Source organism: Rhinolophus hipposideros (assembly GCF_964194185.1).
Source record: "Rhinolophus hipposideros genome assembly, chromosome: 2".
NCBI classification, from domain to species: domain Eukaryota; kingdom Metazoa; phylum Chordata; class Mammalia; order Chiroptera; family Rhinolophidae; genus Rhinolophus; species Rhinolophus hipposideros.
The window spans coordinates 9,082,241-9,347,240 of NC_138048.1; the positions used below are offsets into that span (position 1 = coordinate 9,082,241).

The 265,000-nt window shown below is 40.9% G+C and overlaps 3 protein-coding genes across 3 annotated transcripts; all 3 read right to left on the reverse strand.

The window, feature by feature from the left end:
• Window positions 1-14,098: 14,098 nt before the first annotated feature.
• On the reverse strand, window positions 14,099-144,831 carry WWTR1 (WW domain containing transcription regulator 1). Its single transcript, XM_081064085.1, has 7 exons — window positions 144,464-144,831; window positions 143,601-144,034; window positions 69,103-69,239; window positions 37,515-37,717; window positions 23,285-23,418; window positions 21,699-21,811; window positions 14,099-17,508 (listed from the first exon to the last, which is right to left on the reverse strand). The coding sequence occupies exons 2-7, from the start codon at window positions 144,029-144,031 to the stop codon at window positions 17,324-17,326; spliced, it is 1,203 nt and encodes a 400-aa protein (XP_080920211.1). The 5' UTR covers window positions 144,032-144,034; window positions 144,464-144,831; the 3' UTR covers window positions 14,099-17,323.
• A 60,377-nt stretch (window positions 144,832-205,208) lies between these two features.
• Window positions 205,209-214,462, reverse strand: COMMD2 (COMM domain containing 2). The gene is made up of 5 exons (XM_081064192.1): window positions 214,275-214,462; window positions 214,102-214,179; window positions 213,321-213,403; window positions 212,610-212,783; window positions 205,209-207,430 (listed from the first exon to the last, which is right to left on the reverse strand). The coding sequence occupies exons 1-5, from the start codon at window positions 214,339-214,341 to the stop codon at window positions 207,233-207,235; spliced, it is 600 nt and encodes a 199-aa protein (XP_080920318.1). The 5' UTR covers window positions 214,342-214,462; the 3' UTR covers window positions 205,209-207,232.
• A 6,512-nt stretch (window positions 214,463-220,974) lies between these two features.
• On the reverse strand, window positions 220,975-245,068 carry ANKUB1 (ankyrin repeat and ubiquitin domain containing 1; the record flags this gene model as incomplete). Its single annotated transcript, XM_081064074.1, has 6 exons — window positions 220,975-221,068; window positions 226,774-227,712; window positions 231,124-231,238; window positions 236,134-236,350; window positions 243,274-243,417; window positions 244,979-245,068. 6 exons carry the CDS (start codon window positions 245,066-245,068, stop codon window positions 220,975-220,977), a joined length of 1,599 nt encoding a protein of 532 aa, XP_080920200.1.
• Between the last annotated feature and the right edge of the window lie 19,932 nt (window positions 245,069-265,000).

Genomic DNA, 265,000 nt, shown 5'->3' on the forward strand with positions numbered 1-265,000 from the left:
GTGGTAATGGAGGGAACTAGTTAAGCAGTCTCTGAAAGACTGTTCTCTTCATGAATGAAGTTGGAGCTTGTAGTCCACAGGACAGGCCATCAGCAAGGGAAGGCAGGCATAAAATGTGAGAGAGCAGGAAGAAGACATAATCCACAGGATGAGCTGAAGAGCTGGAGGATGACCTGAAACCCAAGTCCATCCTTACCGCCCGTGGCTTCCATGGTGTGGGTGTCCTGCGGAAGCTGGAACCCTTTATCATGGAGCTGAACACACACTGCCTGGCTCAGGGCTCAGGGAAGCTGAAGGAGTCCCCGGGAAGGGGAGCAGGTGTAGGCCCCCCACTGCCTGATGTCAGTGAGGGGAGGCGGCGGATGGGCAATGAATGGTGTGCCTGAGCTGCCGCATGTGCTGTGTCCTCTCCGCCCTCCAAAGCTGGTGCAATCACTCTTGTGGCACACCCTAAGAGGAAACATGGAAAAGGGGACTTGGGGGGATGTAGTTTGGCTTAGCCAAGTTGACAAATTACAAAGCCAGCACACCCAGTTTGGAGAAGGGAGTGGCTTTTGGTTTTCTTGTGTCCGAGCACATGTACTGTTTCTTACTGTAGATCAAGGCCTCTTAGCCTCTGCAAAATTGACATTTGGGACCAAATAATTCTTTGTCAAGGGGTGGAGAGAGCTGTTTTGTGCTCTGTAGGATATTTAGCAGCATTCTTTGGCCTCTACCAACTAGAGGCTAGCAGCATCCTCTTCTGCTCAGTTGTGATAACCCAAATATCTCCAGATATTGCCAAACGTCCTCGGGGGCAAACTCTTCCGCGGTTGAGAATCACTGGTCTAGATCTCGTCCTACATGAGGAGAAGAACCATTAGTTCTTTATTCTGGAAACGAACACAACGCTTTGCCCGCAGAAAGTGTTCAGTAATTATTGGCTGAATGCACGCACATGTGCCTGAACAAACATTTACCTATCACCAAAGTGACAGACATACATTTGAAAGAGGGTACTCTGCTCCTGAAATGTTGCTGTTCTGATTTCAGAGCCCAGCTTTTTTTGGCCTAAATTCTCTCCTGGATGATCTTCCCTGCTGTGTTCACAACTCCTGTATCTTTGTCCCCAGCCCAGACCACTGACCTGTCTGCTAAGTGACTGTGTTTGAATGCCTCATTGGCCCCTCAGAGCAACATTTCTAAGCTGCACTCTCCCAGTGCCTCCATCCAGGCTTCTCCTGAACTCCTTCTGTCAGGGAATATCATCATCGGCAGTAAGTAGACCCAGAAACAACAAGTGATCCTAGATGACTGTCCTAGACCACAACTTACCACTCCCTGCCCTTTCTGTGGCTTCCATCACCCAGCCCCTAGGGCCTCTGCAGACTCAGCCACCACTCCGCCCAGAACTCAGGACCCAGTAAGTACTTGTCCTTGGCTCCCCACACACTCTTTTAAACCCTGGCCTTGCACATACGTACTTCTCCATCATGGTGGGAAGGCTCTTTCCCTCTTCTTCATCAAGGTAACGGCTTCTTCTTGTTCAAGACTCAGTTCAGGGTCTTCTCATCCAGGTTCTTCCTTCATCATAGTTCTTTCAGCTAACTGACAACACCTCCACATTCTCCTGTGACACTTTATATGTGTCAGAATGGTTGCCCTTTTTACGTTCCGTTATTTAACACTCCATCTTTTCCGCTGGCCTGAGAACTCCTTGAGCACAGAAACTCTATCTCATCAATATTGTACCTGGTGTGCCAGCCCTGGGCCTGGCACAGAGTGGATGCTCATTGAATGCGGTATGACTAAATTACTCTGCTCCAGAGAAAGAAAAGGATAGTCTCAAGCACTTTGTAATCAAGTATTTTAATTAAAATAATAAAAAAAATGATCCCAGCATTTTTGTTAATATGCATAAGACTTGGTAAGTTATAACATGGATAATTTCACTTGATCTTCAGAACTGACCGGGTGTTCACAATTGCCCTTTACTTACCCTCTGCTTTGCCTTGACTTTTGTGAGGTTTCTGCTCTAACCATAGGGCCTCTGCTTCATCCCCTTTAGGGACACCACTAAAGTGTCCCTTTATCAGCTTCTCCCTGGCAGACATTTCCTGCCCAGCTTCCCATTGCTGCTAAGGTCTGCTTATCCTTCCTTGTAACAGAAAAGGTTTTCCTGTGTGTGTTTTTTTTTTTTTGAGGCATTTGCAGATGCCTCAACCTCCGGAGATTGGAGGTTCTTCTGTGGCAATTGTCATTTTGAATAAAGTTTCTCCTTGTCTAAGTCTGAGTTTGTTTGTTTGGTGTTTTTTTGAGAAACCCCCTAATATAAAAACTATGATTAGCCCATTTCATATAAGAATAAAGTGAGGCTTAGAAAAAAATAAGTAGATTTCTCAGGGTCCCATAAACAGTGTCAATGAAAGAAGAAAGTCCAAACCTATGGAAAATTTTTATAAGAGTTTATTTGAACCAAAACAACGAGGACTAGCCTGGAAGCAGAATCTCCAAGGATTGAAAAAATGCTCCAGAGAATGGCAGGTTTGTAGTTTTTTAAATATATTTAGAATCAAAGGAAAAGAACACAAGGAAAGTGACATAAAATCCACTGATGGTAAAAAGTTAGGGAAGTGAGAGAAAGCAAAGCAGGGAAATCTCCGGGACTGCGTAAAGAAGTAAGAGGAGAGCTACATACTTGTTTCACATTGGTGGGTACAAGAGAGTTAACATTTAACATTTACTGGAAGTAGAGATGGTATGGAGCAACAAGAGAAGGAGACAACGGGAGTGTGGAGTTGTAGAGCCCTGGGGCAAGCGGTTATGCCTGCAAGGGGTCTGGAGAAAACAGGTACTGACATTCCAAGGGTATATTATCTCAGATGCACAAAAACAATGGACAGGGCTCACTTAAGGCAAAGATTAACCTTTTAAAAATAAATTTATAAGCCAGGAACTTGCCTGGTCACCGTGACCTACCCAGTGAAGAATTTGTGATCAGACCATCCTGTGTGGTTACTCTCTGCCACTGAGCTTGTCAGGTTTACTACGGAGCAGCACCTCTTTTCATTCACAACAGCAATAGGAAATCCAGGGTCCAAACCCAGATAGTCTGACTTGTTGAGCATGAGGGTCCACCTTCTCAGCCACTGTGCAAAGTGGCCTCACTGAGTTTTCTAAAAGCATCTAGGAAGCGATGCTTCATTGTGCTCATTTAAGATTTCTATGCAGAGCTGAACAACACTAAAATTGTGTTATTTTGTTTTAAATGTCAATTCATTCTGTTCATTAATTCACGCTGGAGGAGAGCAGTTAGCCATCCCAAAATATGTCTCTTTGGATTATGGATTATTTCAGGCTGGTTCGTTTTAAGAAACAAGACATGGGAGAAGCTCTGAACACCAAGTAAAAGTTATCCTTTGGAAAAGGACACTTACATTTGTAAGGGTTTGCCTGACCTTCCTTGACAATCTGTGGAGAAGGTAGAGACTTAAATCTGCATAACAACCTTACCTTTGTTTTTCGTGGTCATCTACCTTAACAGACTCTCCACCGCAACATATTTTGTTTGGAGCTGAAGGGTGGTATTTAAGGTGATGGCTTCCGCCATTTTGGCAAGTTACTCACTTTTCCTGGGTTTGTCTCATGTTTACAGGAAGTGTACATGTTACTAAACTTTCATTTGTTTTTCTTCCGCTAATCTGTGTCAAGTCAATTTGATTATTCGACTAGCCTGAAGATCCGTGAAGAGCAAAGGAAAAATTTCCTCCCTGACAATGCCAACCTGAATTAGTGAAAATCATTCATTAAAATACCGTAATCAAAATTAGTATCTTTATATAATCATTCAAAGTACCTATATAAAGACAACCACACTCCGTGTCCCTGGTTGCTCACTCTTACGCTTTTTATTTCCCAATTATTTCTGTTCAGTTGAGGAAAGCGTGAAAATAAGGAATGTATAAAATGGAGTTACTTTAACCAAGGTGTTATAATTATTAACATTGTGAAGGTTGAGGCATGAAGAAAGATTTCATTCTTGTTCTAACTAGCCTGGATACTTATACTTTTCAGCCCTGCTTCAATTCCTGAATATACGAGGTCAGATAATTAAGTTTGCAGACATGTTGCAATGATGTTGCTAAACCTTTTTGATATCAGAGTGATTATTCATGATGAATTTGTACCAATTGGACAAACAGTTAACCAGGTTTACTATTTGGAAGTGCTGAAAAGGCTGTGTGAAAAAGTTAGATGACCTGAACTTTTTGCCAACCATTCATGGCTCTTGCATCACGACAATGCACCAGCTCACATGGTACTTCCTGCCTGTGAGGGAGTTTTTAGCCAGTAATCAAACAACTGTATTGAAACACCCTCCCTACTCACCTGATCTGGCCCCCAATGACTTCTTTCCTTACCTGAAGACAAAGGTAAGGAAAGACATATTGAAAGGAAGACATTTTGATGACATTCAGGACATCAAGGGTAATACAACGACAGCTCTGATGGCCATTCCAGAAAAAGAGTTCCAAAATTGCTTTCAAGGGTGGACTAGGTGCTGGCATCAGTCCATAGCCTCCCAAAGGGAGTACTTTGAAGGTGACTATAGTGATATTCAGCAATGAAGGATGTACCACTTTTTCTAGGATGAGTTCGCGAACTTAATTGTCAGGCCTCATACATATGGACCTTCAGGTAGTCCACCCCCGAAGGACCCAGGTATACATCTACGTGACATTCATTATCCAGACAACTGACTGGGACATGACCCAACTTTCTGGCACCCATTTTCCAGACCACCTGTCATCTGACTGATAACCATCCTGGATCAACCCTAGAACTAAGAACGCAGAACTGATAATTCTCAAGAATGTACTATTTGCTATAAAAAATTTTACCTTTTTTTCTTTGGATAACTTCTGAATTTTTTACCTCTCTGTGTTTCCAGTTTGAAAACTCTAAGACCTTTGAATAAATCTCTACCCTTTATTTCTAGCAAAGCCTCCAGACACTTTTTGAGTTTGTTTGACATAGTTATTTTCTCCTCTGTGTGTGGAAGAAGCCAGAATGCAGAGGCTGATTTCTAGAATCCTCAGGGTTAAAAAAGAAGAAAAGAAAGAAAAGAAAAGGCATGTTCCTAAGCTCTGTGCACCCCCTGCAGCGGCAAGGAGGCTTACCTGTCCCTTATGGCCACCACCCCACTGTGGGCTGACACTTGCAGAGCACGCACTCTGATGTGGACACCATTTTTCACCTGTGTCAGGCCAATTTATACCGTAGCCCTCATGGGTAGTTGTGCTGTTATTAGTACCTTATGTGAGAAGTGAGGAGATTGAGGCATGAAGAGACTGAGCAAGAAACCCAAGGTCACAGAGCAAGTTGGTGACAGAACTGGCATTAAACACAGGACCCCTGGCTCCAGAATCTGAGCTGGAGATTCCAACCCCACCAGGCCCTCCTGCCCTGTCCCTGCCAAGAATGTCCTACGGCCGCATGACAGCTCGGCTGCTTTCCACTAACAAGGCAAAGATTAAGGTCCATCTTAACACCATTCGGATCGGTAGCACTTTCTGTTACATGATCACTCATAGAATCCTCAGTATGATATATGCAGACAGACCCCGACATTAACTGATTCTTCAATATCCACTTATATTCATTCTCAAGAAGCTCGATGAACTGAACTAAATGAAAATAGTCACAGGCACTGCAGACATTGAGCTAAAGAGGAAAAACTACCAGGAGACGACATTTCATCCCTGTGAATTATCCTCACCTCCTCATCCAAAATGTGGCATGGGATGGTCATATATAAACTTTAATAAATATGGTTTTCTATCCTTTTAAATTTCTGTTTTTGTGAATGTCTTATAATGTACCCAATACATTAGAACAGTATTCTATGTATATAATTTATAAATAAAGAAAAAACCCAATAGACATACCCTGGGGCTCCATGATAAAACAGTTTGGAGACTACTCATCAGCTGTGGTGGTCCTCAAAATTGAGGCTACCTGGAAGCTTGCTAAATAAATGCAGATTCCCAGTCCTCAGCCTCATTCAAATTCAGAAGTCAGAGAAAATCACATTTTTACACTAGCATCTTAGTATATTCTGAAACTTGCTCAGAAAATGCCTTCTTTTTTCCCCTCTGTATTTAAAAATAACTTTATTCTCACTCAAAATCCTCAGATCTCCCTAGCAAAGGATATATAAGTGAGTGCAAAGAAGGAGACAAAAATATCAGTCTCCTGCATGTCTTTCTACTTCCACTTACCCTGAGACACCCCCCCCCCTCCGTTTTCCCCAGCCTCGGCCTGTTGCTCCCCTAAGGGGACCCTGGTCACCACACCATGGCAAAGCCAACTGCTGCCCTCTAATGGCCATTGAGCCCACCAGGTCACTTAGCAGATCATTTCTCAAGGGCAGGTTTGGCCATCTTTCTAAAGAATCCAATTTTTCTCTAATATTTGCTCATCAAGGAACATTTTCCAAAAGCCTTGCTAATTCAAGACATGGAAGGGCAATCAAGCTATTCAATCAAAAAAGGTGCCATCCAAAGGAATCGTTGCAGAACGAAAGGCAATATTCTCACAAACATATTCATTCATTCAACAAATATTTTGAAAATGTTTGGAACAGTGTACTAGGCATTGTTCAAGGTGCTACTACAAAACAAACAAAAATTCCTATTTTCACAATGACGACAGGTTAATGGGAGGAGACCATGAGGAAATGAATTATATCTTACTTTTTAGATGGTATTAAGTGTGGTAGAGAAAAATGTGGCCTGGCAAGAAGCTAGGGGAAAGCTCACAAAAAAGAAAAACAGGAGCATTTTATCAACCACCTATGAATTAGTAGATGTTCTACATAAGTCACTTCTCTTAATCTTCACTACTGCCTCATTGTACCCAGACTTTTTTTGATATGACAATAGCTGGTTTTACATGTAAAGAAACTGAAGTTCCAAAACTTTCAGAAACTTGGTCAAAGTGCTAATTAATAGCTGCACTGTGCAAAATTTCTGACCTGGTGGTAGGAACAAAGCCCAAGGCAACTTTGTAAAGGAGAAGGTCCACACCTGCCTTTTCTTAATGCTGACACCCACCTTCTCCAAGCCGGACCTCACATTTCCCCATTGATGTTTCCTCTTATTCTCATTCTCTGAAACTCTTATTTTACTCTATGCTAATTCCATAAATGGATTCTCTTTCTAGAATGCAAGAAGCTAGTGACTGTTAATCTCTGCGAATCCCACAAATTAATTTACCTATTTACATCCCCATTAGTCAAATTATCATAACCCAGGCAACGCTTTTTCTGGAAATATTCCCTAATCCTAATGGTGGAAATACCAGGCCCTCCAGTTGGGCAGTGGAGAACGTGCTTGCTGAAATTATGTCATTTATGGGGATTAGACTTATAGTTAAATATCAGTATCTCATCCTCTAGTCTGTAATAACAATCAGACTCTAAAAAATGCTAAAAGAAAAAGAATCCATGTTTGAGTACAAGACATAAATCCACCTATCCCTAAATGTAGAAAATCAGTTCAATTATTAGGGAAGATTATAAAATGGCAGAAAATGAGCATTTTACAGATAAAGAGAATAAGAAATGAGACTCAGAAAGGTGAAGGGGATTTGGGAGATTACAATTATATCTCATTTCTGATAAAGCTGGCATTAGTGCCTGACTTCCAACACTGAGGTTTTGGGGGATTTTAATTGTTTCTTTGTTTTTTGTCTACCCATCTTCAACTCTTGTACTTTGAGGACATTGACAAAACAGATTGAATTGAATAAAAAGATTCAATATTATACAGATGTCAATTCTGCCTAAATGACTCTAAAAGTGTAATGTTGTTCCAATAAACACACACACACACACACACACACACATATGAACTAAACATGCCTCATTCCTGTAACACAGTAGGTTGTCATTATATATTGTTTCCCTTCCATTTTCACTTCCATGCCTTTGTTTAACAGTTCCCTATTCCCAGAATGCTCTGCCTGCTCCTGTTGGCTTACTTCACTGGGGAGCCCCAAATTATCTCCCTTTCTCCAAAATTACCATGTTTCCCTGAAAATAAGCCCTAGCCGGACAATCAGCTCTAACACGTCTTTTGAAGCAAAAATTAATATAATGCCCAGTCTTATTTTACTATAAAACTGGGTATAATATAGTATAGCATAATATAATATAAATAATATAAGACCGGGTCTTATATTAATTTTTGCTCCAAAAGACGCATTAGAGCTGATTGTCCAGCTAAGGCTTATTTTCGGGGAAACGGTACATTCGCATCCACTTGGTGCTAAACACATAATGGCATATTTCCTTTTTGGAGGCAGAGGACATGATTTCAATTTCTTCCTGTCCTCATAGCACCAAATAGGCCCGTTAACTCAGAGAGAGCCACCAACCTCTCTCCAATCTGGTTCATCTTCACTTTTCTGCCTGTTTTCCTAAGTCACTCTACTATTAGAAAGCTTCCTGTGGCTTCCGTTATGTAGGATAAACTCCAACTCTGGAATAAAGCATATGAGCCCTTTCCCCATCTACTTAATTGGGCTTCACTTCTTGCCTCATTGTCCCCATACACTGTCTCTCCAGGGCCATGGATCTTCTCATCACTCTTCTTTCAAAATCCTGTGCTTTCACATACGCTGTTTCCTTTACCTGAAATGGCTGGGAAACTCCTTGAAACTAGGGCTCAGACACCATGAGCTGCTTAAAGCTGTTCGCTCTTCTTCCTTCCCTGCTCTGAGCTCCCATTACTCTTTGTCCCATAACACATGGACCTGCTTAAACTGTAAGCTCGAAAAGGACTGAGGGATTTCTAATACCTGTTTCGTGCCTTTAACATGGCAGGGGCTCAGCAAGTACAGTGATGAATGGATGAATGAATGAATGGGCTCAATATATATTTGCCCGTTGTTGATATTAATGACCCTGAGAACGTTGGGGGTTACCAAAGACAATCCTAAGAATCTTACATTCTTTGGCATCCTCGGCAGAAACCAAATCTGATTTAGGGCCAAAGGCCTCACTCAGACCCACCAAACTCTCTTCTACTATTGCAAATACAATTGGCTACCCAAAAGATTTAGGGAGAGATTACTGTATTTCAGAAGAAAATGTTAGTAATTCCCTGACTTAATTCTTATAATTACATCTTTTTTATGAAGCCCTTTATATTAGCCTCTTCTTTCTTAATTTTACAGATATACTAGCACTTAAAATCTTTTGATTTGCAGGATTGCAATGGGCAGGGCTGGCTTCAGAGGCCTGTTTCCTGTGCAGTAACACAACCCACCCCCACACTCAGAAAAGTCCCACATTTTGTTTAATGCTCTAATGCCACCATCATGAGATTCTTAATAAATTTGAGCAAGGAACCCCATATTTTCATTTTGTACTGAGTCCTATAAATTACGTAGCCAGTCTTGCCAACGAGTATACTTCCCAACTTTTCCCAGTTTGCTGGAACCTTCCCAATTTTAACACTGAAATTTCCCCAAATTGGGAAACCTTTCTGTCCGGGGCAAACCAGAACAATTGGTCACCTTACTTATGGTCCTCAAACTGCAATCCTATGATGCATGCGTCACTTTGAGCAGAAGAGTCTATTTAGGACATAGAATTCGATGGAAAACTATATTGGTGATCCCTACAAGTTAACATTTCTAAACACAGTATAAAGCTCTGCGAACTACAGTTTAAGACTACCAACTCAGTCTTTTAAGTTAAATGGATCTATTTCAAAGGACAACTATGGAAAAGAGTTGCAGAGTTTAAGGTCGCTAGAAGGACTTCCCCGAGTTTATGAGCCATCTGGAATTCATGTAAATGTACGAGTATGTATGAGTATCGACTGTGAACAACATCCAAAGCTTTGATCAGTTTCTCAAATCCCTCAGAGACCATGAAAAAGTATAATGATAACTGTTGGTGAATATTGAAATTTGGGGCATTCCAGAGAAAGTTCTAAGGAGTTCTGCTTTGAGGACCTGAATATACCAGATCTGAGGCATTCCGGGAATACATCCATTCTGTTTTAGGGCCAGAATTCATAGATCCATCTCACTCCAGTGATCAGAAACCCTTCTAAAAAGTCTTTCTAACATGACATAATGTGTCTGATCTTGATTCTATATTCATTTTTAATATATGACATATTTATCTATTCTGGGCAAGGCAGATGTAGCTTCTCCAGATTTGAACCTAACATCTATAAAACCATCATATATGCTCTCAATGGAAGCCAAGTAAACTATATATCCAGGAGCTTTGGTGTCCACAGAATATTCAATCATATTTTGTTTTAAAAAACAGTGCCTCCAGGAAAAACCTAAAATAGAGTGATTACGATTTTTTATGGGAAATGCCAATACATGAATTTTCGATAGATCGCAATCCAAAGAAAAGAAACTTGAAGACACTATAAATGTGCAAGTCCCAGCTCAGAACTGGTTTAGCTGCAATGCCTGACAGATTTACTCATCAACTAGAGCAATCAAAATGACATGGTTGGTGACAATACCTGTCACCCCACTGACTGGTGACAGATTTGTTTGATTAATTAAATTGCCTAGGAAGTTCCTTCTCCCCTATTTTGCAACTCCCTCTTCTTTGTGTGTTCCCTCTGAAACTATTCATTTCCTTGGGGGGCACAGAGTGCCAAAAACTTAATTCACTCAACAAGTACTTACTGGGCATCCACTATATCCTGAGGGCATTGCCTGGGGGACTCAGGGTACAGAGGTCAACAAAACAGAGCACTTTGGGCTGGCCCGGGGGCTCAGGCCGTTAGAGCTCCATGCTCCTAACTCCGAAGGCTACCGGTTCGATTCCCACATGGGCCATTGGGCTCTCAACCACAAGGTTGCCAGTTCAATTCCTCAAGTCCCTCAAGGGATGGTGGGCTCTGCCCCCTGCAACTAAGATTGAACACGGCACCTTGAGCTGAGCTGCCGCTGAGCTCCCAGATGGCTCAGTTGGTGGGAGCGCATCCTCTTAACCACAAGGTTGCCGGTTCGACTCCTGCAAGGGATGGTGGGCTGCGCCCCCTGCAACTAGCAATGGCAACTGGACCTGAAGCTGAGCTGCGCCCTCCACAGCTAAGACTGAAAGGACAACAACTTGACTTGGAAAAAACAAAAGTCCTGGAAGGACACACTGTTTCCCAATAAAGTCCTGTTCCCCTTCCCCAATAAAATCTTTAAAAAAAAAAAAAAAAAAACAGAGTACGTTGCCAACTTCCTGGAGGTTACAAAGTGCCTGTGTCAATTTACACTGCCACCAACAGTGCATTAAATGTTCCCATTTTCCCACATCCTAGCCAACACTTGTTGTTAGTCTTTTTGATGGCGGTTTGATAGAGGTGAAATTGTATGTCATTATCTAATTGTCATTTGATTAGTAATGAAGTTGGCAATTCTATTTGTCACCCAGTTTCCTGTCCTATAAATTTTCAATTCATGTACTTGGCTCATATTTCTATTGGAATGTCTGTTTTTATTGATTACCCTTAGTTTGTTGTGTATTCTGGATACTCTCTTCGGTCTGGTTCCCAGAAGCAGATCCTGACACAAGGACTCATGTACAAGTGATTGTTCAAGAAGCATTATTTAAGAATTATTTATCAAAGAAGTGGGTATTTAAAGGGAAAACTGGTAAAAGAGTGGGTGAAGCAGGACAGGAAAGGGGAGGAAGCAAAGCAAGGATGTGCTCTTGGCCAAGTCCCACAGCAGGTGCTTTCTGCCTGATCCCACAAGGACTCTGGATTGTTCCACACCCACCCGTCATTGACTAAAAGTCATGTTGTAGGATGTAAACGCCTAGGCATTTCTAGCTCTCTGAGGGCGTGTAGGCAGTGACTCTAGCACTCCTTTTAAAAAGAACCACAGGTGTTAGCTGTTGGAAGCAAAAATTCACCAGGGTGGGAAGTGCGGGGCACGAAAGCAATAAAAAGGAATCAAAGGTGAACTGGGTGGAAACTGACATGCAAGATAGACAACAGTATCATGAAAGGATCATTCGATTACATCATTAATTCAAGAAATGCAAACTATAACGGTAAGGTATTTTTTACCGATCATATGTACAAAGATTTAAGAGTTAGACAAACATTCTCACCACACAAAAAAAGAAAATTGCAAAGATGTGAGTGATGCATGTGGTAACTAACTTGATTGTGGTAATCATTTTGTAATATATACACATACAGAAAAGCACGTGTACACCTTAAACTAATACAATGTCAGTATCTCAATAAAGCTAAAAAAAAAAAAGCCCAAACAAAACCCTTTTGCATTGTATAGTATTGCTAGAATAGAAAATACAGAGGGTGCCAAAAAAAAGTGTAGACACATTTTAAGAAAGGAAAAAACTGTATTAAAATTGTAATGCTCAATATATAACAAAACATGAATACAAGTCATGTGTATACATTTTTTTTTGGCACCCCTGGTATACTTTTTATTCAAGTTTTGAACTTTATTTACATATCCCCCATATCTTCCCAAATATTTTGTAGCACGTATAAGCTGGGGAAAAACATACAAACAAAAAAATGTTAATGTTTACACAAATCAAATTTGACTCTTTTTTTTGAAGCTGCATATTTGTAGCTTCTCAATCTTAAAAAAATTTAAACTTCTCAATCTTAAAAAAAAAACAAACTTAAACTTCTCAATCTTAAAAAAAAAAAAATAGGCAATATCCACCTCTAGGTTGGCAATGGTGAAATAGGTCTTTTCATACACGTTGTTGGAAGTCTAAATTTGTTAGGCCCTTTTCCTGAAAACTATTTGGCAGAATCTATTAACATTTAAGATCACATACCTTTCGATGTAGTGATTTCTTTCCTAGGAATTTGTCCTCTAGCCATATTCACACAAGAACAAGCTGTTTCCTGCAGCATTATTTGTAAAGGCAAAAATTAAAAACTACCAACTGCTACCAGTAAAGGACATCCATACAAAAGAATATTATTTGTTGTTTAAAATAATGAAATATGCAACTATATGTACTGGCGTGGAACTATGACCATGAGATAATGGATATGTCTTGCCTAGTGAGTGACTATACAAGTTACTTAACCTCTCCAAACCTCAATTTCTTCATCTGTACAGTGAGAATAATATTGAATAAGGTAGCTGTGCAGATGAAATTAGATAATATATAAAGTGTTTTGCATGTGCCTGGCACACAGTAAATAATCAAAATTCGAAATATCATTGTTATTGTTGAGAAAAAAACAAAAGCTTGTAAAAGCATGTATAATTGCTTTCCTTTTGTTAAAAAATCCAACGTATACCATAGGAAAAACATTTAAAGTTCGTATCTTTTAAAAATATGAGATTTGGGGGATAGAGAATTTTCACTTTTTACTTTATACATAGTAGGATTTATAACATTTCCAGCAACGAACACACGTTACCTTCACAGTGATAATGAAATATGGTTTTTAAAATAATAGAAGAGACTTAGACCCAGAAATGTGTTCATCAGCATCTCTTCCTTCTGTTGTTCAGCTGAATGCTTAAAAACACTCTTCAACTAAGAGTACTCTCATCTAATGTGTCTGTGCAGTGAAAAAGTTATTACGACAGTGAGAATCAAGGGATTCAACGGAGAAAATATACTGTCACAAGCACACAGAATGAATGGTGAGCTGTTTTTAATTTTGACAGGAAGCTACACCATATTAATAATGGAGGAAAGACTGAGAATCCTATAGTTCTGACGTGTCTGTCAAATCTGTGAGGGTATTGGAAATAAGATTTTTAAAAAGTATATATTATATATATATTCACAGTATGATTTTTAAATTGTGTGTGTATATATATACATATATATGTATGTGTATATGTATCACTTTTTTTTTTTAATTTCAGTGCGTCACTCCAAATAAAGTGGAAACCAAAATTCTGTGGATATTTAGAATATCACAGAACAGGCATATGAGCCAAAAAATTGTTTGTCTACAAAATTTTTTTTCTTTCATTCTCTGCCAGGAGGGTTACATAAGCCTCTCTCCAGTACCACCCAAAGCCCTCAGTAAAAGGAACACACACAAATAATAAAAAGACAAAGGGTCCAACTGGAAATTCAATTGTATTTATTTTTCTTATACAGAATCAGAGAAGTAAAAACCAGTACCAAACTCCAGGTAAAATCGAGTTTGTTATAATTGATTGGGCTGCATACTTTCTGTATGCACAGCATTCTAAATTAAAAATAAACACACATATGTCATATTACAAAATGTAGAAGTAAGTTTTTTAAAAGTTAAAGTACGCACATAAATGATGTAGTGTGTTAGGGAAACAGTCTCTTGTCAATCACCCATTTTCCCAATTAAATGAATCTACAATTTCCTTTTTTTAACAACTTTTTTCCCCCATAAAAGTTGTACTTTCAAAAGTTACTTTCTAATTATGTCATGAGAACACAGCTGGTAATTAGCAACATTTCTCTCACTCCAGATCACCTGCTTCATCAGCAAGCTTTTCTACCATGCTGGGTACAGCACACTGTTTTATGTGCTTCTCGTATCGTGTATAATCAGTGAAAGAGATGGCATTTCACATCCTAATACTATGGTGAAACACTAAGAATGAATGAGATCGAACAGAGTTGCAAATAGATTTTGACAATGTATTTACTTCAAGAAAACGTGTTATATCAGGGGGGGGAAATTACCCCGAAAGAAAGAGCTCTGAAATTATTTTTCAATTTCAATTTTTAATGTGCCTTTTCTACGGCAACACTATTGGATGAAATGTTGAAAATGATTGATTGATGTAGAACTAAAAAGACTAGATATCCTGGCAGTTGTTTTATAATAAGAAAAACAGTATAAATAGCACCTTATTATGATTCTGCAGGGGTTTTAACACTTACAATAATAGGAAATTGCCTTTAAAAAGTTGTTCTTACTTAGAGTTCTAGCTTTAGTGTTCTTTAACAAAGGCCATACTTTATGGCCTGAAAAACAAACACAAAAAATTATATCTGGCTTTATGTATTAGTAAACACGTAGTCAGGTCCATATTTAACTCTGGAAAAATATTTGTTATGTTCATTAATAAATGTTTCGACTAATTTCTCTAAAAAAAATTCTTCTAGTGTTTTCTAATGCCACAAGCTTACTAGGAAATTACCTCTAAAAACTGATAATATAAATCATCGATGTTTTAACTACTTTTAAAAAAAGAGGGGTATGTTTCTTTTGCGTTTAATAACCTGAAAATGAGTCTATAAAAATATTTTTAAAAAATACAGTAACACTGCTCAGTTTTGTTAGGTCCCTTGTTTTTTGTGGTTTTTTTTTTTCATAGAAAGAATGTACAACTCTTTTTGCAATTATTGCTAACAAAAGAAAAAAAGAAATCGTGATCCCTTCAATTTAGTAGCAACATCAACATCAACCCCATTTCTCTCAGAGCATTTAGAGAGAGAGGAGTCAGAGGAACATAAACCACCGGTCCTTCAGGAAAAAGAAATCACTTCATTGTGTTGGAAGCAACAGCGGGCTGCATTCGTCTGCCCGGTGCTCAGCATCAGTGAGGACATAGCCAGGCCACCCCTGCCCCGCCCCTCCCACATAAAGTGCACTAAAGCCTTCTTTTCGTCTACAACAGTCTTTTGGTATAAAGGTTGTAGCGGAAAATTGCTGTGTTGTTCTTTTGGGGCATCTCTCCTATCTCCGGCTTGTGTTGCTTGTGGGGTACTGTAACTTGTCTATTTCCATTTCACAACTAGTGCCCTTTCCACTATATTCCATAACCTCACGACTTCACCTCTGACCTTTTCACTTGCCTTCTTTCCAACAAGATAAAATAAAATCTGCCCTTCTATATTCTGGTCGATTGAAAGGGGTCTTATTTAAGATCTCAAACAAATAAGCTCCCTTGGGAACTGAAAGTGTCCTCCCAGAGACCTGAATTAATAATGTCTTTTTAAAAAGAGATTAAGTTCATAGATTATAAATAACGTCAGATGAAAACATTAAACAGTTGAGGACTTCATTGACAACGCAGGCAGAGTGCATGCCAGGCGAACCTGGTGCTCTCTCTCAGTCCTTAGAAGCTAATAAAAAAAATCATTTTTGGTTATATAAAAGGTATCGAGTACATATTTCATGCCTTTTTATACCAACTGTAGCAAACAGGGTTAGAATAATATACTTAGAAATCTGTTTTACTGAGTTGTTCAGAAACATGTCTCCACCATACACCCTCAGAGGGCATTTTTTTACACGTCAGTCAGAGATCTGCTTCATCCTTCAAATAGCTTCATTGATAAAACGATTTTAAACACTCGAAATCTTGAAAGCAAAACTGACAAGGCTTCAGAATTTAAAAAACAACAGCTTACTGTGTGTGCCATCAAGTTGAAAGCTATGTTGTCCTGATGTTTTCAGAACAGTTTCAAAAGACAAAAATACAGTTGCCACCGATGTATCATAAACATTTGGCTGCCCTTTGTCATCATGCACAAAATTATAGTGCTTTATACAATAACATCAAATTCTAAGCTGCAATTTAAAAAAAAATCCAACTTGCGATTTTAAAAAATTCTGTTTAATAAATGCTCAGAATTAGTACCAAACTGGTCTCTTTCAGAAGATCTGCAATGTAGGAACTGTGACTAATGCTCTGCTACTCTCCCACTGGAAGGACTAGCTGTCTAAATGCTATGCTGTAAAATGATGGAGGATAAACTCCAATAGAACTGTGTGTGCCTTTGGAAATACAGAGTAACAAGAATTATCAGGACCAGCATGGATTCAAAACTACATTGTATTCCATACAGCAGAATTTTACTATCCATACAATGATTTTTAAAGCTCGGGTTAAATATTTAAAGCATTTGGTACTACTGTCATCAATTCAGTTTTTGAAACTGTCAATCAGGTTTAAATTGTGTACATTTCCTGGACCAGACCGCCCATCAGAAGTCACTGCCTGTGGTCAGCTTTTTAATGGTTTATAATCAATTGATGTATAAATTTTAACTAACACCCATAAAGCTTAGTCATGGGGCGCAGAGAGAAAAATGGAGAAACAATTCTGCATGACCCACCACAGGAATGCAGGCTTGCATAAAATGAAAATAGGATATTTATTTATGTTTAACTTAATGTACTGTCAATCAAATCCAGGCAATGATTAAACTGGCCACATGGCAAGGAGGGAGCATGAGTCGTGGAGGCAGAAAGTGGTACGTACACCTGCAGACTTGCTCTGCTCCATCCCTTTCTCCAAGAGGCCCAGGAAATGTCAAGTCATGGCTGCACCCAAGTTACAATGGTATTGATTACAGCCAGGTTAGGAAGGGCTCGCTTTTGTTCAGAGCAGACTCTACATCATTGAAGAGGGGGATCAGATCTTCAGATTCCAAAGTTCCTAGGTCAACATTTGTTCCTGGAAGACAGTCAAGAAAATCCGGGAAACGGGTCTGCTGAGGATTGATGTTCATGGGTGTCTGTCCGGCATTTTCTCCTGTAACAGAATGAAAGGAAATCATTTTAACCCCTTTTTTAAGCTCTTGAAAGAGAGACAGTTCCAGGGTTAACATAGCTCTCATCTTCATATGTGCTGTGCCTCTGTTTAAGCAGATGATTATATTGCCGATACAATATTGCATCTCCGGGCAACATTTCAGTTGCTACAAGTGACACTGAGTCGATGGTGCCTTTCTCCTAAGAGATGTACAGAGGCCGGGTGAGTCTCTAATTGCTCTGAGTAGACGTGGTCCAGAGTGGACAGGTCCAGGGAGACAGGAAAGGAGCGTGTGAAGGCACTGTGACCCACCAGCTGTGCTTCCCCACGACAGCGGCAGGAAGGGCTGTGCTGTGAAAGAGGAGAGAGGCCCTGCCTGTAATAAACAGCTTATCACAGGGTTATAATCTCAGGATTTAATTGTAGGTTTATATCTACGCATGTCCTCCCTTCTTTACATTCAAAGATGGTAGTGAGGAGTTTCTTTTAACCGTGTCATTAAGAGGCTGTCTTCATTGATGGCTCTAGGGGTCAATTTCAAATCCTTTTATAAGGTGGGTTCTGCAGAGCATCTCCCTTCCCCACATACGTACACCCCACAACTATCTACCTTTCTCACAGGGCCTATGAGTCACAAGGCAAGACTGAGATAGAAAGGCTCTTAGATGTCTTGCAGTAAAAAACCCTGCTTTATTTTATTTTGTTTGTGTAGAAGTCTATTTCTTAAACCCATTTAATCACCTAATCCTATTTTGGCAGAACTTATATCCTAATAGAGTCTACAGAATACAGCTGAGAAAATGTTGTTCTAGAAGAAAGTGAAATATCTGGGCTATGCCATAAAGAATACATGCTCTTTATGAATAACAGTATAAGAAAAAGTATACTGACTTTTGTGCCAGTAGGCTGACCTTTGCAGCTGTGTGAACTTAGACATACATAAGTTGTCTGACCTTCAGTTTACCTATCTGAAATTGGGAGTATACTATTTTCTCTTTTTACTTTTTACTTTTTATTTTTTTAAGTATAGTACCTTCTTCACAAATAGAAGTAAAACACCATAATATCTCTCATATACCCATGGCTCTGGGTGCCATTCATACATACAAACTCATATACATACAAAAATACAATAAATGTTTGTTGATTGTGCTGAGAGAAGGAAAAACCTTGGAATTCAATCACTGCTGATTACACAATATTAGAACAACTAGTTAATTCAAACAGCCCCAAACAATTTTCTGAAGGCATAAAATAGACCTCAAAGATTGAGAAGCATTGATAACTAAGGTCAGTTTCCACCATAGCATTATTTTTAAGAAACCCATTAAATCAGCTTTTGTGTCTTAAAAGTGAAGTAGCCTCTCTGAAAAGTACGCATAGAAATTTCAGTATTCTGAGCAAAACTGCAAAAAAATTCATTTTGACTATATGCATTAAATATTTTCCAAGGAGAAAAATTACATCTTTCCTAGAGATAAGGGAAACACAGACAAAGTTCATCGTGGTGAAAGCAAAGCTAAATGACTTTCCTATAACTCATAAAATATTGGTGATTCTTGATGATCTTTTACAGGATTTTCATTGCAAAAGGCAGTAATTTAAAAAATTAAATCAAGTTCAACTACATGACCTCAATACAGTGTTCCTGATATTAAAAGACATCAAAATAGAAGAGAAAATCCAAAATAACTTTTTCCTACTTGAGTGTAACAGACAGAAGTACAGTTTAAAAAACTTATCTGCCCTGAAAAATTTTCTGATCTAAAGTGCTTGTTTTCTTCATCTCCAGTTACAATCATTCATCTCTATTGATTTCCCATTTTAACTTTCTTTTTTTTTTAAAGGAGGGCGCAGCGCACAGTGGCCCATGTGGGGATTGACCCAGCAACCTTGGTGTTACCAGCACCACGCTCTAACCAACTGAGCTAACTGACCCCCACCCCATTTTAACTTTCTAATAAATCAAGTATACACTTTTTAGCTAAACAAAATCTCTCTGTTTTAAAGAATTCCTCTTATCCTTTCTCCTCAGATGTGGAAAGTGTGAGGAGACTAGCTCAGGTCCTTTGTTTATGGGAACAATTTTTAAATATCCCTTTTTAGAGCAAGTTTATAATCTCATAGTAATCTTTTCGGTCTTTGCCATTTTATGCACTTAAAAAGTGGGAGAGACAAAAACCAGGCAATTCTTAAAAGAGTGTGATTATTTCCGAATATTCTGGAAGGGTGGGTCACTTCTCAGGCTTTGTTCCTGCTGTTTCCTTTACTCCATCCTCACACCATGGCCAGCTGTTCTTTCCATGTGTGGTTTGCAAGGGGAGAGCTCAGCTGGCTTGTCCCCATTCAGCATGTGGCCAGTGGATCTAACAGACCTTATCAGGACACAGACCTTGAGCTGTCCACCCTCAGCTTTTCCTCATCTTGTTACCGTGAACTTCCATTTCTCCCCTTGAGTGGGGTTCTGCCTACTTCCTATAATGACTTCTCAGAGGGGACCCTAAACTCCGTGGGCTGATACTCAACCATGTTAACTCGGAAGCCTAACATTTATCAAGTCCTTTTGTACTTCACATCAGCCTTTTTAGAAGAAGGAGAGGAGAACTTTGGGCCGAGCTCTGTAAACTCATGACTCCTCACAATTCTGTGACGTAAGCACATTACTCCTACTTTACAGGTAAGAAATCTGAGGCCCAGGGCGGTTACTTCCCTTAGCCTCAGTCACCACCAGGAAGTGGAGAAGCAAAGATTCGATTTAGGTTGTCTGTCAGCGAAGACTACATTCTTTTCAGGACACCACTTCATTCTACATTTTGGCTTTAAAACATTCCCTATTTACCCACTTGAGGTCATTTTTAAAAGCCATAGAATAGAATTCACTTTTTTTTCCTAATATCAAACTTAGATTTAGATCTCCTTAGTCTTTTCTTACGTAACTTTGCTTTTATCTTTACTGACTTCCCAGTGTTTAAAAGATGAAGCAAAGAATTATTAAACATAGGAAGGAGCCACTCCAATGAGGGCAAAATAAATCTCACACCAAAAAATAAAGAGAGAGATGAAGAGAGGGAGGGAGGTGGGAGGGAGGGAGAAAACTGAAGTAATAAAGTATAAAAAAACAAACAGTTCAAACTATTCCTGTGTGACTCCTCACGAGACATGCTGTGCAATCCTCTAAACACATAGATGACGGCCTGCAAGGAGACCCCGGAGCAGCTGCTCCAATAGCCCACCCTGGCTGGCTGAGTTTGACTTTTATTGGTCCAATAATTTAGGTTCACAGCAGGAAGAGCAGTCACCAGGGGAGTGACTGCTCTTAGACAACAGCATTGGGGAAAGTAATTATGTTCATCACAGAACAATTAATTTTCTATCATCAGTGAGGACAGAGGAGGAACTTGCATGGAAAACTCCAAATAGTGGACTCCTCAGCTGTCATTTTATTTTTGGTTCTAGACTATTCTGGGACTTTTGCACTTTGGTAATGAAGTCTAGATTTGGCTAATAAGACCAAATCCAGTTTTTGCAATTGGAGGCCTTACTTGAGAAGAGGAGAAAAGGAGAGGTAACCAAGGAAGCCAGCTAAGGCCTGGCCCAAAGGCGGTGCAGGCTGGGAACTAGGTTACAGTCACCCTGACTCTTCTTTTTAATTGCTTGGGAAGGACATTGTTACCATGTTAGGACTTGGAACTGACAATTTAGAATCCTCTGAGTTGCTTAACTTTCCAAATTCCCACTGCCAATTGCCTCCCAAATACAGTGAATGACATGAAAAATTGGCATGTGGGTGGAACTATAAACCAGTACCACTTCTTAAGAGAAAAAGTGGCCCATACATTGCAACTGAAAACCAGAACAGTATCAACATTCCACTGTGGAAGGATGGCAAAGCAGACAGTGGTGTGTTAACGTAATTGTGAGGAAAGGGCTCTGCGAAGCAAGGACAAGCCAAAAAAAAAAAAAAAAGGCAGCATTTAAAATCCTGTGCCCATACATAAAAACTATATTTGTATAAACTATGGGGAAGGGGCTAGAGCTTATGAATAGTGCTTGGGGGGTTGGATGGCTTTTCAGTTGTCATTTTATGTTGTTGCTGTTGTTAAGTGTTTCTGGTTGGATTTCAGAATTGAGATGACTAAAACGATTTAAAAATGTTAATGCATTGCAGGTACTCGCAAGCTTTGCCCCACCTGTGTCCATCTCATCCACGTTGCTGAGGAAGTCCTCTGGAGTCGTCGGGACACTGTAGCACCCTAACCCCAGGCCACTGTCAGTGCTCTGCTCCCGCGAGTGATATGGCCCTCTGGAGAGCGAAAGATGGAGAAACATCAGTGTGAGCCCACTAAAGAAATTTTAAAACTGAAATACAGTCACGAAAACCCTGAATTAGATAGAGTAGTTCTGTCATTTTGCCCAATTTTCCAGGTGATGGAGACAGATTTTGCACTTTTTAAAAATTTTGAAACATACATCCCAATGTCGATGAAATTAATAAATTGCAAGCAAATAAAACTAGCCATTAATAGTAAATTAACACTGATTTCCTTTTCACCTCAAAGTAACAATTTGAACAGTGTTCTCATATTGAGAGTGATAGCATTTATGTAAATTTCTAAAACAGAAAATAATGTTGACTATTGCTTAAGGATACACACATTAACAGGTAACAAGACGCATAAAAATAAGTGCAATGAACACGTATTTGTGAATAGTGACTACCACTAGGGAGGGAAGAAAGGAAAAAACAGATTTCAGTGGTGTTGGAGATGAGTTTAAATATTAATTGTAATACTATTTTTTTAAAAAATAAGATCTGTAAAAATATGGCAACTCTGGGTTTTGGGTACATGGGTAAATCTTACACTATTCTTTATACATTTCTGTACATTTGAAACACTTTTAAATTGACAATTTAAAAACTCCTTTCTATCGTTGTTTCAGCTACTATTTGTTTTCATCTCTTTCTCTCTCTCCCTATTTTTAATAACTTTCATAATTGTATTTATTTGTTTGCTAGAAACCTCTGCAAGGGCAGAAAGGGCATAGGAAATAGAATACTGCCCTTTATTTGGGTTTAAAAGGCTACAATTAAGGCTGACTACTTCTATTCATGAGGATATTCCTGATTAAATTATCATTTCTGTCTGCTCATATGTTTCCTATTTTAAAACATCTTCTCTTTGTTTTAATTTTATTGTGAAATAATTTTAGAATCACATACAAGATGCAAAAGGAGTACAGAGTTCCTGTGTAGCCTTCCCCCTCTGAGCCAATAACATCTTACGTAACCATAGCGCAATGATCAAAACCAGGGAACTAACATCGTAAGATACTATTAACTAAACGATAGACCTTATTCACATTTCACCATAAACATCATCTCTTAATTGTTATGTCCTCTATTTGTCGTGTGACATGCTTTTATCCCCCAATGGCTACATAAAACCACAAGATTCTTCCAAATAATTCCTATACAACAAAACAAAACTAAACTTACATGATCCCGTTGAAATTGTAAGTTTATTCCCGTTTTCCCATTTTCAAATCACTGACTAGGGGTTCCGCCCATGGTATATCACCAATTTTTGAGTTTGAGATTAAATAATGTAGATGACTTCCTGTTTTTATTTTGTCTGCCACCTCTCTCTACTTGCTCCTTCTATCCTCAATCTAAACTCCAAGCTCCCTACTTTTTTGCAACATAACACAGACGCATCATATTCTAGACCACAGAATAGAGAAAGCAAAAATCAGTGGCCCCCAAATGTTAACTTACCCATTCAGGAAAGGATCTGAGTTATTATTCGTGATGGATCTCATGTCGGGGGTCATGGTAGGTGGGTTGACAGCAGCCTGAACCGTGGCCAGAGTCTCAGCTTCCATGGGGAGCTGTCTACAGAGGGCGGCTTCCTGCAGAAATGAGTCAGAGGGAGAGGCAAGAGTTATTCCCTCAGTCGAAGGATCAGAGCAAAGTATACTTCACAAGAAAACTTTTCACCAAATACAAAGCACTCTAATAAGTCAAAATCATCAGGAAATCATTAGCGTCCTTTCTCTGAAGAAAGTCTCACAGGCATAAGTCACTTTCTCACATTCACAAAGTTAATGAGAAGCTCAGCAAAATAATATTTGCCCTCAGGGCACTTACAAAGCAACTCTTCCATCCATCCAATTGTTTAAATACCTAAATCTTATTAAGTCCTGTCAAGACCCTCTCACAGAGACAAGGTTATTTTTATCCCAGGTGCTCAGACCAATTCTAAGTCAATGAAAGCAACTGGACTGACTCCTCTGGACTAGCACGTCCGTTCTGGTCTTTGCCACTTAGTGACCAGTAAAGCAGTGGGATTACAGAGTTCGGGCTCTACATTAAATCACATCTGGAGTTCGGGCTCCACATTAAATCACAGTTTTATGTCAATAGCCAGAAGAGCAAAACAACCAGTTAAAAAGTTTGTTAGTCAAACAGTTTTTCTCTTTCACTAATTATTTTGTTGACCTGACTAAAATGGCTTGAAGGTTCGGGAACCATGCAGATCGGATCCAAATCTCACTGACAATTAACTGTTTGAGAGCATCTGGATTTCATTAGCAAAAATTAGAACGCTAGCATTAATTTTTTAAGCTAGCCTGGTTTTGCCAAGGAGAGTCAATCTGAAGATTACGGATGTGACTGCAATTACTTTCTCTAGGCATAACCTCCATGGAGTCTCTCCCATTTTGACAAACATGATCAGATATCAGATTTTTTTCAAATTTGCTATTTCCAGAGAAGAATACTTCTCTGTTTATACTTGCATCCAAAACCAAAGTTAGGTCCTTCTCATAGTTATGCCTATTAGTTGCCCACTTCCCAGACTAAAGTCATTGATCTGACCATCCCTCAAACCCCAAAACCATGGCTACCATGGCAAATAGAATATTTAGGCCATCCAAGTTACAATATCTTTGTTAGATCTGTTCCAGACCTAACATGCTATGAATTTAGAGAATAACTGCTGTCTAGACAAGTCTAGTGAAGTCATGGTTGTAAAAACTTTCGGTTACTAGAGTTCATTGCACTGTTACTAGGAGTTACGGTAGCATGACTCATAAACTGTGAGAGACCTGACTGATAAGCAATTGGATTGTTAACTTATACTGAAATAAATACCCTTGCTAGAAAGGGATCCTGGTTCACTTCTGCTCATCCAAATTGCAAATAATCAGAATACTTAACTAGCAAACCTTTTATTCAGTTAATCCATGAAAAACAAACAAAAAATATTTTTTTAAAGATAATTTCAGTCCATAATTTAAATCTTGGAAGTACCTTCTGAATAAATCTAGAAAAATGGGATTATTTTCTTATAGTTATTTTTACATGGCAGGTAGTATGCATTAGAAATTTTATTCTTCAGCCATAGCTTACCCGAATGCCTCATACAAAAGAGCAGGGACTGACCCTGTGTGAGGAGCCGAGAGCTCACCAACCCCTCGAGCATACTCATACATTCGAACCAGTCGGAACGATATTTTGATATCACCAAGTTAACGACACAATTTCTAGTTCTTTATAAACTGTAAATGCAAAGATCCTTTGGGTAATAACCTTCATTACCCAAAAAAAATCACCTTTAACTAGAATATTCCATTCTCCAAACATTATGAATAAATGTGGGGTTTACCCCTAAACTAATACCCTTTAAACATACAAGTTGAAGAGATAGCTGCATTTCTTATTTGACAAAACCTTATCACTATATGTCTTAAGAATATTGGTTGAATTTGCAATTTCTAGGTGGTCTGTATTTAAATATAAGAATCATTTCTGGAATTTCAGGGAATAAGAAAATACATACACTATACATAATGTAAATGAATTGTCATCTGTAATGACTTTAATATGAAAATAAAATGTTTAAATTATAAGAACAAATAGATATAAAAATATAGCTCTAAAGTTTCCTCTTCATTTAAATGACTCCTGGCATATTTCAAATAAATACAATATAGATTTTTTAAAGAATGCTAGTATGTGGTTAAATATATAAATAAAATTCAAAGGGACTATGTGCGATAATCAAAGCTGAAGGAATCTACACTATATTGGGGAAAACGTTTCCCTGTGTCATTTCACATCTGTTTCCTCTATTTTAAATTAAGGATAACCGAAGTTCCATTAAGGATAACTGTTCCCTCTGCTTGTAACATGCGCCCAATCTTCCCAAAGTTCACTCCCTCACTTAATGTCTGTTTCCTACAAATGACATCTCTTTAAAGATTGCATTAAATTGTCTTCATAGCAACTTATGTATTTGTTGTTTTATCCATTGGAATGTAAGCTCCATGAGGGAAGGAATCTTCAGCATTGATGCTGTTTTTCTGCTTGAAAGACTTGACCCTGTCATCCTAAGCGCAATGCCACGTTCTGTCTGTAGGGGGCTCACAGTCTCATTGTCCACCTTCGAATGACTAACAAATGAGAGAATACAAAAAGACTGTTGAATGCACCTGAATAATAACCTTGAAATATAAAGTAGGCTAGTCTGAGTCAGAAAGTAATTATAGGGGGCAACACTTTCTCCAAGGTTACTCCAAGATTTTTCTTGGGTCACAAGTCATTCCACTCAGCAGCCAACGGGCGGTTTGCAGCAGCAGTTGGCCCCCTGTTGTAAACCTACCTACATGGCGGCCCCAACCCTGCATGACCGCCCTGGCCACTTCGCCTCCTGTCTCTGACACGCTCCCCTCACTCACCCCCTTCCCACGGCTCCTCCCACTTCCCACATCTGCACCAACTGTTCCCTCTGCTTGTAACATGCTCCCAGATCTTCCCAAAGTTCACTCCCTCACTTAATGTCTGTTTCCTACAAATGACATCTCTTTAAAGATCGCATTAAATTGTCTTCATAGCAACTTATGTATTTGTTGTTTTTTCCATTGGAATGTAAGCTCCATGAGGGAAGGAATCTTATTTGTCGCGTTCAGTCCTATGTCCCCACTGCCTATAGCAGCTAGGCACGTAGTAGGTGCTCGATAAATATTTGTTCAATGAATAAATGAAAAACATTACTGGAATTCAAATGGAAATATTTTAAATTATGATTAGTACTAAAAGAAAACGTAAACTAGGAACATTCTTTTCTCATCTCCAACCATAAATATGAATGAAATAGCAGCGTATACTACTATAATCCCAACTAGCCAGGTGCAACCTCCATCCTCCTGTAAGGGTCCCACTGAACCCTTGCCTGCTCCTAACACAGAGGATGAGCAGGAGGGCACAGTGGTCAGGAGCAGGGATTCCACGGCCAGATGCTTGGATCGGAACCATGGTCCTGCCATCTGCCAGCCAGTTATTTACCTCTGTGTTCCTCATTTGTAAAGTGAGGCTAACAGCTTCTAACCAATAGGGCTGATGTGATGACAAGATGAGGTGAAACATACAAGGTACTTAGAACACTTTACAAATGTTAATTAAATATTATTATTATTACTCTTTTTATCGCATGTTCTGTATTCCAAAAACAAAAGCGGAAACAAAAATAAGCAATCTTAAAACTCACCCTATTGCCTGGGACTAACCCATTTTGAGGGTTTGACACCTGTTCCTGTCAACTTTGACCTTGCAAAGGATTAAACTACAGTGTGAAATTCTTCATGATGAGTCAGCAAGGCTAAGAAAATATTTTTTTTTAAATAAGAAGAGGTTCATAAACCTTCTTGTATAACATAAAACTAGTTTTGAATATAAATGGAGAATGGTGAGAAGTTTCATTTCTCATAATTATATGTTATAATATATATTCCATCTTTAGAATTTTTTAAAGTCTAGCCTTTTCTTTGAATGAAACCATTTTCCTATTTCTGCTCATGAATTCAAGGAGAGAAAAAAAGGAGCACAAAATCCAAGGTTTAGAAAGAAAAGAACAAATCTCACTAACATATTCCTACCCAAACGAGAGAATTAAAAAAAAAAAAACACCACAAAACTAAATTTGGTATAAAATTAAATTTTGGCTGCTACATGACACCCACTGCCCTTACAATGGGCAGAAATGAAAGACAAACACCTTGAAGTTGACCAAGAAGCAGGCAAGACTGTTGGAACTAAAACAGCTGAAGCAAAGATAGAAGATGAAGGCACTGGACTAAGTGAATTGATGTGGAAATGGAGACAGTTGGCCAAGTCTGGTCTAAGACAGGACTCAGAAAGCTGACAGTGCAGCTGCCCTAACCCTGTGCTCTGTCCCCAGCTCTCTCTAGTTGCTGCAGGACAACAAATGCTAAGCTGGAGGACCATCCAAGACCACTGGTCTGTCTCTCATCTCCCACTTCCACTCTAGTCCAATGGGTCTCTTCACAGATCCCATCCCAGTGTCCGCTCTACCCCCACCCACCCTACCCTCCCAAACAAGTCTTCAGCATCCTAGACTCCTTAGTACTTTGGGTCCCTCTTCATCTAGCCGATCTCATCCACCACCTTTGTCAGGATGCCTTCCCTGACCATCATAACCACAGCAAGCCACTAGCTTCCCCCTCTTCCTGAACTCCTAAATAAACACATCCAGCTGGGGTCTGAAACCCACATCTCCCAAAGTACTCCTCATCTGGCCCAAAGCAGCTCTTCCTACTAACTTCAAGCTTTCTCTTCGTGCCATCACCATGTATCCCGGCTCAAAATCCAAGCCAACTGACTTCCTCAGACCCCACAACAATTCCTTCATTTATTGAATTATTTTTAGATACTATGGAGACTACCAGGTGCCAGATACTGTTCTCAGAAGCAGGAATACAGCAATGGGCCACACAGACCGTGCCCTACCTCATGAAGGAGTGTACAGGGGGAGATCTGGGGCGGGGGGAGGGGGGCAGACTATAACAAATTATGATGGACAAGGGCCAAGCTTATGGGTTCCATCCCCCCGATAACACCATGCTCCAAACCTCCTCTCCATCTCAACTAGCAGGATATCTCTAGATAGTTCAACCAACCTTCCTACCTGCAAGTCAGCCTCCATAGGTAAGGCTGCGTCCATCCAGGTCTCTGCTCTACACTTTGCTGAGGTCTTTACAAAAAGCGACCAGAGGAGAAAAATCAGGATGGGCGGGGTCTGGGTGAAATGTTCTTTGAAGAAGCAGGGGACTGTTTAACAAGAGAGACTTGGGGGCACACCTTGGCTCTCAAACTATAAATGGACTATCACACGAAAGAAGGAAAATCCCTTCTTCCCAGGTTGGAGGTCAACATGATGAAGAGTTTTCTATTTAGTCCGTTCACAGTGAAGCTGGCTCTTCTCAGCTCTCTGGGCTACTGACCCCCGGAATTCCCAAGCAGGTGTTAAAGGTTGAATGCTATTACATATGTGCAGCACTTGGCATAGGAACAAAAGTAGCCTTGGAATCAGAAAGACTGGAGTTCAAATCCCAGCTCAGCTGCTCCGTAGCTGGTCCCTCTTGGACTAAATTCCTCACCTTTCTTGATAGTTTGTTCATCTGACTCATTTTGCTGGGCTATTATAAAGATTAAAAATATCTTTAAAAAGAACCTGGCAAAGTGAGGCAGTCAATAGAATGAACTACCAATAGTGGGAAATGTTTTAGGTGGCAGACATATTGGCTAATATTTGCATATCGCTTACTACATGTGAGAGATATTGGCTAATATTTGCATATCGCTTACTACATGTGAAGCGCTGTTCTAAGCACTTCAATACACTATTTCATTACATCTTCATGACAGTCCAACTGTTTCCATTTTACAGATGAGGAAACTGAGGCATTGAGAAATTAAGCAACTTTCCCAAGATCTGGCTCCAGAGTCTGTTCTCACAGCCACCACACAGACAGTATGGCAGAGGGAGGAAAGCAGAGGGTTGAGGTTGGCAGACTTCACGTTTTGAGCCCTTTCCCCTATGGGCTGTGGGACTTGGGCACGTTACTTCATTTCTCTGGGCCTGTTTTCCTAGCTCTGAAATGGAAATACCAACCCTCCTCCTTCCTTCAGACAGTTTACAGGAGGATTTAATGAAACTAACCTGTTTAACTTTCCTGAACACAGTTAACTGTCCTGAATTAGGAAAGAGATTGAAGGGCATGCACTCTGTGATCCTTTTCAACATATATGGGTGGAGTTAGCACCCTGGGAGTTTAGAGCACATCAAGCAAAGTTATAAGTCCAGGTTTTAAAGGCCAGTTTCAGAAAGATCTGGAAAGCTGCCCCTAGTAACCCCTCCCCTCCTCTCTTCCACCACAACTTATTTTTTCTCTAGATCCAAGCTGAGTATGGAAAGATTGCTGCAAAATGAGGGCTTGAGAATCTTTTTCGAAGTTTGTGGCGAAGCTCGTGGTCATCCATCTAGCTCCCTGAAATGAATAATTATATGTGGATTAAAAAACACCCTCTCGTAGCAGCTGGGGAAGAGGGTGGCGTGTAAAATAGCTGGAGGGGTGAGGGATATGAAAATGCTGATTTATAAGTTGAAGGTGTCCCTGGAAGCAAACCTCAAAGCTCCTTTCCTTCCAGCTCCCCACTGGCCTGCAGCGTGCCCAAGGAATAAATCAACAGAGGAGGTGAGAAAGTAAACAGCAGTTGAAAGCATCCTGCAGCCCCATCAGTCCTTGGCAGAGGGGGCGCCTCTACTAGCCAGCTCCTGCCCTCGCTGGAATGTACTTCAAAGGAAAACGAATGACAATAACCTCTTCTGAGGGTGCCCTGCTTGATACAAGTGTGTGTGGCCAGGGATTCTACAAAAATGGAAGATTGAATTGTTTTAATTACAAAGGGTGGGGTGAGGAGAAACAAATGAAAAAAATAACATAAAGACAATATTTTGAAATCCTAACATTAAAATAGTTCTTCTGGTGCAGAGAAGCTGCTCTCTCTCTTTGCCAAAACCCTGAGGAACTTCAGAGGCAGAAAGCTGAATTATTTACCTCCTTTATAGGGGAAAAAAAAATCCTGATGTAAATTTCTTTTTAACTCTGTGCCAAAGGATTCTAGAAATTCATTGTCACATTTCCTGGAGCCTCCCTTTTTGAAATACTTCATCACACATGCTCAGCTGCCATGCCAGACTGTCGCTATGAAAGAACGGTTGGAACTCTAACACGTTTGGGAAGACATTGGTTGAGTCTGTAATTATTATCCACAGCCTGTTTGCTGCTCTTTTAATCCAGGATGTGTATAACAATGCTGTGTTATTCCATAATCTCTGCTGTCCCTTAGAACCACATTAAGGAAAATATTATAATTTAGATAGTGTACTATAGTCACAGCATACTTTCCATGACACTCTCTTCACTTAAAAAAAATAGCTGGGTCCGGGCCAGCTCAGGCTCAGGCTGTTGGAGCTCCGTGCTCCTAACTCCCAAGGCTGCCGGTCCGATTCTCACATGGGCCAGTGGGCTCTCAACCACAAGGTTGCCAGTTCAACTCCTCGAGTCCCACAAGGGATGGTGGGCAGCGCCCCCTGCAACTAAAATTGAACACGGCACCTTGAGATGAGCTGCCTCCCGGATGGCTCAGTTGGTTGGAGCGCGTCCTCTCAACCACAAGGTTGCCGGTTTGACTCCCGCAAGGGATGGTGGGCTGCGCCCCCTGCAACTAGAAACTGGACCTGGAGCTGAGCTGCACCCTCCACAACTAACACTGACAGGACAACAACTTGAAGCTGAACGGCACCCTCCACAACTAAGATTGAAAGGACAACAACTTGACTTGGAAAAAAAGTCCTGGAAGTACACAGTGTTCCCCAATAAAGTCCTGTTCCCCTTCCCCAATAAAATCTATATTAAAAAAAAAAAAAAACACGTATCTTAAAAAAAATAGCTGAATGGATTTTCAAATGGAATATTTCTTCATACCTTGGTGATCTTATTAAGATCAGAAATGAGAAGCTGCCTTTCCTCTGTGCAAACTTGGTGAACCTCCATTTAAAATGTGTTCAGTTTATAATATTTTCAAAGGGGTCCTTTGAAAAAGACTTGAATTGACATTATTCCTCCACAACATGAGAACACCAGCACATTTTAGAAAATGATTATTTCGGGGACTTGCAGGCAAATAAAATATTTGACGAAGCCAGAATGGAAGCTCTGTGAGGGAAGGGACAGTCAGTCTGTTCACAGCTCTGCATTTAGTGTCTGGAACACATGCTGAACAGTGAATGAATGAACTTAAAAAGCCTGGCAGCTCGAGAGGGGTTGATATATCGGTTCACCATAGTCTCTCATGTTGCAGTCAACCCTGAGACCTAATTCTATGAAATCCTTTTCTAAAAGTTAAATTATAGCTTCTGTTCTGAAGAAAAGACTTTACGAAATAGCCACCATTTATGTTTCAGGATCTGCTAGGATATGACACTTTTAACCTCTGTAAACAGCTATTATTCACATGACAAAAAACAGACCTCAGAACCTTCCCCCAGACCAGAGCTGCTAACAGACGGGCGTGTCCCTCCCCAGAGCACTTGGTCAGGAATGGTTGTGAGACGCCGGCCAGCTGGCCAGCAGGACCCAGGAGTGGCTCTCAAGCCCAAAAGAAATCTGTGAGACCTGCCAAAAAAATTCTGCAGCCAAAGCCCAAACCCTCTGTCCAGGTCCCTGTTGGCCTGGCAACCAGAGGCCAGGCTTAGTCAGCATTTTTGTTTGACAAGCTTCGTTCTCCTGACCACTGAGACCCAATTAAGGAAAGGATGGGGGTAAAAACAGTGCTGACATGTGCTTGGGAACAATGAACGGTTTCTCAACAACGCAGCCCGTGAGAAGGGACACAGGGGCTTGAAGGCGTCTCCAAGTAGGCGTCTCCCAGGCCCTGAGTGCTAACGGGAAGTCCTCGAGGTTAAAATCTCAGAGGCAGAGACCCCCCCCCCCCACAGCTTCATATTTAAATGAATAATACACACAAAAAGAAACACTCTCCTCAGATAAAGCCATGAGTCTGTTTTCACATCAAGAAATTGTTCTTTCAGATATGTAAACAGGGACTGAGAAGCCTGTTTCTCAATGTCTCACTAGTTACTAAAATTTTCCATTTCATTGGGTAAAGTTGCAAACATGCCCTTTATGATATTGAGCAAATACTCTGTTGACTGTTAAGCTGTAACAGCAGAATATTCTACAGTCATTGTGGGCATGTGCGGCTCGTGGTATTTTAAAATTTCTGTCTAGCCCTGTTGTAGGAAGGATTCCAGGCAGCTTAGGACAGATCCAACCAAACTGACAGCACAACTCCCAAAGTACAGAATAAAGAAATGACTTCCCAATATATTACGAAGAGATAACGAAAGAGTAGTCTGATATGCTACTAATTTTATCTTAAAACACGAAGTATATACGCAGATACAGAAAAAGACTGGAAAGAAATCATCATCTTCATAGCTGCTAAAAAGAAGACGAGTGATTATTATGTTCTTCCTTGGTTTTTGAGTATCTTAAATATTTTCTATAAGGAATGTGTTTTGTCTTCGTTATTGTTTTTATTTATACACAGTTCTGACAAATACATCGTTATGAAACAGCCACCGAAACCAAGATATAGAAGTGTGTGTGCCATGACCCCCAAATTCCCTAGCGCAGTCCCTTTTAGTCAGACCCTCCTCGCTCACCTCAACCCTGGCAACCACTCACCTGTTCTCTGTCCTTATAGTTTTGCCTTTTCCAGAATGTCATATAAATGGAATCATACGGTATGTAGCTTTTTGGGGTCTGGCTTCTTTCACTTAGCATAATGCTTTCTTTTATCTCAATCAGGGCAAAAAAAATAACCCTTAAATTATATTTTTAAAAGTTAAAAACCTTATTGCTCTACTTTTTAAAAAAGAAAAAGAAAACCTCTACAAACTGAATTCTAATTTCTTTCCTAAAAATATAAAGATATCAGGAAGTACAGCTTCAACTGAGATTGCTTTGTTTTTTAGGGTTGCCATTTCTCTGATCAACCCGAAGCTGCCTCACAGCCTTTTGGGAAACTTAGCAAAAATAACTCTCATTATCATGGACAACGGAGAAGGTCTTTCATGAAAGTTCACTCTCCACAATGTCTGTGACAGATGCCTGCTGAAAGCAGGGAAAGATCCACTTTCTTAATAAGGCAGTGTACTCCAGACTTGGCTGGGACCCCACTCGCGCACTTGTGGTACCCCTCCACTTGGAGCACCTGCCACATTCTGAGATAATTCACCAATTATCAGATACAAGTAGTTCAACGGTTTCTACAGCAGCCAACGCTATACTGTAGGAACTATTTATAATGAAAATCTCCTGCTTCAGAAAATTCCTAATTGGGGGAGATACTAAACCTCATGGGATCTTTGATCCTAATTCTGTAGCTTCAGACAACTTGTTGGTCTGAAGGGCCACTGAAAGAAGGAGGAGGAGAAGGAGAAGGAAAATGGAGGAGGAGAAGGAGGGAGAAGAAGAGGAGAAGAAGCATCTTATTCTCCCTTTCATAGAACTCTGTGCTCTGCTGTATCTGGTCCCCCACTCCAGTAATGAAAGTCAAACATGGCAGCGGCCTGGACCCCATGAAGTCAGGAATGGTTTGAATTCATCTGTCTGGCCAGCATTTTGGATTCGATGTAATCATTTTGTCTCCTTTGTTAAAATATAAGTTATCTGAGGGCAGCCATGTCCCATTTATCTTTTTGTTACCTTCCATTTCACTACATACATATTGGGTGAATAAAGGAATGAGGAGATAAAGGAAGGAATGAAAAAACATTCTTCTATCATGAAATAATGGAGGTTCACTTTAGACCTATAATCAGACTTTCCTCAAATTCATTTTGTTACTATCCTGACATGATTCCAGTGGCAATGAGTTAACATTTGAGCCTTGGCATTATGAAGTATACTTCAGATTGTTTAACAAGGACCGAGGAATGGTTTTCTCCATGGCACAGTACCAGCTGAAGGGTTAGTGGCATGGAAGAGGGAAGAAGAAAGAAAGAGGAGGAGAAGAAGGAGAAATGAAACAGAATATCTGTAGCACATAATTTATAAGGAGCTTTCACATTTATCATATATTTAAGAATGATAAAAATATAGAGTAGTGATGATTTCCCAAGAATTAGGGGATAAATTCATCAACTTACTAAATTTACTCACCTCCCTTCCTACTACAGAGATAGAGCATAAACATAGGATGGGGCCGCTCTCCTGGAAATTCTCCCTTGATAACACTGCAGGTAGGTGGAGGCCTGCCTGCAGGGCGAGGACCCTGTGAAGACAGGCTATACACCTGGGGCCCTCCTGCAGGCAAGAGGAGAGCCACGGGAATTACTGCCCAGTGAGCCGAGGATATTCAGACAGTTGTTGACAACCGAGGACATGGGAGAGGGTCAGAATGAACATACAGAAGTTTATAGACAATCTTCAGACCTCACCAGGACCATCAATTGCCTCCATCCCTATACATTTCTACCAGATGCTGGAGAGTAGCTAACAGGTGAGTCAAATATCACTTTTACTGCCAATCCATTTCCCTGCCCCTGCCCTGACTTAAGTGCAAACGGTGAGGCAGAAATTCACCAAAAGAAACAAGATGACAGACATAATCCACACCTGACCAATCAGGCATCTTGGCAAATGCCCCAGAAAACTATCATAGAATACTCCAACACCGGTTGTTGTATGGACTTAAATAATATTTTTGATACCGAAGAGCAGGCTGCTTCTGGATGGGGAACAAAATCTTCCACAATTAAAAAGTCTTTTTAGACCTTTTTCCTATATTCCATAAAAAGAATAACATGATATCCACCATCTATTTCATCTGCTTATCCTCTTCCTAAGTGTACACACACACACACACACACACACACACACACACACACACACACACAGTCAAAGCTAAACTATGTGAGCCACTGTGAACAAATTTGGACAGCTTTTCTCCCCATTGTCCTACACAGTGGAATTACATACCATGAGGCAGCAAAATGCACCCAATTCCACAGCCTCTAGGGAACTAGAGGATCAGCATTTAGGGAACTTGTTTGGCATTTCTGTAATATGAACCATCAATACTACATTCTAGTTCAAAGGCACCTATGGTTGGAACAGAGGAAACAATTTGGGGCACTTTTCCCCACCCGTTTTCAGAAATACTTTCTGTGGGAAAGAAGGAGGTGGGGCAAGAGAAAGAAACACAGAAAGAGGTGGAAACTGAGAGGACCATTCCTGTCTGCAGAATGGTCATGGCTTAGTACAAGAAAAAAACTCGCTAAAGTTCATTTAAATATAAAACTAAGAGAAAACTTATAAATGCTACTATATTGTTTCGTTTACTTTATATTATCAAATAGAAAATTATTCCAAATGGAATTATTATCCAAAGACAGAAAACAATAATACAATAATTTCCTGCTGAGAAATATGATACTGTTTATCTAAAAACAGTATAAACAACTGTTACCCTGAAATAACCATGAGAGTTCAGACATAAATCCTCAGGGTAAAAGGCACAACTATAGTTATATTGTAAAGTTGTATCCCTCAAATTTAGAGGATAGTTCAAGTGAATAACAAAGCACAATTTACATTCATTCCTCTCATTTTCAAAGACTACATCTAAGGGATTATTTTAATTCACCATGATTTTTAAGCTTCACACAGCATAGATACTTTATATCTTAGAATTTATTTAATGAGAAACACATTATTCATTTATAGAAGTCAATGTATATATTTTTAAAGTATCATCAGTGTTTACCCTTATACCCCCTGCCCCCTGTAGGAAAACTCTCTGGAACAGTTAAAATTAACTTACTTCCTTAAAAACTAGTGGAAGGAAGCTACCCATGCATCTTGCTTCATGTGAGTCATAAAGCAAAGTCCCAAGAATCAGAACAATAAACTGAAGTTTTCCTCCCCAAAATGTAGCCAGCAAAATTTATGAGACCCAAAAACATGCGCTACGTTAGTTTAGCAACTCAGAAGAAAGAATTCTGCTCTTGCATAGACCAACCCCCCGAAGCAGGGAGAAAACTTTGGGTTCCTTCAGGGATTCTCTTTACTCAGTTTCTGGTTTCTGAGGCATAATACTGAGCCTGACCCACTGAGGACACAGTGACACTCTGTTGACTGACTGATTGAATAAATGAATGAAAGCAGTAGGGCACAAAGATGCCTGATCAATGCCCAGCAGCTGTGCAGACCACTCTATCAGAGTCCATATGCAAACCATTTTCTTTTCTCATTCTCCCTCAGTTTTCCATTTTTCTCATGCTCCACGGCGGATCAAAGTTGTTTGTAGATTATTTGTCATTTCTTCCACGGAACATCCCCTCTGCTACCTGCTCTAATGTGGGGTGCTCTGTGACTGCTCTGACCAAGAGAATATGGCAGACGTGACTCTGTGACAGTTTCTAAGACACTGGCAGCTTCCATTCCCTGTCTCTTAAAACATTCTCTCAGGGAGACCAGGCTGCTATGCAATATGCCCCACTACCTCTGAGATGGTCATGCTAGAAATGCCGTATGTAGATGCTCCAGGTTTTGGTCCCCGCTAAGCCCATTCTTCCAGGAATCCTCACCATGGTGCCACACACTTGAGTTAAGCCATCTGGGACCCTCCAGCCCAGCCTGCCCACCAGCCAAATACCACAAGTGAGCTCAGGCAATACCACAGAGAGCAGAAGAACAGTCCAGCTGAGCCCTGCCTAAATTCCTGACCCACAAAATGGTGTGGTCACATAAAATGGCTATTGTTTTAAGCCACTAAATGTTGGGATAGTTTGTTACACAGCAACAGATAACTGGAACATATTTTTCCTCTCCTTCTAAAGACTCGCAGTGGAAGCCAAAGGCAGCCATGCTAGTGGAGCTAGTCCTTGTACTGTAAGGGTGGCCCTGACAGCAGTGCAGGCAGATGATGGGAGAAGAAAGTGGATTCTACGCGTGAGGTTTGGGGCTTTTCATGCTTCTTAGAGAAAGATTGACCCTGATGGTCAGCAGCAACCTACCCAGTAGCTTTGGCACCAAAAAGCACGAACCCCCACCGGGATCCCGGAAGACCGTACCTGCCTCATGAGCTCCTCTTGGCGCATTCTAATCCTCTCTCTCTCCATCTGGATCCTCTGAAGCCGAAGTTTCTGCTGCTGCTGCTGCTGAGTGGTCAGCGCATTAGGCACAGTCATGAGCCCTGCTGGTGGGTTCTGAGCGGGGTGGTTCTGTGGGCTCAGGGTGCTGGGTGCCATCTGCTGCTGGTGTTGGTGACTCATCACTACAGGCGGGAAGAACACACGGGCGATTAACGACAAGGGCCCACAACACCTTATCAAAAAGAAACCCTCAGAATGCATTGTGCTTTGGAGTATAGATTCCTGAGATTCCTTCCAAAGTACTTTCCTGTTAATCATTACTGTTTAAGTAATTATTACCTACGTTCAATTCATGGAGACTCAGATACTGGCCCCACTCCTGACTCATTTAGTCTCGGCGTTGGTGCCCTGTTACAAATCTTATTTCACACCTTCCCTGTGTCTAGGGTACATTTTAAGCCTTTCAGAGCAATGTGGAGTTCAAAAGTAAATTCCACAAAGGTCAGCACAACATATGAGATCATTTCCCCAGGACCCCTGGGTGTGTGTGCACTCTCTCAGGCAACCTGTACGTTTGTGGCAGAGCTAAGGAAGCATGCGATCACTGACACATGCTGCATGCACAGTAATATTTGGGATGAATGAGTGAACTGACAAGAATCATGTAAAACACAGCACCTTGATTAGAAACCTATACACCCCGCTAAAGATCTGTTAAAAAAGCGTGCCCCAAAGAAACATGAGGTAAGCTCGGGAACAAATAATTGATTGAGAAAAAAATGATTCCATTTTTGCAAAGAGAAAAACTAGTGAGAAAAAAATTACTAAAAATGTCAACCATGCTTGAGATTGGATAAATGCACTAAAAGTGTTTTCAACTTTTTAAAGGTTTTCCATTTATCTGCATTTACCAACATTTAAAATTTTAGTAGATAGTATTTCACTTTAAAAAAGAATTGAAAAATCCTCTAATAAATTCTATAATTAGTATTCTCACACAAAAATGCATTTTAAAAAGTGCTAGTCTTTCTCAAAACAGTTTATCCGTCAAATTTGCTTAATTTCTGCCTTGGCAATATCATGTAATAATGAAAACCATGTTTTTCACTCTGTTTGTTCCTAGAGCAGAGCCAAAGGGAACAACCTATAATTGTATATATTTTCTTCATTTCTGAGAAAAAAAATCTCAATTTTTACTATATTTGGTATCACTACCTTCAAAGATAAAATTATTGGCATATTTTACTTAAAACCCAAATATTTCAGATCTTTACTTTGCTATGAACATTGTGTGGAAACGTGTTTTATAACTCAATTTCCTTAAATGAATTTTAAAGTAGCCTAATCGATTATGCAATAAATGTATGTGTAGACGACACTCACACACACACTTCAAAGATAGTACCAATAATGAAGATTTTCTATAGAAGAATTTATTTCCATTTATTTCCTTAACGAACAATTCCATGGCAGGAACTTCCTCCAGCTCAGGGAAGAGGTGGTAGAAACATTCTTTAAAAAAAAAAAAAAAAATGCATTTATACATTCACTCAAATCTTTATTGCATTCCCACTGTGTACCAGGCCCTGGGCTTGTGGCGGATAAACAGCTCCTGCCCTCACAGGAACGAACAGGCTGTTGGAAGAAATGTGTGAAGAAATGAGGTGGGCTGTTCCGTGTGGCTGTGGAATGCTAGAATGTTAGGCTTTGTAAGGGACCTTGAAGATTATCTAGTCTATCCCTTTATTTTATGGAAGAGACACTGAAACCCAAAGAGGTGAAGGGATGTACTCTGCTTAGTGGCAGGTAGAACCATGGCCAAAGTGGAGGCCTCCTGAGACCCCCTGCTCTTTCAACCGTCCTTGGCTGCCCTCTGCCTCACCTTAGACTGAAGAACAGGAACAACTGCTTAAACTGAGAGCAACCTTCAAAACACAGTTTGCCTTCGATTGCAAGGAAGTACCACTAAGACAGTAGGTTTTCAGAACCAGGCCTGGGGCCCAAAGGCTCTCCAGATAACTAACAGGAAGGGTTCAGGGAGGGTTTGGATAGATTGACAGTTCTCTGCTCAATCCCAAGCTACCGAAAGGGAAGGTCAGAATACTTGGAAGTATTCTGCCTAAACAGTTTAGGTTTCCCTTCCTGTATTAAGCCCACCACTAAGAATTCTCACCTCCTGGCACCAGCCCTGGCACCGAGAAAGGCTCAGTAAATGATGTGATGACTGAATGAAACCACCTGGGTTTTTCTTATGCTCTCAGCTTGGGAACAGAAAACAAGACGTCGTGACTGATGCCAAAATATCTGAAATGAGTTGTTTCATTTCTACAGCTTGTTAGAGCATAATTACAATCTCTACTTGAAGGATTGAGCAGGAGGTCAGAGATCGTGCAGACACTGTGTCACGGGGAAAAAGTGCGCTTAAGTACAGATTCAGACAAGACAAAATCCAGATACGCAGAAGAGTTTATTCATTAGACCTCTCTCAGGCCAAGGGGAGGAAGCGTGGATGGAAAAATGGTGATTACTTCCAGGCATAGTCGTTTCTGAACCTTGTGAAAAATTATGCTCCTATTTTTCTGATATAACATACAATAGACAAAAAGATGCCCAATTGCATCTAAAAGAGAAATGTGTAAATTGAGTACTTCCAATATCAGAAATCCTCAGGTTAGGAAAAAGAGGTTTGAAAAGGTTAGATTTTTTTGTGGGCAGTTCGGAGGTTATTGACTCTACACTAATTATTATAACTCCGATACTTTGAAATATTTTAAAAACTGACTCAGGTCTGGTACCTTACTGACGTGACAAATAACTTGTGGCAACACTATCTTCAGTGACTTGGGAAGACTGCCATGTCAGTGTACAAAATCCTGCACCAGGTTTATTGACAGCAGACTCTGTTACTCAACTCCACACAGCAACCAGATACTCTCGGCAGATTCTACTGATGTCTGCGTACTTATCTGGGGGAGTTTAAGCCTTGGAGAAGAGCTCTTCCAAAACCACACCCTTGCTAGTCTTCTAAACACCAGCCCTTACAGAGATGTCCATAGGGAGCAATAGGGGAGACATTGCTTTCTTCCACTTAGTTTAGATTTGACCATTCAGACTAAACATCTCCAGTCATTAACCGTAGGGACTAAAAAACAATGGAACATAGGCAATGGCTTTGTTTTCAAAGTAAGGCACACACAAAAACACAGAAGTTTGTATGAGGATATTCACGGCAGTACAGTCTATAATAGCAGGAGACAAAAAATGATGTTACCAATGGGACATGCTGAGCCATTCACTCTGAGGAACTCTACATTAACTATTGCGAAGAATGAGGGAGCTCTGTAGGTACTTATATGGAACAATCTCTAAAAAACATTGCTCAGAGGGGAAAAATCCAAGGGACAAAACCACATGTACCGTGTTTCCCTGAAAAATAAGACCTAGCCGACCATCAGCTCTAATGCTTCCTTTGGAGCAAAAATTAATATAAGACCAGTATTATATCATATTAGACCCATTATGATATGATATGATATGATAATTATATTATACTATAATTATATTATACTATAATTATATTATATTATAACAGGTCTTATATTAAAATAAGACCGGGCCTTATATTAATTTTTGTTCCAAAAGATGAATTAGAGCTGATGGTCCAGCTAGGTCTTATTTTGGGGGAAACTGTATGAGCATACTACTATCTGTATTTAGAAAGGGGGACATATTATACACAGCAAATCTCCCTAGAAGGAAACACAAGAAACTAGTAACAGTGGTGCCTCTGGAGAGGAAACTGAATGTCAGGGATGGGAGGAGACCTTCCTTTTCCTCTTCCGTACTGTTTGAAGTTTGCCAATGCGTATTTAGTCTTAGGTAAAACATAAACAAAATATAAAAGTCAAAAACATAAAATAAAACATGGTCTTGTATGCATTAAACTCAATATTTTCTTGGTGGAGTGAAAGGAGGTAACCTCAAAGTTATTTGAAACACAACCAATAAAACTTAGAATCAAGATCATCAAAGCTTAGCGCCCATCTGGTGCAACTCCTTGTGGAAATGAAGAAACCAATACTCAGAGAAAGAGTGAATTTCGTCAAGATCATAAAATGATCAGAGGTCTAGAAACCAGGTGTCCTCACTCAATCTAGGTGCCCATAATTCAACCGGCCGCTCTGCTCCCTGTAGTCGTTTCATTGTGAACTATTAATCAAACTTCTCTGAGACTGGAGCTCATGAACTTCACTGATGGTTGAGGTTCATAAAACCCACTACTTTTGTGAGTTGCTCAGAGTCAACGGGGGCAGAGGCGTCCCAAGACAGAGATAAACAGTGAAGAGGTCCACAAGAGGGCACGGGAAGGCAAAACATCTCAATTTGCAATGAATAAAACACTACTTGGGATAATGTTGCAGAACACTTTAGGGAGATAACAATAGCTCAGTTAAAAAAAGGGGGGGGGGCAGAGTATCCCAAATGCAGTATCTGAGGCCAAACCTTAACAGGCAGATTACCACTTAATGCCTCATTAGGGCTAAAGACCTCGTCAGTTCCAGACTTCTGCCAGTCCTTACACAAAGGAATAACCCAAACAGAAGATGTCTCCACTGAAGCAGGAATGCATCAAGTCTAAAGCAGAGACAACTTATTTTTTTCCTTCCAAGAGAGTCAGAATTTAAATTTAAATCCACATTTATCCTTTTCATTGTTTTCATCTCCTTTTCCATTTTCTTTCATTTTTCCTCCAATATCTGGCTTTCTGTTCTGTGCTTAGAAATTAATATAACCATGTTCTGCAAATATGTGACCAGAAACATTGCTATTATTCAATATAAAAGAGAACACTGAGAAAAAAAAACTCCATAGCATCTGAGATACCGACACCGTTGTGATTCAATGACTGCGTCCTTGGTGAAGCCAACGGTCAGCATGGGAATGGGGTGTGGCAGGGTGGGGGCTGTGACAATGCTGGACATGACCCTCGGGTTAATGCTGCACGGGACCATGCACCCTCTGACCTCTTCCAGCAAACTCACTCACTCGGTCACTTCACCCGAAAGGCCCAAGAGTAGGCTCAAGGCCAGGAAGGGCCGTGGACTCAGTTCTCAGCCCGCACATCATCTGCTACAGAAGACGCAAACGTGGAAAAGGTAAAGGTTTCACTCCTGAATGTTTGCCTTTTGCAGCACCAGGGAATGGAGAGCAGCAGCTCATGCATCGAAAGTGCTTTGGCAGCTTCTCCAAGCTAGGAGCTGCTGGTGATGAGGGGGGTCAGGGTATCAGAGTAGCCCAGCGCACCTCCTGCAATGTTTGACAAATGTCTTTTTGGCCTTGGAGAGTGTCATGCAGGGTCTCAGCTCCCGCTCCCTGCACAAGAACGCAGGACATGGTGAGGCCAAACTGGAACAACAAAGGAGCCACAGATAGGGGAGTCATACCACTATATTCTCGATGGCGGCTGGTCGAGACACAAAAGCAAACATCCGCCAGTACCCCAACAGAGGGGCTTCCTGCAACCCAGTCTTGCTGGCAGCCGGGCGAGACACAGGAAGTAGGATTCATGCTATCTGCCATCAGCCATCCATGCTTGCTAGCCCCACTTGCTGGCCGCAATCTGCCGTCCGCTTCTCTGCCAACCAACCAACTCCCTAGCACAGCCACAGTAGTTATATTAGTGGCCAATGGCTAACTGGTAACAGCTGATAGCCACCCAGCCACAGCGGATGGCCATCTGATTACAGCTAATGGCCATCTAATAACAGAGCCAGCACCCTTCCACATGAGGCCAAGAGCCTGGAAACTGTTCTCTGGGACTCTGTCTCCGCACTCCACCCCTCAGGGTCTCACCTCACAATCTACAGGACAAGCGTCTTCCATGAGGGGCCCTATGCAAGGAACCTGGAGGTGGATGCAATATCCTGGGCATATTCTGGGTACCGGCAGGTTTCCTGGGCACAGCCAAGGTTCTCATGTATTCTCCACCGCGGCTGGTTGAGACACAGGAAGTAAGTATCCACCTGCACCCCAAGAGGTCTTCCTGCACCACAGTCTCGCTGTGTGGCTGGCTGAGACACAGGAAGCAAACATCCGCCAGTTCCACTACATGGTGGTATGTTCCCAAGCAAACAGCCAAGCCAAGCGATCCATCAAATCAGGGATGGAAGGCACTGCAGCCTACACAGGTGGCATCACCTTACTCAATTCCCCACAGTCCACAATGATTCGCCAGACCTGTGCCAGACCTGTACGTTGGCCTCACAATGTGTGCCCTCTCCGCAGAGCGAGGTCTCTAAGTCCTCCCCAACCTGGGGGTGAGGGACAACCTTGACCTCACCCACATCCTCCACTGAGGACTCAGCAAGCGTTTCCTCCTGGGACCACAAGTCCTGCATCTGGGCTGCCTCAGCAAGCACTGCCCAGCCCACACAGCCACAACGACCTTCGCTTTCTCCAGCCTATGCTGGCCAGAGAACCATCCACGTCTTCCCACCCCTCCACGGGGGTCCAGCTTTCTGGCAGCTGCACGGCTCCTTCCATGCTGGTTAGAGAACCGTCCATGTCTTCCCAGACCTCCATAGGGGTCCAACTCCTAAGAACAGTGGCCACCGGGCACCACACACTGTGTGGGGGCCACATGTCCTCCTTCCCAGGTAACGGGCAGACGACTCCATTACCTGACCGGGAGCACCCTGCTCATTGCGCCATGTGTCATGCAGGGTCTCTGGTCCAGAGACCAGAATGCAGGATATGGTGAGGCCGAAAAGGAACACCAGTGGAGCCATGGATAGGGGGTTCATACCACTATATTCTCGCTGGTGGCTGGGTTGGAAATACAGGAAGCAGGTTCCACATGATGCGCAATCCGCAATCCGCTTCTCTGCCAACAAACCAACGCCCTAGCATAGCCAAGGTAGTTATATCAGTGGCTAATGGCTAACCGGTAACAGCTGACGGCCACCCAGCCACAACAGATGGCCACCTGATTACAGTTGCTGGTGATCTAATAACCAAGCCAGCACCTTTCCATGTGAGTCCGAGAGCCTGGAAACTGCTCTCTGGGACTCTGTCCCCACAGAGAGGTTCAGTGGCTTGCTTTTCTGTAGCCTCAGCATGCACACATGCACTCACACAAGCACGTACACACATGTACACCCACACACACAGACAAGCGAAGAAAATGATCATAAAGTTAAGCTCAACTACAAAATCCATTCCCGGCCTGCATGGGGCTGGCTCTGAGTAGATTATGGAAAGGACACCATTGTGCCAATGGCTAGAAGCCACACCTAAGCCCTAGAAAGACAAAAATTACTTTATTCTCTTCAAGTCCTTCTCCCCAATTCACACATGAGTGTGGGGAGGGCAAAGAGGAACACCTGTAGCTAGTTACACGTTTTTCATCGCATTCTCAGCCTCCTTTCTCCTTTTGACAACAAATTTCTCAGCTGAGATAATCTCTACACTTGGCACTGTGAGTTGAACTTTTAAAAATTCGTGGTTTTTGTCAACATATCAGAGGTGCAATTCCATTCCAGTGTGTGAGTAAGGCCTCCCCAAGCACTCCATGCCTTTTTTCACTCACAGCACCCATTCCCAACTCTACTTCTGTCAATAATGGAGAAATTTTCACACGCTGTGGACTATGGTTCATTAGTTTAGTAAAAATATAATATTCATGAGTCCATACTCATATAAACACGTGATTGAATAAATGGTGGGAGAAGAATCTCCTGTATAGAACAATTTCAAATAATTTAATCTAGGTACACTGTCTTCAAGGAGTGGGAGTCAAACTCCCATTCCTTAAGTGTGTATTGTACATAGTGACCTCCTCCTTAAAAGTACAGTGTTGAATGGGTGAGGAGTAGTAACTTTACAGAAGAGAAATCTTATATATCAGGCAGATGATCAAGGTCAATATCAATGGTAATAAGTCATGGTGACAGCATGACCCTTGATAAGATATGATGAAAATGACACTTTACCTCTGTGGTCTTCCTCCCAAAAACCCATTATCCCAGTCTAACTGGAGACAAACATCTAACAAAGTCCAACAGAAGGAAATCCTACAAAATTCTTAAGCAGTGCTCCTCAAAACTATCAAGGCCATCACAAAGTCTAAGAAACTGTCAGAGCCAAGAACAGCTCAAGGAAACATGGCAGGTAAAGGTAATGTAGTGTTCTGTAAGAGACCCTGGAACAGAAAAAGACATCAGGTTAAAACTAAGGAAATCTGAATAAACTAGATTTTAGTGAAAAATAATGTATCAGGGGTTGCTGCCTGGCTCAGGTGGTTAGAGCACAGTGCTCATGATACCAAGGTCGCTGATTCGATTCTCACATGGGCCAGTGAGCAGCGCCCTCCACAACTACTAGATTGAAAACAGCAACTTGACTTGGAGCTGATGGGTCCTGGGAAAACACACTGTTCCCCAATATTCCCCAATAAAAAAAAGTTTAAAAAATGTATCAAAAAATGTGAGATATATAAACATACACACACATAATGTACACATATACATTTTGGAATATCATTCAGCCCTAAAAGGAATAAAATCCTGCCATTTGTAACAACATGAATGGACCTTGAGGGCATTATGTTAAGTGAAATAAGTCACATAGAGAAAGAAACTTAATGACTTCACTTATACCTATATGGAATCTTAAAAAAAAAAAAAAAATCCCACAAGCTCATAGATACAGAGAACAAACTGATTGGTGGTTGCCAGAGATGGGGAAGGGGTAAAGGAAGGCAGTCAAAAAGTACAAACTTCCAGTTATAAAATAAATAAGTCATGGGGATGTAATGTATAGCATGGAGACTATAGTTGATAATACTGTATTGCTTATTTGACAGTTGCTAAGAGAATAGATTATCCTAAAAGTTCTCAACACAGGGAAAAATATTTATAACTATGTGTGGTGATGGATGTTAACAAGATTCGTTGTGGTGATCCTTTCACAATATATACAAACATTGAGTTATTATGTTGTACACCTGAGACTAATTAGTTATATGTCAATTACACCTCAATAACAAATGCAGCATACTAATGTAAGATGTTAATAATATGGGAAATTGGATGAGAGGATACGTGGAACCTGTATCTTCTCAATTTTTCTGTAAATCTAAAACTGTTCTTAAACGTGTGTGTGTGTGTGTGTGTACGCGCGCGCGTGCGTGAGTGCGTTGTTACCATGCCTTCAACAAATATCAGGAACTGTACTAGGCACTCTCTCTTCAATATTCACTATTAATTAGCTTTATAGGGTATATAAAAATGGATAAATATTAAAAAGAAAACATGATCTAGAGTGTATTCTATGGGAGTAAATAGATACTAAGCTAAAATTAAAAAAAATAATAATAACAGCTGCTTCCAGGAGTGATCCTTGGTCACTTAAGATTAGGAAATGTTTAAACAAAGTCAAAAGAGCTTACTTAAATGCAGGACTTCTCAAAGGCTTTAATGTGCTAACAAACAACTGAGATGGTCCAAGAGGAAGATATAAAATGCAGCACTTGGAAGACTTGGAAGACTAATGTTCTTCTGAGCAGGAATACTGGGAAATACTGGTTCACTGCAACTTAGCAGATGTCTTAGCAGTACTGAATTAGGAACTGCATTGAAAATGAATTAATATTTATTAAGCTCCTACTATGTGCTAAACTCTCTAAAGTCAACTAAGCGGCCGACCCAGTGCTCAGGTGGTTGGAGCGCAGAGTTTCTAAGGCCAAAGTCGCCGGTTCGATTCCCACATGGGCGGGTGAGCTGCGCCCTCTACAGCTATGATTGTGAACAACGACTCTCCCTGGAGCTGGGCTGCCGCGATGTGTGCTGCCACAGGGCTGCTGTGCTGCCTGCCCTCCGCTACCTAGAGCTGCCAGGAGCGGCCGGTGGCCAGCATGAGTGGCCGGCAGCCAGCGTGAGATGCTGTGAGCTGCCAGCCGGGGACCAGCGACTGACTGCCTCTGCGGGGGGGCGAAAGGGGGAGCACAAGGCTCTTAATACCAGCATAACGCTCTTAATGCCAAGCATGGATCAGGGAGCTGTCCTACACAACTAGACTGAGAAACAATGGCTTGAAACAAAGGGCGGGGGAGGCGAAAGAAGGGGGAAAGAAAAAAAGTCAACTAAGCAACTGCTTAGGACGTGGAGCCAGAAAAGGGAACATGGCAGCCTGTGGATGTTGAACAAAGGGGTTTCATGAGTTTAGAATTAGGACTGCATTCAAGATACAAAGGAACAGAAAGAGCAAAACAAAACACAGGGAAAGCAAGCGTTATAAAAGACTGACAGACTATCTGCTGAAATTCTCCATGAGCAAATGTTGAGTCAACCGGAAAATTTCAAAAATGGTTTTACCCATACATCAGTTTTCACAAGTGGTGAGCAGCACGTTGCTAAAATTAACTTTAGTTCCATATATTCAGAATAACCTATCATTTAGTTTTTTACTTGCTTCTATGATAAAACAACATGGAGTCTTCCAAGCAATCCTTCTAATATCATCCCTTGACAGCGTGAAGAGGAAGAGGCTGACTTATTGCTTTGAAAACCTGGTTGCAATTTCCTCAGAATAGGTGAATATGAAACATTCAAATACACACCTGTTTCAAAATAGGGGAATATGCAATATTCAAATATGCATCTTGGGTGGTACACTTGATTTGGCATCTGGGAAACTTCCTCCTCCCAGATGGAGCAATGTTTAATTCAGTTTGATGTTTGGGCTAATAAGTTTATATAAGTTGCTTCAAAAACCCCTTTCAGAAACCCCATGAGAGGGGCACGTAAGAGCTCCTGAATCTTAAACTGTGAGAACTAAAACTTAGGGAGCGCTTCATTCTCTGGCCCACTCTACAGATGCTGACACTGAGGTCTGTCACAGAGGACTGATGGGTTTCCTGGGACATAGCACTTCCCAGGCTGTATCTGGGAGAGACCAAAGAAAATGGGTTGATTGTTCACTCCAGGCCTGTGACTGCCCACCGCCGCAGTAGAACCCAGCTCTCCTGTTTCCACCCTAATGTGTCCCCGACAAAGGGAACCAGCACCAGTACGTAAAAACCATTGGCTATAAGGAACCACGGTCAGGCTGTCCAGATTAGCTGTCAGTGTGTCCTCCATGGGTTGTCCTTTTTGTACCCACGTTACTTGATAATCAGAGAGGGAATATTACTCCTCCACTTATTCTGTGACTTTTTAAGGAAATCGAGCCCGATTTATGACATTGCACTGCATCTCTCATAAACATGCACTTAGCTGTCTGTACGTCAGGAAATCTCTCTTGTTGGACTACCGGTTAAGCCACACCCAGTGAAGAAAAGCTCTTTTAAGAAACAGTGAACTAGCATCTTCCTGAGGGCTGGATTCGTGCTCTCCATAAATAAGACCTGGGAAGAGGCTAAGTCTCCCTTGCCCCTCAGAACCAATCACTGTGACATGGATCTCCCTTAAAGCAAAGAACAAAAGTAGTTTAGTGCATTTCAAATCCAAGTTGCTGGTGCACTCAGGAGGCACCAAACACATTTCTACCTGAACTAAGCGTCAGGGTTGATGGGTCAGAAATCGGTAGTAAAATATCAGCTTCATTTATAGAAAGATGATCACCACAGACGTTCCAGAACGAACTGGAAATCCCTTCCCCCCAAACACACAGACACAATTCTCTTTCTCTTGAGGAATTCATTGTAACCATTACTCCCATCATTTTATAAGTGAATATTTAAGGAATATTTTTGTTGCTGCTTTCTCTTTACTTCTAGAGTATAGGCCCTGCTCAGCACCCATTTCATTTTGCTGTTTTATCATCAGTGGCTTACCAACCCACTATCCTCACCACACTCATTATAGATGGGTCGTGTATTTACCCTACTTCGTGCCATCACCATAAATGGTCAGGCCGAAAGGGACATTTAGACCCAGGTACTCAAGCTTATCCTCAGCAGGAGGCTCTTTCTCCAGACCCCAATATGTGGCATGAAGCAGAGGCAACCCCACATATGTGCAGGGATTCACAGTGGGCCCAGGGCCTGTGCTCATGCTGCTGGGCATGTGAGCACTTACAGGGCAGCCCCTTTGATTGTCTTCTCTAAATCCTCTGGGTCTAACTCTTACGTCAAACTATTAAACAAATTTTTTAAATCTGTTGAACAGACACAGCTTTTGGACACTGGATACTGACTAAGCTTTGCTTTTGCTCATCGTCCCCTGAAACCCTGTCACGGGATCTTGGGAAACAATTTAAAACTAATGCTTTAGGCCAATTCACGCATTTCAGAGATGAAGGGACTTGGAAGGTTCAATGACTCGGCACAATCGCAGACATAGACTGTGACCAACCTAGAAGCCCAGGGAATAGGTTAAAAAAGTCCTGGCTGCTGTCTGCTGCACGGATCACTAACTACTGGCCTGTCCTTCCTGCCCACCCTCAACAATCAAAACTATTTACTGAGTTAAATTTGGTGACAAGGATAAGAAGTGTTTCTTTCTCCCCAGTTCATGAAAAAGTCAAATGCAGACTAATTTAATTAACTTATTTATATAAAATGATGAACTCAACATGAATCACATATTATGATGGCACCCTATTTGTGTGGTCTTGTTTTACAGAATATGGTATAGGGCGTTCTTCTTCAGTCCTTAAAAAAAGGAAAAGACAAAAATCAGGTAACTTTGAAAAGTTACATTTCCATAATTCAGGACGGTTTTAAACAAGAAAAGGTACTGCCATCAGGCAATACTAGACCTTCCGGCCATAGCGGCTTTGGAAAGTAATGATATCCAATCGAAAGGAGCCAAAACATACAGGTGTAAATCGTTTCTGACATATGTGTGGGCCCAGCCACAGCAAGCTTCAAAACTACTTCAGCGTCGTGAGTGTCTGGGTGCAGCTGCGGGTCTTTTCCTCTGTTTATGGGCCATACATGGTTTAACTCATGCGAACGGGCCAATGTCAGGTGTCACACAGCCCTGTCTGATGCGAAACACATGTCCACAGAGGTAGAAAGAAAAACCAAGCCACGGTCCAGCCTCGACTCAGTCACAATACAAAGAAGAGGAAAAAAGGGCTGCAGACGCGTCTCTCGCCTTTCTTGTGTCTCTCTCAGCTCCTGCCAACAATGAGCTGCTTGTTTCTCTTATTTCCCAGAAACAGTATTAGCCGTCCAACAAGGTCAGCAAAAAAAAAGGGCAGCTTTTCACTTCAGGGTGCATTTGGTTCCAAAAATCTGTAAAGTATTAAACCAAGAAGTTGCTCTATCCCAACTTCACACTGAGCCCTTTATTCCAGTTCTGGGTGAGAATCGTTATAAGGAAATTTCTCATCGGCTCAGTTGATAAGGCCCCGAGCTCGGATGCGTGCGCATTCAGCCTCGTTTCCCAGGCCTCAAGGTTTCAAGCCTCAGAACCACGTCTAGGTGCCCCGAAACTTGACAGATGGACCTTAAGTTTTCCAGATGCCCCCAGCTCTTCTGGTTTAACCCAAATGCTTCTTGTAACCCAAGCTGCATTTACTTCACAGGAAACCCTGAATTTTTAGGACCGGGAAATAATTTTCCTACTTGTTATGATGTCTGCCCATCCAAACAGTGTCTAGTCGACACACCAATGTGCAAGTATCCGGGCAAAATCTGCTCTCATAGGTACCAAAATGGAAATCCCTGTCACACGAGTTTTTATGTTTTCCTAGCAAATGCATTACCTAAAATGTATATTTCATTGGCATTTAAAGGATTTAGACATCAGTTGTCATCATCATAATATATCGAGAAAGAGGTAGGAAAACAATCGTATCTTTCTGGCATATTGATGGATCCTTTCACTATAAAAAAATCCTATTTCTTCCACCTAAAGCAGCCCCAGAATGTGCTACTTGATTCCATCTGATTTCTGGGCTATCTCAAGATTTGTCAGAAGTGGCCTGTGGCATGAAGCACATTAATGAAGCTAGTGAATTTAGGCAAATAATGACCTAACTCGGGGAAAAGAGGAAATTGGGTGCTTCACTGTGCTGCTTCACAAAGTTATCTTTGTGCCTTTGAATTTAACTCCGCGGCCTGGCAATAGCAGCAAAACCAAAACTGTTTTACTATCTCCAGACAATAGATATACTTTTACTCCAGCAGGAAATGGAAACTCTGATTCATGCATTTATTTTCATTAGTCAGGAGAGAGTTTACTGTAGCTTTTTATTGGTTAGCTTTCCTGAATGGTTTTAAAATTACTCCAGGTGCAAAGTGTGGCAACCCAAGCTAAATATCAGAAAATGAATCTACAGCTGTTTTCCACAAGAAGTGGAGAAAAATTTGCCAGTGTGGGCCGCCAGTTTTTAATCTGTTTTCTTTTCATAACATGCCATTTTGGTAAACATCTTTATTATTTAAAGAGCTCATATAGCGGACACCCTAAGAGTGAGCCAAAGGACTTGAATGATTGATGAAAGAGAACATGCAATTAGTGATCAAACATAGAGAAATTATCAGCTTCACAAGAAGTCATAGAAATGCAAATGAAAGGAAGAGCCATTTTTCAGCAATCAAGTTAGCAAAGATAATAAGTAATATGATGTGAACGTTTTGCATCAGGCCAGGACTTCTCAGGGGAAAAGAAAGAAAAGAAACAAGAATTTAATCAGGGATAGCAGGATTAGGAAATCTAGTAAAATTATGTCAAATGTTAGGAATTTGGACATATATACATTTTGAGGACTGTGCCCCTAGGTCTAATAGGATGTCTAGTGATAGGTGCCCCCTCCCAAGGTTAATTACATTTGAAATGAAAAAGCATCAAAATACTAACAGTTGTGGTATTTGGACGGTAGGACTATAGATGATATTTTTTTTACTTTTCAGTGTTCTTTCTGAAGTTTAACTATTTGCTCACTGAATATCTATCTGCTGAACCTCAAGCAAGGGCAAAGCACTGTCTCTAGGTGCTAGAGATACTTAACGAACAAGATGGAAAGGTCCTGGTCCTTTGGGAGATTGTAGTCTAGTGGGGAGACAGATGCTAGCAAATATATAATGTAATTCTAGGGATAAAGGCTTTGAACAAACATATGTGCCACTATTTCAGGCACACAAGTTAAGAAAGGCTTCTCTGAGGAGGAAATATGTGATCAAAAAGAACCTGAAGAAAGTGCAGAAATTAGGGTGGAGGCCAATCTAGGTTGAGGGACAGGAAGTGCACAGGTCCTAAAATGGGAAGGGTCCCGACCTGTGGGCTTGGAGCAGAGGGTGGGGGACCAGGACCTGTGGGGACTGGTGGCTATGGTGAGGACTGCAGTGGGCCTCTCTTCCAGAATGATAGAAATCTCCTTTGGCTCACTGCTCAGACTACATGGGAAACTGCCAAAATATTTCGTACACTGTGGTAAAAAAAAAATTCTGAAGAAATCCAGAGATGGAGAAATTCTGCGGGTATACCCCTCGGGATTAGTGTCTGGGAGCTGTTGTCCCATCAGGCTGTGAAGTGGGGTTCAGGGTCACCTTTCAGGAAGAAAGGAATAAGCTTTGGGGTGGGGGTAAGTGAGGTAGAAACCAAAGCAGTCCCACTTTGAAACACCTAAATGTAGTTTCTGGTCCCAAGCAAAACAAAACATAAATCTATACCTCTAAATTTTATTTGGGAGGGTGTGCTAAGGGGGTTTAGTTTGAAAAAAAAAAAACAAAAACAAAACACACAACAACGAAAAAGCTACAACTCTGGAGGTTGTAAATTTTCTCCTTGAATCACACTGGGTCTGAGGTGTACCCTCGTTTTGGCCTTCAGTGACTCCTGATAGGTCACCAAGGGTTTAGGGAGGTTACAGAAAACCTCTCTCTAAAAGTGCTGGTTTTCACTGTTGGGAGATTTTTTTGAGGATTGTCCCCTAGAACACAGTGGGTAGATAATTTACGGGGAAGCAGAGGGAGAACTCCATCTTAGGGAAAAATAGGTTTCTCCTCATCGCCAAGTCAGCCTTTAGTTCACAAATGCTTTGACTCCTGTAATTGAACATATCACCACCCTCTTTGCAACAGACTTCCCCAAGTCTGAAAGCCAAATCGGCAGGCACCTGTAGAAACCACACAGGGTATACCTGTCGTATGCATTTTTCTCCCTGGCTTTATTATTTTTTTAGCGACAGTCTCCCTTTACCCCACTGAACTCAATTATTCATAGGTATCCTTTGGAATGATGTCTTTCGTAAGAGGCAAGAGTAGGGAATAAATGGATGGAGGCATCACTTTCATTTTAAAACTCTCTCTCTGAGCATACAGCTACATAGATATATTATTTGCCAATTCGATACTGTTCTGTAAAGCTTCACGAAGCATGCTGGAAATGGCATTTGCCTGTCATCCCAAGGAGAAGGGTTTAAATGACCTGAGGCCATACTTTATGGAGACCTGGTGTTCCAAAAAGATTTTCCTTTTATCGCATTGTTTTTATGAAACATACTCATTAGAGGAGCCAGGTGATTCAGGCAAACTGTCCTCTCCCCACTTCCTACAGATACTGTCTTACTCAAGCGATCAAAGCCAACATCACCTGGACTGGGACAAAATGCCATCATGTGTCTCCTGATAGGATTCAATGAGCAGAACACATCACTTCTGTGGTATTCCGTCCCAAAATGTATAACCTAAATCTAAATCATGAGGAAACACCAGACAAATCCAAATTAAAAATCACTCTACAAAACAACTGGCCAATACTCTTCAAGAATGTCAAGTTCCAGAAACACAAGGGCTGAGGAATTGTTCCAGATACAAATTAATGAGACAAGACGACTAAATGTAATGCATGATCCTTGACAGATGCTAGATCAGAACCCCAAATAGCTGAAAAGATTATTGTGATAAATAAAATTTCAAGTGTAGACTGTGGATTAGACAGCAGTATTGTGCCAATGTTAAATTTCCTGATTTTGATATCTATGCTGTGCTGCTGTAAGAATGCCCTTTCAGAAAATACAATCTGAAGTATTTAGGAGTAAAAGGGCATGATGGCTCCAACTAAGTCTCAAAGGGTTCCAAAAAATAATTTAAATATATGTGTTTATTTATGCATATAAATACATACAGAAAAAGTGAGATAAGCAAATGTGGCAAATCACAAACAATTAACAAAGGCAAATCTGGGCAAAGGATACACGGGTGTTCCTTGAACTCTTCTGTAAGTTTAAGATTATTTTAAAATAAAAAGTGACATATTAAAAAAAAAAAAAAGAAAGAAAGAAAGAAATACCTAACAACAAAGAAAAACTTCTTTCTACACACCCTAAACTCCCTGGAGATTGAAAATTCTCAGTCTGGCAGGGTCCAGAGAAACTGCGTCATGTACGGGCCATTGTCCTATGGCATTATTTACCTTTGAGGAAACCCCTACTAAACAATGGGTTTGAGAACTGACTGGGGTTTGGAAGGGAGAGAACCGTGGTTGCAATATATGCTACAGGTTGTAATATGTGATACCTCTACTCACTGTTCCTTCCAGCCTCCCCACCTCTACACGCACCCCCAGCAGCTAATGTAGAAATAATTCTGGGTGAGACGGTCAAAAAGTACAAATTCCAATTATAAAATAAATAAGCCCCGGACATATAATGTACAGCATGGTGACTATAGTTGATAATATTGTATTGCATATTTGAAAGTTGCTAAGAGAGTAGATCTTGAAAATTCTCATTGTAAGAAAAACATCTTGTAATTCTGAGGTGATGGATGTTAACTTGATTTATTGTGATGATCATTTTGCAATATATTACATATATCAAATCATTATGTTGTATACCTAAAACTAATAAAACGTTATCTATCAATTATATCTCAATTTTAAAAAAATCTCATTTTCAAAAACAGAGAGACTGGGAAGACATTGCCCTATGGGACTGGACGAGAAGGTCTTTCAGAAGAAACAACTCCTTATTGCTGTACCTGCCAAGACACTGGCCTAAAGAATTATAAGTTTTTTGGGGGGGTAAGCTGGGCTCCAAGAGCACTAGTTGACCATGAAGCATGAGGCCCTGTGGTAAAAATCCCTCACTTCGCAGGGTCACAGCTGAAGAAACTGTTTCTTCTTGGCATTCTTGACAAAAGGGGGAAAAATGGACAAGCTGAGGAGCGCAGCGCTGCGGCTGGAGAAGGAATTAGCAGAAGGAAGAGTGTTTCAGGAAGGAATGTCTCAGGCCAAACCCACGCTATTTTAATAGTTTGGGCCCTAGGATTCCCTCAAATGACAGGGAAAACAGTTTTGTGCTTAAAACTGCAGTGGAGACAGAAGGGAAGACAACACACAAGCAAATGAGACATGCTATCGATGGGAACAGGAGTGTCAGATGGAAAAAGGACACTGAGGAGTGTTCCTCCTTTGCAAGTGTCCCAGGCAGTAGCAACAGAAAAACAACATGCACAAAGGGGGCAAGGAGTCCAGAACCTTCCCCATGCAGCTGCCCAGAGCATTCACTTTGTTAGGAGGGGGTGATCCAATTCCATTTGGGGAGAAATTATAGTGCCATTCTAATTAATGCAGGCATTGTGGTAGTTGATAAGGGTGGAAATAGAATATTTTTCTTGATATTTAAAGTATGAGCTTTGAAGAAGCTAAATGAAAGTCTTGTGAGCCAGGACTAAATCAGCCACATTAAAAATTGCTTTATTTTTTTTCCAGCTCTGCAAATATTTAACTCTTGGCAAAATTGAAAACTCACAACTCACTCTTCATTGGTGTCTGAGAAATATAATACTGGAAAGGAAAAGGACGAAAATAATATGGAATGAAATTCATGACATGTAGTACTGGGAAGCAAAATAACTTCAAATGAAACTTCCATTTATGGCTTAGTCAAAAACATATGGATATGCAAGCTGAAAAACAGAGCTAGTAGGAAAGCTAGGTGCCTGGTTAAAAATACGTTTTTTGTGGCAACATTAAATCATTTTTTATAAAAGAAAGTAGTACCCCAAACAAATCCCTCCCTCCAACACACACAGTGGATCTGCAGACAATTACTTCTTTAGTTTCATAAAAGCAAACCATATCAAAATCGTATTTTTAAAGACATTCTTCTACTTCACTAACAAAGAATCCAGAGAAACTGGAACAAATGAGGGAATTAAAGGAAGACACAAAAATGTATGTACAAGAATTTTACTGTACCATCATTTATAATAAAAAGTACAATCAGCCTATATGTCTCTCAGAAATGGTTAAATAAATTATGGTAGTCACACATGGCACAGCCATTAACATGATATAATGGTTTATAAACAGAAATTTTCCCAAGTCGACCTATAAGTTAAAAAAACATATAAACAATGACAATCTAGTTTGTACTTATCAGAATTATAAAGACTAAAAAGTTGGATAATGGACATTATTGGCCCACGTAGGGGTTAAGAAGCACTTTGATCCATTGTTGGTAGGACTATAAATTTATGTAACCATTTTAGAGGGAAGTGGGTATCTATTACAAATTCTAATGCACATAATCTTTGACCCAGGAATTCCACCTCTGCAAAATTATCCTGCATAGAAACAGCATATGGCACAAGGATTTATGTACAGGGATGAACCCTGTAGCATTGTTTAACAACAGTAATGAGAAAAGAACCTAAATATCCAGCATAGGGGACTGGTTAAATAAATTACAGTACATCAACAGAGTGGAATATTACTGACAAAGAATTAATCTATTAGGACATCTAAAGTCCTAATTAAGAAAGCTCTCTGAGATATGTTAAGTTTTAAAAAGACATGTACATCCAAGCAAGCACATGCATGCAGACTGTTTCTAGAATACTCAGGAAACTGGTAGCAGTGGGGAAGAAAGAAGGGCTGGGGGTTCTAGTGTGAAGGAGACTTGTTTCTCATGATTACTCTTTGGAACTGTTTGGATTTTTTGCCATGTTTGTGCTGCTTTTCCAATAAAAACAGCAAATAAAAAAATGCCGCAGAAAAACATTTGTTGAAATGCAAAGCTGTTCATGATACATTAAGTGAAAAAAAAGCAGGCTACAAAAAAGAATGTAGAGGATTTTCCAACCTTTTTTTGTTTATGTTTGTATTGGAAAAAAAGGCATATATATGAGAAGATGTTAGTGTGATTTGAATGGTATGATTACAGTGCTTTTTATTTTCTCATTTTTTACTGATCAGCGTTTTCTACAATGATCACATAATAATTATATAATATGGGGGGGCTTAGGAGGGGAAGAACATTCTTCAATCTTGCTGCCTCAAATACGTTTAGGATCTTATTTTATTCCTTTTTTTCCTTCTAAAACCAAGGAGAAGGGGTGATCTTTCTCTCTTTAGCACTAAATAAGAAAAGACTACGAATGCTTTTGTTTTCCTGGTGTCTTTTACAGTATTATTTTGCTGACTCCATCACAGAGAATTATTCTGAGTCACGTGTGGTGGAACAGCTGTTCTGACCACTAGCAACTGCAAAATACGCAGGGAATAAATTTAGATTCCCAAAAGGAAGCAGAAATCAATCTTCCAGTTGATATGGGGTGGGGGAGGTGATGATCACACACAGCAGGGGACAGCATCACCAGGGGCCACAAAGAGGACATCAAAGAACAGTGTCCAAATGTCACTAGGCACTTATCGATTTGGAATAAGTGGTCAAATGACAAACCATCCCAGAATGCCTTTGCCTCAAACTTCAGGCGAAATGCTCCACAACAAGGAACTTCCCAAGGGCAAACTATTGGAAGTCAGCCAGCAGATAGTACTAAAACTGTCAAAATTATTTTTAAAACTTTCAACAGTTGGGGAAGTGATTAGATGACATACATACGTACATAATAAATAAATAAATAATGTGGTGCACACAAAGGGACTAAGGAAAAGCTTGACCTGGCCTTTACCGCCTTCCTAGGAGCAGCCTTCTCCCTGGTGAATAAGCTAGGGGAAGCCACTGTTTATTTGTTGAGCCCTCCCCACTCCTGGAGTGCAGACATCCGCCCTATCTGAGGCTCCGTCAACCTGGCCTATCCCACTTTGGTGATTCCTGGAGACCTCACCCCACGCAACCTGCTTCCAGGGGCTTTTCTGTACAAATGGCCTACCTTGGCTCATGCTGCAGACTTACGTACATTCTCTCAAAGGTTCACAAAACCCAAACAAGCAGCATCTGCCTTTGGCATGTCCCATATCTCTGGCTGAGCAGCCCTAGACATGGCACTAGCGACAGCCAGCCTTGGTTCAGGGCTCTTCTTCAGGCTATGGGGAGCCCCTCTGGAATTTTCAGGGGTTTATGCCTTCAGAGGCCTGACTCTACCCAAATGTTGGCAAGAGTAGTTAAAGGCAGGCTTACACACCCTGTGAATTTAGACAGTACAGTTCAATAATCTGGATCCCGAACCACAACGTTTCCTCTAGTTTATAAAGTTTACCTGGTATGATCGGGGTCAAAACTTTCTGGAAAGTGGCTTCGGTGTTCATAAACCCAATACTCATGTGTACCAACACCAATAAGTGCCAAAGTAACAAATACCAATGGCACAATTAATGTCCATTTTGGACAAAGAATCCAGTCAAAAAGTTGGTGAGCATCTTTGGAGTTCTTTTCAAGTGACTGAAGTTAAAGATTGAACATCTGAGTGGGTGTTTGCCATTTATTGTGATAGCATTCTCCAATCACAGTGCTAACACACACAATTCTATTGTGGTTCCTACACCTGGCTGATAACCAAAGTCATCTGGGCACATGGAAATAGCACCTCTGCCCAGACCTGACCCGACATCATCTGAAACAGGATTTCCCAGGGGAGGGGCCTAGGCAATATTCCTCCTACCAGCAGCCCATGATTGTTCTTTGAGGAGCAATCAGACATCTTCAGGGTTCTGAAGATGTACGTCTGTTCCAAGGGATCTGACTAGTGTTAGAGATGAACCCCCACTTGGAGAAACACTGACCTTAGAGACCAGGGAATGACTTCTTTGCCACAGGCAGACTCAGTCAACTGCAAAAGCTTACTATTCATAGTTCCGTATATATTGCACATAGGGGCTACAGCTTTCTTCCTAACACAACATCTTTCTCTCCCACCATAAAAAGCTCAAGGCACCAACTGGTTCTTTTTTGTTTTCCTTTTAGATATTATAAAAGAAATATAATCATATTACAGAAAAGTAAAGAGAATCATCCCAATCCAAAAGTTTTACCATATCTCCAGGGAAGATGGTAGAGTAGGTAAATGCTCTGCTTACCTACTCTCATGACCACATCAAAATTACAATAAAACCACAGAAAAACCATCGTTGAGAATCGCCAGAAGTCTAGCTGAACAGAAGTCCTATAACTAAGGACATACAGAAGAAGTCACCTCAAGACTGTTAGGAGGGGCAGAGACACAGCGGTACCACACCCGCATGTGACTAAATCAGAAGGGATATCTCAGCTGCAGAGGTCCCCCCCACCTCAGAGGAGCAAGGTGTCCTGGCCCACACCAGGCTCCCCAGCCCAGTGCCAATGTCGGGGAGAGAAATCCCTGTAATTTCTGGTTGTGAACACCAGTGGAAATTGTTGGTGAGCGAGATGAGGGCTGCTGCAGTCTCAGGGGTTCCTGTTAAAGGGACCACACACAGACTTACTCGCTGACAGAATCACTCACTCTGAGCTCCAGCACTGGGGCAGCAGCTTGCAAGGTGTCAGGGACATACGGGGAAGAACTGAGTTGTCTGGCTTCAGGGAGAGGGCTGGCGGAGCAGCTTTCTCCCTGGTGGATAAGCTAGGGGGAGCCATTGTTTATTTGTTGAGCCCCCCAACTCCTGGAGTGCAGATGCAGGCAGCCACCATATCTGAGTCTCTATCAACCTGGACTATCCCAACCTGGTGATTCCTGGAGACCCCACCTCATGGAACTTGCAGGCCCACTCAAGCCGCTTCCAGTGGCTTTTCTGTACAAATGGCCTACCTGGGCTCATGCTGCGGACTTACCTAAAATCTCTCAAAGGTTCACAAAACCCAAACAAGCAGCATCTGCTTTTGGCATGTCCTATATCGCTGGCTGAGCAGCCCTAAACATGATACTAATAAAAGCCCTCAGTTCAGGGCTTGGCCTCTCGAGGCACCTCCAAGCACAGCACAGGCAGCAGCCATCTGCAGCTTGCTTTGTGGGTCATGCCAGGTGGCTCCAGGCAGGGCACAGGCTGCATCTGAACTTGGTCTGCAGTGGATCCCCTCCCAGGAGGCCCCAGGGCTGGCACACCCGGGGGTCACCTTCGGACTGAGCCAAAGCATCACCTGGCCACCTCCAAGGAGACACACCCAAAGGGCAGACTGGGAAGACATCAGAGCCCTGCTAAAGTGAATCCTGCTTCATAGGGTAAGCCCCTGCACCACAAATCCTCCACTGTAGTCAAGTTGAGTCCTCACAACCAATGAGCCTGAAGGTTGATCCCTCCCACTGACATGGAAACAGCAACAAAGACCCAACTACAACAGGAAGGCACACACAGCCTACACAAAGAGCTAGGGGAAGCTCGGAAAGTTCCCCTTCCCCAATAAAATCTTTAAAAAATAAAAAATAAATAAAGTAAGTCTCATGTAGATTTAAAAAAAAAAAAAAACATAGGGTGGCTGAATGGATAAGAAAACAAGATCCTTACATATGCTGCCTACAAGAGACTCACTTCATATCAAAGGACACACACAGACTGAAAGTAAAGGGATTGAAAAAGGTATTTCACGAAAATGGAAAAAAATAAAAGCTGGGGTAGCAATACTTATACCAGACAAAATACACTTTAAAATAAAGGCTATAACAAGAGACAAAGAAGGACATAGTAATCCCATTCCTGGGTATTTATCCAAAGAAACCCAAAATGCTACTCTGAGCAGATGTGTACGTCTATATGTTCATTGAAGCATTATTTACAATAGCCAAGATGTGAAGGCAATCTGGGTGTCCCTGAATGGATGAATGGATAAAAAGGAGTGTGTGAGTATGTGTGTGTGTGTGTATATATATACGTGTATATATATATATAAAATGGAATATTATTCCGCCATAAAAAAGAATGAAATCTTGCCATCTGCAACAACATGGATGGACCTAGAGGGTACTGTGCTGAGTGTAGTAAGTCAGACAAAGACAAATGCCATATGATTTCGCTTATAAGTGGAATCTGAAGAACCCAATGAACAAACAAACAAAGTGGAAACAAACTCATAGATACAGAGAACATTTTGATGGTTGCCAGATGGGAGGGGGGGTTGGTTGGGGACAGGTGGAAAAGGCAAAGGGATTAAGAAGTACAAACTGGTTGTTACACAGTAGTCATAGGGTATAGCATAATATCTATTTTTGGTGTCAGGTGGATACTAGATTTACCGGGGTAATAGATGTGATGGGGGTTGGAGGGCAGGATGAAAAAGGTAAAGGGGTTAAGAAGTACAAATAGGTAGCTACAAAACAGTCATGCAGATGTAAACTAAAGCACAGGGAATATAGTCAATAACATGGTAATAACTATGTATAGTGCCAGGTGGGTACTAGACTAGTCAGGGGGGGTCACTTCTTAAATTATATAAATGTCTAAACACTATGCTGTACTTCTGATATCAACTGTAATTGAAAAATTAGAAAAGGAGGGGGGGAGATACAGCGGAATAAGAAATTCAAATTTCCAGGTATAAAACAAATAAGTCATGGAGATGTAATATATACCTCATAGGAAATATAGTCAATAATGTTGTGATAGCGTGGTGAGGTGTCAGATGCTTGCTGGACTTATCATGGTGATCACTTCTTTAGGTATGTAAGTGTTGAGTATTTATGGTATACACCTGAAGCTAGTGATATTGTATGTCAGCGATATTTTAATAAAAATCTTTAAAAAATAAAAAGTCTTACTATAATCACTATCAACATTTAAAAATACAGAATTGATTTACTCAATACATTTATTCTACAAAATGGTGCACCTGAGATGCATAGTGCACTTGGCAAAGGGCTAGAAATACACAGATGGAGAGCAAAATCGTGTGGGGAAAAACAACGTGCGCAGTCTTTTTTAAAAACTAAAATTATAACCATAGCATAAGCAATTTTGCCTGCTTTATAAAATTAGACTGACATAAAGAGTTTTCCATGTGCCACATAATCCTTATAACTATTATTTTAATAGTTAAAAATATATTTATTTTCATATTGCAGGCATTTAATTGGGAGGGGGGTTAAAATATAAATAATACATATTTGTGTACAGTTTTCCAAAGTATTCATCTAGTAACCACTCAGGAATTTTATCTTGGAGAACCTTTTCTTAGGAAAATTGTGGCTTCCAACATTTAATGGCTCTTGAGACTTCTTATAAAAGAGGAGATTTTCTAACAAAAATTTCTAAATTTCACATAATAAAACCTATGTCTTCATCACCTAAACTTAATATATCAAGATAAATGAATATTGATATACATAAAAGATTCATGCATATTAAGATAAATAGAATAGGCCAGGAAAATACAACATTCATATGTTTACATACCATTATATCCTATTTTATTGCACAAGAGGAATTGAATCAGTTGATTTAATGATTTGTTTTGAGCACCCATTTCGAATATTCCTTAAAGGCCTTAAAAGAAAGGAACCGTAATGAATCTCTTCTGAAAACCCAAAGAGAAGTCTTCAATAATGTTGATTAAACAGAGTAAATTCTGACAATAGTGGCTTCCTCCAAATCCATCTAAGAAGAAAATCATATTGATTTCCTATGGAGTTTAGAAAACCATTCTTTTTTTTAATCAAGAAAAAAAAACACCTTTCTAACAGAATCTTCTCCCTTTTCTGTGTCTACCAGTCTTCCTTCCCTTCCATAAACACTCACTTTTCGCCACCCCAATCCTACCTAACCCCCTCACCTCCACCGTCCTCCATAAAATATGGAGGTTTTCAATTTGCCTTTGGGTTCACGCACGTATGTGCTAGTGCACTTCAGGCTAATTTATCCTGCAGAAACCACAAAGTTCAAAAAGTAGTAAGAACATCAGAGCTGGAAAAATCACAGTAGCAGATGTGTCTCCCATGAGCTCACCACACAAATTTGATTAGGAAAAGAAAAATCACTAGAAAAAGAAAAAAATAAGAGGTCCTATGCATAAACCTGACATTTAGCAAACTTTCAGGATACCTTTCTACGTGCTTTAAGTAACACTAGACTGAGGGGTCCCTTTAGCTATTTTACTTGCTTTTGATATTTTACTTGCACTTGATTTTAAGTGCCTCTGTACTCTTCCTAGAGGGAAGAATGAGCCAACTTAGCAAATGAGCACAGACAAGATTTTCCATCTTGTCTTGAAAAGCATGCCCTGCAGAAAAGAAAAACCCACACATGTGTTTGCAATTTGAAGTACAGATCAAGACAGACCTGGAGGACTTAGACTCTGGCCTGGTGGATAGCACATCTTCAAAGGGGGGGAGAGTGTGTGTGTGTGTGTGTGTGTGTGCGCGTGCGCTATTTTTTAAATGCCTATAGCATTAAAAATATACTCTGGCTGCACTTTACCAAAAGTTTCTAAACCGGAGAGGGCTGGTGAAGTTGTTATATAGTCTTTATTTTTCCTGTCCTGTCTGGAAGGATACTGGCACCCTCAGCCAGGGCTTCACTCCAGCAAAGAGGTCATTAACGTGTGACAGGAGCCCAGCTACACAAACCCTGGTTGATGATCGCTAAGATAATCACAGACAAGGCAAAACTGCATGTCACTTTCTCTTGGCAACAATACTGTAAAATATAGGGCTATGCTAAATTGCTGCATGATTTCAGCTCTCCTGCTTTCCCCAAACCCCCCATGAATGACGGGCAATGAAGGAGCCGGGTCACCAGCGCTGTCCTCTTCATCCCCTCGCAGTTGTTGTCTGGGGTTACAGCTCATTTTCACAATGTGTAAGCAAAAGTGCCCAAACGGGGAGAAAACTTGCAGGAACAAAAGTTGCAGGAATGGTGGCTGAGAAAGGAGCATACACAGGCTCTGCCTTCACTACATGGGGGCCAGAAAAGTGACGGGACACCAGGCCACCAGCTAACAGTGAGTTATAACAATGTATCTCTCAGGGGCCGTCTAGGCCAGGGACCACGGCATGGTCTCTAAATACTCACAACAACTTTGTGAGGCGGGTGTTCTCATTATAGATAAAAAAGATGAGACTCAGAGAAGTTAAACAACTACCGCAACCAGTCTCTAACCCAAGAGAAAGTCAGTTCTGACTTCAAGTTCTTCCAATCAACCACTAAACAAAAAGGTCCTCTGCCCTGCACCCACCCCTATCACCACCCTAATACCCTATCTGATTTCTTTAGCAGACTCCCATCTTCCCCAAGCCCAGAGTCCTATGTATTATAACAGGGCCTGCGTAGAGTCTTTGTTTTTTGTTTGTTTTGTTTTTGTTTCATTTTTTTAACTCCTTAAAAAATTAGTGGTTATTAATAGTAATTAATCATACCAACAGCCCACTTAAAGGATATGGGATCCTATCTGGTTTGTGGTATGAAACAAATCAACTTTCACATGTGTAGTAATTTTCCTTCCTACAAGGAAAGTGTTACATGAAAGTGAAGATTCCAAACAAATTTTCAGCCTTTAGATAGGCTTCCACCCTGTGGTAATCTCTCCTCTTTAGTATCTAAAGTCCTCCAAGGTCTTCCTTTCTTCTTCCATTCACTATCTCTGGGCACTCAGACTCAGAAGTCACTAATCTGCTCAGACAGAATCAAAGGATAAACAACATGATTTGCTAAATATGAAAACAACAATTTCAGTTAAAAACTAGACAAAACCGGAAATGGTTATTTGAAATAAGGCGCAAAAAAATTTTTCTTACATTTCTACCCTGCAGAGTCTCTAATTTAGTTTACTGAGGCATTTGAAAAGTCTGGGTTTAGATATACAACAAATCTGCCATCCTACAGAGACATGTCTTTTCACTGGATATTGAATGCAGGCTGACAAAAGTATGCTCCGTTTTTACAAAGTCACTCATAAGTCATTTTAAGTAATAGGTTCTCTTCTGGGAATTAAACTATGGATTGATTTACAAGCCACGTTTCAGGAAGGGACGGGGACTGAAACACTTCCACCAGAGGGCGCTATCCTCACTGAAAGGAATAAATAACATCGTTCCTAATTTAAAGCCCTCAGCACTGTAACCTGCCCAAAATAAATCTTTCTTTCTTGAGAGCTTTTAGAATGAAAAAATGAAAATGTCTTCAAGCCTAACATTCTATAATTAAATAATATATAAAACTTTTCTTTCCACAAATAATGATGATATTAAGAATAAACATTTATAGCTTATTATGTACCTGGCATGGACATATAAACTCATATACATAATCTCATACGATAAAAATAATCCTCATTTTACATATGGGGAAACTGAGGTACAACTAAGTAACTGAGTTACCCAGCTAGTAACGGGCAGAGCCAGGATTGACATTCTGACAGTCTGCCCCCAACTCTGTGTACCTAACATACAGAAAAACATGGAATCCCAACAAAAGGAGATTTATTGCTGAATATATTTAGCTACGTGGCTGATTAAATCACAGCTGTAGAATTACATTAAATGAGCTTATAAAAGGTACAAATTCTATCATGTGATAGTCATGTCATTAACTGTATTTTGACATCATTTTCACATATACATAAATATCTCCCAGTGAAGGGGACATATCACTTAAGTTCACTTATTTGTCAGCTACATTCCTTTGAAAAGACCAAAGTTCTAGATTTAAGAAGAAGTAGGAGGAGGAGAAGGAGGAGGAGGATGTGCTCTGGTCAAAAGATAAAAAGAAAAAAACTGCAGTTGATGTAAAACAGACTTAGTAATTTGAATCATATTCAAAATACTGATATATGCTAATATATATGACCAGTATATTATATGTAACACATACAAAAACACTTTCTGAAATATTTGTATCTGTATACCTCTTTATATACCTCTGTATACATATCTGTATACCTCTCTCTGAAAATAGTGAAAATACCATATTTTACATCTTAAAAAAAAAAGAGGAAAAGAATCTGCTCCTTATATTTTTAAAGACTGATAATAAAGAGTATAAACTACAGGCAGACCTATAGGTTGAAATTAAATATTCTGAGTAAATCACTTATTAATTAGGACCAGATTGTGACTCTAAATTATCCCCATCTGTGGGGCTTACTTTGCATTCCCCGTTACATTTCCATCTATCGGACACATCTGTGATTCTCTATAGGTTAGTAGCACACTTTGCCATGGGCTGATACTCAGATATTGTTGGAAAAACCCCAGAATGTGTGCCTTGAGAAATTTACTGCCCCCCCAATTTATTAGAAATCTGGAAAGTAAGATATTTTATTCAACCACAGGTAAATTTGTTTTAGACATTCAGATTACAATTTCTTTAGATATACGATACCAGCAATTGGGCTTTTGGTATGGTGTGTGTGTGTGTGTGTGTGTGTGTGTGTGTGTGTGCGCGCGCGCACACACAAGCAGATTCACATGTGCCTTCAGTATCAAGTTTCAAGCTTTTAAGGTCCTTTTTCAGTCTACTTCCTACTTATTGCACAATTTTTAAAAATTAACTCCAGTGTTTTATGTACTAGCAACACTCTACTATCTAAATATCCATCAGATGGGGGCTAGTTAAATAAAGTAATTATAGCATACCAATATGTTGGGTTATTAGGCAATTTTTTAAAAAGAATGAGGCAGCTCTATACGGATATAGAAGTGGAAAAAGCAAGGTGTGGAACAGTGGGTATAATATGCTAGCATTTGCGTGAACGATTACATACATGTGACTGGAAACACTTGTTGCTCCAGCCAACACATAAGGGACAGAGGAATGGGGATAAGAGGAAGATTTACTTTTGAACACCTCTTTAAAAAAATGTTTGTATTACCAAAGGGTAAGGGGGTGGGGGTGATGAGGGTAAGGGGGATCAAATATATGGTGATAGAAGGAGAACTGACTCTGGGTGGTGAACACACAATGGGATTTATAGACGATGTAATACAGAATTGTACACCTGAAATCTCTGTAATTTTACTAACAATTGTCACCCCAATAAATTTAATTAAAAAAAGTGTTTGTATCTATTTTAACCAGGTCCATAAAAGATTTTTTCCAATTATGATTCAATATAAAGTTAATACTTTAATAATCAGTTTTTAGAATTTTTAATGAAAATTAAATGGTTAAAGAAACCTTGAAACTAATGATAGCTAATTTGTGGTTTCTTTACTACACTTGCATCTGCTTTCTACTTGAGCTCTTATGTACTGGGTACAAATGACTCATGGGAAGTTTTGGTTTACCACTGCTGGTAGAAGCATTGGTACCATTTTCCTTGATCTGCCCTTTAGACAAGGAACACAACAGAGGTTACTCCAAGTTGTTTGCTTTTGGATATGTTTTATATCTGCAAGCTTTAAAATGGTAGGTCCAGATTTCCTGGAAAAACAGACAATACATTTACTTGAAGTTGACTCGGGGTTACTTAAGTTCATATTCACTTCGACTAAGCCACAGTATGAGGGAAGGGTGTCTAGGAAAATGGCTTCCATTTTTATCCTGCTCATTCCTGAAAATCCAACAGGAGATCCTTTTTACTCCCCAAAATTAACTATTCTGTGTATAGAGCAGTATCTAGATATTTGTTTTAAATGGAAATGTTACATGAAAATGGCACCATCTTTTATAAAACTTTAAAATTGGCCCTCTTATTTTTAGCCTTTGGGGGCGGAGGAGAATGACTGCAATAAAAGCTGATTAGTTCTATTGCTGTAGTGTATTAATTCACATCTGATTATCTCTACTGGGCAGAATTTTAGTTCTTTTGAAGTAAAGTCAATTAGCAGAAAATAATCACTTTTCAAGTCTAAAATCATATTTAAACATTCCAAACGATGTGACAAGTGGGTCATACTATCCCAGGGCAGGTATGGGAAAAAGCCTCCTGCAGATTATATAATGGCTGAATACATTCTATAATCAAACTCCAGCTCTGCTAGTCGCAAGCTGTGTGACTGAGAAAGTTTCTGCATCTATAAATGGGAATGCTATCACTTCTCATAGGATTGTTGTAAGGATTTAACGTGATAAGGCAAGAAAACACCTACCCTGGCATCACTTACACATTACAGAAAAAAAAAAGAAGGGAGGCCTGGAGGAAGGGAGGGCGAAAAGGGAAGGGAAGGGATTTGAGGCCAGAATTGTACCTTTGACAGTCTCAGGGACCAAATTCACAGAGAAGGGGTATGTGCCCTACTTGCTTTAATCTGGATGAAGACAGAAGGCCTACGTGATTTTTCAAAGAACTTCAATAAAGGCAATTGGAAGGGATGCCGGAACTGTAGTGTTAGGTAGCCTAACATGAGCTGCACAGCAGAGGCCAAGACAGGAAGGCAAAGGTGGTGGAAAGGTAAGGCAGCCAAGAAGGAGGCAAAACACTATCTGGGTGCCCGAGTAGGCCCCAAGGCAACCAGAGCTGCTCAGAGCTCCACAGCCTCTTGGTTGAACACTCATTGATTCTACTCCGAGTCAAAGCTTGGGCTTACCAAGATTTGGCTGAGACACGGCCATGGACCTCTGGGGTGCTGGTGTGGAAGTGGCAGCAGGGTGGAGGTTCATATGATTCAGGGGCTGATTCATCGCCTTCCTAGGGTCTTGCCATGTGGTGATTTTTTCTATGTGACTAAAAGAAGGAAAACAATTATCTTTTTAATTGTCAGCATCATTCTCATTATCCCCATCACCAATAACAGCACAACAGTTAAATGACTGTAGCTCTCCTTCCCTTAGGATCTGCTTACAAGCAGCTGACACATGGCAGTTGTTTTCATCCAAGGTCAGGTCACTTACCCTCCATCCAAATTGGGCCACGCTGGAGATTTTGCAGGTGACTCTCTGAACACAAACCTATGACTTAGCTGTCCCAGCTGCCCCTATGTGCAAAATCCCTCTTAGGGGTTTTCTGCCTTCCAGGGAACAGACAACCCCAACGTACCTCCCCACAGCCCAAGGAGCCCGCATCCAGGATACCACACCACGGTGTGAACTCCTCTCTAGAAGCAGGCCCTCCCACACTCTCCTGGCTCATGTAATTGACATAATGAGGTCACCTCCACCTGTCCTCAGCCAAAGACAGGGCCCTTGAAACCAACTGAAACCAACCTCATACACAAGACATTACTGAGCTCTAACTAAGCTTAAGGCACAGTGAGGTCCACGTAGGTTAATACTTAAAACCCTCAAGAAGCTTACGTTCTACTACGCAAGGGAACAACTGTGTGTATGTAGCTGGAGAACAGAGAAGCAAGAACAAAGTATAGGAAGGCAAGTGCCAAATTATGGAGAAACCAAGATGCTGAGGCATAAAAGGTTCTGGGGGAGAAGACATGATTAGACTTATGGTCATATACAGCTTCCAGTATTTGTTATCCAGATTTAATCGCAGAGAAATTAGCACAACATAAATTTCTGCCCAGAGAATGTATCCTTAGAAGGAGGAGCTGGATTTTCAGCTTTGCCGACCTCTGTCTAAACCACATCACAGGTCATTCCGGGGGCCTTATAATCCCTGTGCCACTCGACAAGCTCTAGCTCTTTTGAGAGTTTATTATTTTTTTCTTTTAAAGATGAGCATACTCATCTGGTGCCACAACTTTGTTGTAGGAACTCTATCAGAGATCTTTCTATATTGATCAAAGACAACAAACTGATAGCAGAAGCTGAAGGCCAGTCCTCTGTTCCAGGCCTTACAACTAGACTTATCTCTCCCAAACCAATTGGCAACAATGTTAACCCCCCCAAGTTCCCCCCCCCAACACACACACACACACACACTACTGACCCTCCCAGATCCACACGAAAAGGACAGTGATTGTTCTCTCTGTTAACACATCTGAATGTAAACAAAAATTGCCTCCTTTGGAAACCAATAGTATCACTCATTTTAACTGAAGTTGTATTTATCTTTTGCTTCTGTTCCTCACAGTTGAAGACTGCTACTGCCAAAACTCCTCTTCAGATTTCTTCATCCCAGGCTGGAAGCTATTGCCATGGGGAACTCATCCATTGCCTTGACTGAAAATTTGGATGTTGTCCTAAGAAGGCCTTTAAATGAGTGTGATAAAAAAAAAAAGAAGAAGAAGAAGAAGAAAAGAGGTCAGCCTCAGAAAAGAAGGCAAAATTAAGTTTTGAACTGTTGAGTTTCACTACTGTAGGAGCCATCCTCAGTCTTCAAAAAAGATCGAAAATGAACAGAGAGGAATAAAATCAAAGAACCGGAACTATCTTGTTAAGAAAAAAAACAAAGGGGAGAGAGACTGAACTAGAGATCACAATCAATTACCTAAGCATGAAACGCATAAAATGCATAAAATGAAAACTGAAAAATAATGGTCTTAGTTACACCTTCAATTTAACAATTGTCATTCTGCTTAAAGCTTTCATAAAATCCTCTTGTCAACTTGGGTCTGGTGGAAACTCAGAGGGTTATCACAGGCCTTCAGAGTGAGGAAACAACTGATGAGGATGTCAGAGTTAAGCAAACTAGCTTTTTAGCAAAGTAATTAGAGCTGAGAAGCCCTTTGACTAACTATTACTTCAGGACCCAGCCTATTAAAACTTGTTTTCCAAGGTAGGCATGCCCTACATACTTTCCACTGTGGTACCAGCAGGAGAGGAATCCTTCTCTCTTTCATGAGGCTTTCTCAGCCCCCCCTGACACCATGGCTGCTGATCCTGTGTGAGTGCAGCCCTGGTGAGACAGATTGATAGACATGGCATGGCAGAAGACACGAGGACACTGCTGTGGTCACTCAGCTACCAGTCAGTGGTAGGAATAATTCAGGGGCCAGAGTGATGCATTCCCAAATGTTGGTCCCATTCCACCATTCTGAACAAGTGGGCTGTGGCTCCCGGATCTGGGGAGAGCAGAAAGACCCACACCCCAAGTAGTAGACGAGCCCAGCTTGCCTACAGGCTGCCACCAAGCTGGCCAGCCACCATCCCCTGGGACAGACGACAAGGCTTTCCGGATGAACACTCTGGCCCTCATTCCCACAGGTCTGACCCCAAAGATGTCCAACTCAGCCACGGCTGCAAGTCCCAGAACTCCACCAGGACCCTGGGAGCCTCCCGCAGCCCACCCTTGAAACTCTACACCCAGCCACAGCTTTTAAAGGAGTTTTGTTCCCAGACTTGTTCATTAGAAGTGTCACTCACTGTATTTCCCAAAGACTCGAGTACAAGAGGGAGCCTTTCTTAAGTGAGAGGTTCGCACTGCTCTGAAACAACTCTGAGAAGAAAGCCACTCAAATTCCCAACCTCTGCAGACCAGGCGACAGGACATCACTCTGCCCTGAGGCTCGCTTGTATGATGTCCAGAGTGGCCCCCAGTCTGAATGCCAAATGCAAGGGGCGTTACTCACAAGAACTTAATACATGGCTGATGATGTGCTCTGAAAACTAAATTCTCCTATTGTTCAAATCATTTAGCACCCCTCACCCCATTCCCAAACAGAGGATAAGCCATTCACTCTTTCATGTTGCTGTCTCATCTCTGCTCCCTCTCTGAGTTCCTGAGTCATTTCCTTTCTCGTATTTCTCAGTGTAACCTTACTGTTTGCCAGGACCCACAGTTTAGCTCGATTAATCCCCACTTCCCTACTACTCCCACCTCCTTCCTGATTTCACTCCCTCGCTGAATCTACTTCAAGAAAATGTCTCTCTGCCATCTTTAAAAGTATTCATTTCTCTTGGAAATTTATATATACATAATATATAAAATCTGCCTATATATGTGTATTCTATGAATTCATATTTTGTACAGTTTTCATATTTGAAAAATGGAACAAAAAGTTAAAAAGATACCAAACTATTTATGGTGATATAGCCAATAGGCTCACTGATGCATTTTCTTTCCTTATCTAAACTCTTCTGTACTTTGCCAGGATTTTAACAGTGATTATGTATTGTTTTCACAACCAATAAAAACAAAAATACTCATGAAGGTACAAAAAGACAAAAAGGAAAATGATGCAGGGATATGTAGGTCATAGGGTACTAAAAAGTTATTGAAGATAAACTACAGATTTGGTTCATGGCTTTGTGTGGCCAAAATTAGAAGGGAAATGTAATTAATTACCTGGCCCCATGTTGTTTATAAAGAAAAAGTACCAGTTCCTAAGGGAAAGAAAAACTGACACCACAATTGTTTTTACTGCATTGAAAAAACGCCTGCCCGATTTCACCTGGAGGCCTTGGGTGGTGTTTGGCGGAAAAGGTGCCTTTGACAAAGATAATGGGGGTAGTCTTTTCCTCCTCCTTTGAGGGTACCTCTAACCATGACTTCCCAGACTGCCTCATCTTCCCAAGTGCTCATCTCCAAGCACTTCAGGAGTATCTGCTTAGAGAACCGCCCAGGTTGGAGAAGAGCTTCAGCTGCCAGGACCAGCAGGTCGCCCAGGGGCAAGAAAGGTGGGCACTTCTGAGAAGATATTTGTCTGGAAATGGTAGCCTATGGAAAACTGTTGTGTGAAATAATTTTTCTTTCTTGGATTAATGTTCAATTAAGACACAAACTTAGAAAGTCATTTTATTTATTATGGATATTCTGTGTTTGGGGTTAAAATGTCATTGAAATCAGTGTTGGGGGGAGGAGCAGCATTACCACCCTCCCAGTCACCATCCCCTCTGCCTGGCACCTCCCATCAGCCTCCAGGGGATTGTTAATTTAGCTCCTATTTCCTCCTTCCAGCCTCCTGTATGACCTTTTACCTAGATGAGTGCAATGGCCTCCAAGCTTCCCTCCTTCCAGTCTTTCTGGTTTTCCTCTCACCCTCCATCCCTTCCCCACCCTCTCTATCTGACAATCCGTTCTCTACTCCACCCAAGGGCATCTGAGGTCCAAGTCATCCTAGGCCCTTGGGGACCACTGCCCAAGAAATAAAAGTACTACTCATATGGGCATCTTTCAGACAGCCTACAGGGAGACACGGCGGGCTCTGGAAAGACCACAGTTTTGGAGTCACACACACCTGACTTTTAATGCTAGCTCTGACCCTGTATGACCTAACTGGACAAGCCATTTAATCCATCCTAGTCTCAGCACCAGTACCCATGAGATGGAAGATAAATAAAACTATCAAACATACCAGGTTCCTTGTGAAACAGGTCTGTTCTGGGAAACTTACGATCACCAAAGTCACCTACAGATTTCTTGGCCAGTTCGCTGGATTTCCCAAGCTCACTTCCTCAGCAGTGAATGCTTGGACGGCATCTCCAGGCTTCCCAAGGCCAGCAAAATATGGTTCAAGTTTATTCAACAAGCATGGAGTGTACACCTATTGTGCACAATGTACTAGGTAGGTATAAGAAAAAGCCTTCTGTAAATATAAAACCCTGCCTAGGAGCAGAGCCATTAAAGGCAAAGATAAAATCTTATCTGTAAAAATAGAATCCATCAGCTTCTTACAGCCCAGGAAAAGGCCTAGTGTTTTTGGATGAATTTACCCTCCAGTTCATGACCTATTACACTAACTTTATGGAAGGAAGCCACACAACAAAGACGTTGTGAAATAAGAGGAGGCCTATGTAATACATTTTGTATTGCTGGAAACATACAAAGATATAAAAATAGGAATGATTACGAGTACTTAATTTTGAAAGAACTTAGAGTTCTTAGCAACATAAGCTGCTTGCTCATTTCCATGGGTAAAGATTTCATCTTCAAATGTAAGCCTTTTTACTCCCCTTTCTCTTCACCCTCACTTTGCTAACATATTCGAGTTTCACATTAGTGTCAGACATTACCCGGAGCTCCAACCATCAACAGGGCTGTTAGGACAGGACTTAGAAGCAGCCTCCAATCTGCCTCTTCTTTTCCACCACATGTAGGAGGCAACTAGAGAACAATCCCAATGAGATGGGCATTTAAAGGCAGCCAGGGATCACACAACCAATGATGACTGATTCAAAACTCCGATCACGTTCGGTGCCGCTTGTCTTCAGCCCCTGACCATCCTGGTTTCTCTTTAACCTCTCCCTTCATTCTTTCTTTTTTGAGGGAGGTGCTGATATTACTCTTCCAATGGAACATAAGCTCTTGTGATGACAGAAATGACCCTATGGAGCAGAGAAAAGTGTTCTGCCCTTAGTTGGCATCTGAAAAACTATACTACTGCAACCCCCATAATATTCACAAGCCTAATTTAAGCATGAGTAAATTGTCCTATTTTTAAAAAGCAGACATTAAAAACCTTTTTGATTTACTGGGCCAATTTGCCACTGTCTTAATGTTATAATCAATGTACATACACTGAAGAATATTTGCTTAAAAACTATTAATGAAAGAGCTTTGCAACTTGCTTGTTTTTGAATCAGTTCACTCAAACCCATCAGTGTTCAAAATGGAAATTGAAACAGATTTACATGAGGTTGACAATTTCCCAGATAGGGCTGGCCAAATAAATTCGACCCATTGTCAGCAGACAACAAACGCTAGGCCAATGCTAATCCCGGAAGAGATGGCAAGAAGACTTGTCCAGGATTCACATTAAAGTTTTGAAATTTTCCCCAATTAAAATTAAAACACACCGATGCAAAAGCTGGTGTACTTTTTTTGTTGTTGTATTTCAGGGATAAATGCTGCCTGTGTTTCAATTAAACATGCTGGCTCTGTGTCCTTATTTAAATCTCAAGACCTAGGAAATGACACATCCTATCTTACTCATATCTTACATTTCTCTGAGTGGCGCCCTTTGTTTTGTTTTGTTTTTTTGCCAGTGGTACTTAGCTATTCCAACTGACACCAGAGGTGGGTCTGAACCACAAGAACAAAGACAGCTGGCATACACACTTACTAATTCTCCCAGGCCCAGATACACATTCTTTCTCTAGATAATTCCTCTGCTGTCACCTAAAACCAGGACAGAGTGAGAGGTGATCACAGTGGCCCAATGGCCGTGGTAGCTCACAGCCCACTTATAACCTGGAGATCCCACCTACTTAGTAGCTATCCAGGAAATTGTTCCTTTCTGCTTAACCCATCGGCTCAGTTGGACAATGGGGAGTTCGCTTTTGAACTTGGACAGACTTGTTGACAATCAGAAACAAAGTGCTAGCTCTTCACCCCACTGAAGATACATAGCTAATGTTTCATTTGATTTCCAAAGCCATCAACCTCCCTGCCAAGGTGTCATCCTCCCTATTGTCACCCCAATTGATGATTCTTTGTCCCAAAGCAGCTTTCATCATAACACTGTAACTGGTTACAATTCTTTTTCTGTTTTGCCCAAATCCTAAACGGCAGCGTCTCCGGCTAGTCTAATGCATTAGAATAAAAGACACAAAGAGGTAAACGTCAGGCTGCAAATGTACTAGTTTGAGACATCCATTAGCAAAACATTCATAGATTAAATCCCAAAGCTATAAAAACTGACTTTCTCATGCCATACAATAAAGGTGACTGTTCACATAACAGAAGTGTGTTGGATAAGAAAGCTCATGCTTCTTTGAAACCACAAGGAATTTATAGTTAAAAGGTTCCGGTCAGATTTTCATTTGGGCAGCTCATCAAACAGTCTATGACACAGAAATAATAACTCACATATAAATAGGGGATTTTTTTAGGATACCCTAATAAAAGAAGATACAAGCATTATTTTGGTGCATGCTTCCGGTCTCTAGCATTCACTTGCCAATTCAAAAAATTTCAGAGGTCTCTGGAATTCCGAATGAATGGCAGGGATTGTATTTTTAACTACCAGGCTCTAATCCTCCACTTCCATCACAGCCACGCCAAGAAGCCTCCACTTGTTTAAATTAGCAGCAGTAGTAGACGCCGCAGCGTGAAAGGCCTGCGAGCACTTCCGCCACGGCCAGCTGCGGTCATCTACTCACATCCCTTCCAGTGAGCATCACCAGCTTTCTGCAGACTCATCCTGAAGCTGCTCTGTCAGGGCAGAGGCTGAGTCAGGCAGACCTAGTGTTGTCCCAAAGCGCAGTGTGAGCCCACATGAGACTAATATCCGTGGTAACTGCAAGGGTTTACTTACTTACCAACATTCTGTAGCACTTCTGACTTCGCTTCAGAGGGTGAGCCATTGTGTTAGAGGCACCCCCCCCCTCACTGAGGTCCATCCCCCCCCCCCCCCCCCCGTCACCCAATGTAGGCAAACCTGACATCGCCTCTGAAAATTAAGCCAAACTCTTGCTTAACCTCATTTTTCCTATCCCCTAAAAAAGCAAGACGGAAAAGAAAAGGGCTCGGGTTTTTTTTTTGGTTGCTTGCCGTAAGCCAAGAGGCCTATTAAAAAACTCTGGCTGTATGGCAATATTATTATCAACACTTAGCATTTTTTTTCTCTTCTCATGTCAGGATCAAAAAGATTATTAAGAGATTTATAAATCATGTTAAGTTTCTTGTGTTGAAACCAAAAAAGCAACAACGTTAAGAGTTTCTTTCACTATGTTTTATTATTTAAAGATATATCAAGTATAAATTATGTATTTGGTACATATTTTCCCACGTTCCCCTTTCTCACAAATAAAAACACAGGATGGAAATGAGAAGAAATGGAGAAGAGACAAGGCTCTTTATGAATGGTGAATTCTAGACTTATCCATAGGAAGTGGTATACATTCATCCATTATATTCATTCTACAAGCATTTACAGTGAAACTGTATCTTCCATGGGGATTCAGTTCCCAAATCAGTTTTGGCAAATGTGGATGTAGTGAAAATTACCACTAAAAATCCTTTAAACGGCCTACAATGTACAGTCTACTAGGCTTTCTGTATATTGTTTTTCAGTAATCCAACGCAGCCAGTTCCTTCCAGATTTAGGATATACCGTGTTTCCCCAAAAATAAGACCTAGCAGGACAATCAGCTCTAATGCATCTTCTGGAGCAAAAATTAATAGAAGACCCAGTCTTATTTTACTGTAAGACTGGGTCTCATATAATAACATAATATAACATAACATAACATAATATTATATAATACTGGGTCTTCTATTAATTTTTGCTCCAAAAGACGCATTAGAGCTGATTGTCCAGCTAGGTCTTATTTTCGGGGAAACACAGTAGTACTGTTTCTATGGCCGAGCTACAGATGAAGTGATGCTGTCCCCAAATACTTATGTTGAGATTCGTTAGGTGTGCCGTGTTAAATTCATGTCACATAAATAGGCATATGGTCCTGAGTGCCTGCGGTGCCTTTTGCTCCAGGATGAATGTAACAGAAGGTGATTTAGCGTGGGCCCCAGAAGCTGACAATCAACTTGGGGGAAGGGGGAGGTAATGGCAATGAAAGAATAAGTGCTATGGAGGGTAACAGAGCCCAGACCCTACTTTTATTGTTATTATAAGTGGTCCAGAGCTTGACCCTCTATCTCGATAGCTTTGTGTTAGATACACTCCCCATGTCTGACATCAGGGAAAAAGCTTTAATCTCACGATCAGTGAGATTAAAATGAGTTTGTTTTGAAGCCACCGAGCTATCTAAATGTTAAAATACTTTGAAAATTGTTTTTCCAGGCCCTCCGTGCCCAACACGTGTTTCAACGTGTTGTTTTTCCAGTTGTTCTTAAATGGGACATTGACACATTGCTTGCCTGCTCCTAAGCCACTCCAGACATCAAATATCTCAAAGCTAAAACTGCGGCTGCCCTCCCTTGTCTTCTTTCTAAGAGGCCAAATGAATTAAATGTCACTTGTCCCTCCCACCCCCACCCCCCAAAAAAGGCAAAGCCTCCTTAAAACCAAAAAGTCTTTTGGGTAAGTTTAACTTCTCCTCTATTCATGTGAAGAGATTCCTTTTTGTTCATTTTTGTTGTTGTTGTTGTTGTTGTCATTTGGTTGCTTTCTTTTTTTTAATTCTGGGAGAGGATGAGCCATGCTGGGCTCTGGTCATCTGGTCGTGAGAGTCACTTTCTGCACCTTTTTGAAAGACATGACACAACTGGAACTAGAGAAAAAACTTGCATGAACTCCAAACCCCAAGCTGGAGAAAGACGGGAGGTGCTTTTCAGAGGCAGGATCCCATTTCACAAGAAATGGTTTGGAGGATGGAAGACAAAAACTGAGGCATTGAAAGGGATGGAGTTAGCCTTCCAAAGCAGGGAGGGCAGAGGGACTGCTTATGTTTCGTGTTTTAAACCCAGCCCACGACATCTCTTTACATGTGTTTCCTGGCATGTTTGGTTGAAAGTATCACCCAAATGAGGCAAAGTGGTACAGAGGGTTTGAACCTTACTTCTGCTTTTAACCAGTTAAGGAATATTTTTGTAAGGGGGGAGAGGGATGGTAGAGGAGGCTAAAGGGGATCCAATATATGGTGATGGAAAGAGAACTGACTCTGGGTGGTGAACACACAGTGTGATATATAGATGATGTATTATAGAATGGTACACTCAAAATCTATGTAACTTTACTAACAATTGTCACCCCAATAAACTTCAATTACAAAAAAGAATATTTTTGTTTTGAATATTTCATCAAATAACAAAAGTGAAGCAGCTACACAGTGCCAGATACACATGACACTAAAAATATTAATTCCCCTCCTTTCCCTGATGGAATCCATCACAACTGTTTAAAGGATACGAGAAATTCAAATACAAAAAAATCAGCAAACACCCTATAGTACAAGGAACCCTCCCAGCCTCTAAAATGAAGGGAAATAATGGTGGATATCAATTCACAGCAAAAACTACAGATATGCTTAATCTCACATAGTCAGAGTGGCTAAGTAATAACTGATCTAGAGACCAACACATTCTCAAAACACAAAAGAACGAGCTAACCACCAGCCTCAGGTGGTGAGGTCCTCCACCTCCTTTTAATGCATTCTAATAACAACGCAGACCCAATGTAAGAAAAGCCAAACAAAGCTAAGGTTCCTTTCATGCCCTCCTAGGTCCTTTGCTGGTGATGAGCCCCATGTCAGCACAAGACTTTCCGCCTCACATTTAAAGGAGAAAAGGATTTCAGCTTGAAGTGAAAAACATGATTTAAGACTGAATACTAGAAAAAGAGTATCTAAAGGCTTCCCATTTTTTTCCTAACTGAAGAAGTTTTCGGCTAATTTAGCTTTTTCATCATTTACAAGGTGACAGTAGTTAACCCCCACAGTTCAACCCAGAATATATGGGTACAAAGCAGGTAACAGAAATGCAAGAAGACTTGAAGCTTCTGGGATTTAACAAATAGAAAAACAAATTTAGCCTCAACAGTACTATAGTTTTATACAAAGCATGTTTATGCAAACTCCAAATAGTTAGCTTTGTACCCACAAGTGGACGTTAATTTAAAATATGCTGTTGCTTTAATCTTTTTTATTTAACAAAGAACAGAAATATGTGTCTGTTTCAATTTTTATGACTTATTTCCCCATCCAAACCCCACTGTTCTTACTAATGTAGCTGGTATTAATTCTCATATATAATAAACATTTCCTTATGCGCATGTAACTTTTAAATTTGATATGATTTTAAACACATAGGAAACCTGTAAGGATAGACAAGGTACTTGCATTTACTCATTCACCAACTGTCAGATTTTCTTCAAAGTTAGTTCTGATTGAAAGTAGCACCAGAATCACTTTTTTATATGATGCTTCAGTGACAGTGATACTTGGGTGGGTCACTTTTCTAACTTTGAAGAGAAATAAATTTTATTCTATAACATATGTAAGGTTTTTAAAAAGCTGAACACAGGCTAAGATAATCAATCTGAATAACCAAACTAAGAAACAGTGTGACACCAAATTTGTTAATGTCTAAACATAAGCCATAAAACTTCAGCAATAATCATGACCATTAATATCCTTTCACTAAAGGAGAAAACAGACCCTGACCCCACCCAAGAGGAGGGAACCACAAGCAGATAATTCCTTTATTTTTGGAGCTGCTTGCTGATGGCCAACCTCGTGGTATAACAGACATCAAACATTTATGTCTAAATATTGCCTTGGGAAGAGGAGCTTTTTCACTGTGCTTTTTACTTAACAGATTTTTCAAATGGGAAGAGAGACACCTTGGTTTGGTTAGTTTATTAATTCAACCTCCAAATAAGTGTTCATAGAAGTGGAGGGAACATTTAAATTCTCAGGCAAATGTCCTTCCAATATTTGGAATGAATGCTTTACTTGGACAGACATAGATTTTGAAGAAAAAAACTGTAAATATATCAAAAATCTCCAAATCACCCTCTGCAGGATGTTTTCTTTAAACAAAAGAAAACAAAAACAAAAAAAAAAACAAAAAATCACAGCTTCAGGAAAATAGCTTTAAAAATGCCCATAAAATGCTCACAAGAGAACCCACAGCCTTACTTTAAAGGTCACTGTTGCATATAACTAGACTTAACTTGGTACCACCTTCCTGGAGGGTAGTTTGCCAACATGTGACAAAACCCTTGACAACGCTTTGATTCAGCGACTCCACTTCCACTAAGTTTATACCAAGGACATAATTCGATAGATATGGCAGAGATGGCAGGCTGCTTCTGAATACCTGCTTTCCCCTTCTTCTAGGTGCTAGGTGTGGTCAAGAGACTAAATTCTCGACAATAAACAATAAACAGAAGTGTTATGTGGGATGCTGGGGAAGTTCTTCAAATAGAAGGGATACACAGACTTTTCTGCTTTCTACCCTTTTTCTTTCCTCCAGCTTGACATCTGGGCACGATGGCTAGAGCTATAGCAGCCCTCTTGAATCATGAGGAACAGAAGCCACGCACTAAGAACAACAAAACAAAAAAGGTAAGTGCATGTGGAGACACCAAACCAGTCCTTTTACTGCCTTACTTCAGATTTCTTTAATGTTAGAGACAAATAATTTCATTTCACACCCCTGTTAATCACAAACATAATTCCAAACCAATACAACAAGTATGCAAGATATATGCACAGGTATGTTTGTATCTTAAACATGTCAAATGACTAAATAAACTGTGGTTTAGTCAGACAACAAAAGACTAAACAGAAGTTATAAATGCCATACACCTACAGTTGTTAAAATAGAAAAATGTTCACATTACTAAGTGAACATGATCCCATTTCGGTTGATATACTTACATACAAATGAGGGGAAAGCAGGCTTTATTCATATCTTTAGATTTCTTTGTACTTTCTTCATGTTGTACAATAAGCATTATTTTTTCAATCGGAAAAAAAGAATTAGAAAGCTATCTTTCCCCCAAATGAATTCACTTCCTGCTTAAAAAATAACGCTGCATTCCACATGTGAACTTATAATGTTAATTACAGCCTCTGAGAATAATTCCACAGCTAGAGTGTAGGGTTGAAAATATCATCAGTCCCTTAACTGTGAGTTGGAAAAGGCGCCATCGTAATGCTCCCATGAGTGCTTAGCTTAAAGGTGCTCTGTACCAGGGAGGGGCACAAAAGAGGATGGAAGGGAGCAGGAGAAGGAAGGGATAAAGAAGATGAAGGGAAATTCTATAATTAAGCAATATTTCATGGCTGCCTCTGGCAGCTGTTTGAGGGAGGGGAAGACTCTAAACAAGGCGTCAACAGACAGGAGCAGCTCCCTCCTCGGGCAGATCCAGCAGGGCCTATCATCCCCCAGCACTGTCTACACTTCACAGGACAATCTGGGGCATCTTATATCCAGCACCTGTCGGCTTGGAGACTCCCAGCTGTGGTGCTGTTATTGCTGTCATCTGCCTAATCCAGAAGGGAGAGGCATTTATTGTATCTAGAAAGATTAGGATGAAACTATCTTTGATTGTTCTTATGAAAGAGAATGCATGCCTCATGGAACTGTGTTTGTTTTCTTCTTCTTGCCCCCCCCCCGACTTTTTTTTTTTTTTACCTACCCTTGCAGCTGTATTTTTCATTTTTAACCCCCATGTTAATTATATATTCACTCCAAATAATGGTTTAAATTGAGTCTGATGACCAGCCCCAAGGCTCCTTCTCATTCCACTCTGAGGTACATCCTGCTTCAGACCTTTTACGCAATTTCCACTGACTTGGGAGGAACTCTGTGCAAAAAATTGAGCAGGATATAGATCATAAGAATTGTCAGAGGAAATAGTATTTTCGAGGAAATAGTATTCTCTTTACAGGGTGCTTTTAGATTTGTCCTTTCCGTGAGCCTTTTTTTTAAGGCACACAGAAATTGAAGGAGACTGTAAATAAGCATTCAACTTTTCAGTAGTTCCATCTGTGTACTGAATATAGCAGGCCTGACACACAGCAGATATTCCAAAACCACTCATGGAATAAATGAACTCAGAAAAGGAATGAATGAATGAATAAACGAATGAACGAATGAATAAATTAATATATTTAATGGGTTTCCTTCACTTTGCTTCTCAATGTCTGTATCAAATGACTTATGCATATGTTTTATATATATATATATATATATCTTCATCTGTAAAGTACTCAGAAAACTTATCCAGGAAGATTTGTTCTATACTTGCCCCTGTAAGGGCATGAATACTAGAGAAGACTACAACATCCGCTAAAACAAGGGAAAACGTCAGTCATTCTTGTTTGATTCAGCAAACGGGTCGACTGAGTCTCTACCAGGTGCCACCCACCATGGACCCTGAAAGTGCACCAGCCTGGCATAGAGCAGGCACTCAACAAATGTTTGTAGAGTGAATGAACGAATGAATGAATTGGTACTAACATTTATTCATGATAGTCATGATAATGATTCATTTAGTCATAATCATAATATTCACAATGATGGTAACGTCTGATAGTAACAGTTGACCTTTATATAGCATTTTACAGCTTCAAAAATTATCTTAATCGGATCCTCACATAACAGATTTATTAATCTCCATTTTTAAGATCCGGAGACTGTGTTGGGAAAAGCAAAATGGCTTAACAAATTCCTTGAGGTTCTGTGTGACACAACAGAGTCCAATCCTGTTCTGACAGCTGGGTCTGGGGCTTTTTCCATAACATGATACTGCCTTGTGAACCCAAACAAGCTGACGCAAATAACACGGACAATAAGGAAGGAAGGAAAAGACAGTGGGCACTGCTAATAGCATGACTTTGTCCTGGAACAACATCTCCCACAGGCTCGGCCCTGCAGAGGAAAGGGCCCCACAAGACAGATTCTTCCCCCTCCTGCTTCAGTCACACACGCCATCCCTCCTTGTGCCTCCTGAAACCCCTGAGTCATGTTGTGTATAAACTTGCCTGCGACACTGACCTTTGAACTGACTGGTTTTAATCAGGCCCATCCTGTCAAGAATGACAGTAAAACAAATGAGCTCCATGTGATCCGTAGTTGACGTTGGGGAGAAAGGAGAGGAAGAAATAGAATACTACTTTAAAAACATAAACCAAACACAAGGAAAAGCCAATTCTCTGCTAGGACTTAAAAGGAAGAGGTAAAAGGACTCTGAAGATGGATTTGGAGATGAAAGATAGCAACTGAATGTGCCTGCCGTAAGTAAGCACTGAAGAGAGAAGAGAGAAGCCAGAGCTAGGGGAAGACTTTACAGACCCTGCCTCTTGGAAATCCGTCTCTGACAATAACAATTTCAGCCTGACTTGTCTTTAGTTTGTATTAATGTTGATTACTAGAAAAACATATCCGAATAGGGTTGATGTTCCACAAAATAAATGTGTTCATTCTATCATGTGTTAGGTGACGAGCCTTTATAATTTACTATAATTACTTAACTTGAAATTCAACAGGTGCATTAATCTTTCCTACTTACTTTTTTTCAAAGAAAAAAGAAGCAGTGAAGGTCATTCCAATTTTTCTAAGTTACTCTACTACCTTTTAGCTTTTTATGATACCATTTTTACATTTTTAACACTTACACAAGGTACATTTTTGTGATATACTCTAAAATAGAAGCAGTTCTATTAGAAGAAACAGTTCATTGGGGGTTAGGCTTTGCATTTATTTTAAATGACTTTTTGAGAAAAGGTTCATGTTTGCATACTCAGATACATAAATATAATGTTAACACAAAAGTACAGGAGAACATACAAATGTTAGTTACCATGTGCTGCCTAATGTGAGAAAAGGGTAGAGGCCCATTATTACATTGAAATGAAGTCAAGAGGAAAATGCTAGAAATTTGACTTTATATGACTAACTAAATGAACTCTGTATTTTCTTAGTTTGCTCCAAGTGTTCCTTGAACATCACATTTTTACAAACATGGTCCCACAAAAGGAAGCTAAGATAAGCCGGGCAACTGAGCATTAGTCTGGAAAATTCCCATAATACCGACAACAACTATTTTGACAAAAAATACAAAAATGAAAGTGTGCGCTAAGGTGAGGGCCTAGAGAATAGCCAATACTAAGTCAGTGTGAGGTAATTAGGGGAGACTGCTGATTTGCCAATCATATCACTGCGTGGATGGTCTTCATCTGGCATTGCATCCTAAAATCTACTTCTCAGGTAACAAAAGCTTAGTCACACTGTCTGTGAGGTGACATAGTTATGGGCAGGGTAACATACAGTGTATTCTACAGGGTATTAGTTCTAGAAGATATTTCTCCCCACACCCACACCCCAAAGAGTTGTGTTACCAAAATAGTTTTGGAAACACTGAATGTTACATTTCCCTCCTAAAATTTATACTATATACGTATATGCATTATTATAAAAGCCTCTGCGTTTAAATTAGTGTAACCCAACATTTCTGTAATTTATTTTAGGTGTAATCTATTTTGCACTATATTCATATGCTGTAGAATACATTTTAGGAATTAGAACACACCATTTGTGGTATTTATTCCAAGAATGGCTTTGGATTCAATTCAGCAGCATTGTCTGAACACACAACACGTTTCAGACATACTAACATTTTTATATTCAACTAATCAGAACTAAAAAACTACAGTCAGTTCCTATTGAGAGTTTACTGAGCAATTGTGTGTGATACTGTGAAACCCTGATTCTAAGTCATCCAAACAACAAAGTTTATCCGAAATTAATGGAGACTGGAGATAAGAGGGTGGCATATATAGGCATGTGTGTGTCTGTGAAACACAAGTTTAATTTCAAGCTTTCGTATGTACGTGTACACATATATAAAAGCTTGAAGTTAAACTCGTGTTTTTAAAAAGTGAACTGAACTGTTTGCATCCAAAAGCTTTTAACCTTCATCCTTACTTTAAAATCAAGAGGCTGTGGGTATCTATTCTTAGTGTGCCTTCAAAATGTAGCTTCCCTCGGCGCAGGGTCACAGCTGCTGCACAGCAGAGACTCTGGGAGGCTCCTCTCCATCCCCTTGAAACAACTGGTGGGAACCTAGCAAGAATACACCATCAACCCAGCTGTTCAATCTCACTTTCTAACTTTAGCAAGTCACTTCGAAACCAGTGTCATTAGGGCATGCCACATTGAAAACCATACCAGGGAAGGTAGATAATCCCCCTCCACACCCCCGCACACCCGAAAAAACAAACTCCAAATGCACAAAGTCACTCAGGTGCCTACAGCACAATCACCCAGATGCAGAATGCAGAGAAAACATGACCTGATTAACGTGGAGCGTACCAGTGATCTGAGAAGCCTTCACCAGATACCACAAATCAGCAGGCCTCCAATGATCCCTCCACCAGCTGCCAGTTTAGCCCATTAGAAAGTGGCCTATTCGTAGCTGCAGAGTCCCACAGCCGAGTCTAGAAGACCATGAAAACCAACCGGGACAACAGACTCATGCAAACTCTGTGCTATCTCTCGGCTTTCTTACTAGAACGCAGGATGCATGCTTTTCCACACTGTTAATGTACCATAAAATCGTCATGAAGCCCTCATGATGTAATTACTTACATTTAATTGATTGAACATGGCCCCATCCTAGTTTTCTTTCTTTTTGTTCACTGCATGCTCATTGTAATGACTTGTCCCAAAGCCAGAAGATTTCAGAATTATTTGACTGTTTATTATCCTTTGAGAGTTACTAATTAAAATAATTTCCTTTAGTGCAAAGAGTTGCTCTTTTCCTGAATTCACTGGGACACTGGTCACCACTGAGGAGAACTCTTAAGAATGCCTTGCTAAGCTCCCCTATAATTGACTGCCTCCATTGTTAACATATGCGTGGACTTAAAAAACATTAAACGACTTACACAAATGGAAACAAAATACCCTTTGAGTTCTACTGATAACTTAACCTTTAGCGTTTCTGGATGAAATCCCATTTCTCGGGAAGCAGAGGGAGCCACTCAATGCAACCATTATGTAAAACATTGTGGGAATTATTTTGTGTGAAAATATATACAGTATATCATTTAAAATTTCTTTGATTGAAGTTGGGGTTTCATAGTTTATAACTAACATATACACATATTTTACAGCTTCTCGATTTTACATTCCCTCTTTTAGGGTATCAGAAGTAACTCTGAGCCGGGAAAGGAACCCCTGACATGGGACATAAGGAGAGTGGCACGCTTCGCGGGTGTGAGGGTCTGGAAGCCAGGCAGGATGGGTGCTTCTTGGAGCTGAGAATGTCCTGGTTCTTGAAAGCTGCTTATGTGGGTGTTTTCAATTTGCAAAAATTCATCAAGCAGTAAACATAAGATTTGTATACTTTGCTACAAATACTATACTTCACTTTTGAAGTAATTAAGATAAATTAATTTTTAAAAGTAATTTCTATAAAAGAAAATGAGATATAATTGCCATCTCCAGAAGTGTAAGAATTAACCTGAAGTGTTTTCAAGAAATAGGATTAAGACTGGTTTATTTAACTACTTTTTTTTTTTAAATGATGCACAGTATTTGGTTTGAACAAACTAATGTAAAAAACACATCTGGGACAACTGGGAAAATTTGAGTATGTACTAAATATGAGATGACAGTAAGAAACTATTGTTTGTATCTTGATATGATGCAATAAGAAATTCACAAAATGATTTGTTGTATTTCTGTCAAAATTCTTGACCTAATTTAATCACAAGGAACCCATGTGGGATACTGGTGACGTCTTAAAAAGTTAATGTTATAAAAAAAAACGAAATAATGAGGGGGAGGGGATACTGTTGTGAATCGAGAGAGAGAGAGACAGAGAGAGAGAGAGAGACAGAGAGAGACAGAGAGAGAGAGAGAGAACAACTAAATGCTATATGAAACTGTATTTGGATCCTGGATTAGAAACACACACACACACACACACACACACACACACACATTTCCTCTCTCTCTCCCTCCTTCCCCTACAAAAAGATGTTTTGGAACTGGGAGAATTTGAGTAAGAGCTGCATATTAAGTTATATTATTTAACTAAGGCTAATTTTCTTGGGTATAATCATGGTATTTGTTATTGTGAATGAGCTTATTCTTAGGAGCTGCATGCTGAGGTATTTATGGTGAAATCTCATGTTGCCTGTAACTTGCTTTCAAATGGTTTATAATAAAAAAGAATATACACAGAGAAAAATGTAGCAAAATGTTAAGAATTGCTGAATCAAGATGAAGGAAAAGTACACACTTTTCAACACTTCTTCGAGTTTGAAAATGTTCGAAAGGGAAAAATATTATTGTTAATTTTGTTAGATCTGAAAACGGTAATTTTATTACGTAGGAAAATGTCCTTATTTTTTAGTGTTACCTTTGTAAGTATTTAAAGTTAAAATATATTTAACATTTGCTTCAAAATACTTCTATTAAAAAATATATGAAATGGGTGGCCAGTTTGCTCAGTGGTTAGAGTGCAGTACGCATAACACCAACGTCGCTGGTTTGATTCCCACATGGGCGAGTGAGTTGCGCCCTCCACAACTAGATTGAAAACGACGACTTGATCAGATTGAACACAATGACTCGATCTGGAGCTGAGCTAAGCCCTCCACAGCTAGACTGAAAACAACTTGACCTGGAGCTGATGAGTCCTGGAAAAATACACTGTTCCTCAATATTCCCCAATAAAAAATACATATATATATGTATCATATGAAACACAGAATATCATATGAAACACAGAATATTACTCTGCCATAAAATAGAGTGACATCTTACAATTTGCGACAACATGGATGGACCTGGATGGTATTATGCTTAGTGAAATAAGTCAGACTGAGTAAGACAAATACCATATGATCTCACTTATGCGTGGAATATAAAGAACAAAATAAACTAACAAACAAAACAGAAACAGACTCTCATACAGAGAACAAACTGATTGTTACTAGATGGGAGGGGTTGGGAGCTGGGTGAGAAAGGTGAAGGGATTAAGAAGTACAAATTGGTAGTCACAGGATATAAAGTACAGCATAAAGAACACAGTCAATAATACTGTAACAGCTATTCACAGTATCAGATGGGTAGTAGACTGATGGGGTTATCACTTTGTGAGGTGTGTAAATGTTTGATCATATGTTGTTTTGTACACCTGAAACTAATATAATATTGTACATTAATGGTCATTGAAAAATATTTTTAATTAAAAAATAAAAATAAATATATGAAACAAATATAGTAAATGTTAACTATTTTTAATCTAGATAAGGGGTAGGTATATGGTGGGTCATCATACTGTTTTTCTACTTGCGTGTTTGAAATTTTGTGTGCTAAAATGTCAAAAATGACAAATTTGGTCATATTTCTTCTCCCTTTAACAATAAAAGGCCCAAGTCTTTTTGGTCTCAAGTTATCAAAACAAATCGCCATAGAATTCCTTCCCAATTAATTTTCAAAGTTCTCCATAAATTGATAGAGCATGGGGAGACACCATTAGCTCCTTGGACCTGGAATTCTGATTCTGTATAAACAAAGTAAAATGGCGCACATCCTTCTCTCCTCTCATGCGAGGAAGGGATAGTAAGTGTCCTAAGAAAAGAAATACTGACGTCTGTTCTGAAACCTCCCAGTCGTTGAGACCTTTCCCAGAGACAAGCCATCATCTTCCTGCCCTGCTCTCTAAGGCACTGCCACTGGTAACACAGTCGTCTTCGAGAACTCATTTGTTTTCTTCTGGACCACTCTCCATGGGGAATTAGCTCGGGCACTTCAGATGCCACTGCTGGAACGCCTCTGAGCCCTGAACCACAGCTCTCCCAGGAACATCACATCACGGGGTAACCTGCTGTCAGTGCCACCATTAACTTCGAAAAGAAGCGCCCATTTCTCCTCTGGGAAGCCTGCCTCCCGAGAATCTCTGACCTCAGGAAGCAAGAAATTGTAGATTTTTAATAGACAACGAAATAGTTCTAGTGCAGTGGGCCTTCAAGGGGGACCTTCCCCTTAAATGCATTTTCTCTGCTGTTATGAAGGCAGAGGGCAGCAGGCCCCGAGAGCAGGCCGTACCCCATAGCCTCAGCCCCCAAGGCCATACTGCACAACACTCAACGGTGCAGACGGCCAAGTCACAGAGAACCTGGTTTGAAGGCTACCTCTGCCACTTACTCGCTGTGTGAGCTTGGACAAGTTACTCAGCCTCTATTTCGTAGTTTCTTTATGTGTAAAATGGACATACCAAATAGTGATTAATAGGTTTGGAGAAGGCGGGGCGTGGGGGAAATGGGTAACAGTGGTCAAAAACTGCAAACTTCCAGTTATAAGATGAATAAGTTTTGGAAGTGTAATGTACAGCACGGTGGCTGTAGTTAATGGTACTGTACTATATATTTGAAAGTTGCTGAGAGTAGATCTTAAAAGTTCTCATGGCAAGAAAAAAAATGTTTAACTGTATGAAGTGTTTAACTATATGAACTATAGTTGTTATGTCTCTCTTTTGATTCAAAATAGTGTCCCCTCCCCCTCATCATTTCGTTTCTTTTTTATAACGTTAACTTTTTAAGACCTCACCAGTATCCCACATGGGCTCCTTGTGATTGAATTAGGTCAAGAATTGTGACAAAAGTCACAAATCATTTTGTGAATTTTTTACTGCATCGCATCAAGATGTCAATATATATACATATATCAAATCATTATGTTGTATACCTTAAACTTATATACTGTTATATGTCAATTATAAGTCAACAAAACTGGGGGGAAATTTTAAATGTTAAAAAAAAAAAAAAGAGGTCTGGAGCCAGACTGTATTCCAATCCTCCAATCCTAGCTCCTGCACTTACTCTGTGTATAAACTTGAACAAATTACATAATCTTTCTATGCCTCGGTTTTTTCCACACACCTATCACATAGGAAGACCTTAAAACCAAGCCCGGCAGGTAGAAAGCTATCAATAAGCATTAGCTACCATTAGTATTATTAAGACAAAGTATCCCCCGCCCCCATAAAATCATCTTGAAATTAAAGTTTCATGTAAAGCTCTTGGGATCGTGTCTGGCACATAATAATTGTTTACAAATGTTTGCTGCTATTATTGGTCTTCACAATAACCCAGTTAGGTAAACAATGTCAATATTCGTATTTTACTGATCAGGAAACAGAAGATCAAAAAGACTCACTGACATTCCCAATGCTGCACGCTGACGACAATGACCACTACTCTGGTCACTTCCTAAAATTCTCCATGCCTCCAGGATCCACTAGGGAGGAGAGCAAAACTAAAATAGCATCGAAGGTGCACTCCTGAACGTCAGCATAAGCTTTCTGAAGCGAAGTTTAAAATATAAAATAGTAAGTGATGGGAACAATTGTGGACTTCCCTGCGAAAGATGATGCTTGGAAAACCAAGAAAGCAGTCCAACTGTGGAGACAAGTGTACTTTACTTTATGCCATGGAAAGTTTATGCTGAAATCCTTTTTCGTTTGGTATGTTTTAATCACATTTACAGGCACAGTGGAAAAATCACTTTGTTGCAAATCATTTTTGAAAAGTGAGTGCTTATTTTTTCCTAAAGAAATAAGCTCTCCTCCCTTTATCAATGTTAGTGTAGATACAGACTTTTCTGTACCTGTTTAACTGAAAATAATCAGCATCTGTATTCAAGCTTGCATGCCATCAGGTGGGTGTGATGGGTTCATCTCAAGTAGAGAGTGACAGTCCCTGAACAAGTGACGGTGCCTACCTAACACAGGTGTTGGTGCTTGACAGCAGTGGAACAGAAAAGCCATAAAGGCATTCTCCCCAACAGATGCTTCACAACATGTCTATTTCTCAGCAGCAGGTCAGAGCAGGAGTAAAGATGCAAAAATCACAGCACAATGCCAAAGAATACAAGTGAGGTCACCTTCTTGAAGCTGTTGGTACTAGCTATCCCCCAGCTGTTGGTCTCCTATAGAATCTCAAGAATTTTACTTGCATCATTATCTCATTTAATACAATAATCTTGCAAAAAGGAATTATTATCGCCATTTTAGGAATGAGGAAACTGAGGTTCAAAAAGTTTAAGAGACTTGCCTGAAGACCCATAGCTCATAAATAGTGTAGGAATTTTGGACCCAGGTTTGCTTGGCACCAAAGCCAAGCACTCCTGAAATTTTCTTTAATCTTGTTAGTATCCCTTGGAAGGAAAAATAAGATACTCAGAATCTTAAACTCTGAATCCAAAATTAAAAGAAAATAAGTATTATAAAGAATTAAGTTCAGTCGAGTCCAAAAATTCTCCCGCAGGCTCTGTGCAGAGCAAAAGACATCATTTTCTAAACCAATGCAAGCCCTAGGTTCCCGCCTCTACAGTGTACGCTGCCTCCTGCTAGGTTCCCAGTGGTCGTCCCTCCAGGATGGCAGCCCAGGGCTCGGGTCTCCCACTGGCTGTCCTGGGCCAACTCACGCCTCAGAGACTAACATTCTTAGGTCCAATTCCGGCCGGGAGGTTGATGAGGTTTTACAGGAGAGACAGACAGAAAGACACAGAGAAAGAGAGAGACAGAGAGGGGAAGGGAGAAGAAAAAGAGAATGGGGGACCGGGGGCACGCTCCTCTCATTAACGAATGGGACTCAATGCTGAGCTACAAGGAAGAGGAAGCAGTTGGCAGCCATCATAGAACCTGAAGTGGAGCTGCACTTCGACAAAAGTAACACGGGATTTAAGCTACTGCCCTTGTGCTACAGAGAGAAGTTTCTATAATCTTCATTTAGATCAATTTATGCTGTCCATATTATTTTTGTTTCGTTTTACCTTCCAGCTGGCAGGCTTTCTTCCCAGACCTCTTCAAGGGGATAAAACTCAACAGAAAGTAGACACATCCAGCATTTTTTTTAACAAAATAAATACAGATGATATTTTTAATTATAATCATAGGTGGGAGGTCCAACCTCTCAGTGAGGGGGTGAAAGGAGTGAGGCTTGATGACACTTTACCTCTATGGCCCCCATAGTTTCATACATACAAGAAGTTGGCTTTCTTGTTTAAATGGTGTGTTTTTTTTAATTAAACATATAGGAATCAACTGTTGATAAATTTCAGTGACACTTATGAGTATCAAAGCCAGGACTCATAGCATTTTTACTACTTAACTTTTTGAGCCTTTGGAGGAAAACATATTTAGACAGACTTTTCCATAAGGACTAATATTAACAGTTAGTTGCATTTCCAAATGTAGACCATCATATTATCATTTTTAAAAAAGAGCCCTGCAAAGATGTTCCAAATATAGACCAGCCTGCCCCATTCTCATCAAGCTTCGTATAACTAAAGGAATATACTGATAATTAAAATATCAGGGTTCTTTAATACTTAGAATACATCTCAAATATCTCTAGCAACAGTCTGCTCACTGATTACAACAACATAAATCATACTGCATCTACTACATGTAAGTTTCTTTTCCCAACAGAACTCCTATGTTCCTTGAGCTGCTTGTATCACGTAAAGCCCTCAGGTAGGCTACAGCGAAGACCAGATTTGCAGATGTCTTCAGGGCAGGCTCACTCCACTGAATAAATGGTTTTATTATTAATAGTATCCAGCAACATGCATATATCCATCACTTATCAGAAAGGCTGTGCTTCTGAAAAGCTGTTATCCAATGCAACTTTTTGAATCAAAGGACCTTTTTTCTTTCATTTACATTACAATCAAAGAGCTTATTCCTAGAAGACAAAAATATATGCATCATTCCATGCACACCTAGCATGTTAAGAAATGGAAAAACCTTAGAGACCATCTAATCTAACTTCCTCATTAATTTGTCTTCTGCTTCACTGCAGCACATTCCTAAGTGACAGCAGGAAGCACGAGAATCCCACACATGTCACAGACCATCTCAACCCACCCCACAGAGGAAAGAGAATGTGACTTGGGCATGAGTTTCGTTTTTTCTGGGTGCCCGCCCAGTAGATCTCTCCAGTCTTCCATTATTAGAGGGTTGTGTTCCCCTTTTGGAGGACTCGCACAATCAACAGTCAACCACTGGCAGCAGCCGAGTTTTATCTTTTGCTTATTTTTACAGAGAAAAAAAAATGATCACCTTATTATTGAAGGTAACTCATTACATCTGGACTTTCAAAATTATTATCTGTGCATAAGAGCATATCAATGATATTTTCAGTACAAAATTATCTTTAATTTACCAACAAATGTTTAGTCATATACCACCAATATTCCATTCCTACCATATTTGAATTATGTCAGTCTATAAGGTAAGGATTCCAAAACTGCAATGACCAAATTCTACCACAGGAACCTTGTATAGAAATTAAGGTCACTCTGCATAGCACCTACTTGTAGATTAATAGCTCCCTATTGAAAGGAAAATTTGACTCATCAAAGCTAACAGGCTGGGGAAAACAAAGGGCCTAATTAGCAAATGGATTATTCTTGGACTCTGCTAAATTCAAAAAGATAAGCTTATTGGTTCCCATGACAAAAAAATGCAGAACAAATAACCAGGTTAATCACTGAAGTTCAAAAAAGTTGGCTAGTAATTGTCGTCAGGCTCTGTGTCCAGGAAATCCCGCCAGACAGGCACTGTTTGCAAATGGCTGGGAAATGTGGTCCACTGCCATGAAAAACAGATGAAAAGCAGGATTTGGTTAAAAGAGGAGTCTCTGCCCAAGCAAAACCTTTCCAAAATAAAGAAACAGTGTATGCTGGCTGCCAACTGACCTCGGCTAAAGAGAGGGGACAGTCCCGCACTGGCGATCATTATACTCACTATACCATTAAACGGTGTTGAGTGGAAATAAGACCTAATCAAGGGAAGACCTTGCCAACTGTGACAGTGTGGTAATATACCAAACTAAAATACTTGGATTCTCGTTAAATGAGATTTTTAACTTAAAAGTAAAATATGACAAGATAATATCTATTCCAGTACTAAGAGACACTATAGTAATATGAGGAATGATTGAAACATCAAAATAGCAAGAATTTCAGAATATCTTTACATAGCAGAAAAGTATATATTACACAGAGAAACAAGGTAAGAAAGTATCAATAATCTCCTCAAAAAGTAATGCCATTGTCAAGAATCCATAGCCTGTACTCTAAAATTCTGCCAGCAACATAGTCTCTTAGGGGAATATAATTGAGTTGGTAGCTGTAGAGTGTCTGGTGCATTGTAAGCACTATGCAAGAATTAGCTCAGCTAATAAAGTCACAGGACCAAAAGGGGAAAGAGAAGGCCGTCAACTTCGTCACCCCAATCCTAACACAAGTGTGCCCTTAGCATCTCTCCAAGAAGCTCAAGCTGGGATCCAATCCTCTGTCCCTGACACTCCACTTACCTGAATAGGAACAGTAAAACAGACCTTATAATAAGCATTAACTGTACCTCATGGACTTGGCACCTTCCTTTACTCCTTGGTAGGAATAAAACCACCTTCCCCAAGGCAGTAGCCACCCTAGGGGGTACCCATTTGATGCATTAAATGAAATTCAAATAAAGTATTTCCATAAGAAAGATCATTGCTTATTTCAAATTCATATTTTCAACTGTGTGACCATTAGAATATGGTGCCAGTTTCTGGGCTCAAGTTTTAAGAAACTCACAGGTTCCACTTTCTGTCTCTTGCAATTCTCATGCTTGGAACCTAGCCACCATGCCATAAGGAAGCTCAAGAAGTCAAGAGAGAAACCCACAAGGAAAGAAACTGATGCCCAGATGACAGTCACACCAACTTGCGAGCCATAGGAGTGAGCTCCCTTTCCAGCAGACACTATGTGAAGCAGAGATAAACTGTCTCTACCAAGCTCTGTCCCAAGTGCCGGTGTGAGAGCAAAACAAATGACTGATGTCTTAAGAAAGCAAATCATATTATCTCAATAAAACACAGAGCCATGCTCAGGTTTTAATTAATTAACATTTCTTAAGACAAAAATATATAAATTTTAAGAGATGGGTCCATATTTCAAAAGAAGCAACCAAAAACATGACCAGGCATGACTATCTCCCCTTTACTTGAAACTGCAAGGTCAAATCCACCCCTGACAACTTTCCCATCATTAACACCTCATACTTCTCTCATTAACAAGCAGTCCAAATACCCCCAAACCAATACAGTCCTCAAGTCTCCATCCTAGTATATAATGTCATGGTAAACAAAGCAGCATGACCAAGGATATTTAAAAAAATAAATAAATGCAGGTTTTTTTTTTTACAAGATACTGTTCCTTGCATATCTTTTAAGGATCCTCTAGTCTACACGAGAAATAAGATATGCATGTTTACAACACCCAGCAAACAATTCTAAAGGCAGTTCTATAGCAAGTAAGTGGTGGAATGGTATGGTAATGAGGCAGATGCCTCAATACAGAAGGAATTCCCTGTCAGCAGGATGGGAGAGTGGGGTGCATTATGTTTGCAGGTACATTTATCCACGAAGATTTACACTCATGGTTGTGGGAAGTCTTACAAGTATTTCTACCAGATTTTAAACTCCTTTTAAGCCTGGACCACATCTAATCTTCACATTCACCACTAACAACCACAAACCAGGCCCCACTAAAAACCTATCAACGTGCATTTTGCAGGCACTCAAATAATCCTGGGGGGGAAATTTCTAAAAAATTTCCCAGAGGAGAAAACTGTGTCTATGTAGGGTTCAGGAGAAATGTTAGGAAAGTGCACGGCAAAGTTCACTTAGAATGTTTCACTCCCAAAGTCGCAGTGTAAAAGGAAATTTTAAAATGTTTTATACTCTTGAAGGAGGGTTCGCATATGTCTGCTAACCACTGCTTTAGAATGGGTTGAGAATCTGGATTGATGAATAAGCAAAGGATCTGAATGGCTGCAACCGGAGACAGGAAGAGCTTTCAGGTAGCAGCAGCCATCCCTCTCTCATTGCACTCTGAACCCTGAGCAACTCTGAATGCTTGGGGACATCTCAAGTCACGGGGTCCTAAATGCTTGGGGACATCCCAAGTCTGTCTCACAGACTTCAAAGGTATAAAGCATAAGATCTCAACAGGAACTCAACTCCAGGGCTTGGTCGTCACCACAGTACAACTTTTAAATGGTCACGAAACCCCTTACACAGCTCATATTTTCATCACTGTTTAAATTGACCGTGCTGATGTTCAAATAATTGATGCGAAAAGCCTAATTTTAAAGCCTAATAATAAAAGTAATATAACAACCATGCTTTACCCAACTTTAAGCTTGAAGTATAGAAATCTATTTTCAAACTGCAAAAAAATATTAACTTTGGGCAAGAATTGTTTTAACCTGACAAGAAGAGACTCTGAGGTAATAATTGGTTCTTCATACTTCAAGGAGCCAGTGTCACTGGTGACCTGCCCCTCTTTGTCCCCACTCACCCTGGGATCACAAATTGCCCTCATCACTACTGTTCTCCAGCTTCCCATCAAGTCCTCAAGAAATGATTTACTAAGTTCAGTTAAGTAACCAGATTCTATGAAATAATAAAAGGAAAATGGAGTTCATGACTGAAATCAAGCTGGGTGGAGACATAAAGGGTCTTTTGTTAATAACTGAACAAGGGAATGCAAATGAACACAGGCTTCATATGGAATTCTGACATCTTAATGAAGATTTATGAAGAATTTTTGGCATACAATCCTTAAATGCAAAGGGAAATCGTCAGAAAAATACTGTTTTATGATTTCTTTAGCTTAAAACCAACTCAAAAGACAGTTCCTTCATAATAATCCTAATAACTGAATTGTAAAGAGTTGTTTTTTTCTCTCCTCTACTCTAATTACACCTCCCAACCTCCCAAACCTCATTACACCCGTTTTTAACTCTGAAGTGGCATACCTCATCAGCATGCCCTGAAGCTGTGAACTGCCCGGATGATGAAATCATGAGAATAATTCGATTTCTCTATTCTACATAGAAAGTTTTGAGTTACAGTTTTCTTTGTTCATGTTGTTAGTAATGTAGAAAATCAACCGACATTTTCTCCTAATAATGATTGGATTATGAGACAACATCAATGAAAAAAATGCTGTTACGGGGAAAATGCTTTACTGGTGCCCCGTAAATGTCATACAGAAAAACAGCACGTGAAGCAGTACAGATCTCAGTACAGAACGCATTTCCCACATCCCAGGTCAGTGATGGTATTTTGTCACAGTCATGGATTTTATGTTGCATTCATAATACATGAGGAAAATTAGAAAGACTGAATTCATGAAATATAATATCTTCAACAGGCAGACATTTTTTAAACTTTGTAAGAAAGAATAATATCACTAGTAGTAATAATACTATTAAAAAGTAGCATATGCAAAGTATTTTCACATTTCATAATATGCGAAGCATTTTTTCTTTTGATTCTCCCAATATTTGTTTCATGTTCTAGCTCCAGAAAATAAGTATTATCATCCCCACTTTATGGGTGAAGAAACAGAGGATTGAAAGTTAAATAACTTGCCTAAAATCATGCTGCTAGACAAAGGCTGAGACCAGCCACCTGGGATGGACTCCCTGTCAGAGTCCACAATGTGCAAGTCCCAGGGCATCCTGGGAGGGGTTTGCCATGCAGGGAAGGGGTTGGCCACAGGGCTTTGCAGGGGCGCCAGAGTTGGTTCCCGTCTCTACTCATCATTCGGAGAAGCTCCTAAAGAAAAGCCAATCTCAGGAAATCAATGCTAGCAGCCTGGTTACTCCTACGGTTCTTTCTCTTTAACTTTTAGCTATAATTCAGGAAATTCAGGAAGTGAAGGAAGGAGGTCAAAGAAAGAGCCTTAGGACTTCCAGGAGGGCCAGATGCTCCCTGTGTCACAGTTGCTGCTATGAGAGCTGCTTTAATCCCCAGTCCTCAGCCCAGCCCCATTCCTTCCAACCCACATACTGACCAGCTGCTCAGAGCTTCTGTGGGGGAAGCACGGGGTGGGGTGGGGGGTGGGGGGGCAGATGTCAGGCAAGCCCGAGGCTCCTGGCCTCCCCATGCTGCTCTTATTGATGAAGTGTTGCTCACCACCCTTGCACCCTCTCCGAGTCTCCTAGATCAGACACACTGGCAGGCCAGAGGCAGGTGCAAGGACAGGTGCCAGGAGAAAGCAGGCCCAGAGAAAGGCTCACACAGAAACTGAAGCTGTGAGCTCTGCATTCTCACCCACCAAGCCAAGAAAGGGAAATGTCAATGAAGGCTGGAGTTACCCAGGTTCCCAATCACCTTATTCCCTTGACTCCAGGGTATTGCGGTTCATGGAAACATTTTCAGGTCTGGAAACTGAAGGAGGGAAGGATCACTGACTGAGAAGTCAAGTAATTCAAGTAATTCAGAGGGAACAGCATGGTAAAGGTCCAGAAACTGGAGAGAATAGAGAATACAGTATGTAGGAGGAGCTGTAAGAAGTTCAACATGGCTGGGGCTGGGGACGGGCCACAACAGCCTTGTAATCTCAGGTAAGACAGTTGAACTTTATTCTAAAGCCAAATGAGGAGCTTTAAAGAACATTACATGCTATTAGGACATTTGTCTTTTAAGAAAATCACTGTGGCCACAGCATGGCATTGAATCAGAGGAGAGAATAAGGCCATTTGCAGAATAAGGCTATTGAGGCAGCGGTTAGCTCAGTTGGTTAGGGCACGATGCTCGTAACACCAGTGTTGCTGGTTCAATCCCTACATGGGCCAGTGTGAACTGCGCCCTCCACAACTAGACTGAAACAACTACTACTTGACTTAGAGCTGATGGGTCCTGGAAAAACACACTTAAAAATAAATAAAAGTTTTAAATAAACAAATATAAGACTATTGCAGAAGCCTGAGCAAGAGAGGATAATGACCTAACTAGGGAGCATGGAGAAGGGAGGTTATGGGGAAATTTTGGAAGCGGGACTGAAAGGACTTGAAGAAAGACTGAATGGGATGAGTAAGGAAGAAATGATGGACCATCCAACTTGAGCAATATTTACTAGTTCCAAAACAATGGAGGAGAAGCATGTTTGTTTAGTGATAAAATGAATTCACTACGGACATGTTGCTTTGGAGGTGAGTGTGGAGCATAAAGTGGACAAGTCTAACAAAATGCACTAAATAGTACATTTATCCACAAAGATTTAAGGGTCTGGAACTCAAACGACAGATTTAAGCTAGTGGTTTAGATGGGGGACTTATCATGTATAGTGGCTAAAACCTCTTCTCTAGTTACTCAAGTGCAGCCATGCCCCACAGACCTCCCCCCACCAAGCCCCCAGCCACTCCACAAAGCTGCTTTCTCACCCCAATTCCTGCTCTGAACTCTTCTCCTGAACTCAGTAGCCTGTACAATATCACTGCAATATTGGGGAGTGGGGGAACAGCAGACAGGTATACAGACACTGTCATTGGTTGCTTACTATTTCACGCATGTATATTTTCCTGTCCCACCCATCTGTAAGCTGTTTAAAGACAAAGATGTGTCTGTTACCGTGTTTTCCCAAAAATAAGACCTAGCCAGACAATCAGCTCTAATGCGTCTTTTGGAGCAAAAATTAATGTAAGACCTGGTGTTTATTATATCACATTAAATTATATTACATCCAGTATTATATTATATTATACCCAGTATTATATATTATATGATATATTATACCCAGTATTATATTAATTATATTATATTAAGACTGGGTCTTATACTAATTTTTGCTCTAAAAGACGCATTAGAGCTGATTTGTCCTGCTAGGTCTTATTTTCAGGGAAACACGGTGTATGCCCCGGTTTTTCCAAGGCAGTCTGGGTTCCAAGTATCCTGTCCCTATGTATGCTTGTGCCATTAAATTTTTTTTGAAAAATTCCAACATTCCCTCAAACAGTACTTGAACAAATCTAGTCAGCTAACATTATAATTAAATATATAGGCCATAAAAGACTGAGGCACACAGAACCAAGGGATGAGGAAACATCAAGATTTCTCACTAGGTCACATGAGTTGTATCTTATACTCATGATTCTCTGAAATGCCCAGGAGGGAGGCTCTGGGGTGTCACAAACATGGGCTGGCATCCAAGCTCCACCACAGACAAGGACCTTGGGCAAGTTACTTGGGCAAGTTACATAACTAATACATCCATTCATACCAAGTGCTAGGGGTAGAGTGACTGGCTTACTATCAGATAATGACATAAATAATTTATTCAAGTTGCTCTGAAAGAACGGAGGGTGCTATAGGGTGAATCTACAGGGCATGTAACAGGGGGAGTCCTCCATCCCAGAAAGTCAGGGAACATTTCAGTGGAGAGGGAACAGACCTTTTAAGGTGAGACTTACCAGGAATTAACTAGATGGTAGGGTTAGAGTGAGGGGAATCCCAAGGGGCAGCAAATGAATGCATAAAAGGTCTGAGGCCAGATTTAACTTTATTAGAAAAACTGAGTGGTGACCATTCTGACCAGAAGTAGACGGGGGGGGGGGGGGGGGGGGGGTGACAGGAGTAACAGCTTTCATTGTCATTGGGTTACTTATTATTATTGTTGTAATAATACTATTATTGTAATGGTATTTTTTCTAGTTGTAAAGTAAAATTTGTGACATCAAGGCAAAGCCATGAGACAGCTTTAATAGGTATTAAGTATTGTCAGTTGCTTTCATTTTGCCCATAATGTTTTTAGTATTTATTGAATAAATGCATGTGGGATAATTTTTATAAGGAATATTGTGTGACGCAAATATAAATTCACTATTATTACTGAGAAGGCTGATAGTATGGATAACTTACGTTCCTTTGAGAACTTGATATAGTTATTTTCTAAAGGACCTGTTTGATTGGCCCTGCCTAAAGTTTTAAGTTGACTGAAGTGCTTTTCAAATTAGCTAATATATCTACAAAGAGTGAATTCATTCTCTGTCAGTGAGGAATCAGAGTTATGTTCAATGATTAACAACTTTAGGGGACTGGGAAAACCAGTAAGGACCTGTGTAACTATAAAATTTCCTCTGATACTTCAAAAACATTACTAAGAGATTTGCCTAAAGATAACTGAAACAAAAAAAAATATGAAAAACAAGTAATGAGTAAGCAGACCTCTTGTGAAAAGTACAAATAAAACAACCCACCCATCACCTTCATTAAAAGATCCCCATTAGAATATAAGCTTTATATTCTAAAAAACAAAATAATTTTTAAAAAGCTTTATAAGGACAAACAGTTTGGTCCTCAGTGCCAAGACCAGTGCCTGGCACATAGTAGGAGCACAAGAAACATGTATTGCTTGAATGAATAAATGAGGAACTACAGTAACAGTGTAAATACTGAGATCTGATATTTTTAATTTTGAATTATTCATATAATTTTATTATTTTAAAAATATTTTTTAAATGTATATTACCTGTTACATTGTTTTTATAACTACAAGAAAGACTTTTTCTATTTTTCACCATACAGAAAAATTTTCATTAGGAATACTAAAATGTACACTTTTGTATTCTGCCTACCCCCACCATCTGCCTCCATGCACCACCTAAAGCTCTGTACAGTTAGGGCATATTTGTTTCTCAGTAAATATCTCAATGAATTTTAGGAAGGTCAATTGCAAGAATTATCATCAACAAACGTACAAGGGATAAAGGGCCTAAAATGTTAAAATCTACATGAAGCCTCATAAGTCATGTAGTTTGATCCCTTACACACCAGATGAACTATATCAAGTGCTACCAAGTGCCATTCAATTTTGTTCTCATGGGACAAGGATGTCCCATGACTATAAAGTCATCCACACTCCACCAGGGTTTTCTTCACAAGTTTGTGTTAACTGATCATAATCAGATAAAAAAGGTAAACTAAAATGTACTGAATACACAATGTGTTCACCACGACACCCTCCCCCTTGACTTCAAGAAATCACCAAGCTCATTCACTAGAATGGAAAGGGGTCCGCACATCAAAGCCTGCAGCCAAATCCCACGTACCCCGTTTTTATATAGTCCACAAGCTGAGAATGGCTTTTATATTTTTAAATGAGTGAAACAAATTAAAAGTATAACAATATTGTGTGACACGTGACCATTCAAACTTCTGTGTCCATAAACAAAGTTTTATTGGAACGCAGCCACACTTATTTGTTTGTGTATTGCCTGTGGCTGCTTTCATGCTACAAGGGCAGAGCTGAATAGTTGCGACAGAGACTATATGGACTACAAAGTCTCAAATCTTTATCTGGCCCTTTACAGAAAATATCTGCCGACCAGTGCGCTAGGAGATAGCTAATGTGACTTTGGTGAGTTTCACCTTCGGAAAGAGCAGCCCTGTCTCCGCCAACCAGCTGCAGTCACGCACATGCTATTTCCTCTTCTTTGATTATTGAAACTCCACAGCAAACTATTGTTTTTACCAGTCACTTAGAAAACAAAGATAAAAAGTTTCCACAGAGGAAATAATAACCTTTCTTTTCCAAGGTCCTCGTCTGCCTCACTTCCAATGAAATTAAAAGCAATGCTTTACTCACAAGCTGGTATCATTTTCCCCAGCTGAATTCAGAGGACTCCAAAGGTTTGCTTTTACAATGAATGGCTCAGGCAGGGAAAAAAGAAAAAAAAGAAGAAGAAGAAAAAAAGCTACATTAGCAAAAATGAATTTATCCTAAAGAAGAAAAAAAAGAATGTTTATTATCTGGAACTGGAAGCATTTTTCCCTTATTTTGAGATGTTATTCTTCTAATAACAAAACGTGAAAATTGTCCTTACACACTACATATCTGCTAAAAGTTGAAAATTATAATGTCCATACTTATATTTTCAACTTTCTGGTTTTCCAAATGAAAAAAGTTTCCAAATTCATACCTGCTCTGTGTCGCAAAATGATTATTGAGATGTAATGAAGTTTTTTGTTTGAGTTTAATTTTTTACTTTCCTCTTCCAACGTACAAAGTCCTGCCTTGTAACGCATAAACTAGGAAAATCCCGTTCCCTGAGCCTCTGGAAATAACTTTAAGGGTCTATGTTCACTTACATCATGACCCCAGCTGTTATGCTCCTAAAACTACAAACGGCCACTCTTCATTTTAATAGCACATTTAAAGAAACCTAATGTTAGTTCAACACGGGTAAACAGTCTGCAAGACTGTATAAATAAAGAATTCTTTGAGCTGTAAATAGCAGTTGCTCAAAGTAGTGGAAGGCTGGCTGAGAAAAACAGACAAGAGATGGACACAGAGCCCGGAGGACCCCCGCCCCCTTCCCAGCAAGGCGGGATGAGGTGACAGGATGCCAGAGGCTGGGAGAGCTTGGCCCTTCAGAAGAACACGAAGGTTGCCAACTCCTGAAACCAGCCGCCATTTGGCCACTATTCACTCATTTGCCAAACCTCAACTGAACACCCTCCAACCTATACAGGGGATTACAAAGAGCAAAAAGGCCGGACTCTGCCTGTAAGAAAACTACGAACCGGCAGACAGGGGAGGTAAAATGTGCACAGAACCAATAAAGCTCCATAGTGGACAACGACGTTTGCTAGGGGTTGGCTAACTACAGCCTGCAGGCCACATCCCTCTGGAAGCTCGTTTTTGTAGAGAAAGGTTTAGTTGAATATGGTCACACCCACTCATTCATGTAGTCTATGGCTGCTTTGACGCTACAATGGCAAAGTTTAGTAGATACGACAGGGACCGTGTAGCCTGCAAAGCCGAAATATTTATGATCTGGCCCTTTTTGGAAAAAGTTTGCCAACCCCTGAATATGCCAGAGAGATCACATCCAGCTGAGGTAATCAGAGGAAACCACATGAAACAGTTGGCATTCGGTCTGAGCCTTGAAGAATACTCCGTTTCAAAAGGCAGAAACGGGAAAAGAATATTGAGGGGCAGAATGGCCAAGATGAGAAACGAACGGACCCAATCTGAATGGGGTACAGAATGTGAGAAGGGAAATTGTAGCAAAGTGGCCAATGGCACTTACTTAGGCCACACTGCCTAATGGGTACTAGCCCAGTGCCGTAGTGTCTGCTAACTGACCGGCAGTGTCACGCCCTTTTCCTCCAGCTTCCTTGATATCTAGGGCAAACCTCATGTGAGACCTAGAAAAAGCCAAGGTGCATTACAAGAGTTCAAAAAAATGTTTGTTCACTGACCGATCACGCTGTTCAATCATAAATTTGCATGTGAGTTTAATTTCAAAAGCACTTACTTACACTGATGCCTAGACTTGCATTTAATCCTTGATCATGGTAGATGTTACTGCTTCCATTGGGCAAAGGAGGAAAACTCTGAGACTGACCACATGTTCCTTACGGAGGAAGGGGCTAAGAGACCCTAGATGCTCTGCTCTTCCCATGACTTACTATACGAAGACGCTCAGACTGAAGGGGCTGCCATGTGGGCTGCCTTCGAGACTAGAAATTCCAATAAACAAACACCAAATAATCAAACACAAATAATCAAAAAATGGCTTTTTTTGGGGGGGGACACATCCTTGCCAGACTTGTGGCCCGATAGCTGTATTAGTTAATGCTTGGTGCTACTCAACATCCAGATCAAAGACCAAGAGCTTGAGGTAAGCTTATGCCATGCTTCAAAGAGCTCTGCTCCGTGTGCTCTGTTTTGTTACAACAGGTACTAGGTAAATGTTCACGTGGATTAACTTGAATCTATTACAGACAAAAACAAAACCCAACCTACCAATATACACGTTGGTAGTTGGATGATCTTTATTCTGCACTGGAAAACTTAGGATCCACAAGAGAAAAGCACCATGTGTAATTAATTCCCCTGTCCCTCTCTACTGGCAGCAACACAAGAAACAGTGTGAATGACCCCCTTAGAAATCCGTTAGCTGCCAATCGAGTAATATCTTCTTTTCAGGGAAGTGCCATAAAAGAGATTCTAATACCTTGGGTCGCTAAGTATTTCCTATGCAAGAGGATATGAGGTTGCAGCACTGAATTTCTCCAGCAGGATATGTAGTGTGATGAGTAAATTACCATGGACAACAGGAGTTACTCTCACCGTTTGTCATTCCAGAAGTCAGAGTTTCCACAATCGTCAAGTTTATATAAACAGTTTCTTTAACCATGGAAGTTGTCTCCTCTCAACCCCATTCCTATGCACTCCACTTATATCCTACCCTCACTGATCCCTCAAAACTTCTCTTCCTGCACCATTTTTAATGTTTTGTTCCTTGAACTGCTTGCTTTTTACACAAGCCTGCCTACAAGGCCTAATAACTAAATCATTTCCATTACAGTTAACTGTAAATCAGATAATAGTTCCAAAGCAGGTCTAAAAACCATTATGAAATATGTAGTAACTCTTTTTCCAAAGTAGAGGTTGGGAGGCTGGCAGCAGAGCAGAGATGCATTTTTATGCCGTCAGGATCAGAGGAGGGGCTACACCTACTCTCAGTGATCCCTATCCCATCACTCTGCTATCGTCCCGTCTCCCAACATCTACTGCCTCCCAGCCTCTCTCAACACGTCTCTTGAAGCCAGGGCAGCTTCAGAAGGTAGATCAGGAAATGTAAAGGCAGAGGACAGATCAGGATTAAGCATGAAACCTAAACACAGCTCTGGGGACTGGCCTACTATGGTCAACTGTCCTCCCACCTGGCCTAATGAGATGATGTCACGAAGATGAGTATCACTCCCCACCATCAGTAACGAGGAACCAGAGGTGAGAGCCAGGGACCAAGAACAGGGCTGAAGATAAGCAGCAAGACTAAGGGTAAAAACTTGGTAGTTAACGAAGAGTATCTCCGTTCCCTGGGCATATTCACCTCAATACAGCCAAAATCTACTCCCTGCATGCTTTCTTTTACTTTAGTAACTTACATTCTTTTATTACTTTTTTAACAATCAAATAATCTAGACTCATGGTGAAAAAATTGTAAAACACAGATAAAACAAAAATGAGAGAGAAGGATAGATGGATGAATGGAAAAGAGGAGAAAATCCATAATTTCCCAACCTGGAGAACCCATTGCTAACATTTTGGTAATGCCTTTCAAATCTTTCCTTGCTTACGTGTCTTTTGGTTGTGGGGGAGGCGGGTGTCTTTCTTCCTTCCTTCCTTCCTTCCTTTCTTCCTTTCTGTCATTCTTCCTTTCTCTTTTACTTTTCTTTTTTCCAAAATGGAAACTTTTATTGCTTTTGCTGGGTTTTTTTTTTTTTTTTTTTCAGTCACAGTTGACATTCAGTATTATTTTGTTAGTGTCAGGTGTGTAGCATAGTGGTTAGACATTTATATAATTTATGCAGTGATCCCCCCCAATTAGTCTAGTACCCACCTGGCACTACACGTAATTGCTGCAACATTATTGACTATGTTTCCTATACTGTGCTTTACATCCCCATGACTATTTGTAACCACGAATTTGTACTTCTTAATCCCCTCACTTTTCTCACCCAGTTCCCCAGCCCCACTCGCCTCTTGTATCAATTTGTTCTCTGTATCTGAGTCTGTTTCTGTTTGGTTTGTTCGTTTATTTTGTTCTTTACATTCCACATATAAGTGAGATCATATGGTATTTGTCTTTCTCAGTCTGGCTTGTTTCACTGAGCATAATACTCTCTAGGTCCATCCAATTTTACCATTTTCACAAATGACAAGATTTCATTCTTTTTCGTGGCAGAGTAATATTCCACTGTATAAATGCAGCACATCTTCTTTATCCAATCATCTGTTGATGGGCACTTAGGTTGCTTCCATAGCTTGGCTATTGTAAGTAACACTACACTGAACATAAGGGTGCATATATTTTTCAAATTAGTGGTTTGGATTTCTTTGGATAATACCCAATAATGGAATTGCTGAGTCATAAGGTAGTTCTACTTTTAATTTTTTGAGAAACCTCCAAGCCATTTTCCATAGTGGTTACACCAATTTGCAATCCCACCAACAGTGCAAGAGGGTTTGAACTGCTTTCAAATATCATTTTATTTTCATTCCATCTGAAAAAAATCAGTTCTTCTGAGAGCCATCACCAACATACTTCTCAAAGGCAATCTCATTGATAATTATGGATTTCTTTCCAGCTAGTAAAACATAAATGTATGATTCTATACCTTTTTCAAAAATTAATATGGCCATTTTGATTCAGGAAGTCTTTTACAAAAACATGAGCATCTTTCAAAAGGAGACATCAGAGTGATAGCTACAGTGATGATGGTACAGGGGGTACATTATACCACTCTACTAGTATCGGGGTACATTTAAGTTTTTCCATTAAAAAAATACATTGCACGTGCACCTAAGTGCTGATTTATGTGCACACCAATATGTGAAGTACTCACTGAAGGAAATAAACAATACTTTGTACTTTCAAAATCCCATTCTTGAATAAAGTATTTACAAACATCTTCTGATTTAATGCAGAAACACTTAAAACTCAGTTATGAAAACTGGGTTCAAAATATCGGCTTCTACCATTTTTAAAGGGGTTTCTGGGACCAACTGGTTTCTCAGACTCTTAAAAACTATGCACAAAATTATACGCTATCTGGAAGTTGATTTAAAATAATTTATCTAGCAGTAAATCATTACAAACCTTAAAGCACTTTTAAAAGAGAGAGGAGATCCATGAACAAGAATTGGTGGAATGCTGCGATGAAGTGGGTGATGATGGGTGCATGGGAATTTATTACACTGTCCTCTCTACTTACGTTTAATATTTGAACATTTCCATAATACAAAGTTTTTTTTAAATCACTGTGAATATATTGTTCCTGTTATGAATAAATCTTTCATATCCAGTGTAAAGATTATTAAGCTTTCTTGCAGTGGCTACTATATGACCAATATGCTATTCCTAGCACATTATACTCTATTCCTCACGACATACCTTCTCGATCGGTGTTATTGGTCCCAATTTGATATCTGAGGAAACTGAGACTCAAAAAAACTTGGCTCAAGGACTCAAGGCAAGTGAGGTGGGGGAGGGAGAACAGCCACACCATGGAGGTGTCTAATGTACATATTGTTCGGTCCCTTTATAAATATTATTGTACGTGAGCATGTCTGTTTCATTGTCACTTGCAGTATTTTAGTGCATCCTGTTTTCATAGAAAAATGAATCAGCCTCTCTCTGTTTATCCAAGATAACAAAATTAAAAAAAAAAAAGGCCCGAGAACAATATTGGTTTGATGGAGGCCATCCTGACTGTAAAAGGAAACGTCCCTGAGTCAATATCCTCAGTGAGAGACATCCCCTCATAAAGCAAACCAGGAATATTCCAACAGCGTTCAAATGAGTATAAACAGCCACACCGTTCAGCGGACACTACTCTGCACTCACCAGTCAGAATTTTGACTGCCTGTGTAGGCTTTTCCTGCCTCATCCCAGATTCATCCCATAAACCCTATTTCCTCAAATGGCTCCAGCTTTAAAGCTTCCATAAGCTCTCTTGTTTTTCCCTTTAACTGAGATGCCCTCTCCCTGCCCCTCTTTTCTACCTGTCACAACTCTACCCTACCTTTAAAACCCAGTTCAGGGAGCACCCTTCTCTGTGACTCTATAATCCCCTGACTGGAATTACGTGTTTTTCCCTTTATAGCTTCCTAATGAAATGGTTGTCATCTCCTTGAACAAATCTCTTCCATTCGCCATATATTATGATAAACCATTTTCAGATTTCTCTCTAAAACTCCATGTCAATTATTTAGGACAAAGATCACGTATTAAGTCACTATTCAATCCCACAATCCCAGCACATAGTAGAAGTTCAATGTGGAAGGAGAAGAAAGAAGGAGGAAGAGAGGAAATGCCGCCTTATATGTACAGACCAGAGATGAGTCTAATAAGGGGATTAGGCTCTAAAGTCACCAAGTAAAGGCAAAACTGATGTAAGAAAAGTGCTTTTGAAAATCTAACTGAACATTAAATTTGCCATTTTTAGACATTCTATCGCTTAATAAAACCAGCATACCCAGTTTCCCCCCCAGCTTTAAGATAGACAGCTGAAAAGATAACTAACTGGCTTGCACTTAGGCACCATATTGTGGTCACGTGCCTGAGGGTCTCCTGGGAATCAAGATGAGCAGAAGAGAAAACAGATTCGCCTCTCATTTCATACTCACTCCAGAGCACACCCTCCTAGAGCCTAGGCAAAGCATTATGCAATCCACCTTCACTTTCTCTCTGCCCCCCTCTCTCCAGGCTCACTTAGCTCATGTGGGTCCGCCCAGCACACACAATGCAATTTCATTGTGCTTCTTCAAGTACTTAACTACTAGAGTCTTACAGGTTTCCATGGATTAGCTACCTTCATTATGTCTAGCTGGCCTCCTTTTAACAAAGGACTTCCTGGGAGCCCTTTAGAATTCCATAAACCATATCAATATTATTCATGAACTCTAAGACCTCTCCCATGCACACGAAAACAAAATGTAGAATATTCCACCACTGGGTAAAAGAAAATGGCTGTTATTATTGTATGTGTTCGTAGAAAAACCTGAAAGGATGTACACCATAGTGATGATGGATATTCAAATGGTGGAGTATAGGAGATTTTTTCCCCTTTATTGCACAAAGAACTATGATTACTTTTTAAATAATTTTTAGGAGTTACTTTTTAAAGGCTCCTGTCAGGTCTTTAGGGATGGACTAAAATAAGAGATTACAAAGATAAAGTCTGTGCGCTCTGAAGGCACGTTCTTTCGGACACCGAAGAATGGTATGAGGGGCTCCTCGAGCCAAAAGACTGCCTGCCCAACTTGGCCATAACCCTGGGGCTACAATGTCATGCAGCCAACAGATACATCCAGGTGTGCTGGTAGGGTAGGCAGACACTGAGGTGCTGGCATCAAGATGGGATTGGGTGGCCCCCCAGCTTGGAGCTTGGAGCTCTCATCTGTGCCAGTCTTGGTACCAGAGGCCCCACACGTGTTAATCTCTGACCTTCCCAACAACACCCAAGGCAGGCAAGAAAGAGGCTAGATAACTTACCCAAGGTCACACAGCCAGAAATGGTAGAGCCAGAGTTTGAAACCAGGTAAGTCTGGCTCCAGAAAGTGCTCTGAACCAATGAAATATGAAGATGTGGTCCTCACACCAATGGAGAAAAAAGTGAGGGATATATAATGTCAGGTGTGAGAAATATCAGTGAAGAGTAAGGATGAGGGATTTGGGAAAGCAGAGCAGAGAAACCTTGTAAGGGCAAAGGTGAGATTTGAACCCACTTCTGTCTGGATCTCAAGTTTTTCTGCTTTGTTTTATATCAGGCTACCTCTCCAAGTGGCAGGAGTCCGAAAAGGGAGATGTAGTGCCAACTGAGAGGACAGTGACCTGACAAGTGCCTACCTACCCCCTCTGTTTACCTCCCATCCCCAAGTACTGACAGGGCTCCAGAAAGGGGCAATGCAGGAGCCAACACCGGCCTCCCACCCATAGACATCTGGGTGATACTCAGAGTCATTTAGGCTGCTGGCCAAATAAGGAAACCCAAGATAAACCTTCCATTCTGTCATGACCTCAAACTGCTGGGAGACGGACAGAAACAACAGCAAGGAAGAATAGCCCTGCTATGTTTCATGGCACCTCTCAGGAAGAGATGAAATTCACCATCAGTCACACCTCTCTGAGGCTGTAGCATGTGGTAAGGGTGGGAGCAGGGACTCTTCAGAAGGAGTCCTATGGGACCCCTGCAACTTCTCAAAGAATGAAAGACAGCATTGCTTTCCCTCTAACTTCACACTAATTGACAAGCATTTCTATGAGGCAGTGGTGGTCAGCAGTTGTATTAAAAAATAAATCAGGTATATAGCATTAGCTGATGATTTCCCCAATTCCCAACCTCTCTTTCTTGGAGCACAACAAAGGGACTTTTGTTCAGTCCTATGACTTTGGGCGGGAACTGCCAAATGGAGGCCCATGGCTTACCTTTATGGTCTGAAGATGGGATAGCCTAGCAGTACGGCCTGCAGACCGTATTACACCAATGGTCTGGTTCTCTCCAGATATCAGAGCTGATTTCTAAATTTTGTTTTCCAACTTGGTCCTTTGAAAGCATCTATGATTCCACCACGGCCCCTTCCATTAGGTGCCCAATTAGGGACTTGGCACCATTTAACACCTACACACTTTGATTTTTTTTTTTTTTAATTTGTTTCAGTCTTGGGCTTCATCATATTGGTGGTAGTCCTGAGCACTTACCTTGTTTACATAGACTGACTCTCTTAATCCGGGAAAGTCTTGTTAGATAGGTGCTTTTGTTATCATCTCTAATTAGAGACGAAGAAACTGAGACACAGAGAAATTAAGTACCGTATTTTGCCATGTATAATGTGCCCTTTCAGGCCCAAATTGGTGAGGGAAAAATAAGGCAAAGCATTATTATACATGGGTAGAACTAATTGTATGTCTATATAAATGTTTCTAATTCTTTTATTTATGCTTATGATTTAAAAGTATAACTCAAGAAATCAATAACAACATCCATATGCAAAATAACACCCTGGAATACAATAATCGGTTTTGCTGAACTTACAACAAACTTGCAATGACAAAGAGTTCTTGGCCTTCTATGATGTGTAAATATCGTAAATGTGTTACTGATACATAAAATATCTTGTACCTTGTATCTATTCTTGTGTTTTGTAATTATTTGTTACATAAAATTTCTTGTACCATAATACATTAAAAAATAAACGCTAAAATTCCTTTATAATACAAAAAACAAGTACCTAAATATAAAGAAATAAAAATTTGAATTAAAAAATTAAAATGAAAGATTTATTTCCCTGAAAGTATGGGTCAAAAACATGGGTGTGCATTATACGAGGTCTGACAATAAAGTTCGCAAACTTGTTTCACCGATGTTGCTAACCTTTTTTGATATCAGAGGGATTATTCATTATGAATTTGTACCAACTGGACAAACAGTTAACCAGGTTTACTATTTGGAAGTGCTGAAAAGCCTGAGTGAAAAAGTTAGACGACCTGAAATTTTTGCCAACAGTTCATGGCTCTTGCATCATGACAATGCGCCAGCTCACACGGCACTGTCTGTGGGGGAGTTTTTAGCCAGTAAACAAATAACTATGTTGGAACAACCTCCCTACTCACCTGATCTGGCCCCCAATGGCTTCTTTACCTGAAGATAAAGGAAATATTGAAAGATATTTGGATGACATTCAGGACATCAAGGGTAATACGATGACAGCTCTGATGGCCATTCCAGAAAAAGAGTTCCAACATTGGTTTGAAGTGCGGACTAGGCACTGGCGTCAGTGCACAGCTTCCCAAGGGGAGTACTTCGAAGGTGACTGTAGTGATATTCAGCAGTGAGGTATGTAGCACTTTTTCTAGGATGTGTTTGTGAACTTAATTGTCAGACCTCGTCCACAGCAAAATACGGTAATGTGCCCAGGGTCACACTGCTCCTGAGAGGCAGAGTCAAGAACTGAACCCAAACATTCTGACTCTAGAATATGTATTCTCAACCACTATACTAAACCATCTCCTCTAACAAGCGTTTCAGGTAATTTGATTTCTTTATGTTTTAAATAAGGTACTCACACATGGAAGCATGGCATGTGGAGAATTAAACAGGGGCACGAGGTCATGCGTGGACATCCTAACCTCAGTGGTATGAGACCCAAGGATGTAACTGAATCTTCTTTAAACCTCTTTGGTCAGCCGTCAAATTAAAACAACAGAATTCACCTTCCAAGATGACAGTAAATCTGACCGCAGAGCTCAGCTGGACTGACAAGTCTGTATGAAGGGGAGTATTCAGGAATCCGTTGCCTTGAAATTCCATTCCAAGTGCCTTAAGGAAGACCCTTTGGGGAGTTGGATCTCATACAACTGCATAACACGTTCTCCTGCACCCTTGCTACACCACACACACACACACACACACACACACACACACACACACACCCCTACCTTTGTATAAGACTTCTTTTAAACAACATAGAGTAACATCGACACAACATGACAGAGGGTTTTTCTACAGGAGCTGAAACAAACGTCTAGATCATTTTTCTCTAGATTCTAACTATCTGCACATCGAGATCCAGCTCAAGTCCCATCTGATTCCACTAACAGCATTTCCATTGCAAAAACTTAAAACTATGTCTGCCCCGCATCCAGGAATAAACTCTCCAGGCTTTGGAGACCACACACATCACCCTTTACATAAGAATCTCAGGCTTTTTACTGTAGTGCCTTCCGACTACACTATTTGCTCAGAATGATACAAGTGGAGAGAATGCAAACAAACCTCCAGAAATCTGGAGCGTCATGAAAGAATCCATGTCACCCTCAGTAGGAAAATTCTGTACTAGGATTAATTTTGCTGAATAAACCACAGGTCCCTGAAAACAAATTTGCTGCCATTCTCACTTTACAGTCCTGAAAACGTCACAGAATGACATGCTTTTCTACCTTGGCTTTTGCCTTATTTGAACTGTTTTGAGGTATACTAAACATGGCATTTTAAAGGGCAAAAAACAGGGACCCAATAGCTTCTCCGCCTGTTATGAAGAAAGAGTCCTTGTTTTTAAACTTTTCAAGCTTCTTAAATTTGCTCCTTCACTGTCTACTTTTAAAAATTCCAGACGGTAAGTCTAATCACATAAGTCTTTATGAAACTATATTCCTGTGATTTTTTTTTTTTTTTAACTCAAGTAATGTTATTGGAAGGAAGGAGAAAACCACAGTGCCCAAAGAGAAGTGACTAATGCTGGTAGCAAGTGCTATGAGAACTAAGGCCCCAAAGAGAAGAGACCACTGCCACAGTAGCCTGTTGTATGTTACTCTGGCTAGGGTATTTGGTAACTAGCGACCAGGTTTTCCAGGCCCCTTGATGTTAACCAGGTACAACTCCTTTCACTAATGACGGAAAATAAAATAAATAAATAAGAAATAAAAAAATCACAAGAGAAACAATAATTAAGGAGGAGAGGAAGAAATCAAATAAACAGCCAATTCAGTAGAAGACAGAAGTCATACCGTTTGGCCTATGTATGCCCAATTATGGTACAGATCTATTTTTGAAGAACTACATATGTTCTATTGTCTGACGTTATGCATTGCAGGTGTTCTCAAAAAGGTTTACATGGAAGATAGAGCAGTGATCTTATATTAAACTCTTTGAATCCCCTACTGTTGGCACAGTTTCAAAATTAGCATGCAGTTTTTCTTTGATGTTATACGGAGATTTGCTCTGCGTCCCAAAGAGTCAAAATGTCTTAATCATTTAACCTTCTTTATCTTTATTCTCTCAACTCTCACACACTCACCTTTAGTAAAAAGCATTTTAGTGGAAATCATGAACACACATGCTCCACCCTCCATCGGCAAAATAATAACCCTCTCTGCTATTACTCACTGCACCCTCCCCCAACCTTATGACCTAATTGGTGACTATTTCTTCATGAACATAAAATCGTTCATCTCAAAAACAGCAAGGGGCTTGTTTTAGCCCAGTCTTTTGTGATGTTTCCCTGACAATAATATTTTAGTTATGACCAGGTTGATTAAAACAAATTTGGGATGTTATTATTTTCCCAAGTGCTGGTATCTTTTCTATCAAGGTTGTTATTATTTGAATGATAGACTTATTTTTCAAAATCATGAAAATACAACCAATTTTCAATTTATTAGGGACATTAAATATATACCAATAATGTAATACAAAATATACATAATGTATAATAATAATCTTTTGGTAATTACTACCAAATTCTATTTTCCCATATACTAAAATAAAATAATTAATGTACTTGACTCAGTAACCAACTAAAATGATTCTGAGTTGATCATCATTCTTTCCTCCCTATCCCCAATAAAATCCATGACAATCATACCCTTGGATCCAATAATTGTGCTTCTAAGAATTAATTCTAATCTAATAATCTAATCTAATTCTAATTCTAAATCTAATAATCGTGGCTGTATTTTCAAAATCTGTAAGAATATTATTACATGGCTTATTTGAAGTGTGAAGATGGGAAGCAATCTAAATAATAATGGGAGCTGGATGAATAAATTAGGGTACAACCATAAAATGGAATATGACAGCCACTAAAAGTCATGCCATAATGCCATTAGTCGTGAAAGGCATCCCAAATCATTTAAGTTTGCAAAATACGTTGTCTCTTTTTTTTTAAATTAAAGCCTATATCCACTGAAAAACATCAGTTTCATGAACTTGCATATTAACATCTTACTTGAATAGGACAGAAATAATTTCTATGGGGAAATGTAGATCTATATAAATAGAAATGATATCATTGCATTCAGGACTAATTATCCACTATGTGTCCATAGAGAAAAGAGGTAAAATCTGATGAATAAAATGGAGGGTTACTACGTATGGCAGATGGGAAGTTACATTTAACGCTAAAATTTCACAATCCTCTCTGAATGCCTGTTCACACTGATGGCATTAAACTCTTCATCTTCTCATTACTTTTATGTAATTGGGGCAATGCCATGTTCTCTCCCATGTTTGCGAGGTATCTCTCCAGTCACCTACAGGGTTAAAACTAGGGTCTTTATCTTCCACTGTAGTGAAGGTATGTGGTTACTGTCTTCCTGGCATCTCTTCCTCTCTTCTGGCCACCCCACCACCTCCAAACCCATCACCACCACCAAAACCACTTCCATTAAGAAACTTCTCTTTCTCCAATCCACTGTGTGTTTCTTGGGTGTTGACCAATCCAGTGCCCCGCTTCGCTGGGCTCAGGAGAGAGCAAGCACACAGGTACCGGCATAAACTGAAGCTGGGGGTAGAAGGAAGCCCTCTGACCCCTTTGAGATTGCTCGCTTAGAATACAGGAAGCCCAGGTCTGCCTGAGGCCACATTCCTGTCAATAGAAGAGATGTTGCCAAGGGAAAGAGAGATGCCAAGGACACAGATGGGAGGAGTCCAGATGATACTGAAGTAGGACCTGCATCTAGCGTCAACCTTAGCCTTGCCTGATATATAGACCAGCTAGTGTGAGTTGGACGTTTTTCACTTTAGCCGGAACAGTCCTGACTGGCCCATTCTCATTCACACAAACCAGAGAGAGATGCTACATTCTGTGCTGTGTTCATGGCCAAAAGATCAACCTCTGTTCTCCAAGGCCTCCCGGTAACTGGGGTACCACTTTGGAGGTGTGGATCACACAAGTTTCAGTTTGCTGCAACCTTCTAAAATACTAGTGCTTGTGCTAAGAAGGAATTGGTTCATTCTGTTTGTTATGAAACTTAGAAAAATCAACCCTAATCACTTTATCTTAAAAGGAAATGTCTTCTCTGGAAAGATTGGTTATTAGCAAAATAGACAACTCTGCCCTTTTTTATCCATGTGACAGCTATCGTGACTTGGTTTATTTGTTTGCTTGCTTGCTTGTTTTTAATGAAGCAAAAATCAGCACTACATGCAAACAAGTGTTTTCTCATAAGGAAAACATGGGTTGTTCTAAGCACAGCACTAAATGCCCTGACTCAACCCAAATGCCACCTCCTTAATCACTAACACACCTCCATACAGCACGCTGTTTCCCATGTAAGTACTTACCCAGTCCCTCCCTTCCTAGATGTCTGACACCCCAGTTGAGCTCATGGATCAAGGTGACACTCATAAATCACTCCTAGCAACGAATGTGCTGCAATCACATAGTGATGACTGCAAAATAATTGTCCTTCATGACAAATGCATTTTCCTGCAGGGCCCAAGAAATAAAAACATCACACATGGTGTTCTGAGTCAAACCAAAGGACAGGTCTTAAATTGGGGAAATTGCGCATGTGAAGGTTTTACTAGGAAACAATTGTAAATAAACGAATCCCACTTTGTCAATCCTTTACATTCATTACTGGAACCTACTAATTAATAAGAGGGCCTCCAAAAAGAGTGCCCAAAACCCAATAGACACTGGTGCAACATCCAAGGGCAATCCCTGCCAAGTAAGCATCTTTATGTTACATGATCCGGTTTCCTGTGGCTTTTTTCTCCCCTAAAATCCATCCATTTGAAATCAGTTAGTATGCAGAACAAAGCTAGTAACTTCTCTTGTTTGTGCCAGAATTTAAAGAGGAGAATGTTTGTATTTAATCATATATGTATATATATGATTAAATACAAACATTCTCCTCTTACATATATATATATACACACACATATATTCTATATTCATACTATTCTATAGTATGAAAAAGAAACCATTGACTAGAATCAATTTGATATTTAGTATACAAATGAAAATTATTTTTACTTTAAACAATTCTCATTAAAAACCCATAAGCAGACTCAGTATTATTGGTTAGAGTTGCAATTCTACTCCTGTTTTCCAAATTTCAGGAGATGATACTAGAAGTGTTTGTCCATGAAGCCTACAAAAGGGCATCAGTTGGAAAATTGCCAGTATTGAATGTGGGTTCAGATGGGGTGATGACATACACAGAACATAGGAGTGCATCCAAGAATAGCATCAAAAACAAAGTGTTGCCCAACCTTGGCATATAGTGAACAGGTAGTTGGAACACCTACTCTGATCTGAGGCCACCAAGCAACTGCTTGGCCAATGCTTTATTTATGCCCTGCCCTGTTCTCTCCTAGTTCACACTAACGTAATATCCTGCCTACTGTGTCACTCCCCAGTACCTCTTCAAAGCAAAGAAATTATAGGCCAGGTAAACTAGAGGCTAACAAAAAATGTGAAATGAAACCTGAGCCATACCTTAGGAACTGAGGGTTGCCAGATTTAGCAAATAAAATTCAGACTCCCCAGTCAAACCTGAATTTCAGATAAAACAACAAATAATTTTAGTATGGTGCATCTCATGCAATATTTGGGATATACTTATACTAAAAATTTATCCATTATATATCTGAAATTCAAATTACACATCTGTATTTTATCTGGCAGCCCTACTTAGGGTAAACATCTGTTGTTGACTACCCATTATCTATTCCCATTTCTTTCCTGACCATAATCCAAATTTCCTGGGAAACTTTTGCCCCCATTTTCAATCATGTGGTGTGTCATGTGGGGTAGTCAACCCTGAATTTACACTCAGCAATGAAATGCAATGAACAAAGAAACACCAAGTTTTGATGGGAAAAACACTACTGTCTATTCTCCTAAGGCTGAGGAAGCTTGAGAAAATGAAAGGCATGACAGCTGCCTTAAACCAAGCCCTTCCATGTCCCCCATTGAAATGCCAGAGAAGCCAGGAAGGAGGGATAGGTGGTGACAGTTGAAGAGCGTGTACTATGACTACAACGGGCACCCCAAAAATCAAACTGTTTAAAATTAGTATTAAACCAACCAGAGACATCCATGCTGTATGATCCATGAAACTCCAGAGTTATTTATACACTGATAAGATTTACAAAGCTTTCTAGGGTGGGTCTTCCCTGCTTTCTTTTTATAGTGTAGCCTGTAAGGGTGTTTTTTTCTTTATATAGAAAATATTGTTTTAAAAACAATTCTAAAGGCTTTTAAAAAGTCCCATTATTAAGCCAGTGGGAAACCCACATGAACAAACACTATTCTAACAAATGGCTTCCACTGAAGTCAAATTTAGATCTTGGTATTGCTCATTGCTTTATACGATGGACTAATTTTTCCCCCAGGAGCCTTTTTCCATATGATGGAGTGTGTGTATTCCTGCCAACAGGAAATACAAGGTGAGCTTTCAGAGGTTTGGAAAAATGACTATCGAGATCGAGTCCAACTATTTCAGACTTTAGCACAGGGAAAAATTCTAATCTGATGATACAAGTCTTACCGATCATTCTTCTAGCAGTCATCTCTGCCAAGTAACTTAAGAAAAGATTAAAAGAAAAACAGATTTCCTTAATTGTGCAGCAGAGGTTTAAAATGAAAAGTCTCCCTCAACTCTTACAGCACTTTCCAGTCTGAAGATTAGGAAGGCCTCAGTCTCCCTATTCAAATAAACAATGCTCTTTTTAAAAAAAGCAACTTCACTCCTTTCTCAATCAAACTGAAATATTTGTTTTTGATCCTACAGCAGAGTCCCTCAGGCTCACAAAAGTACTTATATTTGTACTTTCTGCCTATTTATTTGAAACCTTATAGCCATACAGAGAAGGACCTCAAGATCATCTAAGAACTAATTCAATATTTCTTACGTGAGAGAACTCAGTAAGCCAAGCTAATCCCAACCACACTTGAATGTGGCCTCTAAAGACTCTTTCCAATGAACCTTGCGGGTTCCCCAACATCACTCCTGTGCTTTGTCATTTCTGAAGACAATAGTCTCTCTCTTCTGTTCGCCAAATACCTGTAACTTCTTGTCCAGCATCTTGAAGTCTAAAACAAAATCCTGAAGATAGCCTTCTCCACCACAATAATCTTTGATAAATATCTTCCATGACATGACTGGCCCTACATAATGCATTAAAATCCCTATACGATTTAAATTGGTTAATAGCATGTATTACAGGAATTTAAAAAAAAAACAAAAACAAAAAACTGTTCAAGTCAGCCAACCCACCTACTCTGGAATATTTGATTATGACAGCATATGACAATATGAAAATCATATATACAAGCATATAGGGAAAAATGTGAAGTTCTTAGGGTGATGAGATTTGTCTCATGAGTCTCCCCTTCCTTTAAAAAAAAATATCAGTTATCATTGTAAATTATTTTTGTAGTCAGTAATACTCTAATATTTAAGTGTACTATATAATTAGGAGTGGTGGTTCCAAGATAACTTGCATGAAATAAAAGTCTTTAAAATTTTGCTTCTGCTTCTAGCTCTAGCAATGAACAGGAAGAGACAAAAAAAAAAAAGGATTTTTTTTTACACAGGACAAAAGGAAATCAGCACCTCAGCTCAGACCAACAGCCAAACACACACATTTAAAAATTTCAGAGGTCATTCACTGTCTCCACACTCCTTTCTGGCCACCCTGAAGACAGGCCACGCCTCCATTTGGAGACAAGTGATCAGAATTTCTTCTTGCTCCTCCTCCAGACCAGCTCAGACCTGCCCAGCTCACTGTATTTTCCAGACAGCCACGAGACAAAAATGCAGGGCCGATGCTTGTCACTTCCTGTGCAGCCCAGTCACGTGCCAAGCCCTTCTACCCTCGTTGGGCTGGCAAACAGAAGAAGTTTGCATGTAAGTCAGGGTACCTCAGCCCCAGAACCAACTGGAAGCAGCGTCATGATGCTTAAGGTAATGAAAAGAGCTAGTAACTCAGATGTTTAAATTTTTTCTAGAGTCATGGTATAGAATGCAAGGTCTTGAAGTCACCCAGGAAGATGTCCCTTCTCACCGCATCCATTTCTTTTTGCACAATTTGCATTTGGATGCAGTGAACTAAATTTTTTTTTGCTCATTCCTTCCTTGTTTCTAAACGCTACTTAATTCTGAAAAGAGTCACAATCTAATGGTAGAAAGGTCAGACTTAATGGGAAAAAAAGGGGTGTCAGTCCCCCGGAAACAAATACTCTTTTGTCGAGATCTCCCACACAAAATCTAGTCAGCCTGGAAATGTCGACCTGTTCACAATCGCTGGGCATAGTTCAGACTAGAGGGAAGCATGCCAGGCAAGACCTGCCCCCACTCACCTGGGGCCAGAATCGAAGAGGAGGAGTGAAAATTCATATCTCTGCACAGTCTATTTTCTCCACTTCCCACCAAGCTCACAGGCACAGAAGCTAAGTTTGGACAAAGAAAATGACTTACTTTCCATTCTCTCAAAAAGCCTGCTGAGATCAATGAAAGACTTGTATGTTTCTAAAACCTACATACTTTAAACAATAAAAATATTTTTGTGATTCTAGGTATGGAAGCAGGCCGTGCCTAAAATCCAAATTGGAAAGTTCTGTGATTCTTAGTAACAACACCAGCCAAACCAGTGACACTGTTATGAACACCACCCTCCAAAGCTTGGATCATGTTAACATTTCATCCCGTATTCACCCAGTTCCCAAAAAAGGCATTTTCAGTCTCCACATAAAACTCCAAATGTAAGCTAATAGATGCTTACTAACCATAAACACTGCTACCCTCCGAGACAACAACCTTCAGGTAAAACCTACATAGGAAGTACTCCACCTTCCTCGCCCATCCCGACAAAGAGAGAAATTCAATCACTCTGTATCTTCTTCCCAAAGAGGGAAAACTGTCTTATCCCCTGTAGTCATTCTTCTCAAATGGCCTTTTTCCATATGCTGGAGTAGTGACTAGAGCACAAATCTAGACCCAAGAACAAGAACATTATGACATGCAAGGGAGACATTTAATTATCCCAAGACTAAGCAGGCCCACCCCAGCAACTGCAGCTGGGATGATGGCCCTGGGCTCCGCGCTTGGTAGGGAGGCTGCAAGGCACTGCCCCCTACTGAAATCGACAACTTGAAACACTTATTCTTCATAACCTTTACTTTTACTTTTTTATGCATTTTCATAGCCGTAACGAGGTCCCTCTGCACTAGTTGAGTTGCCCCCGGCTCCACACCCTTCCCAGAAGGACCCCAACTCTAACGAAGCAGATAAGGTAGTTTCCATTTACGAAGAAACCTGGCTCACTAAAGTGATACAAGCTCATCAGGTGGCAGAGCTATGATCCAAACCAGAATTTCCAACTCCAAAGCTCACAAGTACTCTCTCTGACTGCTCCCTGCCGCTGACCACCAAGTCTCTAACCACCTTCCACCCGCACTGCGCAAACACAGCCCCCGGCCCTGATTCCTACTTTTAAAGCAGCAGAGGGAAACTGCTGTTGACAACTGTAGGAAACACCTCAGGGAAGGCCATTTTCCCCTCAAAAATAAGTGTAATTAGTCAAACAGTGAAACAACCCAGTGTCTATCAACAGGCGAATGGATAAACAAAATGTGGTAGAGCTATACAATGAAATGTTAGTCAGCCATAAAAAGGAATGAAGCACTGATATGTGCTACAACATGGACAAACCCTGAAAACGCTACACCAAATAGAAGAAACCAGTCACGAAGTCCCTATAGGATTACACTTATATGAAATGTCTAGAACAGGAAAACCTATAGAAATATAAAGTAGATTAGTGGTTGTGTAAGGCTGAGAGTGTGTGTGTGTGTGAGGCAGTGGTGACAGTTAAAAAGCCCTTTAGCTGGTAAAGGATTCTCTTTGTGGTGATAAAGACATTCTAAAATGGATGATGGTGAAAGTTGCACATACCTGTGAATATCCTCAAAACCCCTGACTTGTACACTTTAACTGGGTAAAAAGTATGGTATTAAATCGTATCTTAATAAAGCTATTTAAAAATAAATATAATTGGTTAAGAAAATTAAGAGACCTTAGCTATTATTTCCTTCATGTTCCTCTTTTAAAGATAAACAAACATAGCGATGACCCCAATGTGAGGGTCTAAATCAGTGTCCCAATGTGTTCTGCCTACTACCAGACCCACTACTCAGTGTCCCCTGGGGACCCGACTCAGTGCCAGTCTGTGAAGGATGGGAGACTCTCATCCCTGCCCCTAAAGAACTTAGATGCAGTGGGGCTTTTTCTAGCCTGAAACAGTGAAGTTCCACCCAACAGCCTGCAGCACGGGTTCAGAGCCCGTGAAGACGAGGGGAGTTGAGGAGGCAGGCAGGAGGTGAGGGCCTCCAGGGAAGGGAGACAGGCACTGGCAAGAAAGCACTCAGTTTATATCAGGTCTTGCAGATGAGGTTGAAATAACACTGCACTCCCATTACTGCTAGGAGAACGGGGAAATAGGCGGGAGTTCAGCCCCGATGGGACAGGATGCCAAGGAGAGTTCTGAAGCGAGAAATGACAAAATGCAAGCTGTCTTTGCAGAAGACAAGCCTGGCTACGGTGTGCAAAGGACTGAGGTCAGAGGCCAGCGTGTCGTAATCTGCAAATGAAGTATCAAGACACACACTGGGGTAGAGGCAACAAGAATGGAGAGGAAGGAAGGGTGAGAGGTCACGCAGAGGAAAAAGAAAACCCAACCATTCAAGACCTGTGGCAGAGAACACCAGGGCACTGACTCTGGGCCCAGACTGACCGGGTTTAAGTCCTTACCAGCTGTGTGACTTTGGTCAAGTTACTTACATGCTCTGTGCCTCAGTTTCCTGATTAAAGTGGGGATAACAATAGTGTTTCTCTCAAATCATTGTTGGGAGACTTAAATGTGGACAGTGCTTAGGACAATGGCTGGCACTGAATAAGTGTTATACACATATACGTGTTGGTTAAATAAATACATGTAGATGTACATGAAGATCTCTGTGACCCAGCTTCTGAAGACAACAGCCGCTGCAAGGAAAAACCTCATTATCTCCCATCAAGCTCCCTTTGCCACTCACTTTTCCCCAATCATTCATCCCTCGGTTCTAAGTTCCGGGAAGAATAAAACATGTTCCCTGCCCCTGAGGATAGGCCTTCTAGGAGAAACAGGCCAGAAAACAGAACGATGACTATTCCCTACCAACACCTGTGCACAGTAAGTGGTTGAACATGCTCAGTGAGCAGCCCTTTGGAAGCAAGTAAAAGACTCTGGACCAGACAGGCTGATGTTCTGCAGGCAGGCCGCAGAGCTCCTTTAAAAGGCGGCCAGTGCCCTAAGGTAATCATGCTCGGCTGGCAGTCACCCTTCCACCCGAGGCTGCACTTTCCAGGCAGTGCCTCCAACCCAGGAACCACCGAGCCCCTTCCGGCTCTGCTTCCTAGTAGTTTGCCCTGTGGGCCTGGCCAGTATCTCCTCACCACCTGTCCCATCACAACTGAAATCAAAGACTGAGGCCACGCTTTGAATGGACAGTGTTGGCCAGAACCTCTGGGCAGGGTTTGCAGACTCCAGGAGAGGAAGGCTCCTTGCCTCGCCAGACTGGAGGAAGAACAGTCTGTGATCTGGATGCCAGTCAGAAAGCAGAACAGAGACTGCTCTGCCCTCACCTTCACGTGGCTGGGATAATGCGGTGACGTCTCCACCCACAGACCCCACCACACCCCTGCTGTGCATGCCACAGGACTGCTGGGGAGATAGCACCCATATGTTAAAAAATGTTAAACTATAATATCATACAAATGCCATGTAATTTTAGTAACTAGACTTGTTGAGTCTATGTCTTTGGGAATTACTAAAAATCTCTCTTCAAAACGATGAAAAACTCAATGAAGTAAGAAGTTGATTCATACCAGGTTTTTCAGATGAGGCATAAGTAACATGACAGTCCCGTGACTTGGAAAATGGATAAATAAACTGCAGTATAGCCATACGATAGAATAATATGTAAGGTAGATCTCTAGCTACTACCACTTTTTTCAAGTGAAAAAAAGTAGGAAGTTACAACATACTGAAAAAAAAACCTAAAACACAGATTTTTACATGCACATGTATGATGTCTGAAGACTAGAACCTCGCCTAAGAAGGGCTCACCCTCCCGGGACGAGGAGCAGGACAGGGGATAGAGAGTCAAGAGAGACGGTTTCTGGCTGGTTTTCTTATAACAAAATATAACTTGGACAACTTAAAAACAAAAAAAATGGACACTGTTTTATTTAAATATATTACCATCTATGAATAAAGTAAACCTGGTTTATAACTTTAAGTTCTTCTTCTCTTTATCCTAGTCAGAAGGAGGCGGAAAATAAAGACCTAAAAAAAAAAAAAAAGAAGGCACATTTTCCAGTCTTTGGAGATCTGAAAATATGATAATATTAAATCCTGGTTCTGTGTGACCTTATAGGACATGGAAAGAATAAAAGAGCTAAAGCCATATTTTATAATAAAGATATTAATAATGGATATATGACTTACAATGTGATGTTGCCAGGAGAATCATTTCTCCTGGGTTTATCTGGCTAAACTTCCTTTCAAGTTTGTTTGTGGCTGATGGCAATACCACTGAGAATGAACTTGAGGCTGTGTTTAAATACTTGCTGCTAACTAGCTCCTCTGACACCTCTGTATTCACGATTGACACAGTTAATCTGTTTAATTACAGTTTGGTTGATAACTCAAATTCCCCTTATTTACTTTGCATCCTGAAAAGTCCTTTGAAACCTAAACGGTCTACCAACTCTCCTGCACTGTTTGGAAAGGTTACAATCTTAGAATCATTTGAATGGGGGGAGGGGTATTTCCAGCATGGAGTGAAATGTGGAAATAATCTGGGAACAGATAAATATATTGGATTATTCCCAGCAACTTTTCTTCTCTTAGATCATCATTGTTCTGTCTGAGGAAGTGATTTCTTAGAATTTATAGTTAGACTAACAATTAAATACAAAGAATAAAATTATTCCAAAGTGCAATACACTTTGTGTTCCCACAATGCTAAGCACAGTACCGGTACCTGACATACCGATTCCCCGAAAATAAGACCTAGCCAGACAATCAGCTCTAATGCGTCTTTTTTATATATATAAATTTTATTGGGGAATATTGGGAAACAGTGTTTCTCCAGGGCCCATCAGCCACAAGTCAGTTGTTGTCCCTCAGTCTAGCCATGGAGGGCTCAGCTCAGCTCCAAGCCCAGTCGTCATTTTCAATCTTTAGTTGCAGGGGGCACAGCCCACCATCCCAAGGAGGGAATTGAACCAGCAACCTTGTTTTTGAGAGCTCGCGCTCTAACCAACTGAACCATCGGCTGCCCCTCCGAGGGCTCAGCGGCAGCTGGTTGTCTTCAATCTAGTTGTGGAGGGCACAGCTCACTGACCCATGTGGGAATCGAAACGGTAACCCTATTGTTCAGAGCTCACGCTCTAACCAACTGAGCCATCCGGCCACCCCTCTAATGTGTCTTTTGGAGCAAAAATTAATATAAAACCTGCTCCTATTTTTACTATAATATAAGGCTGGGTCTTATATAATATGACTGGGTCTTATATTAATTTTTGCTCCAAAAGACGCGTTAGAGCTTATTGTCCGGCTAGGTCTTATTTTCAGGGAAACAGGGCAGTATGTGCTTGATTAATACCTATTGGCTTATTGTATAGGAAAAAGGCACCAGATGATCTAAATAGGGAGAAATAAAACATCATTTATATTTCTATGTGTGCCGGGCATCGGGCTAGGCACTAGAGAGGTACAAGGGAGGTAAGATTTGGTTCTTGTCCTACAGGAGTTCACAAGCATTCTCCATTGGAGCAAGTAATCAAGGATTGTCTATTATTCCTAACACTCAATTTCAAATCAAACTTGTTACATTATACTATTACATCTAACCTAACAGCATCCATTTCCGCCTCTGGCCACCCACTAACATTTTGATTATTTCAACAGCATGTTCAACATCAGCCGTGATCTCACCAAACATTCCCGGTACCAATGTGTACTGGGCATGAAGGGCGATCCAACACCACTCCATATTCTAAGAGTTCACGTGCTGAGGGAATGAAATGAACTCATTCACGGAACAAGCCTTACACAACATTTTAATGGACAAAAGAGATTCATTGCCAAATTACCCATACATATCAAATTACTATGGGGACCTAGAGGAGGAGGAGATCCCTGCCAGACGGTTGGTCCAATAACGTGTTAGAGGGGAGACGCGGTCAGCTGAGTCTAAACAGACCAAGCAGGGAGATAAACACTATTCCAGGCCAGTGAGATAAATGACACATACGCTTAATCAGAAGTCCAAAGACAAGCCACTCTACATGAAATATGCAGAGGCCATATTAAAAGAGAGAAAACTGGAGAAAGAAGCACATTTATGGACTGTTGTGGGCTGCCTTCAGGCCTGTTCATTAACATATTCCAAAAAAAAAAAAAAATCACTCCACTGTTACAGACACATATGCTTTGAGATCAAAGTGACAGACTGGAAAGGGACACAAGCCTCAAGTAGAAAATAACCCCCTGACATGTGTATTGTTAAAGAGTTCATGTGAAGGGCAGTGGCATTAGCAGATGAGTAACACTGGCTCTGGACTTTGCATTTTTAACCAAATGATAAAAATGACTCGTTTTCTCTTGTCTCTGTTATGTGCTTCCCTCACTGTCTTAGCCTATTTCTCCTCTCCCTTCCCTTACTTTTCTCTCCCCACCCTTCTCTGTGTAAGTTTAAAAAAAAAGAAAAAAAAATCAATGCCACAAGTCTGTACATTTAAATTCAGCCCACATGACATTTCCTTCGAGTTTAATTGCTTCCATACAATTTATATCCGCTAGTCACGCTAGACCCCAGAGTATTAAACATGCTCTTTTACAAAGAAGCTCTTGTCCTATAATAACCCCCATAATCAAAGTGGAGAAATTATGGGTAAGGGCCAGCCAGATGATGACGGGTGAAACAAACAGGTTTTTAAATTCACCCAAAGCAGTCAGGAAGCAAATCAAAGCCATCGGGCTTGAGAGCAAAAACACTGGAGCATTAGCTTGAAGAGATTTGGGCATCTCCATCCAGCTAGCAAGTTAGATATTTGATCTTTGGGCTGCTCTGAAGTCGCCACACAATGTCACCTGAAGAGAACTGGTTACACTGTCTCTACTTTCAAGTCAGCCCATTCCAAAACATTCTAGTGGTGGTCCCCAAAGGCTGCTCTTCAAAATGTCTTTTAAAATGAATTACTCATTCTTCTTCCTTACTCTGAGCAGACACGAAGGTTAGCTCTTCCTATAAACCACTCAGGCAACATGTCTGGCCTTGTCCTATAGCAAAGGACAGCCACAGTTCAAGGTCTTTCATAGACCCTATCTTTCTGGATACTTGTTCAGCTTATATCCCCTTTTCTTCCCCACCTCTCCACAAACCATCTCCCTAAAAGTTCACCTTTGAAATGCACTAGATGGTGTAGTAGGACTCCCTGGACCTCACTATTCAGGTGGCCCTCTGTGCACATGAATTGTGCCTCCCTTTCTTATAATATCCCTTTAAGCAACATTTTTGATCCTCCCCACTGTGTTCAAATAAATGCCTCTCCATTAGGACCAGAAACAGCAATTTTTAATTCCACATACTCTCTCCTTGTGTTCAAAATCCATTCAGAGCAAGAGCAAAACAACCTGAACTACTTTTCAGATTCTCACGTGCCCATCTTCTAGGATCTACAAAACATTTCTACAGCTCACCCCTTTGAATATCTTCCCTCCTTGCTTTTCATAGACCAATGATTTTGTACATGGATAAAGGTTAGAACCAATACAGTTTGCATCAAATGTTATTCTAGTCTTAGGAACTGACAGATGAAAACATTTTGCTTATTGCCAATGAACTACTTTTGACCTATTATAATAAAAAGCAATTTCTATGCTGCTACTAAAACAGAATGTCATTTGAGGTTTATTTATCTTTTACGCGCTATACAGATGTATTATTTATTGTAGCAGTCTAGATCTGGACATATTCAGAGCCAGAATCACTTTTATGTATCAAGTCACTGGACAAACCAAAGTAAAATCAGATTTTTAAAACATTCATTTAGAAGTTCATATTTATATTTTGGAAAGAAAACCTGATATTTTAATGGTATTAGATATTATTTATTTTATAGTATCCTTTCATCTTTCCCCACAATATAACTTTTTGGTTTTACTCTTGGAGACTTGACTCTCACTGTACAAAACAGACACTGTTTTAAAAACCCATTTGTAATATGTGTCAGTAAATATGTTTCACCTCAGCTGAAGCAGCTCCACGATATCAGTTTTAACCTCCCTGCTCACTTGGAAGTTTATAATACTCTTTTTCAGCAGCTCTCAATACTATACTCCAAATAGATACGTACCAGTCACCAAGATGTTTACCAGGCTCCAGAAGGGCCTTCCGAGAACTCTTAAAACTCAGCTGGTTACTGACACTTGGCTTGTAGAGGAGTACGGACAATTCACTTAATTAGCCTGACCCTTTTATTCACACACGAGGCAAGCTGGACATTCTAAAATCATGTGCGACTGGGAAATCTGAGTCTTTTAATGGTTTTCAACCAATTAACTAGGGCTGGCCAGTTATTAGGTTAAGTGAAAAAGCACTGTGGCACAACCTGATTCACCGCACTCTGGCTCATAATTTTAAACGGCTGTGCTGGTCCATCCTTTGCAACTCACCTGTCAAAGTTTTAGGCAAAAGCTTCAAAAATTCTAGATCTAACCTTTAAAATCATTTCTTTAATGTTGACACTCCCCATTGTCCATAATGACCCTATGCCCTACTCGGCTCCCACTGTTAAATATCTGTTAATAATCACAGACTACTTAATAGTTATTAACATGTAAGCAACAGACAACTACCAGAAAATGGCCGCACTGTGTACAGCATGGGTTACAGCCCTCGCACCTCCACTTGAGAACTCAGCTTTCCAAAGCCCAGGGTACAGCCCTTGCTTATCTCCATACTTACAGAAATGCAAGATCAGTAAATGCAGGTTTAACTGTTTTCAGGCCATAGACAAGATAACTAAACTTTGTTAACAGCCTAAGGAAAAAAAGAGATTATATTTTTAAAATACACTTGGGTACAGCGTAATGATCCTTTCTTCATTCCTGCCTTTCCGCCTTCAAGTTTTTCAACGATATCCACTTATGGTTGGATTTTATGTTAAAATGGACAGATAGCCAACTGTATGTTGGATAATGTAATTAGGTAAGAAGAATCCATATTTGCAAAAGTTCTACGTGCATAGGCTTATACTGCACAGTACATCAAACAAAGACCCATAAAAGTGGGGACAACAGCACTGGAGAGTGTGTCTTCAGAAAACATAAGTAATTTTATAAGCAGCACTGAAGTTTACCAATTCTTTTATAATTCTTAATCCCTCCTACTAAACTCACATGTTTATACAAAACCCAAACCAGTAAAAAGGCCACCAGGAGCTCCCATATTAGCAAAACATGCAACAGAATGGCCTTTTAACTACAAAATGTATCCAAACTCAAATTCAAACCAGTTTAATATAATCAAATGTGTTTTATCTCCTTACTGTGAAAAGGTAAACCGGCCTGGACATTTACCTGCATTAATTTCAGAATCCCCTTTGCCAGGTATCAAAATCAGTTCCAGCAAATGGAGAAACAAAGATAGGAAAGATGAACGTTTATCTGAAACTACAGTAACATAATATTCCAAAACATAAAGTTTTAACTGATACTCTCTAAACATAATCTGCTATATTTATGGCTGCAATTAATATGACGCATCCCAGCAATAACAGCTCTGTGAGCTACAAACTGTGACAGGGTTTTACCACAGCTAGGACTGAAGACTGTAATTTTCCTCAAGGCAAGTGATTATCATATCAGAGTAATATTTTTTACCAAGTCTTACAACTTATCTCGGTTAGTTATAAAACTGATTTCAGACCTTGTTTTAAGAGACTGTTTAAACAAGAAATGTGTGGTCCTCCTACATGACACTGAATCTGTACAGTGAGAGAACTATATTCCTTAGCAAGAACACCACAGAGCGGGAATTAGTGGGACATTCCTTATTTAAGATGCTTATTTTCTTCATTTTTCCCTCTTCAAAAACTAGATTACATAAAGTAGTACCCCAGGCCTACTTGTGGATTTCCACCCATATCTCTGGCTGTCTCTTCTCCATCTCCTTTACAGGGTCTATCAGGACTTCTCTTTTCTCACTCTCTGTAACCTCTCTCTAAGGGGTCTCATCCATAGCTGAACTTGCATAACTATATATATATATATATATATATATATATATATATATATATATACACATATATATACATATATATATACATATATATACATATACATATATATATGGTTATAGTTATACGCGTAGTTACACAGATATAGATAAAGATTAGTTATCTGGAGACAGATCAGTTAAAAAATATATCTATTATATATCTCCCTTGGGTATCTTAATGTCACCTCAAATTCTACGTAGTATTAAAAATTGTCTCAACCTCTTGTAAACCTTCCAGTACTGCTTGTTATAATTAGAAGCACCATCACTCATGCCATTACACAGCCTGCAAATTTCCTTTTCACCTCTTTTCCTCACTGCCCTTATCTAATCCATGACCAAATCCTGTCAAATTTACCTCAATATCCCTTAAATGATTTTACTTCTCCCCTTTTCCAGCACTACCAAAGCAACTTCCCAGCTATTAAACCACTCTTATGAACGCTTCATTCCAGAGTGTCAGAATAGTTAAGTCACTGCTTGCGAATCCTGAAACTGCAATTAAAATTTCTATCCCCATTTTATCCCAGTACAGCCCACATCAGACAGTCCTTGAAAACCTGATCAGCTTTGGAGCCCCAAGGACATCAATTTCTCGAATCTCAAAGCAAATCCTAATCTCTGACCTATAGTTACCCCAACAAAGCTTTTCACCCTAAGACCTCCCCATCAAGCATCACATCTAGCTCGCCATAATTTAATCCATATATACTCTGATCAGTCCTGAAGTTGAGGGTCAACCAGAAACAAAGACCACCTAAGTTGTGGTTCCCACAATACCAAAACAACCAACTGGTGCTATTGTAAGGGAAGTCAAGTGTGTGCATAAAAAATCCTGCAAGACACGCAAAAGCAGTAAGTGACACACTCTTACTTTTCACTTTATATCCTTCAGTTTTCTTTAATTTTTTGATGAAAGTATGTTAAAAGGCCAGCATTTTAAAATACAATCCAATCAGTAAAAGTTATGTCTGTTTGTTTCAGTTACATTTGTCATTTGCTTGCATTTTCTACTTTCTGACGGGGTACCATAACTGCTTCCTTAACCTTTGAACACCTTGGTCAAAAGATGTTTTTCATTGACAAACTGGGAGAAAGACAAATATTCAGTATCTTAATACTGACAGAAAAGCCACCAAAGGAATATATATTTTTAATTTAAAATCCAGCATGTATGTTTTTCTCCAGTTACCACTTTTTAATTACTGAATCTGTAGCTAGCAATGTGTGGGGACAGAGCCAGGAGTACAGTTTCCAGGCTCTCGGCCTCACATGGAAAGGTGCTGGCTCAGGTAGTAAATGGTCATCAACTGTGATTGGATGGCCATCAGCTGTGGCTAGTTGGCCGTCAGCTGTAACCAGTGAGCCATTGGCCACCAATATAACTGCCGTGACTATGCTAGCAGCAAATGGGGGGCTAGCAAGAAGATGGTGGCTGGCAAGCTCGGATGGCAGAAAGGTAGATGCCGCCAGCGAGAATATAGTGATATGACTCCCCTATCTATGGCTCCGTGGGTGTTCCTTTCTGGCCTCACCATATCCTGCATTCTTATGTGGGGAGCGGGACTAGAGATCCTGCAGGCCGCCTCAACAAATGGCGCAGCGAGCAGGGTCCCCCGCATGACACAATGCTTGCAGGTAGATTAGCCACAAAAAAGAACAGAAGTTGGATTTACCTTCAGTGCTCAGAATTGAAGGGTGCCAAAGCATATTTTTAAAGCAATGAGTTCGCATAGGGGCCACAAAGGCATAAAATACATTGTATGCTGGAAAATAGATCATATACAGCCTTTGTGCTGTAGAATTTGTTTCTGTACTGAGACTCACTATTCAACATCTTAGACTGATTATTCTTGTTAAGTTTATGACAGATATGATTGGTTGGCTGGTTGATACATAAAAGATAGTTATAAGAACGGATGGAAAATAAAATGATAGGTAGGTAAATGGACGGATGTATAAATAAGTAGAATTAATAGAAAAGATAGATCAGTGATTCTCGAAACATCTGTGGTAAAGGACTATCTTTTTTATTTTCAATCTGTCAAGACATGTATGTGATTTTATTGTGAATGGCTTGTACATAGCTCGGTCCACAAGTGACTCACCGTAGAATTTTGACACACCCAAACTACCCTGTTCCACAAGACAATCACACTGATCATGTGCTCGGATGTCACAATAATGTCATTTTGCTATAAAAGTTTCTAAACACTCTGGACTTATGTACTAGCTCGTCATGGACCAGTTACACTTGCACACTGGTGTCAGTACACTGACCACATTCTGAGATACATGATCAGCTACTTCACACTGGTATGCCATTAGTTCTGGTTGGTTGGGCACCCATCTAACTGGTCAGTGCATTTACCAGACTATGTATCTCCCTTATAAAAGAAGGGTAGGTGTGTTGATTAATAGGTAGAACAGTTGATGATAAATTAGATAGACAAACTAGAGAGATAATAAATTTAAAAGACAGAGAGCTGCTCTGTGCACAAAGAACATCTCTGGATAAAGTGTTAACAGTGGTTCTTTCTAAATAGGGATCCAGGGAAGATCAGAATAATTTATTTTCCACTTTCTTCCCTCTGGTTGTGTTTGAGCATATATTATTTTTATAATTTAAAAGAGAAAATCAGAAACAACGTAGGTGTCCATCAATAGGGAATCAATTTTTTAAAATTATAGTACACCCATACAATGGAATACTACAGTCCTTAAAGAAATAAAGCAGTATTTATGTCCAGAAGAATGAATACCAAGATATACTAAGTGAAAAAAGGAAGGGGTAGTGTACCATTTTGTACTCTACTGAGAATAGTCTAGATGGGTATATCCATTTAATTTACATATACATATGCATGCTTGTACTCACATAGCGTTTCTCTAAAAAGACAAACAAACTGGTATTTTGGGGAGGGAACTAGAGGACTAAGGGAGGGTGGAAGAGAGACTTTTCACAGTATATGCTTCGGAACTGTTTGAATCTTTTATCATTTTACATGTATTTATTACCTTTCAAAAAGTTTTGTTTTGTTTTTTAATTTAAAGAAGTCATCTAAACACATTAATATGACTTAACATCGTGACTTAGTGTAAAAAGGCTCTCAAAGAGCTTTAGTAAGAGTTCAGGAAGATACTCCTAAGAGGGAAGCTACTGGCTGCTTGGCCAGGCATCCTTAGGGAATGGCCTAGGTGGGCCTTGGTGGGTTAACTGTGGTTGCAGACTGAATTTTGTCTGGGCCCAGTTGATCAACCTCAGAAGAAATGAGAAACTATCCAAAACCACAAGAGAGTATTCTGGGAACAAGCAGACCCACAAGCTCTTCATTTACAAGCAGAAATGGCCGATTCAGAGGGGGTGGGCCTGAGTCAAACAGCAGAGACCACCCACAATTGTGGAACTGCAGAGGCTACACTGAACACATGACAGATGGATGGTCTACGGATGGACAGATGGATGGATGCATTGTTATAAAAAGCTCTGTCATTTCAGACTCTTAGGTTAGTATAAAATGCTTAGTTCCCTAAACAACTAGGAAGATCTCAACACAGGGGACAATGGCGGGGTCTTATGCTACATTCAGATAAAGCTAGGATTGGCATATCTCAGAATAAAGGGATGAGGACGTTGACATTTACTAACCAAAGGCCAGTGTGCCCATCCTAGCCGAGGTTCTAAAGACTCAGTGGCATGCAACGTCACCTCGCAACCAACACTTACCTTTTAACCCATATCAGGCCAGGTCTTCCTTGGCCTCAAAAACATACCCTCAGCATTTCTGCCTCTGCACTTCTCTTCCTATCTCCTTTCCTAGAAGGTCTCTTTGCCCACCTACACACATTCTTCCCATTTTCCAAGGCTCCATTTATGTCCAACCACCTTTACAGAGACTTCTCTGAACACCTACCTACCCACCATCCATCTTCCTCTTAAACTGCATTTAGTATATGGAGCTATGATTCTAAACTGTCAGCCAAAGGGCATAGACAGGATGGAATCACATTCCTGAACATGGCAGATTCCTGTGAGGAATTCCAAGGTGCAAGCTGGCAGTACAAATGGTTGAAAGACAGTATAACAGGATTCTTCCTTATCAAGAACCTACCTATGTGCCAGGCACTGTGCTCAGGTTATATAATAACAAGCACGACAAGCATCATTCTTGCCCTCATGGAGATTACAGTACAGTAGAAAGAGAAATAATTCAACAGTAATATGGCAGACGTGCTACAGTTGGGGAGACACAAAGGGCTCTGGGAGAACAGAGCAGGAGCATCTAAACTAGCATGGGGGTTGTGAGTCAGGGAAAACCTCCTGCAGGGATGGCATCTAAGCTGATGCATGAAGGTGGTATATGAGTTAACCAGACAAAAAGCAGGGAAATCATGTTCCAGACACAGGTAATAGCTTGTGCCAAATTTCTGAAACCAGAGGGCACACAGCCAATGGGAGAAACCAAAACATTCCATACGGCTGCACATTTCAGACCTGTAACCATAATAGAAACGACTGCCTTATTATGACACATCTCACAAGAGCTTCCAACACACAGAGGGCAGCTGTTCTAGCGCTATCGCCACACAGGTCAGAAGGCAGCTGTTTAGCCTGGTTTTGTCTTAGTTCTCCCTGTCTCTCCAGCTAGACCGTCAGCTGCCTGAGGTTGGGAAACAAGGCACACATTTCTCCCCTCATGCCACACTGCATAGCGCTAGCACACAAGAGGAGTGCAATGCTTTTTCCTTATAAATGCTGAAATAGCTAATGTTCCTTTAAGGCACCACAAAGGGAAGGTCCTGGGAGATCACAGCCCTCATCTCCATCTCAGCTGAAAACAGTAACAGCAGCAAACTTTCAACAGTGCTCACTGCGCCAGGCATAGCTCTAAGCACTTTGCATATATTCACCTGATTTCACTTCATCTAACAGCACCAAACAAGTGAACATCGATTGTTCCTTCCTTATTTATCTTCTGCTGTGCCTAGATGGAATATTAAATAAAAGCTAGAATTCTAGGAAAGAGAGCACACACAGAAAGAATAAGCTGAAGGAAATCTATATGACCTAAGACTTACCATAAGCCTACTTATTCTGAGGTGACTTTTATAGAGAATTCTTGGGTAAGACTTTAGTAATCACTGTGTCAGTTCATTTCTAAAGAAAATAACCCAAAAAAGAAAAAACACAAGTAGTTCCCAAAGAGCATCCCCTCAGTAACATAAGCTCCAGGCTTCAGTTACTGAGCTGTGGGATAAGATTCCCCTACGCCCCACACCTACCCAAATCTACCACTCCACTGATTCTTCCTTTTCTTTCTCTTGTGGTTTTTATAACCTCCCCTCCGCCAAACCAATTTAAAAAGAAATACATTTCTTGTAGGACACTTGAAACATACAAAAAGGCAGAAAGTATACAAGAAAAATCATCCATAATCCTAAAAATGAAGCTTGTACACATTTTTGGTATGTATCTTCCCTTTCTCTCTCTCTCTCTCTCTCTCTCTCTCTCTCTCCCTCTCTCTCTCTCTCTCTCTCTCACACAGACACACACATACATACCCACACTTTTTAAAATAAAACCAGTATTGTGATACTATCAAACTGTACTGTAATTGTTTTTCCTTTGTCATATCCCACTTGTCTGATATTTAGGGCCATTTCTCATCTCTAAGCATTGGTAATTGACTATTAAATCAAGACATATAAATGAAACTGTTATATATATTTGTATACACAAAGCACACTGACAAGAAAAAGTATAACTGGACTCAAACATTAAATTCTCAACTATAAGAATAGTGAAGGTCACAGAAAGGTTTCCCAAAGTGTGATCTATAGAACATTCCTGGGTGGATCATTATAGATAACAGTTGTAATAAAAATGTTCAAAAATCACATAAGTTTGTGAAATATTGGCTTAAACAAAAATAAACTAGTTTTTGTAATAAGTGACTTTGGAGCCTTTAATGTATATTGTGAATTCCAAGAGGGGATAGAGCATGCAACTTATCCTAAACCTATTGGTCCAGAAACCCTTTATTCACAGAGCACCTGAATGAACTAGGGTTCCAAAGAATATACTCTGGAAAATACTGCTCTACCAACACTTTAATACACTAAAATATTCATGGACCCCACAGACCAGTGGAAGGGCCATCCCCTCAAAATCTGCCCTTCAATAATAAGCTAATTACTTTAATCCTTAGTTTTCCAAATCACCCTTCAAAAAGTTGTTCCCTGGATTGGTTGATTCCTTTATTTCTATCACCCTCTCCTGTGGTTAAATATTTAAATGAAGGAGGAAGGAGAAGGAAGGGATGATATATAAGACTATAATTCCTACAACGCTTAACTCAGTTGGTCAATAAACAAAAATTAAGACTCAATGCTGCCTCAAACCTCTACAGCAATTTATTTCCAATCAATCTCTGCAATTACAAAGGCAATGAGAAGAAACCTGGCTCTTTTTCTCCTTGAAACTACTTTACTAACATTATCTAACTAACCCTCTCAAAAAGTCCTCACTAGTATACCCGATCCTGACCTCAATTAGGTCATCTGTCCTCCCTCTCACATCTGCTGTAAAATTATATGGATTTCTTAATGGTGGAAATCTTGACACGAGTAAAATATACACAGGCACTATAGGTATACTATCCATGTCTGGTTTTCGTTTTGTTTTTCATCACCTCTCTCTCTCTCTCCAGCACCAAGAGATCCAAATTTGATCACTCAGACTACGTTCAGAGGCAAACTCTAATGCTCCATCCACCACTCCCGAGTTATCTGGTCACCAGGGACACCTAATTACACGGCCTAATTACGGTCATGTAATTGGCATGAGGCATCACAGTGCAAGGGCAGGAGCGCAGGTTTTAGAATCACACAATTCTAATCCCGTCTCTGCCACTCACCTGTTATGTGACCCTGGGCCATTTACTCAACATCAAGCCTCAGTTTCCTCAACAGTAAAATGAGATAATAACAGGTACCTGTTAAGAAAGAATATATATAAAAGCAACTAGGGTTATGAAAAAAAGTTTTTATACGTATGTCAGGAGCGTGCTCCCCAGCTGATGCTCTCTCTCTGCAAAGCACTGACTCAGCTTTGTCTGGCACAGAGCAGGTCATCCACAAATGTCAATTACCTCCCCTCTTCATCCCTCCCACTTCTGCATCCCATCCCCCCTCCATGCCACACAAAATCGGCCCAACTAGTAGCTACAAGCCTGTGGGGACAGAACCAGGAGTGCAGTTCCCAGGCTCTCGCCCTCACGTGGAAAGGTGCTGGCTCAGGTAGTAAATAACCATCAACTGTGATCAGATGGCCATCAGCTGTGGCTAGTTGGCCGTCAGCTGTAACCAGTGAGCCACTGGCCACTAATATAACTGCTGTGGCTACTCTAGCAGAAAAATGGAGGCTAGCAAGAAGATGGTGGCTGAGCTAGCAAGAGCAGATTGCAGCTAGCGAGTGAGGTTGGTTGGCAGAGAGAAGTGGATGGCAGGTTGTGGATAGTGTGGCTCCTGCTTCCTATGTCTCCAACCCAGCCGCCAACGAGAATATAGTGGTATGACTCCCCTATCTATGGCTCCGTGGGTGTTCCTTTCTGGCCTCACTATGTCCTGCATTCTTATGTGGGGAGCGGGACCAGAGACCCCGCGTGATACCCCGCGTGACAAAGCCCGATTCCAAAAAATAAAAAATAGACCTGTCTCAGAAGGGGTTAGGTAGTCTCAATCCTAAGATGCTAAAGCAAAAGGGCACCTATGGTAGGCATTCCTATTTAGGTTCTTTAACAGGAAAACTGACCCTCAGTCCTTATTTTAAGTTTTAAAGACTGACTTATAATTCCAGATCCACGTTGTCGTTCAGAGCCATAACTATAACCAAGAGTCAAAATCAGCATATTCTACTGCCAAGTTTCCTGCATCTGATTTTGGCCAGGTAGACAGTGCATGTACATGGGGACAGAGGCCAGGGGAGGCAAGAAGGAAATTGTATTGAAAGTCTACCATGTGCCAGACACTTCAAATATGTTGTCTCATCTAATCTTTCAAAATACTATGAAATAGGTATTGCTATCCTCATTTTACAAAGAAACTGAGGCAACAAGCAATATTTTTTGAATGACAAAAAGCCCTTCATGAGAACAATTAGATTATATTGTCATCCAAAGATAAACTGAAAAAACCAAGCCAAAGTCAGTTCTTTTTTAAGAAAATAAATTTAAAACGTTTAAAATAAACATTTTCGAATTGAAAAGAATTTGAAAAATTTATATCTCACAAACTTTTCTTAAGGAGTTACTCAAGCATGCACTCCAGCAAAATGAGGGCATACACACACACACACACACAGGAAGACATGGAAAAAGGAAACAGCACTCTCAGCCATGGAGAGAAGTAAAGAGAAGTCCCAGGATGATAACTGTTGGAGACCTAGAGAGTAATCAGAATCCAGAATGGCACAGAAAGATAAAGGAATCTGGGCATAAAAGCTTCGGGAAAGAAGACTTGATAGAATTGATGGGATTAAGAGCCTAGAAAATTTTGAGATCATAATAAAGGCAAATAACATGGAAACATTTAAAAAGGCTATTAGAAAAAATGTTTAAGAAAGTCAAGATACACGTGTAAGGAAACTAAAAGGTGACACAAATTTAAAAAACTGATAAGAGTGAAAAGAGAGAATCTGTTTGACTTTGATGCTGGATATATCCTCCTTTGATTGGCCCAGGCGTGTGACATCAGACCCAATGTGCAAGTCTAAAATCTAATCTAATCTAATACACAAGGCAATGAATTATATTTATGGAATTGAAATAATGTAAATATTGCCTATGGATTTTCAACTTTAAGAATAATTTATGAATAAAATGTTTAATTTGGTCAAAACTTGACCAAAAAAAGAAACAAAGGTGATATAGCAGAGTAAATAAAAACAATATAAAATCACATTTGGGAGAGGAATTAAAAACAGCTTAAGAAGTTACATTTCACTTTCATATAAGAAGTTAAAAGTTGATAAATCCAAAAATAGTGGTAAATGCATATTACTTAAGGTTAAGGCGGTAACAATCTAAATTAAATATAGAAACAGTTAAAAAAATTAGAAGGTTCCCCCTGTGAACCTTGAGGAGGTGAAGGAAACCATTGTTTTTCAACAAAAGTTCTTCTGTTCTGTTGAATTTGTTACCAAGATCATTTTGAGGAAAATAATTTTCTACCACATATTTTTTAAAAAGGCAAAACACTAAAATGATTACTAAAAATTGGGAGTGGCATGCAAATATTATAACTGGGATTCCATTGAAGAGGGGGGGGATAAAATATCTTTTCTTATAGAACGTTTTTTCAAATAAAAATTTTCTTCAAGAATGGAAAGTTCTACTGAAGCCAGATCATTTTATTCTTTATAATGCTCTACTTCCTGGTTTATGTACAATAAATATGTATTCCATTTACAAGCAGAAATTTTTAAGAATTTTAATGTGATCAGTGTTCAAAGTCAGTGTGCCAGGTTGCTAAGAGCCCAACACCTACACACACCGCAGCCTGATTATGGGCTTTAGAGGCCAGCAGGAACAATGCGGAGTTTTCAGAGGCCACGTGTTTTAACATTTGGTCCTGTCCCTGGTTACATGTTACCCTAAAGGAATGCTTGAACACCACAGGAACAGTTTGAACGAAAAGGTGCCCCTTAAGAGGTACCACCAGAAAGGGATCACATTATAAACCTAGGAACATTCTTACCTGAGAAAATGACAAAAAGCTCTTTAAAGCGTCTTACATGTCCAGGCTTTCTTTCCCATAAAGCTCATTGTTCAGCTGGTGAAGTGACATGGGGATAAAAGTGGGAATGGGGAAAACGGAAAACTGCTCTGTAAGCAGAGGGCAACAGATTAGAGGTCGAATCAGGGTCCACCATTAAATAATCACATGATTTTCTCAGTCACACAGTCACCCTTCCCTGGCTTCAGTTTTCTAGCCAAAAAAAGACCTTGTCAATTCTAAAATACTCTGATTTCTGATTTATAAAGACCTCAACTCTTAACATAAGATTCTACTGTTAGTTTCATTTCACAGATGATGGAGCACAGTAATGGGTAGATTTTATGAAAATTAATTCAGGGTCAGTTGCCATCATTTTTCAAACTTCTACTTAATCTACCGAAATGCACTGCCCTTTGAGGCTGTGTAACAAAGTGTGACTTATAACATTTACCTTATCCCAACTTTAAACGAAGTTCCAAAAGAAACTCAGAGAGATCTTGGCAGTTTGCTTATCTTGAAAGACAATAGTCACGATGACTTGATTTCTTAAATTCCCTTAGCTACTTGACCAAAAAATTTTCAGGGATAGCATCGGATCAGGTCCATTTTTTCAGCTATTGTCTTCACTGACTATCCAAAGTGAAATGAAGATGCACTTTACTTTGGGTTGGGGTTGGTTGTCATTGGGGGATGGGCAGAAGGGTCAAAGCAACTTTCTCTAAACACAAGGCTAATTTCCATTCTTGCCCTAGTTTCAAACATAGTTCTCAGCTACTCCAAATGTTCAAAATGTATATGAGGTAATTGTTTTGTTTTGCGTGAGGGTCTTTTTTTCCTAGTTTTCCTCAGACATTGGGGCTAGCCCAGCTCTTATTTCTTATGTATTTGTGTGTGTGCATTCATAAACACAGTTTAAAAATCATTTGGGTCCAAAACAAGAGCCCCCAAATTTTTGTAAATTATTGTGGCTTTTAAGTCCATTTCTATAAAAGGCACAATAAAATATTCAAAACTGCATTTACCTAAGTAAACTTAACACAAGATGTTAGCTATTTTTGGACCTTTATGTATTACAGAAACTGATGTCATCCTTTAGATCAGCATTGTCACATTTAGAAAAACGTCACGTTATTACATCACATACTTGAATTCTACCAGCCATTTAAAAGTCAAAGAACTGCCTACGGGTCCACACTATCACTGAGTAACTGGGAGCAGACCCGTGTTGGAATAAAATGACCATTAAGTCTGTTTCAGAACAAGTACTTGTCAGCATTGCACCAACCCAGAAACAAAATAAAGAACTCCTCCCTGCACAAGATGTCAACAGCTTTGGGAGAGGGAAGGAATAATTGGTCACCAGTGTGAGTCAAAGAGTTGGTTACAATAAACCCCATCCATTACTGTGTATTCATTATTAGGGCCCTCACATAGCAATCAAAGTATCAAAAGGACTGATTATGTTTTTAACATAATACATAGTGTCTTAACATAACTTTTAAACTAAGGCTACTCCATCAAAGAAACATGGGCTCTAAATAAATAAACTCTGAAGGCAGGATTTTAGGCTAGCAGCTTCCCTGGGTGGCAGTGAACAGCGGGTCGGTGAGGCAATCCTGAAACAAGTGGTCCGACTGGCCCGACTTCCATCTGGGCCATGGACAACCTGACCCGCCGTGACCTCACTGGTTGCAGTTCAAGTTCCAGCTTGGTTTCTCCTCTGGAATATAATCCTCTTAGGGTACCACAACTGAAAGAATGTTCATTATGTCTGGGAACACATTTTCCTGTAGAGTCTAATCGAAAGCTAACATAAAATTCATCACATCAAAAAGCCGAAACAATGTGAAGGGAAGAAGAATGACAAAGCAGGCTCCCGATTCGGTGGTATTTTAGGTTACCAAGTACGACATAATAAAACTCCTGACCCAATTTCCACAGAATTCATTTGTCCGGCCCACAACGACTGCACCACACAGTTGCTAATTACATCACCATGCTGTGTGCCCATTACACTACCCAGCTGGGAGCAATAAGGCCTACCAAGCAGTGTTCGCTTTTCCAGCGTGCTTTCCCCAAGAATGGAGAGACTGCAGACCACCTACACTACCAACAGTCCCTCTCCTCCCCAAGCCTCGGAGACTTTCTCGCCTTTATCTTGGTGGCACATCCCGCTGGAGCCGGCAGGCTCTGAGTTAACTGACTTGAAATGGGCAAGGAAGGGGATAAGGGTCTGTGCCCAGGAGTCTGTATCAATACTCCAGATTCAGGGCAAAGTCACCTGTGTGTTTCCTGAGAATCCCCCCAAATCTACTTTATTTTTTTCCTCCTCCCTCAAAGAGTTTCCATGTCCCGATTCTCTTGGGATGTCCAGGACCCTTAAAGAACATGGCCAGACTCTGCTTCTGATGCCTTACAATTCCAACATCCGGAGACTCGCTTCCTACTTCCAGCTTCCCAGATCTCTGGGAAAGAATTGTGGAAAGACACGGCATCGCACATTCACCCACGCGCACGCGCGCCGGGGGCGTCGCGACGATGCGCCCCGGCTCCAGGCTGACTTACTTGAGGAAGTACCTCTGGCCAGTGGCCGTGAAGGTCATCTCCCAGCCCGGGGGCAGCGGCAGCTCGTCGGTCACATCGTAGGACTGCTGGCGGAGGTGCGCGTGCTGCTGCGCGGTGCTGCCCGCGGCGCCGGCGCCGGTGCCCAGCTGCAGGGACGCAGGCGACGAGTGCGAGCGGACGTGCTGGGCGCCGCCCGCCAGCCGGGGCCCCGGGTGGCCGCCGGACGAGTCGGTGCTCGACTGGCGCGAGTGCGAGCCGGAGTCGGGCTCCTTGAAGAACGACTCGGGCAGGATCTTCTTCCTCCACGAGCTGGGTTTGGGGTTCATGACCGAGTTGAAAAGAGCTTCGAGGTCCGTGTCTAGGTCCTGCGTGACGTGGATCACTTGCTGCCCGGGTGGCGGGAGCGGAGGGGGCGCCGAGGCTGGATTCATCTTCTGCAACGAGAAGGGTCAAATCGGCCTTTTATAATCTTTCAAGTCGAAGGAGGGGGGATGAGGAGAAAAGAGAAAAGAAAACAGACAGCTAGGTGTCCGCCTCGGGATCCCAGACACTCAGCAGTGAGACCAGCCGGATGGGGGAGGGGTCCCTCCTGGCCTCAACAATTATGCAACTTTCTCGAAGAAGTTACTAAGAGGAGGAGGAGAAGGAAGGGCGGCGGGGGAGGGGGGTAACTGCACTCGGGACGCTGCTGAACTGCTGGTGGCAAAGCACAGGTCGCAAATTTCCAGAGCAAGCAGCCCCCCCACCCCCACGCCGAGAAGCCTCAACCCGAGCCCACTCCACGACATCTGGAGTCCGGAAGCCCGAGGACCAGGCGCCCCGGGGTGGTGCTGGGTGCACAGGCGCGCTGCAGCCGGCACTACCTGGGCGCGCGGCGAAGCCGAGTCTGGGCGCGCGGCGGCCGCCGTCGGGCCTGGGTCACTCTGGCGCTTCCCGAGCTTGCAGGGCTGGAGCCGGGAGCCCGGCTGGCAAATCCCGACCCGACTCGGTGCCTGGCAGCCGCGGGGCTTCGGCTCTCACATCCCCCGAACTGGCCTCAGGCGTTCGCGCTCCCGGAGGAGGAGGCGGAGAAGCAGAATGCACGGCCGCCGCGGCTCCCGGACTGTCCCATAAACAAAGTTTGGAGCAAACTCCCACTCCCAGGAAAGAGGCGGGCCCGAAAGTTGAGCTGTTGAATTATGCATGACCTCCAAGTCCTGAGCCTGCTGGCCCCATCTCGTCCCTCCCTTTCCTCCTCCTCCTCCTCCTCCCCCAGCCCGGCTCTAGAAAACCTTGGGCGTAATGGGCGCTTTGCTGGCTAAGAGGAGACGGGTGCCCCCCACCCACTCCTTCAGGTCGCTCGGACCTCTCCCGCGGAGCTCTGGATCTGCATTCCTTTGAGTTTACCAGGGACTTGGGGCGGGATCAAAGGGAAAGTGACCCGAGCCTGTTTAATCAAGGACTTGTGGACCGAAACCAAGGCGGGGGAAGGCGGAGGGCACGCGGGTGAGGGGCCCAGGCCCAGGAAGGGCTGGTCCCGGGCGCCGCGCCCTCCCGTCGTGCGGGGCGCCGAGGCCGGAGCCGCCGGAGCGCCACACTGATCCGTGCTTCTGCCCGAGGGCGGGCCCGGGTGCGCCCCTGCGCGGGGAGACACCAACAAGGCCAGCCTTTCCACGGGAGACTGCTTAGCGCTTGTGACCATATTTGGTCTGGTGAGGAGGCATCTGAGCTGTTTGGCTTTCAATTGTCTGCTCCAGTGTAGACGGTGCCCAAAAAGTGCCCCTGTCGTTAGAGATGCGGCTTCGCCAACGGGTGCGTTGTAAACAAACAAACTTCACACTGTTCATCAATGCTTAGTTTCCTCTCCGGGGTGACTCAGATCACCAGGGATAGAAGAGAAACTCAGTCAAAGTTGGGTGCTGGAAAGGGACAGCAGTCGCGCTCCCCTCCCCCGCCACATCCGCGCGGGTAGTGGGAGGATTGGAATGTCCCTGACGCCCTCCAGAGAGCCTGGAACCGGGATGGAACCCGAGCAGGTGGCTGGGAGTAAAGAGGGTGCACCAGTGACCCGGAAAAAACCACCCACCCTCCCACCGAATGAATGTGGGCAAGGGGTGGAGACCCCTTGCCCCTACATCTAGCCTGGCAAGACAGCTGCGGCAGGCAGTAGGCGGCCTCGCCCCCCTGCGCGGCTCAGCTCCTTGCCTCCCTGTCTCCTCGCCATTGGGGGAAACAGAGAGTGGCTGCTGGGTAAATCACGCTACCTCACCCCTACCTCACCGGATTTGATTCATATAGTAGTTTATGATATAAGTCAAAAGACGCAATATATGTAAATCACTTTGAACAGCATCCTGCCTGCCTACGTACGTACTTGTTTGTTAAATAAAATAGAATTGTATTGAGTGCAAATACGTGCCTCAACATTTTTATAAGGCGAAATAAAGTCAAAAGCAACATCTGGAGTTGCCTTGAAGGAGACAAGTTTACAGGAAAAACAAGGCCACCCTATAGTTTTGCCTTGGTAGTATTTGGAGCCACTCCCTCAACGGCTGACGACAGTGAATGCAGAGCCCACCAAAATGAGCCACCTTCTCCCATTATCTATTCTTGAGGGTGTAGCCTGATTCCAGACTCTCCGCAGAGTAGGGAAAATCAGAGCTGCCTTAGAAAAAGCCCTGTGGTCACCTTCAAAGATAAGCAGAGTATGGCTCCTTTCAGGAGAGTCTGGGACTTCCGATTTCCCATACAGCAAGTCCTCTGCCCACAGGACCCACAGAGGGAAGGGGGAAGCTACTACAGGTCACTCACAGGAAATAGCATCTTTGCAAAAGTTATCTTCAGAAGCCACACAGTTTCAACAATGGGTAAATTAGCTAGGAAACTAGAGGAAGTGACTGGGACCAAATGGTTACTAATTCAGAAACCGCAAGGCCGACCTGATAATTAAAGGATGGGAACTTGAGGCCAGCTCTACTCCAGTAAAGTCCTGACCCAAGAAGGAAGGTCTTGCTTTGTAAGGCGTACCTGGCTGCTACAAGAGAAGAAAATGCTGAGGGAGCCATGTGGCTAATGGTCCAGTGAGAATGAGGGTTTGGATTGGATGGGCAAGGGTGTTGTCTTCATTCCTTTCCAAGCTTCAAGAAATGGACAGCAGAGGAAAGAGGAGCAGATACCAGAAATGAAAACTGCCCTGATCACAAAATAACTCAAGGGGTAAACTCGCCTATCAGATATGATAGTGGATGATTGAAGAGATTTGCTTCAGTCTTTAGTCCTTCAAACAATAGCTTCAGATTAAATAACATTTACATGTGTCTTGTATGTATCAGGTACCACCCATACGGTGCAGCATGGTATAGTGAATTAATGTATAATCTCTACAGCAAAATACTCCCGTCATCTCAAGCAAAATATTTAAGGTCTCTATTCCTGGATTTCCTCTTTTGTAAATTAGGGACAATAACAGTATCCACCTCATAGGATTCTAGATCCAAACACTATACAGGAAGGCATACCTTGGAGATATTATTGCAGGTTCGATGATTCCAGACCACCACAATAAAGTAAGTATCGCCATCAAGTGAGTCATAATCTTTATGCTGGTGGAGCGTCATGCCTTCAATTTGTTTAAAAAAAAATAATAAAAAAAAGCAACATCTGTGAAGCACAATAGAATGGGGTCTGCCTGTACAAATTTTATAGGTTGACCCATGATTTAGAACACAAGCTTTGAAGTGCCTAGCTCTGCTCTCTACATTGCACAAGTATCTTAGCCTCCCTAAGTCACAGATTATTCATTTACGAATTGGAGATAATATTGTGGTGGTCTGTGACATCTCTGCCCTTCAACGGACCACCCTCCCTGTTAGTCACACCCTCATGGAGTCCCTCCACTTGAATCTGGACTGGGCTAGTGACTTGCCTTACCAGGAAAATGCAGTAGTGAAGCATTGCTACTCCCCCCGTTAACCCCCAGAAGGTGTGGACGTTTCTGCTTTTGTACTATTGGGAGATCTAAGCCGTTAGGTAAGAAGTCCAACTACGCTGCTAGAGAAACCACGTGGACAGAGAGAGGGGCCCTGAGATATGTAGAGAGAGGGAAACATCCAGCCCCCCTGCGTCTGAGCTGCATCGGGGCCCCAGCAAACACATCAAGACCAATAAAAGAACCCCAGAGCCTAGCCCAGCCCAAACTGTACAACTGTGAGTAAGTAAAATGGATACTGTTTTCGGCCGCTTTGGAAGTTTTTAAAAACAGGAATTCTAAGGATTAAATTTAAAAAATGCAAATAATGTTCTTAATATAAATTGTTACATACTAAAGCACTCAACAAATAGTGGTTGTGATTTAAGTCTCATGGAGACCCAAAGAATAGATAATATATATCCCCATTTTACAGATACAGAAACTGACCCAATCAGTATTAAAGTATTTTGTCCAAATACCATATTTTGCTGTGTAAAATGCATTCCCGTGCATAATCCGCACCCACGTTTTTGGCATAAACTTTCAGGGGAAAAATGTTTCGTTTTAGTTTTTTAATTCAAATTTTTATTTGTTTACATTTAGGTACTTGTTTTAGGTACTGGTACAAGAAATTTTATGTAGCAAATAATTTAAAAACACAAGAACAGATACAAAGTACAGGAAATTTTATGTACCAGTAACAAATTTACGATATTTATACATTACAGAAGGCCAAGAACTCTTCGTCATTGCAAGTTCGTCATAGGTTCAACAAAACCTATTATCGTACTCCAGGGTATTATTTTGCATATGGATATAGTTATTGATTTCTAGAGTTACACTTTTAACTCATAAGCATAAATAAAAGAATTGAGAACATTTATATAGATACGAAATTAATACTACTCATGTATAGTGTGCATTCCTATTTTTCCCTCACAAATTTGGGCAAAAAGGTGTGCATTATACATGGTAAAGTACGGTGCATACAATGAATTTGTTTGTGGTGCGGGGAAATACCTGGGATTCAACCCAGGGTTTATAATCCTAGATCAGAAAGCCTTTTCTACTCGCCTATCCTCTGTGCGCCAGGAGTTACTCCCTGGTATTGTCATTTTAAATCAGTGTGATACCTACTCCCTGCCTATCTCATGGAGAAACTCTACAGTTTTTATAAGATAATCAGTTGAGAGAACACTCCTGCTGATATGTAAATCTTTCTCTCCCTTTGCGGAGACTTTTCGCCTGGAAGTTGATCCTTTGCTTCCAAATTCTGCCCTCAACACACTTCCAATGAAAGCTTCCCCAAGTCAGCTGTCTTCTCTCTCAGTTCATATCCAACCAGCGGCAAGTGCTGTGGATTCTTTCTTCTGGTGTCCCTCAAATCCATTCTTCTCCTCCTCCCACAACAGGTCCTTATCTCAAAATGCTTGCAGTGGCCTCCTAACTGGTTTCTCTGCCTCCAGTCTCTCTCGTTTCTGGCCTCCTGTTTTCATGATGTCATCCGCTGGCTCACAGCTTTTAGCAAAGACCTATGACAATAAAGGTTAGAGCTATCAATCTAGCACCCAAGGTCTCCCAACAAACGGCCATCTCTCTAACTTTCTGACCTTGATTCTTACACAAATGTGTCCTTCATCCACTCCAGCCAGGCCTGACCCACACATATTTGGCCTATTCCTTTGCTATACCTCTCCCTTTGTTTGAAGCCTGCTCAAAACTGCCCTCCAGACTCCATTGTCAAGCCTTCACTAATCTCTCCCTCCTTTCCACTAAATTCAGGTTGTTCCTGTCTTTTTCACCCCCTTGACACATAACCCTACAGAACACTGCCTTATATTGTATTTTAACTCTTACCTCAGTGTCTCTTGCCTCCTCAATCATAAGTGCTTTCACAGCTAGAAGCACCTTACATTTCCTTATGGAATCGCTCTTCTGAAGGCTATGATTTCTTGTTGAGGGCAGGAGGGTCCTTATATGGTTTTGCCCACTGGTGTACTCTTAACAGTTCATAAGGTATCCTCCCACCATTTATGACAATTTTTGGCACTGCATGTGGACTCAACTCCTGAACAGCATTGCAAGCTCTTTGAGGAAAATTCTAAGAGGACTTCATTTTCTTTTTGTGTTCTCCGTGCCTAACAAGGTGTTCTCCACACAAAAGTGTCCAGTATATATATATAGGTGGTCACCTAGCCCAGTGGCTGTTGTCATCTGCCATTTTGGCCTCAGGAAAGCCACAAGCTGCTTTTCTCAGCCCTACTTCTCTGAACTGCTGACATGGCCTGAGTGACTGATTCCAGTTAAGGTGAATGGTCAGAAACTTGGTCGGGTGGGTAAATTGTTAGAGGATTCTGGCCCAGAAGCCCTTGGGGCAGAGCCTGCCTGGACTTGCTGAACCTGTATGGAGAAAATTCCCAGAGCAGGGTTACCATTAGCAACCGAAGAGGAGCAAAACAGGCAAGGACCTTGAATAGATAAGAGTTTGAATAATAAAGAGTCCAGAACACTATTGAAAAAGATTAATCTTTATTTCAACAGGAGGATAAGAGTTGACCAGTTTCTTGACAAATCAAATATGTCATTAGTGTATTCATTTATCACATTCCCAAGTGTCTAGCTTACACACTGCACAGCATACAGTAAATTTACAAATGCTTAAAATGAATTGATTCCCATGTGGGAATCGAACCGGCAGCCTTCGGAGTTAGGAGCATGGAGCTCTAACTGCCTGAGCCACCGGGCCAGCCCCCCATTTATTTATTTTAGTGTCCACTGTTTGTAAGACCAGATGAGATCTTTCAAGCTGAGCTTGGAAGAGTTTGCAACCTGATGGGACATTCATTGGTTGACAGTGTCATTCAACTCCTCCCTCTACCCAAATAAGTCCCAGATCTGGTTACACCAGCCATTCAAGCCATTGCTCTTCCCCTGTCGTATTTGTCCTGTTGACAGGAGGCAGGCATTTATGTACATGTTCTACTATCTCTCTGGCTTGGCATTGTCCAGACTCTAGTGAGGCCACTTTTCATTGGTCAAGAAAGACCAATTCATAGTTTGGAGCCAAGAAAAGAGAAGAGGGCCAGCCAAAGCAAGACAGGCTGGAAAGAGCCCAGGGCGCAAATGCTGCTTCACAAGAGAGCTGACCCTATGGGCATGAGTTCAACTCACACCTGCTTAAAAACAACAGAAGTTTCCTTTAAAAATACGTATTTGCAGATAACCTTAGGTAAGAGGGTGAATTTATTCTCGGGTAGTCTCTACCACAGTATAAATCCTAATTTCACTGTATGACTGTAGCCATTTCCACCTACTCATAATAATGAAAAGTTGTTAGTATTTCAGTAATTACAGTAATAGTAAATAATATTTATGCAACATTTTACAGACTACAAAACAATTGAACCTGTATACTCACGCATGAATTTCATAGGAACTCTGTGAGAACTGGCAAACAAGCCTTTCCAGAACTTCTATTTTACAGATAAGAAAACAAAGGGTTCAGATAAGTTTGAGCCTGGCCAAAGGTCATCAGCTTGTAACAGAAGAGCCAGAACTAAAACGCAGGAGTGCTTCAAGGCTTTCAAATTATATTTCTCTTATAATTTCTTAACTGAATCAGTCTTAATTGATTCCTTCTCTGTGAGCATAACAATTCTGTGTGTTCCTTAAAAAAAAGAAGGAAAAGATGAAAAAGAAAGAGAGAGGATATTTTTAAAGTTAGTTCTCCTCCACTGACTCATCATTTCACAATGCTTTGTCATCTAATGGCAGTTCAATGCAGAGGCTCCTAAAATTTAAATTGAAGTTTAGTTGTCTCCTCCCTCTCATTAAATAAATGAAACTCAAATGTGTTGGAGGTACTTAAAATGCAATCAAACCCTGATTAATGGAGTACTTGTATGTATTCAAGAACCCTTCTGTGATGTGAATCATCACTAGTAATTACTATGGAACAGGCAGTCCCTAGATTTTTAAAGTTATATTCCTAAAGTTATTTTGTTGGTCATTTGGAACTTAGAATGTGGTGTGTTATAGGAAAAATTACAAGTGATGGCTGGCAACACAGCCTAACAATCAAAGGGCTCGAACTCACCTTCAAATTGTTGGGAGCCCCCAAAACCTCCGTCAGTCTGTCCTGATCCTCACGTTGAGTCTGTCTGGACCATCAGAGGACTTGTGTGGGGAAGAATAGCGCAGAAAGCAGGCAGATTTCTTCCACAATAGCAGCGAGAGTTCCTATAAAAGCAAAGTGTTTCTTATGAATCCAGGACTACCTGGTTGGGCAAATTCATGTTTGCTGTTATTATACATTCTCAACGAGTGGGAAGAAAAGTAGATAAGACTCTTCTTGGCTGCAGGTTAAAAGCAGGAAGCTCCTAGAAAAGAGGGCCCAGGCAGAGAATCCCAGAGATGGAAAAGCTGCCCATATTCATAGCTTGTCATTTTTCAGCATGAACACAGGTCTTTAGCCATTTACATTTTAGAAATGAATCACCAATAAAATACTTGGAGGAATCACATGACGCTCTTGACAGCCAAACAATTTTAGGACTTCATGGGTACTAACCTAGTGACTGCACATTATATTGCTACTGAATCATCATCTCCCGTTTTTTCGGGCAAAGATTTCAAGCAAAAGACATTTTATAGTTCACTCTGTATATTTCCTCCCACCTGCCATCATTTTTTTCATTCACAGAAGGGAAAGGAATCTGAAGATATTTGAAAAGAGACTTAAAACATCTCGATAGCCAAAGAAAACTGGAATGAGAAGATTCCTGAGATTTACTTACCACCTTACTAAAAATTTCTGTGACTACTATCTATGAAAGTATCAATCCAGGCTCTTCCTGGGATCGACAGCATAGCCAGGAATTTAATGTTAGAAATAATAATTCAGTGTGGATAGTTGACATTGCAGCTATACAAACAAAACTGGTTAATGGTTTCCAAGGAAAAACTTTAGATTTTTAGCTGTCCACTTCTCTTGTTATTGTTAAAAGACTGCCTTATCCAATTAGGTATGGCAACTTTGTACCTTTCAATGAGAAAAGACAATGTTCTTTGTCTGATGTTGACTTAAACATATCTCAGTGAGAGATCCATCTCTTCTATCTGCCCTGGGGATAGGTATATTGAGGTGTGCCAATGCTGATGCGTCATGACTTCATATTACAATCCAGAGTTTTAAGTTAGAAGTGATTGGATCCCATTCTTAGAACAAAAGTAGTCACCAATAGAAGGGGACGTTTTTGATGAATTCTCTCACAACTCTGGAGCAACAGTTATATTGATTCCTCCACATAAGGTCCCTCAGACACTGCTCACCGAAAAACATCACATGGGCTTCAAAACTTTTTGCATTAGTGTTTGAACACCCCACAAAGAGACTGCCGAGAAATAAGTCTCAGTCTGTTTGGCTGAAAAAACAGACATAATCTGGTGGTAATCTTCATCCTTGTTAATGAATCCTCCCTTTGATTTTCTGGACAGCTGGGTCAAACGAGTTTGGAGGTCAAACTTTACAGCCTCCAAAGTAAGCTGTTTGTATGGGAGAGACCCAACCGTTCTTACCTAAAATCACCAAAGGCCTTTATGCAGAGTTCCAGTTTTTACCTTTATTAAGTCTTTTCTATTTTATCACTACCAGAGAGAGGTTGTTTTTTGGGAGACTGAATAAGAACCCCATCTAGGGGCGGCTGGGTGGCTCAGTTGGTTAGAGCGCGAGCTCTGAACAACAGGGTTGCCAGTTTGATTCCCACATGGGCCAGTGAGCTGCACCCTCCACAACTAGATTGAAGACAACTAGCTGCCATTGAGCTTCCAGAGGGGCAGCCGGATGGCTCAGTTGATTAGAGCATGAGCTCTCAACAACAAGGTTGCCAGTTCAATTCCCTCCATGGGATGATGGGCTGCGCCTCCCTGCAAGTACAGATTGAAAACAGTCACTCGACTTGGAACTGAGCTGCACCATCCACAATTGGATTGAAGCACAACGACTTGGAGCTGATGGGCCCTGGAGAAACACACTGTACCCCAATGTCCCCAATAAATTAAAAAAAAAAGAAAAAGAAAAAACTAAATTATTAAATAAATAAAAAGAACCCCACCTATAGGTGTTTTCCTACCAAGATTTATTTATTTGCAAAGGAACCTCCTTGGTGGCCACAAAATCCCACCAAAGATAATTCCAACCAAGTTATTCCTATGCCAATCCTATTAATCCAGTTTGGGGCAGTGGTATATAGCTGGTCTGGGAACAAGAGTGCTTTCTTTTGATGATCACAAATTCATCTGAACTGAAAAGATCTTCACTTAAATCAGAGATTTTTGTTCCTCTAGAAGTGTCATTTCATTTGAAGTTACAGTTCTATGGCTTAAAGAAGAGAAACCCGGTCCCTACTACTAGAGTCTAATGGAAGGAAAAAAGGAGGGAACCATAAAAGTAATCTAGGCAAACTCTGATGGTGAACTTGGTCTTCTGCTAACAGACAAAAATGGACATCTGTGTCCCTGGTACAAGTTCTAGAAGATATCCTGTAACTCCTCTGCAGAGTTAAATTACAATAAATTGCCAGCAAAGATACCTGTATTTATAAAGGAGATGTCTGTTTAACCTTCAGTGCTCAAACTATCCATCAAGAAAACAACAATTTGAGAAAAATAGATGATTACTTGGAAAAGAACTAGCAAGCATGGTTTGTGGGTCAGTTCAGATCCACCAGGAAACAAGATGGAATTAGATAAGTTAGAGGTTTATGGAAGGATATAAGATTTTTTTTTCTCCAATAAAGAAGAGAAGGAACAAGAGTAGGCCAGGAGGGTCTTCAGTTGCAATGCATGTATGACACCTGTGAAAAGAGGAAAGATGGCAGGAGGATTGGATAGGAAAGGCCTCAGACTGCAGTGCAGTTCTGAGGAAGTTCTGGCCAATCTAATGGATAGCTCCAAGGCAATATTTGACCAATAGAGGTGTCCCGGGTGGGCAGGAACGGCCCAGCTTTAGCAAGCTGCCGTGCTCAACCACTGCCAGGCTGAGAACTGCATGGTCTTCCGCATGAACAGCACAATAAATTTCACAAGTGCAGCAGTACCTCCTCGCACCGCACAGTAGATTCTCTATGTAAGGGAGCAGTGAGCCAACAAGGCTTTCGCCACAGTCCACACAGACTGAATCACGTAGACTGACTTCTCCATCCATTTTCAGGGTCGTAGTTACTCCCAGGTTCCCATGGACCTCTCCTCCTGAAGAGAAACTTGGAAGAGGGAGCTTAAAGAGACAAACAACAGCCCCTGTTGCTGCAGTTGGTCTTCAGGCCACAGCTGGTATTTATCGTCTCTCTCCTCTGCCACCCACGCTAAAGTCTCCACATCTGATGCTCTCACCTCTGCAGCTCTTGATGGCTTGTTTACCTGGTGGTACAACTCAAACCTTCATTTCTAAAGGGCCCAAGCCCTTGGAATCAGATTGGGGCTGCCATGTATAATCCATGGTTATAACTGGGAAGGAGAATCCCCAGAGGCACCAAGTAGATCACCTGCTCTCCTACGTTCCTCCCTGCCCACCCCCGTTGTGCATTAGCAGCCGTAGCTCCTCCCACTGCTCATGGTCACTGACCCCAGCTAGAATGGTGGTGACTCTTCTCACCTGCTGCTCCCTGGATACAGAATCTAAAGTGCATAGGTGGCATTCAGTGGAACCCTTGTTACTCCCTTTGGGGACCTGGACCTCTAATCCTACACAGACCAAAGTTGTGAGGATGGGAAATACAGGGTTCCCCAGTGGGTCACTGGGAGTGACGTTAAATGAGCCCACTCTTGTCCCCACCCCTTTGTTCTTGGACCCATGTACTCTTCCTATGATGTGACACAACATCACATACAGGTCTCTGATTTGGTATGTATTAATACATTGCACCCAAAGGGACAGCATCTCATCCTTGCAAAGTATGGCCTACGAGCTGATGCTTCAGTGGTGCCTTCTCTCTATCAGTTTAGCTAACTCTAAACATTTTAGTATGTAATACAACCAGTGGATCCTAATATGCTACGGTCATTTCTGCACCTCCTTTACTTCAAAGTGGATCAATCTCCTGATTAGATGCTGTATTGTGTGGGATTTTTACGCCAATGGATCAGGCATTCTATAAATTTCCAGATAGTGGTCCTGACTGAGGCTCTGTGGGCACAAAGGCAAACCCGTAGCCACAATAGGCGTCTATCCTGTGCAGACCATCTGGATGATGGGGCCCAGTATAGTCCACTTGCCAAGTGGCTGGTTGGACTCTTCCAGGAATAGTGCCATATTGGAGGCTCAGTATCTGCTCTTGGTGCACTGGACACTTAGCAGCAGTGGAACTGGATCAGTTTTGGTAAGTGGGACTCCGTGCTGTTGGTCTCATGCCTAGCCTCTGTGTCCATCACCATTCATTTGCTCAGAGTGTCAGTTTTGGATGGTTGATGGCAAAGACTGGCTGACATCAACTAGCCAAGTTCATTCTGGTTACTTGATTGTTTAGTGCCTCTTTGTGGGGACAGAGTCCCAGAGAGCAGTTTCCGGGCTCTCGGCCTCACGTGGAAAGGTGCTGGCTCGGTTATTAGATGGCCATCAGTTGTAATCAGATGGCCATCCGCTGTGGCTGGGTGGCCATCAGCTGTTACCAGTTAGCCATTAGCCACTAATATAACTGCCATGGCTGCACTGACAAGGGGGTTGGTGGCTTGGTTGGCAGAGAAACAGACTGCGGATTGCAGCTAGCAAGTGGGGTTGGTTGGTTGGCAGAGAAGCAGTCAGCAGATTGCGGATAGTGTGAATCCTACTTCCTGTATCTCGCCTGGCCGCCAGAAAGACTGGAGTGCAGGAAAACCCCCTTGTTGGGGTACTGGCGGATGTTTGCTCTTGCGTCTCGATCAGCCGCCATGGAGAATATAGTGGTATGACTCCCCTATTTATGGCTCCATTTTTGTTCCGTTTTGGCCTCACCATGTCCTGCATTCTTGTGTGGGGAGCGGGAGCTAAGACCACTCTTCAATGGTGAACACTTTGGGTAGGCATTACTATGTGATACAAAATCTTCATGCTTCATGCACACTACCATATATCCATCGACATGCCTCTGCTTCTGAACTCTTTGTCTCCAGTCTTCCAGTCCTTTCTGTTTCAGGGTCACTGCACATGAAAGTGTATACAGTCACATCTCAAGCATGTGCCTCTGCTTCCACACAAAGGGAATGATCCTACCATGCTTAAAGCTCTACCCACCAGGAAATTTCTGTCCATTTTTTGTATTGCACACACATACTGAGCCAACCGATCCATAAGCCAAGCTTGGGCGTTTTCCTCTCCCTCCATTCACTGGGGTCCTACAGGGAATAAAAATAGCTGACGCATCCATGGTGCGTGATGTTGGGGTCTGGGATAGCGGCTCGTGATGTGTACTTACACCCTCTGGTCCTGCTCAGGCTCAATCCTAGATGGATCATTTCCACTTTATGATGAACTGCTCTTGGGCCTGTCCAACTTTATGACAGGTAAATAGAACCCAGCTCATAATAAACAATTCTAAGTGTATGCTCACTTGGTGCCCCATAGCCAAGTGCTCCATCTCTACCCACCAGGTCCTGGTAACATACCAGGAACTGTTTCTCAAAAGATGTACAACTCTCTGTTACAGATGGCATGACCTTGCTCTGGAAGTCCTTGGGCCTGTTTTGTGATTCTACCACTGGGACTTGCTATAAATTCCACACTGTATCTTTTCCCACCTTCAATACCATAGGCTCTACCAGGTAGTATGGTCAACTAACAGGGCTATTTGCACCATTGACATGTACTTGCTGTAGATTACTTTCTTGCTGTAGGCCTCACTCAAAGATAGTAGCCTTCCATGTTACCTAGTATTTGGTCTACAATAACATTCCTGGGTATGGAATATATTGCCTTCAATACTCGAAGAGGCCCACCTCTTTGTCGTAGGAGATGCAAGATACAGCACTTTGTATTTTACTTTGGAGAGGTTGTCCCAGAATAACCCTGATGACTGAACCCTTATAAACTTCACAGAAGTTGCACCCCTGAATCTTCGTAGGGTTTGTCTCCCATCCTTGGGTGTGAACGTCTCCTACCAAGGCTTCCAGCACATTCGCCACATCTGATTCATTCTGCCTGATCAGCACAGTGTCACTGATGTAATCAGTGTGCTGTTCAGATAGCCCGTATCTGGACTATATATAACGGAGGATAGGAGAGTTAACAAAAGCTTGGGGCAAAGCTACGAATAAATGTTGTCCCTTCCATATGAATGCAAATGGTTTCTGACCCTCTTTTCTAATTGGAATGGAAAACAACTCAACTCATTCGCTCAATCAACCACTTCATAGCATGTATCTGAGGCCTTATTAATTTGCTTTAACAAGGTTGGCCCGGCGGCTGCAATCCTGGCTACTACTTGTTGAGCTCACAGTAGGCTATAGTCGTTTTCTGTGATGTAAATTAAACAGAGATATGATAGGGACTCCCAACTCCCCTGCTCCCTTTAGTTATCTAATGGTTGTACTAATCTCCACTGCCCCCCACTCCCATGCCCACCACCAGAATACAATATTGGTTTTTTGTGTGTTTTTTTAACAGGACTTTATTGGGGAACAGTGTGTACTTCCAGGACTTTTTTTTTCCAAGTCAAGTTGTCCTTTCATTCTTAGTTGTGGAGGGTGTCGTTCAGCTTCAAGTTGTCCTTTCATTCTTAGTTGTGGAAGGTGTCGTTCAGCTTCAAGTTGTTGTCCTTTCAGTCTTAGTTGTGGAGGGCGCAGCTCAGCTCCAGGTCCAGTTGCCATTGCTAGTTGCAGGGGGCACAGCCCACCATCCCTTACAGGAGTTGAACCGGCAACCCTGTGGTTGAGAGGACGCGCTCCAACCAACTGAGCCATCTGGGAGCTCAGTGGCAGCTCAGCTCAAGGTGCCATGTTCAATCTTAGTTGCAGGGGGTGTAGCCCACTATCCCTTGCGAGGCTCGAGGAATTGAACTGGCAACCTTGTGGTTGAGAGCTCACTGGCACATGTGGGGATGGAACCGACAGCCTTGGGAGTCAGGAGCACGGAGCTCCAGCCGCCTGAGCCACCGGGCCGACCCAAGAATACAATATTGTTTTGATTCACCCTTTTGCTGGGGGCAGGCAGATTGACAGGGGACCATTGCAGAGGTTTCTGCTTTGCCTTCCCCACTGTGGTAGTTCTTACATTACTGGCCAAGGGCCCAACATGAGGATTAGTCCAACTGCCAAGTGTGTTAAGCCCAATGATTCGCGTATGCTTAGAGACTGAAGCAATGACCTCCGGGTAGATCTGCAGACCCAGGGAATTCACTCTAAGTTAGACTTTAACCAGAACTCCACTGATTTATCTGGTCCCCAGACCCCAAGTCTAGCTGTGGGGGAAAGGGCAGGACAATGCTTTGAGGCTCCAGATAGCAATATCAACTCAGAACTTGTATCCAGGAATCCTTGAAATGTCTGAGTATTCTCCTTTCTCCAGTGTACAGTTTCTCAAGAAAATATCCATTGATTCCCTTGGATATGACTGAGGATCTGCACAGCATTACTGAGTTCCAGGGTCCCTACTCCGGGGGACCTGCCACCTCTTCAGTCAGTGGGTTCCTGACTGAAAACTGGCACAGACCCAGGAACTGAGCAAAAGATTGTGGCTTTTTATCGGGGCAACCAGTCTCAGCCTCCTGCTCCTTCATTCTTGCCTTATTCTGTTTGCAGACATTAAGCAGCACCCTTTAGGTTAAAGACAACTCCTACAATGTGAAGAAGCCTAATGGAATATTTTAATCACTATCATTAAATGTCAAAGATGACTAATTTAAAAGGCATTCTTACTTGATTCTCCAAAATATTTAAAGCCATGAACTTCCACTTCTAGGTACAAACCCTACAGAAGTGTTCACATATGTTCACCTAGAGACATGTACTAGAATATTCATAGTTCATAGCAGTAAAAGCTCCAAATGGGAAACACCCAAATACCCTTAAAGCATAGATATAGATATAGATATAGATATAGATATGAATAAATACATGAGGGGACACTGTGTAGCTATAGAATATAGAATGAACAAACTACAGCTACAAATAAAGTAATACGGTATATCTTACAAATACTGTATTTTCCCTAAAAGAAGACCTAGACGGACCATCAGCTCTAATGCGTCTTTTGGAGCAAAAATTATATAAGACCCGGTATTGTATTGTATTGTATTGTATTGTATTGTATTGTATTGTATTGTATTGTATAAGACCTGGTCTTATATTAAAATAAGATTGGGTCTTATATTAATTTTTGCTCCAAAAGATACCTTAGAGCTGACAGTCCGGCTAGGTCTTATTTTCAGGAAACACGGTATAATATTGAGCAACAAAAAAGACAAACACTCAGAATATATACTGTATAATTTATGTAAATTACAAAACTAGGAAAACCAAATCTGTGCTGTTTGAAGTCCACGTAGTGATAATCGTTGGCAGGAGAACAGTGACTAGAGGGAGTATAGGAAGGGGGTGCTTCTGGTTACTGGGAATGTTTTGCTTCTTGATCTGGGTACTGGTTGTATGTGTGTGTCCAACCTGTGAAAATTCACCAGATTGTGCATTCACAATATGTACATTTTTCTGTATGTATATTGTGTTTCAACCAAAAGTTCAAAATGTACATTTAAAGCCACTAAATATGCAAGGAGAATTCCTGAGCACAACTTTTTGGATTTTTAAAATATAAATCGGTAGTTTCCAAACTTTGAGAGGTATAATAATCACCCTTTCCCCAACCTACAGCATCTCTGGGGATACAGAATGGTAATTCAGGCGTGGGGGGGCAGATAGGTGGGTTTCCATGATCCATAGCAGAATATGGTCAAAGAAACATTCGTGGGTTCCTTAGTCTCCTATATCCTGAGCACTTCTGGGTATGAAAAGTTCCAGTCAACTGCCAGCATTTACTCCTGGAGATAGCATCAGATCCCAGTCTTGGTTTCTTTCCAATCCTGGTCAAAGTAGCTAGAGAGCTCTAGTGGACATCTGATGTTTTAATCTGTCCTGCATGTTTTCCCCCATCCTCCTGATATCAGAGCATTTCTGTTCCTATTGGGGATCTGTTCCAAGTGGTTTGCGTGAGATTGGCCCCCACCCAAGACTCCTAGGCTTAGGAGTAGGACTCTGACTCAGGCCTAGCCAATCAGTCTCTCCAGGTCGTTTTACCTGCACTGATTAGCAACTCACCCTCTTTACATTGAAGCTATAAGCAAGGAGGGTATAAGTCTGACGATTGTGGCAGAAATCATGCTCTCTGCATGCAAAACCCCTGAATGCAGGGTAAAGACAATTAGAGACAAGTGGACCATAAGGACAGAACTAGAGATAAATCCCCAAAGATATTGTTTGAGCTCCTGGATGTAACCATTCCTGAAGTCCACAACTATACAGTAACAGGACTAATCAATTCCTATTATTGTATGAACTGAGTTGAGTCCATTTCTGTGACTTAAAACTATACTAGTGACTAGTACCTAGAATTAAAAAAAACAAACATAAATGTCTCTTTTATCCCCATTCCTTAAGCCTAAAAAAAAAAAGCCATAAAATTACCTATTTCCTATATTTTGAGCCCACCATGGGTACTTAAGTTGTTCTGTAACAAACTGATTCCAATATTCAAGGAAGTACTCTTCAATGTAAGAAATCCCCAAATACAGTCACTTTCAGCTCCCCAATTTTATCATCCTTTCACTCTACTCCTCCGCTATCTAGAAATATGTGCCTAAATAAGAAGAGAAGGAACGTGGGAGATGGCTATACCCCGAAGTGGCCATTCTGCCCTTTGCTCTGTTTTCTTTTGTCTAACAAGTTTATTTGTTTCATCATTCATCCTGTTTGATATTTCAATGGTAGCACATTTCCTCCTGCTCTAGAGCTAGAGCTCTTTTCTTCAGTATACATCCTTCATATTTACTAGGCCCCCTACCTGGAGTAAAATGGGTCCAAAAGTAAAGTCTAATGAGTCAGGTCTTGGTCTGTATCTAGAGACCAAGCTTGGGAAATGGGTGGGAAACATCCCTACAGCAGCCCGTAGTAAGAGAAGCCAATAAAAATCACCTGAGGGCTCAGCTACCTTTAAAACCAGAACAGCTTAGTGCTACCTGTCCAGCCCCATCCTCTTAGGAATATCTCTAGATGGAAAGGGACCTTAACACTACTAAGCAGGTTCCTGTCATCTTGATCTCATTTTTAGAGCCTCATGGGAATGCCTGCATGTTCAGGAAAATGAAGACCCACCTCTTGGCCTTCTGAGCCACTCTGAGAGTGTTTAGGGTTGGGCAGCAGAACTACGCTCAAGGAACTATGGAATCCTTACGGTCCAGGGCTACCATTTGAAAGCATGAGTACATTAGAAGTATTTAAGAGGCCAATTACATTAAAGTAAATGTTTCAAATGCCTACTGCTGCAAAACAAGCCACGCCAAGCCTACTGGTGTAAACTGATAACAATAATTTGTTATTATTATCTCTCATGGTCCTGGGGATTGACTGAGCTCAGCTAGGCAATTGTTTTTCAAGGTATCTCATGTAGTTGGTTTCAGATGGTGATTGAGGCTGGACTCATCTCAAAGGCTGTCTGGTGACTGAGTCTGGCTGTTGTCTGAGACCTTAGCTGAGACTGTCTGAGACCTTAGCTAGGACATCTACAAGTGGCCTCTCCATGTGGCCTAGGTTTCTTCATACTATGGTAGCTGGGTTCCAAGAAAAGTGTCCTGAAGGAGCCAGGCAGAAGTTGTATCACCATTTATGATTCAGCCTCTGAAATCACACAGTATCACTTCCACCACATTCTGTTGGCAGAAAGGTTCACCAAAGCCCACCGGGTTGAATGGGAGGGTTATAGATTCCACTTGTTGATCAGAGAGAAGCAAAGTCACATGGTAAGACGAATATGTGGGATGAGAAATAATGTTATAGCCATCTTTGGAAAATACCTGCCACAGCAAGTTTCTTTTAATAATATTGACTGGATGCTGGCTGAATGAATACAAGGTATCTTTATTATCTGAATATTAATCATCAGGAGCTCCCCTAAAGCACTGTGATATGGGAAAGCAAAAGTCACCATATAATGAAAATATTCTCGGGTCGGCCCAGTGGCTCAGGCGGTTAGAGCTCCATGCTCCTAACTCTGAAGGCTGTCGGTTCGATTCCCACATGGGCCAGTGAGCTCTCAATCACAAGGTTGCCAGTTCAATTCCTCGAGTCCTGCAAGGGATGGTGGGCAGTGTCCCCTGCAACTAAGATTGAACATGGCACCTTGAGCCGAGCTGCCGCTGAGCTCCCGGATGGCTCAGTTGGTTGGAGCGCATCCTCTCAACCACAAGGTTGCCAGTTCAATTCCTCGAGTCCCGCAAGGGATGGTGGGCTGTGCCCCCTGCAACTAGCAATGGCAACTGGACCTGGAGCTGAGCTGCGCCCTCCACAACTAAGACTGAAAGGACAACAACTTGAAGCTGAATGGCACCCTCCGAAAGAACAACAACTTGACTTGGAAAAAGGCCTGGAAGTACACACTGTTCCCCAATAAAGTCCTGTTCCCCTTCCCCAATAAAATCTTAAAAAAAAAGAAAAGAAAACATTATCTAGTATGCCCTCAAGCATCTCTTCCCAAGTGAGAGTATCTCTGTTGGAAATTGTAATATCCAAAATGAAAATGGTAATCTTGCAAAAGATAAAAGATTTCATTAAGTCAATTATTTTCAGAGGATATTTGGAATCTCATGTAACTGGCAGGGCAGTTAACAAATTAAGAAACAAATAAGAATGATCATGTGTTAGCAGAATTATTTTAAAATCTAAAGATTAAGAAAGGCATTAGAAAAAGTTGTTGAAACTCTTTGAGTATTTCTGCATGTTAAGTGAAGATTGTCTTCTGTGTTGTTCAATTTTGTTGGAAAAATTATGTGCTCTCCAAAAAAAAGGAATACTTAATTCAGTCTTTATACATTTCAAGAACTAACCCATAATTTCTACAATAACCTAAATTTTGTTACATGGAAGACAAAATTATTTTTATAATTTTTAATTTTAATTATCAGATATAGTCCAAGCCAAACTTCTTCCTATGAAAATTTTATCTATTTTGTCTGGATTTACTTCAGTGGCCTTCTTTCTCCTACTTTTTATAAAAGGCCCTCCTATACTTTGCACAAGCTTTCATTCTTCCCTAGAGAGTTAAGTATGAGCAAATCAATTCAAATGACTTCAGCAATTGTATTTTCACAACTTTCTTAACCTGTTACATCAAGTGAAATTAAACCTGAGATCTTTCCAAGAGTATTCCTTTTTTGCCTTAGATGTTAGGGCAACATGTGCCTGCTAGATACTCTTTCATAAAACATTTATTGAGCCCCTGCTTTGGACAAGGCAGTGTGCTAAGTACAGTGGGAATCATAAAGATGAACAGACTGATGAAAGCATCAATACGTGTGTTTTCATTCAAGGTCACTGTGAAGTTTACACCACCATCTCCACCACCACCAGCAGCCACATAGATCTAACAGCATAAATCACATTTACTATGAAAACTGGATTTAAATAAAAGCTTCATCCTAAAATTATTTGGAAAACAGTGTCTCCCATGTGTTTAATTCACTTGTACTTCTTGGTAGGTGTCACCTATTTCTAGAAGATAACACACCAATATGCTGAAATGTTCAGAGTGGCTTTCCAGCATTTTGACCTGTTAAAAGGAAATTTTACGTGTGAAGGAATCATAGAAATTATCCTAACTCCCTCACTTTTTAGATGAGGAAGATGAAACTCAGAGAGGTGAAGTGACTTGTCCAGGGTCACATGAGTGATCAAGGACAGATCAAAATAAAAACTCAATCTTCTTTACTTACTGCCCAAGTCCTTCCTCTCTCCTACAGCAGGAATCTGGCTGTAGAAGGACTAAGTAAGAACTATCATTCCAACCTGAAGAAAAAAAAAAACTTATCACACCTCTAAGGCAAATAGAAACTCTCTGAAGAAAAGGGGAAAGTGCAAATCTTCTCCTAGGAGTCCTTTCTTAGCTCAGTTTGTGTCTGGTTATGTATCTGAGGAGGCCTTGCGAGAGAATGGGGTCATGCGTTTCCTGGGGATTAAGCATGATAATGCTGTGTGCCCTGGAAAGAAAATGATACTTTGCACTTGTATAATACCTTTAATCCATCCAACAATAATAAATAAGACTTTGTACTTTCAGCCAAATATTGCAAAGTACTTAACAAATGTTTAACTCGTGGATCCTCAGAACAACCAAAAAAGGAAAACTTTTGAAAGGGAGAAGGAAAGCACTCTCATCTTCATGATTCAATGGGGAATCTAAGGTCAGAAGAAATTAGTCTACATCTAGCAGAGAGACCACTGGCAGGACTCGGGACACGCAGAGACTGTTCTGTGCTGGAACACTGTCTAAGGTGACCCTAGACACGGCATTTCAAAAGGGCAGAGGTAAACCAGAAAAGACCCTGCTCCCTTTTCCAGCCCAGTGAATCTATGAAGCCTTCTAAAGAGATTTGGTTCTAAGTCTATAAAGGTTCTTTGAAGTCTCTTCAAAGATTTTTGGCATGTCCCCTAAAATAATTTTTTAAAACCATGTATCCCATCACAAAATTTCAGTTGACGTCTAAAATATCTCATGTTTAAATAATTGCAAAGGTTGCAATTTCCAGCATATTATTAATATAGGTATTTTAAAATAAACTATTGCAATATTCTTTTTAAAATATCCAATTGAATCTAAAATCCAAGCAATTTTGTGCCTATCATTATCCATTTAAAACATATATAAATAATTTCTTCCGTAAGAAATCATTCCCTTTTCTCCTTAAGCTCAGATTTTTATCCCACTTCTCCTACATACTTTTATCTTAATATACTATATTATTATGCTCAAAAGTCTTCATATTCATTGTTATACTTCTCTGCAATAAAAATATTTGTAAATTAAATTTTTTAATTTCCTGTATTTTTGTTAGGCTGAACTATAGTCAGAAATAGACCCAACCATGTAATGGCTCAACAAAATCAAAGTCTATTACTTTCTCACATAATAGTCCTCGGTAAGGTTCTTTCCTCCACACAGTGATTAGGGGGCCCAATTTCCCTCTATCATATGGCTCCGACATCCTGTAGAAGAAGGATCTAGTTTGCAGGCCTATTTTTCTGCGTCCTGAGAGCTAAGAATAGATTTGCATAATTTTTAAAGGGCTACTTAAAAAAAAGTAAAAAGCAGAATATGAAACAGACTCTATGTGTGGCCTGCAAAGCTTAAAATAGTCACTGTTTGGCCCTTTATCAAAGTTTGCCAACCCCTCTCCTAGAGCTTCATTCTTGACTATATGTAGCTGGTAGAAGGAGAAGCAGAGTGCATGGAAGAGATTTTATGGGGAAAGGCCTGGAAGTGACCCCCTCACTTCCACTCACATTCTGTTGCCAGACTGATTACATGGCTACACCCTCTGGCAAGGAAGATGAGGAAATGCAGGCTAGATGTGCACCCCAAAAAAGGAGAAGAAATTTGGGGAGGCAGCTAATACATTCTATCATTGTCATTCTCTAAAGTGCTAAAAGAATTTTATGATAATTATTATTAGTGTAAAATTTATCAAAAGAGCCCACATATGTGACAAATTAAAATAAACATTAAACACAAGAAGTAATATTTTATTAGAGGTGCAGTTCTTAATAAGATGGATTTTTTCAATTAGTTCATGTTTCCCAAGTTAGAGCATCAATTATATTCCTATTGTTACCACCAAGAAAACTTCACAAAAATAATAAGTTTGGAATGGAAGAAACTTTTTTAAAATGCAATTTTAACTAAATGATTTGAACTTATTCATAATTTTGTAACAAATAATTTTATAATCTATCATCAAAAATTTGCTTTAATAATCCATCATCTAACAATTCAATTAAAGACACCTTGAATTTTATGGAAAGTTTTGTTTTGTTTTGTTTTTTTTAGAAACAACCTAATTGGCAAAATAATTTGGTACCCAGTTATAAAAACCATTCACTTCTGCAATGTCTGGGATGTTTGTTAAAAATTTCTACTAAGATTTATCAAACAACTACCTCTGTTCTCTTTCAATTAAAGGTGACTTGTTTACTCTGAAAATAAAAATATTAGTTCAATCACTTTTGCTAATAATTATTTTCCAAAAATGCTTTTATTTTAACACATTTTAAATAACATTTTTGTCAGAAGTTCGGAGCTGCTGATTCAGCTCATTCAACTTATAGGAAATACCTTCCATACAGACTAATTGGAAAAGGCAATCCTCGTTGTCAAATCAATCAGCTAAATCAGACTTGAATTTTGTTGCAGAAGTCTGAATTCATTTATCAATTCAAATAAATTAAAATCCAATTTGAAGAATAGTATGAAACCATGGAGAAAATATGGAATACATCTTGTAAAATAAATTACTCAAAGCTGTACATCACGATGTAGAGCTAATGCAATTAATGTACACATTTAAAAATGTATAAACAACTTAAAAATGCTATTTCTCATCACTTAATTTGTAATAATACGAGAAAACGTGGCTGAAATTTTAAGTTACTTGTGAAGCAAGGAATGATAGAAGTCCTGGTATTGCTTTGGTAAATGTGCACGTGTGCAGAAAATAGACTTGAAGAGGGTGGGGACAGAATTGAATAAAAATCACACATTAAAAAAGCAGAAAATAATCTATTCAGGTTTTTAAAACTTATTAACTTTCCTATTTGTTTAGTGGAAAAGAAAAACTAGTATGGCAGGGCTAAGCCCGGTGGCTCAGGCGGTTAGAGCTCCATGCTCCTAACTCCGAAGGCTGCCGGTTCCATCCCCACATGGGCCAGTGGGCTCTCAACCACAAGGCTGCCAGTTCAATTCCTCGAGCCTCGCAAGGGATAGTGGGCTACACTCCCTGCAACTAAGATTGAACACGGCACCTTGAGCTGAGCTGCCTCCCGGATGGCTCAGTCGGTTGGAGCGCGTCCTCTCAACCACAGTGTTGCTAGTTCAACTCCTGTAAGGGATGGTGGGCTGTGCCCCCTGCAACTAGCAATGGCAACTGGACCTGGAGCTGAGCTGTGCCCTCCACAACTAAGACTGAAAGGACAACAACTTGAAGCTGAAGGGCACCCTCCACAACTAAGGTTGAAAGGACAACTTGACTTGGAAAAAAGTCCTGGAAGTACACATTGTTCCCCAATAAAGTCCTGTTCAAAAATAATAATAATAATAATAATAATAATAATAATAATAATAAAAGTTAAAAAAAAACTAGTATGGCAGCTAGCACATACTTTTATTTTGTGTTAATAAGAGTGAGAAAATATGTTTTTTAAATTAGTTTTTTATTTTATTTGATATATTATTATATTAGTTTCAGGTATACAATTAGTGATTTGTAATTTTTATACTTTACAGGTGATCACCCCACTAATTCCAGTAATCATCTGTCACCGAGTAAACTTAGCACAATATTAGTGATTATATTTCACTTCCCCTTTTTCACCCATCTCTCCATCTTTCTCCCCTCTGGCAATTACCCTTTTGGTCTCTGTTTCTATGAGGCTGGTTTTGTTCTGTTTGTTCATATTAAAAGAATAAATAAGATGAGAATTGACTATCCCTGGAAAAATATTCCATGAAATAATTTTATATAAATATGAGTTTTAATTACTCAGTGACACCCATATTATATAAAGGAAATATGTGAAATTTTTATCTATGAGTGTTATCTAGTGTAGTAGAGAATGTAGTCGTCTCAGAAAACATTTCAGTTAAATTTAGAAGAATTTGCACGTCACCCCCAAGTCGCACCAGTTTAGAGGGCATCATTCACAGGTAGTAGTAAAGGTGGATGACACTCGGAAAGGAGTGTGAGAATCTGATGTGTGTGGCATTTTGTTGTGCCACTCAGCCCTGCGTCAACATCAGAAACCTGCAGTGTTTCCACTACTAGTTGGAAAAGTAGGTGACTCTTTCCAACTAACAGTACCGCCCAGGGCCAAATTTGGAGAATAACTAAAAACAAGTGGCAGATACCATGTTCAGTGTTGAAGTGTTCTTTATTTGGCTGTCATGGGTCTCTCCTTCTAGAGTTATCCATTCTTTGACAATAATTGAGACAAGAGATGCTGAGTCACTCCACCTTTGCACTTTACAAGAACATATCTGAATCTAGAGCCTCCCAACACGGGCACAAATACCTCAGGTCTAAAGCCACACTTCCCCTTTAATGGTAAGACCTGCTTGGAGATTTTGCTTAATCAGGAAAGGAGGCTATCCCAGAATCAGCGCTTCAAATCTTTCCTTTGTTGGCCTCTTCTCCCATTCCCCAGAGGCTCTCAAGAACCTGGAGATAATATTCCAAGGTAAGTTTCAGGATGGGTAAAGAGAAGAGAGGTTATTTCAAAATGGAAGGTGAAAATAAAGAATTTGCATTAAACTTAAGGCTAGTTTTCTGAAAGAACAAGTTGAAAATCTGGAAATTCATTTCCTTAAAAAAAAGAAAAAAGAAATCCATGTGCATACAACCACCTTGGAGTGTTGCTTCACTCAGATTGAAGATTGCTCTTTTGGGAGATTTCTAAGATCATGATCATTTCTAAGATCATGCATTCTAAGATTTCTGTAGATCATGCCTTTGGTTAGACAAAATAAACATTTAGGTGAGACCACACGTCTGTTTTCTAGCTTACAGCTGATATTCCTGGTGTGAGCCTTTGACATTCTAAGCTCCTCGGCCCTTCAATTCTTATGTTCTATAATTCGAAAATTCTATGGTAAGTTTGAATGTTTTTCTGAAGGTCAGGGAGAACAAATGACATTTTTTAACAACAGGGCTAGGTGGCGAAGCAGTTTCTGGAAGATGAATGTGGCAATATTGTGTAAGGTGGGCTGTGAAAGAAAGAAAGTTGAGAGGCAATTTAGGAAGCTATTATACTTGACCCTGAGGGAAGTTACAAGGGCTTGGACCAAAGTGGTAGATGGAAACCAGGATGACATATCTTCCTTCGTTTTATTTCCTCCTTATTTATCATTAGTAGAACTCTAATTTTATGTGGGCGTCTACACCTCAGGAAAATTGACCTTGTTCCTGGCCCAGGGGTATATCCTAATCAGTCTAAGCCAATCAGGACAATCCTGTTCTCCTTGCCAGTGATTGCTTTAAAAATGGGCGTATGGCCCAGTTTTGGTCAATGAGATGTGAGAAGACGTCTACAAAGGGACTTCTAGGAAAGATTTCTTCATTCTTACTAGACATACATGAGGCGATGCCCCTGTTTTATCGACACATTGCGATGCCTAGATCTCTGCCATCATTTTGTAACCGAAGTGCAGCTGGCCTGAAGGTGGGTAAACAGAAAGACAGGAACAGCAGTGTCCTTGATCATGTTGTTCAGTCACCCAGTCTCCCAATTTTTAAAAAAAGATTTTTATTAAAAATATAGTTAACATACAATATTATGTTAGTTTCAGGTGTACCCAGTCACCCAGTTTGGGCTTGTATCAGCAGGAGAATAATGGCACTGAACCGAGAAGTGAAAAAGGCCAGAGGAAAAGAAAGATTTGGAGGAAGATGATGAAACTCTCAGTGCTATAAATGTTGAATATGAAGAATAGTGGTGTTTCTACGTGGAAATTGCCAGCACCTAATTAGCGTCATGGGAATAAAGCTCAGGGGAACTATCAGGCCCAAATGTCAATATAGAAATCATTTGCAAACACTGGTATCTGCAAAGGAAGAAGTAAGGAGGAGCATTGCCTCTGCCCCAAGGTCCCACAGCTAACTCTCTAGGGGATTCTAACATCAGAGGAAAAAATAATACATGACCACCTGCTCAAGGAAAGCAGAGAGAGATGCCACTGCCAACATATTCTTAAGATAAAGATCTATTTGTATTCCAAAACAGGAATTCTATCCCCCAAATTTAATAAGAACGTTACTGGACAATTTAAGGATTTCAGCATCTCTGGTTTTAACTTTGAAGTTTACGTGCAATTTCTGACTATGGTTTCCCCAGAATGATTTCTTCCACTACTTATGAAAGACTTTTGCAGATGTAAAATTTAAAAACCACAGCTTTTTGCATAGACATTCAAAATTTTACATCGATTGATGTTTTATTTAAAGAACCTAACACCGTTGGCAAATGTAACACTGCATTTCTTGAGATAATGAAATGGATTTCTAATTCATTCCAATTCTTTCCTGTTGGCTATTTCAAAATCATGTTGCAGCTCTAACTCACAGAACACCTCCAATTTGTTATGATGGTTGCCATTCAGCTAGCTTGGATGCCACTAAGAGGGAGCTTCAACAAATAGACAGAAGTGTCCAATATAGGTAAAGACGGAAATTTAGGCACATCGGCTGGAACTGTGGAGCCCCCCAGCCATCCTTTCCTCATCCGGAACACAGCTCCTCTGACAGCTCCGCTGGGCTCTGTCCATGATGGGCAGTGGCATGTGCTACATTAGCAGTTATTGGTCATGTTCAGTACATCACAGGAAGCAGAGAGTGACAGATGCCCTTCAGGGACTAAAGTCTGCACCACCAGATCCCATCCTCTGGAGCCTTCCCTCTCATCTCCACCTGCAGTCTGAGGTCCCTACCCTGCCACCCTAAAGGTTTACAAGATCAATATCTTTACACACCAGTTGCCAGTGGCATGCTGGTTGGGAAGTTCTGACCCCATCTACCTAATTCTATCTCCGCTATCAAAGGTGGGTTTACAGATTTTCCATGAAGCTAATAAACTTTAAGCTTTAGGACCCCCACTTCCATGGGAACTTCTCAAGGCCTTGGGTTGGCTCTTCTAATATGTTGACAGGCAATATGATTTTTGTAAAATTTACAAGAGGAGTATCTTTTAATCTCAATTAGGTAAGATCAGTGCTGCTTTCCTCTCTGACTTCCCCTCCATCACGGTTCTCTTCAAGTCAAGTAGCACTGGATTGGCCGTGGGCATTTTGGGGGACTGGGTTAAGAGGGAATTGAGTTCAGAATAGATACATTTGTTTGACTTTACTGAGATATGTTTGTGTGCTTCATTGTTTCCACATAAGAAGAGTGAGAATGACATTATCTACCTTTCACGGTTGTTGTGAGCATGAAATGAGATGACAGCATGAAACCAGCATATTAACTATTTCAAGCTAACGAAGTGTCCTCACTTTCTAAAAATCCAGCCTCTTTCTTCTATACTATTCAGCTTTTCCAGATATATTGGCTCCTAGTAAGGTAGTAAACAATTTGGTGAATTCATATAGTTTAGTTGGAGTGACCACAGTACATATACGTGAGATAAATGTCATACACCCATTGGGGTGGCTGTATTGTATCCTTCTGGAACTGAGTGGAGACTACTTTGTCTGAGAAGCGCCCCGCCCAAGCTAATTCTACCCCAACTCTGATCACTCCTTCACTCTGTAGCCATAGCAATCTTTTCTTTCTTTTTCTTTTTTTTTAAAGATTTTATTGGGGAAGGGGAACAGGACTTTATTGGGGAACAGTGTGTACTTCCAGGACTTTTTTTTCGAAGTCAAGTTGTTGTCCTTTCAGTCTTAGTTGAGGAGGGCGCAGCTCAGCTCCAGGTCCAGTTGCAGTTGCTAGTTGCAGGGGGCGCAGCCCATCATCCCTTAGAGACTTGAGGAGTCGAACCGGCATCCTTGTGGCTGAGAGCCCACTGGCCCATGTGGGAATCGAACCGGCAGCCTTCGGAGTTAGGAGCACAGAGCTCCAACCGCTTGAGCCACCACCGGGCTGGCCTTTTATTTCTTCTTTAAGTGTTTTGTTTTTAATTTTGGATCCTTTTGAAAAGAAGTGACATGCCTGATGCTAAAGGGAAAGAGATGATTAGGGCAAAAAAAAAAAACACTGTAAAACTGTGTTATAATCAACCTTTGAGCATTCTTTCTACCAAATCATTGAACTTTATATAATGTGTAATTTGGGAAAAGCTATGCTAATTCAAATTGAGAAAAGCTATGCTAATAAAAATGAAAGTTTATATGAATAGGGTAAATGTTTAATTCTTTAAAGACATGTACTGCTGAAATTTCTGAGGAGTGAAAGAATTTTTAAAAATCAAAGAAAAAAGAAGATACTACTGCAACTCAAAAGAAAACTTTAATGAAAGACACAATGTGGGCCTGCCCGGTGGCTCAGGCGGTTGGAGCTCCGTGCTCCTAACTCCGAAGGCTGCTGGTTCGATTCCCACATGTGCCAGTGGGTTCTCAACCACAAGTTTGCTGGTTCAACTCCTTGAATCCCACAAGGGATGGTGGGCTCCGCCCCCTGCAACTAAGATTGAACACGGTACCTTGAGCTGAGCTGCCACTGAGGGGGGATGGCTGTTGGTTGGAGTGCACCCTCACAACCACAAGGTTGCAGGTTTGACTCCCACAAGGGATGGTGGGCTGCGCCCCCTGCAACTAGCAATGGCAACTGGACCTGGAGCTGAGCTGCGCCCTCCACAACTAAGACTGAAAGGACAAAAATTGAAGCTGAATGGCACCCTCCACAACTAAGATTAAAAAGACAACAACTTGAGTTGGAAAAAAGTCCTGCAAGTACACACTGTTCCCCAATAAAGGCCCTTCCCCAATAAAATCTTTTTTTTAAAAAAAATACACAATGTAATGCAAAAAATAAAATAAAGGGAAAGAAAATGTTTTTATACCATTTGGTACTTCCACACTTTTTATTTAGTTACAGTAGCTACTAATGATGCTTTGTGCCAGGCTCATGTTTTTAACTCATTTAAGCTTTAAAACAATCCTACGAGGAAAGTACAATTTATTATCATTCCCATTTTGCAAACAAGGAAACCGAGGCACAAGAGGTTGAATAATTTGCAAAGATCACGCATCTAGGTATTGGCAGTGTCTTTAAGGAGACTGGTGCAGTGGAGAGACGTGTGCTTTGGAATCACACAATGCAGACGGGATTTATCCCCCCCCCCCATCTGTCCCTCCCGTGTTCCTGAACTCAGAGACCAGCACCATCACGAACTCAGGTGGCGAAGCTTGCGACCAGGGAGACATTTGGTTCCGCCTTTTCCCCCTGCCATTTTCTAAATGCTCAGTATGTATGGGGATTACACTAAAGCCTTTACAGGGACTTTCTTAATTCTTACAATGAACTTATGAGATGTGTGCTATGTTATCCCCATTTAGATCCAATTTTTACTCCCATTTTACAAGTGAGAAAACTGACACTGAGAAAGGTTAGAATGCCTTGTACAAGGTCACAAGCAGTTCTCTCCTACAGCTCTGCTGCATGTCATAAGCAGTTCCAAATCCAACAGCTCTGCTGTTAAGAAACAGCAGAGCAATGATTCCCGGTGGTTCTAAAGTCTCCCTGACCATTCCTGCACAACCAGACCTTGAAAGTCCATTGGTTTCACCTCCCAAATACCTCAGCCTTGACCTTGGCTCGGGGCACCATCATTTCTCTCCTGTGATAGTCTTTCAACCAGCATTGCTCTTTGCAATCCATTCTCCATTCCACAGCCAGAGGGTTTGCCTAAAGTGCCCCTGTGAACACACTCTCCTGCTAAATCTCATCAGGTCTTACAATGCTTGGCCTTATCGGGCCTCAGTTAATCCTCCGGGATCTGCTCTGGACACACCCAGAGCAGCCCATTCATCCTGAAAGCACCTCAACACCTCAGACTTCAGGCCTTGACCCATGCGGTTCACTTGCTTGGATTACTCTTCTCTCTACTCTCCCACGTCTTCTCCCTGCATCTGGCTAACTCGTACTCATCCTTGAGGTGTCAGCGTGGAGGTCAGTTTTTCGTTTTTAATTGGGGAATATTGGGTTCACAGTATGTTTTTCCAGGACCCATCAGCTCCATGTCAAGTGGTCATTTTCAATCTAGTTGTGGAGGGCGCAGCTCAGCTCCAGGTCAAGTAGTTTTCAATCTAATTGTGGAGGGCACAGCTCACTGGCCCATGTGGGAATCAAACCGGTGACTCTGGTGTTAGGAGCACTGCATTCCAACCACTGAGCCAACTGGCAGCCCCCATAAGGTCATTTTTTCTAGCAGCCTTCCTCGGAGTTGGGCTGACGCTACTCCAGGAAGCATCCACAGCGCACGATGCCTTTTTAAAACCCCTCCAGGGAACTAAGAGGAGAGGTCTGTGAGCTTTACCATCACATCCTAAACACCTAGCACGGTACCTGGTCCATTAGAGTCACTCAGTAAATACTGAATAAATGAATGAATCTTGGCTCTACTACTAAGAATTTAAGTAATTACTTTCGTACACAGAACCTCAGTTTTGGATTCTGTAAAGTGGGGAATAAAACTGCATAAAAATGTAGGCTGAACCCATATACTGGCCTCCCTTTCTTGTCCCAAATCCCAAGAAAAGACAAAAAAATTATTTTGTATTAAATAAAGTTGGAGCAATAACCAGGAGGCTTAAATCATATATATATATGTATATATATATATATGTATATATACACATATATATATATGTATATATATGTACATATATATATATATTTACATTTCTGGTGTTTCTGGAAATATTACACAAAACGGTTAACAATGATTAACTCTGGGAAGTAGAATCATAAGGCTAGGGGCCAAAGACAGAGGGAGTCTACCTTTAGTATCCTTCAGAACCCTTGGACATGTATAGCCTATTCAAAAGAACAGGTAAATTAAAAAAGCAAAATGTGCCTGGCACACATTAGGCATTGGACAAAGGTGAGCTTCCTTCATAGGTGGCAAGCCCAGTACAGCTGGTTAGCACAAACACCAGGGCTGGGACACAGGACTCCAAGTTGTTGCCGTGTCTCTACCGGGCAGGGAGCGTTTTAGACAAAATGGCCTCCCAGCAAGCAGCACTCTCAGCTGACCCCTTCTGTGTCCTGGGTTCGCCATCTGTATACCTGTGTTGGAAGGTGATTTGCTGGGCTGATGATCTCTGTCATGTAATTGTATATACTTGTATTATACAATGGACAAGTTTGACTCTGTTATGTAACGGCAAGAATAAACACATTTTCTCTTGGCACATCTGAAATGTGCCCTACATTCAAAAGTAAACACTGTACAAACCATCTATAAGTGTCGTGGACATTGTCTGTCTGGGCATGGCATGCTGGCTCAATGCAAGGAGCCCAAGGTTTTGAGAAAATTTTGAAAATCCTGCTTTTCGATACCACTTCAATTTTTAATAGCTCTGTGACCGCAGGTAAGTTGCTCAATCTTTCAGAGACTCACCTTTTTTTTTTCCATATGTAAAATGAATCCAATAATAACACTGCAGAATTTTTGGGGAAGATGAAATGAGACCATGTATGTGAAGCATCCAGCAGATAGTAAGCACTAAGTAATAACAATTACTATGATTCTTTGATTTTCCAAAGCAGCTTTTCTCAACTTTAATCTTATAAACCAAAAAAGTTGTCAGACACATTCTGGTTGACTAATAAAATAACAAGCAAGATTAGTTATCCTTTGACTATGGAGGCCAAAACTCAGTTTAAGGAATTTCAGTTTTGATTATGCTTACCAGGCTGGCCATGGCATTTCTGAGGTTGCAAGGGCTGTTGATTTTATTTTGCTGAGAGACTGGCCACATGCCATACACTCCAGGCCCACTCAACTTACTGCCAGAGTCGCTCCCCCGCCCCCAAAATTAGCTCTGCCAGAAGGGTGTCAGTTGTAGGAATCCTCACATAAAATTAGAGTTTAAAATGTAGAAGACAGTAACATTTGTACCATGGACCTTACCATGGACGAGTCTCGTTACTCATCTTGTTACTGCCCACCTCCTAACTCTAAGCCCAAATCTGTCCCCACACCTCACTCTACAGAAAGAAGGTAGAACATAAAGCTTTCTATCAAAGTTGATATTGAATGGAAAGGTTTTCTCATTGTAGAGATGTTAGTCACTGAGAGATTTCTCTCTGCGGGTGCCAGCATGTGAGCTGATAGGAATAGATTTAGAGACTTGTGCTTGGAAGCCTCTGGTGTTGTGAAGAAGTGTGTCACAAAGTGGGAGCCTGGACGTCAGAGCCCATCTGGGGCACACATGTTGTTTACATCTCTCACCACATAAAAGGTGATGAACAACTCAAGAGGGTTTTGCCAACAAATAGGAACATTTACCACACAGCAGTTATAATGGCCAAAATATTAAAAAACAGTTAGAAATTAATAAATACATTTACAAAACTGTCCTAAATAAATTAGTTGATCTCATCAGAAATATTTGATTTGAGATTCTGGCACAGAAAATCTAATTTTTCAGAATACATCATTACATTAAAAATATATTTTAAAAAATACTGATTAAAGATGGCTGACTCAACAAATGCATTTATCCCTCCCCCAACTCTCCACTGAGATAGAAATAAAGGGATTTTTAAACATTAAAAGGAGAAGGAAGTTACAGCAACAAAATTTTGGAGGCTGAAAAATAGGACAATTGGTATCTGCTTCAGCAAATTGAGAAAGCTAAATCCTAAACTGGCAGAGAGAAAAACCAAGAAGCAACTCAATTCCTGGTATAGGCCACCCCAAGAGCCCCCCTTCCGAATGCAGCTTAGCCAACTGCCTTTCCTCAAAACAGCAGAAGACTTAAGGTTTTCTTCTGCAGAGGATAAGGCTTTCTAAACCAGAATTAGAGGCATGGGGGATGATTAAGACTGGGAATACTCTACTGAAAGCAGAGAGACTGGAAAAAAGTTTTATATAATGGATTGTGATTCCCCCATCCACGTTCAACTTCCAGGACACTGGCAGCCAGTGTTCTCTAGGCAGGAGAGTAGACATTTCCGCCCTGAAAAATTTAAACAGACCAATAAAAAAGCCCTAACGACGATGACATTTCCTCCCATATAAATGTCTCAAGAAGTTTTCCCTAGAGTAAAGGCTGAATTCAACAAGCTTCATCCATCGCACAGCATTTCCCATCAGCTTTAAATATGAGTGATGGGCAAGGATCATCAGCCATCTGAAGAAAGCCTCTACCAGAGACTATAAAGACAAAACACGCAAAGATTAAAAAGAAAAAGAAAAAAATCAACTAGAGAGGAAACAGAGACTATGCAGGGAAATAAATCTTCCCCAAACAAGCTATGATTAATAGTTTCAGAGAAGTAAAATTGTACTATAAGAATAGGATGCTATAAAAAAATGTATTAGAGAACAAAACAGTCCTTTTAGAAATTTAAAATACGATAATAGAATTTAAAACCTTAAGAGAAAGCTTAAGGTGATAATAAAGTTGAGAAACTCGCAGAAAATAAAACGAAAAGACAAAAATTAAAAAAGGATAATAAGACAGAAAAGACAGAAGATCAATCAGTCTAGAAGGTGCAATATTCTAATAAATAGGAGTTCCTGAAAGAGAGAACGGAAATAATAATGATGAGGAACTCATAATAAATCAATGATTCAAGAAGATTTCCAAAACCCGGGGATACAACCTGCCACACTGACAAGGCCCAACAAATATCTGGTACAATGGATTAAAACAGACCAACACCAACGCACATCACTGTGAAATTCCAGAAACCTGGAGACAGGAGAAAATTCAAGAAACTTTCAGAGGGAAAAAACAGGCGTCATACAGAGGACCAAGAGTCTGAATATTAGACTCTGTATGAGACAACAATTATCAATCCATACAAGAGAGAGATGCTGGTTCGGTTTCTAAGACATACAGTAAAACAGTAGGAAGAACTCTAGGGAACACTTTGGGGAGATATCCTAATACTAAAACATACATCTGTAGGACAGAAAACCGAAAGCAAATGCTCAATGTTTTGGGGTTAGATTGAGAAATGGATTGTAGTAGGGATTTCTTCTTAATCCTTGCATATCAACCAAACCATAATCATAGTAGCTAACCTGGGCTAGGCATCTCAGTAAGCATTTCTAACACACTTTAGCTTGTGCACTCCTGATGACAATCCAAATAGGCAGACAAAAATTACTACAGTTTTACAGATCAAGTTGTGCTAATTAAGTAATTCACCCAAAGGTCACTATCGTTGGTTAAGAGGAGGAGCTCGAACCCAAACACTAAAACCCATTCTTTCAGCTGCTGTGCCACGCAGCCTTGGGAAATAATGTTCATCGTTAAATATTTCAGTTAGAATTTTTGTAAAGCTCAATATTTCTGCCAACACTGACTTCTTAGAGAGAGCACAAGTGTGTGCATCAGAACTTTCTTTTATATCTTTATACTTATTCTAATAAAATAAAATACTAGTTTATGATTTTTCGGAAAAGAGTATCTTGGTTAGCTGGCAGGACTTCTAGGAAATCTTTTAAGTAAAGAAAAGCCTCAAAGATGAGGGTTCAAGAAAGAATAACAATATTTCAGTTTTAGCTGGCCTTCCATTCAATTGCTCAGTGGTATTTATGCCCAAACTACAAGAGAATTGTGCACAAGGCTTTTATAAGTTGGCCTGGCAGCCATTTTTATGTACACAAGCCCTCCCATACTGAATTTTCCATATTAATGTGCTTCCATTGTTCTCCGTTGGGCCTGCAGTAACTTTAGCCCTCTTCCAGATGTTTCCTGACATCAGCATCCAAGATGTGCTGGCCAGCTGTCTTTAAAATTGCAGGAACTCTGTGTTGTGTGCATTAGTTATGCAAATGGAAAAGCAAGGACAAGAAGCCAATGTAGAGGATAAAAAAGAACCAGGGGAGGGATTGGAGCAGTGCTTTACTGGCACAAGCAGTGTAGGTAGAAAGCCAAGAAAACAAGCTGTCTTTGATCAAAACCCCCAGCAGCCTTCACCACCACTGCCCACGCAGAGAGGGGTCAATGTCCTCAGTTCCCAGGTCAGGCCTGAGTTTCTGGAAGTTTCCTCCCTCTGTTTTGGTGACTTCACAGCAATACACTGAATACCCACAGATCTGTCAACCCTCTAACCAGTTCTCCTTTACTCTACTTTGTCAACGGAAAAATATCTGCATAGACCAGAGAACAATTCCCCAAAGTGTAGTCCTTGGTAAATTAATAGATGTTTCATGAAAAAATGCACACACACACATACACACACACACATACACAAAATGGTCGGGCAATCAAAGGAGTTTTTAAAAGTCTAGGTTAAACAAAGTTAAGCAATTCCCTTTCCCAAAGCACTCTCAGGACCTCTGATATATTTATGTACACTGAATATCAGACAGAACCATTTCTCAGAGGATTGAATCCACCTGAGAAAATGCTGGACAAGAGGCAATATGGCGGCCGGCCCGGTGGCTCAGGCGGTTGGAGCTCCATGCTCCTAACTCCAAAGGCTGCCGGTTCGATTCCCACATGGGCCAGTGGGCTCTCAATCACAAGGTTGCTGGTTCCACTCCTCAAATCCCGCAAGGGATGGTGGGCAGCTCCCCCTGCAACTAGCAACGACAACTGGACCTGGAGCTGAGCTGCGCCCTCCACAACTAAGACTGAAAGGACAACAACTTGACTTGGGAAAAGTCCTGGAAGTGTACACTGTTCCCCAATAAAGTCCTGTTCCCCTTCCCCAATAAAATCTAAAAAGAAAGAAAAAGAGGCGATATGGCTTCTCAGCTCCAATCACCCTCTCAGATGCCAAACTAACGGCCAGCTGAATAGCTTTCATATCCCAAACTTAACACATCCAATACTGAACTCACAATTGCCTCTTTGACCTGCTCAGGTTCCAGCTTCCCTTTCCTGGGTTACGGTGGTGCCATCACCAATCTCCTAAATTAGCATGATGGCAGTTATTCTCCACGTTTCCTCTGTTCTCATCTCCACCCTCCCCCATGTACCAGCCTGCAGTAAAGGGCCACTGCTTTGTCTTTGCAGTACCTCCACAGGTACAGACCACCAATTTCAGACCGGCATCCCTAGCTGACAACTGGACATTTCTATTTGGTTCACTAAGGCCCACTGTACCTGGGCTTGTCAAGGATAGTTCCAGTCTTCCTTATTCCAAAGGCACACTTTTCTCAACAATACAGAATCACTATGTTCTCAACCCCACTGTGTTGGGTTTTCTTTTTATTTGTTTTCACCTCTTTTTGTTTTGTTGGTTGGTTCATTTATTCATTCATTTTATTTTTAATTGTGGTAAAATATACATAACATAAAATTTATCATCTTAACCATTTGTAAGCGGTAGTGGTAAGTACATTCACATTGTTGTACAACCAATGTCCAGAACTCTTTTCATGTTGCAAAACTGAAACTGTGCTCATCAAACAACTCCCCATTTCACTCTTTCCCCAGCCCCTTCTAGTTTCTACAATCACCATTCTCCTTTCCCTCTATGAATTTGACTACTCTAAGTACCTCATATAAATGGGATCATATAGTATTTGTCTTTTTGTGACTAGCTTATTTCACTTAGCATAATTTCCTCAGGGTTCATCTGTTATAGAATGTGCCAGATTTCCTTCTTTTTTAGGGCTGAATAATACTTCATTGTATGTATGGACGACATTTTGTTCATCCATTCATCTGTCCCTGGTTACCTGGGTTGCTTTCACCTTCTTGCTATTGTGAATAATGCTACAACGAACATGGGTGTTCACGTATCTCTTTGAGATGCTGCTTTCAAATCTTGCGGCTATATACCTGAATGTAGAATTGCTGCTTTATATGATAAATCTACTTCTAATAGATTTTAATCTAGGATAGGTTACTTAACATCTATGCTTTGGTTCATTTGTAAAATTAATTTAATTATATTAACTATCTTGCAGGGTTATTGTGAAGATTAGATGAATTAACAAATGCCTGCAGAATGCTTATAAGACATTATCATTATCCCCTTTTAACAAAGGAAGGATGAGCATAAAGAAGTTAAGTAACGTCCCCAAGTTCAAATATCTAGTAAAAAGGAGAGCCAGGATATGAACTGAGGTTCATAACTGAAGTCTGTTCTGGTAACCACTGTGCCAAAGTAATTTCACTCCCCAGTTGAGTGAAATTATTACTGATTAACCCACCCAAGTTAATTATATATTGATTTAATTATATGAGCACAGTTTTGGTGGAAGATTGGGGAAGGGAAAAGAGGGAGCTTAACATATTTGAAAAGAAAAAGAATAATTAGATTTAGTGTGGTGATCACTTTGTAAGTTATACAGATGTCTAATCACTGTACTGTGCACCTGAAACTAATATAATACTGTATGTAAACTGTAATTGAAAAATAAAATTTCAAGAGTATATACTAAAATAACTTAAAAAATATTATAAAGGTCTAGTAGTTACTTAATAAAAATATTATTGTTATGACTTTTGTTCTCATTCTAAATAAATATTCACTTTTCGTACCTAAAGAATAGAAAAAGAACACTCAGAATCTTGATGAATCAGTCAAAAGTATATAAAATCAGTAGTAAAATCATAACAAATAATTCTACTGTTATTAATAGCATGACTTGTCAAAAGTGATACAAACCAAGTAGATTCACCTCTGTTTTATTTTTGTGTTGCCAAGTATCAGCAACTTCTCAAGTGTGCATCTGTGAGTAGGAGTGAAGGTGTGAGAGTGTATTTGTGTGTGCTGGGAAGTGGGTGTGACATTATTGCACGCTAACTCCACTCACCTCATCAGCCATTTGACATTCAGTATGAAGTTATTTCTCTCTCCCTTTTCTTCTAAGGGGTCTATATGAAGGCCATTTTTATAAGAAATACATGGAAAGGAAAAGGCTGTCTAATCATAAGTAATAATATTTTACAACTAAGTCACAGCTTTGAGCTCAGTACTTATTTTTTTTCTGGCAATGCTTCTAAACACCATAGAAATTGCTAACAAGTTTTCTGGAACCTCTGTTTATCGCTTGGGGAAATACCACAAAAGATTAAGTGATTTGTTCAGAGAGACTTAGTAATGCACTCTAGTCTTTCATGAAGATGAGCTCTGGTGGTGGGTCATTCTGAATGAAAGTGGTTAGGTCAACCAGATGCTTCACTGAGTGCCACAAAAGGCTCTGCAGTTACACCCAAGAGAACTACAAGATGCATTTGTTTTGTGAGACAGTGGTAGTGGAATTTAATTTATGGACAAGAATTTACCTTAGCTCCAGGGCATACACAGTCTGACCACTAGCTCTGTCCTTAGTAGATTTCTGCCCTCAACCTTCACTAGCCAGGCTTCTACCCAGATTACTCCACTGACCCTGCTTCTGCTCAAGTCACCAAAGGCCAACCCTAATAGTCACCACTGGTTTTCATCTCACCTATCCTCTCAGCGGCATCAGTTGACCCAGTCTCTCTTGAAATGTTTTCTTCTCCTGGTTTGTATGGTCCCACATTTTCCTGGTTTTCCACTTATCACTCATGCTGCTTCTGTCTTCTTTGACATCTTCCCTTCCACCCCCTGAGCTCTTAAAGGTGAACGGCCCCAGGACCCACAGGGATTTCATCCATTTCCTAACTCGCAGTTCTGCGGGCCCTCTTGCCCTGTGCATGCCATGCATGTTCTCATCTAGGGGAGTTTGCACTGGCTCTGCCTGGATCACCAATCTCCCAGATACCCACAGTGTTACCTTCTCACTTCTCTGAAATCTTAAACTTAAGCTTCTCAGCGAGGCTCCCTGACTTTCCTACTTAAAAGCCCCACCCCTTCCCATCATAACTCTCCCTTCCCTTCTCATTTTTATAAAAGTTGCACCTTCTAAGATACTATATAATCCACTGCTCTAGCACCAGTATACTATACATCCAGTAATACATAAGAGGCACTCAACATATATTTTTTGGATAAATGTTTCCATCTCCATGCCAACAACTGTCACATTATGAAGCTCTCTTGAGCTTCAGAACAATGTATTAAATGACTATTTGACTGTTCCAAAGGAATCTCAAAATGAACATGTCAAAAATGAGCTTGTGACATACATCCTTAACTTGAACTCAGGCAGTAACGTCTCAGTAATGGCACCACTAGCATCCTCCAAGTTGCGCAGGCCAAAAACCTGGGAGTCATGGTTGATTCCTTCTTTTTCTTCACGCTCTGTGTCTAATCTATGAGCAAGTCACTTTAACCCTTCTACTACAACATGTTGCCAAATGTCTACTTCTCACCTTCTCAACTGCTACCACTATGTTCCAGCCACTATCATCCCTTGCAAGGAGAACTGACATGACCCCCTAACTGGTGTCCTTGCTTCTAATCATTACCGCCCACAATCCATAGCTATTTTCTAAAGTATGAAGCAGATTATGTAAGCAGATCCTTTGTTTAAAAAGCTGCAGTATAAACACCAAAACCTAACCATGGTCTAGGAGGTCTTTCACAAAATGCCTCTTCAGTTCTGCTCCTTTCAACAGACTAAGTCCATTTCCACTGCAAAGCCAAGACATTTGGGGTCCTCTGGGCCTGGAAAGCTCTTCTCTCAGAACTTCAAAAGGCTCAGACCTGATCAGCCAACCAGGTCTCAGCTCAAGGTCTCGCCTCAGAGAGGTCTTCTTGGACCACCCAATCTAAAGAGGCGCACCAGTTACTCTCCATTACCTTGGTTTGCTTTATTTTCCTCACAATGTGCAGCACTATCTGAAATCTTACATTATTTTGTTTGTTTTTGTTTTTATTAAGTGTGTTTTTCCAGGACCCATCAGCTCCAAGTGGTTTCAATCTAGGTGTGGAGGGCGCAGCTCACAGTGGCCCGTGTGGGGATGGAATCAGCAACCTTGGTATTATAAGCAACACACTCTAACCACTGAGCCAACCGGCTGCCCCTGAGAACTTATATTATTTATGTTCATGTATTTATTATTGCTTCCTTATTGTCTGTCTTCCCAACCAGGGTGAGCTTCATAAGATCAGAGACTATGGCAGTTTTGCTCATCGTTGTATTCTCAATGCTTAACATAGTGTCTGGTGACAAGTGCTCAGTTTGTATTTCCCGAGTGAATAAATGCTGAATGAAGTTGAAGTAATGCAAAGAAAGAAAAGGGAAGGGAAGGAAAGGGCAGAAAAGGAAAGGAATGAAGGCAGAATTTTCTTTTATAGATTTAAATTTTAAATTATTGGGAACTTTGACAGGAAAAGAAAAGGAGAAAAGGGGTGATTAAAAACAGAAAATTATCATTTCCCCAAATCAGACTTGTTTTCTAACTATGACTCTCTTCATGTTCAGTCCTTGATTTGCCATTTAACCAACATTCTCCTTTTCCTGAATTCTCCCAAATTCACATTTCCTATGTTGTGATATGATATGATCCCACTTCTTGACCATTCAGGGCATTTTTAGTTGCTGACAAAAGCGTCTGTCAAGAGGAAAAGCAAATGTGGCCAACACAATTAGGATTGTGTACCTCCCACTTCATATTCTTTCTTTTTTTTTATAAGTCATTGTCCTCCTTTTATTTTTTAATTTTTATTATTATTATTTTTTAAGATTTTATTGGGGAAGGGGAACAGGACTTTATTGGGGAACAGTGTGTACTTCCAGGTCTTTTTTTCCAAGTCAAGTTGTTGTCCTTTCAGTCTTAGTTGTGGAGGGTACTGTTCAGCTTCAAATTGTTCTTTCAGTCTTAGTTGTGGAGGGCGCAGCTCAGCTCCAGGTACAGTTGCCAGTTGCTAGTTGCAGGGGGTGCAGCCCACCATCTTTTGCAGGAGTTGAACCGGCAACCTTGTGGTTGAGAGGACACGCTCCAACCAACTGAGCCATCCGGGAGCTCAGCGGCAGATCAGTTCAAGTTGCCATGTTCAATCTTAGTTGCAGGGGGTACTGCCCACCATCTCTTGAGGGACTCGAGGAATCGAACTGGCAACCTTGTGGTTGAGAGCCCGCGCTCCAGCCAACTGCGCCATCTGGGCGCTCAGCAACTCAGCTCAAGGTGCCGTGTTCAATCTTAGTTGCAGGAGGCAGAGCCCACCATCCCTTGCGGGACTTGAGGAGTTGAACCAGCAACCTTGTGATTGAGAGCCCACTGGGCCATGTGGGAATCGAACCGGCAGCCTTCGGTAGGAGCATGGAGCTCCAACCACCTGAGCCACCGAGCCGGCCCCCCCACTTCATATTCTTGAACCTTATGAATAAGAAAATTTTAAAAAGTAGACATCGGTTAGTCTGAGGCCAATCCCAAAAGCTAATCCCTGGGGTATAGTAACAGCCCTAGGTTTACTGACCATAATTGACTACTCTAACTGAATAACTGAAATGGCAAAATATTTATTGATAAAAAGCACCCAGTTTACTACTAAAAAGGATAGGAAGTACTTGAAAACCAAATACACTCCAGGACAGTACAAACGATACCTCAGAATAACTCTAGGTGGCATATACTATTATTATTATTATTAGGTTATTGCTGAGATGGAAACTGAGGCTCAATGAAGTTAACGTCTGTTCAAGGTTGTGTTGTAAATTAGTAGAGGAGAGAGGTGTCTGATGCCCAAAGCTACATTGTTCTCTCCATCTGCAATGCCTATGAAACAAATATCCACATTTGACATTTCCTGTTACGTGAGAGTGACTCCCCTGGTGAGCAAGGTATGCGGGTGGAAAGGAAAGGTAATACTGTGATAGGAGAAGGGGGCTGAAACTTAGAATTTGGAGATGGGTTGGAGGTGGGGGAACTGAAGCTCTAAACATATTTTTCTATGCACTCCATATTAGTTTTAAAATATAGCTCAATTTCAAATATTTGAATTAAAAAAGCTTTTTACACATAAAGCATTAGAAACTGAGCATTGCTAATTCTAAAAATAAAACAAACAAAAACCTAATTCTCTCCTGCAATGATGTGCATGTCGAATTTTTTTAAAACAGAGCAGGCATTTCATGAGTTTCTTCATCATAAATTTACAATGCCAGTTCTTGAGGATGAACTGCATTCATGAGAGCACACACAGAGCAAAGGGAGCCCTGGAGCGGAGGTACGACTTTGATTTTTGGCAGAATTGGAGAGTCCACGGCTTTCTGACCAACCTTGTGCTGCTCTGTGATCTCATTCTCTTTCCCTGTGGCTGATCTCACCCTCCTGGTGTCTGGGCTTGCGCAGCTTCTTCCTGAAATTAGCATCAGTGATGCTTGGGGATTCTCACACCACTAATGTCAGTTTTGGTGGAGGTGGCGATGACAGGTTTCTGGTGTGTTCTACGCAAAGGAACTCGATGGACGGACAGAGGTCCAGTCACAAGCGGCAAAACCACTGCGCAGCTGCTGCAGGAAAACCACCCTCTTGCCTGGGGGGCTGACAGTGAGGATGGTGAGAACGCCTGGTGGGTGATGCTGGCCCCAAGTTTTCTCACCTGCTGACTGAAGGGTGTCTTGTCGTAGCTCTACAGCTTTCCAGGCACATCTTCAGCAGGATAGGATCTAGACATTTTGCGAAGGATAACCACTCAGGTTGCCACCATTCTTGTCACCACCACTAGTTTTGTGACAGTAGTAAGAACCTTCTCCCTTTTCTTTTCAATCCTGGATTTGGATGAATACTTTCTCTTGTACATGGCCTTTCAGGAACACGGGTGATCGAGAATATCTACTGATTCCTCTGACCAGGAGGCTGCCCCTTCTGAGGCATTTTGGCCGGGAGGGTACCCATCTTAACCTTACCACCACCTTAACTGCTTGGCTTCAGGTTTCTTCTCCTTAGCGTCTGGCTTCTCAGCTTTTTCACCTGCCATCTTGCAAGATGAGAAGGATGTATGTTGAATTTTTACATCAATTTATTTTACTTCTCTGAAGCAGTTGTCCATTCCATAAAATGGAGGTAATAGCCCCACACAGATGTATCTCACATGGGAGTTGGGAGATGGATAAATACAACTGGTATGTGTGAATAAAACGCTCTACAATATTAATTGCTCTTCCTATTACTTACAATAATCACAAAAAGTTAAAATAACAATAGCAAGAGTAGTGGGGATCCCAGAGGAGACTACAGCATATTTAACTAGAGAAAATGTTTCATTTTGTCTTGTTTGGGGTAGGTGTTGACAAACTTTGAGCACAAAATCTCTTTATCGAGTGAGGGCTATTTGTGTTGAATTCAGAAATTCCTGTTCTGATGCTCTGAAGTCTCCCATCCCTTAACCTAAAGGCTAATCATAGTTGTCAAAGGAGCAAAAAGACAGATTAAAAACAATCCAAAAAGTCTGAAACTACTCTAAATATACTGTGATTAAGAGATGGCCCAAAGGAAAATAAAATGTTTTTACTTGGTATCAAGTAAAATATCTAAATATCTAAAATATCTAAAAAAGATATTCTATATATTTGTACTTTTATATTTTCTCTTGGAATCATTTACTCACTGATGGTTGAGACCTGGTTTCTGAAAGTAAACAAAAGAGTCATGTTTTACTTTTTAAATTCCATTTCTAAATTTCTTAATAACCACACTATTCTATAAGTGAACACATGGCTGCTTGAGTGGTTCTGAATGTGCAGTTTAGGAAAAGGCCGCAAGAGTTAACTAATAGATTTAGAAAATGAAAATTTTTCATAAAGGAAGCTCAAAAGACAAACTATAAGAAAAAAACAACTAGAAGACCTACATTCACAAGGACAAAAAATTAATTTCACATTTTTCAAAAATGTGTCCCTAGCAATCACTGTTGACCATTTATTGATTACTTACTGTGTTTCCCCCAAAATAAGACCTAGCTGGACCATCAGCTCTAATGCATCTTTTGGAGCAAAAATTAATATAAGACCCAGTCTTGTTTTACTATAATATAAGACTGGGTATAATATATTAATATAATATGTAATATTATATTATACTGGGTCTTATATTAATTTTTGCTCCAAAAGGTGCCTTAGAGGTGATGGACCAGCTAGGTCTTATTTTCAGAAAACATGGTATTAGGCAAATGGCCTTGTCTTGTTAACCCAACTACTTTGCAATTCTATGGCTTTTCCCCTTTGAAAGCCGTTTCACTTCTATTATCTCACTTTATAAGCTTTGAAGGCTAGAGTAAGGAATAGAATTTTAGATTGTCTTTAGCCCTAAAAACAATTAAGAACAAAAAAAGATTATCAATTGATTGTTTACAAAGACTTTACAAGGACAATTCTTTTGATTGTGCAGATTGATAAAGGGTGGCAGCCTCCTGAGTAATCATTATTTTATGTCTCTGGTGGGTGTGGTGAGTCATCACCAGAGATGTTCATTATCCGAAGAGCAAAGCTCAATTGTTCTGTTAAGCTTCTTCAAGGTGCTGGAGCCAGGCTGGAGGGCAAAGGGATTTGTGTCCCAGATAAGTGAGACTTAAGATATCTGCCCTCTGGTGCCCAAGAGGGGAAGGACAGGCTGACAATTCCAACAACCAATTTGTAAATGTGTAACATGTTGAAAGACTTTAATTCCCTGATTAGGTGTGGGGTGGGGATAGTGAAGTAGAATATGCTCAGTTTGAGGTAAGGACATAAAAATTTATACATTTGGAAGGTCTCACTTAAGTGGCGGTTTAGAAAAAGACTGTAGTAACTATATTTAGACATTTTCAAAGCATTTATGTTTCTCTCCAAGATTTTACATCACTGTTAATAAAACAAGTAACATTATTATCCTCATTTTGGAAAGAACAGAAATTGTCATATCATCAAGGCTGTACTTACACTGAAAAATAAGTGACCAACAGGGAAAATTATATAAAATTCCATCCCTAAAAGGCTTATTCAAGAAAACTAGACCATCAACTAAAATATATCATAAAATTGCTTACTCTTTTACCCTGACATACCATTATTGATACTACCATGTTTCCCCGAAAATAAGACCTAGCTGGACAATCAGCTCTAATGCGTTTTTAGAGCAAAAAATTAATATAAGACCCAGTCTTATTTTACTAAGACCAGGTATAATATAATATAATACCTGGTCTTATATTAATTTTTGCTCCAAAAGATGCATTAGAGCTGATTGTTCGGCTAGGTCTTATTTTGGGGGAAACAAGGTACAAATTTACCAGGCCTGTCATGCCGGGTGTCATGCGGGTGACCCTGCTCGCTGCACCATGTGTCATGTGGGGCGGCCTGCGGGGCCTTTAGTCCCGCTCCCCACATAAGAACATGGTGAGGACATGGTGAGGCCAAAAAGGAACTATGGTATCTATGGTATGAGCCATAGATAGGGGAGTCATACCACTATAGCCTCGCTGGCGGCTGGGTTGGAGACACAGGAAGCAGGAGCCAGACAATCTGCAAGCCGCCATGCACTTCTCTCTGCCAACAAATCTCACTTGCTAGCTGCATTCTGCCTTGCCAGCCACCATCTTCTTGCTAGCCCCCATTTGCTGCTAGCGTAGCCACAGCAGTTATATCAGTGGCCAATGGCTCACTGGTTACAGCTGACGGCCAACTAGCCATAGCTGACGGCCATCCAATCACAGTTGATGGCCATTTACTACCTGAGCCAGCACCTTTCCACATGAGTCCAAGAGCCTGGAAACTACACTCCTGGCTCTGTCCCCACACGGCCCCAGAGATTTTTTTTAAGTCGCTGTGACTGCACCTTTTCTTTTTTTTTTTTTTTGCATAATCATCACAACAAACTTGGAATTTAAGATCTCAGGGAAGTGGGGTTTTTCTTTCAGGGAAGCAGAACAGAAAAAGGGAGTTGAGGAAGAAAAGGAAGCTGATGGTAGGAAATGGGAGATCATTACTAACCACTTACTTGGTCACAAGGTGCCATGAGCCACTTACCTGTGCTCTCAGGACAAGCTCAATGGCTCTCAGGGACATTTTCTCAGGATTTTGTTGCTTTATCATCTGGGGCACTTTATTTTAAAATATTTTCCATTTTGAAAATTCTGGTAAACATACACAAAATTTTAACCATTTCAAGTGTACAGTTCAGTGGTAATAAGTACATTCATATTTGTCATGCAAGGCGTCCGGCAGGGTCTCAGCTCCCGCTCCCCACACAACAACACAAGATATGGTGAGGCCAAAAAGGAACACCCACGGAACCATAGGTAGGAGAGTCATACCAGTATAGTCTCACTGGAGGCTGGATTCACCCGACGTGCGACCTGCTGTCTGCTTTTCTGCCAACCGACCGACACTCCATTTGCTAGCTACAATCGGTCTCTCCACTGCTTGCAGGCTCAGCCACCATCTTCTTGCTAGCCCCAATTTTCTGCTAGTGTAGCCACGGCAGTTATATTAGTGGCCAATTGCCTAACTGGCTACAGCCGAAGGCCATCTACTACCCGAGCCAGCACCTTTCCACGTGAGACCGAGAGCCTGGAAACTGCTCTCTGGGGCTCTGTCCCCACAACATTGTTGTGCAGCCATCACCACCATGCATCTCCCGAACTCTTCATTTTGCAAAACTGAATCTCTATCCTCATTATACAGTAACTCCCCATTCCTCTTTGTCTCTTAGGCTCTGGCTACCACCATTCTACTCTCTGTCTCTATCATTTTTCTCTTTTCTATTTCATTTCTGCCCTAATCTTTATGATTTTCTTCCTTCTGTCAGTTTCAGGTTTAGTTTGTTTTTCTTTTTCTAGTTCCTTAAGTTGTAAAGTTAGGTTGTTGATTTGAGATATTTCTTGGTTTTTAATGTAAGCATTTATAACTACAATTATTCCCTTAGCACTGCTTTCACTGTGTCTTATACGTTGGCTATATCGTATTTTTGTTTTCATTCATCTCTATTTCCTAGTTTCTTGTGTGATTTCTTCTTTGGTCCACTGGTTGTTCAGAGTGTGTTGTTAAATTTCCACAGATTTGTAAGTTTTCCAAATTGTTAGAGAGCTTTGGCAATTATTTCTTCTAATATTCTCTCTGCCCCTTTCTCTCTTCTGCTTCTGGGACTTCCATAATGCGTGTTGGTCTATTGATGGTGTCCCACTGGTCCCTTAGGTTTTGTTCACTTTTCTTTTTTTTTCCTGTCCTTCAGACACTATACTTTCCATTGTCCTATCTGAAAGTTCACTGATTCTTGCTTCTGCCTGTTTAATTCTGCCTTTGAAGCCCTCTAGTGATTTTTGTTTTTCATTTTAGTCATTGTACTTTTCAGCTGCAGAATTTCTTTTTTGTTGTTGTTTCTTTTTAGGTTTTCTCTTTATCAATATTTCAAAGTTGTTCATACATAATTTTCTTGACTTTCATCACATCTTCCTTTAGTTTTTGAGTGTCTTTAAGGCAGTTGTTTAAAAGTCTTTATCAAGGGTGACTGGTTAGCTCAGTTGGTTAGAGTGTGGTGCTAATAATACCAAGGTTGCCGGTTCGATTCCTGCATGGGCCACTGTGAGCTTTGCCCTCCTTAAAAAAAAGGAAAGTCTTTATCAAGTACATCCACCATCAGGTCTTTTTCAGGGACAGTTTCTGCTGGTTTATGTTTTCCCTTTGGATGGGTCATACTTTTCAGTTTCTTTGTATTTCTTGTGACTTGTTGTTGTTGTTGAAATCTGTACATTTGGATCTCATAATGCACTAACTCGGAAAATCAGATTCTCCTCCTTCCCCAAGGTTTGTTTGTTTGTTTGTTTGTTTGTTTGTTGTGGGCTGTCTCTGTGTCAAAGATCAGCCTGAGGTGTAAACTTAAGGTCTTCTCAGGTCTTTTCTGAGCCTACGCCTTCCCCTGGGCATGTGCAGTGACTTTCTAATTCCCCCGTACGTGGACATATTAAATGTCGTAATTTTCAATGTCTGACTCCCAGAAGGGGGAAAAGAGAGAACTAAAAGGTGAGCGAAGATGCTGGCCCTTTAAGTTGCCTGGAAGTCACTTCAGCTAGAGGGGTGGGGGCTTGCAACAATAAGGGGAGGTACAATAATGGCCGTCCACTTCTTTGTCTGTACCTTTGTGATCAGGTTCCCACTATTTGGAGGACAGGATCCTATATTCCCACCCTCATTTTCACATATCATGTGCAAGATGTTATAGGAACATATGCTCAGCTGCCTGCCACCAAGCTGAGGGGTGGGAAATGGGGAGCTGCTACTGTGCAAAGAGCTCAAATGGGCCAAAATTAACTGCAATTTACAATCCAACCCTTCCCTCTGGAATTTGTAAGCCCTCCATAGACTTGAGATTTCTCAAATAGTTACGGGTAGATTCTGCCAGTGCAACTGTTGTCTAGGTGGGAAAATGGATTTCTGATACTTCCTACACTATCATCCTCCCAGAGTCCTCTCTGGGGCCCTTGATAAACAAAAAAAAAAAAAAAAGGTTTTATTGTGGAAATTTTCAGACCTAATGAAAAGTAAAGAGATGATATAATGAATCCCTACATAACCGTCATGTAGTTTCAACAATTACAAACTATCTGCTCCCTCATCTAGAATTTCTGTCTATAGTTTCTTTCCCACCTCTTCTCTTCCTTTCCCCCCAATGGCAGGCTTCAAACAACGTGATTACCTGTCTTCTGTTCCAGTGCCAAGAACCAACGGGATCCCTCCAGACACATGACTAAATCAAAAAGCTCTCTTTTCTATCCTCCTAACTTGAATAATTTTTATCCCCTCCACTCCTGCCCCCCAGACATGTTTAAAAAAAAAAAAAAGGAAAAAGAAAGCACCATTAATCCTTTTTTTTATATAGTTTTATTTTATTTTATTTTATTTTTACATCCCTCACACGCACCATTAATCCTTTTAAATGGTTTGAGAATCTATTGAAAGTTATGGATCATTACCTCCCTCCACCCCCCATGCTACCCCAAGAAAGGGCCCAAACACAATTTCGTATGGAATTCAAGGAGATTCATGGACTCCTTGAAGCTTTCCAAAGATCCCAGGATAAGAATCCCAGTTTTAGTTTACTCTAAAATGTAAACCCCCTTCCTAGGCCTTACCTGACCCCTCTTGCCATGGTTCTCTTTCCAGATACATAGAACTATAAGGCCGGGAAAGCATCCACTTCCAACCCTCTTCCCCTTTATTTTATTGTACTATTGAGTCGATTAAACATAAAGAACTAACGTGCCTGCCCCAAATCTCGGAGAGTGAGCAACAGAACTAGAAGCTTCATCAATAGTTTTCATATTAAACACATTCTACCTCTGTTGAATATTTTTCTGCCCCTTTAAAGCGAATTAATGCCAACATGAAAATAATCCTCAAACCTACTCTAAAAATACCTTCTTCATCACACCCTATTCTTCCCTTCGCTTTATTCATCCAGCATTGGAGTTTCATGAAATGCAAGGAAGAAAAATACTAACAGATTCAGAAGCCAGAATGGAATTAATTGAAAAATTAAGTCAAAATAACCTTTTAACAAATATATATATATATTTGACCTGGTCTTATTTTACTATAATATAAGACCCGGTCTTTATAATATAATATAATATAATATAATATAATATAATATAATATAATATAATATAATATAATACCGGGACTTATATAATGTGAGACCTGGTCTTATATTAATTTTTGCTCCAAAAGATGCATTAGAGCTGATTATATGGTTAGATCTTATTTTCAGGGAAACACAGGGTATATATATATATATACACACATATATAATTAAATGCCAACATGAAAATTTATTCATCTTTATATATATATATATATATATATATATATATATATATATATATATATATATATATATATATACATATATATATATGTACATGTAATTAAAAAATTTTTTTATTAGGGAATATTGAGGAACAGTGTTTCCCCAGGGCCTATCAGCTCCAAGTCAAGTCGTCCTTCAATCTAGTTGTGGAGGGCGCAGCTCAGCTCCAAGTCCAGTCTCCGTTTTCAATCTTTAGTTGCAGGGGGTGCAGCCCACTATCCCATGCGGGAAATGAACCGGCAACCTTGTTGTTGAGAGCTCACACTCCAACAAACTGAGCCATACAGCCGCCCATCTAACAAGTATATTTTAACTCAAAGGTGTCCATGCTTCTTTGTCAGGGTTCAATTTATGTACAGCTCTGCTATTGGTGCATTTGCGGGGGATCTTTGGGATGGACCAGTCAATTAACACCTACTCACCTTGCACAGCAGGTTGGGTTGAGTTCCAGCCCTAGAGCATTTTTAAAATTAAGAATACAGGTGGGCTCATGCGAGCCCATTCCAGGTTTATTGGCCTTTCGGGCCGGGCTTCCGGTGTCCATTCAGGAATGAGAACCCTGCTCTAATGCTATACGCAATGAATTAGCATTGTTACTAGTGGTATAAATCTGGGAGAACAGTACGGTTGTTCCACAGCTTGCAGTTCAATAATGGAGAGATATTTCATCCTGTTTTGTTAAAAAAGAAAAAAAAGCAGGAACATTTCAGAAGGAACTTGGCAAATGTAAACCAACCTGGGGTAATGTTAAAACTATGCTATTTTTCTCCATTATCTAATTATCTAATTATCATTAACTTCTTGGGTCAGTTGGGATATGGTTTTAGGTAATATATAATACATCTTTTAAAATATATTTTGTCTTATTTTAATTAATTGATATTATAAAAATAATACATATACTTAGTAAAAAAATTTTTTAATGTAGAATACAAAATGAAATCCTAAGGGAAACCCTGTTAACAATTTTTCATGTTATCCTTCTGGAAATTTACTATCCACATTGATCATGTATATGACACACACTGATATTTATTTATCTCTGGCAGGCTCGGGACTCACAGATCTTGGAGATTAGCATGAAGGCATATTTCCTTTACTTCCCTCCTACCCATGGGGTAACAAGAAGTCTAGTCTTTTACCAGGTTCCCTTCCCCAAAACCCTAAGAATCCCGGGGAACATTCTCCTGTCCCATAGGACCATCGTGTTCATTGCATCTGGCTTCAGAGGATGAATGTCTGCAAATGCCCCCCTGCCATGTGAGGACTGGCCTCTCACAGCAGGTTGCTATTATTTTCCCTTGTACTGACTTATCTTATATGTGTACCCTACCTCTTTCCCTAATTTCATGCCAGACTTATGAAACCCGACTATAACTTTTAACATTTTATTGCGAGTTCAGAGGTAACAGAAGGAAAATATCACACAGAAGACAAGCTATAAGTCTTACTAGATGTGGTCTGTATGTGCCTAACTCCCTGCCAGCCCCAGTAAGGCAGGGGCCAGTGGTCCTCCCCTTTCTAAGTGGGCCTTGAGCCTGTTTCTCCTAACTGGAATCCAAGCTCCCAAGTTCCCTCGGGCCATGAGAGAAAGACATATGTCTTAACTTCAATCAAAGCCCACCATGGCTGTGCGTCTATCTCCAGATGACAACAGGAATGTCTACTCCTTTCAGAGAACACCTTACCTTTTCACTCAGGAAAGTGTAGTCAGAACTCAAGACATTTTCCACAGTCTGGATTCTTCAGTCTTGGAACAAAACCACGTGTGGCAGGAAGGGTCTCCTGTAGCCACTATGGGTCACACCCTGTCAAACCCAGGCCAGCTCCCAAAGGCCCAGGGTGAGGTCTGGCCTGTACACCTTTCCTGGAATGCTCAGACTTGCTCTTATTTCCTGCGAACAATCCCTTAAATAACAGCATGCATCACACTCCCCCAAGCACAAGTGAAATTTTACTGGGATAATGCCTCCTAATCCTATGCTTAACAAAGACACATTACTCTAAGGGAATCATAATCTGAAGAAATATAAGTCATCTAACCATAGTAATTTTCATATTACCAGCAAGAATAAGTTTGATTCTCAACTAAAAAATCTCCATCTCAGAAATGTCTGAGATTTGACTCAGAATTACATGGGAGTGGGAATGGTGACACAGAGCAAAGTGGGAGGGGTTGTGATAAAAAATTGGCCATGAGTTGATTGTTAATGAAATCAAGCGATGGGCATATGAGGATCCATTATACTATTCTATCTACTTTTGTGTGCATTTGAAACCTTCGATAGTTAAGAACAACAACTGCATCTCTGCAGAGGGTTTGCCCGTGATGTTTCATCACTGGAAGAGCCCTCCATGTTTTTCAAATAACAGAACTTGCAGCCCTGCAGATGAATTCAGTCTCCACCTCTCACCAATAAGTTTCTTCCTTCCTTGCACAGATGATCCAGAGATTTTAGGGCCAATCTTCTCAATGCTCACATTCCGGCTACTGAGCTCTTCTCCACAAGCACTCTCTCTTCAACGGAGCTTCTTGTAATCAGCCCGAAGATGGTGACACCTGATAGTCTTGTTCTCCTTTCACTATGTTTTGGAATGTGTGCCATCTTGCTAGGTACATACTTGTAGACCGAGGATTCAGGCACTGCATTTCTAAGTGGTAAAAGAAACTCTACCTGTGTTATTTTATGTCGTTTTAAAAGGATTTTACTGGTACGATTTGAATGGAAAGGAGTCTACTGAGGGTGCTTGAAAAATGACTGTCTGGCTACCAGGAAAGGATAACATCTCTGGTCTTAGTAACGTTTATGGCAGGGTGCTTGTTCTGGAATGTGGTCCTCGGTTTAATAAACTCAGAAATTTAAATGTTAGCACACGTAGACACAATGGGATTCTAAGGGCTGATGAATGTCAATAATTAACTTGCAATGGGAAACATAACTACAAGCAGACCCCACATCCATGTTTGCTGGTTAGCACATTTCTGTCTATGGGAAACTTTTTATGCAAAGCCAAATTATAATCAGAAGGGTATTTGGTGAGAGCAAGCTCTAGAACAGTGAGTTTTCAACTCGGGAGAGTTAGCATCCCCTGGGAAACTGGGGGGAGGCTTTAACGGGAATTTTTCTGTGTGGTGTTTTTGTTTTTTTTTTTAACATATGTCATTCGAAATGGCTTACCCAATGTTATAATCCAGTAATATATTTCAGGGCGAGGGGGGAGTTTAAACCCTATTGCTTTTATAATGAAAATTATAATAAGCAGTCACACAGAATCTTCTTGGCTGGTGACACTCAGCTTGGAGGGTGGAAAGCCACAAATCAGACTCTCTGGAGATTCTAAGACTTTTGGTTTTGAAAATAAGGTGAGAAGACATTGTTCACTGAGGCACTAAGCAAATGCATACATGAGGCAAGTCACATTTGCAAGACACAAATCAAATTTTCTGTTCTCAAGTTCTTGAGAACCAAACCATTTTGTGATGAATATAATCACATTTAGTTTATCATTAGTCACTAACTATGGGAATTGATGTAAAAATATATCTAGGTCACTTGTAAAACATTATGTACTTTATAGTATAGTATATAATATAGTACTATAAAGCAATACTCCAGTTTTTGACCAAATTCTGCAGCTAGGCCGAACCACTGTGTGGTCATAGCAGACATTTGATGGTCTCAGCATTGCTGTTTCTCCCCTCCTCCTTCCCCAAACACCTATATTCATTTGGGGATTGCTATGGTTCCTGGGAAGATGACTCCACTCTTGTTCTAGCACATTCTAACCCCTGAAATACAGCAATTGGTCTGTAACCTAACCCAGTCCAATCACCGTGAATTTGAAAACTTTTCCCAATAACGATACTGGGACAAAGATCGGTTCACTTTCAGGTCCCATTAGCAGCCATCTTTGGCCATGATGGGGGTCTAACTTAGGAGAAAGTCACCACCAAGACAGGTGAGAGAAACAGAAAGATAAGTGGTGACCACTGGGTCCATCGCTGGGCCACTGGGTTGAGTTTGCCTGAAACCAACACTATCTCTGTACTGGACAGTTATTTGTACCAATGAATTGTTTTTTACTGTTTCAGTCATTTTTAGTTATAGTTGAAAGCCCTAGTGGACGGATCAGGGCACTGCTGAATCTGAATATTTTGAATTTCTTGTTCTCCAACAGGCTCAAATATCAGTCAGTGAAGCAAGTCTCCTTCACTGAATTAAAAATCTCCAGTAACTGTCATATGGGCTAGAGATCTATAGTTGATAGTCATTAGAAAATTAACGGTAATTAAAGCCAAGAGAATGAACCAAATTACCTGGTAAAAGTCTGTAGAGAGAAATGTTCCACATCCCAAATGTTCCACAGCTCACTCCCTCACTTCATTCAGGTTTCTGCTCCAACATCACCTCATCAGCTTTCTCTGACCAGTCTACCTAAAATGGCCACTCTCAACTTTGACCCTTCACTTGAACCCCTAATCTGTTTTCATTTTCCGTCAGAGCATTTAGCACAACCTAAAGTTATAGTACACACTTATTTTCTTTATTGTCCATCACACCACTAGACGGTAAGCACGAGGGCAGTGATTTTTCTCTTGTTCCCACTGTATTCTCAGCACCTAAAACAGACCCTGGAACATACTAAGTGCTCAATAAATATTTGTTGGATGGATAGGTGGATGGATGGACAAATGGACAGAAAGGAGAAAGAATCCAGGAAGTACATGAAAGGCAGCTATTAATGATAAAGGGGGCATAGCTGAACAGCTTAAATTCTAATGAGCCAGTGCTTTGAAACAAGGGTGAAAGGGGAAAGTTCGAAAGGCACAGTGGGTAAATGACACTGACACATGCTTCCACCCCCAATTCCTGAAATACCCAAGGCTCCAGAGAACACCAACCTGCACTAGAAAAGGCAAAGGGAAATGGGTCCTGAGGGGAGAGCCGGATCTAAGGTTGCAGTGACAGTGGTTCATTCGGCACAGGGACCCACACAAGCAGCAACCACAAGCCATACAGCTCAGGCTACAGAAGTGCAGCCTGATTGTCCACTTTTTTGCCTTTTGTTCACCTTCTGCACAGAATGCCCACCGTGCTCATCTACCTGCTCAAATCCTGCCCTGCTCTCAACAACTCAGAAACTTTTTTCCAACCACTCCAGGCAGAAGTGCTTTTTCCCTATTCTGAAGTTTCAGAGAGCATACTGTACATACTATTCACTCACTCTCACTTACTCGTTCATTTGTTCATTGATTTCTTTAACTCTTATGTGGCAGGTACGGTTCTTGGCACTGTTTCATTTGATAATTACTGTTTTATGTTTTTATCTTATTTCTACAAGCAAACCGTAGTATATTAATTAAAAAGATTACAGTGAAACCACCAGATCATTGTAACTTCTAAAGAAATAGCTCAGAGACAAGATAGAGAGGACACAGGATGAAAATAAAAAGAACAGAACAGCATTAAGAGCAAAATGCTAATTAAGGATGTTTGTTTTGAATTTTCATCTCTCTAATCAACTGTGAGATATTAATTATGAGTCTGTTGCATTCAACCTGTGTCCTAAAATAATGCCTAACTTTTATTTTTTATTTAATTTTATTAGTTTCAGGTGTAGAAAGCAATGTAATAGTTAGACATTTACACCCCTCACAAAGTGACAACACCGCATCTACTACCTCTCTGACATTGTATGTAGCTGTTACTATACCATTGTCTCTATTCCCTATGCTGTACTCCACATCCCGTGACTATATATATGACATTCAGTATTATTCTAGTTCAGCTTCAGATGTAGAGCGTATTGTTCCGGCATCTACACAGTCTATGACGTGATCCTCCTGATAAGTCCAGTGCCCATCTGGCACTCTACACAATTTTAACAACCTTATTAATAATCCCTAACTTTTAGATGCCTGACAATTTGCAGAGGTATTTTACAAAAATCCCATGAAATAAAGTATGCAATTTTTAAAAATTAATCTAATTGTATTGTTAGCCTCTGTAACATTTATTACAGAGGACCCTAACTTAAGCAGAGAGCAAATTTATTGGGCATGTATTAGGTGCTCTACAGAATCCAGGGGCAGCTCTGAGATCAGGTCCGTAAAGGATAAGAAAGAACATCTTCATGAGGCCATGGACAGGTCAAGTCCCTTCCAAGGCTGCCACAACCTTCTCTCTACCTTGTCAAGTTTCCAAGTCCCGAGAGAGACTCACAGGCTCGGCATGAATAACGGAAGGCATGGTTTCTTGTCTGACAGTCCTACCCAACTATATTCAGTGGGGAAGAGATTATTCCCCAAAGGTAAATGGGGTGCAATTACCAAAACAGCAAAAACGACCAAGGGAAAAACGTGCCTCCTGACGTCCTAGGGGAAACTGCTTACTCCCTGTCTATATATGCAGAGCCCCTTGTTGGTTGTATCTCTCCCTACACTTACTCACACTTTGACTAAATCAACATTATTTTCCTTCCTGTTTCCTCCACTAGCTTATAAGCCCCGGGAGCAGAGGCTCAGCAACTGCAGTGTCTGGAGAATGGTGTTACAGAGACGGCTCAGTGCACTCAAAATTAGTTCAGAAGTATTCTGAGGAGTGATACAGTTATTATCAATTTTTAATAGTTTTACCTTTCTAATATTCTAATATGAAAAATATACAAAGTGAATATAGGAAGACATAAATCTTCCTTAGTTGCTTTCCTATCGTCTCTAAATCTATAAAATGCCCACAGAACATCCCTCATTTTAGTAGGAAATCTTTTAAATTAAAATAAAAAGCAATGTAATACTAATAGAATTTTCTTTGGGGCTGAATTCAGCTAAGAATCTCTTCCACAGTTTAGGTGACTAGCTCCCAATACAGTGTAACTTTTGAATAAGACTAAAAATAAAACAGCTCACTGGAGAATAATAAATGACTAGAAAGAAATTGCTCTCAGAATTTTCTACCTTGTATCTGGGAAGATAATTCTAGAAAACTCATCATCATAGAAAATACGTTACTAAACCTGTTAGAGGTTCTGTTATAAACACTACAAAACAAAATGCAACAGATAAATTTCATAGCATCAGGAAAGAGATGCAAATACTGTAAAAAGTAAGGGAGTGTCCACACAGTGGAATATTATTCAGTCATAAAAAGGTATGAAGTCCTGACACATGCTACAACACGAACCTTGAAAACATTATGCTAAGTGAATGAAGCCAGACACAAAAAGCCATACGTTATATAATTCTGATACGAAATGTCCAAAAGAGGCAAATCCATAGAAAGTAGCTTAGAGGTTGCCAGGGGTTGGAGGCGGGGGGGGGGGGGGGGGGGGGGGGTAGAGAGTGATTGCTGATGGATATGGGTTTCTTTTTGGAGTGATGAAAACATTCTGTAATCAGATATTGGTGCTGGTTGCACAACTTTGCGAACACACTAAAACCCACTGAATTGTACACTTTGAAAGGATGAATTTTCTATTATATGAATTATTTCTCAAAAAAATGTTTTTAAAGGGAGAGAGGAGGCTTAATGAGAGGTTTGGCATGAAAATAAATTGCTGTAAGGGCCTAAGCAAGGCATGGAATTTGGTATTTATTTGTAGACAAAAGGTTGGAAGAAAAAAGCATAGAAAAAAATACCCAATAATTACATCCTTAGAGTCTAAACATTAAAAAAAAAAAAAGGTTTTAATTACATTGCTCATACTGTGAGACCAATCATTTTCGTCTTCTAGGTGCCAAAAAAAATCTTCTGCAGACGTTCTTAGTTCTCCTAGTCTATGAATGCTGCAAGTCTCAGCTGCAAATCAAACAATTTTATTATGCTAGAGCACTTACACTCACTTGAGCTTTGTAAGAACTTTTTATTTACTTGGAACAAGAGCATGGTTTGCAGACCATGCCAGGAAATCATATCCTAACCATTATCTATACTTGCCCCAAAGAAACCCAAAGACTTCCCTGGATTTTCTTTTCCTCATTCTCTGAATTTTAATCTGTGTGTTTTTAGCCTTTGAGTTAACTGAGAAGCCTTTTCATTCTGTGAACTAAGCACATTCCTTCAAAACCACAGGCATCCACTTCTCATTGGATTTATGACAATCACAACACCGGCATGCAGGTAAAAAAAGAACCTGATTTGCTTTTCTCATCACACCTCTGGTTACCTCAGGGAACCCCACTTCAATGGAAAGAGTAAGGATCATTCCTGGCACCCTAACCACGCCCAAGTATTCCATAGTATTCGAGAGTGATCTATTCTTTCCTCTGCACATTTCTCCAGCTCTAGCCATGGAATCATATGAAGATGGAGTTCCAAGGAAAAGTGGTTAAAACAGACAGCAGCCCACAGCAGCTTTCCTTCTTCAGAACCACCCCCTGAGGAGATTCTCTTCTGAAGCCTGATGAGGTTAGGGTTAAACTATTTGCAAGTTTGGAGTAGCATGAGAGCATTCTAAACTGAAATTAGGACTTTATCCTTTGTGCCATGGATCATTCTAAGAACTCAATCAATATTTAACAAAACTGAGTCAGTACCATCGTAAAACAGCTAGAAAAGGTTTTACATGTTGCTTTGTTTTCCGTCAACACAATACCATACATAAATGGGTGGATTATAGTTCAATGTAAGAGAGTAAGGACTAAGAAAAATGGAGAATATGAGAGGTAAAAGACCTCACATGGTTCGTGAGAAAGGGCAAAAATCCCTTTCTGTGTTGCCTCTCTTTTTAGCTTGTTGGGCAGACTATTCTGCAAGACAAGATACGATAACTGCAAGAAAGGAAAATGAAAATTGTAGTCTGCAACTAACAAGCATCAATCTTGGCTCAAGTACAGTAAGAGCATGGCCTCCAAATCTGAAGGCCACAGAATTAGTAAGATTCCTATCAATAGCAATTTATAATTATAAAAAACCCCTCTCATAAAAAGTTCCTTAGATTTAAAACGGCAACACCCAAAGTAGAGGCCACGTTCAGGTACATTCATGCAGTTACTTGTATTCCTCACACTCCTTTTCACTTTAAGCCCATTAAGGAAATAAAATGACTTTTCCCATATTTCCTAATTATGGTAAGTAGAATCTTATGGATTTGTGGCTATGAAGAATAATGAAGTCATTTGAGCGCCTGGGCAGTGAGGAGTGCAGCTATGTAAACATAAAACAAGGAGCCATTACTATTCAGTGATCAAACCATTAAACATATAATTTATTGCCATAAAGCATATCATTGTTTCCTTCTCTCCATAGGATACTGCTTTGCAAAGCTGAGAAATAAGGAGCTTATTCTGCTTTTATAATTATAAAATCATCACTTTCAAAGTTTGTAAAGCTCACTGAACTAACCATGTCAATGGTGGAGTTGGGCATGTTTTGTTTTTTTAAAAAAAGTATTTAAGTTTGAACATAACAGTCATGATGGTTTCAAAAGTGAATGTATTTAAATAAAAGGCAATGTCTTATGACACCCTGTTCACCAAAATATTTTCTACCATTTGAGAAAGGAAGAGATGAGAGTAACCTATCATTATGGAAACTGTGAAAGGGTAAGGAGGGGCTTAATCAAATATGTATTTTAAAAAGTAAGTACAGAGATTGAGTAAATTACAGCAAGACTTTAATACAGCAGCTGAAAGAACCTCCTGACCATAAGGGCTGTGAAAAACTGCAAAGTATTATGTGCTTTCCTCTGGAGATTAAGAATACAGGATAATGCTCTGGTTAGATGTTGTATTACCTAGAAAAAGAGAGCTGGCTTACATATTGTCTTGAGATTCCCATTCTTCTTTCACTGGTATGGAGGAAAAATGGACAGAAAAAAGGGCCTCTAAACAAAGCCTCTATGCAGAACCCTCGGTCTGTCCATCTGAGTCCTTTGGGGACTGAGTAGTTTTGAATAACTGAGCTTTCTGGAGAACTGTATCATTCCAAGAATTAAAATTTTGGATGAAAATATTACTGAAAGTGTATTTAAATTCCCTGATCTGTTTTCTCCTTCCTTCAGACTTGAAAGCTGTTTCTAAAAAATATTGAGTCATCAAATTATAGAAATTAAGCAAGAAAAGAAACAGCCATAATCCTGCCACCCAGAAACTACCAGGTAACATTTTCTGTTTCTTAAACAGAATATATTGGACATAATTCAAGGCTACAAACTAGTGAGATAGATCCTCAGTCTAACAGGGGGATTTTCTAAAGCCTGGTACTATGCTAAACATTCCAGATACACCGTCTCATTTAGTCCCCACAAGCCAATGAGGTACGTGTTATTCCTCTTTTGGAGATGAAGAAAACAAGACTTTCGGAATTTATCAAGTACCCGTAAGAAGCCACAGAGCCTAAATTCAAACCCTTTTGTCCAGCTCCAAAGATTGACCTCTGAACCTTCCCGTAGGGTTACACACACTTAATGATTTTCTTTTAATGATCTTTTTCTAACATTTCTTTTATTTTTATTTATTATTTTTTAAAGACTTTATTGGGGAAAGGGAACAGGACTTTATTGGGGAACAGTGTGTACTTCCAGGATTTTTTCCAAGTCAAGTTGTAGTCCTTTCGATCTTAGTTGTGGAGGGCACCGTTCAGCTCCAGATTGTTGCCATTGTTAGTTGCACGGGGCGCAGCCCACCATCCCTTGCAGGACTCAAGGAGTTGAACCAGCAACCTTGTGGTTGAGAGCCCACTGGCCCATCTCAGGATCGAATTGGCAGCCCTCGGAGTTAGCAACACGGAACTCCAACCGCCTGAGCCACCGGGCTGGCCCCACTTAATGATTTTTCAAACTTTCCTTACTGTCAGGTTATTTTTCAGTTTTCAAAGAAGGTATATTTTCTTATTATTTCCCCACCACCTTTCCAATTCACTGCTTTAAATTTGCCTCAGCTTGGAGACATCAACAAACAAACTCATCGAAATCCTATGAAACACAAAGGAGACTTCTAATGGGTGAAGTATGTAAAGATTTTGTGAAACATAGATTATTTCCTACTCACAGCTCTGTTCTGAAAGCTGAGATGTTACTGTTCTGGGTTTGCAACATGAAGGATGTGACACTTAAGTCTAAACACACATTAGCCAATCCAGAAAAATCAGCACGCTTATTATCCAAAATATTTTAATAAGAATTTAGATAGTTATACATGGAAAGGCACATTACCTTGAATCAAGAAACCTGTGACTCCATCTGCAGAAAACATGTTCATATACAAGCTACAAAAAATAAAAAATAAATCCAACGTGCCATAAAAAAACAAGGCAGAGGAATCCATAGGGCTATGGGATGTTTAAACAAGAAAAGGAAGAGGCTCATTCGATGGCCTGTACTAAAAGGTGAGCCCCAGGTTCAAAACAGTTAGGAGACTGCTCCCAACTCACTTTGGCCCAAAAAGGTGAAGGCAGAACACTGGAAAGAATAATGGAGTATAGAAAAAGGGGGCCAGGGAAGTTTGATACAAATGAAAAAATAACACATGCTTTCTTGTTTTGATTGGGGTAAGGACAGTGGATATGAGGTGGAAGGAAGGTTGCCCTGAGGAGACACAGGGCTATTATTTTAGTCTTGGCTGGGGTCAGCCCCGCTTATCTTCCACCAAATGTGGACAAATAAGAAGCCTCACAGAGCTATTTTTATCATCTAACCTTGGCAGGCATGTTGCTTTTAAACCTAATGACACATGCTACTATTTCATGCAATAAAGTTTCCTTTTGTTTGTGAGGTTATTAATATGAAAGCTTCATTATCACCATAATTAAAAATTATTTCTGATTATAGTTTGCTAATATCTGATAAAATTATTTTGCAATTGCAGAACATATACCTAAGGGAAAAAGAGTGACTCAGATGTCTGCAGGGGGCGAATGGGCAGCAATTTCAACTGTGCTTTTCTTTCACTGGCCTCTTCCCTGCTAGGCTCGCTGGTGAGAGAAAGAAACATGAGGTCACTGTGACCTGAGAATCTCAAATTCTCAGGAAGCAAAGTGTTGATAGGCCTACAGTGCAGCTTGGTCTGATGGCTCTGGAGGCCTTCCTGGGTTGCTCCATGGGATGACTCTCAGAATAAGGCCCTGGATAAATATTTAAGACTGTACCCCATTTCCACCCTTCCATATGATTTTTCCCCTTAAGTCTCCTTTTTTCTTTAAGTCTGCCTGTGTCCCTGCACTCTCTCAAGCTGACACACCAGCCTCTGGGCTTTTCAGAACAATAGCTTATACGAGTAGTTAGTTACCTACTGAAAAACGAAAGAAAATCGAGTTGTAAGGAAGAAATATTTGCTTGGAATGTGGTAAACATGGTTTCCCTTTGCTCTCTTTATATTTTACTCAAACAAAATTATAAAAGTGACACTAATTTATATCCAAAGAATTACTAATGGATTATATTACTCCTACACGCATTGTTTATAAATTTAAATGACAGCATGTTTCTTAAATGCTTTGGGTGCTAGGGAAAAAAGTTGTCCTTGATAAAATGCAATATATGGTCACACAAATTTGAGTTACTATTTAAACTAATTAGCCACAACTCAAACTTAAGCAACATGACAAATACTTATTAACTTCATGTGCCAAGAAAAATGCATGAACTGCCTAAACAGTGTAGCATTAAAAAAAAAACTGGTATTTATTTCCAACCATTCTGTGGCTATTAACATTGATGGGTTGCTTTTTAAAGGTCAGAAACATTGAACTGTCTGGAGACGTTCTGAATAGTAAGAGTATTAAACTGTCCATTTTATTTTCAAACTTTGGTCAATAAGGAGAAAAATAATAAAGTTAAGCAGTGAAAAGAAATACCAAAAAAGGATGGTCATTCATATATACAGAAAATATCAAGAGTACAGATTCACTTTTAGTTGATCAGTTGATTCGATCCTATTTACACATTTAAAATATCAAATACATCTTAATTTGTTAAGAAGGTGATCATATTTAGCAGCAGGAAAGGAACTTTACTTTAGCTTTTGAATATGACCTCCACATCTTGTCACAGGAAAAGAACTTTTATGGAATCTACATGTATTTATCACCATCAAGTCACAAAAAAATTAGTTTTTAAAAGTAATGGGTGCGTATCATTAATTCACAAGTAATTCAAAGGGAATAAACCTTAAAACTGGGACTACTTGATATTACGCACAACTCTCCTACAGTGGTTTGTTTTCATCTCTTCCAATGCTTGTTCCAGTTGCTGAACCAAATGGACCAGGGTGGCTGGGTCTGTCTGTAGAACTTGGGTGCTGTGATCTCCATTCTGATTAAGGTGGAGCTTTATAGTCACTGATGGTTTTATCTGTTGCCTGAGGCTTCTGCTTGCAAGCTTGATTTTAAATGGAATAAGAGCATAATAACTGCTTAATTAGCATGCCAAATACATAATATTTATAATTACCTTACATCATACACAAAAATCAAATTTCACATGAATCACAGACTTCAAAACAAAAAGTACACTTAAAAACCTTTGGGGGAAAAAAAAGAAATGAGATTATATATGCAACCTCAGAGTGAGCACAGATTCTTAAACATGATATGAAAAGCATAAATCATAATGAAGACAGTGACAAATTTAACTACATTAAAATTATTAAATTTTCTTCAAAGGATAGCTTAAGATGGTGGGGAAAAAAATGCCACAAACTGAGAAAAGATATTTTGTAACACATATAACCAAAAACAGATTAGTATCCAGAATGTATGAAGAACTGCTCTGATTTATAAGGAAAGAAAACACAAACCAAGAAAGCTGTGCATAAGACCTAAGCGAGCACTTCACAAAAGAAGTAATACAAACAGATAAACACAGGTAAACGTGTTTAACATCATTAGGAATCAAGAAAATGGCCAATAAACCCATAAGATACTGCTTTACACATGCCAGACAAGCAAGAACTAAAAACCTGTCCACATGGGGCACTGCACGTGATGGGAATTGGAATGGGAATTGGAACGCTCATCCACTGCTGGTGAGAGTGATGTAAGAATCATTTTGGAAAACCATGTATATGACCAGCAATTCTTCTCCTAGGTGTATGCCTTAAACTCTTAAGCATATACATATTTTTATAATAGTATGTTTCTAAGAGTCAAAAGTTAGAAACATCTCAAATATTCTTTAACAGAATGGATAAAGTGAGGATATTCATACAATGAAATGCTTACTAAATGGCAGCAAAAAGAAATGCACTACAACACCATAGATTATCATGAATAAATCTAAAACGAAAATGTTCAATCAAAAAAGTTAAGTTGCACACAAGGTTGCTGGTTCGACTCCCACAAGGGATGGTGAGCTGCGCCCCCTGCAACTAAAACTGAAAGGACAACAACTTGACTTGGAAAAAGTCCTGGAAGTACACAGTTTCCCAATTAAAAAAAAAAGTCCTGTTTCCTTTCCCCCCAAAAAAATCTTTAAAAAAACAAAAGAAGTAAGTTGCAGAATACATAAAAATCTAAAAATGATAGTTTACTGAAAAAATGTATGTTAAAAAAAATCTGTAGAAAAGATTAAAAAGAAAATTCAGGACGGGACTGAGAGGGGGTTTGTAACTAGGGGATGGCGGTTCAAACATACTGGTTTTCTATTTCTTAAGCTTAGCAATGGGTATTTGTTTTATTATTAATATTATTCTTTAAACCGAATACCTATAATCTTTTTTTTTTATTGGGGAAGGGGAACAGGACTTTGTTGGGGAACAGTGTGTACTTCCAGGACTTTTTCCAAGTCAAGTTGTTGTCCTTTCAGTCTTAGTTGTGGAGGGCGCAGCTCAGCTCCAGGTCCAATTGCCGTTGCTAGTTGCAGGGGGCACAGCCCACCATCCCTTGCGGGAGTCGAATCGGCAACCTTGTGGTTGAGAGGACGCGCTCCAACCATCTGAACTATCCGGGAGCTCAGCGGCAGCTCAGCTCAAGGTGCCGTGTTCAATCTTAGTTGCAGGGGGTGTAGCCCACCACCCCTTGCAGAAGCCCAACCGGCAACCTTGTGGTTGAGAGCCCGCACTCCAACCAACGGAGCCATCTGGCACTGGTCCCACTGCCGGTGGGAATCCAACCGGCAGCACGGAGCTCCAACTGCCTGAGCCACCGGGCCTGCCCAATACCTATAATCTTTCATTTGTATATTCCAAAATTTAAAAAATAAGTACTAGTGACATATTATTAAAATAAAAAAACACACACTAGAAACTATGACCAACTTGGAAGTGATGGTATGTAACCCTAGCACCAGAGTGTGCTCGCTAAAGAGCATATTCCCTTAAAAGTAACCAGGACCTCCTTGAAGTAGTAGCTTATTCGAAGTCTGGGACAGGAATTGTACAAGATGAACCTGACACATCTTGTTATACAAGAAAGCAAGATTGTTATCTAAGACTACTGGAGTCATGTCAAAAGGACAAAAAGCCAAACTGAAGAGGCTTCCAGGTGAGTAACAAATCTAAACCTAAGATTTCAGGATTCATTTAATACCACAACACAGTAACTTCTTCCAATTAATTCTAGGTGATTTGGGCATCCAAAAGAATCTAAAATGTTGATTAAGGCTGAAATTCAATGTCTCAAAATAATTGGAAAACAATAGATGAACCAGTCCCCAAACCTAAAACAGGTATTTGTAAGGTAAAGTATCTCTTTAAGATCATTTATCTAATATAGAAGATTATAGATAGACAAACGGTAGTAAACATGATGATTGAAAATACTACTTATTCATTCCGTTATGCATTGCTTATATTTCTTTTTCCTGTATATCTGCACTGTCAGATAGGGATCAAATGTATCTAGGTGTGTAATTAAGCCATGAATTTTTTGTTGAAGGACTTAAGGTCACTCAATCTATCCTCCAATTTTTAGACAACATGATATCTAAATTAATAAGCTTTACAGATAATATCTATACCATTTTTTAAAATTTCTAAAGATTATATAATACCCCTAACAAATACCTAGTAAGATATAAGTAGGCCTAATTTTTTCTCAGAAAGAAATCTGAATGACAGTACTATAGGATAAAGAACGATAGCCCACAAAGTTCTTGACGTGGGCTTATTTTTTTATTGGGGAAGAAATTCTGTCCTTCCTATAAAAATAACAACAGCAACTTGAAATGAATCAGCCCTAAAGGTAACTCTCTCCTCCATCAATCTCAGATGCATTCAATTTACTAATGCTATTAACAAAGGCATTAATCATGCTGGCATTTATGAAGTCTGGGAAATGTTTCTATTAAAAACTGAACTATGATGTTTAATTTTAATTTACCGTAAGCAATTGCACAGTAATTAGATGGTGACTATCCATTCACTATCAGTCTCCATGAGATCAATCAGTTACCCAAAAATGAAAGGCGCTGTATCCATTACTAGTTTCCTAGCGTTTTACATGGTCTTCATCTAAGTCTTCTGCTCTCATAGGCAGAAGAGTCCACTCCAGTTAAAATTCCTTGCAATAATTTCAACTAATAAGCTCAGGAAATCAATTAGTTCTGAGTAGCTTTTTCAGCCCTTAGGTGCATTTCACTGTGAGGCAATATTCCTTCAATATACTCTCAACTTGCAACTGTACTAATCCTTGCGGTAACACAGCGATTCAAATTCATTTCACTGGATAAATGAACTCTCTTGAGTTCAATATTACAAAATTCAATTGCTTAACTTTCTGACTTCTAAAAACATCTTCATAATGGAAAAACTTAAAGCAAATCAATAAAGCCGAAAAAAGAACTTCTAAGGACTACTGGACCCCAAATGTCAGAAGATATCCCCACAAGAGAGGTAAACGTGTGTAAGATCAATTACTGCTGAACCATGAACGTGACCATCCCGTCTCCTCCACCTGGTTATTACGAGGACCTAAACATAAAGGCTTAACTGGTGATCTCCTCCTGCCCATGAACTCTGCAGCACTTGCTGCTTATGTCGTCTCCAAGAGCACAAACTGTGTCCTGTTCTTTACTGGATCCACACCACATAATAGGTATACAGGAAATATTTGATACATAATTTAAGAAGGTGCTTACCACCACTAGCCCCACCCCACACCTTTTCATATTAGCACTGAATGCCTATTATGTGCCAGGTATTGTGTTGGGGACACACTAGTGAACAAGACATAGTAGCCGCCCTCACAGAGCCTATATGCTGGTTTATACCATATCCTGTGTTAATATCCATTCACACACTCATCACACTAGATTATTGCTAAACTGCTCTAACTGCATTTCTATAACCTATTTGGACCACCTTACCACCACCATTCAAATCAGGAAGAATCTACTGTAACAGTGGTTTACGAACTCATTGCACATTAGAATTACCTGGGTAAATGGGAAGCTTTTAAAAACCCTGATGGCCAGACCAAACCCCATACCAGTAAATCAGAATCTCTGGGAGTGGAACACCGAATTTTTCAAATCTCCATGATCATTCCAATACGCAGTCAAGTTTGGCTAGTGGGCTATACTGCATATTCAACGTGCTCATTCCCATATCCACGTGGGCCTTTCCAGCTTCTGCTGTCTTCTCTGTCAAGAATATTTACCCCGGTTTTCTCTACTCATCATCTATCCTTCTGAAATGTCACCTCCTTTTGTTGAAGCTTTTCTGGATCATTCCTGTGTACACTGAACTGAACTACCCGAGCTATACCTTTTTAAAAATACTACGTTGTACCTTGATTTATACAATTGTATTCTTTCCCCCCTCAAGAACCATATTTTATAACTATCTTTAATTACTAGTTACTGTGAGAACATCTAACTTTCCCAACCAGATAACATCTTTTCCAGCTGAGAAAGTTTTCTTACGCTTCTTTTGTTTCCCAAAGCATTTAGCACAGCTCTAGTCAGCAAATAAATGACATTCAATAAACATCTCTTAATTTATCTGTCACTGCTTGATAAAGGGCTACATGCAATAGTCTGAAAACTCCCTTTTGGTTATCTATGTGGCTTTAAAAGCAACTGAATCACACAAATATTTTGTTTAAAAAGAAGCCAGACGAAAGAATATTTACTGAATGATTCAATATATAGAAAGTTAAAGACCAGCAAAAGTAATCTATGTATCTGAAGGCAGGAAGAAGAGGAAGGGAGAATAATTGGCAGGAGACAAGGAGGAAGCTTCTGGGGTGCTGGTCATGGGTAAGTGTTGGTTTCAGGGGTGTTTTCACCATGTGATAATTCACTAAGTTGTACGCGGACCTGTGCAATATGTGGCTTTCCTATATGTGTTTATTTAAATAGAAAAGTTTTAAAAAATCTAAGCACCACTTAACCATCTTTTCCAAAATAACTTATTTCTTACAAATTTTGCAAATTAAACTAATTTGAACACATTAAAAACGTAAGACAATGAACTGTTTGTGAAATGGTCTGAAAATGAACATTAAGAAACTAGTTTCAAACCAGATTTTGTCTAAGGGGGTAAAGAATACAGTAAGACTGAGGACATAAACCTAAAATAAATCCTGTATTCTATTTCAGGTTAAAAAAATAGTCATACCTGTACATCTAGTCGCCATTCAAGGCTGTGATAACTGGGAAGATCGGGTGCCAATTCACTCAGAATAGTTCTGATCTCCTTTCTGTTGTCCAGATAAAGCTGAAGCAACAACTTGTTCAACTCTTCAGAGAATCCCAGAACAAAAACAGAGTCTTGGAAATCCAGTTCAGAAATCTGAAAGCGAATCAAGTTTAACAAAACATCAAAATGTACCTTTGTTTACTAAATGCTAACATACTTGATATACACAAGAGACTATGACATCTCCTAATTCTTTTCCGTCTAGTAAAAGAAACAACACGCCTTAAAGGCAATCCTTGCCCACTATTCCAAACTCTGAGTTTCTGATACATAAAAATACTTTATTAAAGTATAACATATAAAGAGTTGTTAACGTGCCCGGTGTTCGTTCCTATTCTCTCCATCAAGCCAGACATTACTGATATGTGAAAAAGAGAATGATTTAATTTTCCCTCCTCTTAGGATACACATTATGGTACACGGTTCAATAACCTGCAGAATTCGAGGCAAATGCGAATTTATAGGAACGCGAGGTATTGACACCAGCGGTCACATTATAATCATATCGTTCAGGCATGGCTTCGCCAAAGCAATCATAAGCTCTTAACGACAGCGCTGAAATAAGAAGGTCCCTGCCACGACTAGGACGTGGCGCATACAGAACATCGTTAAGGCCCCGGAAGCCCTCACCATGAGCTTGGAGCTTTCCGTGAGGAGGTACGTTAATCCCTCCACGCCATGCTGTACGGCGTCACTACTCACATTGAGTTTTCCTGCGAAAAAGGGAAAAAAGGAGCACATAGATTACTGCGGGACAGTCATCCTTTTATCCAAACCCTTATTCAAGACTGAATATTATCCGTTATTTTCTGTGTTCAAACACTGCGATTAAAAATCAGTGGGCAAAAAAAAAAAAAAAAAAATCAGTGGGTAAGAGCCTCGTGTCCTCCCCACGCCCGGCCAAACGCGGCCCCGAAGGCGAGTGCCGCGCGGTCCCCACGGTCCCCACGAGGCGGCGCGGCTCCTCCGGACCCGGCTGCAGAGGAGCTCAAAAGGGACGGGCTGCAGCTCCGAAACCGCCCGTCGTCCGGCGGGAAAAACCGAACCATCAACAACAGACGTCTGAACAACACGTGATCCAACGCCTGCGTGATCCTCACGGCTCCTCGGCTGTTCCCCGCACGTTGGTGCACTTCAGGCCTATGCTGTACAGTGTCTCAGGCGATGGCATTACGTCCCTGTTAACCACGACAAAGCCGACCCCACAGAGGCTTGGAGACAGACGCTTTTATTCTCGCAGCGCCTCGGAGCGCGGGCGGGACCTGCGCCCCGGTGACGAGCCTGCCTGGCTTCTCCCGGCACAAGGGGAGCGGGACCCTCGGCGCCGCAACCACCCCTCTCGCTCCAGGACTAGAGAACGGCCAGCACTTCCCCCACCCATCCTGAAGGGCCGCACCCCTCCCCTACTTACTGGCGGCGCCATCGTAGATCTTGGGGTTCGATCCTCGCCTCAGGAACTCCACCGCAATCCGCCCAAACTCGGCGACCACTGCAACGGAAGCCAGGACACCATGAGCGCCGGGCGCTGTCCCGGTCTCCTCCCCAGACCACTGCACGCCACCCTCCGCCGCCGCGTCCCCTAACCCGCGCTGTCCACTTGCGGCAGGAAGGCCAGGTGCTCCTTGTGCTCCTCGGACAAATCCAGGAGCATCTTCGCGGAGCGACGAACTTCCCCGGTCCGCGCAGACCCCGCCCTCACCACTTCCGGGGCTCGCGTCCCAAAGCGAAGAAGCTCCGGCGCCTCAGCATCCCGCGCTTTCGGTTCCGGCCTACGGCGGTGCGACACTCCCACTGCCCCTGTGGTGCATGATGCTGGCAGAACTTTCGTCCGCTGGCAAACATCTCGCAAAGACGTAGGCCGCTGGGTGCACCGTGCTAAACGCTGTGGGAGACGAAAAGGTGTTTAAACATCCCACACGCCCCCTGGTGGAACTTACCTTAATAACATCAATAGCTAACTTGCTAGGCACTGTATCTGGAATTGTTCTTACGTTTATTAACACATTTAGAATTCACAAGAACCTTGTGAGGTAGGTACCATTATTGTTCCCATTAAAGATAAGGAAACTGACAGGTCGAGCAACTCATACTACCTTTTATAGAGCTATTACTTTGCACAGAGCTTTTGTATATGTTATGTTATCTCATTTAATATGTTTAATAGCCAAGACCTTGTTCTTACAGATGAAGAATCAGAGCTCCAAAATTACGTAATAAACCAGTGACAGCGCTGGAAAGAGAGGATCAGATCCCTTGACCACCTGTTCCAAAGTCCATCGTTCTACACAACAGGCCGAAAGCTGAAGGTTTGTAACAAGTTCTATGAGACATTATAAATTAGTATAAAATGATGATGCCTACAATGGCAGATGCTTGCGGAGTTTAGAACAATGTCTTTAGTTTTACATGTTGAATGGGTGTCGTGCAGGGTCTCAGCTCCCACTCCCCGCCCAAGAACGCAGGACACGGTAAGGCCAAAAAGGAACACCCATGGAGCCATAGATAGGGGAGTCAAACCAATATATTCTCGCTGGCGGCTGGGCTGGAGACACAGGAAGCAGGATCTACATAATCTGCCTAACAGCAGTCCGCGCTTGCCAGCCACCACCTTCTTGCTAGCCCCCATTCCTTCTGCTAGCGTAGCCACAGCCGTTATATTAGTGGCCAATGGCTTACGGGTTACAGCTGACGGCCAACTAGCCACAGCTGCTGGCCATCTGATCACAGTTGATGCAGTTGATGGCCATTTACTACCCAAGCCGGCACCTTTCTATGTGAGGCCGAGAGCCTGGAAACTGCTTTTCGGGGCTTTGTCCCTACAATGGGGTATGAGAATGTGTTTTTCCCAGTTGTCTCTTACCTACTATGGTTCAAATGTGAGACCGTAGAATTGCTAATGGATAGAAATATGACTCTCCAAATCTCACCCCCTTTGTGTATGGGCGGTCAGGAGAGAGACCTAGAGAGAAAGAGAGATGCTTTTTATCTATCTTATATCTAGGGATTAAGACAACTCTTTCTATACTATAAATTTCCTGGGTAGAAATGAAAGTGGAAGTTTTTCAGCTTTGCTTTTTGTGTCTATCTTGTCTCTCACATCTGACTGAAATTGAAATCATTTTTTTCCTCCACTATGGCACAGAAAGGCAGGTCCTTCAACTTGTTAACGCAGTTAGATCTTGAAGCAGCGTTTAGAGAGAACACAATTTTTACTTGGACTATAAGTGGCAGATAAGCAAAAATGGCATCATTTCCTGAAGAAGCTTTTCTTCATACATTATTGAGAAAATGTCCATTATTTAAGAATAATGTTCAGAAAAGGTAGTGATTCTGTCACTACTATATAATGAACACACATCAAGATTGTAGTGTAATCATGAATTAATGAGAGAATCAGTAAGGTTACAATAAACAGTTTCAACTGGTTCAAAGGAGATATTCAAGAACCATACATATAGAGATGTTCCTGGACTTACAATGGTGTTACGTCCCAAAAAACCCATCGTAAGTTGAAAATACCAAAAGTCAAAAGTACATTTCATACACCTAACCTACTGAACCTCATAACTTAGCCTAGACTCCCTTAAGCATGCTCAGAACACTTACATTAGCCTGCAGTTGGGTAAAATCATCTAACACAAAGCCTAATTTATAATAAAGTGTTGAATGTCTCATATAATTTATTGAATACAGTACTGAAAGTGAAAACAGAATGGTAGTATGGGTATTCACCATCAACATACATAGTTGAAAGCACACTGGGCCTGAAGAATGTTTGAAACATTGAACTAAAACAACAACCGGAAAAAAAAAAAGAAACACAAACCAAAACACTGGCAACATAGTGCAATGTAGAGTGTTGGTTATTTACCCTCATGACCTCATGGCTGACTGGGCACTGTACAGCATCACCAGAAAGTAATTAGACTGCATTCCAGTAGCCCAGGAGAAGATCAAAATTCAAAAGTTGAAGTACAGTTTTTTACAGAATGCATATTACTTTCACATCATTGTAAAATTGAAAAATCATTAAGTCGAACCATTGTATATAGGGTACTGTCTGTAGGGAATAAGAAGTGCTGAAATGAATTTACAAATAGATACAATATTATATTAATACCAATATGATATAGCCTTTCTACCCTGTGATGAAGTGGAGGCAGGGGAGGCGAAGGTAGAGAATAGGGAGCAGTAGAATGGGATCGCCAAAGAAGAGGGTCAAAAAAACCAAGTTATAGCTTGGGGAAAGCAGCCTGGGATTTAAAACTCCCCAAGCTAATTTATAGAATGATTTTTGCTACCAAATGTGATGATGTAGTTGTTAGAAGAAATTATCTGAATGAAAAATCAAGTCTAGATTCCAGATCTCGCTCTGACACTACCTGTAGAGCCAACAAGTTGTTTTTATGTTATAAACTTAGCCTCTTCGTCTGTAAAATGAGTATTTTAATGATGACTGTCCTTTTGTGCCATGCAGTGCTCTTATGTTGCTCAGATAAACTGATAAATTCACATTAAGAAATAAATTTTAATGATCAAATGAAACAATAAATTAGCAATTGTTTATTGTTAATAAATGGTTGTTTAACAATTAAACAATTGAAAGATTTGTAAGCTGAAGATTTATATTTTATAGGAGATTTTCATATGCACAAATCATTGAGAATTCCATGTGCTTGATCATCCTAAAATTCACTCATTTAATTCAACAAATATTTATAGAGCAATTATCCAAAGGTTCGGGCATATGCTATGCCTTGGTAATTTGGAGATGAATAAAGCTATGTCCTTGCCCTCTAGAATATGACAGTAAAGTGAGAGAGACAATCAAATAATTTCAGTACAGTGGTGATGCTTGAGGAATAAAGACAAGAACATGGAAATATAAGGTGGCAAGTAAGTCTGATTTCAATAACACTGGGCTTAGAAAACATATTCTAATAACTATGCTTTAAATTGTATGACGTTATAAGTACATAAGATCTTAACTCCATCTTATGTCTTAAGTAAGCTATTTTCTTACGCTATCTTATTTCTGGGGCTAAAGCAAAGAAAGAATAAATACTCAGTATTTTTTTCAGCTGATTCTATCAGAGAGCATAGCTTCATACCAATTAGCCTCTCATATTCCTCATCTTTGTATCTCTCTCTACCTTATCCACCTTCCTTTTCCCTCATATGTCCCTATATTCCTTTCTCATTCTTAGGCGTTTCAGCCCCGAATCTTTGCACCGGCCATTTCCTTGGCTGTATTTCAATAATACATGAACTGTTATCATCCCCTGCAAGGAATCACAATTCAATTCAGCATACTGTCAAAGGGACAACAGCATGGTGACACCCATCATTCACATGAACTGCCCTCTCATGAGTCTGATGCTAGCACCAAATGCATAAATTAGCCTCCTGAGAATTTTTTCATCATTTCACTTTTTAAATTTGATTATAAAATGCCTGCAAAAAGGGTACAGATAAAATACTTCTTGTTGAATTTTCTCAAACTGCACACACCCATTAACCCAGATGAAGAAATAGAACGGTTTAAGTACCCAGAACCTCTGCTGTGCCCTCTTCCAGTCACTATCTCCTTTTATTGTCTCTACATGGAACTAACACCTATAAACGTGCTGCCTTACAACACTTCTTTACATCATCTTTGTATTTTCTTTTGCATTAACCTTCTATGTGCCCCAACTCCAAAATATCTAACTAGGAACATAAAGGTATTTTAAAAATGAGCTTTAAGCTTTAGATGCCGCTGGCTGTTGTAACAGATTCTATCTTAAAAATCTTCCTACCAAATAGAATAAAAAATATAAAATATTTAGGAAAAAATTTAACAAAAGATTTGCAAGACATCTATACTAAAACCTAAAAAACATTGATAAGAGAAATTAAGGAAGACAAACTAATGGAAACATATAACATAGATAAATATATCATGGGTTGTAAGATTCAAATATTATTAAGATGTCAGTTGTGCCCAATCAAAATCCCAACAGGCTTTTTCATAGAGAATGACAAGTTCATTTAAAAATGTATATGGAAATGCAAAGAACTGAGAAAAGCCAAAATCACTTGAAAATAACAAAGTTAGAGTATTCATAATACCTGATTTCAAGACCCACTACAGAAGCTACAGAATTAAGACAGTATGGTATTATTTATTATAAGGATAAGTTAGTAGATCAATGGAACAGAATAGAGAGTCTGGAAATAGATCTATACATATACTGTAAATTGATTTTTGACAAAAGTACCAAGGTAATTCAATGGGGGAAAGTAAAGTCTGTTCAACAAACTGTTAAAATGGGGAAAAAAAGAATCCTGACCTTCATCTTACATCACACAAACAAAAATAATTTGACATGGATTATAGCCCTAACATAAAGACTAAAATTATGAAACTTCTAGAAAAAACATATGAAAATATCTTCATGACTTTGGGGTAGAAAGAGAGAATTCTTAGGAAGCAGAAAGCATGACCCATGAAAGAAAAAAGTGATAAATTGTACTTCATCAAAATTAAAAACTTTTTATTCATCAAAGACACCATAGTACAATGAAAAAGTGAACCACAGACAGGTAAAAAATTAGCAATACATATATCTGATGAAGAATTTGTATTATGAGTATATAAAAATAAACCATCAATAAACCATTCAATGAATAAACCATTCAATAAACCATTAATTAAAAGATAAACTTGAATTGACACTTTAGAAGGTACACAAATGGCCAATAAGCACATGAAAAAGCATTCAATATCATTAGACATCAGGGAAATGCACATTAAAAACGCAATGAGGGCCAGCCGGTTAGCTCAGTTGGTTAGAGCACGGTGCTCTTAATAACAAGGTTGCCGGTTTGATCCCCACATGGGTCACTGTGAGCTGCGCCCTCCACAACTAGATTGAAACACTACTTGACTTGGAGCTCATGGGTCCTGGGAAAACAAACTTAAAATAAATAAAAGTTAAAAAATAAAAACACAAGATGTCATTTCTTTTCTTTTTTCTTTTATCTAGAGATGTCATTTCAATCCCACTAGAATAACTGAAAATCAGAAACACTGATAACTTCAAATTTTGGCAAGTACGTGAAGCAACCAGAACATTAGATATTCTTGGTGGAATTAGAAAATCATAAAACCACTTTGCAGAACTGTTAGGCAGAACTGTTCCTTGTAATGCTAAATGTACATTTACTCTATTATCCAACGATTCCACTCCTACGCATCTTCCCAAAAGCAATGAAAGCATATATCCAGAAAAAGACCTTTACAATAATGTTTATAGCAACTTTATTAATAATACCCCAAACTACAGGCAACCCAAATGTCCATCTAGTTGAATAGATAAATTACAGTGCATCCATACAACAGCATACTACTCAGTAATAAAAAAGGTTGTACTACTGATACATCCAACAATGTAAATGAATCTCAAAATATTACAGTGAGCAAAATAACCCAGGTGCAAAACTGAACAACTATATGATTTCTTTGATTGGGAAATTTTATCCATAGAGATAGAAATCAAAATAGCATGGTTGCCTATAGGACATTGGGATAGACTTGGATAGAAGCTTAAAGAAACTTTCTGGGGTAATGGAAGTATTCTATATCATGATTGGGGTATTGGAGACACAGATGCATGTATTTGTCAAAGTCATTGAATCTTACATGTAAGATCTGTGCAACCGACTGTATGTAAACTTTACCTCAATTTAAAAAAAATTAATAGAAAGCAATCTTTTAGCAGACATTCAAAACATATCTGAGACCAGTTACTGGACCTGGGTGGTATTTGTAACTATCCTAGGGACTTTCCCCATATAAAATAAAAATTTTTTTTTTTTTTTTTTTACTATGTACTACATTCATATGGTTTAAAAAACAAAAGGATTCAAACAAACCCAGGGAAGAAAGGAACAGTAAAAATTCTCATTTTTGTCTTTGTTTCTCATCCTCCCAGTTTTCCTACCCCATAGGCAACTGCTGTTCTCAGTTTCTTATGAATTCTTCCTCAGACTCTTTATGCAAAAATAAGTGGCCTAAATTTTCACTTAGGGTGATGGAGTCCAAGAAAACATGGTAGTTAACATTATATATCCTGTTGATAGTCATGTAGCATTAGAACTGTTATTAGAAATTATAGCATTAGAATTGTTATTCGTAGAACTGTTAACATTAGAACTGGAGGTTCATTTGACCATGTCTTCACCGGAACTTGGATTGTCATGACTCTTCAAAGCACAGGTTCTGGAGGATTTTCACATGCTCTCAAGCCTCCTTGGTAGTCAGGTTAGAAATGCTCTTTTTGGCTAGGACTCTTGCTATTTCTAACTGCTGAAGCCATCGTTTCTCTTTAAAAGCACTGTAAGAAAACAAGACATAATTGTTAAGGAAGTCCAGTCTTGTCCCACTTATAATTGAAATGGTGGAAGTCTTCAGGTTGATTTTGTAGCTGTGGTTAGTTTATGTTGTCACATGAGGTAGAATGTAAAATCGGAAAGAGGAATCTTTCTAAAACCAGTTTCTTGTGAAGCCGGGGGAATGGTATTTCCCCAAGGCAGTACATACTAGAAACTTAGAACTCACACCTAGAAATAGAAAGCCACTCAACCCAGAATTCTCTGGGTTGAAACTTCTTCTGTCTGTTCCTCCCTGTACATAACATGTTCCCTGACCTATTTATTCTCCCTTCTCCTTCTTACCCCCCACCACAAACACACATCTTTTTCATCGGTAAGATAGGAAATATTTTGATAGACTTTAACTGAAACAATGTTTTATGATAGCTACGAGGATAGCGAAGTCACTGTGTCTTTACTTGTAAATTTGAATGTGATTACTCCTACTTTGTAGGCTGCAAATGTGAATTACTACAGAGGAGTTTTATATTCCCTTGAATGTTGGAGTCTGCAAGATTCTATCCTTTGTCCTCTCTTTCTTTCTGCACCCTCCTGGGGGACCTCATTTCCTAATCGCCTACATCTGTGACTTCTAAATCCTGACCTTTCTTAAAAGTGCATACATAATCTCCGATTAGCAAATAAAAGCATTTCGTAATTGTACATCCTGCAGATACTTCCGATTTACGCATCTGTTATCTTCTTCCTACACTGTGCCCCTCCAGTACCCTTGCTAACACAGTCATTTTGCTATTCTCACCATCTCCAAAGCTAGAAACAAAACTCAGTTCGTCTTATCTGTCCATTCCTACACCCACTTAGTGGTAAATTTTGTCAATTATTCCTCAGAAATACCTGTCATATTTTGCTTTTCTCCTCTTCTCTAAGTACTTCTGCACTAGTCCAGGTCTTTGTTGACTCTTGCTTCTCTTACTGCAAAGTCTCCTAACTATTGTAGTCCTTTCAGACCCTTGACATTACTTCTTTCCAGTGAGTCATCCACACATCTCCACCAGATTATGCGACTTGCCTGATTAAGAAAAAGAACTTCTGTGAGTTCCTACCTACTTCCTATCTCACAGAAAGGGGAATAAGAAGCAAACTCTCCACTTGGGCACACAAGACACTTCTCAGTGTAGGTGCAATCCATCTTGCCAGTCTCGTCTCCTGCCAGTTTCTCCCTGTCCCCTAAAACTCCTTGTGCAGATCCACTTACTTTCCTGAAAACAAAATTTCTTTCTTGCCCTTTCACAAAGCAGTGCCTTTGATCACGTACCACCTCTACTTGGCCCCTTTCCTTACCACCACCCCCCCCTTTTGTCTGGCAAAGTTCTGTAAATTTAAAAGGTTTTCATTCACTCTACCAGGCGAAATCGTGCATAAAAATACCTTAGTGCTTCAAACATTTAAACTATACCCAAGTTTCCCTGATTCATCGTTAATGGTCTGACTCAACTCCTTGCTTTACCTCAATGGCTCTGGCTCCTGGGACCCTCTAAGTGGGATTAACCTATCAGTGCTTCCGTAAAATCAAGTCCAAGCCTTGAGGAAATCACTCGGGCACCTTTAGCTGTTCCCCGTATCCCCTGACTTGATTTAAAGCCCTCTGTCTCCCTGTCTGATATTACCTTGGCTCCTTCCAGGCTCAGTGTTCATCCTGATGTTCTCCCTGGCGTTTGAACTCTGGCTTTTCTGCATTTAATTCAAAAACTATTTATCAAGCACTCACTATGTGCCAAACATGATTCTACGTGCCCAAGAAACAAAAAGTGAATAAAACACACAAGGTCCCTGCTCTCAGGGAACTTACATTCTAGTGAGGAGGAAAATACACCAACAGAGGGCTCATGTAATATCAGACTGTGAGCGCATAATGAACAAAAACAAAGCAGAACTGGAGGGAGGGTGTAAAGGCTGGCACCTCCCAGGTCAGTTTCTTCTCTAAGGGCCCCTGCCTCTTTCCCAGGCTCAGCCCCCACTCTGTGAGGGTGTGTGCGTGGGCCAATTGAGGCATTTTTGTCCCCAAGTCATCATTCCCTGAGCTCCTGGCACCCACCCAGGAGAGCAGTTACTTTCTACTCTCAGGCAAGAATACGGTGCACACTCATCAGCAGTGCTCCTTGCTCCAGCAGGATCTTGCCTCCACCGGTTGGGCGTTTGCTTGGGCTCTCTGAACACTGGGACCTGCTCCACATACATCTGTAGGCTCCTGAGAAGACCTGGGAATTCCTATAGCTGCCTGTGTCTCTCTTCAGGCGGGAGCAGAGCACGATGGGCCGTGCTGCTGGGGCAGAGGCTGAGTCTCCGTGCTCCCAGGACCTCACCCCTACAGTCTACCACCAAGTCCGATCTGTCAGTTTCTTTCTTACATTTGTCCCAGCCCATCCACTTCTCTCCATTACTCGAGTCAGCCTACCCCCATGTCTCCCCTGGACCCCTGCAGTTGCCTCTCATCTAGATTTGCAGAATCCAGTCTAATTCTACACTGCCTGCCACCCAAGTGGTCTTTAAACATTCTGAAGCTGGGGTGGCTGGTTAGCTCAGTTGGTTAGCACACGGTGCTCTTAATACCAGAGTTGCTGGTTTGATTCCCACATAGGCTGCGCCCTCCTTAAAAAAAATAAAAAATAAAAAAATGAAATAAAAGAACTGTGAAGCTAATCAGGTCAAACCCTTCAGTATTCCTTCATTGTGTTTAGACTAAATCTGCCCAATCCTTCATATGAATCCCCGCCTGCCTCTCCATGTTTGTCTCATACTTCTCTCTCTCTCTCTCTGTTCTAGCACGTCTTTCTATTCATGTATCAGAGGCCCCATGAGCTTCCACCACAAGGCCTCTGCACAGCCGTTTCTTTTACCTGGAGCACTGTCTCCACTCTTCCTTCACCTGGTTAACCCTTCAGAATTCAGCTCAAGCATTTTCCCAGGGAGGTCTGAGTCCATGGAAGACTCCCACAGACCCCTCCCTCCAAGTTCCTCTCTTTCACAGCACTTTCCTCAGTTAGCCTACGGGGTAATGCCCATCACACCCTACTAGACAGTTTGCTTCACAAGTGTAGGACTGTTTCTGTGTTTGCTCCCGATTGTTTAGGGTGACCTGGTTTGCCCAGGACTGGTGGATTTCCCAGGAAACAGGACTTTCAGTGCTAAAACTAGGGAAGTCAACCAACCACTGTATTTCCAGCTCAGTAAATGTTTGTTGAATGAATAACCATTAATAAACACTAATTGGGCCATCAGCCCAACCACCTAACTGACTCTTTGTTTTTTTTCAGCATAGGCATTCCCAGTTCAGGGAGAAAGGAGAAGTAGAACTATATCCACCTCTCCCTGGCTCCGATGCATTCGTTAACAACTATTTCTTGACCACTTACTATGCCTATGTGCCAGGCACTGTGTAGAGATACAAAGTGAACAAAAGAATCAAAGTTCTTGCCAACTTGGATGGGTCATGGTGTCGTGCAGGGTGTCAGGCGGGGCTTCCTGTCCGCTCCCCACATAAGAACGCAGCACATGGTGAGGCCAAAAAGGAACACCCACGGAGCCATAAGTAGGGGAGTCAAACCAATATATTCTCGCTGGCGGCTGGGCTGGAGAAAAAGGAAGCAGGATCTACATAATCTGCAACCCACCGTCCTAACAGCAGTCCACGCTTGCCAGCCACCATCTTCTTGCTAGGCCCCATTCTTTCTGCTAGCGTAGCCACAGCACTTATATTAGTGGCCAGTGGCTTACGGGTTACAGCTGACGGCCAACTGGCCATAGCTGATGGCCATCTGATCACAGTTATTGGCCATTTACTACCTGAGCCAGCACCTTTCTATGTGAGGCCGAGAGCCTGGAAACTGCTTTTTGGGGCTTTGTCCCCACACATGGAATTCAAGTCCCCTCAGCTGTGGACAAGGCCCCAGCATGCACTGCTTGACAAGCTAATGTGGGAGACCGGACCTTCAGGTTTCAGTCAATTCTCCGACCTGTTCCTTCACGAGCCTCCCTTCCGCACTAACCTCTTTCTTTAACGTGTTTTCCCCAACAATTCCCTTCTTAACCTTAAAATTGCTTCCCCCTGATAACTCCAATCTTCATACCTACAAAAACAGCATGCTGATACCTCTTTGGAAAACTGTTTCGAGGTGTTTACTCAAACTACACACAATAGATGCTGGCAGCCTTTCTCACCTTAAACCACACACACGCCCACCTCACACACAGATACTTTTGCACATCTCCATTCTGCCTAGCCCTGCATTAGGACATTGTAAGTACTTATTGGATGCTCGAAAAATAACCTCATTTTTAACATGCACCTGTTGATAAAACGAATCAGTATTTTCTTTCTTATGTTTACAGCCTGATTTTAAGATGGGCTATATACATTTTTTCAATTAATAATTGTCTAGTCTTTTTCTAGAATTTTAGATGATCTCTTGTTCTACATTCTAGTCAGAGATAGCTCACAAATTACAAAGATTGAAGCTATTGGTCAGTTTCTTCATTTACGATGAACCTCTATCCTGAATTATGCCGGTGTTAGAGCTCAAAATACTCTCACCACTAGGTGGCAACCACCTAGCTGAACTAAAGACCAACCCAGAAATGCCACGAAACAATTGAGCTTTGTTTTTTCTTTCCTTCTCATAAATCGAGTAAGGAAAAAAGTCACTTATAAATCTATATTTCTACTGTAATATTGGCACCCAATAATACCTCATAAGTAGTGAATGGGACTTGAAATATGATCAGAGATGTTTTTTCAGTGAAATCTCATGACCAATATATACAATTTTATATTATGAAATGAATGTACCTGAAAAGTTCACTTCAGATACAATTATTTATGTCTTTAAATGTGATAGTGCGTTACTTTTTAAACTTACCTCAAATATTAATGTCAATTTTATCACCCTATCCAATTTTATCACACACACACACACACACACACCCCACTTCCTGCTCCATCCACTCGTATATTTTGCCCAGTAAGTCAACTGGAAGCCTTTGTGGTTGTCTGTCATTAAATTGTTTCTTTCTTTCCTTCCACTATCATTACCGTCCAGTCTTCCATGACACTTTTTATTTCTCCCTCCCACACTTCAAATTTCCCCCCTTCTCCTTTTAACTATAATTAACAATTTTTTATTGGTTAAAAAAAGAAGCAAGGGACCTTGTTCATCGATACAGTTCTTTTCACGGTGTCTTTTTTCTTTCTGAAAGCTTGTGGAGTAAAGTACCACACTGATTGGATTGGCCAAAATCAGTTTGTTTTGTCCTAGCCATGAGGCTAAGATGAGGTCTTGGAAGCTGGGTACGGAAGCATTGGAACAACCTGTGTCATACTACCGGGGCTGCCGAAGAAATGCATACAAGTGGACACTTTGGTAAACGCTGCTCAAGCAGTAGTTCGCCATAATCAGAAGTGTCTGGACGCTGATGGTAACCACTTTGAGCACCTCTTGTGATTGCAGAAGTCAAACGTGACTTGTATTCATCTTTTGTTATCAGTATATATTGAATATTACAATTTTAATACAGTTTTCCTTTCTTAAAATGTGTATGCAATTTTTGGCCCCCTCTGTATATGGCATGGTAGGGCTTCATGGACCATCCCCTGCACCTAGACCTGCCCTATTCAAGGTTCGCCCTCGTATCTTTAAAGAGAAAGCATTACCTGGCCACAGCTAAGCAGTAGATGGCATTTTCCCTTGGAGTTCTCCCACTGTGCTCAGAGAAAGATGCAATGGAGGATCTGAGTAAAACGTCAGCGCTGGGGGTTGCATAGTAAAAAGATGGGTGTGAATAGCCCACTCTTGAAACCGGAGGGAGGGGGACTTGGAGGAGGTACGCATTTTTTATGAGCTTTTCTTTTTTCCAAGCTGTGGCAGTACTCTTTTTCTGATTTTGTTGTTGATGTCTTTGTAATTCAGAGAGTGTATTTACATCTACCAGAGGAGGAAATTTGAGGGTTTGTTCTCTTGTGTCCTGCTGTGACATTGCCAAAGGATTGACAGGTTTCCTGCTTGCAGTTTGTATCCCGAGAGGGGATAGCTTGCCCACAGAGTTTTGTGAGTCTTTGTTCCCAGCCTGATGCCAGTTTTTGGAGGTCATTTTTGGTTTGGTGAAACCATCCACCATCACAGTGTCTCCAACTCTTGCCCCACAGACCCTTGCTCCGCAAAGCTGGCTTTTGTGAAGGTTGTGACTCTGAGCTCTGAGGATCCATTGTTTTATTTTAATATAGATTCTCATGGGGACTGACATTTTCAGAAAAGAAACCGTGGACCACATTTTACCCAGCAGATATAATACGCAGTCTTTATGCTTGTGTTTGACCGTGATGGTCAGGGGAGTTTGTCCTGCTGCATTTTTGCATTCCAGGCACAGCACGCTGCAGTTGACAAAGGCCTTCAGAATCAACAGCTGGCCCGCTTCTGCGGCCGCATGAATGGGGCATTTAGAGACATCTGCATGAAGGGTGTCATGGCACCACACTCGGCAGGGGTGGATACCCACCGCCTCGTTGGGCCGCACACCCTGCTTCAGGGCCCATTCGGTGAGCTCAATGTAGCCATAAAAGGCAGCTATGTACAGGGCCACCCTTTTCTGAAACCTGAATGAGTGAAACAGATAGGAGGGGGCGTGGTTAGTAAGTCAGCAAACAGACAGATGTAGTCACACCAAATACCCATGAAACATTCCAGTTACAATGTTTATTTCTTCCTAACTTTTACCTCAAATGTTTTCAGAAAAGGCATGGTGATACACAAGTTAACCTGCACAGGTCCTGCTTATACCACATTGCCCTGCTATGCACGTGTAAATAATTCAAACTCGTTTCCTTGGAGCAGTTTTCTTTCTTAGGAAAATCAAATGCTCAGGAAAAATATCAAGTTGAGAAGGTACTGGAAGAAGTTCAGCACATTCTAGAAATTTGAAAGTTGTGCATGTTTGTTCTGTGTTTTCTAACCATCGTTATTTTCTGGCTTCTCCAAGTCTCTACTGATCGATGCCACTAGGTGGCCCTCCCAGCCCCCCACACTCTCCGCCAGGGCCGTAGTCTCCTAACTGGTCTCCCGCGTCCTCTTGTCCCATCCAGGTTTTTCCTCACACTATACTCAATGATCTTTATATTCCATGAACTAGAGGTGGCCCATCCTCTGTTCCAAATCCTCCAATAGCTTCCCACTGCACTTGGAATTCTAACACATCACCTTGGCCTATCAAGCCCCTTGTCTTCTGGCTGCTGCCCCTTACTCCCGCCCCACCTCCCACCAGTCCCCTTCTGTTTCACTGTACTGCAGCCACACTGGCCTTCCTACTGTCCTTTTAATACCCCATAAGGCGTAAGTGGAATGATACATGAAGGCTGTTGAGAGAAATAAGAATCAGGGAAGGCAAACCTAGACAGAGTACCACCAGGTATCATCCAAGATACACGTGGGCAGGGCTATTTGACCCCATTGTACACATGGGGGCAAGCTAGCCTGCTATCATCCAAAATAGACTGCCTATAACTAACTCTCCTCTCTCTGAGTGTATGCTCACCCCACCATTTTTGTTGTGTGTGTGGCTTCCCATGCAATCTCCTTGTATGAGATAGATGGTCTGCCCAGAACATGTGGGTCTCTAGGACCCTCTGGCAGTTAGATATAACTAATTAGAGTTATATATTAATACATTGCCATTTTGGTTCACACATCAGTTTACTTTGAAATTCATTAGTGCAAATCTGCATCTCTGAATCTGATCAGTTTTCCCGATTTGGGGAGAGGAGCCCCTCATGGATGGACTTACCGGCCTTTGCTTTCATCCTCAGCATTCATGTTGTGGGACCTAGAGGCGCTCTTGTTACTGAGACCAGTCGATCTTGCCTCCTAAACATATCTTTTTACAGTCTATCTTCTTAGTCCTAAACCTAATTCAGGCTGCCATCATCTGTTGATTCTCTGCTAGTCTCTGTGTCTGCCACTATTCGTCACGCTGCAGCCAGAGCTAGTATTCTAAAATGCAGATTTCATCATGGTCTTTCTCTACCTTCAGAGTCTTCCCAACACTTAAACAATCAAGTTCAATTTCCTTTACATTCCTACTGAGGCATGCATGAGCTGGACTCTTCTTATCTTTTCAGCTTCTGGCCACTAGCTCCCTCTCACTCTATGACCTGCCATGTGGAACTTCTTTTAGTTCCTTGAATCTATTCTCTCCTCCTCCCCGACCCCCACCCCCAGTCTTTGTACACATGGTTCTATCTGTTTGGGAACGTGGTTTTTCTTCTCCCTGCCATTTACCTGAGTACCAACAATTCAGGTCTCAACTTCAATTCTCTTTCTCAGGATGATCCCCAAAGTCTAGTTGGTTTTCCATACTATACATTCCCATGTCTTCTTGCATTATGCCCTTGTCATACTGAATAATAAAGGCAACAACATCGAACATTTATATCCTGCTTCCCAGGTGCCAGACAGCTCTCTAGAGTTCCTTGTCATCACTAGGTCATTTAATCTCTAAAACAGTTCCCTGAGATAAATACTATCATCGTTCCCATTTTGTACAAGAGGACAATGAGGAACAGGATGACTGTCACCTGCCCAAGTTTACACACCTGAACGCTGAGGGAGTGGGGCTGAGAACCGAGGCAGATGGACACTGCTGCGTGTGCTCCCAAACATTTTGCAGTTCTGCTCCTTGAGGGATTGGTTACTGGTTTTCTGTTCCCCCTACTGGACTGTAAGCTTGCTCAGCGTGGCCGTATCTTATTTATTACTGTATTCCTAAAATGTTGCATAATCCATAGCAAATGCTCAATAGATATTTGTTAGTTGGGTAAAGGAATAAAAGGAGTGCGATCATTTATATTCTCTGAGCTCTTAGATTTCAGTTAAATATTAAGTCAAGTGGAGATGGAGAAGCAGATGAGCACTAGAGTTAATTGTCGGGATCCAGTACCTGCCTGGTTGTGGCTTTGCGAGCTGTGTGACGTTGGGCAGATTTCCTAACATTACTTTCCTCATTTACAAAATGAGATGAAATAGTACTTACCTAATAAAATTGTTATAAATATAAAATTAGGTAATATATATAACACACAGTGTCTGCTACAAAGTACTCAGGAAATATTCACTATTAAAAGTAACAGCATAGTACACCTGAAACTAATATAATAAAAATTATTTTTAAAGTAATAGTGTAGCACAGCTATTTCTTTAGATTTAGAGCATGAAAAAAGAGAGTTATCACTACCCCCAAATAGAAATTAATTTAGAATATTTGAATACTTTATAAAATTGTGAAAACTGGCTTTCCCATCTGTCTCTTCCCAGAGCCCTTAGACCTCCTGGGGGGTGTGTGGGCTTCTGTAAAGCATAATTAAATAGCCCACGAGGGGGGCGCTGTTCTAAAACACAGAGCCACTGAACGAATGGAAACCTAAAAGGAAGTGCAGTTTATGCTTTTGGGAAGCTGCCGAGATACATTCAAAGGTCCACCTGCTTCTCTGAGCCTAGCCTCCTCCACTACCTCCTCCACTTGTTCCATTTCGTGTACTGCAAAAGTATGAATGTTGTATTAAATGCAGTTTGAAAATTTACATAGGTCTTAGGAAAAATCAGCCAATTTTTTCAGCCAATCAATTAGCAAATGGGGGGGGGAGGTGTGTGTGTACGTGTGTGTGTGTGTGTGTGTGTGTGTAGAATAATTGAATGTGAGAGTGGCAAGGTACTTACTCTGACAGCAATGAAGAGAGCTGTTAAAAGTCTGACATCCAAACCAAAGTCAGCCATTTCACTAGTGTTTCCTGAGGAATGTCTAACCGAATTCCAATCCATCCCCAAAGGCCGCAGCCCTGCTGGCATCCGGCAGTCTCATTCCAGCAAATATCTCAATAATGACGTCGGCTGAGACACGCTAAGTGGCATTGGCATGGAGCAGCACACCAGCTGTGGAGTGAACTGCAGGCTCCAGGTCTTATGGAGGATTAGTAAAAACTACTTAACTCAATTTAGCATTTTCTTTATCTCCTTACTTAAGTACTGGTCCTTCATTTGATAAATAGCGTTGGACTTCAAGTTTTTGTCCGAGGAGACAACCCATCAGAAATTCCTTCCATCCATCCCAGACGTCCAAGCGAAGCGTTGAGCCTGTGGATTGAGAGACTCAGTTTATTGTCCCGTTTGTCATTGTGGTTTGGCAATCCATAAACCTTCTAAAGATAGCTGTCCCCAGACAGAGGCATGAACTAGATGCAAAGCGAAAAGTAACCTTGGAGGGAGAAGACAGGGATGCTATATTCAGCGTAGGACTGAACTGACTTGGAAAAGCCACTTATTTGGCTTTTGTACACTTCCATTTTCTCATCTTCCTGGTGATTGCATATAATGCAATCATCTTAAAACAGTCATCTTAAAACAGCCCTGTGGATATTGATTCCACGATGATGTATATATCACCTTGTAAACCATAGCTGTTATGTTATGTTAGCTGAAACTAAAGAAACTGTGGCAGGACAGTGGACTTGCTTCTTGGGCCTTTGGCTTATGAGTGGGCTGTGGGTGGAGTTGGGTGGGCTTCTGCTCTATCCTTCACCCTGTGGTATGAATATCCATCGCTGCTGGAGGATTTATCACTTGCTCCGCAAAAGTTTACCTTCTTTCAATCCCATGACACCACACTCGCCTTGTTCCTCAGGCAGGTTTTTTCCAGGAATCTTTCCCCAGCCTCCTAATCTGCTCGCTCTACACATTCCCCTGGATGAAGCCCCATCTGGCCCTCCCTCACCCCTCTCACCTTGGTCCAGGGCACTCTGACCTTTCACCTGTCCTGGAGGTGTACCATGTCCACTCCCATCTCAGGACCTAAAGACTTACAATTCCTTTTGCTTCAAAGGGCCCTTATCCAGATTTTCACAGGGGAGTGTCCTTCTTAGTCTGCTTTCAACTCAAGCACCATGTGCTCTCAGAGGACCTTCTTGCCATTATAGCTAAAGTGACGTCTGCCACCACTGCCTCCTCCGCTCCCTACGCTTTATCCCATGACCTCATCTTAGCTTCTCCATAGCCCCTATCAGCAGCACTTGAAATCATTTTACTTCTGTAGAGATTGTTGTCCATGCCCTCAATAGAAAGAAAGGCTCCTTCCGGACTCGCTACACAACCTGACACTTGGTAAGCGCTCATGAAATACCAGTCGGCTGACTAACAGGCAATCTCAGTGACATGCATAGCTTCACTGTCCCACCAGGTGCTACTCACGGCCAACTCCAAATCTCCAGCCCAGGCCTCTGCTGCTGCTGCACATTCCCCCTGGTGGGGATCTTGCCACCCAGGGCACTGTGCTACTTCCATATTGTTCTAAGACATCCTGTCACCTTTCATTCCCAGCCTGCTTTTCCTCCTGTGTTCTGTGTCTCAGTTTGTTGTGCCACTAGCTTCCTTGCTACCAAAGCTAGAAATCGCGGAGTGGCTCTTTATCGTTCCCTTTTTCTCATGCCCTACGTCTGTACAGTCGCTGCGGCCTGACAATTTATCCCAGAAATGTTTAAGCACTCTGTTTCCTTGCATCCATGTCAACCAGCTCCATGCTATTTCAGGTAATCCAAGGTAATCTCTCACCTAAATCCACTTGGAGAAGCTCCCGACAACCTCTCCCTCCCTCCCTTTATTCAGGTCTCTGCTCAAATGTCATCTCCTTTTCCCCTTTTCTATCTATCTAAAATAGCCTTCCCTGCCTTACCACAGCATTCTGTCCCCTTATCCTGCTTTGTTTTACTTCATAGTTCTTATTTCTATTTAAAATTTGATATTGTTCTGCCCCGTCTTTCTTCTGCCCACCCCTCCTCTGGTCCAAGCCGTTGTTTCTCAGTCGAGTTGTGTAGGACACAGCTCCCTGACCCATGCTGGTGTTATGAGCCTTGCGCTCCCCCCAGCTGAGGCAGTCGGTCCGCCGCTCATGGCAGCTCACGGCAGCTCACGGCAGTTCTCACCAGACGCTCATGGCAGCACACTGGGTTGGCATGAGCCCAGAGCAGCTCATGCCAACATCCAGGTGCCCATGGCAGCCCAGCTCCAAGGAGAGCTGTTGTTCACAAACTTAGCTGTAGAGGGCACAGCTCACTGGCCTATGTGGGAATCGAACTAGCGACCTCGGCGCGTTAGGAGCACACGGTGCTCCAACCACCTGAGCCACCGGAAATTTGATATTTTTCTGGTAACTTTGTGGTGCTTGCCTACTGCACTGAAATGCAAGCTTCAGGCGTGTAGGAACCTTGCTACTCTTGCTCATAGCTCTATGCCTGCTTTCTCAGTGGTGCCTGGCTAATATAGAATGTTTGGTAAATGTTTGTTGAATGAAGTTCTGCCCCACTCCCCAAATCCATTCTGGGCACATGCTGCCCTCCTCACCTGTAGTAGGCCAGCAGGCTGGCACTTCTGTATGCACACGAGGCTATTTCTGGCTTTAGGGCTTCTTCGTTACTGCCCCTTCTGTCTGAATTCTTCTGACTCCTTCCCCACCCCCTCCTACCAATAGTTTGTGATGCAACACTAGCATCATCTTCTCCAGGAAGCCCTCCCTGACTACAGCAGCCTCTCATTTCTCCAAATAGGTTCCAGGACTGCTCAACTGGCTGCCATAATATACTTTGAAACTCTTCGTCATTGAACATACATTTCTGCTTTGCAATTGCCAGTGTGCAAACACTAATAGAGAACTCTTTGAGACCAAGCACCATGTCTTATCCAGTCTGTGGGCTCAGTTTTAGTTATGCTCTTGGGATACAAGGAGGCCTCAAGAAAATGGATTTATTTTCCTGAGACAATGACCGGAAATGGTGTGCGTTAGGAATCAAGGCTCCAGAAACTCTTTCATGCCCTCTGTGTCTCTTTGTATGTCTTTCCCCTATCTCGGCTGACAGGCTGCCCTGCTTACAGCTTCTGTCCTATCACCGCTTTGGCATGTCTGCAACATTGCTTTGCCATGATCCAACCTTGCTTCATGACATCTTTCATTTCTGCCCCTACGGATAACCAGGTTTGTCTCTCTGCATTTCCCAAGTTGCGTTTACAAGACCAATAATAATGAAGAAGAAGAATATATGGAATATGAATGGCTAATATTCATTGAATGCTTATTATATGCTCTGCATTGTTCTAAGTCCTTTACGTGAATAAGCTAACTTAAAATTCACAACAGCCCTAAGTGATAGGTTGCATTATTATCTCCATTTGACATCTAAAGACACTGAGGCATTATGGGATTAAGTAACTTGCCCAGTGTTTACATACCCAGTATGTAGTGGAATTGGGCGTTGGACCTTGGCAATCTGGCTCCTGTGCCCATGTTCCTGTTCTCCACATCGTGCTTGTCTCCAAACAAGACTCTAGTTGGCTCAGCTGTGGTAGCTGATGTCACTGGACAAGCTATGAGTTCGCTGCCTTTGAATCAACATGATGGCCTTGGCAGTGGGGGCTGGGGTGCTTGTGTGACTTGGCTTATCCACACATATCTCAGGCTCAGACACATAGTAGATTCATAATAAATGCTTGCAGGGAAGGAGGGAGGGAGGGAGGCCTCATTAGCATTTTGGAGGTATACGGAGCTTCTAACGTGCTTACTTTTGTTGGCTGGGATGTTGTAACACCAGTAATCTTGGTCACCGAATATTGAAGATAAAAAGATCCTAAAAGACAGCCCAGTCAGTTGCCCCTTTTTATAGACTAGGAAGCTGAAGCCCAAAGATACGGGGGAATTGCCTAAAGTTACGTAGCAAGTTGGCAGTAGAATTTGGCTGGAAATTTATGACGCTTCCTAATGCCTAGAAAGCCTCCTCCTTTCAGTTGCCTTTCTCTTTCTTTTCTTTCTGCTTCCATCTCTTTCCCTTCTTGCCTCCATTCCACAGGTAGACACCACACACACCCAGGTATATGTTCTCTCTGCTGATTGTTCTCTGTCTGGTTGTTCTACATTATAACGTGTAATCCCGAAATGGGGCGGTTCCTCTGTTACTTTCTACTTTGGTTTTGTATTTCTCGACCTTGGCCTGTGTGGGCTGATTCCTGTTTACGCGCTTGTTTGCTCACAGAGCTTGATGTGCTCTGTTGCCTCATCCCCACTCACTCGCCTCCACCCCCGCAAATCCAGCCTCAGCTAGGAGAGCTCACTCTTTTCGCTGGAGAATTATGGTATTCTGTAGAGACCAAGTCGTGGTTTGCAGATTTCTGTAGAAATGCCTTGATAAACATTTTCCAAAATATGGATCATCTTTGACAGAACAGATTTAGTTTCTCTAAAGCTTCTTACTGTACTTAAACTTTCTTATAAAATGTGTGATTCCTATGGGTAGCACCGGAAACAAAGGACTTTAAATACTGTTCTAAGTGCATTTATTTTATCTTCTGACTTAAGTGATTTGTGATGTTTTTAGTTGACTACGCTGCAGTGTGTGCGGGCTTGCCGTCAACACACGCCAGGAACCATTTACAGTGAAAAGAGCCAAGGGCACAATCCTGTAAAGGAAAGGCTTTCATTCATTCCCTCATTTGTTTAGGCACACCTTGTTCCAGGAAGGATTAATGTCAGTTTATGAGCGTATATAAAATATAGACTGAACAAGAAGCAGACAAACACATAGGTAAGCAAGAGGAAAGTAGGGGCCCGGATAGAGACTTAGGAGCTAGAGATGGGCGAAAATGAACATCTATCTCATATAAATTGATACAAGAAAAGTGTGTGTGTGTGTGTGTGTGTGTGCACGCGCCTATATGATGTGCCACTAAACCGCAAGTCACAAAATCACAAATATTAGGGGATGTTTAGCTTTGATCAGTTCTTGATAAGTTAATCATTAAGTATCCTACCACAAAAAAAAAATCTCCTAATCCCTTTATTACTAGTCTTCTTAATCCCTGCGATCTACCTGTCTCCCTCCCCTTGAAAATGTTCATTGAAAATGTTCTCTCTGAGTTCACCAATGACCTTTAATCCAAATAAAAGACCCTAGTGCTGAGCAGCAGCTGGTATCGAGTGTAGTGAGCAGTACCCGTGTCAATCTGGTAGTCACTGAGGGTGTTGCAGTCGTACATTTCCAAGCCCGTTGGGGTCCGGAGACAGAAGACACTCACAGGGAAGCCACATCTCAGAGCTATCAGTGTTCTCAGCTGAGACACTTTTTTACCAAGAAGGAAAGCGCCCTCCAGTATTGGCATTGTCTCTTGGGTCACAGCATTGAACACATAGAGAGTGGGCTTATCTTCTTCCTAGGAGGCGAGAAAAGAAGGGGACTCGAATAAGCATCATCTGGAGATTGGGACAGGGACAAACCTTTCGGAGGGTGGCTCTGATTGCCTCTAGCTCCCACACATGGGTGCTCAGGACGAAAGCAAAGGCCAGGTATGTCCCCTGACTTCTGGCCTGAGTCTGGCTCTTCCATCTGAGGACATGAATGAGTCCTCCTTCTTTCAGTAAAGTGAAGGAGACCGGACAGGGCTTCGAGATCCTTCTTACTTCTTAGTCTCCAGACCCAAACACACAAGAGTGTTGAACATTTATATCAGCACTGTGCTTGGGGTGCAGGTGTTAGTTTTGAAACAACTTTTCCATCACCCTGCACTTTCATTTGGAAATACTATGGATTCTAAACTTTCAATTTTAAAGAATACTTTCTGTGAGGTTCTCTCTGGAGAGTGGAATTGAGATCAGGGTGGAAGAGGACTTTTGCTTATCATTGTATGCTCTTACTTGTTGTATCATTCGATCTTTTAAAAAAATAACCATGTGCATTTACAGTTATTATTTTAAAAGGGAAGTACTGGGGGGTGGGGGGAGGGAGATGAGGGTAAGGGGGATCAAATATATGGTGATGGAAGTAGAACTGACTCTGGGTGGTGAACACGCAATGGGATTTATTGATGATGTAATACGGAATTGTACACCTGAAATTATGTAATTTCATTAACAATTGTCACCCCAATAAATAAATTTAAAAAAAAGGGAAGTACTAAATATAAAAGTGTCCTTTGTTCCTTTTATTTTGTAATCTAAATAGGAAAGCAAGCAGAACTGCAATGTCTGAAATAGAGTTAAGAAGGAAAGTTTGGGGAAAGTATGAATCCTTCTGTTAACAATAGTTAAATCAAGCCAAACCAAAACTGAAAACACAGCCAACATGGAAAATGGGAACGGGGTGGGGAGGAAAAGATGACTAACATTTTCACTTTTCTAACAAAAAAATGGCTTCACTTCCCCTTTAGTGGATTCAGGTCAGTCACGGCTTTCTTCAATGCCCAGCGTTGGCTTGGTAGATGGGAGCTGCCACTGAGTGACAGGGTAAGCCCTGCCTCTCCAGAGGGGCGTTGAGCAGAACTGAGAAGCTGGATCTGGCCCTCAGAGGGGCTCCAGCCAGTCACTGCTCTCCAGTCCTTCCCCTGCACCCCTCCCCCTTTTCTCCCATCAAAATTCTTCTCTAGTTTCTCCAGGGGCCCCTCCCTGCTTCCGGCTTATTATAATGCATTAAATTCATTCCCCACCTCCCAGATAACACTTTGCCATAACATAGTCAACATGCACGTTTCTTCCATAGAGCCTCTAAGGAGTAACGTTATGGATGGAAGTGTAGGCTGCAGTGCTTTGATCTAGTGTCCCTTTCAGTGACTCAGCTCCCTGGGAGCCGGTTCAGGCTCTCCTCCACTGGGCATAAGCCGTCCAGCAATGAGCTGCTCCCTGAGTCTGAGCACTTGGAACAGGCTTCCTCAAGGGCTTCCCATAAATCTGCTCAGTGAAAATGGAAAGGACTTAGGCTTCATCCTTTCCCTTTCACCATGCTCATGCTTTGCTATGGCTCCATTAAGGCAAGCATCAACCCATGCCATATCTATGGGCAGGAAGAAATTCCTATGCAAAGACAGAAAAAGAGAAAAATGGTATCTTATGTAATAGCTGCTCCTGATTTCTTTTATGATTGCTCTGATTTCCCTTTAGCCCTTGAGAAGGGTACACATTTATGTTTAAAATTAAATGGGTAATTTACAAGGTAGCAAAGGCCCAAGTTTCTCGGCTAACTAGCTAGAGAAATAAGTTTGAAAGGTACTTCTTAAAATATGAGTAAACACATATCTCTCTATATATGTAAAAATAAACATCTGTAACCTAGGTGTACATATAGCTCTGAAACAAGTAATATAAGGGAGAATTTCAGAATACCTGGCAATCTTTAGATGAAAATCAAAAGTGCAAGGAAGAAAATATTAATTATTAATGAAGCTAGTTTCTTAAGTCTCAAGAAAATTAGCACCTACAGAGCTTGTTTGTTTTTATGTTAGCACCTGGGAGCTTCCCAGGCCATTCAATTCAAAATGTATCTGGAATATAGTTTTCCTTACACTATTTTAACTCTCTCTCTCTCTCTCTCTCTCTCTCTCTCCATATATGTATACATATATATATGTGTGTGTGTGTGTGTGTGTGTGTGTGTATATATATATATATATATATATATATATATATATATATATATATATATATATATATCCACCATTTTATAAACCTTGTGTTTGTGGAAAAACCCATTTTAAGTTCTAGTAAGGCACACCAGTTGGAGAACTTCCTCACGTTGGTTATAAGAAGGAGCAGGTAGGTGCTGATTAACGGCAATTTACTCACTCACCTTATCTACATAAGAGAAGGTATCTCTCTCTGTATATATATGATACCCCTCCCTAAATATTCTGAATGAGGGAACACTGGTAGTTATACCCGAGGAAGTCAGATGCTATTAAGTAAACAATATATACACAAATCACTTGGACACATATAAAATTAGATTTTCCCCTTTACAAACAAACCAAGATACCATGGTAGGTAGTATGTGCAGTGTCTTATTTTTCAATAAAAATAAATACATAGATCTAGTTCATGGGAATAATTCCACTTTCGTCTTCAAAAACTAAATGCAATTCATTGTAAATACATATATGTGCATTAAAATAGGAAAAATTAAAGAGAAACAGACAGAAAGAAAGCAGAAGTCAATATGAATTTTGAACACTGCTCTATTTTTTTTTGAGTTCTGCTTTTTTTCTATTTCGCTATTTTGGAGTTGCAGCACCAAATAAGCAGAAACTTGCCCCAACCTTCTAGAGTAGACAAAAGAGGAAATAATGTTTGTTTTTGCTGAACTGAATGAATTCAAGCTGAGATGACATCATAGACACCAAAACCTGATAAATTTCCCTTGTTATATAATAGTCATCCTGGAGAGGTTATACTTGGAGTCTAGGACACTGAATTGAAACACTTTTCTTCACCAAATTCTTTACCTACTATTCTTTGGTCTAATAATCAACATATTAAGTGTCTCCTGGATTTTGGTGTTTATACATTAATAGTTTCAAAAGCTAAAATGTATATTATTTTGAATCAATTTTAGACCTACTAATATAGTTCAAACTTCTCCAATTTTTCTGATAGACAACTACTCAATGGTACCACAATGAACCCGATCTCTTACCATACAACAATATTCCAAGGGTGCCAAAAGGATGAACTAAGTTTTAACCCAACCCTGGGTGTGTGGAAGTGTGGCGAGAGAAGAAGGCCGGGAAGTGGAGGAGTGTGAAGAGGCTGAGCCTGCCTCACGCCTCAGAAGCCACCGCCTGCCAGAGACTGGCTTCCCAGCCACTTTGCAGTGGGACCTGGACTTGTGACCAGGTGCTCCCTATTCGCCTACCTATCCACCTCCACGTAGAATTAGGAGCCAGGAAGGCAGAGAAGCAGCAGAGAGGGCAGGAATCCACCCTGCGGTGGCAGATCAGAAGCACTGCTGGCCTAGCAGCAGTGTCCAGTGCCTGTTTCGAGGACTCAGTGGTGGCTTCAGTGGTGGCTTCAGTGGTGGTCTTTCTGGACTAATTCTAGGGCATGATTTAGAAATCGTTTCTGGCTATATAACCTCTGAGCCACATTCTCCAATCTTCCTGTCAAGACTGTGAACTACCCAATAGCCTTTCAATATATTTGTTTTCTGCTTCAATTGTCCAGGGTTCATTTCTGCTGCTTACAGCTAAGAACCCTGATGCTGGCTAGGGAAAAGGGCAAGGATACAGGGCGCCTTGTCTTGAGAGGAGAGTTGCCACAGTAAGGGAGGGAATCCAAACCCTGAAATGCATCTTCATACCTGCCTCTGATAACAATCACATACCTTCTTGTTCATTTTCGTGCTTTATCTCTTAAGGCCTTTATCAACTCATCTATTCAACACATATTGATGAAGAGTCTACTATGTACCAGGTACTATTCCAGGTACTGGGTGACAACAGAATGAAGGAGGCTAATTCCACAGCACCTCTGCGTGCTGGACCATCACCTAGGCCTCGGTGGCACCTTACGCCATGGCTTCCAAGAGCTCAGTAACTGTTCCGCATCCACAGCGAGGGGCTGGGCTGACTCCTGTGTTAACCAACTTGGAGATGTATGCTGTAGACAATATTTCTTACGGTTTCTACAGCATTTTTTTTCCAAAGAAAGAAAAATTAACGCATTGTTCTTTCCCCGCTGTTCTTACATCACGCCCCCCCCCATTCACTTTTCCAAGTGTGTCTACATTACCATTAAAGGGGAAGGTGTAATATGCAGGGAAACTGAAAAATGTATTGACTATTTTAAACATGTATTTAAGAGTAGATCACCTCTTAAATTTAATCTAATGTCTTTCCCTCTTTTCACACAAGCAAAAGATCCACACACAAATATAAACACAATAAAAAAAATCCAAATAGTTTAAGTTACTTCATATCTACTTATAATTTTTTAAAAAGAAAAATTGCTTATTTGCCAAGTTTTTAAACTTTACAAAAGTGTTTGGGTCACATCTTGGTATATCTAAGTTGTGCTGAAATAAATTAAGAGACTCTAGCTTTCCTAGACTTTCTGAAGGTAAAACTAATTGTATGTAGTTAACATAGGAAAGATACTACTGAAATTTGTACATATCTAACTATGCAAGAAAGTAATAATATGACTTAGATTGCAGCGCTTGGTTACATAAGTTAGATCAAACAGCGTAGAGCTGGCATGACTGCATTCTTTGTGGCGTGGGATATTTTCCTGAAGTATTTTTGTTGTTGCGAGTCCATTTTGGACTGTTAGCATATCTACACAGGAAACAGTATGGATTTTTGGAATAGGCCTGTTTTATCATCTGATGTAAACAGGAGCTAAGTTAGGATAGAAACCCATATTTATGACTTTCGCATGTAATTCTCTTCCTTCAGATTCAAGATAGTATTTTATTTCTCAGACCTAGTGTGAGATCTAAATGTGATTCTGCTAGAGAAGATGAATAGTAAGATCAGTAAGATTTCCAGGAACTTGAGAGTTCTTAATCAAACCCTATGTGTTGGTCAGTCCTGTGACACTTAGTTATATGCTGCCTCTCTTGAATAAACCCTTTTACCTCTACGCTCTGTTTTTTTTCATTAGCAGTTTAAACTCCAGGGAAGTTTAGAGTTCAGTCCGAAGGCAGCTTGCATCATTGTGATAAATGATGCTTATTGGCAGAATGAAATATTTTTATAAGTAAAACTGGGAACATAGGTTGTCTCTGGGGAGGAAAACTGGGAAGCAGAGGTAAGAAGGAGACTTTTTACTGTATATCCTTTTCTATGATATCTTTTGAATTGAGCACCGTGTGAATGTCCTACCTAGTCAAACATAAATAAATTTTTTAAATTTTTAAATAAGAAAAATAAAGTCAGTGCTTAGTTAAATAATAGTATCCTATTCAGATTCTCAACACACTTTATATTTCTGAATAGCCATGGTTCAATCAAATTTCTCCAGCTATCTCAAATATTAGTAATGAACTTATACTACTGTCTCCAACTAAGCATACCACAGAAATATCTTGAATATCATTATTGGCACTGGAAAATTCCAGAAAATTTTAGAGAGTTATCCTATAGAGTACCAAAACCACAGTCTATAAATATATTTAAGGACTTAAGAAAAAACATTTAAGGAATGACATGGAATTTTGTCTGCTTAAAAAAGTATACGTTACAATTTTCTGAGTGTCAGAGGGAGAAAGGAAGAAATCAGAGTGTTTTTTATTTCCCTTTTTGATATTAAACATATTTAATAGTATAAAAATGAATAAATGAATAAAAGCTTATAAAATAATAAAGACACATGTATAAATAGGCCTTTTTGTTTATATAAACAGGATCATACAATGCTTATTTTTTTGTGACTTGTCTTTACTGCTTAATAGTAAATATTTTAGAGTATTCCTTTTAAATATAGACTTCCAACTTAGTCAATCAGTAAAACATATTAAAATAAAGTGTGAGCTTTGGCTACCATAAAAATTTTTGTAATGCTAATGCTAAATATTAGAAAATTAGTGCCTCATTTAGCAGAGAATATATACTTTACTAAGTTCCTTGCTGCTCATGTTTTCATATGGGGTAAAGAACTAGTACTGAATAATATTTCTGCCCTAGGCAGCAGCTCTTAAAGTTTCGGCCACCTGTCTCTTTAAGAAATTGTCAAAAGTTAAAGGTCCTCCACCCAGAAAATCTCCAGGTACATAATTTCCCATATATTAAGATTTTAGGGTTTTGTAAAGTTCTTAAAGCCCATCTGTAGACCACAAATTAAGCACCACAGATTAAGGACCCTGTACATGGAAAAGACTATCTCTGTCGTTTATACATCTAATTTATGAATGGTTACTCTGGCTGGATTTAAAGGTAGAAGCTGCCCCTTCCTGCTTATTGTTACTGAGAAATCACCTCCCTTTCCTCACCTCACCGCCCCTCATCCACTGTGGACCCATGGAAGTCGCCTAATATTTTCCCACCCACATCAAAATTCCAGATCGTCTTCTTGGTCTGGCTCCCACATTGGTTTGTAGGTTGCTCTGTGATGACTGTTTGGGGTGGGCATCAAATTAGATGGGGAAGGGCAGGGAGACAAGGCGTAAATGAGGGGAATGTATGCCACCTCCACCCATTATTGCCCCTCACAGCACAAACTGTCTGAAAGACCAACTGTACAAGTAGAAGGGAGGAGAAGGCGAGAAGAGAAAACCTCTTCTGAAGTTATGAAGTTACTCTCGTTGAGTTATACACAACTACATTGAAAATGAAATAGACATCACACACAAATATTATTCTGATCGTCATACCTTAACAAAGCATCTGAGACTTGAACCAAAAGATATTCCAACATCAGCAAGACTCCAGCTGTCCTTGAGCGCTGCCCCAGCATACAGCAGCTGCAGATAACGCCTGCCTTGTTCGTCTTCAGAGAGAGGAATGTGGAAATAATCCTGAAACACCAACAGCACATTATGGAAACAGTACATCTCTACATCACTAGACCAACTATGTCATGTGCTTTGTTTACATTTTTCCACTAAGCATTGTAAAATTGTTTGGGACAGAGGGAAGAAGTATTAGACAACGGTTTTTAACTTGGAGTCTACATACCTTACCAAAGTTTATGGATAGAATTCAGATGGGATAAAACTACATCTTCTTTTTATTAATTCTAAATAAATTTGAGGTTTTCTTTCAATTATGCATGTAGGCAACAAACTAAAGTAGAAGTAGTTGGCTGTGCCTGTGACTTTGTCTCTGACAGGAATCAGCGATACTTTCCTATCACATCACAGTTGCTGCAGATATCTAAAAATATTATACTGATCGGTATTTTGAAATTACAATAGTTATTAGCTATACTGCGAGAACTTGTTAACTTGTTAATAAAGAAGCCCACATGTCACTATATAATACATTTGTTTTTTAATGTTTGAAAATTTTGTTTCAGTGTCACGGGTTTCCTGTTCTTTGTATGTATTTTATCTTACGCTTTTAAAGACATTCTGAGGAGTCCAGAGGCTTCACCAGATCGTCAAAGGATTCCTGACACATAAAGGTCAATAGCTTCTGTGTTAGAAGATACAGATTTCAGTGATTGCAGCGATCTGCTACATATCATGTAACTATGATTCAATAGTTTAGCTCCTTAGTGAGTAGAAAGGATCATTTCCAAGTTAAATACCATTTGATGGTCAGGACCCAAATATTTATCTTAATTTCCGTTTTAGAGTGAATATTTGTAAGAAATTCATAAGAAAGTTGTTGCACCCAAATTATTTCTTATTCTGGCTCTGTGATCCTTGGTAAGATGGAACCTCTCTGAGCTTCATTTTCTCAGGATGCATAATGAGGCTGTAGCCCAGAAATTCTCTAAAATCCTCTCCACCTCCAAAATCCTTTGTTTGTTTGTTTGCTTGTTTGTTTTTTATTTTTAAATTTTGTTGGGGAACAGTGTGTTTATCCAGGACCCATCAGCTTCAAGTCAAGTCATTGTTTTCAATCTAGTTGTAGAGGGAGCAGCTCACAGTGGCCCATGTGGGGATTGAACCGGTGACCTGGGTTTCACGAGCGCTGCGCTCTAACCAACTGAGCCAAATGGCCACTCCCCCCCTTTGGTTCTTTATAGTTGCTTGCTCACCAAACAAGCCATCTATCTGACAACTAGCACGCTCCGCTTATATAGTCTGGAGTTAAGTGTCCTCTTTTTATCCTTTTATGAAAAACTGCAGTAATACTATATGACCCATGCACAGCCCACAGTTTCCATAAAGAGAAGTTAAATTTTTTTCCCCTGAGAATATACTGACTCAGTTTGCTTTGTTGTCTGATATCTCCTTAGTTACTATCTTCTTATGAAACTATTGTGCAAGTAAACAATGATGTTTTGAAATAGTTTTAGTTCCCTGTTCGCTGAAAATGTATCTAATAGTATCATCTCTACCCCATGTACAGATCACTGCATAGTTAAAATTAATATACACCTTAGTGGCTCAGGGACAAAGTACATACCTTTATCATCAGTTTGACAGCCTCCACGGTTTCATCTGCTGAAACTTCAAATGGTTCAAAAGATCCCTCAAAGGCTATGAAAATCCTCATTTTCTCAAAAACAAAACACCACAACTTATTTTCAAATATCCTGTTGGATACCTGGAAAAATTCCAATCCGCAATGAAGGACAAAAATGATGGGCAGAAGCAGCTGTTACTGTCTAGATTCAAAGGTGAGTTGAGAGAATGTGAAGACACAAGTTCCACGGTATCACAGTATCCGGTAACACAGACAGCAGCTCTATTGGAGAAAATATTTCTCTACTGATGGCAGCAGTTAACAGCTACCTTGTTCCTGTATTACGGAAACCAGCAAACTGGACAATGGTTGGGGCAAGTGTGAACAAGAGTCAAACATGCCATACAAAAAATGGCACAAGTAAATGACACTTTTGTGATGTGACCACCGTCCATTGATTCTTGACTCTGTATTCACTCAGTACAGCTAATTAAAGGACCCTTCAAAATAGATATTTGATTGGCATGCTTAGCATAGAATGAAGCAAAACATAGTTGCTTTTATTGACTGTGATAATCCTGGAAGTTCTCTGCAAATAACTCTGCGCTGAAGCATTCTGGTTTCCATAACAAGTTTGTGTACTTGTTTCCCAGCGGTATTTCCAATCCTGCCACGGGGTGCAGAACAATACTCACTCGCACCAGGGAGATGAATGTGTAGGCAAATTATTCTGTGGCTTTCTCATCTCTGCATAATGGAATCTGCCCAACTGCAACACAAAATAGTTGGTGTTTCTTTTAGTCCTTGTCTTTATGTTATCTAGAACAATTTACCATTGTTATCTCCTTCAACTTCCCGAAACTTGTTGGTGGAAAATATTTCAAACCCCACTCAATAAATGAGCAAAGATGTTAAGCACCATTACTGAAATTTATAGTTAGCATTTTACTTAGAACTTAATTCTAAGACTCTTCTGAAATCCCCAGTATGATACACTTGGTTTAATACTGTTATGTCTGATCATTTTTTTTCATATCCATATGTAAATCCTGTCTTCTTCCTGAAATTCTTTCTGATTTAGGACAGAATTATCATCCTGCATTTCTTTTTATTTTTAATGACATTTAGCACAATGAGTCACATGATAGGTGCTCCGTAAATATTAATCTGTTGATTGATTCTCTTCTGATTCCCAACTATAAGAAATGGAAAACATAAAAAAGGCAAAGGATTTCATTTCAAAGCTAACTCTTTTTGCATTATATTTTTCAAGTGTTGCAACATAATTATACCTTCTTGTGCTGGCAACATTTTAATAGAAAGTATATTAACAAAGGATATAGTTGATGCTGTTTTGGTGTCTTGCCCACCCCCATACACCCCGGCTGCTGTGACTATTGACTGCTAAAGGCTCATAGCTACACCAACTTCTCTAAAGAATTGCCCTCAGTTGATGGGAGCTGCCTTGCCAGGAAAGCTAGGCACCCGTCTCAATAACTGAGTGCTAACGAGCTACAAAAGGCCCAGCTTCTCATCTTAACAGGTGAAAACTCTACAAAGGACCCCTGTAGATCAGGCCATGGCTGTACTTTACCTTAGACTACATCTTTCCTCAGCACTCTCTTCTTGCCAAACCTGTTTAATTCTCTCCCTTACGAGTTTTTCTTTAAGAGCACTCTCTCATATCTGGTCTTCATTATATTGAGGTATATTCCCTGTATTTCCACTTTGCTGGTAACTTTGATCATAAATGGATGCTGGATTTTGTCAAATGCTTTCTCGGCATCTACAAGGTGTGATCAAACAAGATTAAAAAAACTTCATTACAGTAAAAGACACATTGCCATTGTGTCTCAAAATACTCCCTTGTCACTTTGAACATACTTATCCCATCGTTCTTACCACTTTCTGAAGCAGTTCTGGAAGTCCTCTTTCGTGAGTGTCTTTAGTTGCGCTGTCGTAGCTGCCTTCATGTCCAGAATCGATTCAAAACGTTTACCTTCCATGGCCATTTTGATTTTGGGGAAGAGCCAGAAGTCACACGGTGCCAGATCTGGTGAAAAAGATGGATGAGGACACACTGTAATGTTTTTATTTGACAGAAATTGCAATACCAGAAGTGATGTGTGACATGGAGCCTTTCCGTTGTGATCACAAAATACTGTGAATGCTGCTGCCGAGTGTCATCCGACGGAAAGGCAGGGATCTCCAATACAGGAAGTGTCATGCTGAACCTTAGAAACAGTTTGTGACAAGTTTCAACTTGTTCGGTGCAATCAGTTGGGTGTGAGCTACGGTTGAGAGAGGTGTGTTTTAAAGTGTGCCGTAAATCATCCTCCATCATGACAATGCATCCTTCATCACAAAGTGCTTCTGGTATACGGCAACTTCAGTCAAATAAAAACATTATGGTGTGTCCTCATCAACCTTTTTCACAGGATCTGGCACCATGCAACTTCTGGCTTTCCCCAAAGTCAAAATGCCATGAAAGGTAAATATTTTGAATCCATTCAGGACATGCAGGCAGCCACGACAGTGCAACTAAAGACACTCACAAAAGAGGACTTCCAGAACTGCTTCGGAAAGTGGCAAGAATGATGTTCGAAGTGATGGGGATTATTCTGAGGGGGGATTTATAGCAATGTGTCTTTTACTGTAATAAATTTTTCTAAATTGAAACATTCACCGTATTGTTTGATCACATCTCATATTGATATGATGGTGTGATTTTTATCTTTGTTTTGTTTATGTGCTGTATCATGTTAATTGATTTTTGGATATTGAACCAACCTTGAATCCCAGGAATAAATTCCACTTGATCATGGTGTATGATCTTTTTAATGAATTGCTGACTTCAGTTTGCGAATTTTTTTTTTTAAGGGCACAGCTCCCGGTGGCCCATGCGGATATCGAACAGGCATACTTGCTGTTTTTAGCACTGTGCTCTAACCAACTGAGCTAACTGGCCACCCCAGTTTGCTAATATTTTGCTCAGGATTTTTGCATCTATGTTCATCTGGATATTGGCTTATCATTCTCTTTTCTTATAGTGTCCTTGTCTAGTTTTGGTATCAGGGTAATGCTGGCCTCATAAAATGAGTTTGGCAGCCTTCCCTCCTCTTGAATTTTTTGGAATAGTTGGAGAAGGATAGGTGTTAATTCTTCTTTTAGTGTTTGGTAAAATTCATCTGTGAAGCTATCCAGTGCAGGACTTTAGTTTGTTGGGAGTTTTTTGATTATTGACTCAATTTTGTTTGTAGTCTGTTCAGATTTTCTGTTTCTTTTTGATACAGTCTTCAAAGATTGTATGTTTCTAGAAATTTATCCATTTCTTCCAGATTTTCCAATCTGTTTTCATATAATTGATCGTAGTATTTTCTTATAATTCTTGGTATTTCTGTAGTGTCAGTTGTCAGTTCTTCTCTTTCATTTCTGGTTTTATTTATTTGGGCCCTCTCTCCTTTTTTCTTGATGAATCTTAAAGGTTTATCTATTTTGTTTATCTTTTCAAAGAACCAGCTTTTGGTTTCATAGATTTTTAAAAAAATTTTATTGGGGAATATTGGAGAACAGTGTGTTTCTCCAGGGCCCCTCAGCTCCAAGTAGTGGTCCTTCAATCTAGTTGTGGAGGGCGCAGCTCAGTTCCAAGTCCAGTTGCCATTTTCAATCTTCAGTTTCAGGGTGCACAGCCCACAATCCCATGCTGGAACTGAACCAGCAACTTTGTTGTTGAGAGCTCATGCTCTAACTGACTGAGCCATCCAGCCGCCCCTCTGGAAGCTCAGCAGCAGCTCATTGTCTACAATCTAGTTGTGGAAGGCACAGCTCACTGGCCCATGTAGGAATCGAACTGGCAACCTTGTTGTTCAGAGCTCATGCTCTAACCAACTGAGCCATGTGGCTGACCCTCATTGATCTTTTTTATTTAGACTATTTTGTTTATTTCCACTCTGATCTTTATTATTTCTATCCTTCTACTCACTTTGGGCATTGTTTTGCAGTTCTTTTTCTAATTCCTTTAAGTGTAAGGTTAGATTGTTTATTTGAGACTTTTTTTGTTTCTTGGGGTATGCTTGTATTGCTATGAATTTCCCTTTTAGAAATGTTTTTGCTGTGTCCCATAGATTTTGGGTTATGCTTTCATTTTCATTTGTCTCCAGGAATCTTTTGATATTTTAAAAAATCTCATTGTAAACTTGCTATTGTTTAATAGCAAGTTAGTTATCCTCCATGTGTTTGTCTGTCTTTCATTTTTCTTCTTGTAGCTGATTTCTAGTTTCACACTAGAAATCAGAAAAGATGCTTGATATGATTTCAAACTTCTTTTATTTATTGAGACTTATTTTGTGGCCTAACAAGTGGTCTATCCTGGAAAATGTTCCATGTGCACTTGAGAAGAATGTACATTCTGCTGCTTTGGGGTGAAATACTCTAAAAATATCTATTAAATACAACTGGTGTAATGTGTCATTTAAGGCCACCGTTTCTGTGTTGATTTTCTGTCTAGAGGTTCTGTCCATTGGTGTCAATGGGATTAACATTGTGTTTTCTAAATTTGTGTTTTCCATATTGGTCTGGAAACTCCCAGCGGGAGGCAATGTGTTGTCCTCAGGTAGCCATGAACAACACTCACCTATAGGGATCCCATGCAGAGTGTTCTGGCAAAACTGCTTACTCAAATGTAATTTAAGACTGGTTTTCTCTTGATTCTGGTCTATGTCATTCATTGAGACATTTAATAATTCATTCTCTACATAATTCCTTCAGTGACACACAGAGTTACTTTTTGCGTCTGAGGCAACCCTCAGACCCTTCACTAGGTAGCATTCTGACACTCTCTTGTAGGCTGGCTTCAGGGCTCTTCCTTCCCTAGGATATTCCCAACAGTCCTCCTCATGTCCTTTCTGAGCTGAAACTTTGTTGAGATGCTCTCATGGTCCCTGGAAGGTTTCTGGGAGACTCAGCTCAGTCCTGATAAATCCTTGCTACTCTGGCCCTGAAGCTCAGAGTTATAAGTGATCATGATGGCCTTTGTACTGATATGTGTCTGTTAATTTACATTGAGGTGCCATCTGTGCTGAAGAGTCTAGATTTCTATAGGAGTGCAGGCAGCAGCACGGGATTATCCTCTTTAGAACACGGAGCTACAGTTTTTCCTGCAGTTCACTGGTGAGATGATAATGGCCAGGAAACATGAACCGGGGATGGGACACAGGCCTGGGACAACCAGCTGACCAATGGAAGGTTGGGAGCTTGAGGAAAGTGGCCTCTTGAGAGCTTTGGGGAATAGGGTCTAAACCCCCAAAACTTTCCTGTTGCTTCTGCAACACATGCCATTCCCGGTGTTGATATTCAGTCAAGATGTGAGAGTCCAATTCATTCTGGGTTCTGTGGGATGACTCTCCACAGTCCCTAATCTGGAATGGAGAACAAATTGGAAGGACTGTGTGTCAGGAATGAAGGTGGGCCTGTGGCTAGACATGAGTGACAGATTGGGATGGGGGCCTTATTTAGCGCAAAGTTTGAGGATATACATTGAGTAGGGAAAGGACATGGAAATGAGGAGCTGGTGCAGATCCTTGATGCTGCATTTTCCCTGCAGAAGCATTATAGGTTCCATTAAATACGACACAGCAAGACTCTCATTGGGAACTACTTCCTAAAACCAGGAGAGTAGCCACTAGGACTCACTCTGCAAAGAAGGAAGACCCCAGAACAGGCTATATGTCTGCTGCAAGTTTTCCCACGGACCCTTGACATAAAACAGTTGCTGGCCAATGTGCTCTGGTAGGTCTTTGAAGTTCCAGCCAGTTTGGGGACCTGTGGTATCCTGTACCTCAACTGGCTGCAATGAAGTTCATGCAGATGTCCGTTGGTGTTCTGTCACATGTGTTCTGAAAATGGTCCCTCTTCCTTGTCTTTGTTCTCTAAAATCTGAAAAGCCATTCTCTTTTATCTTTGTCTTTCCAAGTGGGCCTGTACATTATCGCCAAGAAAGAATGGTTACTGCCCTCCATGTGCTTTGAAACAGAGTCTCCCTAGAGAAAGGGCTCTGGGAAGGGGAGGGAAACACGCTCTCACTGAAAATCAGAGTGTGATAATGTGGGGAGGAACATGTTCTAGGTATATACCTGCCAACAGGACAAGTCTGAAACTGACAGGTTTGAATGGTCAGTGCCTCTGACTGCTGGGAAATAAGTGGAAAATGCATCAGGTCTATGTGGAAATGAGTCCTCTGGGACAGGCTTCAATAAGATGGAAATCGACTTAGATTGAGTCACTGATAAGAGCGGTCTGGTGGTGGTGAAATAGAATTGGTGACAAACAATGCATCAGAGGGATTTGTTGTCTGTTATAAACCTGGTGAGGAGTTAATATCTTGGGAAAGGGAGGGTCAAGTGAAAAGATGGTAATCAGAGAAATAGAGGCTTCTGGTTGGACAACAGGATCCACACTCTGAGTGTGGTGGTGGGAGGGGCAAAGGCAAGGGATTGATGTAGGGAATGGTCCGCTGGGAATTTGGATTTCAATGTAGGAAAGGGTTCTGGTGGCAGAGAATAAGCTGGTGGTGAAGGTGAAAGAAAGTCAGCTGAGGGGTCATTGGATCAGGGAGGGGAATTGGGGGTGGTGGTGGGAATGGCTCAAGCCAAAAGGCAGGGTTTGGGTCTCTTGGTGGGACAACTAAGAAGACAGGAGACAGAGTGAACAGTGACTCAGTCACAGGAGTTGTGGAAGCCAAAGGGGACACAGAGGGAGTAGAATCTCCCAGGTCCTTCTGGAACAGCAGCCAATTGACCTCAGCAGTTGCACTATTACACAACTCACAAAAGGGCCCTGGACATGACAGTTGACGAAACTGCATGATATTTTGATGCTGGCCCAGGGGCCACAGAAGACAGGAGATACGAAGCTGCAGCCAGGACCACAACAAACATATAGGACCTTAGAAGGTCTGGCAAAGGTAGAGCTTCACACTGCAACCATCTTTTCATATCCCCCTACTGCCTTAATTGTACTGTATACATTTTTATCCCTCTCCTGAAGAATTTCACAATTTGACTCTGGGGATTTTCCCTCCCATGTTCCATTCCAGGCTTCACTGAGGCCCTAGAAATTCATAGACTGTGCTAAGAAAGGATTATAGAAATAAACAGGTAACGTTTAGTCACCTTTGCAGAAGAGAAAACACCTTCCTTGCCTCCTCTACTTTGCTCTGGTAAGCTCTTCAACCTGGGACACCAGGAGAGTGATGAAGGTAGAAGCAAAGTGATCTTAGAGGAGGCTCATTACAATGTTCTTTAGAGGCACTCTTGGTAGATTGGACTTGGAGAGCCTTAAGAGTTCAATTACAAGGTCACATTGTCCATGGTAATAATAGGCTCAGACGAATATTGCCTTCTTATTCTCATAGTACTTTCGTACGTATTATTTCACGTGACTCTCAAAAACTGTGCCATGAGGAACACTGGTCAATCTGAAAGAGGTTGTCTCAAAGAGAAGTCTGAGTCCCAGGAAGACAAAGTATCTTAACAAAGTCACTAGACAAAAGTTCTGAGTCTCGGTATCTCACATGGCTACCCTTTGGGCAATACCCATGTCCCAGGTCTATCACCGCTTCATTCCTAGCAACAGCCAAAGCAGGAACCTGAGCAGTGTCTCAGGGTCTGACTGCCTTCCCATGAGCCTCTCCTCTAAGGGCTCCTCTTTTCTCAGAGGGACTGTATTTAGCAGCAAACGTCCTCAGAGTCCATGACCCTGGGACCTCTTTGAAAGGAAGCAAAGGGTCATCCTTGTAGAGCTCAGGCAGAATAGGCAGAACCTGACCTTCTGAAATAGTTATTAAAAGAAGAAAAATTGCTATGCCAAGAGAAGAGAGAAAATGGAATTATATGAAATGCTTGTATAAAACCAGAAAAGGTACAAAAAGGGGGGGTTGGAATTGATATAATGAAAAATAAACAGTTATAGGCATGGTAGATATGAATCCAAAGAGATGAAAAAAAATCAGTAAATGCATATGGGCTAAATTCACCAATTAAAAGTCAAGAGACTGTCAGAGTAGATAAAAAAAAATAAGAATCAATTATAGATTGTCTATACAACACTCTAAATATAAAGACACAGATAGATTAAAAGTAAAGGGACAAAGAAAAATGTACCATGCTGACACTAACAAAAAGTAAGCAGGATTAGCTATGATAATTTCAGACAAAGCAGAGTTCAGAACAAGGGAAATTATCAGTGACAAAGAGAAGCATTACAGAGGAAACAAAGGTCTCAATTCTCCAAAAAGACATATCAGTCCTTCACATCTCACAAGAGATTGTCAAAGTATGTGAGGTAAATTCTGGTACAACTGTAAGGGGAAATGGACGAATCCAGTGTGACTGGAGACTGCAACACCCCTCTATCAGAAAGGGGCCGATTCAGCAGGCAGGTAATCAGTAAGGATGTAGTTGACCCAAACAGCACGACCAGTCACCTTGATCTCATTAACACTGATAAAATGCTTCACGCAACAACAGAATTCACATTCTTTTCTAGCTCACACAGAACATTCACCAAGATAGACCACTTTAGGCCACAAAACACGCCATAACAAATATAAAAGAAGTCATACAAAGCATGTTTTCAGACTACAATGGAAATACACGAGAAATCAATTTCAGATAGATAGCTGGAAAATCCCAAAATGTATAGAGATGAAATAACAAACACAAGTGTCAAAAAGAAGTCTCAAAACAAGAAAGAATTTTAACTAAATGAAAACAAAACTACAACTTAAAATTTGTCACATGTAGTTAAAGCAGTACTTAGAGAAAAATTGATAACACTGAATTCATCTACTTGGAAAGAAAGATGTAAGACTCTGGTTTACTTACCTGATTGATGCCTGTTTCCAAAGTCCTGGCAAACATGGATTCCCGTTGAGGTAGCTCAGTGACAGAAGGAGGAGCCCCACCCCACACAGGAAGACAAGGATGGGAATACCTGGGAAGTTAGCTGGAGCTCGGCCAAGGGGAAGTGAGGCTCCTCAGACAGAGGACGTGGTGCATCGTGGGAAGGGCATTGCTGCCTCAGGCAGCTGTGCCCTGAGTGCACATTCTAGGCTAGAGTCCCAGGCCCACATCATAGACCTGAGGCACAGACACCAAAGGTTCTTGAGGGTTGGGAAGGGGACGCCTCAAGGGATATGAACCCCAATCCCTTCCCTCCATCCTCCAGCCCAGCAGCTGGGTCCATCCCTCCAGGTCTCTTTAGATCCCTCCAGCCAAAGTCCATCTCCACCCATTCGCCATGCCACATATTGTATTTATCTCATTCTATTTATTCAGCCTGTTCCCAGATAATACCTGAGACCCTTTCACTGCCTGGTGAGCTCCATTTGGACCCCACATTCTCTTTGAGAGCCTGCTGTGCCCGTGGATTTGTACTCCCAAATTCCACTCTGTCCTCAACTGTAGCTTCCACTTCTCCATGATGTGTGTTTACCTGTATGAACCCGGGAATATACTCAGCAAGAGCCCCAACCTCACATCTCCCCCAAAGAATCCACATTCACCAAAGAGCATGAGAGAGCAGAGTGGCCTGTAGTGAGGAACAGAAAGCATGACAAGGAGGGAGATGGGGACCTGGCAACCCCATGGGCCCACGGCCAATAACTTGAAAATCTTTAGTCATCTTTTCTCTCCCAACATCCCTTTCAGGCTCTTCAGCCCCTTCTACACATTCAGCGTCCCGCCCTGCTGTTCGCCCTTTCTTCTCTGTCCCGAAACCTGTCTTTCCATGGAAATAGTTACATTGCAGCTGTGCTGGCCCACACCCCACAGGACCAACTCATCTTGGTGTTTTACGCAGGGGGCTTCTCTTTAGCATAAGATCGAATGAGCATAATTGTAATTATATTTAGCAATACCTTTTGGCTTTTTTGTATCACACTTTGGTTACTCTGCCATGAAAAGCTGTTTTGTTTTGTTTTTTTCCTATTCACTTTCTAACATTTCACCAAAATTTCTATTGGACCTACATACCTTTTTGTAATTTGTGGATTGTGTATGTATTTGTCTCATCTCCCCGTGCCAGCTGGTCACTTAACACTTATAACCCCTGCAGCTTCATTATTTAGATCAGAAACTGCCGAAGTGAAGCCCTGGGTCCTTTTCTCCCTTTCTTTGCCTGCATTCCCTCTCTGAGTCTGATGACTCAGTCTTGGCCCCAGACACCCACTCCTTTCCCTCCCTGATGAGGAAGGTTTTCCACAATGACAGCTCCGCCTTTGCCTTCTCCTCCAGCCTCCCCAGCTTCACCGTTGTCCCCTCAGTAGGAAGGTGCCCCTCAAGGCCAGCCCCTCTCCATGCCCTCCTGGGACAGCCGGAGGTGTGTCTGTTCAGAACAATCCCTCCACGTAGCTCTGCATCTCTGGTCATTTTTCAGCCAAGTCTGGTCCTCACTGTCACTAAGGTCCCTAGGACTCATAACGGTGAAAACATCATTGAAAGTCTAAGTATGAGAAGCTCCACCAAGAAATTTCCAAATGAGATGGGTGTATAAATGGCACATCGAATATATTTTTCCAAAATGGCGTTGTTATGAAAAGGAAAGGCTGAGAAACTGATCTTGTTTAAAGGAGACTGAAAACCCCAGAACCACTAAATGTAATATGTGATTCTAGACAGACTATTGTAATAGAGGTTTATTAAAAGGTTACAACAGACATTGCTCAATAAATTGCCAAAAACAGTGTATGAATAGGAGATTAGTTAAAAGTTTATGCTAAACATTAAATTGACTAAAGGGACTAAGTGTACTGTATTCAGGAGACTGTATACAGTGTCCTGTATAAGAAATATACAAAAAATATTCCAAGAGAAAGTGCATGGTGCATGAAACATATTCTCAAATATTCAGGAATGTATGCATAGTTTTCCTACATATATGTGTGTGTTTATATACAGAGAGTCATGGGAGGGAGGGAAGAAGGCAAAAAGAGAGAGACAGCAGAGAGATGGCAAATGAGTGAAAATGTTAGTAGAGAAACCTGGATATACGGTTTATGGTTTTACCATGCATACAAGTTTTCCACAAGTTTACTTATTGTGAAATGAATAAATATACCATTCACTATTTTTTTTAAATTTTACCTGACCTTTGAGATTTCTGCCTTTCAAATCCACAGCTTCTCTCGCCACCACACCCAGACCCCAGAAGTGTGCAATGCAACTTGAAAACAGTTGTCTCGGCTTCTGTCCCGACACGAAACCTAGCACCTCTGCACACTGAAGCATTCTGACATTGCCACAGGTGTTTACAAAATGCTGGAGAGCAGTCCTCACCTCCAAAATGTTTTTTTGTTAAATTGTGTAGAATATAACACAAACCCTAAATTGAAGACGTTTATATCATGGAACCCCTGATTTCTTTCTTACCTGGTGCGACCAGGTTGTCCATCTTCTGGGTTCTGCTGTGTGAATTGCTCTGTCAGCACTTCCTCTGCTCTGCCAGTCACTTTCCACTCCTCCAGGGATTTCCATCTTCCCAAAACGTGTTGATGTCTTTTGTCCTATCCTCACCCTTTCTTATCATTTTTAAGCACTTACTCTTTTAAATCCTGTACTTGTTTCAACAGCTAGATTGAAACTATACTACACATACCACACAATTCACCCACCTAAGGTGTATAATTCCATGTATGTTTTACATTCACAGACATGGGAATCATCACAGTCCATGTTAAAATATCCATGGCTTCAAAAAGAAACCTCATGACCTTTAGCTACCGTCCACCTCTTCCCTCCTCTCCCCAGGCCTAAGCGATTACTAGCCTACTTTGTCTCTGTAGATTTCCTTATGTGGACATTTCATATGAATGGGATCATGCGTGCTCATGTGTGACTGGTTTCATTCCCTTAGCATAATGTTTTCAAGTTTCATCCATGGTGTAGCATGTGTTAGTACTTTTTTATTTCCAAAACATGTTACATCATGTGGATGTACCATATTTATTTACCCATTCATGAGTTGATGCACATTTGGGCTATTTCCACCTTTTGACTCTAGGAATAGCACTGCTAAGAATATTGGTTTGTGAGTTTTATGTGGACATCTTTTCATTTATCTTAAATATGTACTTAGAAGTGCAATTGCTGGGTCATATAATAAGTCTATGTCGAACATTGTGAGGAAGCACCAGACGTTTTTGCCAATTGGCTGCACCATTTGTCATTCCACCAGCAGTGTATGAGCGCTCCACTTTCTCAGTGATGCTTATTATTGGACTTTTTGATTCTAGCCATTTGCGTGTGTGTGTGTGTGTTAGTGCTATCTCATAGTGATTTTGACTTGCATTTCCCTGATGGCTAATGAATTTGAGGATCTCTCATCTAATCTCCTACTTTGTATCAATTTTGGAAATAGAGGAGATAAGTGTGTCTGATCTACTCTGTTTAACGCAATAGTTCGTTTTAATGTGTGATATGAAAAACTTTTCTTCTAAATATTTGGAAACACATATAGAAATAGCAAGTCCTATCAGCTTGTATAGATTTCTTCTTCTATACTTTTCCATGTTAGTGTAGTTACTGTGTGATTAACGGACAGCAATATTGTGCACTGGGTTTGCTCCATAAGACTACTTATTGGGGGGCCTTGAGGGAAAATTCACTCAAATGACCACTTGGGCTTCAATAAAAGGCAGAACAGGACTGATTGCCAAAGCATCTAGGAGCTCCATGCTTTTTCGTCACCAGTGCTGGTTACATCTGTGTGTATAGTGTGTTCCACAGGTGACAAATATGAAAGAAATGTGAGAACTTTGACATGGGCACCGAGCATAGGATTGAGTGGATGGCAAGATGCTTCGATGGACTTTTCCCTTCCTTGTAGTGTGAAAAGGGGGGGTATCACACATGCAGATGATTATTAGGAAAGTCGGGTGAGGGTACCTGGGATGATACATTGATCTATCTGCTCTTGTGCATGTTTAAACATTTCTGTAATAACCAGGTATTAAAAAGAAATGATGTTGGGTAAGAAATGATGTTGGGTACCTCCTCAGGACTGGGGTGCAAAAGGATTCCTGTGCAGGTACATGAATCTATCAAGACTAGAGTTTATTTCTCAGGAAGGTGATTTCAGGAAGGGTCTTCTTTTTTTTTTTTTTTTTTAAGGTAGGAGGGAAATCTCTTTCCACATAAAAAGAAGGAAAAAGGGAAGGAAGAATATGAAGGTGTTTTTTCTGAAGTGTTTTGATGAAAATCTCATATCTCATGGCTTCTAGCTCACTTGTGAACAGTGGTCCAGCAATCTGTTGAGCAAGTGGAGATGGCCTAAGTTTTAGTAAAGTGAATGAAATTTGAAATAAGTTTGAGTAGCATGGAGACAGAATGGACTCAGGAAAATGTGACGTGAGCTCCATTTGTTTTCTTCACATGCTAGTAAGCATGGGATGATTATTTGTGGAACGAATGATCTCCAGATAGTTGTAAGCTGAACTGATTTAGCTACAATTAGAATCGAATGTGGGATTTAATCCAGTATCGATCAGTCACTTTTAGGAAGGCATTTCGGGGAAAAAAGAGCTGAAATATTGCCAAACAGGACAATTATGTGGGAATGGAAGGGGTGCATTTGTAGTGTCGCTTTTTAAGTGTTGCTTATCCAAGAGACTATCAAATCTCTGAAACGTTCACTCCATTGTTGAGTTCCAGTCTGTACAAGTGGAGCTGCCTTCCCTTCAGACCCTGTTGTAAGGGTGTGTACGTGTGCAGTCTTGGCTAATGAAAGCATTCCATGGAGGTCCATGGCCAGCCCCAAATATCTGTAACCCTGGATCTCACCTCTGGTTCACGAGCTACAGGTGTTCTGGGGGAGGCGGATTAGGGCTCCACCAGGGCCATGAGGATCAAAGGGGACACGTCCATCCTGAGAGCCGAAAGGCACTCGCTGAGAGCAAGATCTTATATATCTCCATCAAGCATGAATGGAGGGAAGGCACCATGATCACCTTCTCCAAAGAAAGGGACGCCACGCCTGATGACTTCCCCACAAATATCATTTTCCCTCTCAAACAGCCCCGTGCCTTGGGTCTAAGGCATCGGCATGCTGTGCGGTGCTCTGAGCAGCCTCAAGCAGATGGAGCTTGGAGCAGACTGAGGGGCTGGGAGCAAGGCCTGCCATCTGCCAACACATCCCTGCCATCACAGTGCAGGGATGACGGGGCATAAACCTTTGGTCCACCACAAGGTCACTCTTTCCTCACTCTTTCTTCTTCTCCTTCTCCTTCTCCTTCTCCTTCTCCTTCTCCTTCTCCTTCTCCTTCTCCTTCTCCTTCTCCTTCTCCTTCTCCTCCTCCTCCTCCTCCTCCTCCTCCTCCTCCTCCTCCTCCTCCTCCTCCTCCTTCTGCTTTTTTTTTTTGCTATTCATTTTCTTTTTTTTATTTATTAGGGTGACAATTGTTAGTAAAATTACATAGATTTCAGGTGTACAATTCTGTATTACATCATCTATAAATCCCATTGTGTGTTCACCACCCAGAGTCAGTTCTCCTTCCATCACCATATATTTGATCCCCCTTACCCTCATCTCCCACCTCCGCCCCCTTACCCTCTGGTAACCACTAAACTATTGTCTGTGTCTATGAGTTTTTGTTTCTCATTTGTTTGTCTTGTTCTTTTTGGTTTATATACCACATATCAGTGAAATCATAGGGTTCTCTGCTTTTTCTGTCTGACTTATTTCGCTTAGCATTATACTCTCAAGATCCATCCATGTTGTCACAAATGATTCTATTTCATCTTTTCTTACCGCCGAATAGTATTCCATTGTGTATATATACCACAACTTCTTTATTCATTCATCTATCGAAGGACATTTTGGTTGTTTCCATGTCTTGGCCACCATAAACAAAGCTGCAATGAACATTAAAGCACATGTGTCTTTATGTATAAATGTTTTCAGATATTTTGGGTAGATCCCAGGAGAGGGATTGCTGGGTCATGTGGTAATTCTATTCGTAATTTTTTGAGGAACCACCACACTACCTTCCATAAAGGCTGCACCAGTCTGTATTACAACCAACAGTGTATGAGGGTTCCTTTTTCTCCACAGCCTCTCCAACACTTGTTACTATTTGTCTTGTTGATGATAGCCATTCTGACTGGGGTTAGGTGATATCTCATTATGGTTTTTATTTGCATTTCTCTGATGATTAGTGATGTTGAGCATTTTTTCATATGTCTATTTGTCATTCGTATGTCCTCTTTGGAGAAATGTCTTTCTTCTTATTTTCCCATTCATTCTAAGGCAGCTTTTCCTTATTTTCAGTTACATTTTACCCTGGAAGGTAAATGGCTTCCAGGGTAAAACATTCCTCCGACTGAGTGGTAAGTGATGCTTTGGTTTGCAAAAGAAAAGGGATAATAAATGTGTTGAATCCGAAAGCCTGAAAAAATACCCAGGGATAGAAACCACACTGCCAAGGTGACTTTCCAGGAGGGAAACTTTGGTGTCAAGGTTAAAGGATGTTTCCCCAACACATTAACATGAGCCACGAGACAGAGTTTGTAAGCAGCATCGGTGCTGTTCCTAGACCCGACCCCAACTACCCAGGAACCACTGGACAACGTCCACCCCAAACACACCCCTGAGGATCCACCCTCCTTGGGATCCTCACCACTGACTTCTCCATAATGATGAAGCCACTGTTTCTTCTTCACTGATACTTTCTGAACATGTACCTGGCCTTGACCTTCTTCAGATGTAGAAGGCCTGTCTTCCCCACCGCGCTAAAGGATATAAAGCATTCCAGGAGGGGGAAGGTGTGGGCTGCTATCCATGGTCACTAAGACTAAGCTAAGAGGCAGGAGACACAGCCCATCTCCTCACACTTCACCAGGATGAAAGGAGCTTTTGGGGACTTGCTCTCTATTTCTAGGCTAGAGCTGCAGGGGACTGGTCGCCTTTCAGAAGCCAAAGGAAGCAAACGATAAGGGCTGAACTAAGTCCTTCCTTTCCCTAAGCACAAGCCCTGAGTGACCCAAAACCCATGTCCCCCACACAGCACACAACCAAAACATCACTATTTTTAGAGAGACATTTATTAGGGAGAATCAACATTATCCCAAGGTAGGAATTACTTGGGGGCGGGAAGATGTTTTCCCTGGAAATTTGGGAAAGGGTTTGGTGTGAAAATAATAGAGACACAGCTCAGAAAGCTGTGCCTTCATTAGTGTTGAGACAGAGAGAACCCAGAGGTTCCAGACCAGCTTGTTGCCTGCAGGTGGGGTTTGGATGGGCCGCAGTCTCCCTGTGAGGCCTGCATTGGGGGTGCTTCTGATGGAATAGGCGCTGCATAAATGCTGCAAATTTCTGGGGTTGTCTGTTCTTGTGTCTTTTCTGTTGAATACTTGGAGAAGTCTGGGCCAAATAGACAGCTTCTTCCTGGCCTGCATTCTTGTTTGCCACTTTACGGCAGGGAGCCCTGGAGTTGAGTGGGGGCCCCCGGGGGAACCCTAACTGGACCTGTACTTCTGCCTTCTGCTGAGCTTTCCCAAACTTCAGTCGGGAGGAAAGCGGCTCTTGGGGGCAGGGGATGTCTGCTGCATGCCGGCGCCCCAGCTTCTCCCGCAGGCACCTCCCAATGCCTCTCCTGACTTTATCTCTGGTCGTCGCAGGCAAGGCACCTCTGCCTTGAACTGGGCCTCTGCTCTGTGCACATGATACGGGGCTGCCCACTTCCTGGAGATTTTCTTGCTTTTTGCCTTCTCTGTCAGGATGAAGACAAGAAAACAAGCATCTCATTTGCTTTCCAAATGGTCTTTTGGGAGCAGACTGTCCTTTCTGTGACGTGGTCTGTGAAGACTTGCTCCCAAGCACCTCCTCTAATGCCACGTCCCGAACAGGATCATTCTTACTACATGTTCCCAACCCTGGATCGCCTCCAGCAAGCCCTTCTGATGTGGGGCCTTGAGGACTCACTCTCTTATTAGATGGTGGGAGAATCTTCTTCCTACACCACCTGAAGACCCGCCTAGGGCCCCGGGGCTCCTGCCGCTGCTCCATACTGATTCCTTGGTCCTCCATGTGGACAGGCAGCCCCTGGGAAACTCCCCCATCCACACCGGAGACACCCTGAATCAGGCGAGCTTCGTCTGTCAAGCTGTCTGACGGACTCACCCTGGGACCATCTAGTTCTTCCTCAGAGCCATACATGAGATGTTCATCTGAAGAGCTGTCTGAGTCACCCAGATGATCTTCGGGGCCATTCTCTTGGCTGTTTCCCTTATCCTTTCCCATATCTTCCTCTAGATGATGTACTTCTGAGCCCCTCTCACTGTGGGGCAGGCCCCACTGGTGTTGCATGAGCTCCTTTCTACGGTGATGTTCTACATTTATAGTAACTTCATTGTTGAGAGGAAATGCTCCAGGAAGGATGGAGGTTGAAACCTGGGCTTGGGAGGGCCGGTGGTAAGCAAAGTTGGGACAGGAAGAACAAAAGTCCTGAAAACTTTGGGCCACAGAGGGTAAACCCCACAAACATTCAAGTTGGTGGCGTAACAGGCTCCATCCCTGGTGTTGCATTATAAATGAGCTGGAATCATCTGATTCGCTGTGGAGGTGATGGAAGTATGCTGCACAGATGCCAATCTGGGGTGTAGGACCAGATGGTACTTTTGGGATTGTGCATTGAAGGTGGACTAGATGTCGAATCTGATTGAGACATAGGAGCTGGGATTGGGGCAGGGATTGAGGGAAGGCATGAGGCTGCACCCCGGTTAAGGATGGAAGTAAGGCATTGGAAAGTATTGGGCATAGTTGGCCTGTGGGAACATTTGTGATTCGGTGGAAAGTAAAGACTGATGAATAGTCACTGAAGATATGGACAGAAATATGCAAGATCTTGCTGGGTAATGATGGGAAAACCCAGAAAAGATGGATGTGGTTTTCCACCCAATAAACCTGCCAGGTCCTAGGATGTGAGGGCTGCTGATGGACATGTTGTTCCGCTGGTATGCCTTTGTTTCTCCAGACAGGAAGGCCGATGAATAAGTCATGCCTAGCAGAAGCTAAGTGTAACACTTTTCGTGAAGAATTCAGGTGACAGTCTGGCCTATGTTGTTTGAGGAACGATCCATTTTTCTTCCCCTTTCCCTTCCACCTCAAGAAAGGACTCCTCTTTTGGACTTGTCTCTCAGGGAATGCCATGGTTTCTGGGCTGAGAAAGATAAGTTGACCATACCCTATAAGGTTGCCTGCAGGATCTCCTGCAAAAGAGGCCTGTAAAGAATAGAGGGCAAAAATAACCCTTGCTTGAAATCACATTGTGCCAAGGGGGAAGGAAATGAGTCTTTGGCATGAGCTAGTCTTCAGCAGGAAAGGTTTGCATGTGACAGGCTGGAATGGTCAATGTGACCATTGGGACAGAAGTGGACAATGCATCAGGGCTATCTGGAGATGCCGTCTCTGCATCAGGCTTCCATGGGATGGAAATTTATTTAGAGTGAGTCACAGTGAAATCGTAGCCTGGTGGTGGTGAGGTACACAGCATTGGTGGTACCTGATGTCAAGCCAATGAACTAGTTGGATTCCTTGCCTGAGACAAATCTGGTAAGGGGTAGATGTCTTGGGAAAGGGAGGGGTGAAGAAACATGGAATTCAGAGTTAGAGTGGCATCTGGTTGAAGAAGGGGATCTGCTCTTGGAGTGCCATGTGGTGGGGCGACAAGGGGTTGGGTTGGAAAATGGCCCACTGGGAATGCAGATTCCAAGGGAGGAAAAGACTCTGGTGGCAAAGAGTGACCTGGTGTTGTGGGTGAAGGAAAGTCAGACAAGGGGGTCATTGGATTAGGAGAGAGAATTGGGGGTGACAATGGGAAAAGGCTCAGGCAGAAGGGCTGGTATTGATTTTCCTGGAGGTACTCCTGAGACGGTGGCGGACAAAGGGAAGGATGACTCAATCACATAATCTGTGGAAGCCACAGTGGACACTGAGGCAGTAGCATCTTCCCGGGCCTCAGGGAATGGTAGATAATTGACCACAGTGGTTGCATTATTGCTCACCTGACAGAAGGGGTCTGGACGTAACCACTGATGAAAGCAGGTGGTATCATGATGCTGGTGCAAGGGGCTGTAAGAGACAGGAGGTACAGAGCTACAGCCAGGACCAGAACAGACAGGAGGTCCTAATGGCCCTGTGGGGGTGGGGCCACCTGAAAAAGCCTGCTGTCCTTCACATTGCTCCACCTCCCTGACTTCACAATACACCCAATAGCACTCACCCCGGGCCTGCATGCCTATTCTGGTTCCTATGGCTACTCCATCCCATGACTATGGAAGGCTGCACGGAGCCCCTGGAATTGCATAGAACATGCTAAAGAGGGATCACCGAAGTGGAGGGAACTACTCACCTTTTGTGGATAGAAATCAGTCGTGTTTTCTCCTCTTCTGCCCTCCTGTAATATCTCCAACCTGGGAAACGAGGAGAGTGAGTTACGTGGGATGAAGGTAGAAGCACAGGTAGTATACAGGAGTCCCTCTATGGGAAACCATTGTGATATTAGACTGTGACGCCCCAAGAATCAGCAGATGAAGTGAAATGGTCCATGTCAATACGAACACGGTTCCCATGTGTCTGTTGCTTCATTTGTAAATTACATTCAAAAATATTACCTCATCTGATGCTCAAAACGAGTCTGTGAAGCACAGTGGTCAGTGGTTACATCAGAGAGGGATCTCATCACCCCAGAGGTCAAAGTACTTCAAGTCCAGAGACAGAAGTTCTGAGTCTCCACATCTATTGCACAATGTCCCCTGCTCAGGTCCATCACTGCTCATGCCCAGGGAGGGCAGAGCAGGGGACCAGAGAAGTGACTAGGTCTCACTGCCTTCCAGGGAGCCTCTCCTCTGATGGTTCTGTTTTCAGACAGGGACTGTATCTAGCAACAGATGGCCTCAGTGTTCATGGACCAGGGACCTCATGGAAAGGACAGAAAGGGCCACCCATGGAGAGCGCAGGTGAAAGCGGCAG

What these genes read in the sequence shown, in the direction of transcription:
- WWTR1 (XM_081064085.1), bottom strand. Translation starts at nt 144,031, where the DNA reads ATGAATCCAGCCTCGGCGCCCCCTCCGCTCCCGCCACCCGGGCAGCAA. An exon ending in CGTGTCTCAGCCAAATCTTG is followed by an intron (nt 37,718 to 69,102) that starts GTAAGCCCAAGC and finishes TCCCGCCTGTAG; the next exon opens with TGATGAGTCACCAACACCAG. An exon ending in TCAGATCCTTTCCTGAATGG is followed by an intron (nt 21,812 to 23,284) that starts GTAAGTTAACAT and finishes TTCGCTCTCCAG; the next exon opens with AGGGCCATATCACTCGCGGG.
- COMMD2 (XM_081064192.1), bottom strand. Translation starts at nt 214,341, where the DNA reads ATGCTCCTGGATTTGTCCGAGGAGCACAAGGAGCACCTGGCCTTCCTG. An exon ending in GCCGCAAGTGGACAGCGCGG is followed by an intron (nt 214,180 to 214,274) that starts GTTAGGGGACGC and finishes CTTCCGTTGCAG; the next exon opens with TGGTCGCCGAGTTTGGGCGG. An exon ending in GATCTACGATGGCGCCGCCA is followed by an intron (nt 213,404 to 214,101) that starts GTAAGTAGGGGA and finishes CCTTTTTCGCAG; the next exon opens with GAAAACTCAATGTGAGTAGT.